Source organism: Lutra lutra, chromosome 11 (assembly GCF_902655055.1).
Source record: "Lutra lutra chromosome 11, mLutLut1.2, whole genome shotgun sequence".
NCBI lineage: Eukaryota > Metazoa > Chordata > Mammalia > Carnivora > Mustelidae > Lutra > Lutra lutra.
In genome coordinates this window covers 37320609-37608966 of record NC_062288.1, presented here as the reverse complement: position 1 = coordinate 37608966, position 288358 = coordinate 37320609, and the positions used below count along the sequence as shown (strand labels likewise).

General features: G+C 37.3%; 1 protein-coding gene across 1 annotated transcript; it reads left to right on the top strand.

The window, feature by feature from the left end:
- Positions 1-128501: 128501 nt before the first annotated feature.
- Positions 128502-283316, top strand: CALCR (calcitonin receptor). The gene is made up of 14 exons (XM_047695792.1): positions 128502-128546; positions 128736-128954; positions 220341-220421; positions 227010-227166; positions 229572-229682; positions 234142-234254; positions 236535-236626; positions 244417-244543; positions 261688-261841; positions 266919-266979; positions 267064-267130; positions 269875-270093; positions 270807-270848; positions 281152-283316. The coding sequence occupies exons 3-14, from the start codon at positions 220371-220373 to the stop codon at positions 281410-281412; spliced, it is 1455 nt and encodes a 484-aa protein (XP_047551748.1). The 5' UTR covers positions 128502-128546; positions 128736-128954; positions 220341-220370; the 3' UTR covers positions 281413-283316.
- The last annotated feature ends 5042 nt before the right edge of the window (positions 283317-288358 follow it).

The following is a 288358-nucleotide window of genomic DNA, read 5'->3' as shown; positions in this document are numbered from 1 at the left end:
TGAGTGGAATCATATAGTATGGTGTTTTGTGACTAATTTCTCTTTGCAAAATATGCTAAAGTTTTGTTCATGTAGTAGCATGTGATAGGATTTCCTTTTTTTTTTAAACACTGTGTGTTTTTTAACACTGTGTGTGTGTGTGTGTGTGTGTGTGTGTGTGTGTGTGTGCATCACATTTCTAATCCATTCATTTGGATATTCAGGTTGCTTCCACATCTTGGCTATTGTGAATAATGCTGTGATGAACACAGGTGTGCACATATTTCCTCAAGAATCCTGCTTTTAATTCTACTGGATATATGCCCAGAAGTGGGATTGCTAGGTCATACAGTAATTCTACTTTTAATTTCTTGAGGAAGTTCCTTGCTGTTTTCCAAGCAGCTACACCATTTTAAATTCCCACAAACACTTCACAAAGATTCCAACTTTGCTGCATCCTCAGTAATACTTGTTTTCTGTTCTTTTTACAGTGGCTGGGGACGCGTGGGTGGCTGAGTCACTTAAGCATCTACCTTCAGCTCCGGTCATGATCCCAGGGTCCTGGGTTTGAGTTCCGCATTGGGCTCTCTGCTCTGCCTGCCTCTCTCTCTTTCTCTCTCTCTGACAAATAAAATCTTAAAAAAAGAAAGAAAGAAAGAAAGAAAGAAAGAAAGGAAGGAAGAAAGAAAGAGGCCATTCTAGTGGGTGTGAGGTAATAACTCATTGTGGGTTTTTTTTTTTTTTTAAGACTTCATTTCTTTTAAAGCAGTTTTAGGTTTATAACCAAGTTGAGAGGAAGGTACAGAGATTTCCCATATACCTCTGTCCCCAATATATATGTAGGCTTCTCCATTATCAACATCATTCACTAGAATGGTACTTATTTTTTTTTAACTAAAAATGAATCTACATGGACATATCATAATCACCCGTGTTGTAGGTTCTGTAGGCTTGGACAAATATATAATGACTATATTCATCCTTATACAGGGTATTTTCACTGCCCCCAAAATCCTGTGTTCTGCCTATTCACCGCACTGCAACCCTCCGCCTCCCACTACCCGTGGAAACCACCAATCCTTTTATTGTCTCCACAGTTTTGCCTTTTCTACAATGTCACACAGTTGGAATTATACAGTATATACCCTTCTCAAATTGGTTTTGTTCACTTTGTAATATGCACTTAAGGCTCTTCCATATCTTTTCATGGCTCAATAACTTATCTCTTTTTAGCACTGAATTATATTCCATTGTCTGATGTACCACGGTTTATCCATTCATCTACTAAAGGACATCTTGGTTTCTTCCAAGTTTTGGTAATTATGACTAAAGCTGCTATAAACACCCTTTTTTTGTGAACTTAAGTTTTTAACTCCTTTGGGTAAATAGCAAGGAGTGCAACTGCTGGATCATATGGCAAGAGTAAGGAGCTGCCAAACTGTCCTCCAAAGTGGCTGTACCATTTTGCATTGCCACCAGTAATGAATGGAAGTATTCTGCTGTTGTCAGATGAAGTGCTTCTGTTTATATCCGTTAGGTCCAATTGGTTTATAGTGTTGTTTAAATCCTTCCTTTTCTTCCTGATCTTCTGACTAGTTGTGTAAGACCTCTATTTTTTATATTAAGTTGTAAGATATTAACTCTAAGAAGACTAAGAAAAGTTAGGTATATATATTTTTAAAATAAAGAAACCATTAAAAATACAGAGTGATATTATCCAGATTCCAATACATAAACTAAAATATGATAGTTTTAAAAAATTCAAGTATCCAAAAGAAGGTATGAAGGGGAGAACAGAGAAACAAATATCAGAGGAGAAAAACAGAAAAGTAATAAAATGGTCAACTTAATCCAACCACATAAATCATTACATTAATACAAATAGTCTAAACTTATTTACTTATTAAGAGACAAAGATTATCAGGTTGGATTTTTTAAAAGATTCCATGATAAATTGCCTATAAAAATAATTTAAATGATATAGATTAAACAGATGAGAATATATATACCATATTTATGGAAAATCAAAGGAACTAGAATGGCCAAAAAAAATTTTTTTTAAGATTTTATTTTTATTTATTTGACAGAGAGAGAGAGATCACAAGTACGCAGAGAGGCAGGCAGAGAGAGAAGGGGAAGCAGGCTCCCTGCTGAGCAGAGAGCCCGATGTGGGGCTCGATCCCAGGACCCTGAGATCATGACCTGAGCCAAAGGCAGAGGCTCAACCCACTGAGCCACCCAGGTGCCCCTAGAATGGCCAAAAATTTTAAAATAAAGTTGAAGATTCACAGTACTTCATTTAAAAATTCGTTATAAAACTACAGTAATTGAGGGGCACCTGGGGGGCTTGGATGGTTGAATGTCTGCCTTCAGCTCAGGTCACGATCTCTGTGTCCTAGGATCAAGCCCCACATCAGGCTCCTGGCTCAGCGGGGAGTCTGCTTCTCCTTCTCCCTCTCCCTCTAACTCTACCCACCCACTGCTCATGCTCTCTCTCTCAACGCTCTCTCTCTGTCTCAAATGAATAAATAAAATCTAAAACAAAATAAAACAAAACCAAAAACTACAGTAATTGAAACAGTGTAGGTTTTGGCAAAAGAATGGACATATAAATCAATAAAACATAATAGAAAGTCCTGATACTGACCTATACATAAAAGTACAACTAATTTTTGAGAAAAGGACAAAGTCAATTTGTTAGGGAAAGAATAGGCTCTTTCATAAATGGTGCTGGGACATTTGGACATCCATATTCAAAAGAATAAACCTTAACATATACTCTTCCCTTATACCAAAAAAAAGCGACTGAAAATAGTGCATAGATATAAATGTAAAATATAAAACTCTAAAAGAAAATTTTTGAGATCTTGGGCTAAACAATCATTTTTTAGATATGACATTAAATGTATAAGGCATAAGAGAAAAGTGTGATTAATTGATTTATTAAAACTAAATGTTTGGTCTGTGAAAGACATTCAGGGAATGAAATAAAAAGTCTCAAACTCAGAAAATACTTTCGAATCACATGTCTGACAAAATATTCATCCAGAACATATGAAGAGCCCACAAAACTCAACCATGAGAAAACTCAGTAACAGTGCGTAAAAGATTTGAACAAATACTTCACCAAAGAAAACATACAGACAGCAAATGAGCACATGAAAAGATAATCAGCATCCTTACTCTTTACAGAAATAGAAAATTAAACACAGAATAAGAATCCACTCCCCATCTATTAGAATGATCAACAAACACAAACAAACAAACAACAACAAAACACCTGGCAATACCAAAGCTGGCAAGGATATCAAACAACTCAGTTTCTCATAAATCACTGGTAGATATGAAAAAGGGTATAGACACCAAGGAAAATATCTTGGCAGTTCCTTATAAAGTTGAACACACAGTTACTTTGCACCCAGAAATGCTATCCACAGTATTTATGAGCATTTATTCAAATGAAATAAAAGCATGTTTGTACAAAAACCTGCTGACAAATGTACATAGCAACTTCATTTGCCAAAAACTACAAGCTAACCACAAATCCCTCATCTGGAGAATGGTTAATCAGATTGTGTTAAATCTACTTAAAGGACTATTGCTTAATAATAAAAAGGAATGAAGTACTCATACCTACAACAACATGCACGTATTTCAAATATATTAATGTGGGGCACCTGGGTGGCTCAGTGGGTTAAAGCCCCTGCCTTCGGCTCAGGTCATGATCCCAGGGTCCTGGGATCGAGCCCCGAATCGGGCTCCCTGCTCAGCAGGGAGCCTGCTTCCCCCTCTCTCTCTGCCTGCCTCTCTGCCTGCTGTCTGTGAAATAAATAAATAAATAAATAAATAAAATCTTTAAAATATATATATATATATATATATATATATATATATATTATGCTGGGTGAAAAAAGTTAGATTTAAAGGTGTACATACTACATGGTTTCTTTAATTTGACATTCTGGAAAATGCAAAACTATGGGGATAGAGAACAGACCAGTGGTTCTGAGGGTTAAAGAAGTAGGTCTGACTATAAAGTGGCAGCCCAAAAACATTTGGAGGGGCAAGGGCAAGTTTTGAGCCTGTTCTGTGTCTTGATTCTGGTAGTGGTTACATGACTCCATACAGTTGTCAAATCTCACAGAACCATGCAACATAAAGGTTGAATTTTATTGCTTATAAACTTAAAATAAATTTCAATAGCCCCCAAAATGTCTTCTTGAGTCAGAAAAGAGAATACATATTAATATAATATATACTGCTTCTTCTTAAAAGAGAGTAAAAAATTCACTATCTTTAACCCTATTTATTATTCTAACATTTCATCTTACCAAAGAAAAATAATAGGATTCTTGTCCTCCTATTATAAAGACATCAATGTACATAGCAGTGTTGCTAAAATACTCTGTCAAAGCCATGGAGGTAGAAAAGAAGAGATTATGTGCTTTTTGATAAATCTTTGCTGCTATGTGTGGGGTTGTTCTATAAGCAAGAGAATCTGCTATCTTGGTAGTTTTCTCAATAGAGTTGTCTAACAGGGAGAATCAATGAAGCTGCTGGCTGATTAATGAGCATGAAACACAGAATGCTGCTATCTTTATTAACAGTGAAAAAGTATAGACTTTAAGAATAAATGCGGCAAAACACATATATTGTGTGACTCATTTTCTCTAGCCCTAATTTATTGTCCTCAGGAGCCTACTTATATCTGCATGGCAATTAAAAAACAAACTTTAATAAATAATATATAGAGTATTTTGGAGGGGCTACAAAATTAGGTTGTAGTATTGTGGAGTCAGATGATTGATTCAATCCCATAAACAATATCTGATGTGATTAATGTTAGTCTGAACTTCTCAGTGTTTCTTTTCCTAAGTCATTATATACTTTACCCTCATCTGTTTCTATTTCTTTTGTCCAGGAGAAGAAAATAAAATACCTTCCTTTTAGGTGTGTTACAGATTTTTGTTGATTCCTTCCCAAAGCTACCAGTGTTAATGGAACAGGCAGCTCCATCAAGGTCTTAACCAGCTTGAAAGCTATACCTAAAATAAGTTAGTCAAAAGAAAAATCATCAAAGTGGACATATAAAAATCATACTCAACTGTTTCCCTACAGTTACTATTCTGTTCTCAATCCCTTGAAGCTCTTCTTCCCATCCCCCCCCCCCCAGACCAGGTTATATTGCTGTTGTGGTCACAGAAATATGAGAGATAAGAGGAATTGATAGAACAAAACTTAAAACATAGACTTTGTATGTAAGAGTATGTGCAGGTGCATAATTTCTTTACTTTGCATCAGACCTCTCTCCGTTAGCACAGTTTCTCTAGAAACAAACACAATATGATAATGACAAGTTTTCTAATTTGAGTAATTTTCTGAGTACCTAAGTGATGAACACTAAATTTAGTTTGATGAAGTAATACAAGGATTTATTAAAAGCTGAACAACATGCCATTTTCTGCTTCTCCCTGATTCATTGAGGAGTGCCTTGCATGAATTAAGAGTCCTGTTTATGATGAATGTTACTGTTTAGGATCCAGAGCTCAAGGAGAGAAAATGTGTGGACCATAAGGGAGGGAAACATAATAGGTAATGACCATGGAATGGGAAAGCATATGAGTCTTTTAGGCCTGGGGGAAATAGGGAGATTGGATAGCCAACCTAAAATCCGGTGTGCCCTACCATGTCACCTTACCTTGAGTAAAGAACTTGACCCTCCGATTCTTTTGTCCCTCTACTCCTGGAATTTCTGTTTACAACCTTCTTTCCTTAGTCCCCTCCCTATCACAGAGTCACTATCACCTCTCCTCACTCCATAATTTTGTCCCATCCCCTACCCAGCTCCATGTTTATGATGGTGCATGTTAGTAGAAAAGATCAAGTATTTGTCTACTAGAGAGGGATGTTTCTTTGATAGACAACTTTGAATGTTTCCCACAGAAACTGTATTATTGTTGTATTTATACAAAACTATATTTGGGATATTTTTAGACTTGGCCACACCAAGAGATACAAATACCCTGTACAATATTTTCCCTCCAATGAAAAATATCTTCCAACTTCCGAACTAATTTACAATCAAACTTTTGGAAACGTACCCATTGTTACAGGAGCAATTTCAGGTAGATATATTTGTAACTGTGTTGTTTTCTTAATTACTGTAAATTTCTTGGTACTAGGGATAAGGTATTTATCCCAAGTATTACCTTGTATTAGGTAAGTAAGGAAGACAGAGTATCTAATTTGTGCCATAAGCTAAGCTCAAGATATAAGGAAATTAACTACCATCAATTGTTTATTACATACAAATTTGGCTGTGGTCTGTGCTAGTTCCTTTCTTTTGGGAACTTAAAGTCAAATATAGGCTATCCTAATGAAGCCATAGAGGTCTGTGAAACATGTAAACTAAATAAGAAATATTTATCAGTCAAAATACAAAATGAATTAAATGAGAGCTCATCTTCTCAGAAGAATAATCCCCAAAGCACTCTGAAACGTTACATTGCATCCCCTTGCAATAGAGTGAAAAGCTGCACCAGTGGCTCTTCCTGAGGCACTTAGGTTTGCCCACCTCCCAAACTCGAGAGGACTTTTCTCTGCACCTAGAGCAACAGGAACATCAAGGGTCCATTCTCAGTCATTAACAATGCAACTGTGAGGAGAGCATAACTCTGCTCTGACCCTCTCTCTATTCGCTACAGTCATTCCAGACTTGGAATTTCATTTTCCACTTTGAAAATAAGGAATTCCTTCCATTGTGACAACTTGATATGGTTAAAAAACGTAAAGAAAATGTGGTCTCACACAAATATATAATTGGAAAAGGGAGGAGTATTTTAGCAGCCTTTTTTTTTTAAGATTTTATTTATTTATTTTAGAGAGAGAGAGCACAAGTGGAAGGGGCAGAGAGAGACAAAGAGAGAGAATATGTCAAGCGGACTCCATGCTGAGCATGGAGCCCGATGTGGGGCTCAATCCCAGGACCCTGAGACCATGACCTGAGCTGAAATCAAGAGCTGGGCAATTAAGTGACTGCACCACCCAGGCACCTTTTTCAGCAGCATTTTTAAGATAATTTGATACCCACTAGAACTTGTTAAGTGGTAGTTTCTTGAAGGCTAGTCACAATGTGGAATCTAAAATTGTATCAAGAAGTTACATACTCTATCACATTAAACTGATTTGTCTATTGTGAATTTTGCATAAAACTCTTATCCATGCAAGACTTGGTAACTGCACATGTTGGTCATTTGGAAAATACTGAATCATCAGGTTGTACAGACCTTCTAATATTGAAACATTTCATCATGTGATATAAAGAAATACCTTTCTTAATATCACCAATAATCTTTGTAGCAAAGTGTTTATGAATTGGGAAACTGTCAAGTTCATGTGGGTAGACATAAATTTCCCAAAATTCTAATTCTCACTTAGAATTTCTGATTTTATCATTGGCACTGATTTCAGCAGTGTGCTATATTCTGTGCTGTAGTTTGCAATAGTTTGTGAGACTCGATTACCTATTCTCAGCTCTGTGTTTAGTGTCATCAAGTTGGTACCTTGAAAACAGCCATGCTGAAAGTGTTCACAGCACAGAAACTCACTACCAGTCTACAAAATTAGAATCTTCTTTCTCCCACAGAGGGTTAATTGTCAAATATTTATCAGGACATCAATGGTTATTTTCTTTGAACTGACAGATTGACATTTTGTTGAAGACAAATTTCTGCCAAATACCCTAAATTTGAATAATATTAGGTTGTCTGAAAGTCAATATTTAAAAAAAGAAGTGGTCCATGAAAAAGCAGTTCATTCATCCTTACAATTCAAACTACTGGGCAAATGCTTTTCCTCTGGACAACCAATGTACATTTTAGTACACAATATGCTTTTTGCATATTTCCCCTTTCTTGAAACAGAATAACAAAAAAGACATGTACTCAGTGTCAAATGTAATAAAATTAATCATTTTACTGCTTCATCAAAACATTTCTAAGGAACTGGCAGTTTTATGCACCTTGCTTTTCAACACCTATGCCAATGTCAATATGGAGGAAAATGCAAGTAACACCTTAGTATTTTTTTTAAAAACTAGTTTTATGCCTTCTCTGAAAGTATCTCAGGATCCCCAGAACTCTATAGTCTATACTTTGAGAATCATTGCTTAAGACAAACAGAAACCTAGAAATTTTATTACCAGTATACTATCACTTTCAAGTCTAAAGAAAATAATGCCTAAAGAAGGAAATATTGACATCAGATGATATCAGAAGGAGAATTTAAAACGCAAGAAGGGATAATGAAAAAATAAAATGATAAGCATGTGTAAAATGAAAATAAATATGAAATAATAATCATGTGTACATTGTGGGATTAAATTACTAAGAGGGAACTACATAGCAAACAAAGTATTTAACTCAGGAGAGAAGGCAAATGAAAATAACATATTTGTAATTGTTGATTTTTCTCTGACTTATTTTGAGTATAATACTTGTTTCAGGTGTACAATACAGTGATTCAACACTTCCATATAACACCCAGTGCTCTTCACAGCAAGTGCCCGCCTTCATCCCCATCACCTATTTTACCCATTCTCCCACCTCCCGTCTGGTAACCATCAGTTCCGTGTCTATAGTTAAGAATCTGTTTTTTGGTTTGTCTCCCTCTCTCTTCTTCTTTTCCCTTTGCTCATTTGTTTTATTTCTTAAATTCCATGACTGAAATCATACGGTATCTGTCTTTCTGACTCACTTATTTCACTTAGCATAACACTCTCTAGCTCCATCCATGTCATTGCAAATAGCAAGATTTCATTCTTTTTTTTATGACTTTATAATATCCCATTGGGTATATATACCACATCTTCTTTATCCATTCATCAATCAATGGACACTTGCACTGTTCCCATAATTTGGCTATTGTAGATGCTGCTGCTATAAACATAGAGATGCTTGTAACCCTTTGGATTAGTATTTTTGTATTCTTTGGATAAATACCCAGTAGTTCAATTGCTGGATCACAGAGGAGTTCTATTTTTAACTTTTTGAGGAGCCTCCATAAAGTTTTCTAGGGTGGCTGCACTGGTTTGCATCCCCACCAAACAGTGCAAGAGGGTTCCCCTTTCTCCAGATCCTCACCAACACCTTTGTTTCTTGTGTTGTTGATTTTAGCCATTCTGACAGTGTAAGGGGCTATCTTGTTGTAGTTTGATTTGCATTTCTTTGATGATCAGTGATGCCCTCATCTTTTCATGTGTCTGTTGGCCATACATATGGATATCTTCTTTGGAAAAATGTCTACTCATGTCTTCTACCTGTTCTTAGTTGGATTATTTGTTTTTTGGCTGTTGAGTTTTATAAGTTCTTTATATTTTTTGGATACTAACCTTTTATCAGATATGTCATTTGCGAATATCTTCTCCCATTCAATAGGTTGCCTTTTAGTTTTGTTGATTGTTTCCTTTGCTGTGCAGAAGCTTTTCGTTTTGATATAATCCCAATAGTTTATTTTTGCTTTTGTTTCCCTTGCCTTGGGAGACATATCTAGAAAGAAGTTGCTACAGCTGATGTCAGAGAGATTATATCCTGTATTCTCCTGTAGGGTTTTTATGGTTTCAAGTCTCACATTTAGGTCTTTAATTCATTTTGAATTTATTTTTGTGTTTGGTATAAGAAGGTGGTCTACTTTCATTCTTCTGCATTTTGCTGTCCAGTTTTCCCAAACCATTCATTGAAGAGACTGTCTTTTTCCCATGGGGTAATCTTTTCTACTTTTTCAAAGATTAATTAACCATATAGTTGAGGGTTCATTTCTGGGTTTTTTATTCTGTTCTACTGATGTATGTGTCTATTTTTGTGCCAGTACTATACAGTTTTGATCACTACAGCTTTGTAATGTAACTTGAAGTCTGGAATTGTGATGCCTGCCTTTGTTTTTCTTTTTTTTAAGTTTGCTTTGGGAAATTATTGATCTGTTTCAGAAGAGGGATAAGATATTAACTTTAGACTACACTAAGTCAAATAGGAATACTAAAACTTTCTAGGTAACCATTAAGAATATTAGAAACAGCATATATATATCCTGCATTCTACTTTGAATAAGCAAAAGACAAAAACTAAAAGAGAGTAAACTGAGAAAAGGGGACTGAAAAAGATTATGGCAATGCACCTAAGAATATCTGTAATAAAAACTAATAAAAATCAATTAACTTATCCTGTTAAAAGGGAAGTACTGAGGATTTTCACTTTTGTCTATGGCAGATTAGTTTGTAAAAACCAACCTTTCCATGGAGAATAATTTCTAGCTACAATAAAAATGAATAAACAACTGCTTTAACATATTAGAGTGCAGCACAGACATCCAGAGCTTAAGCAGCCCAGATTAGAGAAAACGGAGACACGCTAAGGTGACTGTGATATTTTTTGCTTCATTTCTCCTTGAAATATTTGCCAGAAAGTAATTGTCAACCCAGAGTTGTGCAGAAGGCGGCATCTTAAGCCTTCAACATTCTCACAAGACTGCGGAAACAAACAGAGCTTAATGCTACAAAGACAAGAAGAGCTTGAGGGACCAAGATTCTGGAGTTAAAGAAACTACAAAGAGTAAGGCTGACACTCTGCATTGCTTTTTCTCTTGATACATTTTCCAAATTCTATGTTTCATAAGAGATCTAAAAGCTGAGAAACCAGTTCTCTTGTGGAATTCTCCATCTTGGTATCTATTCTCTTGAATATTAATCACAATTATTTTTAAAGTTCATGTGGAATTATGATACTTCTAAAATCTAGTTCACCTTCAAGTCTGTTTCTGTTAACTAATTTTCTTTGTTTGTTTGTTTGTTTGTTTGTTTCTGATCATTTTTGTCTCTTGGCTGGCCTCATACATTTTAATTTGAATACTGAACACAGATTATCGGGTGTTGTTGCTATTATCCCTCTAAGGGGATTTAACTCTCTTTTGTCAGAATAGGGCCACATTCTACTTCTGACAGAACCATTTGCATGTTGATGAAAAGTTTTAATCAACAGAATTTGTAATTATAATTTGTAGATATTTAATAGCATAATTTTAAAAATATCAAACACAAATAAACAGAACAAGGAAAATAAATAATTCCACCATTTAACACTTGGTAATTTATAGCTCAAGAAAACTAGCCCCAGCAAGGACAAAGACTAAACAACACAACTACTAAGTCTGAGCTAATGAAAATTATAAACATGTTCCATATGTGTAAGGAACCAGTGCACATTGCTTAAAAATATACATTTTTAACTGAACCTAGAATATTTATTAAAATGGCCCAGTTTTAGGCCAGTAGTCAAGTCTCAATAAATTTCAATCCAGCAGATTATTTTCTTTTATCAGAATATAATTAAAATAGAAATCAATAACAAGTATCTTTAAAAACTACATGTATTTGGATATTTAAACTTTCAGAGATAATTCACAGACAAAAAATTCATAACAAAAACTAGAAAAACAAAAATTCATAACAAAAACTCAGAGCTAAATAATGAGAAAATAGAAAAATCTCAACCTACACATATAAAAAATGTGATGGTTAATTTTATATATCATCTTGACTAGGCTAAAGGATGTTCAGATAGCTAGTAAAACATCATATTTGGATGTGTCTCTGAAGGTGTTCTCCAGAAGAGATTAAAGTTTGAATTGATAAACTGAATAGCCCTCTTCACTACAGATGGATATCGTCCTATCTGTGGTCTGAACAGAACAAAATGGCAGAGGAGAGGGGCGCCTGAGTGGCTCAGTTGTTAAGGGTCTAACTCTTGATCTTGGCTCATGTCATGATCTCAGGATTGTGAGATTAAGACCCTCACTGAGCTCCAGACTCACTGGGGAGTCTACCTGAGATTCTCTTTCCCCCTCTCCCCCTCCCTCCAACATGCTCTCTCAAAAATAAAAGTAAATCTTGAAGGAAAAAAAAAAAAGCAGAGGAGGGCAAATTTGTTTTCTCTGGTTGATCTGGGTCATCTATCTTATCGTCCCCTTGCACATCTGGTGCTCCTGGTTCTCGGGCTTTCCGACTCAAGATCATCAGAGCTTATACCATTAGTCCCTTCCCCACCACACACACAAAACGTTCTCAGGTTTCAGACTTGGTCTGAATGACACCTCTGACTGACTTTTCAACCTCCATAATCGTGTGAACCAATTCTTTTCTAACATCCATTCTTCCGTTTCTCTAATATATTGTGGATTTCATGCAAAGAAATATAAGGAAGAAATTTTACAGATTTAAACGCTCATGTTAAGGAAAAAAGAAGACTAAAAGTTAATGAAATACAATTCCAATATAAGATAGGAAAAGCATAACAAAATAAAACAAAAGAAAATAGAAAGAAGAAAGAAATAAATAAAACTTAATGAAACAGAAAAAAAAAACAAAATAAGTAAGATCAATAAAGCTAAAATTTGGTTAATGAAAAACCCAGTGAAATTTATAAATCTCATGTAATATTCATGAAGAAGAATAAACCAAAAACCCACACAAATACAAATATTTAAAATAAAAAAGAATTGTTACAGCAAAGATTTACAGAAGACAATAAAATACATTTAAAATCTTAGATCAAAATACATTCCTAGGGAAAAAAAATAACTTCACTGAAAATAAACCACTTTAAAAAACTGAATAAGAGGAGGAGTCAAGATGGCGGAGAAGTAGCAGGCTGAGACTACTTCAGGTAGCGGGAGATCAGCTAGATAGCTTATCTAAAGATTACAAACACCTACAAATCCAACGGGAGATCGAAGAGAAGAAGAACAGCAACTCTAAAAACAGAAAATCAACCACTTTCTGCAAGGTTGGACTGGCGGAGAAGTGAATCCAAAGCGACGGGAAGATAGACCGCGGGGGGAGGGGCCGGCTCCCGGCGAGCGGCGGAGCAACGGAGCACAAAATCGGGACTTTTAAAAGTCTGTTCCGCTGAGGGACATCGCTCCAGAGGCTTAACCGGGGTGAAGCCCAGGAGGGGTCAGCGTGGCCTCAGGTCCCGCAGGGTCACAGAAGGATCGGGGGTGGCTGAGTGTCGCAGAGCTCACAGGTATTAGAACGGGGAAGCTGGCTACAGAGACAGAGCCGAGGAGTGACTCTCAGCTAAGGTTACCTTGAACCAGTCGCAGGCTCGGTCAGCTCGGAGCGCGGCCGGAGGCCAGTGTGACGGGAGTCATTGGGCGCTGTTCTCTGGGGGCGCACTGAGGAGTGGGGCCCCGGGCTCTCGGCTCCTCCGGCTCCTCCGGGCCAGAGACCGGGAGGCCGCCATCTTCATTCCCGTCCTCCGGAACTCTACGGAAAGCGCTCAGGGAACAAAAGCTCCCGAAAGCAAACCCGAGCGGATTACTCAGCGCGGCCCGGGTAAGGGCGGTGCAACTCCGCCTGGGGCAAAGATGCTTGAGAATCACTACAACAGGCCCCTCCCCCAGAAGATCAGCAAAAACCCAGCCAGGACCAAGTTTACCTACCAAGGAGTGTAGTTTCAATACCAAGGAGAGCGGCGGAATTCCAGAGGAGGAGAAAGCAAAGCACGGAACTCATGGCTTTCTCCCCATGATTCTTTAGCCTTGCAGTTAATTTAATTTTTTTTTCTTTTTTTTTTTCAATTTTTTTTTCTTCTTCTGCTAAATTTTTTTAACTTTTACCCTTTTCTTTTTTTAACATTTTTTAACTAGTTTATCTAATATATATAAATATTTTTTTCCTTTTTATACTTTTTCTTTATTGATTTTCTTTTTTTAATTTTTTTTTCATTATTTCTGAACCTCTTTTTATCCCCTTTCTCCACCCCCACGACTTGGGATCACTTCTGATTTGGCTAAAGCATATTTTCCTGGGGTTGTTGCCACCCTTTTAGTATTTTACTTGCTCCTTCATATACTCTTATCTGGAACAAAATGACAAGGCGGAAAAATTCACCACAAAAAAAAGAACAAGAGGCAGTACCAAAGGGTAGAGACCTAATCAATACAGACATTGATAATATGTCAGATCCAGAGTTCAGAATGACGATTCTCAAGGTTCTAGCTGGGCTCGAAAAAGGCATGGAAGATATTAGAGAAACCCTCTCGGGAGATATAAAAGCTCTTTCTGGAGAAATAAAAGAACTAAAATCAAACCAAGTTGAAATAAAAAAAGCTATTAATGAGGTGCAAACAAAAATGGAGGCTCTGACGGCTAGGATAAATGAGGCAGAAGAAAGAATTAGCGATATAGAAGACCAAATGACAGAGAATAAAGAAGCTGAGCAAAAGAGGGACAAACAGCTACTGGATCACGAGGGGAGAATTCGAGAGATAAGTGACACCATAAGACGAAACAACATTAGAATAATTGGGATTCCAGAAGAAGAGGAAACAGAGAGGGGAGCAGAAGGTATATTGGAGAGAATTATTGGAGAGAATTTCCCCAATATGGCAAAGGGAACAAGCATCAAAATCCAGGAGGTTCAGAGAACCCCCCTCAAGATCAATAAGAATAGGTCCACACCCCGTCACCTAATAGTAAAATTCACAAGTCTTAGTGACAAAGAGAAGATCCTGAAAGCAGCCTGGGAAAAGAAGTCTGTAACGTACAATGGTAAAAATATTCGATTGGCAGCAGACTTATCCACAGAGACCTGGCAGGCCAGAAAGAGGTGGCATGATATATTCAGAGTACTAAATGAGAAAAACATGCAGCCAAGAATTCTATATCCAGCTAGGCTATCATGGAAAATAGAAGGAGAGATTAAAAGCTTCCAGGACAAACAAAAACTGAAAGAATTTGCAAATACCAAACCAGCTCTACAGGAAATATTGAAAGAGGTCCTCTAAGCAAAGAGAGACCCTAAAAGAAGTAGATCAGAAAGAAACAGAGACAATATACAATAACAGTCACCTTACAGGCAATACAATGGCACTAAATTCTTATCTCTCAATACTTACCCTGAATGTTAATGGGCTAAATGCCCCAATCAAAAGACACAGGGTATCAGAATGGATAAAAAAACAAAACCCATCTATATGTTGCCTACAAGAAACTCATCTTAAACCTGAAGACACCTCCAGATTTAAAGTGAGGGGGTGGAAAAGAATTTACCATGCTAATGGACATCAGAAGAAAGCAGGAGTGGCAATCCTTATATCAGATCAATTAGATTTTAAGCCAAAGACTACAATAAGAGAAGAGGAAGGACACTATATCATACTCAAAGGAACTGTTCAACAAGAAGATCTAACAATTTTAAATATCTATGCCCCTAACGTGGGAGCAGCCAACTATATAAACCAATTAATAACAAAATCAAAGAAACACATCAACAAGAATACAATAATAGTAGGGGATTTTAACACTCCCCTCACTGAAATGGACAGATCATCCAAGCAAAAGATCAACAAGGAAATAAAGGCCTTAAATGACACACTGGACCAGATGGACATCACAGATATATTCAGAACATTTCATCCCAAAGCAACAGAGTACACATTCTTCTCTAGTGCACATGGTACATTCTCCAGAATAGATCACATCCTTGGTCCTAAATCAGGTCTCAACTGTTATCAAAAGATTGGGATCATTCCCTGTATATTTTCAGACCACAATGCTCTGAAGCTAGAACTCAATCACAAGAGGAAATTTGGAAAGAACCCAAATACATGGAGACTAAACAGCATCCTTCTAAAGAATGAATGGGTCAACCAGGAAATTAAAGAAGAATTGAAAAAATTTATGGAAACAAATGATAATGAAAACACAATGGTTCAGAATCTGTGGGACACAACAAAGGCAGTCCTGAGAGGAAAATATATAGCGGTACAAGCCTTTCTCAAGAAACAAGAAAGGTCTCAGGTACACAACCTAACCCTACACCTAAAGGAGCTGGAGAAAGAACAAGAAAGAAACCCTAAACCCAGCAGGAGAAGAGAAATCATAAAGATCAGAGCAGAAATCAATGAAATAGAAACCAAAAAAACAATAGAACAAATCAACTAAACTAGGAGCTGGTTCTTTGAAAGAATAAGATTGATAAACCCCTGGCCAGACTTATCAAAAAGAAGAGAGAAAGGACCCAAATAAATAAAATCATGAATGAAAGAGGAGAGATCACAACTAACACCAAAGAAATACAATTATAAAAACATACTATGAGCAACTCTATGCCAACAAATTTGACAATCTGGAAGAAATGGATGCATTCCTAGAGACATATAAACTACCACAACTGAACCAGGAAGAAATAGAAAGCCTGAACAGACTCATAACCAGTAAGGAGATTGAAACAGTCACCAAAAATCTCCAAACAAAAGCCCAGGGCCAGATGGCTTCCCGGGGGAATTCTACCAAACATTTAAAGAAGAACTAATTCCTATTCTCCTGAAACTGTTCCAAAAAATAGAAATGGAAGGAAAGCTTCCAAACTCATTTTATGAGGCCAGCATCACCTTGATCCCAAAACCAGACAAGGATCCCATCAAAAAAGAGAACTACAGACCAATATCCTTGATGAACACAGATGCAAAAATTCTCGCCAAAATACTAGCCAATAGGATTCAACAGTACATTAAAAGGATTATTCACCACGACCAAGTGGGATTTATTCCAGGGCTGCAAGGCTGGTTCAACATCCGCAAATCAATCAATGTGATACAACACATTAATAAAAGAAAGAACAAGAACCATATGATACTCTCCATAGATGCTGAAAAAGCATTTGACAAAGTACAGCATCCCTTCCTGATCAAAACTCTTCAAAGTGTAGGGATAGACGGCACATACCTCAATATTATCAAAGCCATCTATGAAAAACCCACCTCAAATATCATTCTCAATGGAGAAAAACTGAAAGCTTTTCCGCTAAGGTCAGGAACACGGCAGGGATGTCCGTTATCACCACTGCTATTCAACATAGTACTAGAAGTCCTAGCCTCAGCAATCAGACAACAAAAGGAAATTAAAGGCATCCAAATCGGCAAAGAAGAAGTCAAACTATCACTCTTTGCAGATGATATGATACTATATGTGGAAAACCCAAAAGACTCCACTCCAAAACTGCTAGAACTTGTACAGGAATTCAGTAAAGTGTCAGAATATAAATCAATGCACAGAAATCAGTTGCATTTCTCTACACCAACAACAAGACAGAAGAAAGAGAAATTAAGGAGTCCATCCCATTTACAATTGCACCCAAAACTATAAGATACCTAGGAATAAACCTAACCAAAGAGACTAAGAATCTATACTCAGAAAACTATAAAGTACTCATGAAAGAAATGGAGGAAGACACAAAGAAATGGAAAAATGTTCCATGCTCCTGGATTGGAAGAATAAATATTGTGAAAATGTCTATGCTACCTAAAGCAATCTACACATTTAATGCAATTCCTATCAAAGTACCATCCATTTTTTTCAAAGAAATGGAACAAATAATCCTAAAATTTATATGGAGCCAGAAAGGACCTCGAATAGCCAAAGGAATATTGAAAAAGAAAGCCAAAGTTGGAAGCATCACAATTCCGGACTTCAAGCTCTATTACAAAGCTGTCATCATCAAGACAGTATGGTACTGGCATAAAAACAGACACATAGACCAATGGAACAGAATAGAGAGCCCAGAAATAGACCCTCAACTCTATGGTCAACTAATCTTTGACAAAGCAGGAAAGAATGTCCAGTGGAAAAAAGACAGCCTGTTCAATAAATGGTGTTGGGAAAATTGGACAGCCACATGCAGAAAAATGAAATTGGATCATTTCCTTACACCACACATGAAAATAGACTCAAAATGGATGAAGGATCTCAATGTGAGAAAGGAATCCATCAAAATCCTTGAGGAGAACACAGGCAACAACCTCTTCGACGTCAGCTGCAGCAACATCTTCCTAGGAACATCGCCAAAAGCAAGGGAAGCTAGGGCAAAAATGAACTATTGGGATTTTATCAAGATCAAAAGCTTTTGCACAACAAAGGAAACAGTTAACAAAACCAAAAGACAACTGACAGAATGGGAGAAGATATTTGCAAATGACATATCAGATAAAGGGCTAGTGTCCAAAATCTATAAAGAACTTAGCAAACTCAACACCCAAAGAACAAATAATCTAATCAAGAAATGGGCAGAGGACATGAACAGACATTTCTGCAAAGAAGACATCCAGATGGCCAACAGACACATGAAAAAGTGCTCCACATCACTCGGCATCAGGGAAATACAAATCAAAACCACCATGAGATATCACCTCACACCAGTCAGAATGGCTAAAATTAACAAGTCAGGAAATGACAGATGCTGGCGAGGATGCGGAGAAAGGGGAACCCTCCTACACTGTTGGTGGGAATGCAAGTTGGTGCAACCACTCTGGAAAACAGCATGGAGGTTCCTCAAAATGTTGAAAATAGAACTACCCTATGACCCAGCAATTGCACTGCTGGGTATTTACCCTAAAGATACAAACCAAGTGATCCAAAGGGGCACGTGCACCCGAATGTTTATAGCAGCAATGTCTACTATAGCCAAACTATGGAAATAACCTAGATGTCCATCAACAGATGAATGGATAAAGAAGAGGTGGTATATATACACAATGGAATACTATGCAGCCATCAAAAGAAATGAAATCTTGCCATTTGCGATGACGTGGATGGAACTAGAGGGTATCATGCTTAACGAAATAAGTCAATCGGAGAAAGACAACTATCATATGATCTCCCTGATATGAGGGATAGGAGATGCAACATGGGGGGTTGAGGGGATAGGAGAAGAGTAAATGAAACAAGATGGAATTGGGAGGGAGACAAACCATAAGTGACTCTTAATCTCACAAAACAAACTGAGGGTTGATGGGGGGAGTGGGGTTGGGAGGGGGTGGGATTATGGACACTGGTGAGGGTATGTGCTATGGTGAGTGCTGTGAAGTGTGTAAACCTGGTGATTCACAGACCTGTACCCCCGGGGATAAAAATATATTATATGTTTATTAAAAAAAAAAAAACTGAATAAGAAAAAAAAAACTGAATTAAGTAGTTAGCATATACCCACAAATAAAACACTAGGTTTAGCTGATTTTAAGGTAAATACTACCAAAATTCAAAGGCAGTTATTTCCATTGTTATACAGAGTCTTCTAAAGGTTGTAAAAGAAAGTACTTTTCACAACTCATTTTATGAGGTTAGGATTATCTTACCATCAAAACCAAATAACTTTATAAGAACAAAAAAAGGGGCACCTGGGTGGTTCAGTAGGTTAAGCCTCTGCCTTCGGCTCAGGTCATGATCTCAGAGTCCTGGGATCGAGCCCCACATCGGGCTCTCTGCTCAGCAGGGAGCCTGCTTCCTCCTCTCTCTCTGCCTGCCTCTCTACCTACTTGTGATCTCTCTCTGTCAAATAAATAAGTAAAATCTTTAAAAAAAATTTTTTTAAATTAGAGACTAATCTCAATTACAAACACAGATTTGAAATCTAAAGAAATATTAATAAATATAATCCACAAATGCATTTTTAAAAAGCTATATTTATCCCAGAAATGCAGATTTGAGGATACCTTGGAGAATCTATGTTATTCCTCATATTACATTATTTGATCACCTCAAGAGAGTCATGGGAAAATATCAATTCACTTTAATATTTGTTTCTGTTAAAAATCCTTATCAAAGTAGAAGTAAGATTTATTTCCTTAAGCTAACAAAAGCTATTTCAAAAACCCAAAAACAAACAGAATATTCAATATAAATGTGAAAGCAGTCCTTCAAAATCAGAACAAGATTATAAGTCAACACCATGTCATACCCACATTGTACTGGAAGTACCAGAGGGCTCAAAAGTACAGGAGAAGGCAGGTAGCTATAAGGAATAGAAGGGAAGCAAAGCTAAATTATTTGTAGTTGATATGAATTCCCCACCTGAAAACCCCAAAAGAATATTTGAATGAACTATTAGAATTAATAGTAGACTAGACATAAGATCAATATGTAAAAATCAATTACATTTTTATGCCAATAGCAAGGTATTAGAAAATGTAATTAGAACAAAAGATATGATTTTCAATAGCAACAAAGGCTATAACATGTCTGTGGTACCTAGGCATAAATCCAACAAACGATAATATAAAAACACGTTTGGAAGATATTAAAGACGTTTTAAAAAAAAAGAACAACCAGAGTATGGAGATGGAGCTGACAAAAGATGAGGCTGGGGATGCAGTCAGAAACAGATCTTTATCCTTCTGGTTCTAGGGTTTTAGTTAGCAACTGGTAATAATTCTGAGAGCAATGAGTATCATGGAAGGAGTTTAAGGAAGGAAAAATGAACTATGTTGGACCATGATCATTCTTGCAGTGGTATGAATATACTGAAGAGGGTCGTATTTGGGATCAGAAAACAAACTAGGAGGATTTTTGAGCTGTCCTAGCAAGATAAAGGGTGACCAGAACTAGGGTGCCCAAAAGGTACTTCCTGCTCTGGTCCTTACTACCTTTCCAGCTTCATCCTTTATCAATTTCATCTGCACTCTATGCACTGTTTGTTCTTGCACTTTAATGAGCTCCACATGGTTTCTTATACCTCCAGACCTGTTATGAAACCCTGCCTGCTGGGACACTTTTCAGACTACCTTTCCCTGACACTGGTCTGGATAACACTCATCTTTTGAATCTAAGTTTAGCTACTACACCCAATTGGAAAATTGTCACTGCCCCTCCAAAGCTGAAACAGTTTGTTCACATAATATTATTCTTATATTTTTACTGTAATATCTAAAGCAATGTATTGAAATGGTCTCTTTATTCTGCTGCCTCCCTTATTGACTGAAAGCATCTCTAAGTCAGAAAGCTAAATCTTGGGGCACCTGGGTGGCTCAGTGGGTTAAGCCTCTGCCTTCGTCTCAGGTCATGATCTCAGGGTCCTGGGATCGAGCCCTATATCCGGCTCTCTGCTCAGCAGGGAGCCTGCTTCCCCCCCTCTCACTCTGCCTGCCTCTCTGCCTACTTGTGATCTCTCTCTCTGTCAAATAAATAAATAAAATCTTTAAAAAAAAAAAAAAAGAAAGCTAAATCTTAACCACCATTCTATTTCAGCACCTAATGTACACTTGGGCTTCAAAAAATATCCGCTGATGTGTGAGAGAGAAACTGGGGTGGGCAGGGGAGGGGAGAAGGAAGGAAGAGGGGTGGGGACAGGCAGAAAGGAAAAAATTCCATCCATCATTTGATATTTCAAAGATCTTTTTCAGATCCAAAATAGAAGACTGGTGATAAATTTTTTAGTGCCACTGCAAAACTTAATCTTGTCTGGAAAACATAGCTCAAGTGGTATTTTGACCTGCACAATCTTAATCTTAGGAAGAAGAACTGGTGGGTAACGACCTGAGTGAATGTACAAAGCAAAAGTTGGCAAACTATAACCCATAGACTATATATGGTCTCCTGTCTGCTTTGCAAATAAAGTTATATTGGAACACGGTCACATTTATTCATTTATATATTGCCTATGACCGCTTTCATTTTACAACATATGATGTTGTAATGTAGACCATATGGTCCACAATGTCTAAAATATTTACTAGCTGGCCTTTTACAGAAAACCTTTGATAACTCCTGGTGTAAAGAGCGAGAGTTCACATGATCAACTGAGGGTTTTATAATTATGACTATCTCCTGATAGCAGAATAACACAAAAGAGCCTCTGCTCTCTTTCAAGTTCAGGCCTTGGTTTGGTGAACTGGTTTAGGCAATATGACAAAGCACCTTGAGGTAACAGATTATCTTATTTAAAAAAAACTAAAGAGAGAAAACCATTGACAAAAGTTAATGGCTGAATATCTCCTTGATATAGAAAAATAAATCCTTTTGATTGATGTAAAATAAAGTATCAGATATAAACATCATACTAAGCCCATGGTTTCTCTTGTCATTTTAGAATATTTACCATGCTTAGGAAAGACATGACTGGTAGTTCTAGAGGCTGCTCAATTTTTATTTTAGAAAAATAGCTGATCTTGGCTTGAGTCTATAGAGCTCTTATTATCAAAGTGCTTCCTTTTACAAAGACTTAAAGAAATACATTTTCTGGCTATGTCACATTTTTATCAACTACAGTCACTTCTCAAGGCAGGTCTCATAACACAAATATTTCCTTAAGAGATCTTGACTCAATCCAAATAAAAGGGTATTTCAAGAATTTACATATTATATTGTGGCTATAAATTACCATTTTCAAGAATTAATATAGAAGCCTACCATGATTTTAAGATCGGAAAATTCACGCTTAGTAGTGTTTATCAAAAACTGGAAAGCAATGACTCTAGAAATATACGGATTAGTTTTACTTGGATACTTCAAAAAATAATTGAGCAAACCATTAATTAATCATCCTGCAGTTACATAAAAAATAACTCCCTGGATTAAAAATTTTCATAGTTTTGTGATAAACTATTCCTTTTAGCTATCCTTCTAGAGCTGCAAAATTGTATCTTTCAGTATTTCAACAAAAATATTGGTAAGTTTGTTCTTTATTGGGTAGAATTTACTTCATTTACAACTGTATCTTTTTATTTTCCTTAAGGTCTTTCTAAAAAATTGTATATAAACAGAACTTCTAAGTATGCCTGGGCATAAGTGTTTGCCTCTGGCTCAGGTCATGATCCCGGAGTCCCAGGATTGAGCCCTGTATCAGGCTCCCCATTCAGCAGAGAGTCTGCTTCTCCCTCTACCCCTCCCCCATCTTGGGTTCTCTCTTTCTCTTTCTCAAATAAATAAATAAAATCTTAAAAAAAAAAACATATAACTTCTAGTAACATAAGAACGCATGCCTTTTTTTTTTAAATCTTAGAAATCCAGATTGAAGTCCTGGTTCTTGCATTGTGTTTTAAGCGATTCTATGAGTTATTTAATCTCTCTGAATTTTAGTTTCTTGTCTATAAAATGGGGATAATGATAGTATTTACCTCATAGGGTACTGTGAGGATTAAATGAATTAACAAATGTAAAGCTGTATCATATTGTCTTAAATATGGTAAAGGCTAAAAAAAATATGTTAATATTATTATGCTACCTGCATTGGGAAAACTGACTATGAAATTTTAGTACAAGTAAAAGCTCCTTGGTAAAATCAGTTGTTATACCCATAAGCTTTCACCCAACTTTTGAGTTTTGGTTTTTGTGTTTGGTATTTATAATTTTCATTTATTTTGATTTCTTGTTTTTAGTAAATTTGTTTCCTTAGTGGATTTTCTTAAAGTGAGCTAGTTTTACCCAGTATTATTGGCAAACTGAGACTTGGACCATAATTACTTGGTACTACCTTTTAACAGACATGGTGAACTTACAGTACCCATGCCCCCACTTCACTCTCCCACTTTGGGAAAGACATCATTAATCAATGACAATGCTTCTTTTCTATCTAACACAAGCTCAAAATCCCTCTCAATACATCACCCCTAGAAGATAAGAACAGTAGATCAAAGATAATATATGAGCTGAAATCTCCTTGGCATCCCTCATTTAAGAGACAGTTAAACTCTCATTATCTATGTCTTTGATCCTCCAATACCTTACATTCTTTTCAGTTCTTCTCTTCCATGCCTTTATTTTTACCTGCCTGAGTCTTGGGTCTACCGGTGATTGTCACTGACCCCATCATATCTTAAGTCTACTGCTAACATTGATATTAAGATTTGCTTATTGGATTTCTATATTACAAGCACCTGCCTAGAAAATCATAACTGTCCTTATGGAACTTATAGTCTAGTACATTACATAAACATTAACAAACTGTCACATTTAAACTTTAAAATTACAGTTGAATGAAATGCTATGAAGGAAAAGGGGATGCCTGTGTGGCTCAGTTAGTTAAGCATCTGCCTCTGGCTCAGGTCATGATCCCAGGGTCCTGGGATCAAGTCCCACATCAGGTTCCTTGCTCAGCGGGGAGCCTGCTTCTCCCCTGCTTATGCGCACACTCTCTCTCTCTCTCTCCAGAAAATAAGTGAATAAAATCTTTAAAATAAAAGTGCTATGAAGCAAAAGTCTATCAACAGGAGTCCTGACTAAAACTAGTGAGTCAGAAAGGGCTTGCCTAAGATAATGATGTCTATGCTGAGATGTAAAAGATGTATATGACTTAAACAGGAATAGGAGTTAGTGATAAGTAAAAATATTCTAGGCAGAGAGGCCAGTATAACTGCAGGTTTAGGGACAAGGGGAACTCAGAATATTTAGAGAATTGACAAGGCCAGTGGTAGAAACAGGGATTGAGGAGAGGGGGAGATATGGTTAGACAGGCAGGCAAGGGCCAAATAATTTAAGGACACAGGGGTATGTTAAGTATTTGTGATTTCACCATAAGCACAAGTTGAAAGCATTGGAAGCATTAAACAGAGGAATGACATGAGTAGATTTGTATTTTTAAATATTATTTAAAGATTATAAAGACTTTTTTAAAGATTATTACCACCAAAGCACCATTTGGTAGACTAATTAAAGTAGGATAAGCATGCACATAGGAGCTCCAAATGGGAGGCTATTAGAGAAGTCCAAGCAAGAAATTATAGCAACAGATTATAGAAAGAAGTGGAGGAAGATGAAAGATATTGAGAAAATCAACAGGATATTGTGATATGGGACATGGATTGGTAAGGAAGAGGAAGATTATAGATGATTCCTATGTTTTTGCTTATGGAATCAAGGACATGTGAGGTCATTCCCTGAGTTAAGAAATATTGCACAAGGGTTAGGCTTGGATAGAAGATGAGTTCAGTTTGGGGCATGTGTAGGTGGTCATCCATTTTAGGTGTTCGAGCAGTAATAAGCACGCAGTTGGAATACCCACATCTGAAGCTCAAAGAAGAACTCTGACAAAGAGATATAACTTTGTTAGTCATCGATATACGTATAGTGGTAATTTAAGTCATATGTGTGCCAGTGATATTATACAAAGAGAAAAGTAGAAACTGGAATCAGCGATTGTCCTAAAGTTCAAACTTGAGATCCCTGACGATTACAGGTCAGGTGGAAGGAAGAAGCCTATAGAAGAGGTGAAGTGTTTAAGGAATAGAAGAAGAATTCAGAAGGAAACCAGAAATATATAGTGTCATGGTGGCCCAGAAAAGACAGTGTTTCAGAAAAGAAAGCAAAGTTAAGAGGGAAGTTAAAGTGAAGGTTTGGATTTAATCATGGGGATCATTGGGAGATCTTAAACGGGAGCTAACTGGGCTTGGAAACTAGATTAGAGTAGCTGAGGAGTGTGTGTTATGTGAGGAACTGGCAATGGGAAGCACCAAGAAGATGAGAACTGCAGGGAGGAAGAAGGTTCAGGGAGGCCTGGTTTGTTTTTCTCAGATGGAAAAAATTTGAACCTATTCATATTCAAAAGAAAGAGCCTCTTCAGTAGGAATATCTGAAAGTACAGTTGAAAGGAGAGGTACTGGATAGCTTATGATTCCTGGGAAGGAAAAGGCAGGTGTGGAAGTCGGAGCACAGGTGATGGTGTTAGTCACTCACTGGTGAGAGGAGAGGTGCCTCCTCTAACATGAGATGAGGGAAAGAGAGGAGAACAGGAGAGATGGAGGCAGATGTAGCAGCAAGAATCAGGGGTTACAGAAAAGGCAGAGTGTACAAATGTGAGATTTCCCTCACATGACCAGCTTGATGTCATTATGGCTAATACAAACTAAGTCTAAATTTGTGCTCTGGAGATAACAGCATCCAACCCTCTCCTCCTTTAAAAAAATAAAAAAACGAAGAGACTCATTTCCTAATGTGCTCTTAGGAAATCAGTAGAGTCAGAGAGTTCTAATATTTTGGGGTTGCTTTAAAGCCTCCACAAGGTGTTCTTTTTAAAATTACAGAGAACCAGAATCCTCTTCAAATTGGCAGAGAAGAGGAGAGTGTTGGTGTGGCTCTGCCTCCCCTGTCAGTAGGTATAAAGAGTTTTCCTCCTTAAAGCCATAGAGCTTGGGCTCAAAGGCCATATGAAGGTTTACTTTATACAGACAGCTTTTATAAAACAGTATTTTCCTTTGGAGTTAAAAAGATATATGCCTTTGAAACTTGATTAGAAATAGAGATATTAGGGAGGCAACTTTAATCATTTCTTTGTATGGAGAGAAAGAGAGATGATAAAACAAATTAATATTCGCCTGAGCATAGCTATGGAAGACTATCACCCCATTAGTTTTAGGAAAGCTGGAAGTCACATCATTACCTCGTAGCTGCCATGCCAACACGGGGCTGGCCTTAATGAGCACCACCGCACTGACTTGGATTTCAGCAGCCCCTCATGTCCTTTTTCCTATCTCATCTCAAAATAACTGACCACAGTATGTTTCAATTAGAAAAACCTTCAGTGATCTCATTACCTACTCATTTTCTGCAATAAAAATAGCCAGAAATTTACGGAAAAGAATAATAGGTTTTCATATAGCAATCCCAGTGTAGCTTCTAAAAAGTAAGTTCTCAAATATTTTGGATGTTAAGGACTTGTCTACTGTTTTCATACAAAAGAAATAAGGGTGAGAGTTTTTGCCTCCAAAAACTTGATGACAGAAACTTACCCCTTTCCCTTCTTCTGGAGCAGGTCTTCCTTCAGTGTCTATTTAACACAACAAAATTACTGATTTATAAACTACTTAACTATATTGTGGGGTATTCTCAGTAAATAAGTTAGGTATCTAGCTGATAAACAGTATCTCATTATTATATTCAGTCTGATGAAGTTCAACTCATTCATTTAGGCTCTTAACTGTCTTTGCTCTGGGTTTCAATCTCTGGTCAGCTATATAACTCCCACCAATCCACATACCCTTTTGTTCTTGATGGCCCAGTCTTCACTTCCTTCCCAACTTGAGATTGCTTGTTCAGTTACTCCGACCCTGACTTGTTGGTTCTATCTACTCGGTTTCTAAGTCAAGATCTTCTGTTTAAGTTGGTTACAAGTTACTTTTGCCTTCATATTGAACGGTGGTTCTGTGCAATCCCTAAGGAGTTGTATACTCTCCATCTCTCTATTCTCTATATTGTCTCCAATTTGAAAACTCAAATGCCTACGGAGACCCAGCAGGTGTCATAAACAAAAAGAAGTGATCCAGGTTTAAGGCAACAGAAGTCCAAGAGAGAACAAAGAGAAAATATCTCCTGCACATAGCTCTCAATTCTTGAAGGGCAAGCATGAAAGCAACCTCCTCGGGCTATCTGGATTAGAATGCCACCTAGTCACAGGAGCTGTCTGGGAATGCTCCCTGCTCAGTGCCTTTACAGGACTTTATGGTCTCCAGTGCAATGCAAAAACCCCATGTTTTACTGGACCCAGCTAGCTCATCTTCAGGAAACCTAGATTAAGCACCTGGAGTCACTTTTGGACAATCTTTTTCCTTATATTACACCACAGGAGTTCCACTTTCCTTCACTATAATTGGCCCCTTGAAAAGCAAATTCCCCTGTCCTATACAAATGTACAGACATTTGGAATCTTACACATCCAAATCTGTTAATGAGAGCTCAGAAGTGCCAAGATAATTAAAATACACACTCAACTTCCAAACTTCACTGATGATTTGCAAACTTTCCTTTTTGCTAAACATGTTAAACATCCTATAGGCAACTTTACAGATCTGAGTTTTAGGTTTTGATGTCCATACATCTGCCTCAGAAGTGGTAAAGTGTGGTAGGTTGCCTCAAAGGCAGAGGGAGCCATATGGCACCTGACTGACAGGTAAACATAGCACATAGAGGCAGCAACTAGAGTACTCCCCCAGGAAAATATTCAGGACCTTAAAAGGCAGTGGGGACATTCTTCCAACAGAAGTGTATGGTTCTAGCTTTGCTGTTGTTGTTGTTGGTGGTGGTGGTGGTGGGTTTTTTTGGATAGGAGATATCATGGTGCTTAAACTCAAAAAAATCCAAAGATCATTTCTGGATTGTTTTCTCTGTCCTGAGATGATATCAAAGTAGGCTCTGGGCAAAGTCCTGATATGACTCAAGCATACTCTTGTCCTGAGCCTGCTTTGTGGAACTACTGAGCTCTGGACCAATTTCTCAGATTTGTTCTTCAGCTTCACACACATCTGTCCCTCAACAGCCTCCTGCTCTATCCTGGAAACCTCCAGAGGATATGGTACTCAGCTCTCTGCCAGGACCAGAAACTCTTCACATAGTTTACTGTACTTCAGATTATTGTGCATCGGAGTCCTGGTGAGGGTGTAAGTGAGGTAAATGTACATTGGTTGGCTGATTTTTCTTAGATGCGTTTTATCAGTTAAGGATCCAAGAGAAAACAAATGGCATAATGAAGGCATAATGGAATTATATTAACTTAGGGTAACTTGATGAGAGTCTAATAAGAGACTTTTTTTTTTTTTTTTTTTTTTTTTTTACAAAATATGGTCAGGATATAGGGAAACCAGAAGGGATAGTGCAGGACCCTGAGGCTGAGAAGGGGGAGAAGAATTTACCACCCTAGGCCTAAAAGCAGATGAAGAGAGAGAGCAACTGTTCAAATTAGAAGGACAGAGCTAAGAAATGAGAGTCACCTGTAAAAAGCTGAGACTAGATGGAGGGACCCACCAAATCCCATAGGAAAGAGCCGGGGAAATAAATATCACTTCTTCCATGCCTCTCCTTTCTTCCTTCTGGCCTCTTGCTGGTGCTACTGACTGGCAAAATCCAGTGTTCACTCTTGAGTCCAGAAGACAAGAGCAGAGCATGTTGGAGAATGGCAAAGAGTGAATATGGAGAGGCAAGGGAAGATACCCAACATACTCACCCACTAAGCAGGGGGAACGGAAGTGACATAATCATGAAGGGTCAGTGAGGACCAATAAAACAAGGCTGAAATTATAATGCCCAAAGTGCTTCAGGGCATTGACAGTAAAATCAAAACTGCCAGAGAAAATGGAACCCCACATGACCTGCTTAGGCTTTCTCCATAGGAAAGTAGAGATCTCCATCCCTTCTGCCTTTGCCAAATAATCCCTTCAAATGGTAGTGAGCACTTTCAGTATTATCTGAATCACATCAGTCAGCACACATTAGTGACAGGTGTTGGATGGTACTTGGCTGTAAGAGAAATATCCAGAGGGAGTTGATTTCTTCACTCTGATGACAGAAAAAGAAAATCAGGTGCACAATGTGTCACTTTGTGACTATGGACAGTGATACATATTCTAACTTCTCTGTTTCTGACATTCTTTTTCACCTATTGTGCAATCACTTACAAGTATTAATCAGTTTCACAACTTTATTCTTACATGATTGTTGAGTCTTCTAATTCTGAGGATTCTGGTCATTTTCAAGACATTTTCCTTTCTTTTATTCTTTCTTTCCTCTACCTCTGGTGTTAAAAAGAAATGTTTCCTAAGTTTCTATCTTCAGAGAAAATAGTGGGGGACGGAGCTGCCTGACCTTGGAAATTCTCAGAGCTTTCCTTTTCCATCTCATAAGATCTCTCTTGCCTAACTTCTCAGAGTTCTCAGAAATAAAATGACATAATAGATGAGAAACAATATTTTTAAACATGTTTTACTCATGTCTCTTTTTACAGGTTTCTGTATTTTCCCACTACTTCTTTCAGGGAATTGGTTGATTCCCAGTTTAGTTTTATTTGTATGTTAAAAATTTTTTATCTTCTCTATTTTCACTGTAATAAACAGAAAGACCTATAAACATAAGCACATGTACAAACACACATTCACAGACCAACAATAAGCAGCCATTTCTATTTTCATTTCATTTCATTCATTTCTGAATGTTCATGTTTGAAAGTTATTGGAAACAAAAAATGAATTCACATCTAGAGGCACTGGTGAGAAATATGGTCACTGCCAACCTTAGGGAGAAAAAATAATACGATGTGGCAAAAAATTCTCCTTAGTAATGTTTTCTTTGTATTATTTTATTAAATGGTATAACCATTTTAGGGGATATGAAGGTTAATTTTCCACAATGCCCATTTTAAAATATAAATCATTTTGAAATGTATAATTTCACTGTATATATTAGCTGTATAGTAATAGAAGAGAGAACCATACCTTGGATTTACATTAACAATTGTAAACTATGGGATCATTATATGGTTTACTTACACAAACTTTCATTAAAGATTGATATTTATATTTTTATGCCTGACATAAACACCTGAATCTTGACTTCAGTGGCAAAGTCCATCATCTAAGTGAGAAATTTCTCTACATGGCAATATTTAGAGAGGTTCTTTAACTGGAACTCTTAGAGTCCAGATCATCATTGAACACATACTCTGAAGAGAGAACTGTATTTAGGGTCCTCTACATATATTTTATATAAATTTTATATAAAGTGATGTTTTATAAATTTTATATAAAGTGATGTTTTCATGTCAAATTCCAGTATCTCCTCACCAGGGATAGAAAAATACCCCCTCAGTATACCTAAGAGCAGAGTCACTTTTCTGAGCAAATAAGGATTCCTTTTCACGTAAGCAGTATTGATCCTCCTCCCTGTCTCTACTGAGTCTGTCCTAGGATATTGTCTTTTTATATCATTACCATCTAGAATAAATTTTTAATCTTTGCTATACACTTCCTCAAAGCTCTTTTTCCGTGAAGAAACTTTGTAACTTTGTTATTAAAAAGGTATTACTTTCTTCCATTACATCCAAAATGTGTGGTTCTTATGACCCTTTCATTACCCTGAAAATGACTACCCTCTTTGTGATACCCAGATGTTGTCTTTTTTTTCTCCACTCTAAATATTTTGTGTGCTAACTTACTTGAAAATTTCATGTTCTTCTTGAAATTTTATATTCTATTGTAACATCTAATTAAAAACTGGTCTCCATCTCACCTTCATCTTTACCCAATTGGTCAAAATTATGAATACTGAAGTATGTCTTACATTTGACACACAAACTCTTCTGTACTATTTGAGGGAAGTATTAAAATTTAAATTTTATATATTTAACAAAATATACATTGAATTGATAAATATGTGGAATAAAGGCCTCTTCTGCTTTCAAGGCACAGATTTCCCGTTGATCATGATATTTTTTCCTGTTAGACCCAAATAATCAACTGGTCAGAGTTATAAGATGAGACCCACCTACAATCCAGATATAATGGAAACACTACCTGCCTTGAGAATATTACATTTGTGACAAGGTATAACAAAAAGATATTCCATGTTACTATACATAGTGTCATGAGGAAAACATAGTGTCATGAGTGTCATTAATTTGAAATAGAAATATGGGGAAGGATAATAGGAGGAAAAAGATTCACTTCTATTACCCCCAATGGATCTGCTAAGTAAGAAGATCACTTACTTCAAGCTAAAAGTACTATATTAATTTATTATAATGAACCAACAATTTGGCCTAAAATTGCCTTAATGTGACTAAGAAAATATGGCTTATTACTCATTATGCCCAGCACTTAACATAGTACTTCACAGTGCATTTGCCAGTCATTATTTCTGAGGTAATCTGTCTTCCTGCTTCTCTGATGACCATCTGTTGTCAACTGTAAACCTCTCCTCCAGTCTACTTCTGATTAAATTATGACTTCTCCCAGAATTTAGAAACTCAAAGTTCCAGGAGTTCGAAGTTGGACCAGAGATCTGTTGTGTCATAATTTACCTTTCTGAAGCTTTTAAAGAATAAAAAGGGAGGCATATTTTTAATTCAAAAATTATTGACTGCTTCATTAAATTAAAAACATATGAAGTTTTTGCCACCATTTATGCCACGTTAAATGAAGTTAGCTTATGACAAAGTGATGATATTACCAAAAACATCTAGAGGACAAAGATAAAATACAAAAATTATCTATGCGAGGCTGTCAGTGACCTGCCAGAACAGGAAAAAAAAAAAACTTATTTTCGGGATAGAAAGGAATTTCAGAAACATTAACTGATATCCTGAGGTCTATTTTTCTACTTGATCTTAAAAGTAAGACCCCAAATGATCAGTTAGTTGCATCCAAGAAATGTAATTTTAATAATATTGATAGGAATATGAAAGAATCAAGCATCCATCATGGTAAAATTCAAATTGCCTGGCATTCAAACAAATGAAAATTATAAACCTACAAGTAGCTCAACTACACAAACAACTAAAAAGTAAAACAATGGAGGAAAAATACTAACAGTCAAAAGAAAACAGGGGTGGCTTTATTACTATCAGGCAAAGGAAAGTACAGCTCAAGGAATATTACCAGGAATAGAAGAGGAGGTCATTTCATAATGATAAAGAATTTGACTCAATAAAAGATAACAACTGTAAACATTTATACATCTCATAGCAAACTAATAGAACAATAAGGAGAAATAGAAAAATCCACAATTATAATTATAGATATCAATAACCCTGTCTTAATAATTAGTAGAACAAACTGACTAAAATCAGTACAATGTAAAAGACTTGAAAGATTCTATCACCCAACTTGACTTAGTTAGAACACCCCACCCAACAACAGCTTAAAACACATTATCCTCAAGAGCACATGAAATATATTCCAAATAGGCCATGTTCTGGGCCATTAAACATGTTCCAAAATTTTTTAAGGATTCATCTATGTTCTATAACTTCTACAATGAAATTAAACTGGAAGTTAGTACTAGAAAGAACACTGAAAAATCCCCAAATATTGTAAATGAAAAAATGTCTCATGGGCCAATGAGAAATCAAATTTAAAAGTAATTCTGAACTGAATGAAAACAAAACGTATCACAATTTATGGGCTGTCACTAAAACAGTGCTTAGGGAATATATAGAAAAGTTTCAAAACAATGACCACAACTTGTACTATAGAAAATTAGAAAGAAGATGAGCAAATAAAATACAAAGTTAGTAAAAGAAAGAAAAGAAAAATGGAAATCAATAAAATAGAAAATGTAAAAATTATATAAGTAATAAATGGAAGCAAAATCTGGTTCTTTAAGAATATAAATGTTTACAAACATCTATAAAGTCTAATTAGGATAAAGAGAAGACACAAGAAGTAGGTGATATTTACAAGTTTTGTAGATTTTTTTTTTTTAAAGGAAATACTACGAAAACTTTGTCAGTGAGTTCACCAAATCAGATGAAGTGGACAAGTTCCTTGACAATACATACTACCAAAGCTCACTTACAAATAAATAAACAACCTAAGTAGCCCTATACCTAGAAAAGAAATTCAATTTGTAATTTAAGATCTTCCTGTAAAGGAAAATCTAGGCCCAGTTGACCTCGATGGTGAATTCTAACAAATACTTAAGAAATAAATAATATCCATTCTATGCAAACTCTTTGGTAAACTCAAGGAGGAGGAATATTTCCCTATTCATTTTTTTTAAAGGTTATTTACTTATTTGTCAGAGACAGAGCACAAGCAGGGGGACAGGCAGGCAGAGGGGGAAGCAGGCTCCCTGATAAGCAAGGGGCCCAATGTGGAACTTGATCCCAGGATCCTGGGATCATGACCTGAGCCAAAGGGAGACACTTAACCAACTCAGCAACCCAGGCTGCCCATTCCTTACTCATTTTAAGAGGCCAGATTTATCCTGATAATCAAGAGTAGAGAAATTACACAAGTAAGAAAACTACAAACTAATAACCTGGATGAATACAGATGCAAAATCTAAACAAAAAGTAAATTGACTTGTATAACATATGAAAATAACAATACATGGACCAAGTGTCGTTTATCTGTAGAATGCAGAGTTGATTTAACATTCAAAAATCAGTTAATGTAATTCATCATATTAACTAAAAGAGAAAAAACATAGATTATCCCAATGGAAAATATAGTCATAATAAAAATCCCCAGCAGCTAGGAATAGAAGGGAATTTACTTAATCTGGTAAGAGGTACCTAAGAAAGCTAACATCACACTTGATGCTTTTTATCCCAAGATCCGGAATAAGACAAGGATGCCTAGCTCTTGCCACTTTATTCAACACTATGCTGGGGATTATGGCCAGTGCAACAACCAGAAAGTAGAAATAAAGGGGATCCAGACTGGAAAAGAAAAACTAAAATGGTATTTATTCACAGATGACGTGATCAATCTATGTTGAAAATCTTGCAAGGATGGAGAGAAAGTAAAAACTTCATTTATTGCTAGTAAAAATATAAAATAAAAGTTTCTTTGAAAGTTTCTCTAAACGTTAAAAATAAACTTACTTATTATTCAGCATTTCCATAGGTATCTACCCAGGAAAAATGTAAGCATATGTCCAAACAAAGACTTGCACACATAATCCATAGTAGCAATATACATAATAACGTCAAACAAGAAGCAATCCAGTGTTCATTAACTGGTGAATGGAAAAACAAAATGTATATCCCCACAGTGGGATATTACTCATCAGTAAAAACAAACTATTGATATATACAACATGGATAAACCTCAAAATATTACACCAAATGAAGGGGGCTGCACATAAAATACTACACATTGTATGGCTCCATTTATACGAAATGTCTAGAAAAGGCAAATTGACAGAAAAATTAGTAGTTGCCTGGGGAGAAGGGTGGGAGCCATGATTAACTACAAATAGCCATGAGGAAACTTCTTGGAGGGATAGAAATTGTCTAAAATTGCATCAGGGTGATGGGTGTACAACTCTGTAAGTTTACTAAAAATTACTAAATTATATCATTACAATGAGTGAATTTTATGGTATATAAATGACATCTTAATTAATAAATAAATAAATAAATAAATAAATAAATAAATAAAATTAAAGGCAAAAACCCAGGAGCTTTAGATGAAATAGGCTTGGCAGAGTATTTATAATTATTGATGCTAGGTGACAGGCAGTGGGGGGGCCATTGTACTACTCCTTTTACTTTACACTTGAAAATTTTCAGACTAAAAAGTAAAAACAAAAAGAGTAAATGATTAATATTTTGGTCTCTTGTGCAACTTATTTTATAGTGTCTGAGTGATGTGTTATTAGCATATGCTGTTTCTACCCCTAAGTGCCTACATTCATTTTTAACCAGAAACTAAGTTGACTTAAACTTCCTAATATTTCCTATTTCGGTCATTTATCATTCTTAATAAGTCTAGAGAGCCACTTTCAACTTAATTTCTCGCTTCAATTATAAATGAGCCAAATGCCTGATTTTCATGCATTTCCACACTTCAACAATCTTACTCAATATACTACGAGATTACTGAGGACTTGGGCATTGGACACTCTGTGCCAATGCCAAGGGAATGGAAATAAAGAAGCTGTTCTTCATATTGATTCCAAGTTTTCTTCTTACTCTCATTAACTAGGAATTGTCTATGAAGTTATAATATACATTAAAGTAGTTTTTAAGTTTTTTCCATAAAGAATTATGCACAATTGATGCTATGCTGGGAGTTATGAAGTAGTACCTGGTTTCTCTCTCAGTTCTGCCAACAACACATAGTGTGTTCTTGAACAAGTAGTAATCTAACTTCTCTTTATCTGAGTTGTCTCCAGTATTAGACCACAATTCTTCGACCCTATTCCTCTTGCCTTAGAGAATGAATCCTAATCAAGTTTTCTGGAGCTATGATATTCATGTCCAGGCTAAGTGTCACCTTGTTTCTGAAGTCCTCCATGGTTTTTTTCTGCAGTTAGATTTACTCATTCCTTCTGATTTTTAATATGACTTTGATTAATATTCATTTTCAAATTTATCACATTGTGATTTATATTATGAGAAGATGATTTCATGCCTGTCTCTCCAGTGAGAGTATGAACTCTTTGAAATACATGACTTTGGACAAACCACATTCTGTTTATCTTTGAATCCCGGAAGTTAGTTAAGTGATCTCTCAAAAATAATAATAATAATAGTTATTATTATAATAATAATAGTTATTATTATTATTATTATTATCTCCTCTCAAAATGTTTGTTGAATTGAATTGGAGTTCATTTTGTCCAGTGTTTACATTTGATGGATAAAGGAACTCAAGCCTAGAGTAGGCAGTATTTCTTCACCTTTTCCACATCATGGCACAAACAGAAAATATTAACATCCGTGTTGTATGCTAAGGTAATTAAATGAGGCTGCTCCAAGTAGAAACTATTTCCGTAGACGCTACAGCAGTCCCAAGCATCTTTGGACACTTAAAAGGCAAGCAGATCATTATCTCAACCTGGTTATAACCCATTTACAAGATACCTATGTGCCACAGTGTAGCAGGAGGAATGGAGGTTCTGGTTATCAGTCTCAAGGTCATCCAACTTCCTAGCTTCAAATACTTTTTAGGCTCAATTGTAGTTAAATGTGCAATTAAATCCAGATAGCATTAAATGTACCACTGAATAGAACACTTTCTTTTTCATTTGGTTGGTGGCCAACTCCTCCAGGCTTATTTCTGTATAACACCCTGTAAATAAAAATCTTTGTAAGCTATGTTCTCCAAAACACAAGCAGGATATTTTTGAGTAAATATTTAGTTTTATCTTCTGTATCCCTAGATGCAATGCTTCTATCCATCCTAGTTCCAGATTACAGGCAATTCCTTCATTAAAAAAGGTAATAATAAATAAAAATGATCTTTATGGGTGTGTTATATAAAGATGAATATAGTCCAGGCTGGATTCATTTTTATACATTCATTATTACAATGATTATTACAATATTTTTGTTACATTAAAAGAAACTATAAATAAAATATTTTCTTGAGCCCTAGGCACTGTGGCTAATGGAAAGCTCGGCTCTGCCCAATCCATTAATGATTTCAGGCTTTGAAGCTCACTCACATGGGGACCCTTTAGTTAACCATCCCATGGGCTAAATTTCTGGATGTCTCCAGTAGCAGAACAATTGATCTTAGCAATGATTAAATAGAAAGGTAGCAGAATTGAACAAACACGCAAGTACTGAAAATAATACATTCTAATAATCCCTATTTGGGGGTTATTAATGTGTCCTTGGGCCAGTCCATTGAACTAAGCTTAATTACCTTTGTTTGTTCAGTTAAAAATAACTCATGGGAGGCTTTATTGGGATACTTTGAATCATTACATAAGATTTCATATTGTGAATAAAGTTGCCTTCCCGATTGCTATTGGGTAACTGATGTCTGTCACAGAAACTGAATATGAAATCTGAATTTACAGGCTGCGTAGAATCTGATCTCTCATGCTCCTAGTTCCTAATTATTTTCAACTGGAAAAGGCACTCATGTTTTCCAGAGAGCAAGTGGCCCTGAATTAATATAAGGCATGGCAGATCAAGAGGAACAGAGTAAGTGGATTAGTTCCTTGTTCTTAGTTGCATCATGAAGATAGAAAGCCCTTCTTTCCTTTTTCCTTTCCCATGGATTTTATTCAGAACTCTTTCTCATGAGGTAAAAACTGATGTTACATGAGGATTTTCTTACCTTCACTCAAATTCCCTTCTGAAATGTATTTCCAGGTGGGCTCAGATCTGATCAAATACTAAAAGTCTAGGCCCCACAGCTCTCTTTTTTGCATTCTTTGACATGCATAGTAAGGCCAGAACTACTGCTGCTAGTCTCATAAACTGCTAGCCCCCACAAGGAATCTGATGATTGCTAGCTTTTATGCCAGAAAGACTGAAGGATTTTACACCAGCATTTATCTCATTTATTTCAACAAATGAGCTGTTTTCCTCAAAGACTTCAGCACCTCTTCACTGTTGGGGTCTCAGATCAGGTGGTGACTACCAGAGAGGGCTCTCTCCCTTCGGACTCCACAGGAACTGTGTTTACTTCCTTTATAATGGCTCCCAGAAATTGTTCGGGCAACACTTCTGCATTTGCATATGAAATTGGGACTGCAATCTCCTCTCAGTCTCGGCACCTGGGAGTGGGAGTGTGGGGTAGAATTGGTAATAAGAGAAGCAGCTATTGTATCTTTGAATTTTAATTTATTCATTCAAAACATATTTATTGAATGCTTACTAAATACCAATCTGAGATACCAATACACAAAGAGGAAAGACAGTTTCTATTCTAAGAGGGTTCACATAATCTGAGGGAAGAGACACTAAGAAATAACCCTTATATTGGAAAGAGATAAATGCTATGATTAAAATAATTAGAAAAAGATCTGTGCACACTCTACAAAAGAGAAATGTCAAGTTGGTGACAGCTTATGGTTAATACCAGATAAATTCAGATTTCCTTATTTGGGCTTAATATGTTTCTCCTACTTGATCGTTACTATAGGTGGTAGGTACTATCTCTGATTCCTGCTCTGATTTCAATCTTCTTGTTTAATATCATCTAAGTTAGGGTGCCTGGGTGGCTCAGTTGATTAAGTGACAGCCTTCGGCTCAGGTCATGATCCTGGAGTTCCAGGATGGAGTCCCACATCAGGTTCCCTGCTCGGCAGGGAGTCTGCTTCTCCTGCTGGCCTCTCTCCTCTCATGCTCTCTTTCTCTCTCTTTCTCAAATAAATAAACAAAATCTTCAAAAAATATATCTAAGTTGATATGTCCTAATTTCTGCTCGTTTTAAAACACATCTTTCCCCAACCCCATTTTCTTATATTCCTCCCAAACTTTCCACCAAAGAGGTAAACTTTAGTTCAGTTTAAAAGTTAAACAGAAAAAAAAAAAAAATGCATATTTTAAAAACACAGATACAAGGTATTGTATTAGTTCTCCACAACTGCTGTAACAAATTACCACAAACTTAGTGGCTTAAAACAACAGAAATCGATTCTCTTATAATTTTGGAGGCCAGAAATCTGAAAGCGATTTCACTGCACTAAAGTAAAGGTGTCAACAGGGTTATGTTCCTTTTGGAGGCTCTAAGGGAGAATTCATTCCCTTGCCTTTTCCAGCTACTGAAGGCCACTTAATGAGTCCTGGTTTATGGCCTCCATCTCTATCTTCAAAGTTCATCAATCCAACCCCGTCTGATGTTACATGGCCTTCTCTCTGACTATTTCTCCTACATCCTCCTAATGAGAACACTTGTGACTCCATGGGTCCACTTGGAAATCCATGATAATCTCAAAATTCTTAGTTGCAACTACAAAATTCCCTTTGCTATGAAAGGCAATATTCATAGGTTCCAGGAATGATGTTGTGGACATATTTGGGGGGCCATTATTCAGCCCACTGTAGTTATTGCAAGCCCAAGGAATTCATGAAAAGCATCCAGAGCTTATTTCTGGGTGGCACATTCTATACTGCCACCATATATTTGCCAGTCTTCACTCCATTCCTAGAGCTTGGTTATATATCGAAAATATGTAACCTAACTAAAACTGGCTATGCTTACTAATATTTCACAATTAATATTAATTTTACAATATTAAAATCTCACTTTTCCTTATTTTTATTTAAAGTGTACATGAAAGTTTCAAAAAATGAAATTGGGGTGATTCTAGTTCATTTATGTTTAATTCATCTAAAATTTCACTTGGGAAAACACTCATACTTTCACAAAGCTGTAGATGTTTCTCCCTCAATTCATGGTCTTAAAAAGTAGAGATGGTTGTTATTAAGTCTGAATAGAGAACCAGGGAGAAACATACATAGTTTCTGGTGTTTCATTTCTAGTGAGATTGACTTTTGCTCTCATTTTACACTTAATTAGCCCTTAGTGAGGAATATTTTTTTCTTAATTAAAATCATATCAGAGTCAATAAAAGAGTGTGCGCGTTTGTGTTCTCAAATGGAGACAAAATGTCTCTTGGTTTTTCATTGAGCAATTGTTCACGAGGACATGGATTTAACATGCATTTGTTAAAACCAGCAGTGCTAAAGCTATTTATGGCCCCTCCCTCCAGTATCACATAGCCTTGCAGTGGAGAGATCAAGTTCTGCATAATGGCTCAGGTCTTAAGCATTCACTTTATTCTCATTTCAATATCATTCCTTGTCTATTGATAAGAACCATCAGTAAAGAAGCTAAGTACTGTTGGAAACGAAAATGTTTATTCCACACCACCCATGACAGAGAAATCTTACTGACTTTTATAACTGGTACATTTGTCAAAGATGAAGATAATAAAATGCAGACAAAGGTATCCAATACTTAGAGTTTAAATGACAAGAACATTCATGATTCCTTTGAAAAAGTCTGTTGTTTATACTGCAGTACTTAGCATTTTCAGTTAGGAGATCCACCAATATTCAAAGTTTACTAATAGTAAACTTGATAGTTTGACAGATTTTTTAACTTTAATCAAAATTTCGCAGTTGCTATGAATACTTAACTTTTGTCATTTTCTTTCTTGTCTTTCAGTTCCAGTGTTTGGGGAGGCAATATTGGGAACTAGGGCAAAAACAGCAGCCTGGATGCCAGCCTCTGTTTACCTGACACCATTAGATAAGTTATTCAGAACCAACACTGCAAAGTATTCTTGTTTCCCAATATCATAATGTCTGGTGAGATACTATTCCTAGAAGGTTTATAAACACATGGGGGGCAAAAAGCCCTACATAAACACAAAATGTCTGCATTTATATTTAGACTAAATTATCATATTTTCTTCATTTAGTATTTCTTCTATTTTTTTCATATATACATCAGTGAGTGATTTGTATGGAGCCTCATGGTATTTTAAAAATAAATATGCAAGAAAACACTGTATGGTTCACGTTTTGCTTTGTACTTGACTCATCAAGTCCTCAACTGAGTTGATACGAAGCTTTATCCTTTTTTAGGTAATCAATTTTAGATGAGAATAATAAAATCTCCTTAGCCTCAGATGTGAAGCTATAATTACTATTTCCTTCCTTATTACAATTTCACTATGGCTATCTATACTCTAAAAATCTGTCATCATGACATCAAAATGTCATGAAAAAGAATATGAGGTCTCTTCACTATTAGCTATTATCAGCTCTCTTGCCACCCCCAACTCTTACAAATTCTTTTGGTGGTTCATTCCTTAACCCTTAATTTCATATTCAGATGGAGAAAAGATCATTGTAGGGATTCTTCTTTCACTATTCTTCCCACTTTCTTGCTTAATCCTCATTTTAACATAGATTATGTAACTGATTATCTTTAAGATGTTTAAACACACAACTAAGACTTCCTTCTCCCTCTTATCTTTTAATTTCTTCCTTAAGCAAAAGTTTACATTGCTCATATAAATACTGAAAAGTGCTAAGATATAAGAGCAGGGAATGTAATAATAGAAAAAACTCATGATGAGAGAAGAGAAATAACACAGCAAGTTCCTTACTTTCTGAGACCTGGTTTTTCAGCTACAATGTGGGATTGTTACCTGCCTTTTAAAATTGCTATGAAGATGAAATGAAATGTATTTAAATGCCTTATTAAAGTAACTGGACATGATCAAGCCCTCAAAAATAGTATCTCTGATTATTATTTTTAGTAGTAACATTATCAAAATCATTATTTTGGTGTCCTTCTTAAGAAAACAAGTGAAATGAATCCTGAGAGAGATTGCCACCACTTACCAAGCCTTCGGAGCTTAATTATGATTTGGTTACAAAAAAATTTATTAAAGTCAAGAATCTTAGTAACTTCATTGTACCATCTTTCTTTACTCCTGTAAAACTCAGACATTTTTTTCCCACAATTCTGGGTACAGTGGACAGGATTCCTAATATGCTGGTTTTTAAACCGTTAAATAAAGTAATCACTGTCTTAGGATTATCTTTTGGCCTTCTATTAAGGAAACTGCAAGCAAGCATGTCACCTTGCCTTTTGTGCTCATTTTGACTCCTTTACTTTTCAAGAAATAACTAGAGAAGGGCACTTTCAATTTTAGCCATTTATTATTCTGCAGTTAATTTCTGAAGCATTCCTAGGAATATGTTTAAGGAACTGAAGACAAATGTGACTGAAGAAAGCAAGTACGGTCATATGAGGACTCTTGGCTACGAGTGATAGAAACTCAAGTTCTTATTAAAAAAAAAAAAAAAGATAATTTATTGGCTCTCTTAACTGGAAAATTTAAGAGCTGAATTTTGGAGTTGAGATTGTTATGGAAGAGAGAAAACTCTTATGGTGATTAAAAATGAGTATGAAAAGCTGCACTAATATCAGAAAATAATTATAAGCCAGTGAGAGTTTCTCTGAAACACGTAGGGTGGTGAAATTCAGAGATTTTTTTTTTTAAGATCTTATTTATTTATGAGAGAGAGAGAGAGAGTGCACAAAGTGTTCACAAGCAGGGGGAGGGGCAGAGGGAGAGGGAGAAGTAGACTACCTGCTGACTTAACCTCTCCATGCCTCTCATTTCATTTTTTTTAAGATTTTATTTATTTGAGAGAGAGAGAGTGTGCAAGCAGGAGGGAGGAGCAGAGGGAGAGGGAAAAGCAGGCTCCACACTGAACAGAGAGCCCAACCTGGGGCTGATCCCAGGATCCTGGGATCATGACCTAAGCGGCAAGCCTGACCTAACCAGTAGAGCCACCAGGGTGCCCCAGATATTTTTTTCAGTAAAGAAACAGTGCATTTACCCAACAAATACCAATAATGTCCATGGCTGGGCCATATCTGGTTGCCTCCCCACACAGACTTTCTGCCTTCTCCACCCTACTACGTGCATCAGGACTGACTCCTATGAACTGGACTTCCTTATCTTCTACTTTCTGATTTGACCCACCAATGTGAGGTACTGTCTGAAAGTCTAAGGGTAGGAGGTGAGAAGTCAAGGTATTTATCCCTTCAGTTCTTCCCTGCTCTGCCCTGGGTTGCCTAAGGCTGTGTTCCTTGACCAAGACTTCAGCTTCTTTCTGATGGTCTCTCCTACAGCTGGAGGTCTCAGAGGCTTCCAGTAAACATACATGTCTTTTTCCTTTCAAGCTGACAGGTGATGGCAGCTTCCTGCTTTTGCTAGCTTTTCAGTCATTTGCCATTCTTTATTGGCCCTGTTAAACCTGGCAAATATTTGTAAAAAATAAAAAAACTGGTTTATTAAAGTATTCTCAATTATCCTTGAAGATTTTATTATATCTTCCCTGCTAACTTCCAGTCTGATACAAGTAATTTATACCAGGCCTGACCCCTCACAAAGACCTTTTGAATGTAATTCTGTGAGTAGGTTGCTCTCATTGGATGGATACACTAACCTTATTGCAGAGTTCGGCCTTATTGATCCCAATTCTTCATCTCTCTGCAACAGAATTGGACATCTGTACACTTGCCATGGACTCAAGGTGTGCAGAGTGAACTTCCTCACCTCTTTATGAAAGTATATGATACTTCGAAAGCATGAGCCAATCACTACTGAGGCCACAGTGGTTTTGTGGGTTGCATGTTCATAAGCTTAGATCAAAGCTACCAGTATCACAGATTCTGCATATCCCTCAAGGTTCAGGAAGTCTTTAATCTCTATGAGACTTTTGCCAACAAAATCACTAGAGTCTTAGATATCAATTCAATAAAACAAGAATTTTAAAAATTAAATAACTGCCTTTGTCCTATGTGGAGAGTATCTACGCAAAATAAGATGAAATTTTCCAATGGTCAGTTATGTAGAAAAAAGTGAGTCAAATTTTCCTGATAATGAGAAGAGAGGGATGTGAAGTGGGGAAGAGCCTAAAATCGGGCATAATGACAACTTTTTTGTTACAATCCTCACATTTATATTTAATATAAATTCTATTGGGCAAATCACTTACTTTCTGTCAATTTAAAGAGAGAATTTAAAGGACCTCTAAGTTTGCTTCTACCTTGTACATTTCAAATCTCTAAGACAGTTCTTGATTCTTTTGGAAATTTCTGCTTTCTCAGTAGAGAGGTCTTCCAAAGCCTTAGAAACTTGGTGAAGTCAATCAGGACTTTAAACACAGAGTTTCAAGTAGGAAATGGAATATAAACACAAGCTGAGTATCTCAGTGACCTTTGAAATAGTGGCACCATGCTGGTTGCAAAGTAATATCATATCACCGCACTGTCAGGACCATGAAACAAGACATTTAAGCTAAATACCAACAAATGAAAAAAATGACAAATTAAAAAAAAAAAAAAAAACCAAGAGTACCACTGAATAATCTTCTACACTTCATTCAATTCAGAATCCAAATAGAAAGTTTTGGTAGGCACAAACTTGTCCTAGGTAATTTCAACCTTATGCACAGGGAAGTATGAGCAGTTTATTGCAGGGCTGGAAAAAAAAAAAAAAAAAAAAAAAAACATTTCCTCTAGCACACAAGTAGCTCCCAACATGGTTGGGAAACTCTCGGCTAACAGAGAAAAGGCTGCAAAATAGGCTAAATCTGGAGGGCAGATTATTGCTTGTGTTAACCAGCAGCTAAGTTCTTAAGAGGATCTTTAGGTGGGATAATGAAGCAGGACTGCCAACATTGGGCACGTGTATTAGCAGACAGGTATCCAATTGCAAGCAATGCTAGGCCACTGAGGGCCTCCTTGCATTGTGGAGATTTGCCCAAGTAGTACTCACAGCGTAAAGAAGTAGATGAACTTGTCTTGTTATAAGTAGGCTTGGTCCCAGAGAGAGACAGATGGAGCTGAGTGGAACCTGTCTAGTTATCCTACCCAAATTTGCCACTCAGATAAAATTTTCCAATTCCTCAGGGCAGAAGTGAGTAAAGCAGAGCAGACAGACCTAGGTTATACTGATGGGAGTTCCATCTACAGTAAGGAAACATTAGGAATAGAGGTGGTACCTGTGCCAGAGGTAGGAAGTAGCTGAGTTTGAATGAACTGACTGGGGCCAAGGTGGAAAGAGTTCAGAAGATACAAGTATCAACCAGGGAAAGTAGAAGTCACAATACTGTGCTCCCAAACCTAGAAGGAAATAGTACCCATCCCAATCCAACATCTATATAACTGAAATATTTTTAAGAGCCTTGAAAACTGAGCCAAGGATGAAAAATATTAATCAACCCCAACACTTATATCACTGCCTTCTCATATCTATTGGGGCACCAACACTTTCCCAGCTGTTGGGCACTTTATACTTTTCAAAATACTTCCACATATTGTCATTTTGTTTATAACCATAATCATTCTTTTTGGAGAGGCAAGACTATCATTACTATTTATATTTTATAGAAAGGTACAGAAAGCTAAAATGTCATTTTCTTGGGAGACATTTTAGAAGAACTAAAACAAGAACATAGATTTCCTAAAATTCTTATAACTAGAATATGAAACTTTTGATTGACTTGATGATACAAGTAGAAGTTAACAAAGAAAATGAAGATATGTTTCTTAACATATTGGCCTTTAATCTCAGAACATGGAAATTCAGATACCTGGAGCTTCATGAAGGTCAAGTCAAAGTTAACAACAACCATCTTGTGTGAAAATCTTTGACCCATCAGTCCATGAGGTAACATTTTACACAATATCACAGGGAGGAAAAACAGTTTTGCTTTGTTTTATTCTTTAACAAATCTATTAAAAATAGGTTTACAAATACTTTATTTCAGGTTTCTTTTTTGCTGAACTCTTGGTAATACAGAAAAACCTACATAACCATTCTTTAAGGAAAAAGGACATTTGTGTTTAAGTCAGTCACTTATTCACTATGTTGCGTGAACAGTAAGTACCAGGCTCTATACTAGGTGCTTGTTTATACAAAGAAGGAAAAGGCTTATCTTTAGTTGAGCATATTCAAGTCAGAGAAATGGAAACATTCATCAGTATAACAAATGATAGCAGCTGAAATGACAGGGGGAAATATAGTCTGCAATGGAAGCACAAAGAATAAAATAAAGAGAATTTATTCTAAAGTCGAAACTTTCAGAACTTTTCTTGGAGATTTTATATAATATATAAATTCTTTTCTACCAGAATTTTACTTTATAAATCACGGGAGCTGGGTTTATCCTATTTAACTTGTAAATAAAAATTTATCTTTACCAACCATACATGTTATTGAAGAGAAAGTATAAATGATCAATATTAATTATAATTCCATGAATGATCACTTCAGCATTTCTCTGGTTATCACAGTATATGAAGTTAGGGATTAGGAAAGAAATACACTTGGATCCCAGAGCAATTAGAATAATATAAGAATGGAATGATATGCTTCTGAAAGACACACATTCCATTACTCTAGCTGAGAAAGAGTGACAAGTCCCTATAGCACCTCTGCACTGACCTAGCAATAAGCTAATAACTTTAGGAATCCACAGAAAGAACCTCCTTTGTGATTTTCTCTGTGCCTTCCGGGGTATGTTCACTGAAATACAGGATGTCCCTAATCACACAGGATCCTATGAAAATGACTGATACCATGGTTGAGCTATTGAGCCACCTTTCAAAAAGCAGAAAATTTTTCTGGTAGTATCCACTCTTGCAAGACTCTTTATCTATGAAAACTTCTTTATAAAGGCTTGTTCTGGATAGGAAAATGAATCTGTTAGTTTGTTTAATGAAACATTCTAAATCTCCCCTGTCGACTGAATAATTTATTCCATTCAAGCAGAGAAGATCCCATGGGGTCTTGTTTATATTGTGATGGGAACATAAGCCATAGTTATGACACAACTGTCCAGTTTTGAAGAACTCAGTTCTAAAAATATTCATCTCTGTCAAGAGAGGACCCACCTTAGGGCATAATTATCCACAGTTTTATAAGGGGATTTTCATCATGATTTACTTTCTTTGTCCAAATGGGTTTATACCCTTTTTCTTTTTGAAATGAATAACCTGCCCAATTGTGTGTTTCTCAGAAACAGTTGAGATATAAACAGCAAGTAATTCATCTATTTGATTTCCTGAGTTTGGTAAGATTCCTGAGATAATCACTGGTCTTGGTGCAATCAAATATCCTGCAACATAGGACATGAGATTGGAGCAAGCTCCAGTGAGGTCATGGGTGGCCCCACAAAGCCTGGTAGAAGAATAACTGTGGTACAAAACATTCCTTGAAATGACAGGCCACTTGTCATATAGTTAGGACTACACAGTGTCAGGCTGTATGTATAAAACTGGTGGTAGAAATGATTAGAAGCCTCAGCAAGAACAAATAGAGAAGTAAAAAGGAATTAAATCACAGGTTTGATTTTGGGCATTCAGGAACAGTCAGGCTGATGAAGTCAAGCTTCACAGTACCCAAATAAAGGAATTTAATAAATAGACAATTAATCACTGTTAGTTGACAGTAATAGGCTTTGAGGGTAGAACAAGCCAAAGGTAAAATTATTATAGGTAATCCTGAGTATACAGGGGTATACTGTGTATACTCAGTATCGAGGGTCCTAGGAATGAAATTTCTGGTACAGGAGAGAGGAACTAGGAGATCAGCAAGTATTATGGACTGAATATATGTTCCACCTCCAAAATTATATGATGAAGCCAGAAAACCTAGTGTGGCTGTATTGGGGTACAAAAGTAATTAAGGTTAAATGAGTTCACAGGGTAGGACACTGATCCTATTGGATGTTATCTCCTATTAGAAGACACACCAGAGCTCACTTGTGCTTGCACTCACTCTTTATCTTCACTTGTGCACACACAAGAAGGTGGCTGTCTCCAACTTAAGGGGAAAGTACACACCAGACATCACCCCTGCTGGCACATTGATCTTAGACTTCTAGTCTCCAGAACTGTGAGAAAACAAATTTCTGTTGTTTAAGCCACCCAGCCTGTGGTATTCTGTTATGGCAGCCCAAGCAGACTAATGCAGGAAACATTAGTAGGTCAAGAACTTTAGAAAGGGAGCTATATGATTTTTAGGTTTTAGTGGAAACTGCAAGCTAAAGAATTTGATATTACAGCTTTAGATTTTATATTTCCCAATAGGATGTAAGTTGCAAGAGATCAGGGACTTATTCATTCTATCCTCAATTCTATAGAACACAGCGGGTGTTTAATAAATATTGTTTGAATGAATTTCATCTTACCAAAACTGGCCATACCTACAATAAGGGCAATTGGAAATAAAAGCAGAGAATAAAATAGCTCTGAGTAAAGTGTTTTGCACACAAAAGACACTGGACTAATGTTGTACCCCAAACAGAGACAGTTGCAGAAGCCATTACACCTCTTCCAAAGTTTCGGAATAAAAGTAATTCTCTAGACTACAAAACAAATGCGTTTGGGCCAATTTGGTTGTGTTTTGAAAGGCAAGAGGTACAAAAGGCTGTTGATGAAAGGCAGGATGAACATAATGCACTTTATTTTTCCATGAAAATAGCCACTGAATGATCATGATCCAACACTGAAAAAGAAAATGTGTGTGATATGCGTATGTGTTTACATAATGTGTTTATGGGGTCACCTGGGTGCCTCCATCAGTTAAGCTTCTGCCTTCTGCTCAAGTCATAATCCCAGACTCCCCCTGGATCAAGCCCAGAGTGGGGCTCCCTGCTCAGTGGGGAATATGCTTCTCCCTCTGCCCCTCTCCCAACATGTACTCACGCTCTCTCTCTCTCTCTCTCTCTCACACACACACACACACACTCTCTCTCTCTCTCTCTCAAATAAAATCTTTTAAAAAATGTGTTTATGAAACACCTCATAATTCACAGATTGTCCATTGACAAAGCAAACTCAATCACAATACAGAGTATTGTGATTGAGATATGCTATATGTACATGTAAATTAATTTTATAGGGAACTATAAGAGTTTAAGGAGCAAGCTCTACAGTATAAACCCAACCTCTATTTATGTCCTGTATACGTACATTACATTAGTCCAAAGCAAATCCTAAACAACAAGCCCAGAGTCAATGCTCAAGGACATTTTATACATCAAGAAACGGTAGGAAGAAACATGTGCAATTGTATTATGGAGCAATAAAGTGCGGAACCAATAATTTAAACTAAAACAATTGGTATTTTCTGACTTAAACTTTTTGAAAATCTTTTTGATTAGTAGTGTTATGCTATTATAGTGTTATTTTGCTTTTCCTTGATTATTAAAGAGATTAAACACATTTTAATAGTTTTTTGGGGGGCCAAATGGATTTCATTTTTTAAAAATATGTGGGAGTGGTATGTATATATTCCCAAATCAAGTCAATTGTCCACTGTATCTTTTCTTGCATCTCTCAAAGTAACTTTTCTTCCCCTTCTTCTAATATTTTGGAGAATAAAAGATTACATGTAATTGAATTTATCACTTATGGTGAATGCTTTTTCTACTTTTTTTTTTTTTAAGATTTTATTTATTCATTTGAATAACAAGAGCATGAGCGAGGGGACTAGGGAGGGAAGAGGCAGAGGGAGAAGCAGACTCCCCACTGGGCAGCGAGCCCAATGCCAGACCAATCCCATCTCTCCAGGTTGTTGGTATCTTTCAGTTAATTTCCAGATTTCTGGTAAAGTGAATCATGGAAATTTTTGCCAGTGATCTATTGTTTTTATAGATAAGAGGATTTCTGGATGTCCTTACTCTGCCATTTCTGCTGACATCACTCTGATAAATAAATTTTTAAGTATTGAATTTATATCTAACATTTTGAACAATTCACCTAATTCTAAAAATTTATCTATCAATATATTTAAAATGCCTATATGTATAATCATATCATTGATATCATTACATCATTGATATAATCACATCAATCAAGTGAATAGTGACAATTTTATTTCCTTGGTATTCCTTGTGTTTATTTTTATTTTTTTTATTTTTTTTTTTTAAGATTTTGTTTATTTATTTGACAGACAGAGACCACAAGTAGACAGAGAGGCAGGCAGAGAGAGAGAGGGAAGCAGGCTCCCCGCTGAGCAGAGAGCCCGATGCGGGGCTCGATCCCAGGACCCCGGGATCATGACCTGAACCGAAGGCAGAGGCTTTAGCCCACTGAGCCATCCAGGCGCCCCTTATTTTTATTTTTTACCTTATTAGAACCTCTTATCCAATGCTTAATAGAAATAATAAAACCAAGCTTCCTTGTCTTGTTGACAATCTCAACAAAATTTTGTGCTATTAAGTATAATGTTGCTATTGATATTTTTATTTACATTAAACCTCCACCAGATTAAGGAACTGCTCTTTTTTGTTTTGTAAGATTTTTATCTCACATTAATATTGGATTTTTTGGTAAATATTGAAATGGAACTATAATTATTATCCTTTAAACTTTTAATGTGCCGAATTACACAGATTTTCTAATATTACAGCAAACTTTGATTCCTTAGATAAATTTGACATGGCTGTAATGTTTTGTTTCTGGAGTATTTTTGCTAGTATTTTGTGTAGGATTTTGCATCCCTTATTCATGATTGAAATTGGCCTACAATTTTCCATCATCATTCTATCCTTTTCAGGTAGTGGTGGCATCAATATTATACAAGATGCAACAAATGACTTCAAAAGTTTTTTCACATTATCTGGAAGATTTGTGTAAATTGGAATACTTTTCTCCCTTTGAATCTGGCAATACTCCCCCGAGAAGTCACTGAATCTTGGATTCCTTTTGTGAAACAAGTTTTGATTGCAAGTCCAATTCTTTAATTCAAATTCAAGTTCTTTATTTCCTCCTAGTTGGTTGTGGTAGCTTTTATTTTTCTAGGAATTTATCCACTCTGTCTAAAATTTTAAATTTATTAGCATAAAGATTTCCATAGAACATTGTCACAATATTTTGAAATTGGTATCATTTATAATGATGTCACCTTTTTTATTCTTGATGTTTTTGCCTTTTTTTAATCAGTGTCACTGGAATTTTGTCAGTTATATTAGTCCCCCACCAGAAATCAACTTCTGTTCTTGCTGACCTTTTCAATTGCAGGCTTATTTTCTATTTTATTAATTTGTCTTAATTTCTTTACCTTTATTAATTTTTAGTTATTACTCTGACATCATGAGGAAGTTTTAACTTCTTTAATATTCAGCTATTCCTTTTTTAATACTATGCATACTATATGCATTAAAGTTTATTTTTCTTTTAAATACTACCCCTCGGGGCGCCTGGGTGGCTCAGTGGGTTGGGCTGCTGCTTTTGGCTCAGGTCGTGATCTTGGGGTCCTGGGATTGAGTCCCACATCGGGCTCTCTGCTCGACAGGGAGCCTGCTTCCCTCTCTCTCTTTGCCTGCCTCTCTGTCTACTTGGAATCTCTCTGTCAAATGAATAAATAAAATCATAAATAAATAAATAAATAAATAAGTAAATACTACCCCTCAGTGCACTTGAAACATATATTTATATTTAATTCAATATTTTGAGTAGTTTTCAAGCAGAGATTTAATATGACTCATTTTGCCCACCATTTTGCCTAAAGAAGAAATCAATACTCATATTGATGAAAACACCACCTTCTGACTTATCCCATTCTTAATTGTTTAAAAATACAGCATTCTCTCTTTCTCCAAATTGTCTTTATTTTTCTAATGTCTCTTTGATTTCAATAACTTACTATATTCTATATCTATATTCTATATCCACTATATCCACTAAGTAAGCCTAAGTAAGGAATTTCTCTCATCCTATAAAGTAGACTTCCTTTCTGATCAATTCTATCTAGCATCATGATCTTTTGGGATCATTTGCATAAAGGTCAGAAAATAATTCTAGATTCCTTTGTACATACAAATCCCTTTTATGTACAAATATTTTTGAATCCTTACGTTCTGAGTTTCACTAATTCTCCTTATCTTTACTGTGAGATTTGATGCATTTAATTTTAAATACAGAGCTTCCTAGGTTTTTTTTCTAATTCAGATTTTTCAAAGTCACAAGCCATCATGCTGACCTGAAAACCCACAACGAAGCAATTTGAACAAGTTTCAACATCATTCTAAGCTAAAGACACAAAGAAATACAAATGAGTTAAGCTACAGAAAGCAATGGGACATTCATATTTTTGTAAGTGTAGTGAGAGGAAGAAGAACGTGCCACATAAAAGGCAAGGAGAAACAGCCAAACTTTTAACAGGCTAAAAGGCTAATGTGACATACTAACATCCTAAGGAATCTCAGCTACAGAGTGAATCTGTTACCACCTGCCAATTACTTTCCTCAGATCTTCCACCAATACCAAATCCTGGGAACAGGGAAGGGGAACTCAGGGAAATCTTCCCTAAGGTGTGTGGAGCTTCCTGCATGTTCAAGGCAGCAACCTTCACAGGCGGGAGGTCAAGAAAAGAAAAATTTAAAAAAAATTGTCAGTGGCACCGAAGACTAGGGACACACTAATAGAAATGAGAGAAATATGTCCAGGGCAATCTAGGTCTTCACAGAGTTGAGAGCAGCTGCTCTCTGCATGCCATGGTGAAACCTCAGGGCTCAATAAGATCTACCAAGGGCCAGAGAGCAAATGGGGTGATACTAGAAAGCTAAGACAAAACAAAAACTCCACAGCTGCTCTAGCAGCTGGGATGTAAAGCAGAAAAATTTCCCACATTTACAAAAACTGGTAGCTCAATCGTAAAACAGGCAGATTTCCAGAATGTCACCAGCGCTAGTATCCCAGATCTCACTAGAAGGAATGTCCTGATCTTAGCCTCAGGTGTTTAAAGTCAATGGTGAAATAAATCAAAGCCACAACAAAGCTCATTTACAGATTTGAATGATTTAGCCATCTCTCTAGAAGCCCAAAAGAAATGATGTGCCTGCCCTAGAGGTAAATATTACTTACTTCGGTCTCTACTTCTTTTTTACACAAAATTATCAGTATAGAATAAAAAAAGTATAGGGCAGGGCGCCTGGGTGGCTCAGTGGGTTAAGCCGTTGCCTTCAGCTCAGGTCATGATCTCGGAGTCCTGGGATCGAGCCCCGCATCGGGCTCTCTGCTGGGCAGGGAGCCTGCTTCCTCCTCTCTCTCTGCCTGCCTCTCTGCCTACTTGTGATCTCTCTGTCAAATAAATAAATAAAAATCTATAAAAAAAATTAAAAAAAAAAAGTATAGGGCACAAAAAAAAAAAAAGAGAGACCCATGCTCAAGAGAACAAATAGTTAATAAATACAGACTCAGAATTTCCAAGACGATAGAATTAATTGATAGGGATTTAAAAATAATTTTGATTAAAGTGTTATGGACTCTAGTAAAAAATGTGGACAGCATGTGTAAAGAGGTGGATAAATTAACCAAAGAGATAAAAGGTATAATCAGAGCTAAATGGAAATACTGTGAAAGTTACCACGCCTAAAATGAAACATTCAATGGACTTAACAGCAGAAAAGATCAGAAAAGTTGAACACAGCTTACATAAAAAGAATCCCAACTAAACTCAAAGATTTTTTTTTTAAAGGAACATAACAAAACAATTACGTGTGATTGTGATCCCAAAATAAGTGGAAGGATGAGGCAGAATACAAAGAGTTGAGATAATGGTGAAAACTTCCAAAAACTGGTGACAAATATCAGTTGAATCCAAAATTCTCAGTGAGGCAAACACAATAAATACAAAGAAAAACAACATGATCAAATTCCTAAAAATCAAAGATAAAGAATAATTCTTAAAAGTAGCCAGAGAATAAAAGATGCAATTATAAAAGAAGAAAAGAATATAAATGATGGCTACCATTTTACCAGAAATGATAAAGGTCAGATGACAATGGAATGATGTCTTTAAAGTACTAAAAGAAAAAAAACCAAAATTGCCAAATCTAGAATTCTATCATCTATTAGAATATGCTTTAATTATGAAAACAGTATGAAGATGTTATCAAGTTATCCAAGAACTAAGAGAATCTGTCTCCAGCAAATCCATATTCTACAGAAAAAAAAAATATTAGAAAAAATTAAACAAGTGATTTAGGCTGAAAAGAATACCAGAGGAAATGCAAGATCTTCAGTAAGGAATGAAAAGTACCCATAAGAATATCTAAGTAAACATAAAACACTTTTTAAATTGTCTTTCTTAAATTTATTTTACATTTATACATTTTTTTTCTTTTTTTTTCTTTTTTTTATTAAATTTTTTTATTTTTTCAGCATAACAGTATTCATTATTTTTGCACCACACCCAGTGCTCCATGCAATCCGTGCCCTCTACAATACCCACCACCTGGTGCCCCCAACCTCCCACCCCCCACCCCTTCAAAATTCTCAGATCGTTTTTCAGAGTCCATAGTCTCTCATGGTTCACCTCCCCTTCCAATTTCCCTCAACTCCCTTCTCCTCTCCATCTCCCCTTGTCCTCCATGCTATTTGTTATGCTCCACAAATAAGTGAAACCATATGATAATTGACTCTCTCTGCTTGACTTATTTCACTCAGCATAATCTCTTCCAGTCCCGTCCATGTTGCTACAAAACTTGGGTATTCATCCTTTCTTTTTTCTTTTTTTTTTTTTTTTACAGCTTTATAAACATATATTTTTATCCCCAGGGGTACAGGTCTGCGAATTGCCAGGTTTATACACTTCACAGCACTCACCATAGCACATACCCTCCCCAATATCCATAACCCCACCCCCCTCTCCCAACCCCCTCCCCCAATCAACCCTCAGTTTGTTTTGTGAGATTAAGAGTCACTTATGGTTTGTCTCCCTCCCAATCCCATCTTGTTTCATTTACTCTTCTCCTATCCCCTCAACCCCCCATGTTGCATCTCCTATCCCTCATATCAGGGAGATCATATGATAGTTGTCTTTCTCCGATTGACTTATTTCGTTAAGCATGATACCCTCTAGTTCCATCCACGTCGTCGCAAATGGCAAGATTTCATTTCTTTTGATGGCTGCATAGTATTCCATTGTGTATATATACCACCTCTTCTTTATCCATTCATCTGTTGATGGACATCTAGGTTATTTCCATAGTTTGGCTATAGTAGACATTGCTGCTATAAACATTCGGGTGCACGTGCCCCTTTGGATCACTTGGTTTGTATCTTTAGGGTAAATACCCAGCAGTGCAATTGCTGGGTCATAGGGTAGTTCTATTTTCAACATTTTGAGGAACCTCCATGCTGTTTTCCAGAGTGGTTGCACCAACTTGCATTCCCACCAACAGTGTAGGAGGGTTCCCCTTTCTCCGCATCCTCGCCAGCATCTGTCATTTCCTGACTTGTTAATTTTAGCCATTCTGACTGGTGTGAGGTGATATCTCATGGTGGTTTTGATTTGTATTTCCCTGATGACAAGTGATATGGAGCACTTTTTCATGTGTCTGTTGGCCATCTGAATGTCTTCTTTGCAGAAATGTCTGTTCATGTCCTCTGCCTATTTCTTGATTAGATTATTTGTTCTTTGGATGTTGAGTTTGCTAAGTCCTTATAGATTTTGGACACTAGCCCTTTATCTGATATGCCATTTGCAAATATCTTCTCCCATTCTGTCAGTTGTCTTTTGGTTTTGTTCACTGTTTCCTTTGCTGTGCAAAAGCTTTTGATCTTGATAAAATCCCAAAAGTTCATTTTTGCCCTTGCTTCCCTTGCCTTTGGTGATGTTCCTAGGAAGATGTTGCTGCGGCTGAGGTCGAAGAGGTTGCTGCCTGTGTTCTCCTCGAGGATTTTGATGGATTCCTTTCTCACATTGAGATCCTTCATCCATTTTGAGTCTATTTTCGTGTGTGGTGTAAGGAAATGATCCAATTTCATTTTTCTGCATGTGGCGGTCCAATTTTCCCAACACCGTTTATTGAAGAGGCTGTCTTTTTTCCAGTGGACATTCTTTCCTGCTTTGTCGAAGATGAGTTGACCATAGAGTTGAGGGTCCGTTTCTGGGCTCTCTATTCTGTTCCATTGATCTATGTGTCTGTTTTTGTGCCAGTACCATGCTGTCTTGATGATGACAGCTTTGTAATAGAGCTTGAAGTCCAGAATTGTGATGCCACCAACTTTGGCTTTCTTTTTCAATATTCCTTTGGCTATTCGAGGTCTTTTCTGGTTCCATATAAATTTTAGGATTATTTGTTCCATTTCTTTGAAAAAAATGGATGGTACTTTGATAGGAATTGCATTAAATGTGTAGATTGCTTTAGGTAGCATAGACATTTTCACAATATTTATTCTTCCAATCCAGGAGCATGGGACATTTTTCCATTTCTTTGTGTCTTCCTCAATTTCTTTCATGAGTACTTTATAGTTTTCTGAGTATAGATTCTTAGTCTCTTTGGTTAGGTTTATTCCTAGGTATCTTATAGTTTTGGGTGCAATTGTAAATGGGATGGACTCCTTAATTTCTCTTTCTTCTGTCTTGTTGTTGGTGTAGAGAAATGCAACTGATTTCTGTGCATTGATTTTATATCCTGACACTTTACTGAATTCCTGTACAAGTTCTAGCAGTTTTGGAGTGGAGTCTTTTGGGTTTTCCACATATAGTATCATATCATCTGCGAAGAGTGATAGTTTGACTTCTTCTTTGCCGATTTGGATGCCTTTAATTTCCTTTTGTTGTCTGATTGCTGAGGCTAGGACTTCTAGTACTATGTTGAATAGCAGTGGTGATAACGGACATCCCTGCCGTGTTCCTGACCTTAGCAGAAAAGCTTTCAGTTTTTCTCCATTGAGAATGATATTTGCGGTGGGTTTTTCATAGATGGCTTTGATAATATTGAGGTATGTGCCGTCTATCCCTACACTTTGAAGAGTTTTGATCAGGAAGGGATGCTGTACTTTGTCAAATGCTTTTTCAGCATCTATGGAGAGTATCATATGGTTCTTGTTCTTTCTTTTATTAATGTGTTGTATCACATTGATTGATTTGCGGATGTTGAACCAACCTTGCAGCCCTGGAATAAATCCCACTTGGTCGTGGTGAATAATCCTTTTAATGTACTGTTGAATCCTATTGGCTAGTATTTTGGCGAGAATTTTCGCATCTGTGTTCATCAAGGATATTGGTCTGTAGTTCTCTTTTTTGATGGGATCCTTGTCTGGTTTTGGGATCAAGGTGATGCTGGCCTCATAAAATGAGTGTGGAAGTTTTCCTTCTATTTCTATTTTTTGGAACAGTTTCAGGAGAATAGGAATTAGTTATTCTTTAAATGTTTGGTAGAATTCCCCCGGGAAGCCGTCTGGCCCTGGGCTTTTGTTTGTTTGGAGATTTTTGATGACTGTTTCAATCTCCTTACTGGTTATGTGTCTGTTCAGGCTTTCTATTTCTTCCTGGTTCAGTTGTGGTAGTTTATATGTCTCTAGGAATGCATCCATTTCTTCCAGATTGTCAAATTTGTTGGTGTAGAGTTGCTCATAGTATGTTCTTATAATTGTCTGTATTTCTTTGGTGTTCGTTGTGATCTCTCCTCTTTCATTCATGATTTTATTTATTTGGGTCCTTTCTCTTTTCTTTTTGATAAGTCTGGCCAGGGGCTTATCAATCTTATTAATTCTTTCAAAGAACCAGCTCCTAGTTTCGTTGATTTGTTCTATTGTTTTTTTGGTTTCTATTTCATTGATTTCTGCTCTGATCTTTATGATTTCTCTTCTCCTGCTGGGTTTAGGGTTTCTTTCTTATTCTTTCTCCAGCTCCTTTAGGCGTAGGGTTAGGTTGTGTACCTGAGACCTTTCTTGTTTCTTGAGAAAGGCTTGTACCGCTATATATTTTCCTCTCAGGACTGCCTTTGTTGTGTCCCACAGATTCGGAACCGTTGTGTTTTCATTATCATTTGTTTCCATGAATTTTTTCAATTCTTCTTTAATTTCCTGGTTGACCCATTCATTCTTTAGAAGGATGCTGTTTAGTCTCCATGTATTTGGGTTCTTTCCAAATTTCCTCTTGTGATTGAGTTCTAGCTTCAGAGCATTGTGGTCTGAAAATATGCAGGGAATGATCCCAATCTTTTGATAACGGTTGAGACCTGATTTAGGACCAAGAATGTGATCTTCTGGAGAATGTTCCATGTGCACTAGAGAAGAATGTGTATTCTGTTGCTTTGGGATGAAATGTTCTGAATATATCTGTGATGTCCATCTGGTCCAGTGTGTCTTTTAAGGCCTTGATTTCCTTGTTGATCTTTTGCTTGGATGATCTGTCCATTTCAGTGAGAGGAGTGTTAAAATCCCCTACTATTATTGTATTTTTGTCGATGTGTTTCTTTGATTTTGTTATTAATTGGTTTATATAGTTGGCTGCTCCCACGTTAGGGGCATAGATATTTTAAAATTGTTAGATCTTCTTGTTGGACAGTTCCTTTGAGTATGATATAGTGTCCTTCCTCATCTCTTATCATAGTCTTTGGCTTAAAATCTAATTGATCTGATATAAGGATTGCCACTCCTGCTTTCTTCTGATGTCTATTAGCATGATAAATTCTTTTCCACCCCCTCACTTTAAACCTGGAGGTGTCTTTGGGTTTAAGATGAGTTTCTTGTAGGCAACATATAGATGGGTTTTGTTTTTTTATCCATTCTGATACCCTGTGTCTTTTGATTGGGGCATTTAGCCCATTAACATTCAGGGTAAGTATTGAGAGATATGAATTTAGTGCCATTGTATTGCCTGTAAGGTGACTGTTATTGTTTATTGTCTCTGTTTCTTTCTGATCTACTACTTTTAGGGTCTCTTTGCTTAGAGGACCCCTTTCAATATTTCCTGTAGAGCTGGTTTGGTGTTTGCAAATTCTTTCAGTTTTTGTTTGTCCTGGAAGCTTTTAATCTCTCCTTCTATTTTCAATGATAGCCTAGCTGGATATAGTATTCTTGGCTGCATGTTTTTCTCATTTAGTACTCTGAATATATCATGCCAGCTCTTTCTGGCCTGCCAGGTCTCTGTGGATAAGTCTGCTGCCAATCTAATATTTTTACCATTGTACGTTACAGACTTCTTTTCCCGGGCTGCTTTCAGGATCTTCTCTTTGTCACTAAGACTTGTGAATTTTACTATTAGGTGACGGGGTGTGGACCTATTATTGATTTTGAGGGGGTTCTCTGAACCTCCTGAATTTTGATGCTTGTTCTCTTTGCCATATTGGGGAAATTCTCTCCAATAATTCTCTCCAATATACCTTCTGCTCCCCTCTCTGTTTCCTCTTCTTCTGGAATCCCAATTATTCTAATGTTGTTTCGTCTTATGGTGTCACTTATCTCTCAAATTCTCCCCTCGTGGTCCAGTAGCTGTTTGTCCCTCTTTTGCTCAGCTTCTTTATTCTCTGTCATTTGGTCTTCTATATCGCTAATTCTTTCTTCTGTCTCATTTATCCTGGCAGTGAGAGCCTCCATTTTTTATTGCACCTCATTAATAGCTTTTTTGATTTCAACTTGGTTAGATTTTAGTTCTTTTATTTCTCCAGAGAGGGCTTTTATATCTCCCGAGAGGGTTGCTTTAATATCTTCCATGCCTTTTTCAAGCCTGGCTAGAACCTTGAGAATCGTCATTCTGAACTCTAGATCTGACATATTACCAATGTCTGTATTGATTAGGTCCCTAGCCTTTGGTACTGCCTCTTGTTCTTTTTTTTGTGGTGAATTTTTCCGCCTTGTCATTTTGTCCAGATAAGAGTATATGAAGGAGCAAGTAAAATACTAAAAGGGTGGCAACAACCCCAGGAAAATATGCTTTAGCCAAATCAGAAGAGATCCCAAATTGTGAGGGGGGAGAAAGGGGATAAAAAGGGGTTCAAAAAGAAAAAAAAAAAAAGAAACTATTTAAAAAAAGAAAGCCAATAAAGAAAAAATATAAAAAGAGGAAAAAATATATATATATATTAGATAAACTATTTAAAAAACGTTAAAAAAGAAAACGGTAAAAGTTAAAAAAATTTAGCAGAAGAAGAGAAAAAGAAAAAAAAATTGAAAAAGAAAAAAAATTAAATTAACTGCAAGGCTAAAAAATCATGGGGAGAAAGCCATGAGTTCCGTGCTTTGTTTTCTTCTCCTCTGGAATTCCGCCGCTCTCCTTGGTATTGAAACTACACTCCTTGGTAGGTGAACTTGGTCCTGGCTGGGTTTCCCGTTGATCTTCTTGGGGAGGGGCCTGTTGTAGTGATTCTCAAGCATCTTTGCCCCAGGCGGAGTTGCACTGCCCTTACCCGGGGCCGCGCTGAGTAATCCGCTCGGGTTTGCTTTCGGGAGCTTTTGTTCCCTGAGCGCTTTCCGTAGAGTCTGGAGGACAGGAATGAAGATGGCGGCCTCCCGGTTTCCGGCCCGGAGGAGCCGAGAGCCCGGGGCCCCACTCCTCAGTTTGCCCTCAGAGAACAGCGCTCAATGACTCCCGTCACCCTGGCCTCTGGCCGCGCTCCGAGCTGACCGAGCCTGCGACCGGTTCAAGGTAACCCCAAGCTGAGAGTCACTCCTCGGCTCTGTCTCTGCAGCCGGCTTCCCCGTTCTAATACCGGTAAGCTCTGCGACACTCAGACACCCCCGATCCTTCTGCGACCCTGCGGGACCTGAGGCCGCGCTGACCCCGCCTGGGCTTCACCCCAGTTAAGCCTCTGGAGCCATGTCCCTCAGCGGAACAGACTTTTAAAAGTCCTATTTTGCTCCGTTGCTCCGCCGCTCGCCAGGAGCCAACCCCTCCCCCCGCGGTCTATCTTCCCGTCGCTTTGGATTCACTTCTCCACCAGTCCTACCTCTCAGATAGTGGTTGATTTTCTGTTTCTAGAATTGCTGTTCTTCTTCTCTTCAATCTCCCGTTGGATTTGTAGGTGTTTGCAATCTTTAGATAAGCTATTTAGCTGATCTCCCGCTACCCGAAGTAGTCTCAGCTGCTACTTCTCCGCCATCTTGACTCCTCCCCCTCTACATTTATACATTTTTTTAAGTAGGCTCCACACCCAGCAGGAAGCCCAGTGTGGGGCTTGAACTCACTACCCTGAGATTAAGACCTGAGCTGAGATCAAGAGTTGGACGCTTAACCAACTTAGCCACCCAGATGTCCCTATTTAAAACATTTTTAGGGGCACCTGGGTGGCTCAGTGGGTTAGACCTCTGCCTTCAGCTCAGGTCATGATCTCAGGGTTCTGGGTATCGAGCCCCACATCAGGCTCTCTGCTCAGCGGGGAGCCTGCTTCCCCCCTCTCCCTCTGCCTGCCTCTCTGACTACTTGTGATCTCTCCCTCTCTCTCTCTGTCAAAAAAATAAATAAAATCTTAAAAATAAATAAATAAATAAATAAAACATTTTTAAAAGACCTGATGTTTATTCAAAAATAGTGACGGGGAGGGTGCCTCGGTGGCCCAATGGGTTAAAGCCTCTGCCTTCAGCTCAGGCCATGATCCCAAGGTCCTGGGATCGAGCCCTGCATCAGGCTCTCTGCTCAGCAGGGAGCCTGCTTCCTCCCCTCTCTTTGTCTGCTTCTCTGCCTACTTGTGATCTCTGTCAAATAAATAAAATCTTAAAAAAAAAAATTCCAAAAAAATTTTTGGAAGTAAAAGTATATATAGAAGTAAATTATAATTATACAAAAAAAGGGGAAAATAAATGTTATCATACTATTATAATTTTACAAGGTTCTTATTCATATTCTGATGTGATACATTATTATTATTTAAAGATAGGCTGTTACACTGAATGATTCTTTTTGTAATTCCTAGAGCAACCACTAAAAAATAAAACACACATAGCTAAAGATGTCAATACAGCAGATAAAGTGAGCAAAAAAATATTATTGGCCCAAAGAAGACAAGAAAGAAGAAATAGAGAAATAAAGCACAAACGAGACAAACAGGATACTTATCCCAACCAAACTAATAATATTAAATATAAATGGAATCACCATTCCAATTAAAGGCAGACATTACTACAGTGAATAGAAAAACAGAGCCCCACTACATGCTGTTTACAAGAAATAAACTTTAAGTATAAGGACACAGGTCAAAACTAAAAGTAAGAAAAATACTCTCATGCAAACATTTGGCATAAGAAAGTTGGTAATTTCAGACAAAGCTGACTTCAAAACAAGAAAATAACTAAAATCAAAAATGGGCATTTGATAACAAATAAATAATTCATCAAAACATAAATACCAAACATATCTGCACCAAATTATAGCAGAGCTCTAAAATACATTAATCACATTTGACAAAAGTAATGCAAGAAATAGATAATGCATAATCAAAGTGCAGAATTTCAGCAACCCTTCCTATTAGAATAAAGAGACCAGGGCGCCTGGGTGGCTCAGTGGGTTAAGCTGCTGCCTTCGGCTCGGGTCCTGGTCTCAGGGTCCTGGGATCAAGTTCCGCAGCGGGCTCTCTGCTCAGCAGGGAGCCTGCTTCCCTTCCTCTCTCTCTGCCTGCCTCTCTGCCTACTTGTGATCTCTCTCTGTCAAATAAATAAATAAAATCTTTAAAAAAAAATTTAAAAAAAAGAATAAAGAGACCAAAAAAGTCCGTTAAAATATAGAAGATTGCCAAGAAACTAAAAAGCAATCTGACACAGATTTGACAATTACAGAATACTACTCCCAATTGCAACTACACATTTAAGTGCATCTGGAGCTTTCACTGAAACATACAGTGGGCCTTAAACAAATTGCAGCAAATGTTAACTGTAATCTCACAGGATGTATTCTTAAACTGCAACAGCTTTAAATTAGAATTCAATAAATATATCCAGAAATATATTTACAATACATAGAAATTATACAAATTTTTATACATAGAAAATATAACAAAATGTATTAAGTAATACATATTACTTAAAGTAATAAGAATAAAGGTCTAACAGCTAATATTTCACTTGAAGAAGCTAGAAAAAGAAGAATAAATTACATGCAAAGTAAAAGAAAAAAAATAAAAATGACTGGAAACTATTGAAATAGAAAATGAAAAAGAAATAGAGAAAATCAAGAAGGTGAAAATTTGGTTTCCTGAAAAGATTAATCTAGGTAGAATGATTAAGAAAAAATGAGAGAAAATTCAAATTATTATCAGAAATAAAAAGATTAAAATGATAAAGACATATTGTGGACAATAAGATTAAATGCAGATAAGTAAAATATAGCATCTATCCAATGGATGGATTTCAAAAACATCATGTTAACTTAAAAAGACAGGCATGGAATAGAATACTTTCCAATAATTCCATTTAAATGAATTCAAACACCAAATAAATTAATGGTGACAGATATTAGAAAGTTATGGGGGTGATTGAAAAGGTGCATGAGAGAAATTTCTGGTGTGCTAGAAATGGCCTATCTCTTGTTTTCTTTGGTGCTTACATAGGAGTATGGATTATTAAAACTGAGAAATTAAGACATGTGCATTTTATGCCTTATTAACTATACATCAACTAAACAGACAAACCAACCAACCAAACCAAACGTTGTAAGTAGACCTTCCTTACTTGTGTCCGGATTTAGAAAGAGATTGAACTCTGTCATTGCCTTACTTTTGACATCTTTATGATCCAATATTCCTCCTCTGCTTAGCTTACTTTCAGGCCACTAGCTCTATACAGCCTCCCCAAACATGATTTTCCCTCTACGGAAGATTTTCCCAAAATCTATTTGTACGTTCTGGACTACTATCCTCCTTGACCTATCTAAATTCTTCAGATTCCTTAAAACTCACTTCTAACACCCCTTGAGTTGTGCCCGTCAATTCCTTCTGTTACTAGTATTACAACTGCTACTAATACTTAGCACTTATTAAGCATTTTATATGCTGCACTGTGTTCCATTTCATGTTTAATTACTTCCAGCAAACATGAGAGATATAATATTATCCCCATCTCTATAGAGTAAACTAATGGTCAGAAACAATTTCAAAATATTTCACAAGAAAGAAGCGGAGCCAAGAATATGTGACTCTGAAGACTCTGTTCTTAAGCCTATTGTACTACATTCAACCTTGTGCTTTCATTTGGTCAGTACAAGTAAGCACTTGAAGATAGTGGGGCTTTTTTGTTGCTGTAGCTGTACCTAAGAAGAAACCAGGGCTATTGCTTGTCTGACTTCTCCTAAAATACTTAACATATTTGCAGTCACACAGCCAACTAGGGAAACTGCTGCTGATTGATTGGAAATGGAGGTTATTGTCTCCAAGACTCTGGGGCTAGATCTTTGCCTAAATAAATAAAGGAAACAGCCACAATAATTATGGCTAAAATAAGGGGAGTTTTGTTGACTTATAATTAAATTGCTGTCAATACTATCATTTGGCAGGTATACCTGCATAGGTTATACCATGGTAATGATTAAAGCCAATCTCTTAAACATTAACATGAATATAGGATCATAATTATTATCTGTACAAATATTCGGTATTCATTAGAGCTATAATGAAAGCAAGGCTAAATCATCTGGGTAAGAAGCTTTTAACACAAAATTAAAGCTGGGTGTGTTTTATTATACTTCCTTGTATTAAAAAACAAAACAAAGCAAGTGACAAATGTTTCTTGTTGTAATTAGAGTTGGCTCTTGCCAAATTGGTTGAGTGGAAATTCCCAGTCACCCTTTGTTTCTTTGCTTAAAAGATAAATATTGTCCTTCTGAATATCTCAAAGTGTTCTTATTTTTTGTATTAGTGAATACTCACTGTGTGCAAGTTTTCTTCACCAGCTACTCCTGATTTTCTCAGTATCAGGTAACTACATTTGTTTTTCCCTCGTACTCTGACTTCCAAGCAGGCGTAGCCACTGAGAGGCTTACCAAAAGACTGGAGGGCAGAACCAGAATAAAACCCAGCGTATTTCTTCTTCTCTCTCTACTTCTGGTGACATCTCTAGCGGGGGTCACATACCCTGCTGGCTCCAACTTCAATCACGCAGCCTTCCACTTGCCCCTATGATTTTAATTCCCATAGAAAGATCTAGCTTCTGGTCTCTGGTAATACCACCTCTTCACCTGATGTCTACAGCTCTGCGGTGGTGGTGCTGTCCTGCTGTTGTTAACCTCTACATAGCTTCTTCACTTTATGCTTTTTGGTGTCTCAGTTTATCTCACTATTAAAAATAGTAGATAACCAGGTTCTACTAATTATTCCCTGTTTTAAATTTCCCCTTTTAAAAGATCTGGAGAGGCATCTGTTTTCTTAGCTGAACCCTGACTGATACACACATTAACCAGTATCTTTAAAATTTGTATTACTCAGTGCCCATATGTTATAGTAATACATTTTCAAAAATTTCAAATGCAATAGGAAAAACTTCTCAGAAAACAACTAAAAAATTTATGAAAATCATTTTATCTCCTGTCTTGCTCATTCCAGGTAGGATGACAGCATTAGTAACAACACAGAAGTCTCACTGTCCCTGTTCTTGTTGATAATACAAAGCTAAAAGTCATACTGATGAACATAATATAACACTAATTTCTCTGTTTTGGTGCTTCCTCTTCATATGAATTTGTTAGATACACTTCAATTTCTGATCAGATTTGTCAGGAACTGTAATTGATATGTTCAGCATAATAAATTATCAATTAATTAGTAGCCAGTAGAAGTCTTTCCTTAAATAAAATGACATAGACGTCTGTTCTTAAGTAGAAATGACAACCAAAATAGTGCCTCAAAAGAGAAGTAGCCATACTTTTGAAAGATGAATCAGCCTAAAGCAGCATCTTTTTTTTTTCCTATGGATATATTAATAAATTCGCAAACACTGTTAATTTATCTAATTTATTGCACCATGAACCTATATTATTAAAAATGTGTGCTTTTCTAAAATAATGTGTCATTGCTGAGATAAGTCAGAATATATTTTGTTAAACTAACTGAAATCAGAACTTAGTAGGTCTACTAAAGAGTCATACCAACAGGAGCCCCTGACACAGATATCTGGAGTCACACTGAGTGATGTCGTTGTGTCATAGATAGGTGGCAATTCCAGTAAAACCAAAAGTGAAGCAACCTATTATCAGCAATAGCAAACTTTAAAGTGTTCTTTGTTTCTACTCTGGTATGAACAGATGAGAGTAGCCACATTTCCCACCAGGGCCAGCTTATTCTCTGATAATTTGCCTGGTGTATAGCAGCATTGTTAACCCAGTAGCAAGTTAAATGTCCGCAAAGTGGGTCAGTGAAAAAAGGCCTGAACCCACTGCGGCTATCTGTTACTTCAACAACTCCATCAATGTCCAATGTCTTCTATCAACAATCAAAAAAAGAAAAGATAGCCTAAAATGGACATAAGTGATGACTTAGGAAAAATATTTAATGTCAGTTAAGTAATGTGTGATCTTGGAAAATATACTTCATCCTTTGGACGTGAGTTCACTCATCAATAAAGCAAAAAGTCTGAAGCAGCTGATTTCCAAGTCCCTTTTACCTCTAATATCCCTTGTTCTAGAATTTTCCATCTCCCTTTGCTTGACAATATTTTCTCCTATTAACTGGCTAGACATGTGCAAAGGAAAATAAGAACGAGACTCTCAAAGACTTGTGATAAGGAAAAAATAAAATTGTGGGTATTTTAAGGAGCCAGAACTAATATTAGTGGGAATCCTAAAGAGAACAAAATGTTAAACCATGCACAAGAAAGAAAAGAAGGAAGGAAGAGAAGAAGGAAGAATACTATCAGAAAGTAAGGCTGAGTGGGGCAAGACTCAAAGTTGGTACTCAGGGCACAAGCAAAAAGAAAAGCACCAAAGAGAACAACCCAGCATAAAGAAGATAACAATTTTCTTGTGTTCCTCCTTAAGCATAAGGGTCAGTAAAGCTCCCCACTTCACACTCAGTTTTCTGAGATAATGACAACTAAATGCACAGAAGACAATGACTTGTTTCTTTTATATCTCTTTATATTTTTTTAAGTTTTTATTTAAATTCTAGTTAATATGCAATATTAGTTCCAGGTATACAATATAGTGATTCAACATTTTCACACAACACCCAGTGCTCATCACAACAAGTGCATGCCTTAATCTCTGTCACTTATTTATGTTAACTGGAGTTTAAATAGAAACTTAAAATATTTTTCTTTAAAAAGACAATCTTTTAAACCAGAACCAACAGTGGCACAAATGTGGAATAGCTCTGTTTCCTATTTAATAAATATATACTCTCATCCAGGGAGCATATTCTTTTCTTTCCAGTCTAGTAGAAAGGAATTGCTTGAGCATCTCACAGTCACTCTCTAAAATATTTCCAGCCACTTCTCCCCTTATTTTTCATTTTATCTCATTCCCAGGTAACTGGAAGTTAACCAGGAGGAAAATCCAATGTCTTATGTAGTTTCATTTAAAAACAGAAAACAGTTTATCAAGTTGAGTGGGTTCTTTTGTACATTTTTACTCTAGGAACAATTTACTCCTAAAGAGTAATTGAGAACTAACTTGTGGGAAAGAATGTCATACACTAAGGAAATCTCTATTTGGAGAGAAATTTACTTTGCAGGAGGGAGGTAAAATTAAGTTGCTCAGATTTTGGTCAATGCATACAACTATAAAAAGTGTTATGGAAAAACTAAATAGCCCCCAATTTCCCCAAGTACTAGTTCACTGTTTAATCTGTAAAGTCTTCTGTATAACCTCAGAACTTTGGAAGTCTTACCTTCTCATCACAGGATGGGGCAAAATACCAGTTATTTTGTATAAAAATGGAGGACTCAAGGCACTGAAAATAAAGTAGAGTTCCAAGATTCCAGTGGTAAAATGTGACTTTCACAGCATGTGACCACAATGACCATGGGAACATTATAGAGAATAATTTGTTACTTCCTTCCAAACCTCCCCCATCTCTTGACCAACCTACCACCCTGAATGTAGAAGAGAAAGTATTTGATCATTTAGAATCTGTCCCAGGAAGTATGGACTAGTAACTAGTCTTGTAGGATCAGGGACTGTCAATGTTAGATATGATCATCAAAGTAACAACCAAATATTTATATATTAAATATATAAAATATAAAAATAACAAAAAAGCAACAATAATAGTGGTTGTCATTACATCTAATACTTGAGGACTTGCATGCATTACCTAATTTAATTTTCACAATATTTTGAAGTAGGTATTATTATGGTACACATTTTGTAAATGAGGAAGGCAAGGCTTGGAGAAGTAATAACAGCTACGAGCATGGTTTACTTCTTTCAGGTCTCATCCACTGGTATTGCTAGATATTTTATCAATTATATTATACTGAAAATTATTTCATGTGGAAAAAATTCTAAGTCTGGAAGCAAGTTCTTCATTATTTCATTATTCACTATTTTCAGAATGGTTCACAAAAATTTCTAGAGGTGCTTATAGTATTCGAATAATGCAATATTTCCATTTCTATTTTTTCAGTATACTTAATAAGTATTTAGATTTTGTTTTAAAAGAGTTTGTGTGTTGAGAGTGTATGAATAGAGATAAGCTGAATATATTCATGGCTTAGTCTCTCAGTTTATAACTCAACTGAACGATACCAGCCATCATAGTGATTGATTTTTAAACAATTTGAGATGTAACTCACATACCATGCAATTCACCTATCTAAAGTGTACAATTCACCATTTTTAATAAGTTCACAGGGTTATGCAAAGGTCATCTCAATCTACTTTGAAATATTTTGTCTTCCCTAAAAGGAATCCCATGCCCATTAACAGTAAGTACCCACTCCTCTCCAACCTCCCTCCCTCACCTGCATCAGCCCTGAGCAAACACTATTTTATTTTCTGTCTCTATGAATTATCCTATCCTGTACATTTCATACAAATGTAAATATATAATCCATCATCTTTTGTGATTGCCTTTGTCTACCAAGAATATTGTTGTAAATAAAGATTCATCTATGTTGAATTGTAGAATCACTATATTGTATACATGAAACTAATATAACACTGTTAATTATACTGAAGTTTTAAAAATAAATATTCATCTGTTATAACATGTATCATACTGTTTCTTTTTATTGCAGAATAATATTCATTGAATATACAACATTATATTTACTCATTCATCAATTAATGGATATTTCAGTTGTTTCCATTTTGACTATTATGCATTATGCTATTATAAACATTGTGTACAAAGTGACATGGGTTTTCATTTCTCTTGGGTATATATCCAGGAGCAGAATTGCTGTGCTATATGGTAACTCTATTTTTAACTTTTTGAGGGCCTGCCAAACTGATTTCCACAGCAATTGTACCATTTTACATTCCCATCAGCAATGTATGAGAATTTCAAGTTCTTTATACCCTTGCCAAGAGTTATCATTATCTGTCTTTTTTATTGTAGCTATTGAGAATTTTTTCATATGCTTAATAGTCATTCATATGTCTTCTTTGGAGAAATGTCTATTTAAATCTTTTGCCCATTTTAACAATTGCTATTTTTTTAAATTGAGGTAAAACTCACACCATGTAAAATTAACCATTTTAAAGTGTATAGTTCAGTGGTATTTAGTATATTCATAATGTAGTATAAGAATTTTTTCTATCTAGGGGCACCTGAGTGGCTCAGTGGGTTTAAGCCTCTGCCTTCAGCTCAGGTCATGATCCCAGGGTCCTGGGATCAAGCCCCGAACTGGGCTCTCTGCTCAGCAGGAAGCCTGCTTCCTCTTCTCTCTGCCTGCCTCTCTGCCTACTTGTGATCTCTGCCTGTCAAATAAATAAAATAAAAAAAAAAGAATTTTTTCTACCTAATTCCCCCTCGAAAAGCAAGTGTGTAACATAAATCGTGTTTATATAAACTATGTAGACAAACTAGTATAGTATGCCTCAAGACCCTAAGTGTGCAAAATATCCTTACCAGTCAGAGCATTTCATGAACTCACTTGAGAGCTGGCCAAAGGCCAGTAATGAAAATAGGCCCTTCATGGGAACATGTAAGATTTGAACAACTCAGCCCTGCTGGATTAATACTTTCTCACACAACTTATATCCAAAATATATAAATAACTCTTAAAACTCAATGATAAGGCAAACAAACTAATGGAAAGGGTAAAAAGCCCTAAACAAGCATTCAGAAAAGAAGATATATAAATGGCCAAAAAGCACTGGAAAAGATTCTCAGTATCTTTACTCATCATAGAAATGCAAATGAAACCACAATGAGATACCACTAGAAGAAGAAAATAAAATAGAATTGAAAAGACTGACAATACCAAGTGCCAGCTTTAAGAAAAAACACTTGAAGTCTCATATATTGTTGGTGGGATTGTAAAATGGTGCAGGCACTTTGGAAGATAGTTAACATATACTTAACATAAAATTCAGTCAACATACACTTAACATAAAATTCAGCAATTCCTCTTCTAGTATTCACCCAAGAAAACAGAAAATATATACCAACACAAAGACTCAATTGTTCATAATAGGTTGTAAATAAAAGCCCCAAACTGTCAATAATCCAAATGTCCATCAATAGGTGAATGGGTTTACAAATTGTGGTATAGTCTCACAATGTAATCCTACTCAGAAATTAAAAAGCTTTACTTTTCTACAATACCGATACATATATCATAAACAAATATCAATAACATTAGGCTGAGCAAAAGAATCCAGCCATGTCTAATAGCTTATGAAATTCTACAATAGGCAAACCAGTCTGTAATGTCAGGGATAAGACCAGTGGCAGCCTATAACACTGGAAATGGTAGAGAGAGGTTGATTGAAAATAACCAGAAAAGAATTTTGAGAAGTAAAGAAAATGTTCTATCTTGATTAGGGTTTTGGTTCTAGACATTCGTCAAAATGGATCAAACAGAACCTCTAAAATGATTGCATTTGATGGTATGCAAATACATATACAAATACCTCACACAAAAGTAGATTTGTAAAAAATGAAGCTGGACTACTAGATTAATGCTTAATTGCGTTTTGCCACTTGTCTTCCAATTACATGAGTAAAAAAATCTCCTTACTTTTAAACCAATTAGAGTTGATTTTCTAGAGTTGTTTCTAATAGCATCTTTACAGATATATCTCATCAATCATGAAAAATATACAAACACATGCATATAATCCAGTTGATTATTTTATGTACAAAGTTCATGTATATCAAACAACTAGGTTTTAAAAATAGTTTTCATATATTTTCATAGTTTCAACCACAATTATACTTTAATCTACATATTTAGTTTCTAACCAAAAGTGACACCTTCTTTCAAAATTTATTCATTGACAATTATGCACTTTCTCTAAAAAATGGAATTTAAACTAAATTAAAATCTTTAATTGTTAAATGATATATATGTGAAATTTGCCTTTAAGTAAATATTAGATACTTAACTAAAAAACATATATATATATTAATAACTTCATGAAACTCAGACCTGAAATTCCATAATATATTTTGACTTAAACATAAATAACCAAAAATACTAATTTTTGAAAATTTCTAGTATGTAAAAAAAGATTTTACATAGATAATGACAGATAGATAAATAGAATTAGTTGTAAACTTTCTAAATTTGAGAAATGTTGCTTTGTGGTATTAAAGAATGTAAGTATTATAGAAAAAATTATATTCACAGGTTAGTACCTTTATGGGTTTTTCTCTTCCTTGATTGTTAGTAAGTGACAAAATGAAATGACTGGAGTTCTCTCTTCACTCTTTCATCTAGCACTCTTTGCTATCAATGAATTGTTTATAGAAACAAGTAAAATGACACATAAAATATAGATTGCATAATCAACCCAGTAATGATTCACATATAAGGAGTTTCCACTTATTCCTAAATTGTGTTATCTTTGAGTCCTTTTTCCTCTCTATTTTTCCCCTAAAAACAGTGTACTGAAGAATAGCGATAACACTGCCATTTTGTCACTTCATTTGGATTGGGTACCTACTTACATTTCAGCAACATGTTATACCACTTTCCAAATAAATCTTAGAAATTGCTTCTAAAGTGTAATCCAATTTTTATCTGACTAACCATGGGATCATGTTATGCCCTAGAATAAAGGTTGATTTCTTTTTCCTTTTTTGTTAATTAATTAAGCAGATAGTCATGCCTGGCCAAACTAAGTTACTTTATATTCTTCTTGTGTGATGTAGTAATGGTGATACTGAGTTCTAATTCAGTTGATTAGTGCTATGAATTGAATTGTTTGTGTCTTCCCCAAATTCATATGTTGAAAACATAACGCCCAAGGTAACAGTATTAGGAACTGGGGCCTTTGAGAGGAGACTAAGTCCTCTAAGAATGTAGTAAAAGAGGCCTGACAGCACTCTCTAACCCTTCCAGCAGGTGAGGACGCAGTGGAAGTCAGCAGTATACAATCCAGAAGAGGGTCTTCACCGGAAGCTGACCATGCCAGCACTATGGTCTCAAAATTTCCAGCCTCCAGAATGGTGAGAAATAAATTTCTGTGGTTTATAAGCCACCCAGTCTGTGGTGTTTTGTCACCAAACTAAGAGAGTTAGCATATTCCTACTTCAATTCTCTTCTTGCAGTACTTTTGCAATGGAGCTGTCTATATAAAGTCCAACCATACGAAATAAATAAATGAATTTGTTTTTGCCCTATAATGTCTTCTTTCCCTTTGACAGGTTAAGGAAGAAAGTTGTCTAAATATTCAGTAAAAACATGTCCTGAAATACAAGAAACTTAGTAAATAAATATCCAATAAGTACTACAGAAAAATGAGAGAAAATAGTGGTCAAAGTGTGGGATTCTGAATCAGGCAGATCTGAGCTCAAAAGGGTTTTCCACTTGGTAGCAATATTATCATGGAGACACTTAACCTCTCTAAGCTTTGTCTTCCTAATCTATTAAATATACAAATGAGAGAAACTGTAAGGACAAAATTAAATTACAAATAAGAAAATGAAAATCTACTTAAGCAAACTGAATGAAGTGACACACGTTAGTGTTCAACAAAGGGTAACTTTTATTATTAAAAATTACTGTTATTACTTGTATTATTTTTTTCCTAGGCCATAATAACACTATTTTATTTTCATTACTTGCTAAACTATTGAAGTTCAAAGATAAGGCATCGGGAATGGTCTTATGTGGATCACAGTCTATTGCAGGAACAAGACATGTTAATGGGCAGTTAGAATATAGTGAGATTATTTCTAGCACAGTATGAAAAATGGTCCATGGTATTTCAAGGGAAAAAGATATTATAGGTGAGTTCTACCTGAGAGTGAGGGAATGTAAAGGGTTGCAAAGATGACAGAAAATCCTCAATTCTGTTAGGACATTCAAGTTTACTTTTAAAGTACCTATATGGGTCTGTTCATTTGAATCCATTTTCCATAATCACTACTTTAAATTTTATCCAGCCCTCTTCACATTTTATAGTGCCTCCTCTCTATCCCAACACTCTCTACAGACAACAGTGCTTCATGGTTTGGGAGGAAAGAGACGTCATCAGGTTTGAACCAATTAATTTCACTTTTCCTAATACGTAAATCTATATATGCTAGAACCTATCAGTATTCTTTCATTCCTGTCACACTGAAGGAACTTAACCTCCATGTGTACTCTGGATCTCATCTCCCCAGCCCTTTCAGGAAACCACTGTCTATTCCTCCTTCTCTCAACAGCTCTGTTCAACTGGATCCTTCTAGTTGGCTTTTAAATGTTAAGTGTCTCCCACAGAAAAAATAAAATAAACCAACATCTCCAGACACTTTCTGACTTTCTTCCCTTTACAAAGATACTTCTTTAGAGTTTTCTATGCATAGTGATTTCTTTTTCTCACTCCCACTCATCTTATTCTAATCTGGTTTATGTCCCCATCACTACATGAAAGTAGTTCTGTTAAAGGTACCAATTACTTCATTTGACTAAGCCCAAGAGAAATATTTCTTCTTTGACATCTGGGGAGCATTGTCCACTGTCACATGGACAATGCTCTTTTCCTTGAAGCACTTGTTTTCTTGGTTTCCAGGATACAATATTGCTTTTGTTTTTACAACTGATCACCTCTCTGTCTCCTGTGTGGCTTACTGACCTGCACTTGGCCATTATATTATGAAGATTCTTGAAGTTCCATCCTCTTCTCATGTCATAGTCTAAATAAGTGATGTCACCCATGTCTGTGACTTTAATTACCACCAGTATAACAATGACTCATACCAAGTGCACACATGGCAACTCCTATTGTCTTAAAGACATCAAATTCTACATTTCTAAAACCCAATTCATGTTCTTCACTTCCCACAGCACTTATAATCTACTTAGGATGGTGGTGTTCTAATGTGTGACAAAGGATTAATAGTGATAAACCAAATATCTGCTTTAACTTACCATCTCCCTTATCCCCCGATCTGTTACAAAATCATATCAATTTTAGCTCCTGAATATCTCTTACTTCTGTTCTTCTTTATTTCCACTGCCACCCCCACAATCCAAGCTGCCCTTACCTCTCATTCCAATAACTACAGTATCTTCTGTAGTCATTTTCTATTACCAAGTAACAATTTATCACAAACTTAGTGTCTTATAACAACATCAATCTGGTAGTTCATAATTGCATAGGTCAGAAATTCAGCATAGAGTAAGCATAGATAAGTTCTCTCTCTCCATGGCATCAAAAACTGATATCAAGGATCAGGTAGGCTGAGTTCTTATCTGTGGGATTTGAGGGAAAACCTACTTGAAGTTCATTCTAGTTATTGGCAGAATTAAGTTCCTTGCAGTTGGAGGACTGAGGTTCTTATTTCCTTGCTGCCTGTTGGTCAGGGACTGCTCTCTGCTCCGACATCTTCATTCCTTTCCTTCCATCTTTATGCCATCAATGACACATAAAATCCTTCTTGTGTTCTGAATCTCTGACCTCCTTTTCTGCAAACTGCTAAAGAAAATTCCCTACTTTTAAGGTTATTTTAAGTTCAGATCAGATCCACAAGATAATCTATGTATTTTAAGGTTAATAGATTGAGGACTCAATTCATCTGTAAAACACTTTCACAGGATATCAAGATTAGTATTTGACTGAACAACTGGGAGAAGGTATATGTACACCAGAGAATAAGAATCTTGAAGGCCATCTAAAAATTCTGCCTACTACAGTCTCTATACTTATTCTTATCCTCGCTTACAGTTCATTCATGCTTTAGCCAAAGTAATCACTCTACACCCCATCCTTGATACTGAATACATTCCATGGGGTTTTGTTTGTTTCTTGGTAAGAGCATCTATGTAAGGTAAAGTGGAAAGTAAATATCTGTCTTTGTATAATTTTGTTCAAAAAAGCATCATATAATTTGCATACACATGGTAGATAATCATCTAGCCTAAGAGTCATCAGCAAGGAAGAAATGCATCAGGCCCAAACACAATAGCCTCAAATATTAGACCATTCATTTTAGAATGACATGATAGTTCAATGATCCAAATTATAAATCTAATTTGAGCATGTAAGTAGACAGTTTTGGGAACCACCTTAGGGAACAGTTTGTATAGACAACTCAGTGAAAGCCGAGTGTAAATATGGTGGAATAAAAAATAAATATTGAACAGAAAGAGGGTTGGAGTTTTGAAAAAATATAAAAATTCAAACATGCATATTTAGAACTGTGATACTATAGACCTCCTATTTCTCCCACTGACACAATTGCTTATGTCAATGTGAGTAAATCATATTTTCATTAGCTGGGCCATCAACCAATTGGTATGCTTACAAAGACAGTTTTTCAGATGAGGGGAAAAAATGGTTTGCTTCCTTGAAAGGACAATTAACTGAAATGGGATTTTCGTGTTGTAGACAGCCAGTAGCTATATGGAACAGTTCTGTTTAACTGTTATGGTGACCAAGGACAGCAGGGCTGCCTGGCAAATAGCTAGAAAAGTTACTGTCAATGGAAATAATGAAGTATGGATGTGCAGAACCTGGAAGGAACAGCAAACAACTTGGGATAAAATCGAAAAACAACATGAAACTTGGGAGGCTACGAAGTCATATTTTGAAGTATATGGTAAAGAATCTCATTTTCTTTTTTTTTTTTAAGATTTTATTTATTTATTTGACAGAGGGAGATCACAAGTAGGCAGAGAGGCAGGCAGAGTGAGAGGAGGGAAGCAGGCTCACCTCCGAGCAGAGAGCCCTATGCGGGGCTCGATCCCAGGACGCCGGGATCATGACCTGAGCCGAAGACAGAGGCTTTAACCCACTGAGCCACCCAAGCACCCCAAGAATCTCATTTTCTTAGAGTACTGTAAAGGCTTTACTACACGCTGAAACTTGGGCAGAAGTGCAATGATTTCAGAGATCCTCCATCTCTCAGCATGCTATGGCATCGTTTGCAGAGCTCCCTAGGTGCAGCAGGACACACCATGTGGCTACCCTTTAGCAGAGAAACCACACTACTCCTCTGTCCCACTCCCACATTGCTTTTCTTTTTTTATGGGGGCAAGCTAAACTAGTCTTTGCAGAATTTGAGTCAAAATGAACTGCTTTGGCATCAAAAAGTCTGAGCTTAAATGCCAGCTGCTCAGAAGAGTAGTAGAAAAGCCAAGTACTACTCCTATTACTCCTACTACCTGGAGATTTTGCCACTCTCTCCCACTGGGAATAGAGACCTTAGTCCATTAGCTGGGCCATCTAAGAAAAGCCATCTAAGATGTTATCAGAGAAATTCTGACTACATCTCCTCATAACATGCTAACAGAAGTTTACTTTATTCTCCAGGTTGGGAGAACCATTGGAAGTTTCCAAACACAGGACAGAAATGATTAAGCCTGTGTTTAAGAGAATAATCAGCAACAACATGAGAGAGGGATTTGGTCAGAGAACATACATAAGAGGTAAAGACATTACAAAATAAGCCAGACCATGAAGTAGGCAGATATTCTGGAAAAGGGGATGGATTCTAGATATCTGTACTAACTCAGTCATCCTAATTTTCATTAAAACACTACTGAATCATCCAATCGGTATATTCATATATATTCTTCTTGGGTCTAGCTTATTGCTAGGACATTAATATCATTAAAGACCCAAGTAATTGTCCACAACTTTTCCACACTTAATTCTTTAGACATCAACGAAGCCATGAAGTATATAAATAGAATCTAAGTTTTATACAAAATCAACACCTAAACAAAATATATATTAGTTAAAGCATTTTGAAAGCTGTAAATCACTAAACAAATGTAAAAAATTCCTGATACTTTATCTTGCCTAGGTGGACTCAACCCCACTTCCATCTGATCACCTAAACATGCAAACCCCAGAGAATAAGATTAATCTATCCATGTTTCTTTGACTTTTCTGAGTATCAGGATGGTCCCTGAGGTAGCCCAGAATACTGATCTTTATTGAATGATACTCTAATCTGGAGTCTTATCCTTTGGTCATTTCTACTTTCTCAGTAACAGGGGACTGCTCACTCTTTCTGATCTACTGGCAGCTTCCTAATCTGCTGATAGAATCACAGAATCATTAGATTCAATCCAGACAATTTTTATTAAGCGTTTACTATCTATGCAGCATGACATAGTAGACAAAGTGGGAGAAGCTATTGGTAAGTAAGCAACTATTACTATCCTCAAGTAATCTCTAATCCAGTTAGGAAGATAGATAGAATCAATTAAATGTAGTGTCAGAAGTGGGAAAAAAAAGAAAGTATATATAAAGTGCTATGGGTATAGAGTAGATATCAAATTGTTACCCTACTTTTTCCTACAGTAATTTTCCAGACAGCCTTACCAAAAACTGACAACTGAATTTATTTCAGAGGCAATTCATATTAAAATAAAATAAACTGAAGGAAACAGTGTAAGATCAGTTATTCCTAACATTATCAAAACTTAAAATTTCTAAATATCCCTATATGAGAGCAATTTTAATTTTACATTGTTTTCAAACAATGTAAAAAACAACGTAAAATTAATTTTGAAAACCAAGAATGACAAAAAATTACCTTTAGTTTGGTCAATAATTTACAAATTAAATTTTACATGTATCTATTAGGGAAAATACATTGTAAAAAATCTTTTTAATTATTAAGGTATTTTCCTTAAAGTAATAGACATTTGAAATCAACTATCTTAATTTTAGTAATCACAGGGACATCTACTTATATTTGAAAAATCAAAGAACATACAAATGAGCTACTTTCAGTTTATAGAAAATATTTGATGCATTCAAGGATTTACATTTTCTTTATAACTTCAATGATTTTTACCAACTTCCAAAGATTTGAGGTATATAATTGGAGAGTCACTGATTCAAGTAGCCTATAGTTCTGAAAAGAAGTCAGAACTGTTTGGAGCTCGGGGGCACTGAGAAAGAATTAGAAAGTGTGTGGGAAGCTAGGATTGAATTATGAATAATCATAGATGCTTTATATCCAGGAAGTCAGTGTGACTTACTGAGATGTTTTTTCCTCATCTAAAGTAAATAAGTCCCTAACATAAAATGTTAAAATTAGTGGGGACACTTAATGATTTTCTGCCTTGGACCTTCTTATTTTACAAGGAGGAAACTTAAAGAAGTTAAAATACTGCTAAGAGTTACTAGCAATATAGCCAAAAGTATGACCTAGGTTTTTTTTTAATTTAAATACGTTGTCTGATCCAATTGATTAAATTAAAGAGAAATACTTTTGTCCTACTTTTAATGCTTTAAAAGATTGGTTATGGGATTCCTGGATGGCTCAGTTGATTAAGCATCTGCCTTCAGCTCAGGTCATGATCTCAGGGTCTTGGGATTGAGTCCTATATTAGGCTCCTTGCTCAGAGGGAGGAGTATTCTCCCTCTGCCTTCTGCTCCCCTTGCTAGTGTGTGCATGCAGGTGGCCTCTCTATTTCTCTGACAAATAAATAAAATCTTTAAAAAAAAAAAAGATTGGTTGTAGTACATTTTTTCTAGTAATACATGTAAAATTTAATTTGTGATTTATTGACCAGGCTAAAGGTAAATTTTAATGTTATTTGTACAGGAAAAAAAACAAATTTTATAAAGAATATAAAATCTAGGGGCGCCTGGGTGGCTCAGTGGGTTAAGCTGCTGCCTTCGGCTCAGGTGATGATCTCAGGGTCCTGGGATCAAGCCCCGCATCGGGCTCTCTGCTCAGCGAGGAGCCTGCTTCCTCCTCTCTCTCTGCCTGCCTCTCTGCCTGCTTGTGATCTCTGTCTGTCAAATAAATAAATAAAATCTTAAAAAAAAAAGAATATAAAATCTATATTGATAGCAATTTGTGTACATGTAAGTTTGTCTGGAAACTTGAAAATACAAATTGATACATTATCTTTTCCAAGAATGGGAACCCCAAATAAACCACAAACAAATTAAAGCTTGTCTCCTCCAAGAAAGATTTGTGTCTGAAGGATTTGTGAGTTCACTAAGTGTTTAAGTAATTAGGAGAAGAAATATTGGATAATACAGAGAATGATACTTCATCCCTATTTCTACAATAATTACTTGCCTTCATTTCCTAAAGTCTTAGATAAAGAGCTAATTTCCTTTCTGTTGTTCTGTCTAATAAATGAGATTGTCATTTGCTTCTGTTTAACACTGATTAAGAGTAATAACCACTTAACTTTGACTATTTAATCAAGTTTTGATCAAAGTCACCTGTCATTGACAATAACAGAATTCAAAATATGTATTATATGATATATTTGTCAAGGATTGTATGTTGTGTTTCAAACAAGAAAACAAATCCTACATTGCATGTCTTTAAAGAGCACTCACATTCTTTTACAGAATTGACTGTTGCTGGGTTTTGTCACTAAGAGGCCAAAAGTTCAGGAGAGAGAAGGCTTTTGCATCAAGCAAAATAAAAAGTTGGGGCTGAAGGCCCTGTATAAAGATGTGTCACTGGTTACAACGCTGGGATGAAACCTTTCCAAAGCCATGAGACATTGTAACTACTGAATCAAGACTACAAAATAAATAATTAAAGTAAATTAAGACATAACAATTTGAAATAGAATAGGAAAAATACAGATCTGTACAAGATATACTAAAGGAAAATAGTAGAAAGCAACTTGAGTCTGCAGAAAAAAAATGTTTTAAACCCAAAATGATGAAGGTATGAATATATATCAGTAAAGATACAGAAGATCAAATGACACTAATAACCACATTTACCTAAATAGTAGCTATGTAAAATAATGGATATGCTAACTAACCTTACTGTGGTAATCATTTTGTAATATATATGTATCAAATTATGAGATTGTATACCTTAAACTTACATAATGTCATTTGTCAATTATATCTCAATAAACCTGGGGAAAAGATAACCACATTAACCTAATTGTCAATTACATAGCACTATACTCAATAACTGAAAATACATATTCATTTCAAGTGCTCATGAAATATACATGAAGATAGACAATAGGGACCATAAAATAAATCTTTAAAATATTTTAAAATATTAAAAGTTTATACAATGTATTCCCTGACCAAAATGGAAATAAATTACAAATCAAAAAAATAATACTTTGAGAAAACCCCCAGATATCTGGAAATCAAACAATTTACATTTAAACAACTCAAGGGTCAAGAAGAAGTCACAAAGAAAATTAGAAAATATTTGAACCACTGATAAAAGCACAACACATCAATATCTTTGATATGTAGCTAAAGCAGTACTTAGAGAAAATTCTAGTAACTAAATACTTATATAAGAAAAGAAGGTCTCAAATCAATGACCTAATCTTTTCCACTAGAAATTAGGAAAAGAATAACCAATTATACCTAAAGCAAGCAGAAGGAAGAAAATAATAAATACAAAGGTAGAAATCAAAGAAATTGAAAACAGAAAACCAATTAATAGAATCAATGAACCAAAGTTGGTTCTTTAAAAAGACAGTAAGAGGGGAGCCTGGGTGACTCAATAGGTTAAGTGTCCAACTCTTGATTTCAGCTTGGGCCATGATCTCAAGATTGTGAGATCAAGCCCCATGGGCCCAGTGTGAAACCTGCTTGGGAGTCTTTCTCCCTCTGCTGCTTCCCCTCTTAAAAAAAAAGAAAAGAAAAGAAAAAAAGATAAAAAGATCAATAAGACTGAAGACCTCTATTAAAGCTCACCACAAAAAAGAAGACACAAATTATCGATACTAGGCATAAAATAAAGGAAATCACTACAGATCTTGAGACGCTGTGAAGAGCTTTGTACCAGTAAATAGGAAATTTAGATTAAGTGAACAAATCCCTTGAAAGCCACAAATTATGAGAGCTCAATCAGGGAAAAAATACATAACCTTATAACCTGAATAAGTCTATATACATTAAAGAATGGAATCCTTACTTGAAAACCTCACAAAGAAAATTTCAGGCCCAAATAAGTTCACTGGTGAATTCTACAAAATATTTAAGGAAGAAACACCAACTTTACGTAGTATCTTTATCTACCAGAAAATTGAAGAGAAAGAAATATATCCCAATTTATTTTATGAGGTGAGACTTTGTTGTGATATCAAAAATCAGATAAAGATATTATAAGAAAAAAGTACAGAACAATATTCCTGAAAAAACATAAATGCAAAAAATAAATATAAAATATAAAAGTTTTTAAGAAAATTATAAAGGAACAGAAAAAACACAAATGAAAGGAAGCTGCTGGATGCCCAATTTCTACTGGAAGAGGCTGATACAATTACTCAGATATATGCACATGCTTTCACAGAAAAGGGAATTCACAGAAAAGGGAATATGATTAAGAGGGTGAAACCAAGAATGGATAGAACACAGCCAATACCCTCTAGCCACAAATGAGAACTCAGGGGAGCAAAGCAGAAAGCTGTGAAGGATTATTTCCAAGTCCTGAAAGCTAATCAAGGAACTCAGGCTAAAAACTTGTCCTGGCCAAATTTCAGAACTGCATTGGACCAATGATTCCTTTTTATCTTCCATTTTGCCCTTTTTGAATTCTAATGCCTATAACTGTTAACAATACTCATCTTGTTGGGGATGAGTGTTGGAGTCATACAAGTTTTCTCTTTAGTTTTATAGGTCCACAGACAAAGATTAATTATGCCCCAGGAGTTACACTTAATGGATTATACCCAAGAGCTTCATCTGCATATGATTTAGATAACTCAAATGTTGAGAGTTTAGCCTTTGAAGCTAATGAGATTTAGAGGAGATTCTGGATGTGAGCCAATGCTGTAATGGGGTAAGACTCTTGGAATCCTCAGGAGGCAATGACTGTGTTGTTCATTTGGCAGGGGCTTGAATCTTTGGGGGCCAGATGGCAGATTGTGGTAAGCAGAATTCTAGGATCCCCCCAAGAATTTCTACCTCCCTGCTGTACATGCCCTGCATAATACTTGGGACCTTGAATATGATAGGTTTTACTCCAGTGATTACATTATAGCAGAGATGACCTTAAGACAGGAAGATTACCAGGTAGGTCTTGCTAAATTATATGAGCCATTAAAAGCAGAGAGTTTTTTCCAACTGGTCACAGAAGAGACATGCAGATTGTCAAATCCATGAGAAGGATTTGATATGTCATTCATTGCTGGCTTGAAAATCGAAGTTATTAACTTGCCCTGGAATGACAGAATATGGAAATGGGCAAAAAGTAGCAGAATATGGAAATAGGGGACAAAATAAGGAAGGAAGACAAAGAAGGACAATTATATGACCTAATTACATGTAAAAGTATGTATCTGGGAATGTGGGTGAATGCACAAAGGATATATTAGAAGATTAACTAAAATATTAGCAATAATTATATAGGGATACTGAGATTTCAGGAGATCTTAACTTTCTTGTATTTGTGTGTATCATTTGAATACATTAATGTAAAGATATTTTTTTTAGTACTGAAAAAAAATGTAACTTTTTAACACAAGGGAAATAAAATTTATATATAATTGTTTAAAAAATAATCTACAAAATTATGTGATATTACAAATAACAAAACAAGATTGGAAGTTGAGGGGGTTAAGATGGGAGACAGATATTCTGTAAATCAATAAGAATAAAGTCAAATAATCGAAGAGGAAAAAATAGTAAAGGATATGAACAAAAAACTTTTCAGAAAAACAAAAACTAATAGCAAATAAACATAATGCAACATAGTGGTGATCACATAAAAGCAAAATAAAACCATAGTAAGATATAATTTCATACCTCTAGCCTGGCAAAAAATAAATAAAAACAAAGTCTAACAAGGGGAGATGTAGAGGAGAAGGGAGTTGAGGGAAATTGGAAGGGGAGGTGAACCATGAGAGACTATGGACTCTGAAAAACGATCTGAGAATTTTGAAGGGGTGGGGGATGGGAGGTTGGGGGCACCAGGTGGTGGGTATTGTAGAGGGCACGGATTGCATGGAGCACTGGGTGTGGTGCAAAAATAATGAATACTGTTATGCTGAAAAAATAAAAAATTAAAAATTAAAAAAAAAAAACAAAAAGTCTAATAATACCAAATAGTTGATGAGATTATAAAATAAGAACACTTTTATACACGGCTAGAGAAAATACAAATTTAAGAACAATTTGGGGCTATCTGATAAATCTGAAGAGCATTTTCTATGATTTAGCAATTCTCTGTTACAGACCCTCTCACACATGCACACAAGGAGACATGTACACAAATGTTCACAGCAACACTACTGCTAGGAGAGAGACAAATTATAAACAACCTCAGTGTTCTTCAACAGAAGGTTAGATAAATAAATTGCACTCTACTCATCTATGTAAGAGTTGCATCAATATGGATGAATCTCATAAAATTTAATTTGAATTAAAAAACAAGCTGTCAGAGGAAATACCGACTATGAGACCATTTATTATAAAACAGGCACAATAGCCACAAATGTAGTAAAACCTTACATGAGAAGATAAACACTAAATTCTGGAGACTGACTGGAGAAGGATAAATAGGAATGACATAAGGATGGTATACATAGGGATTTTCAGCAATAGTTTCTATAAACTATATATATACACACATATGTGTATATATATATACACACATATGTATGATATCTATATATATATGATGTATATATATGATATATATATGATATCTCTCTATATATGATGTCTCTATATATTTTATATCTCTCTGTATTTTATAGATATGACAAAATGTTATGATTAACAAACCTGAATGAAGGATGAATGATGATGAAGACAATTGGGTCAATTTTTTCATAACATAGAAAATCCTGTATTATTATGAAAATGTATTTTCCAAACTTGTAATAATTTTTAAAATGGAAATATTTTTTAAATTACCTGGCACATATTAGTTGATAAAGTCTCACTTTATTTTGCTAGTTGAGGATAATCTATTATTACTAAGCTGTCAAAGTTCTATTAGGGGTCATTTGTTTGATCATAATTTCATGAGGAACAGAACTCTTAACACCAGGTATATACTTAACAATCAATCAAACCAAGACATGGTTGAGCCAGTCATTTCAACTCCTCAAGATCAATATCAATCACTACGATATTGATTGGAATACAAGGCCAGATATAGATTGTGAAGCTGGAGAAAATGATTGGCTCAATTTGATTCCATAGCAAGTACAGAAGTGACCCCAGGGAAAGGAAGCCACAAAATCCTTCCAGTGAGTCAGATGAATGAAATTAATTTAGATTCCTACTCTTGAACTTTTTTTTCAATCCTCTACTTTACTTCCAGGAAAAAGTTTTGTTTTTAATCCCACCTTTTGGGGCTCAAAAATGACATTATTTCTGAAGGTTTCCTGGACCCATTTTCCAAAGAGCAAGTCCAATCTAGTTAGACTATACAATAATAGGGATGTAGGTTCCCCTATGCTGGATTAAGAACCAGAACATAAAATCCAGAGAAGGAAAATGTGGTAGACTCAATTTGGTAGAGTTGCATGCAAAGGGACAAGACTGTAATATACTGAAATTTTATGACATAAACCATAGTATTACTACCTAATATATATCTTCTTGAAATATGAAAACTTTTATAATGAATAGATACCTTTAAATACCCCATGACATATGAAAATGTTTATTTCCGTATGATTATGAGTCATTACTAGAATTGAGATGAATCAACACTATGACTATAATATACGAAAAGGAGCTTTTATATACACATATGTATGTGTATATACATATATATGGTGTGCTTTTATGGGCATTTAAAATGCAAAAGATAAAGATATTACTATTTGGGCTTCTTTCATTATCTTCTTAAGCCAATCCCCACATTGCCACATTCAATTGTGGAACGTAGTAATTGGTGTTCAGTCAAGAAGAGTGAAACAACATAATTTGGGTATTCAAATTAGCAGAATTCTGACTATACAGCAAACAAATACCTCAATTATTCTGCTAACAAGTATCCAACTCAAACAGTAGAGTTATACATAATATCTGCTGTTACATAAAATGTAGCCAGTAGCCCTCTGAAAGTCTTTTTGAATGCATCGTCCCACCCTCCAAGTTAGGGGAAAGAAAGAGAATATACCTACAGAGCTCTGGCCATTAAGCCTCTGCACAGCAGTGTGGGGAGAGGTAATCTCATCCAGCCTGCAAAGGAAAAGATGTAGATCACATTATTCATGGATACCACCTGCTGGTAGACATGCAGTGTTGCCACACAGAGAAGGGCACAGAGGGGAAATACACACTGAAATGGAAAGACCAGAGTATACTGAATAGAAGAAATAATATTTAGGGGGGGGAAAGCAATGAAATTGAGTAGACTATATAGGAAGCTGGTGACAATATCTTACTCCTTGAAGAGCTTTGTGTCTGGGTTTTAACTTTGAAACGCCTATAGTAGCAGTGACATTAGCAATGGGCTCCACTTTATAACTTTGTAACTACTAATAATTACATATAAATCCAAGATCTATAGACTATTAATTCTTACATCAAGAGCAGTGATTCTCAAAGGGGACAATTTTTGTTCCCCTTGCCCCCACTGGGAAATATGTCAATGTCTGGAGAAAATTATTGTTACCAAGGGGCCGGGGGAGGCTGTGCTAATGACATCTAGGGAGTAGAGGCCAGGGATGCTACTAAACAGGACAACCCCGCCCCACAACAAGATATAATCCAGCCCAAAACAAAAACAGTGCCAAATCCTGACCTAGAGGAACTAATTCGAAAATTAAAATACAGAAAATATTTTTCTTTATTTAATAAACATTTATGGAGTGCTTATTATACAGCCAGTGCTCTTCTAAAAGCTTTACAAACATTAATGTATTTTATTATCATAACAATCCTAAGAGGTGTATATTAATAGCCCCATTTCTAAAATGGGGAGACCAACACATAGGGGTTACATAGCTTGTGCAAGATGCAAGGGCTAGCAAGTGCTACAGTCATAATTGGAATCCAGGGACCCTAGCTCCATAGTCTACTTCCTAAACTATGAAACTATGCTGATGACCTTTCTGTGGACATATCCTTTCAGCCCAAGTAGATATCCAAAAATAGGATTGCCATTTCAGCGATTTTTCCTGACCATCTTGGGGTCTTCTGCTAAAACCTGATGAAATCAATGTATTGTTAGTTATCACAACCTTTGGTGTCCCTATTTCAAGGGAGTAGGGTGGTAGAGTGGCAGGGAGGGAAGCCCTCTGGGTATTGCAATTTAAAAGATTTGAGTTCAAACTTTATCCCTATGCCTTAACTCTAGAGCCTTCACCAACTTTCTAAGCCTTAGTTTCCTTCTTGTAAGATAGGAATTATTAACACTTGCAGTCTTTCTGCAAGAAATAGACTTATGTGTTGTGCATGGACATAGAAGGCACTGATAGCCATAAAAGCCAATAAAAATGATTATCATTATTTTTTCTATTTAATAGACCAGAATTCCTTACTAATAACTGACTGATTCCACCTTCCTTCATCCTTATACTTCTCTACCTCCCTGCCTACCCAAATCTGATTATCATGTTTTAGAAAGATTTTGACTTAGTATACCCCATTAAATGAAGTTAATATTTGCATTTCCTTGGCTATGCAATAATTGAAGTCACTAGGAAAAAGTGTATAGGAATACTGGCTTTGCGGCTATAGTTCCAGTCTCTTGAAAGAAGATTTCTTTATTCATCTTGTTGCTATGTTGATTTCTTTATTTCAGCGAGTTCAGATACAAGATTCAATTTCTCCTATATTATTCCCTTATCTGAAGCAAGACTGGTCTCAGGTAGCAAATAACATTATATATGGTTCAATTTGTGTTTACAGTGTCTAATAGGACTCATTAGATTGCCAGTCGCAGAAGACCCACTTAAGCTAGCTTGGGAAGGGAAGGAGTTTATGCATGAATTCCCACTACTGGGAAGTTCAGAAATGTAGTAGGTCTTGAGGTTTCAAGCATGGTTAGACAGAGGACACTGCCTCTCTGGCCATCTTTCAGAGCCTCCCATCTCTATTGGCTTTCTCTTTGATTTCTTTAGAATGGACAAGATTATCAATGGCTACCCTTATCAGTGTTACCCACTTACAAGCTAGTAGCTTTGGTTTTGTTTTGTTTTGTTTTGTTTTGATAAACTCCCTATTTTTGGCTGGAACTTCCCTGAAAGTCTTTAATATGGTGTCATTGAACATCTGTGGCCAGGGAGATAGACTACTTTGATTTGCCTGGATGATGCCAAGTTCCTTGTCCCTCCATAGTCAAGAAGGAGAAAGCTATCCTCATATAATCACAAAAAAAAAAAAAAAAAAAAAAAAAAAAAAAAAAAAAAATTCCAACAAGAAATAAAAGTTTCCTCACTGGAGAAGATTGAAAACATGCTATCCACTACAGTCACCAAAGAGCTCAAGCTTGGTTTGTAAGGAAACAAGGTTTGGTTCTGTATTTTCATGCACTAGATTCCTAAATCAGGGTTCTCATTCTCTTGTCTTGAGAATTTATCTTAATCCGAAACTAAATGTTGTACCAGTACTTAAAGAACATTACTGAGAAAAATATATTTAACTGCTAAAACAGGGCTAACACTGATGGCAGAAATGGGAATGGATGGGAACCTTGTTGTCAAGAACAGCACAGGATTTAAAAAATATGGTGACAGGTAAAAAAAAAATTGTGTCCAGATAAGCAGTTGCCATTTGAGAAGTTAAGAGTCAAGCAAACAAATATGTGTATTAGCAGGCCTCAGTAGCAATACTAAACAAATCCAAACACCCATCCCATCTCTTTTTTACTATTTTCTATAATCTGGCACCCACAATGGCTGGAGGAATAGAGGAACACCTAAGGAACCTTTCATAATGCAACCCAGAGTGGATTAGGAGACATTCTTTCAACATAAAAACACAAAGGAGAAGAGCTCCTTAAGAGAAGTTATATTTGTAATGACACAGCACCAGCTCTTTCATTGATTAACATAACAAAGAAGTAAATGACAATCCCTATTTGCAACACTTAAGGAATACTAGTCTTCCAAATTCCCCACTTTGGCAATGTCATTACAGAGGTTTCTGTGCCTTCCCCCCCCACCCCCCCGCCCCCCTCTACTTTCAACAACTGAAAACCCTCTCTTAGACTCCCTACCCAATGACTGAATTAGAAGTGACTGAGGAGGTGGAACAACCCAGGTTAGAGGATAGACTTTTCAGGAGGAAACCAAGAAGTTAAAAATCATGGAGCAGCTCTAGGGGTTGACAGAAAGAAGGGGGGTTAGGAGAATATAAAACCAATAATGAAAGCCAGATGACAGAAGCATGGGAATAAACTAATGTGTGAGAGAAATGACTTCTGAATACCCATCACCCTGGATATGTTGGAATATGACATTTGAACCTGAAGTAGAAGACTATTCTACTTAGACATTCTTCAGGATGCCTTGCATATGCTTAGCTAAGAGTAAGATGGTTTTGTGATGGATTTAGTCACTCTTGTCTTCTACAGTAAGGGAGCAGAAATCTAGGGTGACACATTCACTTGAGACAAGTTATCGAAAACCTGCTATATATATGCTAGTGTCTGTGTCAGCACCAGGAATATACAAATAACTAGTACAATACATTACTGACAGAAGATAGTGATAGCTTTGTAACAGTAGAATGGGAAAAAAAAGAAAGGAGATGAGACAATAGAGAGAGCTTGGAGAAGGGCATTTGGAAAGTAATACATGGGCCCTGTATTTTAGGAGCTGGGAAACTGGAGGATGTTAGGACTCAAGTTATTCAAATAAAATAAGGACTTGTTATAAACAGGTGTTTAAAATCTAAGAGGAGAGCAGAAGCCCAGATACTAGAATTAAAATGCCATGGTCAAATCAAGACTAACAATAACACTGACTTGATCTTTAGTGCCCCATAGATCTATATTTCCTGAAATCTCTTCCCTGATAAGATGCAGCAGATCTTAAAACTTAAAGATGGAGATGAACCCACAGGTGATAATGGTATCATATGCAGAAGGAATAAAGTTGTAGAGACAGTTACTAAGTAGTCTATTATGACTAGACAATGAATAGCTACTTAGTCATTCTACTTACTTGCTCTTTGCCACTTATTCATTTGGGTTCTTCTTTGATTCTTTTAGCTAGGCTACCAACAATTTTTAAATATTAGCCAATCACAGCAGTGGAATTATTGAAATTATTCATCAAATTCCTATTTTTCTTAGAGCATTATCTGTAAAGCATTTTAATGCGATTAACACAAACAAATGGCAGAGAATATGTATATATGTCTTTTATTGGTGCTGATGGCCCAGCTCAGAGTGATCCTCCTTAAGCATGAGAATTTTGTATTGCAGTTATTATTTACCAAATTTGTATAATTTGTGTTGTTGTTAAAACGTTTACCCCCCAAATATTTTAGCAAGAGCTATACACTGTTTATCAAGCAGCTTTGGGTACTATTGAAACCCTGCCGTATGTCACCAAGGAAACAGACTCAATTTGAAAACCTCAGTTTTAGAGCAAAAGAAAATTATGTTTTGATCTCCACGGGAATTGGTACAATGGTTACATCTGGATAACATTACCGCATGAGGCTCCCCCCTCCCCCCTTCACCCACCAGACGATATGAACATTTTTAATATGTTTCTTTTTTTTTTTTTAAGATTTTATTTATTTATTTGACAGAGAGAGATCACAAGTAGGCAGAGAAGCAGGCAGAGAGAGAGAGGAGGAAGCAGGCTCCCTGCTGAGCAGAGAGCCCGATGTGGGGCTCGATCCCAGGACTCTGGGATCATGACCCGAGCCGAAGGCAGAGGCTTTAATCCACTGAGCCACCCAGGTGCCCCTGAACATTTTGAATATTCCTCAGAAGTTCATGTTATGTGCAGTTGTATGGGACATTGATTCTACTGGTTTAAACAAAATCTTCAAGAGGCTTTTGAATCTATTCTAATAACAAATAAACTCATTTCTGTTAGAGTTATGCTGCAAACTTAAAGCCTAACTTCCAGGAAAGCGAATAAACAAACAAACAAGCAAAAACTATCCTGGAATCTTGATGGAAACCTGGTTCTACCGAGATAAATTTTATGAGGAACCCTTTGAGGAAAAAAATCTCAAATGTGTTTTTGTCAATTATTAATTTATAAGATTGACTTCCACCTTGTATGCCAGACTGCTGAAAGAAGACTGTAACTGATACTATTTAACCTCAAGGCACTTTGCCTTCAGCCTCTAAATATACCATAATGCCTGGATTTCACGGTCATATTTTTTTAATTATGATTTCTTAAAGCCAAGAGATGAGAATCATTTTGACAGATGTTGGGTTTTGTTATAACAAATATTGAATGGAATGGTCTCTCAAGGTGGTCTTACTTCATGCAAAATGCCCTTCACTTTCCTGACTCTAAGTAGGAGGCTAAGAGATAATACTAGATCATAAATAATTCCCACAAATCCAAGTTGAAAAATTATGAAAATATCTCATGCATGTAGCCATACTCTCAGCCTCTTACTGATTTCACTTATGAGACTATCTCTAAGTAAAGATTTCATGGAGTTAGTGTGACAGACTCCTTTAATAATGCAATCATTTTTTATGTGTCTTGGTCATGAAGAAAGTTGGGACACGATACCCATGATACAATGAACTTCTCACAAACTGTCACATTTCCTTTATCCTATCTGGTTCAGAAATGAAGACTAGCCTTCTGTCACAGACTCACAAGAAGAAAAGATCAAAATTATAATTTTTATCAATATACACTTAAGTTTCAGGTAGAAACTGGATTCAATATACAGATTTTTGAGTTCACGGTTCAAGATGGCGACGGAAGAGGATCCTGAAAGTGCTTACTCCTGGAACACACTGAATCTGCTGCTATGTAAAGAACTACTTTCTCTGCAAAAAATACTATCTGAGCCACTTCCAGCCTGAGGCAAAAAAGAGAAGGTCCATCAAAGAGGTAGAAAGGCTGAGACACAACCTCACCATAAACCCCCAACACCATCCCCACTCTCCCCCACAACTCCCTAGCAGAGACCCACAGTGGAGAGGGAACTCAAACCCCACAACTCCTCACTAAGGAGCAAAGGGTTTCAAACCCGTATCAGACACCCCCAACTTTTAAAACCTGCATCTGAGAGACAAGCCCCCAAATATCTAGCTTTGAAAACCAACTCAGGCAGGAGTCCACAGACCTATAGGGCTGTAGTGACCTGGGCTCTTAATCGGCCCACCCTTTAACTCACCAGTGTCAGGACCCGGTGTGGGAGCCGCCGATCCAGGGGTGCCCACACTTTATGTGGGAGAGGGGAGTTGGCCTGACGGACAGACTGATTTGACACACTTCTGGGGGCCTGCTGGGATGCTTTCTGGGAACAGAGGCTGGAGGGTGCCATCTTCGAGTGCTCCCTGCGCCTTGCTCCAACTAATAGGCACTTTTTAAATTTTTTTTAACTCGAGATTTGTTTTTTTGTTGTTGTTTTTGTCTGTTTGTTCCCTTTTCTCTCTCCGTCTCTTTTTTTTCTTTGCCTGCGGGCGCCATCTCTAAGCGCTCCCGCTGCCCCCTCCAGCCGGTGCGTGACATTCTCATGCTCGCTGGCTCGCTCTCTGCCACACTCCAGGGTGCCACTGTCCCCTTTCACACATGTTTGGTGTCCTGGTCTTTATGACTGCCGCCCGCCGCAGTCCTGTCCCAGGAGATGTCCCTTGCTGTCCTGGCTCTGGTGTACAAGAGGCTTGTATTTCGGGGTCCCATGGGACTGTAACCCTCAGAAAGACAGATCTCGGCAGGCCAGCACCCTTAGGGTACTGCACAGACAAATACAGACCCACTCTTTCTGTGAAAAAGGCCTGTTCTCACTTCCGGGAGCTTTGGCTTCGGGTGCGGCCCATCCCCACAAGCTTACAACGTGAACGTGAACGTGGACGTGGACGTGGGCTGATGCGCACTGCGTCCTCACGCTCTCTCCCTCTGCCTCCTGGAAGCTTGCCTCGGGCTCCCAGGCGGGAGCTTATACTCCGGTGTGGAGACCAGATTTCGGCAACTACCACCCAGGGAACACCTCTAGATCACCAGGCACATCTGCTTGCAGTTGCACAGGACTGTGTACACTTGTATAATTTAAAAGCTGCTGCCTGAGGGTCTGGATTTCAACCACATGCCACAATATAGCATATTTAAATAAGAAAATAAATAAGAAAAATAATCTTCCCCACTCTCAGTAGCAATCCTTGACTTTTTCATTCATGTCACCCTCCAGTCCTTGTCCACATGCATTTTCAGAACATATATTGGCTTTAATCTTCTAACACCGTACTTCTCAAATACAATATTTGCCTTAGAAAAGATCTCTCTTAAAGAGCTATGCTTGAGCTTTACCAAACACAGCGTTACTAATATATACGTCATGAATAACTATGAATATCATAAGTTACCCTCCTTATGTTTCTTGTGCTCTCCTGCAATATTTCATGGGCTGACTGCTAATTAGTGCCCATCAAAATAAATACATTTATTTCTTCAGTTGCTACTTACCAAACTTAACGGATAGAGTCAGTGGTTCCCCATGTTATATTAGAACCAAACAATTGTCATTTTATATAAAAACAAATTTCAAAACCTCTGCATGCATTTCCCATAATCATGTGAGGATTTTTACAAATCTCCTTTTCAGTCTTTTGATTAAAACTTCCAAATAATAGTTAATTTTAAACAACTCTGCTTTTTACAACATACCACTACCTCTTCCATTACTGTAAGACTTAATGATTATGGTCTTAAGGTAACATTAAAGATTTCTTTTAGTAAGCCTTATCTGATTATCTTTGTGAACATTTAATTTTTTTTTTACTTGGATGCAGAGTGAGAGATTGGTAACTTCGGTGATCATTTACATCAGATTAATTCTAGCCTATATCCTTCCTTTAAGTAAATGAATTAACCTTATTAAACCTTATTTTGTTTTCAATACACTTTGTGGTCTTGACTATTTCAATTACACGTACCACATTATAGCACATTAGAAAACTCTAAATAAGAAAATAATCTTCCACACGCTCACCAGCAATCCTTGACTTTTTCATTTACTCCCTTCTCCAGTTCTTGTCCATATTCATTTTAAGAAGTTGTCACAGAATGGTGAACATTCCAGGCTCGATGGCAGGAATGTAAGGAAGTTATTTTTCATCAGACCTCTGTGCATCATTCTGTTGAAAGTTCATGAATACATCTTTTAAAGACCTCTTTTTTTTTCTGATATTGTTTTTATTTAAAGAAATCAATTCCCATTACTGAGGCTTACTTAGGACAGGTCTTCACCATTGGTTAACATCCATCTCCGCATCCAATGGTGTCTCGTTTCTTCTGGTCCTGCATTTAACATCCTATTTAGATTTTTTTTTTTTAACATGGTTTTGGGACAGAACACAAGGACAAACAGACCTAACATCTTTTTAGCAATTGTCATATTTTTCTCCCTATGTTGTAAAGAAAAGGTTTATGTTTAAAGGAAACTAATCTCTCCTGCTCTAGCCTATATGGGAAAGGGAGAGGTATGAAGGAAGATAGTTATTGTTATATCTATTAGAGTAACCATGATATCTGCTAATCCTTTCTAATTATAAGTTGAAAATCTAATTACATTTTAAACAAGTTCTACTATAACTCTTTATGCCATTCTTAAAAAATCATATAGCAGAAGTAAATATCCCCTCAAAATTATTCAGACAAGATATAAACCCAAGAGTTGTTCAGTATAAAAGCCCATTTTTTTGGCATCTTAACTTCATTTCTCAACCAGATAAGACACAAAACAGCAAATATTATTAAGTATTATTCTAATTGCTTTTCACATGTTTTAACTTTTTTAATATTCACAACAATCCAATGATGTAGATACTATTATGAATCCCATTTGCAAATAATGAAGCAGAGAGGTTAAGCAATTTTCCCAATGCAAGCAATCTGGCTCTACAGTCTTTGGATTTAATCATTGCACATATTTATTCTTTAGATTAACCTTGTCTATCTTGTCTTCACATTCTCACTTACACATCCACAGGACTTACTTGTATTTGAGCATAGCTAAATATACATAAGCAATGCCACCTTAGAATTTTTTAAAAGTTTTGAGCTTAAAAAAAAAAAAATCAGGGGCACCTGGGTGGCTCAGTGGGTTAAGCCTCTGCCTTTGGCTCAGGTCACGATCCCAGAGTCCTGGGATTGAGCCCCACATCAGGCTCTCTGCTTGGCAGGGAGCCTGCTTCCCCCTCTCTCTCTCTCTGCCTGCCTCTCTGCCTGCTTGTGATCTCTCTGTCTCTCTCTCTCTCTGTCAAATAAATAAATTAAATCTTTTTAAAAAAATTAAAGATTACATTTGGAATATTCTAGACTTTAAAAAGAATTTCAGGCAATTGTGATTCAACCTCAAACTTTTTGAGAAAATATCAAGGAGATTGATGATGTATAGAATAGTGCTTTTCATTTAATTATAGTCCTATATATGGTACAGCAGACAAGGAATTAAACCAGAAGTGAGAAGACCCAGTTCTAGCCTTGGTGCTGCTCCTAGATAGATGTGTTAGTTTAGATAAGCCACTTTCTTTTTAAATTAGTTTCTTAATCTGATTAAAAAAAATCGGAACAAAAATATATGTTTTGCAGCATTAGCTGGATCCTGTTCACCACTGGATTCAGATATTTTGATGACGAGCTTAGGTACTCCCTGAACACAGAAATATGTCAGAGATGTTTCTTTACAGCCCAGCTGCTAGCATTATGCAGTGGTAGGGAGTTTTCTTTGCCTTCTAACTTTCTACATAGGTGCCCTGGCCCAAATTTTCCATGTCTCATGTTTGGTGAAGGTTACATCCACGTCAGGGTCATGTCTCTGAGCTCTCCTGCTCTGCCCTCAGCCTCTAGCAGCCTGCTTCCTTGAACCTGATGAGGGCTCTATGCACCTTGGAGATAAATCTCTTAGTCTTCTTTCCCTCTACCTACCATTCACACACTATTGCTGTGTTTCACCGAAGGCCCCATGGGAAAGAATTTGTGGCTTTGTGTGGACTTGTTTTGTGACTCATTTGGATTTCTTTACATCCTCAGCTCTCTAAAGAGTTTCTGAAAGACTATAATTTTATAGTAGCTTACATGACATGTTTTTGTTGTTAAGGATAGGAATGATGGTCTCTATCAATGCTCTACATCAGGAACTGATTTTGGAATGGAAAATTTTCCCTGCTATATATAGCATGACCTTACTCCACAATGTTAAGGGTCTGTGATGCAATTCTTCTATTGCAGCTCACTAGAGACTCCACACATTACATAGTTTGACAATATATCCCTGATGCAAGGCTGTAAATTCTTGTTCATCCCAAGTGAATGTGGATACTTCCAATCCTCTTTCTTGACTGGAGTTGGAAGAAACACTCCCGTCAGATTATCAGTCTCATACAATGTGCCAGAAACTGTATTGATCTAGTTTAATAACTACATCATATCTGTCATAGCAACTATAATTGCGGCTACCACTTTGTTAAATTTTTGGAAGTGTACCATTATTCACCATGGTCCATTTTGTTTTTTCCAGAGGCAATTCTTTAGTTTTTGAAAGTGGCACTAATCTCTGCCCTTCTACCTAGGATGCTTCTGGTTTATTACCTTGCATGGTGGGATGAAATTTCCACGTGTATGTGTTCTTTCCCACTCTAATGATATTATTCCAAAGGTCAAGGATTCAATAGGGAAGTTCATCAACTTGGTAAATAAATCCATCCATCCTTTTAAGCACATAAATATTAGATAAATAACCACAGATAGATCCATGGATCCATTGAATCCAACACCAGATGGACTTAAGTCATGGTTCTATTTTGCATGTAGTCTCAATACACTTAACTCAACAAGAGAGTTGTCATAGCTTTGAGGTGCCCTAGATGCAATCTCTGAGACAAGGTAAATTAGTTATTTATCGCTGTGCAATAAAATATTAGCAGTTTAAAACAACAAGCATTTCTTATTTTACATAATTTCTGAGAATCAGGAAACCCAAAGTGCCTTAACTGTGTGATTCTGTGTTGGGACCTCAAAAGTTTGCAGTCAAATTGTTGACTGGGACTGAAGTCATCTGAAGGCATGACTGGGCCAGGAGATCTGCTTCTGTGATGGCTGGCTCACGTGGCTGTTTGCAGGAAACCCCAGTTCCTTATCTTATGGACCTCTCTATAGAACTGTGTGAACATTCACATAACATGGTAGCTAGCTTCCTCCAGAGCAAGTTATTCAAGGGAAATAGTAAGGAGTACTTTTACCCCATGTACAAAATAGCATTTTTACCATACCTTATTTGTTAGAAACAAGTTACTAAGTCTAGGTGAATTAAGGGAGGGAATTTGGTTCCACCTCTTAGAAGGGGTATTTAAGGGTTATGAAAATATTTTAAAACTGCTCCAAAAGGATTTTAATGCAAATAATTCAATTGGAAGACAATCCTAGGAAATACCAAAAGGAGGAAAGAAAGTAAGACAGAGAAAGAGAGGGAAAAGATCCAGTAAAGAGTATATTTCTGAGTAAATTTCCATTGTAAGCAACTGAAGTATAAGAGTACTGAGAAACTTGGGAAAACATATCTCAGAGTTTTCTTACCCAAGGTGTGAGTGAACAGAGTATTTATGCAACAACGTCTCTTCAGTCATTGGTTGACATACCTCATGTATGTTCACAATTCATATCCAGAACTAGTTACTGGCCCCAACCAACCTTAAGGGAATGAGGTTGCTAAGAGCTGCATTTCTGTCATCTTCCAAGAAGAAGAGAAATGTGTCTGAAACAGGGTAACTAGATACTGGTGAACCTAACTGGTGATGACCACAGCTCTTTAAAGATCAAAGCCCAATCCTAAAGAAAGCAGGGTCTAGAGATTTTGCCACATTGAAAGACTGGCGAGATAATGAAGTTGTAGGGTTGATCCTGAGGGAAAGGGGATGATAAGGTTCAAAACTGGAGTTCACAGGACCTGAGGGGAAGACATCAGATCTGGGAATTTCCCTATCCCTCTGTCTCCTTTACCAGTGAGTAAGAGAAGGTCTTATCTAACACCTAGAGATTGACTCTTATCCTGGCACTCATTACATGTTTCCCTTACAATTAGCTATATTATCTATTCATACCATTAAGTTGTAGGTTCCTTAATCCACAGCTGCCTTCACAGCCAACAGAGGAAGCAACGCCTGCAACTGTGCTGAGCCTCTTCTGAACTCCTAAGGAGTATACCTATTTTCTATTATCAAGTGTACATCCTTGATAATTAAACAGGAAATGACATTAAGGAAAGGAAGAGTTCCCAGCCATTGCACTTGGAAAGGATCAGAGAGCGATGAAAACCATCTCCATTATTTGCTACCTTTCTGCTAACCAATATATCTGGCTAATGTGATTCCCCATTTCCCACACCATGCTACGTATCTAAAAATGTATTCTGTCAAGGAAGTACACACGTTAAGCTTCTAATAATCCCATTCATTTCCACCAATACTAGTAGAGTATCTTCCAAATGAAATGTGAAATGAAGATCCAGACCTTCTGTGATCATTAGAGATTTCATTACACTTCCCATGAGATTGACATTGCTAACCCCAGTGACTTGCTCAATTCAAAGGAAAGTAATTATATTTTGTCTCAGTCCACCTTTTTGAATTTATAATCCACACATTGGACAATGCTTTTGTACATTTCTAGAGAGTTCCTATGTTTGTCAATCACTTCAAGTTTCACATAGAAGTCTTGACTTTTAACCAAGAGAAAAAAAAAGATGAAGAGCATTTCTTTAAAGAAGCCATAATTTAGCAGTGTTGTCAAATTACAACAACATATTCTGCATTCGGTTTTTGTGTGAATAGATGGATATTACTAGCCTCCACAGTACCATACAAATAATCATCAAAATATAGTAAAAGATAGCACGTTTCTCTAATATGAGAAACCGGGAATATTAGCCAAAGATCTAACAGGTTCAGAGCATATATTCCTCTAATCAAAACAGAATTAAGTTTTTGAAACAAAGTAATGGGGCTAGACAGAAAATAGATAATTTTTAACTGACTACTTCATGACTTAACCTCAGTTTTTAGTCCAACTAGAAGTTTCCTAGAGAAATGTCTAAGACATCAGAATTCATATTAGTCCATACTCTCTCTCAGTTATTCCTCACACCATTATTTCATTTTTAAATATTGTTCATCACATCTTGGAATGATAATTCTGTGTCCTAGTTTATGACATATGGCATAGAAAGGGGAGATAAAGTTTGAAGATTGCATATTAACCACAGAAATTTTTCTTTCATATGATATTGAATTCATCTTTTGTTTACATTATATTGATAGGTCATCTCTTTTCTCTTCCCCGAAAACGTTCTCAAGACCAGAACTGTTTAGAAATATGATTTGGTGATGTGTTTCTTAATTGGCTCTATTATAAATATTCTTTTCATGGACCAAAAAATTTTTTAATAGGTTTGTATTGAGAGTGAGAATATAGAAAGGGGAGATGTTGGGGGGTGGGCGCAACAGGCCGGCTTGATCAGTAGAACATGTGACTCTCAATCCCACAGTTGTGAGTTCCAGCGCCACATTGGGTATGGAGCCTACTTAAAAAAAAAAAAAAAAAAAGTAAAATTAAAAAAGGGGGGCGCCTGGGTGGTTCAGTGGGTTAAGCCTCTGCCTTCGGCTCAGGTCATGATCCTAGAGTCCTGGGATTGAGCCCCACATCGGGCTCTCTGCTCAGCCGGGAGCCTGCTTCCTCCTCTCTCTCTCTCTCTGCCTGCCTCTTTGCCTACTTGTGATCTCTGCCTGTCAAATAAATAAATAATCTTTAAAAAAAGGGGGGGGTAGATATAGAAAATATGTGATAAACATCACTGCCTGGGCTCTGACCAATCAGAATGCTGTTACAACCAATGTTGTAATCAGTGCATCTGTATTTGTACCATCTGCATGATTATGCAGTCTGATGACAGGGCCACCAGTAGAAATTGCTAGGATGTACGAATAATGAAGAAGACATGTAGACATATTTTTTACCATCTCAGCAAAGTTCTATGCATGTAGGATTAAGAAGTATAGTAATATATTAAAATTCACATTCTCTTGCCAAAAAAACCCCAAAAAACAGTAAAAGAAAAAAATGGTTTATAATTATTAACATGGAATGATAGTCCTCATTTCTAGTTCTCTTTAAATTTATTTGAAAAAATTTTTATTTTGGGGGCACCTGGGTGACTCAGTCAGTTGATTGTATAACTCTTGATTTCAGCTTAGGTCATGATCTCAGGGTTGTGAGATCGAGCCCCTTGTCAGGATTCACACTGGGATTGGAGCCTGCTTGAGATTCTCTCTTTCCCTCTCTCTCAGCCCCTCCCCCTCAAATGGAGTATTTTCTCTCTTAAAAAAAAAAAAAAAAGCTTTAAAAGATTTTATTTGGTAGGCAAATACCACTATGTAGATGGTCCCATATCAGTAATCATTTCTCTCTCAGGTAACAGGATTTACATAGAAATGAGTTTCACGTGAAAACTGATTTTGGTATATCACTAGCAATAGATAATTTGGTGAAGTCTCCAACTATGCAAAGGGGCCACCCATGATGAAAAGGACTCATTAATTCCCCCTGAACAGTGCCTGAGATGCTTAGTACTTTCAAGAAACTATCCAAATTTCAAAATAGAAAAAATAAGGTGACCATGGAGGAATAAGATACATTTTGAAGTTATTTCAAAAGAGTAAATGCCTTAATCTTTCTTTTGTGTACTCAAAATAAAAAGAATTTACAGACTTTTTTAAGCTTTACATTGGCTAAAAACAGGTCAGAAGATTGCAAACTAAAAATGAACAAGAAATGAAAATGGTCACTCAGTAAACTCTAGGCAGTTTAAATTCTCATTTGCGAAAGTAACTACAATTTCTCATTTGACCTTCCATCACTTCCAGTCACTCACCAGATGCCTATGAGAAGAGAATATGCTTTGTCTGAAAGAGAACTTCACTTTGTGAGATCCTGAACAACTTGTGCTATATCCAATAGGCATGTAGAAGACAGAATGTGAGTATCCTAAGATAATGGCATATGCCATTTTCTTTCCTTCTCGGTAATTTTGAGAGAACTCTGGTGTATCAAACACTTTATGAACAGGAAACTAATATTTACAACACTCTTGGCACTTAGCTGTGTGTTTTTCTGGTCACGATGACAATTTTTTTGAGTTGAATCAATGAAGCTTTGTAAGGCATAACATTTATAGAATCATATTGCCATAAAACACTTTTTCAAGACTGTTTTTACTATAATTCAGTAAAAAATACATTTTTCACCATGGTCCTGCAAACATATTTATATACATATATATATGTATGTATAAATAAAATCAAAACAAAGACACTTACTATACAGTTAGTATTCTCTATTCTGTTCTAGTTGGGTCACTCTTAAGCTGCTATATTTTATGTTTGAATTTTAATTGCTTGTCTAGACCTTACTAAATTGATATTGCAACCCATGTATAGCTTATGTTCTTCAATTTGGGAAACACTGCTCTGAAAATCTCAAATTATTATCTAGAACTTTGTTCTGAATGGGAAGAAATCAAGAAAAAGAGCTCTCTCATAGGATTGATGAATTCTCTTTAAAAAAAAAGTGCTTTTGGGGCGCCTGGGTGGCTTGGTGGGTTAAAGCCTCTTCCTTCAACTCAGGTCATGATCCCAGGGTCCTGGGATCGGGCCCCGCATCGGGCTCTCTGCTTAGCGGGAAGCCTGCTTCCTCCTCCCTCTCTGTCTGCCTGATAAATAGGTAAAATCTTAAAAAAAAAAAAAAAAGTGCTCTTTCCTATAAGATAACCTGCTTAGCCAAGTGAGTAGGTGTGCTTCAGAAACAAGGACATGTCTAATTCTATACCATTTGACAAGCTCTAAAGCTTGATGGCAAAAGTCCAGAACATCACAATGTTGTGGGAACTCTATAGTACTACACTTGAATTAACCATGCTGTTCCTCTTTATTGCTTCCAGAAATGAAGTTTTGCATTAAATATAGAAGGACCAAAAGAGGCAGTTGCCTCTTTGCCTGGAATAAGGTCTTGAGGAAGAACAAGGGGAATCTTAAAGCCTGGGAAATGACAGTATGAACCTGATATGGTGATATTATTATCAACAGTATGACATTAATATCAATGTGAAATAGCGTGGGTGTTACTGTAGATGGTTGATGGAGGCAAGATGATCTCATAGTTCTATACATCTCCCAGGACATACTTAATACTATCTTTATGACAAAAAAGCATATTTGGAACAACTTCCTAGTGCCTAAAATTAGTTAGTATTCATTTCATTTGAATTTGCTCTAGCTTTTTTCTAATGTTCCACTCTATTCTTATACCACAAGTTCCCAGGCATGCTGCCTCTGTTTTAATCATATATATATATATTTACACACACATTCACACACACATATATATGTATACATATATATATGCATACATACTCTTCTTAATTAAAAATTAAAGTTTTATGGCCTCTGAAGCCCTTCAAAAGAAAAAATATGCATGGAAGACAATGTTTTTCTTCTCTTCCTAAAGAAAAGGTAACAAAACAGCATGACTAGAAGATTTGCCCCTCATTTGAAATGTTTTTTTCTGGGAAAAATATTATTTGTAAGGTCAGTGTAAGGATTTGGTGGCATTGTTTATTTGATGTGGTGCATTGTCTGGCATTACATATTATCTGACTATGGATTATATTCTAGTAAAAAGGGAGTAAAGGGATCAACTTTTCAGAACTACATTATCTTATTCAGGCTTTTGAAGTTTTCATGCATATTGAAGAGAGAGCTTTAGATCCTCAAAGGTTTAATATACCCATATTAAATAGAGTCTCTTCTTCCTAGGCCTAATGTGGAGAGAAGAAAAACCAGAAGAAAAGAAAATTCAATAACATAAGCTATACTGAATTTAATACAAGTATGTGAGTCATTCCAAAGAAATACACTTGATACACATTAAAATTCAAATCAACTGAAAACAGTTGTGAACACCAAGATCATCTTGTTGCACAACTTTATGCTGTCTTTGGGATAAACTAGGAAAGTATAAAAAAGAAGACACATATAGATAGATGGATAGGATATGAATGTACTCTCATCTCTCAATAAGATATGGAAACCACATCATTTTGCTGTTTTTTAAATCTTTTATAGACAACCTCTGTTAGAAATATGATTTATTTGGGATTAAAATTTTTATATCTTAAAGAGTATAATTCGGTCAAATCAACCCTAAGCACATTTTAAATAATCACTTATTCAACAAGTAATTTTATATTTATCTTATATCCTTTAACATCCGAATTTTTATTATACATTTGAGTGAAAACTACTTGTTACTGTAATAATATTGGAATTAATCTGGATAAGAAAAGTGTGTTTGATGTGAATTTATACTTTAAATACATATATTCCATGGTGTGTGTGTGACTGTTACTTTTTAATGTAAAATGAGCAATCTTTAAAGATATCCTTAGCAATTCTAATACTGCTAAAGTTAAGTCTTCTCCATAGGAATACTGAGAGTCTTAGAGTTAACTGGATATTAACTGGATAAGAAAACAAACTTAATTACTTTAGTCTTAAAAGAGTCCCTACATCATTTCTCACAAAGACATTTCAAGTCATGTGTGACTTGGTTCCAAATATTATAGGTCTATATTATTAATCTTTGAATGCCAGACCAAAAAATTAAAATTAAAAATCTCCCAACTGCAAACCTTTATCTTTAATCATTAACAAATATTTATGATATAAGCCTAGCAGAATATCTAAATATGCTACCTGTTAAAGTAGTTTGCTTAAATTATAAAAGTTTTGCTCATTTTCTTAGACTATATAAATCATACTGTTTATTAGTATTATAAAAAGGCACCCATTGAATGGACAGGGAACATTAACATACATGTACCATTTGCCATAAATGATCCATGGTCAAGGAGCTCTGTTCAGGCATTTCCATGTGACCTCTAAGAAGACCTGTTTGAAGTTTAATCCAAACCAGTAGGTATTAGAATAAAATCAGAAGACCTGTTTGAAGCAATCCAAATCAGTAGGTATTAGAATAAAATCTAAAATTCTATCTTTACTGGTTTGTCTTTCTTTGGGCCTAAGAATGGCATTTCAGTGCATTGGAGTGGCAGACTCTGGGAAGATGGAGGAATTGACCAAATCAGGACTCATAGCCTCCTTTGACTTGAAGGTATTTGGGTTCATGGGGTTAAGAAAAAGAACTCCTTCATGCAGAGCAGCCTAGAACTCCTGGATTTTGAGAGAAAACCCTGGTTATTATAAAATATCTTTTTTGCCTATTGCCTACTTTGTCTCCTTTGTGCTTGGATTCCTTTTGGGAGCTCAAGGTGAACTAGGGGTGTTTGGACTAAATACTACATTTAGCATTGAGCCCCAAAATTATGCATCTGGCTTTGTTTCAGTAAGCCAGCAAGAACATGATTAGGAATGGACATTCGGAGAACAAGTTACAGTGTAGATAGATTCCAATATCAGAAATGGCTTCTTTTTTTAAATCTCAAAATGAAAGTGCATGTTTCTAATATAAATAGCCTTGGGGATCCAGAAAATTGGCTAGAACTAAGATTTGCTTAGGGAGAATACAGAGAACTAATTCTTAAGCCTCGGACCAAAGGGGAAGCTCTTATTCTTTTAGCCCAAGTCCCACAAGAAGTCAGTAGAACTCATGTTAATTCATCAGAGGGTAATGAAGGCTGGATTTTGTTTCTAGAGTCAAGGCAGCTTCAATCCGAATGAGGGACATGGGGCATTCATTAGTGTCAGGGATTTTGCTAACCTGGCTTATTTTGTTTTGGTTTTCCCTATTTGTTGATTTAAAAAAAAAATTAGCACTGTGAACTTTCATATTTCCATATAGGAAGTCAGATTGTGTTCCAGTTAGAAAAGAAGATGTAGAAGATAAAGAATATTGTGTTCTAACAAAAATGTCTTTTTCATTCATTCAACAAATACTAATTGAGCACCTAGTATCTGCCAATGTTGGAAATTCATTCATAGTCCAAGAGAGTTGAGATGAGTTTAGGAAATGAGAAGACAGGAATTCAGGAGATGTGAAGGAGTAGGGTTCCAACATGAGCCAGAGGATACATTGCTTCTCATTTGGCCCTGAGGAACCAGTCTCCTGAGGAAGTATGTAGGAGCACAGATTTTGGCAACAGAAACTTGAAAAGCTGCTTCAGGCTTTGAAAAGATTGTAGGGAAAGGCAGACAATAGTACACTTAACCTCTTATTATGAGATTTCCCTCAAATCTCAACATCTAGAAGATTGACAGCTGGAAAAGCTGAAACTGAGGGACTCTATATTTTCAATATATTTCTTTTTTTTTTTTAAGATTTTATTTATTTATTTGACAGAGAGAGATCACAAGTAGATGGAGAGGAAGGCAAAGAGAGAGAGAGAGAGAGAGGGAAGCAGGCCCCCTGGTGAGCAGAGAGCCCGATGTGGGACTCGATCCCAGGACCCTGAGATCATGACCTGAGCCGAAGGCAGCGGCTTAACCCACTGAGCCACCCAGGCGCCCCTCAATATATTTCTGCTGTCTACTTTATTTCTTAAAATAATGCTAATGCTCTTTTAGCTTTCAACTTTAGTCTGGACCTAGATTTTAATATGTACTAATTTGGGGAGATTGCTTTCCTTGGAGATTATTAGTGTATAAGAGAATCAGTGTGTAAAGTGTAAGTTACTGCTCTTAGATTTTGGGGTCTTATTGGCTTCTGAGAATTTTTATAGTTAATTTTTACAGCTAAATCAATGCTATAGTCCTATAACGTATTGACATTCTGGCACCTAAAAAAGTTATACTATATGAGAAACTGGTCATGTTACTTAACTATTGCTATACAACAATCTCCAAACAACTTTTATTTGCTCAGTATTCTGGTTTTGGAATTTATGCAGAGCTATCTGGGATAGCTTGTTTCTATTCCATGTGGTGGCAGCTGGGTTCATTCATGTGTCCATGGTCAGTTGGCAGCTGGGCCAGACTCTGGCTGGTCCTGGATAGCCTCACTCTCATGTATAGCTGTTGGCTTGGGCTTTCAGCAGAGGCCCTTAGATTTCTTCCCACATGGCCTCTTCATATGGCTAATTCAGACTTCCTTACCCAGTGGCTGGATTTCAAGATGTGACGGGCCAATGCACAAATGTTCATCAAGCCTCTGCTTGCAACACTATGCTGATGTTTGATGGAACAAAGTTAGTCATGAGGACAATTCCAGAGTCAATATGGAAAAGAAGACACAAGGGCATGAACGCTTAGAAGCATGACTCACTGGAGGCCATTAAAATAACAAGATAGTCAACATAGTTGTGATGGGAATAATCCCTCTTCAGTGATAGCAAAGAACTCAGTATAGTTCTGTGCAAAATGACATGGGCTAAACACACACACACACACACACACACACGCACTCATTTACTTGAGCAAGACTCTTTTAGGTAGGGCCAAATAGAATAAGAATAAATGTTAAAGAGTAAAACTTGAATTATCATTCCATTCTGAGGAAAAGAGTGATCCATTTGTGAGCAAATTTCTCATTAGTGGAAAAAAAGTAAGAAGGTTAATTGTCGTTCCCTGTGGAAATAAGCATTTTTTTTTAATAATTAAAAAACTTTGACTGCATTATTTGACCTTTAGTATCTGTATTACAATGTATACCACTGCCTGGTGAGTGTACTGGACAGCAAGGAGAATTATTCAAGATAGGAAAGAGAATTGACGACAAATTCCTGATTTATCACCTTAGAGTTAACCTAACGTTTTACCTTGACTGACTGCAGAAACTTCTGAAAAGATTATAAAAGATTTGATGATGTGGTGGTTTAGAATATGTCCACAAATTCTTTGATAGCCTTTCCTTTATATGGCAGAGTTTTATTTCCCTCCTCTTTAGTCTGGCCTGGATTTAGTGACTCACTTCTGATGAATAATGTATGGCAGAAGTGATGGTTTATGATATGCAAGATAAAACATTTTGGGTTTCTCCTCTTGGATCACACTCTGGAGGAAGCAGCTGTCATGTCATAAGAACTCTCAAGGAGCTCTGTAGAAAGGTCCTTGTGGTGAGAGACGGGGCCTACAGCCAATAGCTATATGAGGACGCCATTATGGAAGTGGCTTTCCCAACTCCAGCCAGGCTTCAAATGACTGTCACGCCACCTGATACCACTGAGTGCAACCTTGTAAGACACTCTGAACCAAAACCACCCAACTTAGACATTCCCAGATTACTATCTCCCAGAAACTGTGCGATAATAAATGTTTATGGTTTTAAAGCTGGTAAATTTGGGGGTGATTTTATTATACAACAATAGAGTACAGAGGAGCTGAACTACCTCTATCACTAATTCCAGATGCAAAAAATAAAGCACTTGAAAATGCTCAAGAAAATAACTCCATGATGAAGGTAGAGCTTACCGATGTTTGTTGACATCTTCTCCCACTAGAGACAGCCTCACCCTTAGCTAATCATAGACTTGATCTTTAGTGCCAGGAATTAACAGAACAAATACACAGGCAGCATTTTTGGCTTATAGAGAAAGAAACTCCTCTTCAGCCCCTCTCTTCATTACTAAGTCTCAATGATGAATCAAACTCTAGTGAAAAGTACTCTTTTACCAAGAAAGTTCACGTACTATAGTAAATTTTGGGGGGTGGGGGGACACTGGTTAACAAATCTGGCACAGAGAGGGGTGACCCCATTTAGGTAATTCCTATGAAGCCTAGATGGTGACAGTTTTGAGGTTACTGCCACAGAATAGGGCCACATACTCTTTTTCTTACTACTGTTTCTCCTCTATCCACAAGTCAGAGAGAAGCCCAGAACTTATTTTCCTTCAAAAGAACAACCAAACAAACTCTAGCCATCTCTTTCTCTCTCCTCCCTCTGTTCTTCTTTCTGCAAACTAGGCTTGGCCTCTTGTTCCACCAGGAGAACACCTAGAGTGGACTTTTTGGCACAGGTCCATTCTAAGTAATGGAGGCAAATACCAATCTCTAATCTCTTGCTCATACTCTCACATTCTTACCCTCTCTCTTTTGCTCTCTCTCTCTCCCTCTGATCTTCTCTGCTTTTTCTCAAACACAAGCACAGGTGTTGCCATCAATGGGAAGATGCTATATTCCAATGGAGATCTTGAGGGGAAGTAGCCTACCATGCATAAGGAAAAAGAGGTTTTCTGTGAAATTCAAGCTACCTATTAGAGCTTTACATTGAGTTCTAAAGCAAAACCCCTCGCCAAGAATGAAATATCACTTTACCTTCTTTCTGCACATAAAAGATCTTTGGGATCTTTCAAGGGAAGAGGGAGAGGCAGGGTTCAGATGTTAGTTGGTTCTAAGTGACCAGGTTTTTCAAAATTCATTTACAACTAAGTGAAGTGTGTAATTATTTGTTTGCATTAATTGGGTATCAAGTTGAGAAACAGAAACAGTGTCATCAGCCTAGACAATCTGGTTGTCAAATAGGTTAATGCTCTGCAAAATGTGAGGAAATGCAGAATTATTCAAGCAGGAATTGGACACTGAAATAGCAGGTGGTGTCAAGTCGAAGTAAGGCACATTGGAAATAGCAATTTAACATCCTTTGTACCGATTTTGTAGTTTCCATACCCAACTCCCTTTATTTGAGGAGGCAGTTTTGCCTGAGTATGAACTGTGGAATTGGATCACAGCTGATAAGCTGTGAAATAATTTAACCACTTGGAGAAAGAAGAATAAAAAAAGACCCAAGAGTTATCACTGTCATGACAGCTTAACAAAATCTTCTGTTTGGTGTGAAAAGAACTTTGGTCAGTCTAAAGTGAATATTATATATTAAAAGTATGCTTTGAGTGTCTGGTATATGCCAAATTCATTACATGATTATCTCATTTAATTTTCGTTAAAAATTACTGTCAGGGTAGCGCTATTATTGTTCCTATTTTACAGATAAGGAAACCAAGGCTTGAAGAATTTAAATGTGCTAGTGATGATCACACAAAGAGTCAGGAAGCAAATCTAGGTAGGATGATCCCAGAATGTCCATTCCTAACCACCTCACTGTAGATATTTCGAACAGGAAAGAACCCTGAAAATATTGAAGTACTGTTAAATACAGCCAGATTTCACTCATGAGAATACTTAAGACCTAGTGATTTTAAGGGAGAAAAATGAAGAATACTTATTTACTAAGTCTTTTCCTGGCAACCAGCCTGGTAATATAATATTCATCTCTCTCTCTCTCTCTCTCTAACTCTAACATCACGGATTACAGGAACTCCCATCCCTTTTTTCTGACTCAAAGCTCCTTTCTTTCTGACTCCTGGGTATCTAGGAGATATTCTTTGTGTAACTCAAAATTGCCACCTTCTTCCACATTCAAAATACAGTCTCAGGTCACTGTGGTCATTGTCCTGACGAATAGTTCCCAGCATCCAAGAGAAAATCTATACACTGTACCCATCGTTGTCGTCCAGTGAAGCCACCGTAAAATGCTCTTCCCTTACCTGCATCATTGAACAGATGGTTTTCCTATCCACATCAACTGTTCTGGTATTGAATATGCAAGATAACATTGCTCTGAGCCCTCAGCTGTGAGCAGGAATATCAGCGACATCTGCTGTTTGACTCTGTATTATTTCCTCTTATTTGAGAACTCTGGCATTGAGCCTGAGGGAGCTAGCTAGACAATCTGAGTATCACCTCACCAGGACAAAATGAGAGCGTGCTCTCTTTATGTCGAGAAGATATTTCTTCCCCAGGCCTTACGACAATCAGGGAAATTGAAGCAGGGCTGGCTGTCAGCCCCCAGAATGCGTGCCGGTTTACTCAGGAACCAGGCTCCTTGGTACCTCATGGCAATAGCCCCTGGCAGGTCCACTAACGAACCCTCAGAACATGCCCAGATAAACCTAAATCTGCAAGAGACAGAGTCAGGGTATTATTCTGGCATTCTGCATATGTTGTCAGAGATCCATCCTCGCTCAGTCAGAGGATGGCCAGTGTATCATAACCTACTCAAGTGTCCACTTTCATGCTCTGAGGGTGTCTGGATGGCTCAGTCGATTAAGTGTCTGACTTTTGATTTTTGGCTCAGGTCATGATCTTAGCATTGTGAGCTCAAGTTCACATTGGGGCTCTGTGGAGTCTGCTTAAGATGCTCTCTCTCTCCCACTGCCTCTCTCTGACCATCTCCCATCTCCCTCTCTAAATAAATAAAGAAATAGATAGATAAAATGCATTTTCTAGCTTGGTATCATATAGGTTATGATAATACTGTTAAGTATTTTATTTATGATTAAACTAAAGCTCAACAATTCTATATAAATTACAATCTTTATATTTAAGGAATCTCCCAGTTTCATTTCACTATAAAAATATTGTAGAAAACTATAATATTGCCAATGTATTTGGGTGTCAACTAAAGTGTAAATATCATGCCAGTAGAGTACATGCCTAATCATAGAGGCAGCAATGATAAGATCTTGGTTCAGAAAGAAACCACTAGAATAAGCCTTCTTTGTTAATGCAAATAAGAGGTAATAATTAAGCATATATTTACAAGGCAAATTTGGTGGGAAGGATGTAAAATAACCTTTATTGAATCAATCTGGGCTGTCTCTTCTGATATCCCCACTATGCAAAGCTCACCAAGTGGGAAGAATGGACAATAAGCATAAGAAATACAACATCCTTTGGGAAAAAAAGAATTTGAGAACCTAACCTCTGCTCTCTAAGACTAAGGAAAATTGGTAGAACAGACCGAATTGCCCTCTCTGAGGCCCATTGGCAGAAATGGATTCTAAAGATCCCCAAAAGAAGTGAACTAAGTGGGAAAGGGCAGTTTGGACTGTTGACATGGAAGCTTTGGGTTCACAGGACACAGGCCAGGGCTGGTTATAACAAAATGAGTCTAGAGCTGGAAGCCCTTTGGGACCTACCCAGCTTGCTTTGGGAAAGAAATTGTTGAGCATGCAGTTATTCTAAATCAGAACCTCTTGGTACTTGTGGTCACCGCAGGGCCGGCAAGGGCATCTCTACAGAGTGGAACTAGCATTCTAAGTCTTGGTGTGGCCTACCATGTACAGTCCACTAGGTACAACAAGAAGCGAGAACAAGAGTAGACTCATACTTCCAGTTATCTCTCAGTCTGGCATTTGGATATAGGATTAAACTTTCACTTTATTAGAACAGAGTAAATCCTAGGGTTCTTGGGCAAATGTCATGTAAAAGGATGCAAGAAACATTTAGTGGCTTTCCAGCAATTAAGAGCATTTGGAAGCATTAGCTATTTGATTTATGATAGAATTATTTATACATATATCCCCCCACATGATGAAGTGTCCTTGTATTGTTTTTTTTGCTTATATATCTTCCTGTCCCAGCTGTCTTACTCTTGTTCCTCAGGATCAGCAACCAGATGAACCACCTATACCCAAGTCCTTGTCTCAAGTTTTGCTTTGGGGGGGGGGGGACACAAACTAAGACAAGGACTTTGAGAAGTAACAGTAAAATAACCAAATTCCAAGGAGGAATAAAAGCTTGAGCAAGAGCACAAAGGTGAAACAGAGGGTGTTATCAAGAGCATCTAAGTAGACTAGTATGCCTCTAACACAGGCTCCAAAGTAAGGCAACGATGAACAGTACACTAGATAGAAAAATTTTATGAGAACTCAAGCTAGAAAATTTCAATCTAGAGTGATTTGTATGTCAAGCTGAAGAGTTTGGACTCTATTTTTTTTAATATGTAATGATTCATAGAAGGTTTTTGAGCAGTGAAATGGCATGTTCAGATATGTATTTCAGGAAGACAGATCCAACAGAGATATGGAAGACAGAGAAAACTGGGGAAATAGACAAGTTAAGACTACCAGCGTCCCAGGTAAGAAAAAAATAAGGCCTTGCAACTAAGGTATAGGCAGTAGAAGTGGAGAGGAGGGTAAATATTTGAGATATTTAAGAGATAGAATCAACTGGAAGGCATTATAATGTGGTGGCTAACAGTGCAAACTCTAGAGTCAGAGTGCCTAAATTTCAATCCTGTCTCCATTACTGCCCAGATGTTGCTTGGGGCAGGACCTTAAGCCTTCTAAGCCCTGGTTTCCTCATATGTAGTATAGGGATAGTAAGAGTAGATTTCTGATGGGGTATTGAGTATTAATTGAAATAATGTTGAGTTCTTGGCACAGTGTCAGGCAGCTCGTTATTATCATCATCACTGACTGAGTATAGAAAGTTTGAAAAAATAGTCGAAAATAAATAATAATTATATTTGGTCAAAGAGGACTAGTTTTTTTTTTGTTTTTTGTTTTTTTTTTCAGAATTCTTTTTCAGAGTAGTACATCACTATAGTAAAATATAGATGATTTCTGTCTATATTTCCTCCCAGAAAAAGTGAAACCAAGTTGTTAGAGATTCATGTGGAAATAATGACTTGCCTAAGGTCAAATAGGCTGCAAGTTGCAGGACTAAGATTTGAACCATGATCTCTTAAGATCGACTAATGCAGATATGCCTCTGTGTACTAGCATGCACGTGTTCTATGGGATATGTGAAGATAGGAGTTTCCCTTTCTACAGCAGTCATTTATGAACAGCTATTCTGTTACTAGAAAATCTCCTAGAGGGTCATTACATAAGACATTGTACTTGCTTTGATGACTTCCACAGAGATGATTGGGATGGGAAGGTTATTGGACAACTACAGTATCCTGTGGTATCTTGGTTAATTGTCTCTGCAATTCAATGAGATAAAGTTGTTCATCATTGTTTTCCAGAATGAGGAAATGTAGGCTGAGAGAAATCAATCTACTTACCTATAATCACAAGAGCAAAATAAATAAATAAAATAAATAAAATCTTAAAAAAAGAAAAAGAAAAAGAAAATGTATGATGAAAATCCAGGGGATAAAGGCAGAAGTTGTCATGGAAGTCAACGGACCTGGGTCAAGTACTAGTTATTGAAAATGTGGAGGCAGGGTTTGTGTGAGAGAGGATGGGGTATTCGATTAGAAGGTAGACAAGTTTGACAGCGGGTTTTATACGTGGATAGTGTGATTTGAAAGAGGAATTGTTTTCTTGATGGTACTTCTCAAAGAGTTAGGGATTTCTAGCCATACTACATTCTTGCCATACTACAATCAATGCCTTTTCTTCTGAATTACATAGTCTTATAAATTATACTGCACTGAGTTTCTGCCATTGGGAAACAACAACCTACATTATTTTGTAAACTGAATTATTTTCTTTTTTTTTTAAAGATTTTATTTATTTATTTGACAGACAGAGATCACAAGTAGGCAGAGAGGCAGGCAGAGAGAGGAGGAAGCAGGCTCCCTGCTGAGCAGAGAACCCGATGTGGGGCTCGATCCCAGGACCCTGGGATCAAGACCTGAGCCGAAGGCAGAGGCTTTAACCCACTGAGCCACCCAGGCGCCCCTAAACTGAATTATTTTCTGAAAGCACTAATTTGGAGAACCAGATACTATAAATTCCCATCATTGGCTTGGAAATTAACTTAGTAATTTTCTTATAGTTTATATCAATATAACAGTGTGCTGATATATTGACTCTGAGAGCATTGCTAATTTTCTTTCCTCAAATCTGTTCTTTCCACTCACCCTAAGTAAAAAGAACCCAATTTTATTTGGGTGTTTCTAGCTAAAAAACAACATGTTGCATATTTTCTTGTGAAAAGATATAGATCAAGTCAATGAGATGTGAGCAGAAGACTTGTGCGAGATTCCTGAAAAACTATAGGTTGCCTCTGAAGAGTCTAAGGAGGACAGGGCGGCAAGATAAAGGAAGATTAGATCCTTGATAATCCTGGAGTCATCACTTGCCAGGGGCTTTCTCACAACCACTGTGAGTGAGCTAGGACTTTTTTGTGTGTTAAGCTCCTATTACTTTGGGTTTTCCCATTTTATATGACCAAATCTGATTCTAACGAATATAGGGCTAATTAGATCGAACCATCATTGACTTAAGTTATTGTCAAATATTAGGTAATCTCAAGTTAAAACTGAAGTAAATAGTGATAAGTAGATGATACAAGTAATTAAAATGTATAAATGGAATTTATAGCTGAGTTTGGTCCATGAAGATGAATATAATAATTGTTTGAAAGTTGATCTAGGAGGAATGAGTCAAAGTTAGGAAATAATAAACATTGTCTTGAATTCGTTCTACATTTCCAGTATTGCACACACAGAGCATAAGAAACAAAGACAGCACAGTGTTTGGACTATTTACACACAAAATTACCATTCTTAGAATAAAAGGAAAATGTTTAAATAAAACAGAGATGCAGGAATTCATTTTAACCTCCATTATACACTGAAATATCTATACTTTTCTTTTTTTATACTTTTCTATTATTTTGCTGAAGAAAATATGCCATTTCTAAAGGTAATATGATTCTTAAATATAAATCTTATGATAATCCACTATACACACAATTAATAATAAAAGAAATAGCAGATTGTGAAAAAGTCATAAATAGGCCGGCTAAAATCTCTTCCCAAAATTTTGCTATAATTTGGCTATAATTTTTCTGTTTTATCATCTATGTGGGGTTCCTCACCTGACTGCATAATTCCAGACTGAAAAATTACATCAAGAGTTATTGATCACATGATACGGTACTCTCAGAAGGAAAGAGAGAAGGAAAGAAAGGACTGTGGAATAATAAAACTAAGTGGGACAGCCAGCATAGTTTTAAAATCTTCTTGTTGGGGGCGCCTGAGTGGCTTGGTGGGTTAAAGCCTCTGCCTTCGGCTCAGGTCATGATCCCAGGATCCTGGGATCGAGCCCCGCATCGGGCTCTCTGCTCAGCAGGGAGCCTGCTTCCTCCTCTTTCTCTCTCTGCCTGCCTCTCCGCCTACCTGTGATCTCTGTCTGTCAAATAAATAAAATCTTAAAAAAAATAAAATAAAATAAAATAAAATCTTCTTGTTAATTGGGAGAATGAAAACACAATAATTAATGAGAGGATGCAGATAATCAGATTCAATTTCTGTCAGGAAATGGAGAAGGGAACTCCAAATAACAAGTTTCTTGGCAAAAAACAAAAAAAACAGATCTATTGAAAGTGTCACACTAATCAGAAATTATCACTTGTATCTTCATTTTACCTTGTTTTATGCTTTATTACAGAGTAAATTATCTAACCCCATAAACTCACATTGTCATTTGCTTACAGATGAGTCTCAGATATCTATTTCCAGGCATCACTTCTACCCTAAATTCTAGACCCTAACATTGTTATCCTCATATGAATGTCAAATTGGCATCCGTCACCAAAAGACATTAAAAATGGGAAGTAACTTTTTCCCCCTGCCCTACTCCCAACTCATATACTCTCCACCTTGGTTAATGTTATCATCTTTACTACCAATTTCTACCTACTGTCTCTCTCATCCCCAAATGGACCCCCCCCTTTTTTTCATTGTCATTGCTAATGATCTAAATTAGCCACCATTGCCCGGATCTCTTGGACCACTGGACATCCTGTAACTGGTCTCCACCCTTCCTGTCCTTTTCCCCTTCAAGTGAAGACAATTTATTTTCTCAAACTCAGATCTGACCATACTTAACCTCCTTAAAAACCCTTCAATGACAATCCATCCCTTACCACCGTTATATTTTTACCTCCTGTCACTTATTTCCCATGACCTTATGCTGTGATGACATGAAGCAATTCATGTTTCCTCTAAAAAGATATGCACTGGGGACCTTTATGACTTGCCTGGTGCTCTTTCCTCTCCCTGAGATGCCCTTACATCCCTTCTCTGCTGTTTGTATTGCCTGTATACATACATCTGTGGCACCTTCTTTGTGCTTCCCTGTCAGATGAATTGTTCTCTCTTCTTTGTGCTCTTAAAGCATTTATTAAATGCTTTATCTATTAAAACACTTATATCTTGTGTGGTACTTAATTTTTTACTTCCCTTTCCACCACTAGGCTGTGAGCTCTTTGAGAGCAGAGATCTTATTTTATTCATTTTTATATCCGTAATATATAACACCCTATCTGGTACGTAGTAAGTGTTTGATTTTTCCAAGCTGATATGAAATATACTGTTATGTTACCCAAGTAAAGGGGGTTTTTTTGGTTTTGTTTTACACATTTTCCTCTCTCCCTGAAAGAAAAAATTACCCATTACTTTAGTCATAGTCTGAAAAGGTAATGACTTGAAATGAGCAGGGAATCAAATCTGGGAGATACTCGTACTACTATTGCATTTACACAGCACATTTTAAGTTCACCATAGTGCTTAATAATCACCCTAATTATTTATTAAAATTTAACTCTCTTTTCCAGTTAATTAAACTTGCACTTGGTAAAGCTATCCAATTTTGGCAGATAAGCAGCTTTCCTATGTGTATGTATATGTGTTAAAAGCTGACTGGATACAATTTTTATAGCAGTAGAAGTTTTCAAATTCCTCTCTTCTTAAATACATAGCAACTTCACTTCTATAATATAGGAAGTCTCTCCCAAGTAAACAATGAGATCTATTGCCTTTAAAGGGGTAAATCTTAAATAATTTAGAGAATTGTTATTTTCTTCCTTCATATATCCACATGCTTGTAGATTAAAAGTACCTTTAAAAAGAAACAAACACATAAATATTAAAAGTCTATAGCATGGGTTTTGGTCCTCCTAAATAATTTATCCTATTATGAGTAAATGATCTGGATTTTATCCTAACAACAACAACAAAAATGCAGATCCCTTGTTTCTTCAGACATTCCCATCTCAGCCATTATACTAATTCCAACACAGTGTGTTCTTTTTCTAGGAGAAATTTGCCTTCCTCTCTGTTTTTGGATGCAGGTGCTATTTTTGGAGTCCACAAGCAGAGGCAGACACATTTTACAGATGTGCAGAGTCTCTGGAACTGCTGATATGATTCTGGAGCTTCAATCACAAAAATATCACACTCCAGTAGGAGTCAATCTGCTCGTGCACCATTCTATAAGTGGCTTCCTCTGGACATCCAAATTGGAATGGCATTGAAAGTCGATCACAAGTTCTCCTTTTCTTAAGAGGGCTGTGATTTTTTTTCTTTTTAAAACAGTTTGTATTATGTAATTACAGAATATCTTAAACATACCAGATAAATACAGAAAATAACTTAGCCTTTTTCATATAACCATCATCTAGATTTGACAGGTGTTAATATTTTGTCACAATTTACTTCAGATTTGTTTAAGAAATCAAATTGTTTGATATCTTAACTCCCACCCCTCATCCTTTCTCCCTTTCTCTCATCTAAGTGGAAATACACAAAATAGTGGTATATCTCATTTATGGATGTACCTGCACGTACTAAAAATGTCAAGGGCTTCTTTTAACTAGGAACTTGGCAATTACAAGAAAGAATGGATTCGTTTAAATTTGTGAATCCATACGCTAGAATCTAGAGCAGGAATTGGCAAACTTTTTAGGTAAACAGGCAAGTTAGTAAATATTTCAGATCTCTGTTGCAACTGCTCAACTCTGCTTTTGTAGTGCAAAAGCAGCCATGGACAACAGACAAATGAATGAGCATGGCTGTGTTCCCGTATAAATTTATTTACAAAAACAGATGGCAGGCCAGATTTGACCCACAGCCTGTTGTTTGCTGACCCCCCTCACTAGACAGTCTAGATTGAACCATTTAGTTTTATTAAGGTTACCTAAAACACAATTATATTTAGAATAAGCTATCAGTAATTTTCACTATCGTTCTTGTGATAACTTCTCCAAAAGAGATAAAAATTGTTTCCAGTATCCATACTCCCCTTCTTTTATAGTGATACTATTGATAGTCTGGAATAAAGAGTGATTTCCCCCTACTGTTTTGTAATTGGTGGCCATATGACTAAGTTGTACCCAATGAGATCTCAGTACAACAGTTACATGACAGCATCTGTGAATTTCCCTTTAAAGAAAGCTGGCATACATCCTTTGATACTTTTTCCTATGCTCCCTGCATCCTGCTGCTTGAAATGTGGTTGCAATCACTGGAATTCTATCTTAGCTCAAGAGGGCATGAGCCTCACCCTAAGAATGAGAGAACAACAAATTGGAAGGTCCTTGAGAACTTGATAGGAACAGATCCTGTTAGCCATATTATCCCTCAGATGCCCACCTCCATATACTTTTTGATGAGAGAAATAAACTTGAATATTATTAATCATAGTTATTTCAGGTTCATGCAGCCATACCTAATTCCTACTGATCTAACTTCCAAGCCTACTCAATACACAACAGGCCTCTTCAGGTCCACCCAACATCAACATCAATACCCTTGTCTCACAAAGGCCCTTCCCTACACATCCAGATTCTGCACTTTTCACTTCTCTTCACCATGGAACCAGCTTCGGGATTGATCATATTTATTTACTGTAGGAAGTTACTCAAAATGTAAAAAGAAGTATTAATCTCCTCTCCGCAACTGTTCAAAACCATAGACCTCAAATGCTATACGGACCCTTTCGCCCTTTTATTTTTCCTAATTCTGATTAGTACTAATACCTGTAGTAGACTTAAATGGTAAAAATTTTAGTGCGCTTTGTGCTAAATGTTTGAGCCTATTACCCCGAAAAACAAACTTTCCTTAGCTACCTTGTTAAGCGTAGTTTCTACACAGACTTCACTGGAGTGGTAGTTGATGTTGTTTAGGCTGCCATTGCTGTGGCTGGGAAAAAAACAGATTCCAGACTGGGCAAAATCTGAAAAGAGTCACCACAATGCACGAAAACCATGTAATCTATACTTTGAACTTCCTATCATATGTCACCCTAAATATAACATCCTGGGTTTGGAGTAATTCACTTCATTCCTATTTTTATATAAAACACTTCTAGTCATCAGATCCTACATGATGACTGGAGGAGGTAAGTTGCACAGAGAATTACAATCCCAATTTAAATGTAATTTAAAATAAGAGAAAGATAAGCAGATACAATTAATATTTCAAACATGGAAAAACTACTGGGGAGAAAAGAGCCAGAATGTTAATGTTGCTTATCTCTGACTGGTGAAGTTATAGGTGATTTATTTCTTCCTTTTTATTTTCTAAATATTCTACAACAAACATTTATTACTTTTGAAAACAGGGGAAAAAATGCATAATTCAAGTTCCTGAAAAACTTGATTAAATAAAGAAAACACATAGGATGAAAAATATGAGGAAAATCAATGTGGCACAGCAATTAAGAGCAAAGAATAGATCAACAGTTCTCACTTATCCACATTAAAAGAAGACAACAAAGTCATAGCCCCCCTAAAGAGCAAATGACCCAGTGTTCAGTTTTAGAACTCCTGTGTGATTAACCTTCTGACCTTTTCTCCTCTAAGCCTTTGAACTTCAGTTTCCTCCTCTGTGAAATTGTACCCATCACTCAGAGATGCAGAGAGAACTGAAAATTGATGTGAAAGCATGTGGATTTCAATTTCTAGCAGATGAATAATCAGTTCCTATCATTGTAATAGCAGATGTTCAATCAATTCATGAAATGCTACGTAAGTGCACACTGGGCATCAGAGCTGTGTGGGAAACAAAGATAAATGGGAAAGTCTCCCTGCACCCAAGAACATCACAATTGAGTTAGAGGACTAAGACATATACCCAAATAGTTACCATGCAACGTTCTTCGTAAGAAAAGAACACAGGACAGTGAAGTTCAAGGAAAAATTAAGAAAGGTTTCACGGGGCAGAGTATTCCAGTGTAGAGATATAAAGAAACATTCTGGTAGCGGAAATGCAAATTATGAACTCTAGAGTTGGCTGTCCAGGCAACTATGTGATCCACGACAGGGTTACAGACACTTTCTGAGCTTCAGATTCATCATTTTTCCAATTAGGAGGATTTTCCCAGATGATCTCTAAGGTAACTTCTGCTTTTATAACAAACACTGATATAGTATTTCATGTAAGAACTGATCTAATTTCTTCATAGCTACACATACATATGAAGATAGTGTATGTGTGATATATAGACTAAGGGCATATATGTGCTTAACCCTCATATTAACCTTAAAATACAAATGCAATTATCAGTCTCATTTTCCTGCTGAGGAGCTGAAGCTCAGAAAGGTAAGTCACTTAAGGTGACATGACCAGGATTCAAATCCAGGCAATCTCCAGACAGTACCATCTGAGTGAAGCCTTGAAAGATTTTTAGGATCCTATATGTAATAATGAAAAAAGGAGTAATTTCCAGAATGGAAACTCACCATGTTGCAAAGGCCGAGAAGTAGGTGAGCAAGAGGGCTTTAGGGAGGCAGTAAGTGATCCCAAAAAGAGTACGTCCTTGGACCCAAATATAAGAGTTTTGGAATATTTATTTATTTTGTGGAATATTTAGAATATTCATTTACTTTGTGACAATAATAAATTTGCTTCAGTACTCAAAACTTTAATTATCTGTAAGTTAAGAATAACAGCATGTACCTTGCAGGGTTAAAATGAAGATCAAATAAGATCATGTAAAATGCTAAACACAGTATCTGACACATAGTGGGTAACAGAAGCTCTCGCTACAAATGGGTGAATAGCCTACTTTGGCCAAAACATGTCAGGATACGGTGAGAAATGGACAATGACTGACAACAGAGGTACTGAAGATACAAGGGAAGATCTTAAATGTCGGAACAGAAAATCTGGATTTTTTTATGAAGTTAAAGTTTTCAAAGAAGGATTTTTGTATGTCTATAGTCAGTATTAAACTTGTACGAGTTTCATGAGCACTCATGTGGTAGTCAGGAGGAAGATGGTACTGAGAGAGGATCCTGGGCTAAATAATAAAGATATACGGAAAATAATCTAAATCCATTTATAAGGACACTGACTCTGACCTCCCAGTTTACAGGACTGTTGAATTTTCTGAATAAAAAATACATTATTATATTCTGGAAGTGTCGATTTCTTAAAGGCTGAAATTATAAAAAGTAATTTTTTAAATAGGAAATGATTGAACTGCCCTTATTCTTTTATCATCTAAAGGTCAATGTCAAATCTATGACTTCTCATTTTGAGCAAATAAGGATGTTTTCAGGAAAATTGAAAAAAAAAAAAGACAGGAAAAGAAAACCCCATAAACTACATAAAAAGAAAATGGTCTGAATTCAACCTGGTTGGACGGTCACAAGTTGGGAATGAATGTGGAGTCAGTCAATTCCACTGATAAATAATCAACATGTTTATTGAGTATGGGCTATATGCCTTACGCTTTGCTAAAGACATCACATGTTTATTTTTATTAACCCCACATCATCATAGCTAAGTATTTTATTTATCACCGTTTTTCAAATGAGAAAACTGAGGCTCAGAAATAGTAAGTGGTCAAGTATACAGAGATGTTAAACAGCTTGAACAGGGACTGAAAACCAATCTTTGCTGCTTTGTTATTTAGTGCAAACTGGTAACACCACTACCAGTACCACTTCTACCCACATCTTGACCACCACCACCATCATCACAACCACTAGTAATATTGCCATCACCAATATGGATACCACAACCACCTCCTCCTACATTATCACTACTATAATGGCTATCACAGATACACCCACAACCACCATCACCACCACTAACACTAAGCACCTTCATCACCAATACTGCTTTCTTCTTTTTAGGAGGACTGGTTTCTTTAAACCAAATATCCTTCCAGAAAAAAATAATTTATATTCATAACATCACCAAATTTCTCCTAACGAGGGGCATGTCCTCATCAACAACCAACCCTCTCTTCCCAGGACAACTATTTGTCTTACAAATAATTGCTAAGATATTTTGAGATCAAGAAGACAGAATTAATCCTATTTCCAAAGCCATTTGGTAATATATTTTATAGATGAAGAATATTTCTATATTTTAAAAGAATAAGTTTATAAGATGAAGGGCATATTTAAGGGAAATAATTTCCCTTAAATACTCCTTACTACTCAAAGGGTGATCCATAAGCCAGCATCATGGGCATGGGAGCATGTTAGAAAAGCAAAGTCTCAGGCCCTTGATCTGATAAATCAGAATCTGCATTTTAACAAGAGCCCCAGGTGATCTGTAACACATTAAAATTTGAGAAGCCCTACCCTAAATCCCTTTAATCAAATCCGTCATTCTGCATATAGCAGTGGGTGATTTTTGTCCATTTTTTTTTTTGAGGCGCTCACTTGGTCTTATAAGGAACATAAAAACATTTATTTTTAAATAATAATATAGAGCTGTTTTTTAAAAGCTAAGAAACTAGCTGACTGATGACTGAGTTCTGGAAATGAAAACATGTATTCTTTCTTAGAAAGGGGAAGGCAAGCTTCTCTAAGAGGAGACATTTGGGGTATATGGGAAAGCAATATCAGAAAAGGGTTAAAAAAAAACAAGGTAAAATATGAACAGTTATTTGAAAGAAACAATGACATAGAGAAAACATTCTTTAAATAGAACAGAAATAAAGAGGACATGGGAAAATGCTGCCCCCCTTTGAAGTAGAGAAGGGAAAGCTGGTAAAAGCTGACGCTCTAAAGTGGCAGAGGCTGTTAATGAGGTTCTAAAGACGTGTTTTTCACTCCCGCCCTGCTGTATCTAGTGATCTATAATCAAATTAGTACTCTGTAGTCAATTTTTAAGAACAACCACCTCGGTGACTAAGGTAGCTTAAGAATCACCCCAGGGATGAAATACCTGATCTCCTAGCCCCTTCCTCTGTGTGAATCCTTGCTCCCGGTCATGCTCTTTCTCTTAATGCTGAAAGTCTCCTTATCTTTTCAGGTTCCACCCTTGAGACATGCGTGCACCCTTGTTATCATCTTCCCTCGCTGAATAACGCATGCAATTAAAATCAATTTTTGAAGTTTGTATAGATGCCTCTCCTTCAGTGAATCGGGATTTTAGGAAATTAGAGAGGCCTTCCTGACCTAAAGCCGTCCATCGGATTCTTCACGCTGTAGAAAGCGGTGACTCCGTGGTCTGCCCTTGTCTTCTCCTGCCACCCAGGACTGGTGCTGGTGGAGCAGCAGATTCCAAATCCTATAAAAACATTGTCGTGCATTTAAGGCCTCAACTTTAGCAACTGGGTCAATTGTTCCTCTCCCTGTTTTTATTTTGCATTTAAATATCTTTTTTCTCAGTGTTTTAGCCCGATTTCATTTCATTTTCTACCCTTTACGTACCCTGGCCTTGCAAATTATCATCAAAATAACATTTTTGCTTAAACTGTGAACTGGAAAGAATCTGTTATAAATGGTTAAATACAATAATCAAAGAGAAGTTGTGTGGACAATATATTCTACTGTTAGGTGATTTCATTCATGTATATTTACCACGTAATTTAAAATGTCACCTCTGGGGCGCCTGGGTGGCTCAGTGGGTTAAGCCGCTGCCTTCAGCTCAGGTCATGATCTCAGGGTCCTGGGATCGAGTCCCGCATCGGGCTCTCTGCTCAGCAGGGAGCCTGCTTCCCTCTCTCTCTCTTTCTCTGCCTGCCTCTCTGTCTACTTGTGATCTCTCTCTGTCAAATAAACAAATAAAATCTTTAAAAAATAATAAATAAAATAAATAAAATGTCACCTCTTATTTTATACTAAGAAAGGAAAATTCTATTTCCGGGTCACGTAAAGCTCGGTGTTTCTAACACTTGCCCACCCACAACAGAGTCTGTTAGTGCCAGAGTATTGGATTTCAGAGAGACGATACCTAGTAAAAACAAATCTCTTCCCAGGCAGAATTAATCCCCTCTCTTCTGAGCTCCCAGGGCACTGGAACATACTTCTGCTTCAGATCTTTGAATTATTATTAATTGTTTAAATGGTTTGACTCCTCTATTAGACTATACTGTGCCTAGAAGGCAAAAATCCACTGTAATTCAGATGGCTAGGTGTTCAATCTGTGGTTGGCTGAAACAGAAATTATTTGTCAAAAGATTTTTTTTGTCAGTCATTTAAAAAATATGTGAATCTGTATAGAATTGCCTATTAAAATAATCTTATGCCTCACTATTTTTAATCAATAAATATATATAAATCTGTGCTGAGTAATTACTAAACCAAGGTTAGTCAAATATATATTAGTATATATGTAAAATTAATATATATGTTGCCTGTGTTAGAATCATTTCATAGAATCAAATCATTTAACCCATTGAACATCAGTCTCTGCATCGGTACAATAGGGATAATAACTGTACCTACTTCACAAAATTACAATGAGATAATGCATTAAAATGATTAATACAATGTCTAGCATAGAGTAGGTGGTACGTGTTCAATAAAACAAAAATCAATAAAGCTATTGATTTTTAATCAGAAAATGGAAACCTAAAAATAGTAGATTTTAAAGACAAGTCAAATTTTGCTTTAGTTCTGAGGCAAGTTGTATATTGTCTTATATTTTAGCACTCTGCCAACATATCCCGAGACAATCCAAGCTAAACGTCTACTGCTATGTGAGGGTCCTCTCCTGATTTAACCTCATATGGACCAGCCCCCAAAGTACTGAAATTTCCACTACCTATTCCACTTAATGCAAGCTGAAAACCTCCCATGTCTCAGACTCCTGATCACAGGCTAAATACGACTATATTACAGAAAGCGCTTGACGAAGGCATACACAGACAAACACACACACAGTTACAAAAAGAGTATATTCCAGGCCCCAGTGGTATTTGTTTTCATTTAATTGGGGGGAGGGTGAAATAGCACTGTATGAGAATTTTACAAGGGAGCTCCGAATGACTGGCTCCTTCTCCTTCACACTGCAGCTCAGGGAAGGCTTTCCCTGAGCATTCTAGGGCATCACTGACCCATGCCTGCCTCTCAGTCCTCTGTCTGTCATCTGTATAACATTGTCGGTATCTGAAATCAACAACTTATTCTTATTTTGTTTATTATCTATTTCCACCTTCAACTAGAACATAAACTTTTAAAAACTCAATTATTCATTAGTTATTAAGTGAATTACTGAATGGATATATGCATTGATACACTTCTGCAGTTTTTCTCCTGGTTCCTGAGTTTCCCTCTAGAATTCTCTCTAGAAGGTAGAAAGTATCTGGATATTTCCCAGCTTCATCAAAGATGAAACAGTTAGTGTCCATTGCTACTACTGAATGCTGTATGTCCCTGCCACCCCACCCCAACCTGGACTTATTTATTCATAAAGTTAACAGTTAACTCAAGTGAAGTTTATGCAAGTACAATCTAGAAAGACACTTCCTAGTTTAAGCAGAATTTTTTTTCCCCCTGCCAGGAGATATATTCTGTAGAGAAACACAACTGTGTTACACCTTTGAAAGATGAAAAGGGGAGAGAGACTTACAAGTGCATCAGCTCCTCTTTCTGGAAAAGAGGCGGAAAATCGAAGCAGGAGACTACTCTCAAGAGAGCTTGATCTATCCAGGGGAAGTTCAAATGGTTTCAAAAGCAAAATATTTATTTTTCACCCAGGTAAATTATTATTCTCTCTGTCAGGGTGAGGTCTGTAAATCTGTGAAGGGTAATATATAAAAGATAATCACCAGCTGTTGTCTATTTGGAAAGAGGCTACAAGAAGAAACAAATGCCCTCAAACAGATTGTGGGTTCCTTGAGAGTAGGGGCTGCAGTTCACATATATTTTGGGGTCTCTAATGGACGACAGCCCCAATGTATTGTGACAGAAGATAATAATTAAGCATGCATTAAATTGCCTGCATATACATGCGAGGGACTGGGCTGTATTTCAATGCAAGGAAAAATCCCTGATTAGGGAGTTACTTAAAGCTAGAAATCTGGTTCCTGAGAGAGGCCAGAAATTTCTTCTCTGAATTTCTTTTCAAAAGAGGGGAAATTCCTAATTCAGTTATCCTGATAACTGATTTTTTTCCCCAAATATAACAAAATGGATACATTTTTCTATGCATGACTTTTCTCAGTCCCTTCAAAATATAACCTCCCCACATTACTATATTATACAAGAACAAGTTGTGGTAAAGTTAGTTTTTAACAAAAAGGGCAATCTTCCTTCTACTCACTGCAATTCAAAAACATCATGATTTTATAGAAAAGTCACTGGATTCAATAACCATAAATGGCAATAAAGTGATACGGTCTGAACCCTGGCTTTGCAGATGAGTGATCTTTGTTTTGGAGAGACAGAGTTGAGAGGTCACACAACCTTTCTACACTTAACGGGGAGGACTTTACTTCCTCGGCAATGAGAATGCAGGGTTCGAGGACTGACGTGGAGTTTGCGTCTAAACATGTTCTTTAGCATCCAAACATGAAATACAAGATCTACAACAGGATCCTCCCTAAATTAATATCTGCTGAAAGGGGAAACAATTTAAAAAGAAGAGGGACAGAGGGGGCCACGTCTCAATGAGACAGAGAATTTCAAAGTCCTAAGTGAGAAGTGAAAATACCAGAAATGTGTGCCACCACCTTTTAAGATGCTTATTCCCTGAATGTCCCTTTGATGAAGTAAATTCATTTAGAGGCTTATCTGCAATTCTAAGGTATTCTATTTGAAGAATGGTTTATTATAACCAAGAATCTGAAGATACTTTCAATTGTGAGTCACAGAAACATACTCTACTTTGCATGTCTGTACACATATACATATTTAGTACAAAACTAAGTTTCAAGAAACTATGCTCACACCTGTCACAGGAGATAAACTCTATTATTTTCTATTCCACGTCATTTTTAAAATATAGCTTGTGCCCACTACATTGATTTCAGAACCCATGAAGAGGTCTCATGTCATTTCCAAAAATGCTTATTACTCTTACTAGATCATCCCCAGGTTAATATTTACCCTCCAAGGATCTACAACAGTGTTCCTACATAGAAAATATTTTGATACTGGTAAGACAGCAGTAGAGTTAAATTTCAGTAAATCCCAAGTGCTTCTAACAGGTGGAGACCCTTTTGGTGTCAATAAACATCTGATGCTGATAAAGTTAATTTTGTCTTCTTGAAAGACAGGAGGGACTCTTTTTTTTTTTTTTAAGATTTTTTAACTATTTATTTCACAGAGAGAGAGAGAGAGAAAAAACAAGCAGGTGGAGTAGCAGGTAGAGGGAGAAGCAGACTCCCCACTGAGCAAGGAGTCCACCCCCCCATAAGGGGCTTGATCCCAGGGTCCTGGAATCATGACCTGAGCTGAAGGCAGTCACTTAAACAACTGAGCCACCAGGTGCTCTAGAGGGGTCTCATCTTTAATCCTACCTATACCATGTCACCTTTCCTGAAATCTCCTGCCTACAGAAAAACTCTCCTTTTTCTCCAGATATTATCTCTAATAAATTTAGCACTTGGATCAGTCTAGGTCTTGGATGCTTATACAACATCAGTTTGGGTTTATAACATACTTATGCCATTTTTCTCACTGATTTTTAGACTTCGTCTCTAAGTTATGGTTGAGGACTATGTCCTACACATCTTTAGTAGCTTTACCCCACCAAGCCCATCTTGTTCTCGGAATACTGATTTTCAGTCAGTGATGTAGGATGCCCTAGGATTAACCTCCAACAGAAAAATCTCTGTGCTTGCTCTGACACACAGTGCAGAGGACAGCAGCACCCTCCACTTGGCAAAAATCTCTCTGAGTCAATGTTATTTCCATGATTGGGGTTACAATGAGGAAATTTTCAAAGCTTGGCCCCCAGCAATTGAATACAGTTGATACACAAACAATGTTAGTAAATTTTCTGCATGTTTACAACCAAAAAAGGGCAATTAATGTTCTGAAAGAGAATTCTTAAGGGAGGGCATGGTCAGGTATAGGCTGGTTAGTAGCAGCTGGGATGCAGGAATTTATTGAACCCAGGACAGATGTCAAAGCACAGAATGAATTTCTTATCTAAATTCTGAATTCAGGTTTCTTGTGTTTGTGTGTGTGTGTGTGTGTGTGTGTGTGTGTGTGTGTGTGTGTGTTTCCTTCCAAGATACCTCTCCCATTGCCTGGGTTCCTTTCCTAGTCACATTTTTTATTGCTAACATTCCCATTTAGATAACAGGAATGAAGGGACAGTAGAATATTCCCCTGCAGTGGGGCTGTGCTGTAGGGTTTGAATACATGGTGAGTCACACACAGCCCTCTGGGTCACCAGACTGGAGGTGGCAGGGAAGAAAGGGGGGGGGGGTTGTGGAGGGAAGAGAGAGCCTGGAAAAACAAAACCCCTGGAAGGTCTAGTGAGGAGCTTCTCTGTCCCGAACGCTGTCTTCTATTGGGTCCCCTGACACCCCCATACTCAAAAGTGGGGACCTTGAAGTCCCCCCTGGGATGCAGAGTAGAAGGTCAAACTAGGACAGAGACACACACACCTTTTGCCTATAGTGACTAACCTCTCCAGGGAAGGGATCGGAGGACGGGTGGGTGCAGGTTGCAGTCCCATTCACAGAGAACCTCTGTCTCCTGAGTGCTTAGGAGAGACTCGAACTACCAGGAAAAGGGTGCTGTATTGCCTTCTGGCTTTCTTCCCGTCCTATTATGTTGTTGTTACCATCACTTCTTTTGCGGAGCCCCTGGTAACCTGGATGGTGTACGGCCACTTTGCAGTCCCGGGACGCGCGAGATGCCGCTTTCTTAGCCCAACACCACTTCAACAGAGTTAGCGAAAAAGTGTCCGCTGCTGCCTTGCTCTATCCAGAGGTGGGCTAAAGGATGTTCAGGGCTGTGCGTCCTTGGAACCAACTTGCCCGCCTCCCAGGGCGCTCCAGCCAGCCTGGTTTTTGCGCCTTGCCTGGAATCGGATTGTCCCGGGTTCCTCCTGGCATCCAGGGCTTTAGGAGGGAAGAGAGAGGAGTCGCAGTCCCCAGTACCAAGTGTGGCACTCCAGACCCCCGTCTTCCAGCGCCGTCCTCACTGCGCTCACTCACCCTAGGTTACTGTGCCCACCATCAGTCCCCTGTGTGGAGGGCGCTGTTCCCCCAAAGGCAGCCTGTGCCCCCAGCTCCGGACAGCTCTCCAACTCCGAACGCTCTCCCAGGGTTTGCCGGACCCCCATGGTTCCTCTTCTTTCCTCCTGTCTCCCGGCTCCTTTTCTTGCCTCCTCTCAGCACCCCAGCTCCTAACCAAGCGTTTTCCCACCCATCCTCATCCCACTTTCACTACCTCGCTCACTACCGACCCTCTCTCCACAGGCTCTCAGGTGGTGCTGTCCCCCGAGTAGTGGCTGTAGGAGCCAGGGTGGCACGGTTTCTGGGTATGGGTTCTTTTGGAAACTCAGCTCCCTCCGGAATTTGCATCCTCCGGGGAAGGGACAGGGCTCCCAGAAACCAGCATCTGGGGACTGGCTACGAATCTCCCCTCCCAGACTGTCGCCCTCCCCACCCAACCTCCCTACCCAAGGTCTAACTCGAATCTCTCTCCCGCTCCCCGTGTTTACGCCCCGTTTTAGTCTCCGGGACCCGTGGGGTGAGCCCCAGCCGGGACCCGAGCAGGGCAGCTGCCGCGGGCGTAGCCCCACTTGCGGGCCGGGGCTAGAGGGGCTGGCATCGAGGCGCTCGTAGCTCTCCTGCTCGCCCCTCCCTCTCCAGGGACTGGAGGGGGCTGGCGGGGGTGGGAGGGTTCAGGGGTGGGGGGGGGGCTGACGCTCATCAATTCCGCTGCCACCTCCTCTGCAGCCCGGGGGGAGGCGACCGGGGGTGGGGCGGGAGCGCGGGCGAGCATTAAGACTCTTAAGTCGGGAGAAGTTTGCGCACAGCTCAGAGCTGGGCGAGGGAAGGCGCCCGGAAGGTGAGCCTCCTGGACTTTGGGGAGGTGGAAATAGGCATGGGGAAAAAACAGTTACCTTTTAGCCTATAATACAAGCTGGGTCTAGGTTTAAACCATCACTTAAAGCAGAAGTAAAGTGTCAGGAAATCGGGAGGGGGTCAGGAGAGGGAGGGCTCTGGACTAACGCAGTTTGCTCTCACGTCAAACTAGGAAGCCAGCCCCCAAGGCACTGGGTGGGCTGCGCCGCGCGGCTCGCGGACCTTCCTGGGTTGGAGAGGTGCGCACCGTCTGCACCTTACCCGGCGGCTGACATCTCCTGCCCAGGAGATGGGCGCTGGAGCTTGAGTTCCTGAGTCTCTGGAGCCACCACCTGCGAATGTCCTTCGCTTCTCCGGAGCTGTACCCAGACGCCCTGTGAGACTATTCCAGGTAAGGAGGGTCTGGGAATGGACAGAACTTAAAGCTTTGGGATGTTCCCCGGGAATGGTGAACAGTGGAGGGGCACAAGGAACCTTGTTTTTTTATTGCAAAACTGCAGTTTGATTGTGGTGCTTGAGGTTCAGATAGGGTCCCCTTAGTCTCCGTTGCCTCACTTTACCCTTGACTAGAGAAAAGCTGGTTGTCCTGGGAGGGTGCTACAATTTAGGATTTCCTATTGAAGACTCCTGATTTTTTTTTTTTTTTTTTGGTGACTTTCTCTATGTTTCTAATATCAATTTTTTCTCAAAACTTTTATTTTCCAACTTATTGGGTATGAAAATTATGGGGCTGAGAGTTGTGGATTTTTTCCAAGAGGTGTTTATTAGCTAACAAACAGATAATATCTGCATCTATGTGATGTGTCATGGTTGTTCTGGATATTGGAAATGAGTACAGTGGTGAATGGCGTTGCTTGTTAAGTCATGTTTTACAGAGAATTATTTTCCAACAATCATTTATGCATAGCAGCCATTCTTCACACCTATTAGGAAAAATATGTTGTGTGCGTAGTTTCCAAAGGGGTACTCTTTTTTCATGATGCTCTTTCCAAGCCTGGGTGAAAGACATCAAGAACAGCTCTAACAGATGAATTCTTCTTCCCCAGACATTTTCCTTGAGGTGCAAGGAAATCCAATCAAAGTCAAAAATCAAGAATCCGGTTAGATTTTTAACCTTTATTCAGGCTTTACTTTGCAAATCTACCTAAGAAAAGTTCTATCTGCAAGCTTTACCTAACGTTATATGGTATATGCAAGACTAGAAGGCAGGGTTCCATCTGCCGATCTTCTGGAGACCCCCAACGATCTGGTGGCTCTAGTTAGCCTAACCCAAGACAGCTGTTCAAGGCTATTTGTTGAAAATTATTGGGTGATGGAAAGTGAAATGTTGAAAAGAAATCAAAGTGTGACCATGTATTTACTGAAACTAATCTTTAAACTGCAGAGTGTCCAAGTTTGAGTGTGTCTTAAATGATAAGAGAAAGCAAGTATTTTATACATTTGGGCCATTTTGGCTTACCGGTGAAGACAAAGTAGGGATGCTTTTTAGTATTGTGGGACTTTTAATAGCATGTTGCTAGCCTACTACGTGTTCTCTTAAAGAATTCAGCTTTTAAAAGTGGAGATTGCTGGTTTTCTACACTAGCATCATGAAGGGAGCTAAGGTGATTGGATTTGCAAACCTCTTTGTAGTTTAAGTAAGTATTCTCAGTGGGCACTCATTTCTACTCAATATTTTAACATAGCTGAAAACATCCGTCAGCTGGGATTTGTTTTGGTTCAATGCCTCTAATCTACAGTTAATTTTAGGAACTAGAGCCACAAGAATAATATTCAGTCATATTGTAAAATGCTCTAAGATTACTTATTGACCACACCAATACATTGAGTAAACATGAAATCCTTATTATAACTTATTCACAAGAACACATAAATAATCTTAGAGTTGTATTGTTTTCATGATGCTTGGAGTTCAAGAAAATTAGCTGATTTAAATATGGCTTCTGTTTCCCATCTTGTTATGTTTCTGAATTCAGGATAATGAATGATGATGGATGGAAAAAGGTAGCATTTGCTTCAGTCAGTTAAAGAGATGGAGCTAAATCTTAGTATAGTAGTGTTGTGGCTACTCTGTTCTTGGTGAACTTCTTAGAGCCTTTAAATATTGACATTAATAAAGATATTATCTACTGTTGGTTTTTATTATATTAAAAATAAATTGGAAATAGGAGACGTGATATTTTCAATGATAACCTAAACCAGTGTTCTCAACTCAGGCTGCAAATTAGAATCAATGGGAAAGCTTTCAAAAAAATTATAAGTCAATCCAGACCCTTCCCCAAACCAATTAAATCAGAATATCTAAGGAAAGGGGTCCACATTTTTATTTTTATTTTTCTTTACATGATTTAATGTGCAGCAGCCATGATTTGGAACCACTGATTGAGATGGTTCCCGTCGGATTTGGTAGAACCTGTTAATTTTGGGGGGTCTTGGTGAAAATAAATGCCATATGTTCTACTGTTGTTCTAATCTTTTTTCTTTAAGAAAATATATCTAATTTGATTTCCCAATTAGAAGAAAAAGAGGACTTTTTTTCCCCGATGGTAGATGTTTAAACAATAATAGCTTCCGGGAAAAACATTTTTTTTTTTTTTTCTGTCCAGAAAGCAAGCTATTGAGGTTGAAGCTTACCTGACCATCCAGAAAATGGTTTCATAAATTAGCTCTAGCTTTAAGAGATGTTGAAAATAATGCTTTATGAAACATAGAATTTGATTTCATTTTTTCTAAGACCTGAATGATGTGTAATGTGCAAATATGTACGCTTTTGAAGGACAGAAGGAGGAAAGTACTACCATTCTCTTTGGCACACCAACTAACATACCCTGGGTGCCAACTATGTTCTAGCATTTTCACATAAATTATTTTAAGGCTCACAATAGCTTTGTGAGGTACCAGCTATTATTTTCATTTTACATATGAGGAAATTAAGGACCCATCAGGTTAATGAACTTGCTCAAAGCCATAAACCAAACATATTTGGCATGTGTTTGAACCCAAGTCTTCTTATTCTAAGTTTAATACTATTATAACATATATATGTATATACATTTTTTTAAATTTAAAGGCAGCATTTTAAAAAAAGTAATATTGGTTAAGAGCACAGATTCTAGAATGGCTCTGCTTGTGTTTTCAGCCTGGCTCCATCATTTTCTAAGAAGCTGTCCATTTTGGGGCAAGTAATCTAACCTCCCCATGCCTTAATTTCCTTTGTAAAAGGAGGTTTCTCTAATGAGAATTAAATGAGTTAATATTTGTTAGTCACTGTGGGTAGGTGCCTGGTGCATAGTAAGTTCTATGTGTTGTATTTTTTAAAATGTCATTCATTTAAAATTTTTTTTGATTGTTTATTATATGCCAAGCCTCACATTAAGCCTGAAGATAACATAAACAAATAAGTCATGCCCCTATACTCAAGGATTCTGTGTCTAACAGAGAATGACCAATACATAAACAATTGTTCCACTCTGGTGTGAGATTTTCTTCCAGTTTAATTATAATCAAAAGCAATTATTTTGTGTGACAACTGTGTGGTTTTCAATGTTAATATGATCTTTCAGGGCTCCATATAATGAGTATTATGAAACCGATTGATAATATATTGTACTGTCACAGTGGTATTCATTTGTTTTCAATTCTATCAAAACACAGCAACCAATATTAATTAACATCTGTTTCCAGCTTTACTTTATCAGTTTAGAAAACTGGTAATATGGAAAGGTTTGGGGTCTCTAAAATTTTATTTTAATATTTAGAGGCAATTTACAGAATAATTTAGAGGCAAAAAATTGGTAGAAAATGTCCTCAGAATCTCTTCTTAATACTTCTAAGTGCCATTTTCATGCATTGGTGTTCTGAAAAGAGTGTTATCTGATTGGAATGTAGTTTGGGGTTCTTGGGTTTTTTTTTATTTTGTTTTGGAAAATCATTTTAAGGTAGGAAATGTTGACCAAGGAGTCCAGTGAAAGGTCTCTAACACCCGGCTGGCCCGGCAAGAGTATCTCATTGGAGCTGGCTATGCTTCTACCATTGTGCCTGCTGTTCCGTGCCCCTGCCTTGTGTCGCATGATACCTGTCGCATGATACCTCCAGGGTACCTGTGAATGCCTGAGGTCTAAGTCTGTCTTTGTTCAAATGAAAAGCCTTTCTTTATTAAAAATAGTATATAAATTGGTACTTTTGTAAATGAACAAGACAGTGCTCCAAACCTAAGGAGCTGTTTCTCAAAGAAACAAAGTCCCTAGCTCGGTGAAATAGTTTCTGTTTTTGCAATCAATATTTGACCATTCTACCTCATTGCCATTTCCGTTTGCAAATGTATGTCTTTCTTCTCTCTTACCAAGTCTCAAGACTATTCCCAGTTTTCTTCACAAATGCTGCATTTTTCTTCCTCCTACTTTCACTGCCATCCCTTTATTTTGAGCTTTTCTTGTTATTTTTAACAAAATAATTAAATATTCTCCTAATGTTTGGTCACATTCAGCCTCTGTGACGCAGTCAGTGTTATACAACACAGTCGGACTTAACGTTCTAAGCTCCCATTTTGTCACCCTCGATTCATAATTATTCGGTAATTGCTAAGGAACCATAAGACTTAGAACCCCTCTTTAGCCTAGCATTTAAGATATTTTATGATAGAATTCCATTTTACCTTTCCCAACCAAGTCAAGTGGGAAACTGCAACGACTCCCTGATTCCAGCTCTGAAGCCGTAATGACGCAGCAAAAATTGACTCCCAGTGTGGAGTCCGTCCTTCACACTCAACCCTTGTGCCCTTGCCTGTCAACCTCAGTTTATATTCTATTGCCTCAAAATTGAGGTTGGTAGTGGGTGGGGAGCCCCTTCCATCTGGGGTTCAGTGGTGAAGCTGCATTGCTTTGATTTTTGCTTCTTCCCATAGCCCTAGTCCCCCTCCCTGCCTTCTCCTTGTCTGCTAGTTCAAAATTCAACATTTCAAATCTTACCTTCCTCCATCACGCAAAATGTCTTACTCATTCTCCATAATACATCCAACAAAGTTCTGTCCTTAGAGCCTTGTTCATATTTTTAAGCTCAGTACATATTTACTAAATGCTTATTATGTCCTAGTCAGGGGTTATTGTGACAGGTTACAGTTCCTGGCTTCCTGGGGACTGCAGGACACAGACAGACCAAGAGACAGTTACATAACCATCTGGTAAGTACTCCAATAAAGAAATGTCATGAATGTTCTGGAAGCCGAGAGGAACAGCACCCAGCGGGGCATCCGGGAAGCTTTCTGAGGGAGATGACCCTAAAGGGGGCATGACTCAGCATTGATATGACAAAGCAGAATGAGCCAAATAAGGAGGGGAAGCGATGAAGTGTGTTAGAGGCAGGACATGAGGCTCTAAAAAGCCTGGATGTTTGAAACAACATGGTGATTTTGGGAAACCATGGGCATTTGGGCTGGTGCTGGTGAGGTAGTGGGGCATGGGTCACCGAGAGGCTTGCAAGCCTGTCTTGCTAAAGGATTTTCATTTTATCATGAAGACAGTGGGGCTTCTTGAAGGAGTTAAAGTAGGGGACCGAAATAATCAGATCTGCTGTTCTGGTAGATCACTGCAGCAGGAAGACAGGAGGGATATTAGATTGAAAGAGCAATGGACACAAATTAACTGGAAGCCCGGAGCCTTATTGCACTAACAGAGGGGATAAACAGTTAGGGTCACCTAACTGGGTGGAAGGGGAGATAGAAAAGGAAAGAAAACAATCAGGAGATTATTGTAGGGATAGCTTTCGTGGAAGTGGGTATATGGTAGAAAATGGAGGTGGCACGACTGAGGAAAATAGGCAATAGTATGATCAAGCCTAGGTTTCTTTCACAAATAATAGGAGAGATGGACGTCATTCACATCGTCTGGACAAGGAATGTTTTAGGGACGGAAGGTAAAGATTTTAATTTGGAACGTGATGCATTCAACTTATTCATGTGACGACATCCAGTAAAAGTAGACACAGAAATTTATGGCTGGAGACAGCATTTTGTTTTAGAGATATGGATTTGGGAGACATAAGTCTGTCTCTCTGTTTCAGCTGATGGTAAAAGAATGGAGGATTTCACCCTCGGAGAAGTAAAAACTAAAAAGAGAGAAAAAGGAAGTTTAAAAAAAAAAGCCAGAAAAAAAATTTAAAAAAGAAAATCATCTAGGTCAGAATCCCAGGAACACCAGTTTTTGTTTTTGTTTTTTTAAGGTACAAGGGTCTGCAAAAAATATGGAAATTATAGGCTAGGTGAAAGGAAGAAGCACAGGAGCAAGTGGTTTTGTGGAAGCCACGGAGAAAAAAAGTGGGGACCTAAGCAGGATGTCACAAGTCAATCAAGTGGGGTAGGAAGTGAGAGATCGCAGTTGGATTGAATTAAGAGCAGTTTCAGTAGTGGGTTGAGGAAGAAAGGAGAAGGGAAGAAATGGAGACACCAAGTGTCCACAATAATTTCAGTCACTTTGACGTGGACTCTTTATTTTATATCCCTTTGAAATTTTACAGTCCACTAGAGCTTAACTTAAATGCTGCTTCCTTCTGTTAGCCTTACCTGGGTGGTCAGTGACCTCCCCCCCCCAGGCAAGATGTAATATCACATCCTGATATCTCTTTCCTTAGAGCTTCTGGAAGTACCACGCAGCAGGCACACGCGTGTACGTGTGTGTGTGTAAAGTATTCCCTTTTGTCATTCATTCATTGAAATAAACTCTCTTAATGTCTTTTTTATAATAGGGTATTGGGGGGTAAACATGGGTTTCATAAGCCCCTACCTTCAGGGATTACAATTTAGAAATCCCAGCATTTCTGCATCCAAATATTTCTTAGAATGTTTGTCCACCCAGAAGTTGCATAGGTGAATTTTTCAGGGAAAAATATCACTTTTTGAATCAGAAATTATACCATTTTCTACTTGTCTTCTCGTACTTTATTCTCCCTTTTCTGTTGTGGAGCTCTGTTAATTTTTCTTATTTCCTTACTAGATTAAAAAGTACAGTCATCCTTTTCTGCCATATTCTGCAACATGTAGAGGAGACTTTCTTTTCTCTTAGTGACACGAGTTAAACTTACCTAAATGTTGCCCTAGATATGGTGCCTTTTTTTCCCCTGAAATTATTTTTGTCACATTAAGCCTTAAATGTTTCCTCTTTTAAGGTATCAACTAACTTTTATTCCAGAGATTTCAGCCCCTTCTTTCTGGCATCCTCCAAATCAGTAAACCATCCACATTTCTCACCCCGGGAACTATTTTTTTTGGCTTGAGTTAGTGTTGACTCGAAGAACCAACTCTGTTTTCTTCAGTCAGCAAGCCTTACCTGGATGGTCAGTGACCAGCCCTCTCCCCAGGCAAGAAGTAATATCACATATTACATTAAAATAAATATCATATATTACATTAAAACATAGCTCACATATTCAGAACATTGCATTCATCTTAAGCATGCAGAACTGTTTTCCAGCTGCCCCCCCATACACTTTCTTAGGCACAAAGTATATACCTCTTTGTCTCCATGCCTCTTGCACTAGACTGAAGCTAGTCAGCTAGTATTTATACCTCTGTGGGCAGGGGGATAAAAAATGGGACTTTCCTTCTCATACTCCCAGTATGGACCAAAGCCCTGGAAGCAATTAATCCTAAATTGCTTGAATAACTGATCGTCAGCAAGTTAATGTCTCCGAGACTTTAGGAATACCACTAAAATAATAACAAACCCAGCTACAGGTCATTGAGCCCCGACTGCGTACTGGATACCATGATGCTTAGTTATTATCATGACAATCACATGGGGGGTTATGCCCATTCCACAAGGAGACAGACTCAGAAATCTTATGTGACGCACCCAGGTTCATGCATCACCGAAGCACCAGGGCTTGAATTCAAACCTAAGGTTACCTAATGCCAAAAGATTGTGCTCCACTACCGCAGTCAAATGACATCTTAATGATGATTTAGAGATCTTATTATAATTTGTATATATTGTCTTGAATGATCAGAGCCTTCAATAAGAGAATTAGGAGCCCCTCTTCATGGACTTTAAAGTCACTCTTTCTGAAGGCTTTCAGCTCAGCTTTCTAACCGAGTGGGGCTGCGGGAACTGTGGTTATAACACTGACCACCACGATGTGGCCTTTTGGGATACCCTGTGGTAGTCCAGGTTCCTGCTCTGGAGCAAGGGGATGTTCCAGACGATGACACACATATGCTGGAACATCCGGCACCACAATAAAAATGAGAGAAGTGATACAGTTCTAGGAACTTAGGCTTTTTTTGCCCAACCCTAACTTAGTTCTATGAAGTACCTGTTAAATTAATTTTTTATAAACACAGATGAATTTGGTGTCAGCCAAATATGAAAGCTATATTTATCCTTTCCTGGAGCCCAAAAGTAATGGCACTTATGGTAGGACCGTCTTAAGAGGAAAAAAAAAGCCTCTTCGATAATAATAATTGTTAAAGGAAGGCTCTGCTGTTTAAGGAAATTTCCTCTCGAACAGGTGTTCATAAAGTCAACTGGGGCAGCTAGGGAAAAGGGAAAGGCAGAGTGCCCTGCTGCCAAACTGAAATTTCAAATGGACGTGACTCATATATTAATTAACCCAAACTTCAGCATAATTATTTGTCTCTAACCTTAAGTCTGATAGACAGAAATCTTGCAAGCTTGAAGGGTTATTGTAGAAGAGATCTATGTTTACAGACATTGAGATGGGATCTCTTTAGTCCAAGATTCAAAGAAATTCATGACACAGAGAACACAATAATGCAAATTGCTTTAGCACCTCATTCCCTGGGCCTACTACAGGGTTAAAAGGTCAGGACAATATTAGAACACTTTTTCATTCCTAACATCATATAGACTGCAAAGATGGCATTAAGGCAAAATCCCAGCAAAGTGGTGAGTGATCATTGTTGCTCGAGGGCCAATTCAGGAAAAACAAGAATTTACTGGGTTGCTTTTCTTCCCATTCAAAATGAAAATAATTTTATTGCATCCAATGAGAAAAATGTATATTCTTGCAAATTAGATATATTATTTTAGTAAATAGAAGGTCAATGAGAAACTTGGCATTTCTTCTTAGCTACTAAAATATTAATAATCTGGGCAAATTTGAGGAGTAGCGACTTGGAGTCAGCAAATATCAAAACTGGAAGTTATAGCCTCATTGAACTGCATTTTAATTTGTTAAAGAGGCATTGCTCGTCTATGAGGTAACGTCATACATTTTCTTGGTAACTAATATTTTATCCTTATTATTGATCAGGAGTTCAGTGCTCTCATGAAAGAGGAACTGAGGTAGAGATGACATATTTATTATTTCTCCATCAGTAGGTGACAGTGCTGCCTTGAGAACTCCAGCCTTTGGACTCCATGTCCAGTGCTCTCCTTGAGAGGCTGCAGAATTGCAGGAAGTCGTGAACATTCACACACACACACAAAATTCACATGAATGGCCTCATGCATAACCACAAGGAAGGTTGAACACATAAATAAGATGCCCTAAACTATCTTGCGTAAGAGGCAGAGCCTGCCTCTAGTGTCCCTTCTCTTCTCTTAGCTTCCCGAGCACCTCCCACTCATAGCATTCCCATTTATTCCAGAAGCCTGCTTTCCTAAGGAAAACCCCCACTGCTTGAGTCTTTCTACAACCTCCCCCTCAGCTCCTCTTTGCTTGCCAAAATCAATTGCTTTTCTCTTACTCTATTCCTATAAACACTGCTCCCTGCAGGTAATGTAGTCGTCGAATAAAACTTTATTCCCTTTAGGAAAAAAAAAAAATTTGCATTATCAATGATTTAGGAGCTAACTCTTGAACCTGGCATTTCCTGCTGTGTGCTCTTCGATCAAATCAGTTTGGATCTTTATTCCCAAGCTTGAAACTTTATTCTACACATCAGCCTACTGAAAGCTGTGAGAAGTGGGCTTCGCTGCTTATCCATCACTTGTAATGCAGACCCCTGCTGTCATCTCTTGCCTAGGCCACCGTAACAACTTCCTATGTGGTCTGCTCTTGAGGTCTTGTGCCTCTCCCCGCCATGTTCTCTGCTCAGCACCCAAAGGGAATCTTCAGATGTAACCCAGATCAGGTATCCCCTCTGTCCACAACCATTTAACAGCTTCTTAGGACACCTGAACCCATGCTCACACTCGTCACCGTGGCCTCAGGTTCCTCTGTGACCCGGCAGCCACAACCTACTGTTGCAGCCTCATCTACCTGGACCACTCACTCCACCATCCTAATCTTGATCCATTCACTAGAAGACTCCATGCCCTTTCCCCCTCATGCCCTCACCCCAGCCCTTCCCTCCATCTGGAATGTTCTTTCACCCATTTTCACATGGTTAGCTGCATCTCTTACTTCAGGCCTTAGCTTAACTGTCACTCCCACAAGGAGGCCCGCGATAGTCCCCGCACTTTCTGACATATGCGTTGCCCTACTAACCTCTACCTCAGCAACTTGCTTATTTCCTTCATAATAGTCAATACAGTTTGTAAGCGTTTTATTTTCGTGTCTGACTCCACATTTCTCTTCTTTTCTTTATTCTATCTTTTATTTTTCTATCACCTGCGTTAGAATATAAATTCCATGAGGTCTGTCTTGTTGACTCTCTTAATTTCCAGCACTCTAAATAAATGTCTATTCAACAAAGTGAAGGCAAACATCCATTTAATCTTGTCCTATCCACGGCACTTCTCAATTTATGTGACCTATAAGATCTTCTTATGGTATACCAACTCTTGGTATCTGGCTGAAAATCTTCGGAAAATCTGTCTTTTTGAAAGGAAGTAAAGATAATAGCAGGAATTTTAAGTAGTGATGCAAGTATGACTTGGGGGCAGGTGAGCCTTTTTGATAAAATTCAAATCTCCATGAAACTTTTCGTAGTAGGATTGACCATCTGGTGTCATATCCACAAGATTAAAGAGGACCAGTACCCAGCAAGGCAAAACCATACCCAAGCTTATAAGAGCTGATTTTAATCTATATTACCCTTGGAGGACATGGAGTTTTAAAACCCAAATCACTTTTGTAAGTTATTATAACTATATCTGCTGTTCATGGCCTTTATTGTATCTAAAGTTTTTTATCAATTATGTATTTCATCTGGCTGCCTTCTTGCCTGTATTTAAAGGCAGGCATTTCTAAGTAAGAACTTTTCACAAATTATTTGGTTCAAATGAGATTTTTTTTTTAAATAAGTATTTCAAGTTACAGTATGTGAAACTAGCTGGAATGAGGACACCCCTTCATTATAGCCAATATATACAAGGTAGGGTCTTAGAAATTAAATTATGGTGTTGGGATTGACCAGACCATAGTCTAAATGGAGCCCAGTGCGAAATTTTGATCAATATCAGATTCCCAACAAGGTAATTTCCAGTTTTTAAAAAGAGTATCTTTTAAAATCCTTCTAGGAAACTTGGATAAAAAATATATTTATTGAAATATTTTAATAATGGTGATAATGGTAATAGTTACACTTACATAGAACTTACTATGAGCCAGTAATATATGCATATATATGTATATATGTACATATTTATGTATATTACATAAATGTATATAAAAATATAAATATATTATAGATGTTAATATACTTCATCTTCACAGCAGGCCTCTCAGGTAGGTACCATTATTATCTTCTTTACCCAATGAAGAGACTAAAGCACAGAGAGGTAAGTCACCTATGGAAGAACACACAGCTAACCCATGACAGCTTTGGAAATGAAATCAAGGAGGTCTGGCTCCAGAGTAAGTAAATGCAAAAAGGGAATGTGCTTATTATAAATTAATGTTAAAATCTTGACAAAGCTTGTTATAATGATATAATATGTCTTTCAGTTTTGTATTCTTATGTGTCTTTCAACAGCAGATCCATGGATTTCTCTCTTTTTCTCAGAAAATAAATGAATTAAGTAATGGTTTTCCTAATTTGTTCTAAATATGAATCTTTACAGCGGTCATGAGATGTACCTATGCTAATAGTATTCCATGCTGCCCTGTGGTTTACAAGAAGAGGAAATTGTACTTTGCCAGGCTGACACCTCATTCATAAAAAGCAGAGTCAAATTTAAAAACTTAATCTGTTTTTATTATTGTAACTTCTGCTGTAAAAATGCAAAACACACCTCTTAACAAAATATGATTTTAAATAAAATTTCCAAACTATAATTCTGATTACTTACATGAAAATTAGTCAGAAACCCATGATATATATGGTCTTAATGATGTGGGGGGAAAACATGGTCTAAAAATGGCAAGTACAAATACATCGAATTTTAATTAGTCTAAAATGGTCAAGTTTCCTATTCACTCACTTGGAGATGATAAACTTTCCAAGATCTATTTTGGAGCATGCCAATTCTTTTCCACGTGTTCTAAGTGGTCTCATTTCCCTATGCGATGACTATGTTGGCACTCGGAGTACTTGTTCAACGGGAGAGATCTGATCAGATACTCAAAGGAAAATCTGTGTGTACTTCCATGTTCAAGATGCTCAGCTACTTGCAAGTGATTTTTATTTGCCATCTCCAATCCGTTTTAATTTATTACCGTATCTGAAGTTATTTTATTTTCTAATATTGCAGTTCTCTTATTTACTGCTCTTAAATTTTTCATGCATTCTATTGTGTAATGTGTTTTACTCGAAAGCTTCCCCCCTATCCCCACTGTTACAGCTCATTTTAAGAATAATGAAAGAAAGAATAGGAAAACATGTGTGTCAGGGATATTTCACAGAATATTGATCTAGAACCTAACTGCTTTACATTAGATTATCCAATTTCCTTGTGAATCAAGTCATTTTTCCAGCAGTAGAGAGAAGGCCAGGAAATGAATGCTCCAGAAAGTGAGAAGGTTTTATCCTCCAAAGTTGCAGGAAAGTGTAATCAAATTCATGGGGAAAAAGAATAGAAGAAAAAATGTGTATACAGCACAAAGAGATGCTTTCATATGTTTTACTTCAATGTAGCTGGAAAAGAAAATCCACTCTTAACATTTCTTCTGACAGTTTGACATGATGCTATATTCTAAGCACTACAGAAAAAAACACTTTAGGACCTTTGCACTTTCTCAACCTCAAACTATTACAGGATAATATTTATATTACCCTCAGTAATGCAAAATATCCCTTAGGATAGGAAAAAATAATAATAAAAGCACTTGGTCTTTAACAGAAACTTGTCTTGAACGCTTTTGAAGATTGGTCAGTGTCCCTAATAGAAGAGGACAGGTCACCATTCCATTCAGTTTAGGTAACCCTCAAACGAGTAAATTAGTCAAATCAATTTAGCAGAAGCTCAGAGGTTCATAAACATTACATTATAAAGTTCATTTATACCCTGCCTAAATTTTTCCCTTCCAGAAATTCAAAGTTGACAAACTTAAAAAGGTTATGATTCAGAGCAGACTGACTGGTGATAGCATGTTGAACCTCGAAAGATGAGACAGAGCCTACTTTCTTTTCTATTTCTCTCTTGATTTAACAGTCATGGATTTTTCTAAGCTCTTCCCTCCCCCCACCCCAACCCTGCCACCTCTAACATAACAAGAACAATACACTTGAGCTCTTCTTCATATTTGTTAAAAGAGCCCACCTTCGGTGCCTGGGTGGCTCAGTGGGTTGAGCCTCTGCCTTTGGCTTGGGTCATGATCCTAGGGTCCTGGGATCAAGTCCTGCATCAGGCTCTCTGCTCAACAGGGACCCTGCTTCCCCCCGTCTCTCTGCCTGCCGCTCTGCCTACTTGCGATCTCTCCCTCTGTGTCAAATAAATAAGTAAAATCTTAAAAAAAAAGTGCCCACCTCAAAAGTTCAGGATAAAACCTCTAGTTTTAATATACCGGGGTTTGTCAGTAAAAGTTATCTCTCACCATCAACTTTACATATGCATACCCATTCCCCACCTTCATTTGGATTTTTAAGTTCTACTCATGTTAATTTATGTTAGCCCATGATTTACTTATATATTTGAGGAATTTTCAAAGGAGCATAATACCTCTCTATCATGTTGCCTCTTCTCAGTCACTTACTTGTAGTCTTCTAAAATAACCTCGTACCATTCCCTACTCCTCAGTACACATTCTTGTGGATGATTAGAGCAGATCTTAGAGGTCCTAATCCAACTCCTTCATCATGTAAGTGAAGAAATAAAAGAGACAGGACACAGGTGTATCAGTTCCATCGCATGGTGGATTAAACAATTTTAGATTTGAATAGAGAGATGTGTGTTAGAAAAAAAATAAGACTTTCTTCATTGAGGAGCCATGATTATAGCAATATAGGTATATAGGCTGTTTATCCCTCCTTTTTTGACTCCATCACTATCCAGATCTCAGACTCCACCCTAAATTAATCAAAAGAAGGGTCACGATCCAGACATAACCGCCATGGTGACAGGTGGGCAACAGGTAAGGGAGATGCACAGCATCACGGCTGACTCTCTGAGTTGCCCAGGCTAGTGAACACCTAAAAATATAGATTTAGGTAGGAAAGAAAGCAAACCTGTGGCCTTACTATTACTCATTGTATCCAAGCTGGAGATTTTTTTTTTTTATTGTAAAGCTTTCATCTTGTTTTCTTTCTTATTCATAATAATACTTTTTAAGCAGAGCTCCAACACAGACATCACAGAGTTTTTTTAAGTTTTTTTTAACACATCATGCATGTGTTTTGCTTTTAGGATTTTTTAGTGTGCTTGTTTAAAACTTTCCCAAGGTGGTATGTTGATGAAATTGCCTTCATGCATACAGCACTTTAAGGGACAAACAAATGGAACAGGTAACATGATAGGGGGATTGTGGGATAGGGTGGAACCTGGGACAGAATTCCAAGTAGGGCAGAAAAGAGAGGTTGGGAAGAGCCAAAGACATCATCTCATTTAAGCTGCACAACAACCCTGCAAGCTGGTTATTTTTATCTCCATTTTATAGATGGGAACACAGAAAATCAAAGAAGCTAAATAATTTAATAAGAAGAAATAAGAATAAAATAATTATTATAATTATTAATAATAACATGTTAACAATAAGTTAATTTTAAAACTAAAATTTTTGAGGGCTAATTATGTTGGTTCCTGGACAAAGTATCCTGTTTAATTTTCACAATAATCACAGGCATTATTATCATACCCATGTTACCTGCAGAGAATGGTGAGACTTAGGAACTTAAAGAAAGTTGGTGTATCTTGAAGAAGAGGGAGGATTTAAGCCTGGGCAGCCTAAGCTTGAAGCCCATGGTTTGAATTGCTATCCTGAACTACTAAAAGCAAACATGCATTCTCACCTAGGTCTGTTTGCTTCCTATCCATAGTTTTTCAGCTTCCCTCATGGCTTTTAAAATAATGATCTTCAAATTTGGTCTGGTGACCCATGTTGATCCATGATGGAGTTTCCCTGTTTGGCAGCAAAATAAAAAGATCAAAGACAATGTCAAAATTTTCTCCTACTACTAAGTGTGTTCAGTTTAAAGGACCACACTTTGTTCTGAGATTACATTCTTCCTTTTCTGGAGCAAAAATATCCCTTCTTTTCATCTAATGATAATGATAATTGATTATACTTTAAAAAAATTCTTTATTTTAAAATTAGGAATTGATCAACACTACTTCCCTCTCCCCCACCTCACATGAGGGAAAATGGGCAAGGAATTGTATATTTTTATAAAATTTAAAATTTGGGGCTCTTTTACAAAAGAAAAAGCGTGCTGTTAGGGAATGAGGGGTAGTACATGAAGCAAACTACAAATTTGCCCAAGACTAACCCTTGTGTTCATGGGTATCACTTTTTAGTTTTTAAACATCTTACAAAGAAGCATGTTACCCTTAAAATTATCAGTATATAAATATATTTTTCTAGAAAAGCACACTGCATACACAAAGCACCTGAGCTTTGGTGGAACTACTATGTACACAGTTTAGAAAATGCTTCAAATTCAGCCTCTCATTTGACCTGTGCACAAACTTCCCAACCCTGGTACTATTTTAACAGGAAGGGTGTTGTCTTTAGAGGACACAACAGGATATATTCCTTATTAGTATCGTTTGGCCCCTCTTAGCCTTGATTTCCTCTAGGAAAGGAATTATTTCTATCTCACAGGACTATTTCGTGGATTTCTAATAAAGTAAGAAAAGTGCCACACATGGAATAAGGCATATAGCGGTCAATAACTGCTATTTATTCTTGTAATTATTATGATATTCATTTTATAGAGGAGAAAACTATAGCTCAGATTAAAATGAACCAACATAGTTCATCTAGTTAACTAGTCCAGTGACAGAGGTGGGCTTGAACCCACTTCTACCCATATCCCAAAGCTTCTTTTGGTTCTTTCTCACCTGCAATTCTGTATGAATCCCAAACCTTCTTTTCGCTATCTCACCCCACAACTCCGATAATGGGAAAAACCTGAGAAGTGCCTTTGATTTAAACGTGTCTCCATCATTCTTTCGATGATGCTGTCCATATGGACACAGCACATAAACTTCTCAGAAGGAAAATCAGATGAGATTTAAAATGATGTATTGTGTGTATCAGTCCAAGAAAACTAACATTAAAACATGTACAAGTCGGAATGGAAATTGTAAAGATCACCAGATGATATGAAAAGTAAGATCCTGCAGTGCATAAAGGAGGCAGTAGCCAAAGGTCATCAGTTTAATAGGAAGATTAAACTTAAAGTGAACCCATAATTTTTATATCTATAAAAAGGGCTTATTGTGTGACTAGTGCATACCAGCAGATATATTTTCCTAAATTACAAGACACCAGTAGTCAGTGTGTTGTTTTTTGTTTCTTTAATTTAAACTACCTGAAAAATGGCTTCATCTCCCTGGGATAGAGAGTGGCTTTAATTGTCAATGGGAGATTAGGAAAAGTGGGCATCTCACTGATTCCTTAGTCAAAAAAAGCTTTGTTTTCCTCACAAGCCTAAAGAATAAGAAGTTTCTGTCTTTTTAAAGAGAAAGGAGAAGTAGGACATATTTCAGACCTCAGAGGCCAGCAAATGAGGAAGGAAAGCCAATTCCTTTTCTTTTCTTTCAGAGGGATTTTCTCTTAATAAAACATACTCTAGAGTTCCATCTCTTGTTTTGAATTCATTAGAAATCTGGATCTTAAATAGCTACTTCTAAAATATTCAGAGACAAGTGTAGACTGAATATACACTGTGTTGTGAGAATGCAGATCTTGAACTTAAAGAACATAACGGTTATTAATTGAGTTCCATTTCTTCCTGTGATTTAGGGTGCAAATTTGCATCAGAGAGCTTGTCACATGGTGTGTCAGCCACCAGATGGGGACCATAACAAGGCTGGATCTCCAAAGGGGAAGTTAAGGGCTACTCAAGAGACAGGGACACCAGTGAGAGTGAGAGACAGCAGGAGATAAAGGCTGAGAATCTTGCTGCACCGATTAATGAAAATGGATCGAAAACATTTATATTTAAAGTCCAACATATTTCTTTAAAGCTTCACTTTCCTCCATTAAAAGGAATGAGTATAAATAGTAAAAAAAAACTTTTTTTCCAAGTACCTGAGTATCTTGCCAGCAACTCAACCACCGCTCCTCAAGGTGGCAAAGCAGAGAGAGTCAGAGCATATAGTTTGGGGCCTTGCAGGTTTATTTCAAGTAATGTGAATATTTTAGATGAAGTAGTCAACTTGACTGATATTACCAGTAAATCATTTTGCTAAGCCACAAAAGGGCAATGGCCTCAGTCCAGAACCCATGTGGATGGAGAAGGCACTTCTTTTTTGTCTCTACTCTCATCATCTTTACATTTTTTTTGAGAGAGAGAGAGAGGGAGGGAGAGAGGGAGAGGGCATCCGCATGCCTTCCTGCAAGTAGGGAGGGGCAGAGAGAGAAGGGGAGAGAATCCCAAGTAGGCTCCGCTCCCAGCGGGGAACCCGACTCAGGGCTCAATCAAATGATCCTGAGATCATGACCTGAGCTGAAATCAAAAGCAGGATGCTTAACTGACTGAGCCACCCAGGGGGGCCCTACCATTCTGTTATATTTTTTAAGAGAGAGAATGCTGAAGATCCACTTTCTTTGCAAATTTCAGGTACACAATACAGTAGTATTAACTATAGTCATCATGCTGTGTGTTAGAAGGCACTTCTCAATAGGCAAGCTATGGAAAACCACAACAGCCTAGTTTTGCTGAGCCGCAATCATGGGAATGGTTTGTTGTCTTAGGGGCTGGGAGTAGGGAGCAGAAAAGTTTTGGTTTATTAAAATCCGGTCAAACTGTTCTGCCCCATGGACAGTGTATGTGAATCTTGCTAAGAAGGAGGCACTAGAGAAAGTACCTAACTTGCCTACCAGTTCCTAAAGTTACAGCTGACTGCCAGTCTTACCATATTTTCTCAAATAATTCATCCCAACTTCTCTTTTATCCTCATGACATGGAAGTTGATGACAGAGACAAAGATTTTTTTAGTTGTCAGATTCTTTAACTCCCCATATCTCCTTCTTTTGCACTGAAACAGTAGTTCTCAAACTTCTGCCAGCAACAGAGTCACTTGGAGGGCTTGTTTAAACATAGATTGCTGTTCCTACCCCAGAGTCTCTGATTCAGTCTAAGGTGGGACCCCAAAATGTGCATTTCTAATCAGTTCGCAGGTGATGCAGGTGGTTTTAGTCCAGCTGTCAGGATCACAGATACCTCTCAGGTATCCCTTTCAACAGGCTCTCTTCCCCACCCCTTCCATAGTTCAAGGGTTTTCAGTCTGAGTCCGTGATGCCCCTGTCTATCCAGCCTTACATCAACCTGAGCATTTCCCTGGCCAGTGTCAGCAAAACATGAACAACATGAAGCTGTATCTGGAGTGAAGCATTTCAGATGCTTTGCCTCCTCACTGCCCATGTCTCTGATACTCTCTTTCCTTCTAATATTTCTAGTACTTTCTTTCCAGTATTTCCAAATTGATATCAGAAATAGCTGGTGAAGAAGAAAAATGAATTGTTTTCCTCCCTTATTTTTCTTCATTCCATTTAAATGTTAGTGTCATAAAATTTTTATTATTAAAATAATTAAACTTTTACTAAAAAGATAATCAAGAACAGAAAGCCATATGAAATCTGCCCTCCACTTTGAACATCTCACCAGTCTTTGAGAGATACAGAAAGAACCTGAAGCTCTATTTCAAATGGCATTCGTCTAGCTCACGGAAGGTGGAAGTTCCAAGGAGTAGCTGTTTGTTCTTCCTAGAAAAAAAATAGCGGACTACATAATATCCTTTTAACTAGTAAAAATAGTACATAATTGTCAAACCTTCATATACAAAGAAATAAAGATCTTACCAATACGACTGCTTTTAAAACTACTATAGCTGGTGCAGTAATTACATAGAAGGCAGAATTGCTTTATTTTTTTCCTAAAAATTAGGTATAGGATAATCGTTACAAGGGTGTTTATACTTTGTTCTACATTGTTTTTTGTATTTACTTAACAATAAAAAAGTTTTAAAGAAAGGCAAAAAAATGTATGGGTGTAAAAAAGACTGGTAGATTTAAGTTTGTTTACTCAAATCACATATATTGAATGCCTACTCTGGGCTAGGTGTTGTTTTAGTCAATGGAGATGCAACAAGGAAAGACAAACAAGGCCATACTTGTCTGGATGCATTCTAATGTAGAAGATCAGTGATGAATAAATATAGCCAAAAGATAAAAAGAATTAGGGTCTTGCCTTATCAAGGGTCAAAGCATACCATGAGACAAGTAACTAAAGTGCCATGGTGTTGACACAGAAGAGGATAAATAGGTAAAGGGACTAAAATAAAGAGTGCAGAAATACCTTGGACTTTGGTAGATGATGACATCTGCATTTCAAATGAGTGATAAAATAATAGGAACCTCAAAATACAGAACTACTTGGCACCATGCTCAGAAACAAATAGTGATGTATTTCCAGTCTAAGTACAAAAATTAAAACTGTAAATGTACTTCGAGGAATTTAAGAGAATATATTTGTTCATAATCTAGGTATTCTTTTTTTTTCCCCCAAAGATTTTATTTATTTATTTGACAGACAGAGATCACAAGTAGGCAGAGAGGCAGACAGAGAGAGAGAGAGAGGAGGAAGCAGGCTCCCCTCTGAGCAGAGAGCCCGATGCGGGGCTCGATCCCAGGACCTTGAGATCATGACCTGAGCTGAAGGCAGAGGCTTAACCCACTGAGCCACCCAGGCGCCCCCATAATCTAGGTATTCTTAGCATTATGCAAAACCCAAAAGCCCAAAAGGAGGAGAGGGGTAGTGAGAGATTTGACTATATCTAAATGCAAAATTTCTATAAAGTGGTAATTTCTGCAAACAAAATCATAAGTCAACAACATGAGAAAAGTAGTTGCAACATAAAAAACAAATAATCTTTATTGCATATATACTCTGTACCAAGCATCATCTTAAAAACTAAGAAACACTATTATTTTATTTTTTTAAAAGATTTTATTTATTTATTTGACAGAGAAAGACATAGCAAGAGAGGGAACATAGCAGGAGGAGTGGGAGAGGAAGAAGCAGGCCTCCCACTGAGCAGGGAGCCCCATTCGGGGCTCGATCCCAGGACACTGGGATCATGACCTGAGCAGAAGGCAGACACTTAACGACTAAGCCACCCAGGTGCCCCAACACTGTATTATTTTTAAAACTCAAGAAAAACCTATCATGTATGTAGTCTTATTATCCTTGTTTTCTATATAAACACTCTGAGGATTGGAGATTTTAGACAAAATGCCAATGTCATCTAATAAGAAAGAAGCAAAACTGGGACTTAAACTCAGATCTCCCTGACTCCAGAGTTTGTTACTAAGCATTAAGATGCAAAGAGCTCCTATAAATCCAAAAGAAAAAAGAAAGAGAACTCATTTTTTTTAAAAATGACAAACAGTTATAAATCCATGGAAGATGACCAAATGGCCAAGGTCATTATAATAAGGCATTCAGCCTCACTAACGATCAAGGAAAAGCAGGCAATTCGCTCTTACTTGTCAAAATTACAAATGCTCATATGCTTTGGCCCAGCATATTTATTTATTATCTACTGTAGAGAAATGGTCTTTCTGTATGTATTCTTCAGTACCTCTATAATGTTCCTTGCAATATTATTTGCAATACTTCAAAGATTGGTATTCCCTAAACACTAATCAATAGGGAATAGTAAATGTATTTTGGCATACCCATACCGTGCAATACTAGACAGCCATTAAAAATAATGAAGTGGATCTGTATACACTAAGAGGGAAAAGTGTTCATCATGTACTAAGAAAAAAAGGAAGTTTCGGGAGAATGTATCTAGAGAGATAAATAGATCCTGTTTTGTAAAATTAAACATTTTACTCACATCTATGTACACAGAAAACTATCCAGAATGGTAAACTTCAAATTGTTAATGGTTCTTACTTCTGAGCAAGTATATTGGAAAAGTAGGATGGTTATGAGGGAGAACTTAAACTTGTGTATTTTAAAAATAAATTTTAATTGAAAGGTAAAAACATATTAAAGACATTCCAAGTAAAACAGCACAGACACTTTCCTTTTGAACAGGATGTCTGAATGTAAGGAAAATACTTGCCATTTATGTCTGACTGAGGATTTCAATATCCTTGAGTGCCACGCTTAGCTTTCAAACTTTTCCAAGCCACTGATAATAAAAGCCATCCAAATTCCATTTCCATGATCATCCTCCCTTGCTACTCTGCTGTTACAAAACAAAAGCTTTCCTTCAAAAAACAATAACAACAACAACAACAACACAAATTTAACTGTCCCCAGATATCTTGGTGACATGAGGATAACCTTAATGGATTCAGAAAGAATTACATGCCCATGTTAATTTTCATTTTTTGTTTGCAGGATGTAGTATTTGGTTAAGGTAAGCCATGCGGTATGAACTACCTGCTCCTAACATTTGGCCACTCACCTCTGTTATACAGATCAATTTCATTCTTTTCACGATCAGTGAAAAGGACCTCAGTGAATACTGGATGTTTTAATTAGGTTAAAATTGAGCAGAAATAGTTGTTCACTCATTAAGAAAAAGATAAACCTTGTCTGTCTACCAATCAGCCTCTAGTTTTATCTCTTCACTGTCAAGTTCTTATTTTTCAAGACCTGTTTTAAAGATAAGATTTAGATTAGACGTTAGCTTGATATTTCTACCTGTTTTAATAAACCTGTGATAAGCTCAGTGCTGTGCTTAATCTGTGCCCCTTTGGTATAGTCATTGACTTGTATCAAACTATTTCACAAGTTTAGAATACAGTATTTTCCCTTTGATACATGCCTATCCCTTCAAAACTACTTGAAGGGAGACGTTATTCTAAATGCGTGCCTTTAATATGCTCCGTAAGTGATTTTTGCTGTTAAAACCACTATCAAATTTATTTGGGGTTACCAGCCCTAGTCCCATCTGGGCTATTCCAGATGATCCCAAGGGTATACAGGCCTGTCATTTCTTCTTTACAGCCAGTTTAAGGATAATAAGTCCGTCTTTGTCTAGCCCACCCACATCCCTAAGGTCCCTGAGTTAACAATGTGTGCTTTGCTTTGGAGCATGGAGGGCATAGGGCATTGCTGGAGCCTCATCAGATCAAAATCTTCCCTGACTCTCAAGTTCCTGACCTTCTATTTATCCAGAAGTTTCTCCAGCCCCATGCAGAGTATTGACCCCTGAGTAATAGTTGTTTCTGACATTCTCTGTCATCTGGCTAGGACCTGCCTGCATAGAAATTCCCACTAGCCATTGAGACCTAGCAGAATGGGACTTGGCAGTTATCCCATAACCACAAGGACCCTCAGTGTAGTTAAGTACAGAGACTCTGGAGTCAAGGATACTAAGATCAAGTCCTAACCTTGCCTGTTACTGGCAACACGTCCCGAGGCAAACAATTTAACTTTCCTACGCCTCAGTTTTCTCATTCATTCAGCAGGGATGCTAGTCCCTACCTCTCAGAATTATTGCGCCAATAAAGATTGAATGAGTAAGACCCTTAGCATAGTGTCTGGTACAGAAGAAGTGCTAAAATATTAATGATATTATGTATTTTATAAAATGACATGTACTTCTATTTGGCCCAGCAGGGGCTCTACCTTCAGAATTCTGCCATTTGTCCCATCCCTGCAGCTGAGACTTCCCTTTGCAATAGACAGCTTAGCTTCCGATAGAAATAGCCTACTGCTAGTTGGTCTTAAACTTCCCATAAAGTGTTCCTTAGCTGTGCTTTTTAATGGGAAGGAGTGGGACCCCTAGGGGATTATTACTCTTGGGGCAGAGAGGAGAGAATGGCTAGACTTTCTGTTCTTCCCAACAGACCATAGAGCCCTCACTCCCCTAGGTTTACTCATCTTAATCTTAGCAAAGGCCAACGATAAAGATCAATCTCTTTTTGAAAACAAATTATGACAGGGTCATCTTCAATAATTTAGATCACTCCTGCTATCTAGCTTCTATTTCTTGATCTCTGTGCATGTAGGTTCCTTTCTTTGAGAAAAGTGTGCATTTGTAAGATGGTTTTTCATTTATAATAGGAACAGCTCTCTTCTAGCAGGTGTTGAAAACCTCTTTCCAATCCCTAAAAAATAGAATATCATGAGAAGTGAGTATACTGTCAAACAGATGACTTCTAATAGAATTCACCTCTAACAAAGCACAAAAGCACATTTTCATACACCAGTATTCATCATGGTTCATTAAAAATGCACATCTTTGCATATGAAGAAAGAAACAGGTAAAACCAAAGTCTTGTGGCAATTTACTAAAGCCACCATGAAAAATATCACACTAAAGCAACAAGTGGAGTGCATGTGTCAGTCTTAAGTTTGTCTTTGGATCCTGACAAGTTTTACAGTTAAAGTTTAGATTGAAACATCGTGAATACATGAACAGAATGGGTTTCTTCTCACTCGTCTATTCTAGAGCTCTGTGTTGAGAAGGATGCTGAGGTACTATCTAGGCACAGTGGCACTGAGTGCCATCCTAGAAGATTAGTATCTATCATGGCTATAGGATTGGAAAGTGATGGGATTTGGGCCACATCATTGCCACATTTGTATCTCATGGTCACCTGCTTGATTTTGGATCACACATATATTGCCTTAGTGTTGTCCGAGTATGATGTGCATTTTGTAGAAAAGAGAGGCTGCACTGACATTTGGGGAGGGGGACAAGGATTATTCTGAATCAGACATATTCAAAGCACTTCATATTGTATTCACTCATTGAATCGATACCATGACCCTAAAAAGTAACATGCTAATAATTATTAACCCCATTTTACAGATGGGGACATTTCAGGCACAGAAAAACATCAGTAATTTGCCCGAGGAAATGCAGCTAATCATGAGCAAAACTCACTGGCAGTACTGTCGGGAAGTCTGGTTCCACGCTCCATCCTTACTACTATACTAATATGCCTCCAGAGTTTTTTGTGCAAAAAAATAATGGAAAGTACATTTTCATAAATGTCTTTCTATAGCATGAATTTTGTAAACCTAGTTTCATAGAATCTTAGTGTGGGAAGAGATCTTACTGGTTATCTGGACTAAACTCCCACCTGTTAAAAAATTCAGTCCCTCGTACCCAGTCCCATCTCAGTATCTCCAGGTTCTCCCCTTATTGAACAGCTCCCCAAACCCTTTGCTGTATTGAGCCCAAACCTACATCCCTGTGAGTCACACCTTTGACCCTCCTTGTGTTCTCTATGGAGCAAACCAATCTATACCGCAGAATGGCAGGGAAGTGGCTGCACCATGAATGAAATTTGATAAGCAAAGAGGTGGATTTTAAAAACAACCCATAATTTAGTGAAAGGCCATTTTAATTTAAAAACTTTCTCCTTCTAAGCCAATACTGTACATTTCAGAAGAAGGAGGTGGTTAGGATTTCTATTTCTATTCAGTAGCTTAAAAAGGTGGACACTTTTTGCTAGCACCATAGAAACAGATTCTCTATCCCACCCAAAGAGGAAGAACTTCTTTGGTTTTTCCCAAGGTTGTCATACTCCACCGAATATGATCCACCATGTCCAACTGGACAAAAGTGATCCCTTTTTCACTGGGGATGGGCTGCTGTAGAGGGAGGGGAGCTCTACTTGAGTGTTTCTTCTTATGATGTCCCTCCATTGCTTGTTGTTTGAGATTCACAAATTCTCTTTGATATAACAATCTATTAATGTGCTGCTACATATATGAAGATATGCTAATTATCAAAGATTAACTTTGAAATTAATCTAGTTATGTCCTCCTAAGAGGATGAGAACACAGAGAATTATAAAGATGTGGTTTTATATAAAGAATTAATATCAAACCTGATTGGCCCATATTTCAGGCTATGAAAGTGACTTTGCAAAGATGGGGCTGAATGAAATATAGCCAATCAATTGATTCACAAAGGTCAAGCCTTGACCTTGGTTTGGTGGAAGTCACACTTCTATGCCTATTCACATACATACCAATGGAGCTGAATCTTAGTTTTTAAATTCCTTAAATGTAAGCTCTGAAACAGGGCACCCTTGCAAAAGGCATGGAATCAACAATCAGGACACCTGGGTTCTAGTTCCAGCTCTGCCAATAGGTTTTGTGACTTTGGGTAACAGTTTATTGAGCACCTGTTTGGCTTTGAGAAATCGAGCCAGGTATTTTATCTCATTTAGTCTTTATAGCCATTTTGCAAGTCAGATAATACATTTACCTAGTACAAATGAGGGAATTAAACCTCTGAGAGTCTAATTAACAATGGCCAAGACCATCCAGCTGGAAAATGACAAAGCTAAGGTTTGACACAGCCATTCTCTGCATTGAACTGTTTCCATCACTTAACATCTGGAGTCTTAGTTTACTTCTCTGTAGAAGTGAGGTCCACAGGCTCTCTATATCCTTTGTAACTTTGATGTTCTTTGAGTTCAGTGTAAATATTTAAATGTGATGTCCTATTCTATTATTAGTAGTATCTGCTTCACTGCTGGCTGGCCTTTTTCTTAATTTGTACTATCTGTACTCACATTTATTTCAGTCAGACTTGCCAAATTATGTAATTTCTACGTGGGTTGGCTACATATACCGTATCACCGTGATTTAATTTTACATTGATTGTATCTGTGAAATAAAGTTAAACATTATAGAATTTGACACCTGAAGATTTAAGCTACAGGCCCACTTTGCTGAAAGCAGAGGTGCTGGGACCTTCTGTGCCCTTCACTTTTGGCCTATAAAGTTGTTATTGATGCTAAACTAGCTGTCCCCAAAAACTCCCTGCAGGAGGTGTTTGTTGTAGTAGTTGTTGTTGTTGTTGTTTGAACATTAAGAGGCTGATTCTGAACACATGAGTCACTGTTAGTAAACAGCCTTCAGCAACAAATGGGGAAGTAGCTTGTTATCAAATGAGTTGGAAAAGTTTGCCTGTGTGTATCCCAGAGCTTTACTTCCTACCTAAGGCTTTCAGAAGCCTCACCGTTGAAATACGCATTTCAAGTTCCTGAGCACATTTCTTGGGAGTTGACAAGTTGTCCAGTAGGTGGCAGAGTGTTAACACTCTGTTAATGGCTTTTCGTGTTGAAAGAAATTTTCTTAAATTTGGTTGAGAAACAATCTCAGGAAAGACTTGCTGTATGTTTTTGGTGTTTAAACATACAAGCATCATACTTATTTCATTTTGGGGAATACATTTCAAGATGAAATATTTTTTGAGCTTACGTATCACGTACCCATGTTTGGGTCGTGTTTGTTAACTTTATATGCATTCGTTATGCCTTCTTCCTCCAAATATTTGTATTATACACTTCAAATTATTTTTTTCCATAGAATTAAGTAAAAGCAGATATAGATTGAAAGTGGGTTTTTGAATATTTCAGGTAGTCATTTTGCCATCTTTAATCCATCCAGATACCCTTTCCTGATTGCCTCAGCTCCCACATCTCATTCTCTCATGTGTATTTAGGCCAAACAGAAGTTCTTGTTTACAGTAAATATAAATTCTAAAGAAACTAACATCTGCCAACCTTGATCAAATTGATAAATTTCTCCACTAACTTGTCTTTTAAAAGAAAAAGAAACCACATTGTACACTATTTAGTAAACATTGTCTAACCAAGTCATTATTTTGAGAAACAAAGCTGATTAAATATTCTGTACTGGGAAAAATAAAAAAGATTCCACCTCACATTTTGACACAGTGTTGTATTTAGCTAAAGTGCAACAAATGATGAACTCTATAATTATGTTCTGAAGCAAATCATTGCATTTAATTATGTTGCCAGTCTGGTCTCTCCGGAAGATAAGTTTTTTAGTGATTGAAACTGAATTGCCTATTTGCCCTATTTAAAGCACTGGTCCATCAGCAGCTTGCGGAAGTTTGGGACAGATTAGCTCCTGGATAGGCCCTCTCGAATGTACTTGTCATTGTAATAATATTTAAACACTACTCATGGTCTTTACATCTCAATTGAGTTACTAAGATAAAGAACTGCATTAGCCTTGTGTTTCCCATTAACTTGACTTAATAAGATCTGGAGCAAGGCTTCAATCAGCAGAGGTTTATCTAGTCAGATGGTCTGAATGAATTCTAAGACCAACCTCTTAATTGTTTTTACTTTGATCTTTTCATATTAATACCTAACCGCAAATCTTCACCTAAAATTATTCTCTTGGGTAACTTTCTATGACAAATAGTGAATATCTTTAGCCTCCAGAGTAACTGTCTTCATATAATCTAATGTCCATTTCCTATACTATTGAGTTTAAATGGTCCACAAGCTGAGAATCTTAAGAAACAAACTGGGAAGTTCAGTAGTTGAGAAGCTTTGGTTCTTTATTTTCTATCAGACTTCCCCTCTTTCTCTCTCCACCTTTCCTAGTTGAAAGGGGCATAGAATTGAGAAATATGGGAATCACCTAAAAAATGTTATTGCCCTTAGATATAGAAAACAGGAGGCCTAAAAGTACTTTATCATCATTCAGTCTCTAACACATAAATCTTCAGGGGAATCCTAGTACTCATGCGGTGTGTGTGGTCTTGTATCATTGTATGCTAGAGACAGAGCAGCAAGTAGTTTAATTAAAATTAGAATATTAAAAGAACCTGTTTGGCTGGGTGATAGTATTATAAACGTTTTAGACAAATTAAATTGTTACATCAAACTGCACATTTCTTGTAATGAATTATTGGCAATCCAGTAAGGTTTACCAAAAGCAAGCCCTGTGTTCCCTAGATACAAGGAGAGACTCCAAAGTGTCAACGTTTAGAATATCTGCTGTCCCCTAAAGTAAACTTCCCACCCCAGAGTCTACTAAATCCTACTTCTTGTCCTTGCATATCAAACAAAAGGGCCAATCATACCACCAATTAATACATAAACACGTTCTCATTTAAGACTGTTGCACCACAGGAGGTTGAAGACTAGAAATAAATAATTGTGTCTTTCTGGTTATAGGTTTTGACTCAGGAAGGGCGTTGTTGAACCCCCGATCTCCAAATGGAGTCCTTTTCCATAGGAATTCTTCAACTGCTCTTCAAAGGTTACCGAGGCAGTGAGGGTGTGGCAGGGCTCTTAGCTATGGCCAGTTGCCACCAAGCAACTCAGCTTTTTATTCTCTACCTAAAATTCCATCTGAATAAAAGCTAAGCAGCTAAAATAATAAAGGAATCTCATCCAACCCCTTCATTGTATACCTGAGAAAATGAAGGCACAAAAAGACCATGTGATCAGCCAGACATCCTTCCTTGAATAATAGGTATAAATTTAACAATCGGAAATTCCACATCATTTATTTTTATCATATGCTTTAACTCATGTTTCCATTTCACTTTCTGAAAATAAGGAAATAACTTAAACCCAAGGTAACACTTTTTTTACTTGAACATAATTTTTACTTGAAGATTGTGATAATCACATCATTCTGATTCTCTGAAGGAAAAAAAAAAAAAAACATGTACAAGTTTAAATCTTAACAAGAATACCAGGGAATAAAAATTTATATATACACATATGAGAATAATTTCTTCTGGACTGAGTTACCATCACAAGTATTATCAATTTACAGTTGTGCAAGACAACATAAATATATCATGAATTTTAATAATTACTGAATATCTAAAGTAAAGCTCTATTGCAAATGCCTCTCTGAATGAGATGGATGAAGTATTTTGTTTGTGGGGTTTTATTTTTCTGTTTTTCTTGTTCTAATTAGTTCACATGTCCATATGCTGTATGGATATCATAATATATTTTGTCATATACATCATATATAGAAAGATTATATATTGATAGAAGTATACAGATTTCAGCATCAATTCTACTTCTATTTTTGTTTTTTCCAAGTGAGGTGCTGAGAAAATTTATTTACATTAGAAAGTAGGTAGGATAGAGGAGTTTTATTATAGTTCTATCCCTTAGTTCTTTGAATTCTTCCCTTGTTATAAGTAAAAAATCACATGATAATTGATCTTTAAATAAGAATTATGTCTAATCGTTTTTCAGTTTAACTTATTTAGATCCCCCTACAACTTTGTGAAAAGCAAAGAATGACTCCACCTGACTTGCAGAAAGATCTGTTAGGCAAACATTACAATCACTCACTCTACCAACACCGCACCAATATTTGGAGCCAAGAATGTTCTTAGCGATGGGCCAAGGTGGGCTTTTGTATTTTGTTTGCTCATTTGTTCTTTTGCAAAGTGGGAGAAGGTGTTTGTGAAAAGCAGTTAGAGACGAACTTGGTACACGTAAGACAGATTTGAAGTCCTATCAGCTTTAGGAAAGAGGATGTATAGACATTGAAAATGGAGAAATTTATAGTCAAAGTTACTCACAGGCGCTCCACCTTAGAAAGTGTTCATGTTGCCAGGTTCTGTGTATACCCATTTGAAGACCACTTAGAGAAGCCTCAGGGTGAGCAACATTCAAGAGCCAGAGGAGTACGCCCATGAAATAGCCATTTGTTCTCATACTAAGCAATCAGGGCAAACTCCTTCTTTGGAAGCAGATTTCCCCCCACACAGTGTTGCAAGGTCTTAATAAGATGGCGCACCTGAGAGCCCATAGGACAGGGGTCCAAAGAATCCAGAAATGGCTGATTCCAGCACACTAAGTTATTGGGACCAATTACTTGCTTTGAACAGTCCGGTTTGACTTTTTAAATATAATGAAACATAATTGTGTGGGATTAGCCAGTGCTATGATTGGGAGAAGGGCATTCACATTCTAATTTCAATTCCACATGATTGATCTGTGTGACTTCTAGTAGATCACTAAACTTCTTCATTTTCCTGTCCATAAAAGAAAGGAATTAATTAATCATGGCCTACTTCAAATTCTTTGTTGAAGGAGAATAATACAAACGTGGTTGTCATGGGCAAAAATGTACAAAATGAAACCTATTACAATAAAATATTATGCTCCTCATTTTTAAGGCACCAGAAGTTTTAAAGATCAAAAAAGTAAGCTAGTTAACATAATAATAACTACATTTTTTAAAAATGCAATTTCCTTAGCTGTCTCCATTTTTTCTTCATATACTCAAAAGAGTTTTCTGTATTCAGGAGCCAGGTATCAACAAAATGTAGCAGTATCTGTCCCACTGTAAAATGTAAACTTCCAAAGAAAATGCGTTCTCTACATGAACATACATTGTCCTCACACCACACTAGCTGGGCGCCCTAAATACCAGCAGATTGTGCAAACGCTACCTTTTAATCCAAGTCAGCCTGCTAATGCCTCAACAGCAGAGTTCCCATAAGCCGCATAACCATTGCTGAGGGGTCTGTGACCATGAGATCATGGTCTTTTCCCTTGCATCCTGGAAGTTGCTAGGCTCAAATGGGAGAATTTCCATTCCTGTTCTGTACTTTGTTCTCTGAGGACAGGCAGACTTGAGCTCGTGAGAGCTTGTCCTCCCATTGCACCACTCTCTGAGACAAGAGCATGAAAGCACGCGCAGCAGCTTGTCCTGATGAAGAGAACCCAAATCTGAATCCAGATTCTTCTCCACTCTAGGAATACACTGTAAATTAGAAGTCACTCCACTTAGGGCAAATCTTGAGGACCTACCCTGATAAGCTCTGAGGCCAGACTGCCTGGGTTTGACTTCCAGCCTCTGCCATTTACAAACTGTGTGGCTTCAGTAAATTACTTAACTTTTCAATAAATCAGTAACTCATCTGCAGAATTGGAGAGCATCATAATAGCATCTTTCTCATGGTTCTTACTAAGAGAAAAGGTAAGTCACATAGGCTTATGTATGACTGTATGACTGTATATATTATTGTTCAGACTGGTACACTTTTGTGAGTGAACAGGGTTGTTCATTAATGATTACATCAGGACAACAGGAATAAGCCAGGACTTTCCTGAGTAATATAGATTGTATAGGATTGCCCTCTCGTAAGACACCTGGCATGAAGCCTGGCATCTTCCTCGAATGAGCTATTAATATATACTCCTAAATTGCCTGAGGGATTATGGTAAAAAATTTCTGAGAACAGGACATTCCCTTTCCTTATTAGTAGTTTCAGAGTTTGTTCTTTTGCAGCAGGGTTTTTTTGAAGCAAAAGGAAAGAAAGTGTGCTCACTTATTTAACCCCTACCTACTCTCCCTTTTTGCAAGAGAAATGCAAGCATGGAGTGTAGCCTGGAAGCATGGAGGAGCCTCCTTGTGTTCCTTCCAATCCCCACCCTTTTCTGATGATGAAAGAGGGGTGATATGAGGTCAGTCCCACACCAGCAACAGGACTAAGGCTTAACTTCAGGAAGTTGACAGTTATTTTTATTTAGATTTTAAAAATTAAAAACACTGTGTCAGAAATCTAGCAAAAATAATTGGTAATAGAAGCAAAAAAATTCCAGACTCAGAAGTCCCATGAAGTCATCTCTATACCTCTTGCCAGCATAGGGTCTTTTAAAAACATGTTCTCAAGGTCCTGGCCAGGCTCGCGTCAGCTGCCCCAAAGATGGGACTTCCATCATTTCTTTGGCAAAACATCATCGAAATCCGGCAGACAAGACCTTCAGACCTGGATTTCTCAGTTCGGTATCATGCCGGTTCTAGGAGATACCGCATTAAGTTTCTGCTAAATGCAATTTCTTAGCCAATGCTTGCTTCATTTGAGCCTGTGCATCTAGAAGCAGAATTTACAGTGCATAGTTCACATTCTTTTATCAAAATTACCTCACTCTTCTAAGTCTAAATTTAACCAACTAGCTAGCACTCTACACTTGGCAAGAGGACAGGATTTGGGGCTTTGGGACATAAAAAGCAACAGCATACCCAAAAGTCACATTTTACTGAAGGGCCCAATAGGTGACATTTTCCTGATAATAATATCAGGGCCTCCCAGTTTACAAAGTCAGCCAAGATCCATTATCTCATGGGCATTTTATTCTCTCAGTTCCACCAATTTAACACGCAGGTCCAACCTCGTGCACGAAGCAGCCTACAGAGAAAGGCCAGACAGCAGTACCATGCAACATGTGTCCAGCCCTCCTCTGGCAGGCCAGGGAAAGTGTGGGACAGCTCACGAGAAGATGAGTTCATGTTCAGCCCTGGGAAAGTGGGACAGCAGCCTTTCCTGCTGCTTTGCATGAAATGAGCCCTGAGCAGCATGAAATCCCTGACCACAGGTGTAGAGATTCCCAGTGACATAAATATCTTTGCTGTTTCGCAGTTGGAAGAAGGCTGTGGGAAGATTTGCCACAAGCTCCCCCTGGCCAAGTCTGCCTTTATAAAGAAACGGCCATTCAGGCCACACCATTGCTAGGGAGTTTGATGAGTCTTGTCCCAACTTCCAGTTAAAAGACTCATGAAAAAGAATTAGAGAAAGGTGAACACGTATCTCAGGCCGTTCTAAGGAAAAGAACAACAACAAAAAAATCACAAAGCTCAAAACTGGTAGATATGTTGGACCACAAACTCTTGAGCTCTTCTGTATGTTCAAAAAAACTCCATAAGCAAAAATTGACATAGACAAAGGCAAAATTATAATCCGTATGACAAATTATTAACAACACAACTATGTAAAGTGTTTTAAAATTCTTTCAAAAACTGAGTCAAACTGATATGAAACTATGCAAAGAAAATGGGAAACAGATCCTCAAAAGGGTGGAAAAAGTCTTAAAATATGTGAAATTCACTGAGAGATACGTAAATTAGTATTAAAAATATATGTGCCATACTTGCCCATAAAACTGAAGACATTTTTCTTTCTTTTTAAATTATAACATCCAGCCTAAACTCGGATGTGGAGAGGGGAGACTCTCTACCACCTGATTTCAATTTTCAACTTTTTCCCTTTTATTTGGCATTAGACCATATTTTATCTATTTTATGTATTCATTTCTGCATCATTTTGTTTCATTTCTTATCAATGTAAGCAGGATATAGTCAAATTTAAAGTCAAATTCAAAGTCAAAGTTAGTGTCTTTTAATGGAGAAATATATTCCAACTATGTTTATTGTCATAATTGGCATGATTGATCATAAGTTTTGCTGTATATTTTCCAGTTTCTCTCTACTCTGCTCTATGTTTTATTTATTTTTAATTTCTATTGAATTTAAAATTTAGAAGTCCTATAGTAATTACTATCACATGTGGCTTTTAGTAATTACTAGTTGTAATAATAATAGGCCATTACTGGAAAAAAAAGTAATCAATAACAAAAAAGACTAAATATAGGAGGTTTAACAATTTGATAGAATATTTTATAATTGCTAACAATTTATTTTTAAAAATTTTTAGCATGCCAAAAAACTCATAATCAAAACTTGACCAAAAAAAACTAGTACAGTAAGATCCCAAATGTATGTGTATGTATATATATATACATTATAGTATTTATATGAGAAAGACTGAGAGGAAAATATATCAAAATGACAACAATGATTGTCACCTATTTATCAGTTATGGGTATTTTTTTCTCTATTGCATTTTTCACATTTCTCCAAATTTATGTAATGACTTCATACTATTTTTATAATCCCAAATCAACCACTAAATTGAATTTCAACATGCTTATCAATGAACTTCTCAGAAAGTAATGACCTTCTCAGAAAGCAAAAACAATAGAAACTCTTATGATGCCATGTAGCAGATTATAGCGATTAATTAGAAGTCCAAGGACCCAGTTTACAATGAATGGTCACAGGCCAAGCCCTTTAAGAAGGGTGACTAGTTCCAGCCCCACGGTAAACATGGTAATTGGGGATGGACAAATGGATGGAAGGGAACTTGGCCTGCACTCTGCCAAACTGTTTTCATATGTTCTTATACAGATCATAACCTTGAGATGCCCTCTCACCCACAGATTGTTTAGCATATACCAAAAGAACATTGGGGCGCCAAAGAACATTGGGTGGCTCAGTGGGTTAAAGCCTCTGCCCTCGGCTCAGGTCATGATCCCAGGATCCTGGGATCGAGCCCCACATTGGGCTCTCTGCTCAGCGGGGAGCCTGCTTCCTCCTCTCTCTCTTCCTGCCTCTCTGCCTACTTGTGATCTCTGTCAAATGAATAAATAAAATCTTTAAAAAAAAAAAAAAAGAACATAAAATACTCCAGCAACTGATTTTTTTTTTTAAGATTTTTATTTTTATTTATTTGACAGAGAGAGATCACAAGTAGGCAGACAGGCAGGCAGAGAGAGAGTAAGGGAAGCAGGCTTCCTGCTGAGCAGCGAGCCCGATGCGGGCCTCGATCCCAGGACTCTGGGATCATGACCTGAGCTGAAGGCAGCGGCTTAACCCACTGAGCCACCCAGGCGCCCCCAGCAACTGATTTTTTAATTATAAAACCATGCAACGTATTGTTCTAAACTCAATTCTTAATGCAAATGCAGCAGTGAACTATCTTCTCCCAGTTTCTATCACTTAGCTTCAATTCTGTTGCTCTTTTATCTTAAAAAGAATTCAGTGCTCAGTTTCATGTTTCATTTACAAAGCCATAATTTGATTTTGTTACTTTGGAGTTTATAATCCAATTTGTATCTATTGTTCAGCCCAGTGGAATGAATTTGCATGGCAATCATAGGTACAAATTATAAACTCAAAACACATCTGAAATTTTAAGGCTCTTTATAAGGCTACAATGAGTTTTAATAACAAATCACTTGTCATTTTTCTTAATGAAATAGATTTTTTTGCTACCAATATTGAACTCTATTTTGATTGAATCCTCCCTTATTGATTATAAATGGAGAAAGAAGTTGAGCTAAGTTGATTTATAGAGGAATGCTGATATTTATATATTCCCTTTCTCTGTGATACCACTTAAATATAATGAATACATACATCTTTAGCACTCTTAAAGTTTGAGCATATTTTAAAAACAGGACAATTGGGGATAAAACAATATAAATTATTTAAAAGGAATAAGGAAAATTGGAGTTCACTAGGCATTTAAGATAAATTGATTACCACTGGGTATTAAGTTTGCATTCAGTTTTCCTGCAGTTAAATACAAACAAGCACATTGAATTATACTGAGATCAAAACAGGAAGTATATCAGCAAAGATAAACTTTTTGCCAAATCTCAATTCAAACAAAATTTGATCATGTTTCCACTTATGAAAAATGTTGAGCATCAGCACAAAATACTTTCAACCAACTTTGCCAAAGACAGAGTGACTGTATTTAAGTAGAACCTTCATATAAGAGAACCGTATCTTAACGGTTGACTCCTGTCTTCCTAGTTAATGTACTTATGCAACTTTTTCACAAGTACTGAAAACTCACCAAGCCCAAGATTGAGCCACCTGCCCCTCAAATCCTGTTGAATTAATCAGTGCTTTTTATTTCACACCAACAGAAACTAATTTGCAGTCACCTTAGTGACTGGTGTTTTGTTGGAAGGATCATAGGGCAGCTTAAAGAAGCTACTCTCTAATTTCCTCTTTTGCCCCCACTCTAGGGAATGGAACTAGACATTGAAGGCTTTGAGGAAGCTTGGCAGTACTCTCTAGCTCTCATCTCTGCTGCTCTCTGCTCATCTGCTTCATTCCACTGCAAACCTGAGATATCCATGGCAGCAGACAATAGTCCCATAGGTCCTTCTTTGACATGGGTCTTCCAGTTCAGACCATAAAAAGTACGAACTGCCTCTTTCTACTTACTCTCTGGAATCTTGTCAAAGGAAGGCTTCTTTCAATTCCCAGAGCATTCTATGCTCTCTTCCCATCATAGCCCTTGCCATGGAATTCTCCCCTCCCACCCCACCCTACTCAGTGTCCCTTTGCCTTGCTAACTCTTAGGGATCCTTGGGTTTTCAACTTAAAAGTCATTTCCGCCATACTTTTTCTTAATTCTTAGATCATTCATTCATTCATTCCACATACATTTACTGAATAGTTACTATGTGCCACACACAGCGCTGAGTACGGGGTGAACATTGATCCCTTCCTTCATGGAGCTTGTGGTCTATGAGGAATATATAATTATGCATTATGATAAATACAAGAGAGGAAAGTGATAGGATAAAGGATAATAGGAGGAGATCAGGTGGTCAGAGAAGGTGTGCCTGAGAAGGTGTTATTTCAGCTGAGCTCTCCGTAGGACAAGGAGTCAGTGTTCTGATCCAAAGGAATCAGAATATGTTCCAGCTCCATAGTACATCCAAAGAACCCAAAACACTGAGAACCTGAACTAGAAGAGTGGCTATGATAGAAAATGAGATCACCCTCATCCCCTCAAAGAGTAATCTGCACACCAGATTTGGCACATTTGGACTGGTAGAGTTTTTAATTAGCTTTTTTAAAATGTTAATACATTAGGCAGGGCAGCACTCCGCACTTCACACTTAACATCAGGGCTCATTCAGACACTCATGCTAGTTTGCCAGTCCCCAGGATTCAATTCAGAAGGCTGCTGGAAACAACTGAACCGGTTGCTGCACATTCTGTTTCTGTGGATATGCAGAAACTCCTAATGCAATGTTTAAAATCTTTGAGGTTCTAATAGAGTGGAATGAACTGAATGGAATCCTGGAGCTCCAGGAGAATTCAGCTCGAGATGGTAATGGAAACTGCAATGGCCATCTTGGAGGCTGGCCATTTTATTTCTCCGGATAGTAAATGCTCCCAGATGATTTACATAAGGAGATATCTTAAAGGAAATGCTCTTAAAAATTTTCCTTCAATCTCATACATATGTTCTCAGGATTGATTGCTCATTTTTTCCTTCTTTTTATACAAGATTTCCATATCATTATGATCAGCCACATCTGCCTTTACTTGTTTCAGTAAAATTCTAATTAAATATATAGGGGCGCCTGGGTGCTCAGTGGGTTAAAGCCTCTGCATTCAGTTCAGGTCGTGATCCCAGGGTCCTGGGATCGAGTCCGGCGTGTTCTCTGCTCAGCAGGGAATCTGCTTCTCTCCCTCTCTCTCTCCGCTTGCCTCTCTGCCTACTTGTGATCTCTATCTGATAAATAAAATCTTTAAAAAACAAATAAATAAATATATAATCTCTGCATCTAATATAGACAAATAATACATTTTAAAAACCACCTGAACTGGGGCTCCTGGGTGGCTCAGTTAGTTACACTGCTGCCTTCAGCTCAGGTCTCAGGGTCCTGGGATCAAGCCCCTGCTGAGCGGAGAACCTGTGTCTCCCTCTCCTTCTGCCCCTTCCCCCTGCCCTCATGTTCTCTCTGTGTCTCTCTCTTTCAAATAAATAAATAAAATCTTTAAAAAAGAAAAAACTGGGGCACCTGGGTGGCTCAGTGGGTTAAAGACTCTGCCTTTGGCTCAGGTCATGATCCCAGGGTCCTGGGATCGAGCCCCACATTGGCTCTCTGCTCAGCAGGGAGCCTGCTTCATCCTCTCTCTCTGCCTGCTTCTCTGCCTACTTGTGATCTCTGTCTGTCCAATGAATAAATAAAATATTTAAAAAAAAAGAAAAAAAAAGAAAAAACTACCTGAACCAAAGTTCATCAAATTTTTAAAGCTTAGTCTAACACACCACACCCAAGTGATAGAACACTTAAATACAAATATTGCTTTTAGGATTATAGCTAATTACACTTTTACTTTTAAAATATATTATTCATAGTTCCGTGTGTGTGTGTGTGTGTGTGCTTGTTGTGTAATATTTTTCTTTATCAATGAAATCCCCTTCATTATTTTCCCCTTATTTGTTCCTCCATGAGATTTTAGTGACACCTGGGATTGTTAATGACCATTTTCTTATCAATGATCAGTTGCATTTTTTGCAAAACAGTATTGCCTGATGATTAAAAAAAAAAAAAAAAAGGAAAAACAGCCCACAATGTTTTGGTATGCCTGTTAATTAAATCTTAGCAAAAATATTTGAGAAATAACCTGAAATGACAGTTGTGAAAACAAAGAAAATGATACCCTCCCAGACACTTAAAATGGTCAGAATCAAAATTGAGCTAAATTGGCAATTCTTTTTAGAAAACAAGTTCAAGCTCAATTTTTCTTTGATCATTTGGATTTTTTTTCTTAATAATTAGCATTAAAGGACCTAGTGAAATTCTTTAGGGCTTCAGTGGTCTTTCTCTAATGGTGCCCTTTGCATTCTTACTCATTTTGCTGGACATTCAGCATCTCATATGGCAGGAGCAAATAGAACGAGGGTCTAACTTTATACTTAAGTTACCTAACTATACATTAGGTTCCTCAAGGAGGTACTTCTCAATGAACTCTCATGTTGTTTCCTCAGTAAAGTCAACACAATAAATGCTTTTCTTATAAAATTGCTGCCCTGAAAGGAATTTTTAAGTTAATAGTGGCCAAAATATGTAGCCACAGCTCTAAATTACACCTATACATGCTATCTTTTCTAAAGACTTAGTTAAAATCACAACTACTCTACTTTAGGCAGTGGTGGTGGGGGGTCATATCTTCGTATAAGCAAAGGACCCAGAGACACTTCACTAAATATGAGGCATTCTGCTATAAATGCTAACATTTGCTTGCTTCTTGTCCCCTTTTAAAAGATGGTGGCTTCTCAGAGAGCTTCCTAAAGGCTGGTGCAAACTTAATCAACACTTCCCAACCTCAATTTATTTCAGTTTAATGTGGAAGACAAACTGTAGCTGTCCTGTTTCGCTGATTATTTTTCCCCCATTAAATGCTAATCACTGAAATGGCAAATAAGAATTGAACTCTGAGTTTGGTTTTCATGGTTAATAAGATGTAATGACCCATACTTAGAAATTTTATTAACTATATTACACTGAAAAAGAATGGAACCTTTATTATAGACTGGGTTTGTACACCCAGCAAGGAAATGTCATGATTCTACTGTAGAAGTGCTTTCAGAAATATGTTTTATTCTAAAAATTATGAAAACATATTAAACATAGAAAAATGCTTCAAAATTTATTTATGTGTCACAGAAAAAAGTGACCATAAATTGTTTCCTAGTGGAACACTATGATGTTCTATACAGTAAATGACTAACACATATTCAGTTTGGCATCAGGAAGATCACCTTACAATGCCAAATCAGAATAGAAATCTTAAAGGAAGCATACAGGAAGAGAAAGTGGTCCATTTACCTATTTCTTTCTCTTATTTTTAAGTTTTTTGTTTGGATTTGAAAACTTCAAGGTGTAATTTGTGGTTTTTCCCACTTAAATCATCATTCATAAGCTTGTTATGCAATGTCTTAGCTTTCTATTACTAGCTTTCTTCTCTGCTCATGGTCCTCCAAGGTTGAAATCATGGTATCTGCCCTGCTCAGGTCTCATCAGAGTTGGGGGGAGGGGGGCTTTCCCAAGGATGTTTCAAGGTTGTTGGAAGAATTTAGTTTCCTATTATTATAGGATAGGAATTCCTGTTTTCTTGATGGTTGTAGGATTGAAATCCCAACTTTCTTGCTTGCTATAGACCAGGGATCTCTCTTAGCTCTTAAAGGGTGCTAATAGTTCCCTATCATGTGACCCCTGTCTTAGGTCCTTTTATTCTTCTAGTTTCTGATTTCTAGAAAGGTCCAGTTCTTCTGAATAACTCAGGCCCACCCAGGAAAATCTTCAATTTGATTAAGTCAAAGTCAGCAAAATTGAAACCTTAATTATATTTGCAAAAACTCTTCACTCTAGTCATATGGCACTGTCTAATCATGGGACTGAATTAGAATATATTCACAATCCTGCTCACACTCAAGGGGATGTATTATACTGGGACAGTACACCAGCGGGGAAAGAATCTTGGGGGTAATCTTACAATTTTGCCTACCACATGCTATAAAAGGCCAACATTGGGGTGCCTGGGTGGCTCAGTTGGTTAAGTGTCTGCCTTCGGCTCAGGTCATGATCCTGAGTCCTGGGATCAAGCCCCACATCGGGCTCTCTGCCTGCTTCTCCTTCTCCCTCTGGCTGCCCCAAGATCATAATTCAAGCTCTCTTACTCTATCTCAAATAAATAAAATCTTAAAAAAAAAAAAAGAAAGAAAGAAAGAAAGAAAGAAAGAAAAGGCCAACATCACCAAGAAATCAAATAATTTACTGAGTACCTTCTGAGGCATTCACTAACTTGCCCAAGAACACAGAACAAACAAGTATCAGAGTTCATGTAATCCTAGGTCAGATATGTCTGACTTGAGGAATCTATGCCATGAAGAAATAACTTACTGGATGTCATTGGCCAAAGAGTACATTGTCATAGACTTTTAAGGAGAATTACTGATTTCAGAGGAACATTTCTTCCCTTAATCATACATTTATCAACCAACAAAGATTTATCAAGTTCCTCACTTCCTGGGACACTGGGCTGAGCAATAAGTAGTTATACAGATCTGTACTAGATCCTTGTCCTTGAAAGCGCTTGATCAAAATATGAAAATAATATACAAAAATCATCATATTATTAAGAGAGTAGATCTTAAAAGTTCTTTTTTTTTTAAAAAAAAGATTTTATTTATTCATTTGAGAGAGAGAGAGAGATAGTGAAAGAGAGCACAAGCAGGGAGGAGAGGGAGAAAGAGGCTCCCTGCTCAGCAGGGAGCCCCATGTGGGGCTTGATCCCAAGACCCTGAGATCATGACCTGAGCTGAATGCAGAAAATGCTTAACCTACTGAGCCATCCATGTGTCCCCAGATCTTAAAAATTCTCATCAGAAGAAAAAAAATTGGTAACTCTGAATGGTGAGAGATAACTAGACATTATGGTGATTATTTTGCCATGTATACAAATATCAACTTATTATGCTGTTGAAGCTAATACAGTGTTATATATCAATTATACCTCAGTTTAAAAAAATGGGAGAAATAAGATAATCATATGTTTTTTTCTAAATAGCAATTAAGGTCTCAAATGCCTAAAACTTAATATACTTGCCAAACAAGTGGTGCAGTCAATAAATTTAGACCATATGCTAAAAATTCCACAGAAAACTTCAGAAAGGAAATGGGACTTTGCTGCAATTGATTGGGTTTTCATAAATCCTTATGCTGGGAATTTGAGTGAACTTTTTACATATAAAAGAAAATTATCTGGGGAACCTTTTTTTGAAACACAATAACATACTACAACATAGCATGTTGTAACCTAAATAAAGTATATAGGTTCTCTAGGTTTAAGTTTTTCTAGGAGGTAAGAAACACAAAATCTGGAGAGGGTGGGGCGTGGAAATTACTCAGCTGAGGCTCCTCGACCCCAGAGGAGTCTTTCTCGGAGTGTGCTGTGGTCTTCAAACATCAGTGTCACTGAGACTTTGTTACCATGCAGACGCTAAGTCCCTCTGTGGCTCTACTCAGTTAGTATCTCAGAGGGTTGGTCTGAGGAACCCACTATTTAAACAACCGCCCAAAGGACATTCTTATCTCAATAACTGCTTTCCTGAAGGGTGCATATACAGGCGACCAGGTAGAACAGATCCGGAAACAGCATACAAAGTCTTGAACCTGTGTGGCCATCTGCTTGGAGGGAGGCTCCAAGGCTTCCATCAGATTCTCAAAAGGGGGACGCCTGGGTGGCTCAGTCCATTAAGCATATGACTCCAGCTCAGGTCACGATCCCAAGGTCCTAGGACTGAGTCGTGCATGGGTCTCCTTGCTCAGCAGACTCCTTGACTATGGCTCCCCCTGCTTATGCACACTCTCTAATAAATAAAATCTTAAAAAAAAAATTCTTAAAAAGGTGTGCAAACCACCACCCCCCAAAATTGTTAGGAATCACTGGAATACAGGAAAGAAGGCAAAGTCATTTTAAGGAAAGAGAAATGGGATGTTTTCAGTGTGGAGGGGATCAGAACTATCTCGCCCAGGCGAGAACACTGACCTGAGGGTGGACGTGAGCAGGCAGTGATGTTAAATGGATGCTGAGGCCGACCACACGTCCACCACCTCTGCAGAAGAAGAGTAAGCGTCATAAAACTGCAGTGGGAGGAACTGAGACAGGAAATAAATACTTTCTCACACTAAAACTGCCGGGAATACCCCAGAGGGTGGGAATAAACTAGATAATCACCCATCCAGAAGACAGACACACTAAAAGATTGATGATTCAGGTTTGTCTGCTTTTTCAGCAGAAAATAGAATTATGCATTTTGGGCTGTTTTTGGTTACGGCAGTAACCGCAGTGGTCCTAATAAAGGAAGAGACTTTATGACATTTAAGGTATTTTGAATGTTTAGGTTTATTAAAAATTAAATTTTAAGTCAGCTCCTTATTATGTTTTCTATGTCCTTCATTAATTATCCATTATGATAGCAAAATGATCAGTGCTACAGTTTAATGGATCAGTTAGTGCTATTTTAGAAGGCATGAGTTGAGCATATATTGCCTGGCTAATTTTCTACTAGAAAAAGATAAAGTTTTATTTTTCATCATACCCATTCTAAATAAAGTAAATGGACATTTATCAGTGGAATAGTATAAATTGTCCTGGGCTTTGGCTAAGAGTCCCATAATAACCAGCCAACCTCATTAATTTGTTGAGGAAAAAAAAAAAAATCTATCAAACATGTTGTTTGACCTTATGCAAGAGAACAAAAATGTTGATTTTTCATTCAAATGGTTTGAGTATATATATATATACATATATATATTTGAAGAAAGCGATTCATTGAAAGAATTGTAAAGAGCTGATTACATGACTGATAGAATTATTTTTGTTAATTCTTAAAATAAAATTACAAAAAAAATCAAATAAGAAGCTAATTACATAGACTAACCTTAAACTTGTAGGGAAAAAAATGGAGAGACATTGATAAGCTATGGGATTCTACAAAGTTTAAGAAAAGGATGAGATGGATAGTTGTATCTGTAAGTTTTCATTTATGTTTTCGAATGTTTGAAGTGTAATTTCATTTAATTGTATTAATACCAAAGAGAAAGGTTGAAAAGTGGAAAGTGTGTGATGTAGAACAAGACTAAGAAAACCCTGCTTACCAGATGATAAACAAACACCCAGGACCTTGTCCACTGCAGCATAGTAAAACGGCAATAATAACCTGTTCTAAAACTTGAACTCTACTCTGACTTCTACCTCCAGCTTTTGTTTTAATTTTTCTAATACACCATGGTTCCATGGAGTAACCTCATGAGCACTCTCTCCCTCAAAAAGCTGAATCTCCCTAAAGCACTAACCATATTAGAAAATGGTCAATGAGAGAATTTTACTTTAGCCTGAAATCTGGACCAGAGTTTAAGAGAAGAAAAATCTTCTTATTCCTTCACTAAACTTTACATCACTTATGGATTAATAAATGTTTTACAAGTGGTCATTTGAAATGAAGAAAACGGTTTCATAACTTTTTCTTAGTATCAGTGTATTTCTTTAGTTTATTTTCAAAGAACCTCAGACTTACAAAAAAGTCACAAGAATAATATAAGGAACTCCTATATATCCTTCATGCCAATTTACCAACTCATTTTATCATTTTTTATAATTATTTTGGGGCCATTTATGAGTAAACTGAAAACACTGTGCTCCTTTACCCTTAAATACCTCAGGGTGCATTTTCTAAAAATAAGTACATCCTCTTGCATAGCCACACATCATTTAACAGTGGTATTTATTTAACAATACTACTATTTAACAATACTATTACTTAATCCAGAGTCCGTATTTAAATTCCATTATATTCCATATATATATATATATATATATATATATATATATATATATGGAATTCCTAATTCCTTATAACAAAAATGACCCAAAAGAAACTTTCTGAAAATATACAAGAAAATAAAGAAGTCATTAAACATGTTTTTTAAAAAATGCTTTACCCTTGGGGGGAAAAATGGTGCTCTCTACGATTCTCTATGATTTTTTAGAGACTTTCAGGGTTTTTTTTTAATATAATGTAGTAAGAACTCAGAAGTTTTCTCTAAGATCTCTAGCTTTTCTTTCCAAAACCAGTTAACCAGGAACCATTAACCTTTCTTAAACAGAAGTGTATGGAACAATAAGATAGATCTCTTTACACTGATCAATAGAGCAGGAACAAAATGAATGCCCAGGACTGGTCAAAAAGTGTGCCACTCACTTCCATGAAATAGCATGTGTCTGTCTAGGGGCAAAAAGCCTTTAGCGTAGAAAACAGCTATCAGGATTTATTTTGCACTTTTAAAATGCTCTTATACTTCTTCCATGCCCTCACCACTTAAAATCGATGACTAGATGTAAGAAAGAACTTCTGGACAGCCTCGCCAATTCACTTACTCCTTCTTAGACAGAATAGCAAAATACTAACCTGAAGGAATTTTCCATCTTGGTGCATGCACATAAACATATGTGATATTAAACAAGGAGGTAAAATCATGCAACTCAACAAAGGTTAAGAAGATTGATATTTGGGCGCCTGGGTGGCTCAGTGGGTTAAGGCCTCTGCCTTCAGCTCAGGTCATGATCCGGGGGTCCTGGGATCAAGCCCTGCATTGGGCTCTCTGCTCTGAGGGGAGCCTGCTTCCTCCCCCTCTCTCTCTCTGCCTGCCTCTCTGCATACTTGTGATTTCTGTCTGTCAAATAAATAAAATCTTTAAAAAAATAAAATAAAATAAAGAAGATTGAGATTTGAGAAGATGCAAATAACAAGTGCAAAGGTTTTTAAAAAATTGAAAAATCTGTTTCTAACCAGAGAACTTTAGATATCATGGCATTAGCTAACAGAGTTCATTCTGCTTTAGTATTCCAAAAGTCCTACACTGTGGCTCAGTCTGCACCCAACTTCATAATTAGGTCAGAAAAATGATCACACTGCCTCTTAGGCCAAGAGCAAGTGCTTAAAGAGTATTTACAGCCCTGAATAGATCAGCCAAGGTTATTTACTTTGGGGTTTCAATAGGAAATCTTTCAATTTTGAAATTCTTTGGCAAGGTTTTCTATATCTCAAGTGAAAACTACTGAGCCAAGGACAGACAGCGTTTGGTCTCTGTGAGAACATTAATTCATTCATTCACTCATTCAAAAGCTGTAAACTTGAGCTTATTGATGGAAGCAGCAGCAAGATAATAATCTTTATCTGTATACTAGTTTTCAATTTATAAAAGACTTTAGCATACATCATGTCATGCAATCCTCATACTTAACTCCTGTAAGACAGAGGTTCTCAATGTCTCCATTTTACAAGTGCTTACAAGAATAAAATGTTAAACAAGACAGCCCTGTGTACTCAAGGAAGTTAAGGTTGCATGGTAAAATACCCAGCTAGATGGAATTTTTATTAAATATGAAGAATAAAATTTGTATTTCAGCTTGTTCAGTATGAATTATCTAGTATATTTTAGTTATACAATTGCCAGGGTCTCATATAAGTCATATATTATGTTAGTTATACAATTGCCAGGGTCTCATATAAGCCATATATTATGATTAGAAGAAAGGCTGATCATACTTAGAAAAATAGAGCAAAAGTATAGAGTTAAAAATTATAAGTCAGCAAGATTCAGTGACAGTGAAATTTACACTCTTTTTTTTTTTTGTATATTCACATGAATAATTACAGGAGAATTACTGTGAATAGCCATAAAATAATCTATAAATAATGTTGAGATGCAATTTACTGAATTAAGATTAGCATTTCAACCCTATCATTGACTAAGTTAGCGATGTTGGGCAAATTTTTAATTCTCTGAATCTGTTTTCTCATCTGTTAATATAAGGATAGTAATCAGTCTCCTTTGGTTTTTATATAGACTGACCCTTTCATAAAATACCTAATATAACTCAGTGAATGTTATCTCTTTTGTATGAGTATATAAATAGTTCTATATGGGATTATTTATATATTTCTAAATACTGTATGCTCTCTGGACTTGTGTAAAGGTGAATATTTCTTGTAGTATCTGTTTTTCTCTTCAGTAAAGCCTTCTACTGAAAAATGGGGAAGAAACAATGTAATGAAACTTGTTCCACAAAAATATTATCCTCAGTTCTGCAATCACTGTTACATGTGAGTTTAATAATCCCTCATTATCACTCTAAAAAACGCAAATTCTTCGTAAGAATGGTTTCTTTTTATACCATACTTTGTAAAACTTCAGAATTTTATTTGAAGGGGTGCTAACATGGGTAGAAACAGAAGTAATGCCTACCTATATTTGCATCTTTATTCAAAGGAAAAGAGATCATATTGTAAGAGGCTGCGTAGTGTAGTGGGAAGTAAATGGGCTTTGGAGGCAGATTCCTCTAATTTACGAATCCCAGAGCCTCCATGTGTTCCCTGTACAGTTTGGACCATGCTTCTTACACTTGCTCAGTTTGACTTTCAACTGTTTCAACAGAAACTACTAATTCATACTTTTTAGGGCTGTGGAAAATATTACAGGTAATATGGAATACTTGCCAAACATGTGATAGGTGTATAGTAAAATCATGTTTCTTGGTTTTATTTTTAGCTATTTTGATACAAAGCTTTCTGACATGGACAAAATGTTCATAGTTAGCTTTCTCTTTTATATCATTCTTTTAAAATTCCCATCTTCAAAATCATCCCTCTGTTAGATAAAGGGATCTTTTGTTAACTAGTGGTGCTTGATTTGTTTTCCACTTTGAAATGTGGGATAGAGAGAGGGTCTCCAGGATGATAAGAGTATGCCAACTGCTAAATAAACATCAGGAAGGTCAGAGCAGACTGACCTCAAGCAATGACCTCCCAAATTTATTTCTCAAAGAAATAACATAGAAAAAAAAAAAAAAGGAAGGAAGGAAGGAAGGAAGGAAGGAAAGAAACGAAAAAGTACTTTCTGACTTTACTGGGCAAGGGGGAAAAAGACTCATAAAATGTTAATAGCTTATCTCTGTACATCTTAGATCTACTTAGCTACTAAACCTATGAGCAAAGGACTCATGTTTCCATTCTCCTTCAATCAGGGTGAATCCACAGTAAAAGGGTGAAATGAGTGGCTTCTTATTACAGTGTGTCTCCCCACCTCACTTCCCAGTCCATGTCTCCACATCCAACAGTGCCAAGTCTTTTTGATCTTTTCTTCAGTATCCTCCCCCATTGAAACCTCCCCTTTCATTACTACATTAAAAAAAAACAAAAACAAAAAAAATACACAAAAACCAATAGCAGCTTAGTGCTTTATCCCTCCCATTGGTCTTTGCATTTCAGCAGAGTTCAAAGGCCAAGATTTCAATTGAAAACATGAAACATAATTTGTTTTAAAAAAAAAAAAAATGTCATGGGGCTCCTGGGTGGCTCAGTGGTTAAAGCCTCTGCCTTCGGCTCAGGTCATGATCTCAGGGTCCTGGGATCGAGTCCTGCATCGGGCTCTCTGCTCAGCAGGGAGCCTGCCTCCTCCTCCTCCTCTCTCTCTGCCTGCCTCTCTGCCTATTTGTGATCTGTCAAAAAAAAAAAAAAAAAAAAAAGAATGTCAGGCTTTTGGAGGAAAGATTGCCAGATTAGGAAGATGATTAGAACTTCCAAAAAATAAAGTCATATTGGATAATTGGTGCTGAGCCATGTCTTGGGTATTTTGGTTAATTCAAGGAAAAATGAATGTGTCAAATACAGTTATGGCTTATTCAAAATGAAAATCATGGGAAAGAAATATTCTTCGATTTAGATTATCTATTTTATTGAATAAAACAGGAATAAAAATGAGAAAATGAGCCACTTTTATCCTCTAAAATGGTAGTTCCTGGGTTACTTTTAAAGACATAACATCTTTAATCCCTCAGACTTCCTAAAATGTGTTTCTAGGTATTGTTCCACTTCATACTTGTCCTGGGAGGTAAGCGTAGTTATCATCCTTTTCCTCAGAAAAGGAAAGTAGTTAAGCTTGACTAGGTAGTTATCAGCAGAACTGAGGCTAGAATTAATTTATCCTGTTCTGTGGACTGTTTACTGACTGCCTGGTGTGAGCCAAGTCACCTATCCTGTGCCACTGGGCTTTCCTCATTATTAGTGCAGGCTTTCTTCTCTGCTTGGCCTTGGTGTGGAAGGACAAAAGGGGAGTCAATGCCGGGAGTCAACCAAGGAGGGAGACCGAGGGCTTTGGTTCCTCCAATTTGCATTGTACCACAAAGCTCAGAAGCCCCCTAGAGCACCCCCTCCACCCGTCTCTACTGGGTGGTTTCCCCTGGGCTATGTTCCCTGGGTTGGATTGCATGTGCCTAAAACAAATAAATCTGAGCTCTTCTCTTTGATATGGAACTTTCCATAGTCTTTGTTTGAGCAGAAAGGGACTATTTGAAATTGGCAAAACTAACCAAAGGAGTTGATAGTTAACCAACTGGATCATATGATCACACTCTTCCTAAATATAAGGCCAGCTCTAATTTTAACCATGATCCAAACAAGTCTTGGTTCTCTATGGCTCTTGTGTATACCAGAATCCTATGAAGGAAAGCCAGAGTGCCACTTTTTCCGACTGGTTTGGCAGTATGTTGATCTTTTGTAAAGCATACCAGCCAGATAAACTGATCTCTTACCTAGTTTGCCAAGCATTTCTGCATTTACCAGGAAATGGGAAATTATCTTTCGCATCAATGACATTGAATACTCATATCTTTCCTGAGATTTTTCTGCTTTGGACATGAGCAATCACGGCTCTATGATGTAGATGTTTATGAAATCCCTGCAAAAATCCTTTGGGTCTTTTGGCAAAGGAGCACCTCTGCCGTTTGTTTTTATTCTAAAGAATTGCATCCATAGGCCACAATCTGTCTACCGTTCCAAAACCTAGCCAGATGGACTGTTAGCGGGTCTGTTCTAATTTGGGAACCATTCCAGCTCTGAAATAAAGTGCCTTAATAATTTTGTTCCATGTGTATCAGCCATTGACTGAGGTTTTGGCCCACCACAAAGAGCAATTATGCAGCTTTCTCATTACTATCATTATCCATCTGTAAAGCGTCCTGTCAAAAAAACCACATTTTCTGTTGGCCTGGGGTCTTTTTTAACCTAGCCTCCTGGATATTATTCTATTCTGCCTAAGGTGAAAGGTGATGCAGCAGACAGCAACACGTGCAACAGAAGGGCTTCTAGAGATAGACTAGTGCTGGTGGATAGCGGAGTGGACTGTGAAAGACTGACGAGAGTTTTCTTCCCGTCTTTAGCAACATCACACCCTTGGAGCTACACCCTTCCAACAGCAGACATAATCTCTTCAGGGCTTGTAGGTATAGCTATTTATTGTAGAGCCTGCACTTGCCTTTGGATAGACTTAATCATGCAGTATCTTTCCCAAAACTGAGAAAGAGGGAAGTTCTGAAGTAGTGAGAATATTGATTACTTGACTACTACTTTCTTTTATTCATATCACACAGTTATGATCATGATTTCTCTACAGCTATTTGTAGACAGTATTGGAGAGTACTCAGTAGTGACTAGAACGGTAAGACTCAGACTCTTCTTACAGTTTATATATATAAGTAGTTTTTTAAAATCTCAGAAAGAGTGCTCTTTTTTTTTTAAGATTTTATTTATTTATTTGACAGACAGAAATCACAAGTAGGCAGAGAGGCAGGCAAAGAGAGAGAGAGGAGGAAGGAAGCTCCCCACTGAGCAGAGAGCCTGATGTGGGCCTCGATCCCAGGACCCTGAGATCATGACCTGAGTTGAAGGCAGAGGCTCAACCCACTGAGCCACCCAGATGCCCAAGAGTGCTGTTTTTAATTTGGTGTGAATATTAACAGCATTATGAGTTTTGTTGATTTATTTATTTGGTATATTAAATATTCTTAAGCTGCAATTTAAAGACAACTTCTGTGATAATTTGTTGATGATTATTTCATCGTATTAAAATTTTAGCTACATACTGAATTTTGATTAATACTTTGGCCACCATATTTTGGGGGTTGTTTCATTATCCTAAAACTAGAAGAGTCCTTTTTTGTTTGTTCTTAAGCTTCTAATAGAGGTGGCTTTCACCGTTGGCACTGTTGACCTGGAAACCAATACAAAGATGAACAGAATAAAAGAAATAAGGATTAAAAGAATGTAAATATAATTGTATGGCCACATGCATTCATATTGCCATGAAGTTCTGGAATTGCTTTGAAGAATATGTAAAAATTAACTCAAGGAAAAGAAATATTTTTTCGTAATTGGCTCACATGATTGAAAATTTGCTAATTTTTCCATCTTCCAAAATGTTTTTTAATTTTCACCTCTATTTTGTGATATGAAAAGGCAATGTATGATTGAAGGACATATTCCTGAAGTCATATGACACGCGAGAGGGACATGTGGAACACCAAAGGTGATAATTTAGCATCTCAGGTCCCTGCCAATGTGCAAAGACTTTAACAGCAACTCAGTTTAGGTTCCCACGCTCACTGACTTCCATCCCACCATTGCGTAAAGCCGATTGTTCACACAGTGAAGTCACATTACCATCCTCATAGTGCTCTGTGTATCAATTATTAATTCAAACCCATTAATTCTATTGAATTCAAAATGAAGAAATTGAAGTAAGAATTAAACATCCTGTCCATGACCAAACAATGTCTTATAACTTAAATATAATATAAATTGTAATAATACTTTAATTTTTACATTCCACTGTGTTCTCTCAGGAGAGCCCTTTTTCCAGGCACCCCCAACCAGCTTACAGCAGGGGTTCTCAAATTTTCGCTTGCATGGGAATCATCTGCTGGGTTTGTAAAAGCCCTGATTGCTGGGCCTCATCACCAGTTTCTGGCTCAGGAGGCCTGGGGTGGGGCCAACGAATTTGCATCTCTAACCAGCTCCCAAGTGATGCAGAGAATGCTGATCCAGGGACTACACTTGGAGAACCGCTGGCTTCAAGGACCCTCCATCCTGCCAGGATTGCATTTTCCATCAATCAACCATTTTGAAAGCTCGCAAATGAATAAGGACTTATGTTCCTCTGCATTATTGAGATATAATTGACATATAACATTACATAAGTTTAAGGTGTACAAGGGGTCGATTATTATAAGCAACGAATTTCTATAAGAATCTAGGAAAGTTAGAGTACTGATAAGAGATGCTCTGAACAGCATCTAATATTTTGACTGTTTCTGGAGATTTAGAGTTTCTTTTCATGGATGGTGCTGCTCTCCTCAATCAAAGAAGTTAACCACTAAACACCTGTGTGACTAATTGCCATCTGTGCTCTCTGGAACCTTGCTAATAGAGGAACATGTCAGAGATCTTTAATGAGTTTTAAAATGCACCACTGGTGGATGATCTTAAGCACTTCTTATGTAAGGGAAATTATGGACCTCCTGTCTAATATATTGCACTAATCCAAATAAATGAAATTGAGCCAACTCTTTTGTATGATGCAGCATTAATTAAGAGGTGGGAATAAAGTCTATAGTTACACAATCTACACAGTTTCTAGAATGAAAAAACTGGCCCACCTGCTGAGTCCCCAGTTCAGTCTAGCACTTAAGGACTAGGGACTATTCTCCACTGGCAGGAGAGCACATATCTAATGTTTCTGTGAAAATGGAATAGGAAAAATTGAAACTAATAAAAATCTGAATATTTTGATTTATAAATTTACTACCTCTGTCTGCCATGGACTCCCTAATGAGGATCACCTAACCTCTCAAACGTTGTATTTCCCCAATTACATAGGAGGGACAATTACATAGTTTTGTGAGAACACTTTTAATAGAAAAGAGCTCCTTTCAGAACTTAACTTTCTAGAATAATGGTCAAAGCACTTATTACTGTATCTTTGCTCAATTTGATAAACCAGTTTTCTTGAGAGTTCATGCTGTAAAACATGAGTACTGATAGAAGTAGAAAAAAAAAGAACTCTGTTTCACATGTAGAAACAGTGATGTTTGTGAGGCTTTTGTTATTTTAAGGAGAGTACAAATTGAACCATTAATCTAACCATAGAAGAAAATTTTGCCTTCACATGCATTACTTTTACTGTACTATCTTTCCAATGACCACTCTAAGTATTTTTAGAGTGGTAATTACTGCCCTTGCCCAAAGCTTTTTCATTCATCCATTCATTCATTGAATAAATACTTAGTGTTCTAGCTGAACTGTGGTTGAAACTGTGCCACGACCCTACATTTTAATCACAGTTGTAAATCCCAGATACAAGATACTCAAACATGGAATTAAAAAGGAATAAAGAAGACAAATGAAAGGATTTCTGTCACTTATGGGATGACTTAAAATAAGTGAAAAATCAGATCAAATATGCAGTTTTATGGTTCTTCAAATTGTTTCTTTACTTTGAAACTATGTGAAATACATACTTATATCTTTTTTTTTAAATATTTTATTTATTTAATTGACAGAGATCACAGGTAGGCAGAGAGGCAGGCAGAGAGAGAGGAAGGGAAGCAGGCTCCCTGCTGAGCAGAGAGCCCGACTCGGGGCTCGATCCCAGGACCCTGGGATCATGACCTGAGCCGAAGGCAGAGGCCTCAACCCACTGAGCCACCCAGGCGCCCCCATACTTATATCTTTATCATGTAGCTGCTTATCAAATTTCATTCACTTCATAGAGTTATCTATGTATGCAATGCATGCAACAGCATTGAAATAAACTAATTTGCCTATGATCATATTTCAGGCCAGTGCCTACAGCTATAGAACACAGCATCCCTCCCAGAGAAATTGAAGATCAACATTTCCCACAAAAATAAAGCCAAACATTCCTCTTTCACAAAATCTCCAATAAAGTTGGTTAAATACTATATATATCAATTTCAGGCTAAGTTAGTAACATAAGTGAGGGTAAATCAGAAGTTTTACTCAGGGGCACGTGGGTGGCTCAGTGGGTTAAGCCTCTGCCTTCGGCTCAGATCATGATCTCAGGGTCCTGGGATGGAGCCCCGCATCCGGCCCTCTGCTCTGTAGTGGAGCCTGCTTCCCCCTCTCTCTCTGCCTACTGCTCTGCCTACTTGTGATCTCTCTCTCTCTCTCTCTGTCAAATGAATAAATAAAATATTAGAAAAAAAAGAAGCTTTATTCAGGGACAAGTATTTTAGGGTAAAATAGGTATTATGAAACTCTGACTAGAACGTTTCAATGTGGCTTTTTGTTAGGGTTTAATTTATTCTTTAAGGGCTAAATATGAGTAAGATATATTTCTAATTTTTTCCCATTGAAGTCTTTTCAAATTATTTTTTCAAATAAAATGGTTTTGATGTATTTAAATGAAGAATACTCTTTTAGAAGTTATTATTTATATTACACCATAAAATTTAAAATTTCACAGCAACTTCCCAAACATTATTGAGGGTGTACTTTGGACCAAACACTGTACAAGGTGCTGGTAATGCAGAAATGAGTGCAGAAGTGTGCCTGAAAGTGTTCAGGCTAACTGCTAATCTTTGTTAGTAAGCTACAGAATCTATTTGAACATAGACTTAATTTTTGGACTAATCACACGGGTGTCAGGGCACCAAGTAGTTGCAGACTTTTTGAACAAAAAAAGACCAATATTTCAGGGCAGTAGACAGCAGTATCTTATACTCTGGAACCTCAAATAAGCCAGTAGACCACTATGCTTTTTGAGTAAGCTTACTAAGTTAAACTGAAAATGGTCACCTGGAGGAAATGAACAACAAAAACCCAGTATCTGTCATTAAACCTGTGCAGGTCTGTTTCCTGCAAAGATATATCACCTTCAATCGTTTTGACCCTAACATGGTATTTCCTTCCCCACTAGAGCAAACCTGCATGAAATACAGAATTCTGCCCCATGAAATAGGCGTCTGTTTGGTGAAGTGCTTCTGTTGTTTATGTCTATCTTTTATAATGGCTGCGGGCCTTTGTTTTGTCTCAGAAGCTTATAAACAGAGTTAACCCTAGATGTTGTTTTGAAGTGGGTATACTTTGTTTTGGATGCTTTTTTCCAAGAGTCAGTCATTTTCTGAAGATGTCTACTTACTTCAGTTGTTTTGTCTCTTTAATCAGAGGATCTAAAAAATTTTATTTTGGTAAAAAATTTATTACTAGAAAATCACAGTACTAAATAAGTATAAAATAAATTTAAGTAATTAAATTTTCAAGTGTTACTTTTGTAAATTTATAGCATTTATGGTTTAGAAGTGATTAAAATTTAAAACTATATGAATATTTTTGGGACACCCTTTAAATAGATAGATGAGCAATATTTAGATATAAAATTTAAATATAAATGCATGTTTTTTAATGAATAGTACATAATACAAATTAACTTATAAAAGTTATATGTAAATTTGTGTCAATTTATAAGTTGATATAAATATGTATTTATTTGAATTTGTATAAATGTAGATTTGTATGAAGTCATTTTACTGTGTATAAATATGTGAACCTGAAATACATAACAGTATTTTTTATTTATATATATTCTTAAAATTCACTCTTTTGCCAAGCCATCTATTTGACAGAGAATGAGGAATATACATTATTGAGTGAATTTGAAGTTCTGCTAAATTTTTAGAGCTACTTTTATATAAGATCACTCTTTATAAATAAAAATTCACTCCATAAGGGGCGCCTGGGTGGCTCAGTGGGTTAAGCTGCTGCCTTCGGCTCAGGTCATGATCTCAGGGTCCTGGGATTGAGTCCCGCATCGGGCTCTCTGCTCAGCGGGGGGCCTGCTTCCCTCTCTCTCTCTCTGCCTGCCTCTCTGTCTACTTGTGATCTCTGTCTGTCAAATAAATAAATAAAATCTTTAAAAAAAAAAATTCACTCCATAATACAAATCCAAATTTGGGGAGAAAAGCAGTCATGAAGAATAGATTTTTTTTTCTCAGAACTATTTTATTTTGACTCATAGTTTTATGATATTGGAGTAATTTAGTTCACCTTATATCAAAAGAATAGCTAACCTATTGTCATGTATTCTGGGAATGAATGACCCAAAGCTAGAATTTTGGTATCTTATGTTTGCTCATAAATTTACACTGTCAAACATAGACTCTCTCTATATTCTTTAGAAAAAAATTTTATTTAAGTCATAAGGAGCTATGCTGTTGAATAAACGTCTAATACATAGTTATGAGAACTAACATCTTGTTCTCTCTCTGTATTGACAAATAACATGGAGTCATTTTGCTTCTTTTTGCAATAATATAAACTGTATGATCTGCCTAATTGAAATAATATTTCTTAAGTTATCATCTTACATTATTTTATGTTCTCTCCATATCCTGAAAGTCTTATTAACATTCTTTATGACCCTACTTCAATATAACCCCTATACAAATCTAAGCAATTCACAATATTCATTATAAATTGCAAGCTAATTTTTTCTTTGTCTTGTCTCTGAATCAGTATCAGTAATACTTTATTTTCCCCCTTCTTTACACTGTTCTCTACTGATCACTTATCTCTAAAGGATAATAACAGTATGAGGAATTGATACGAACAAAAGAATAAATGCCAATAGAGCTGTTGTCTCCACCATTCCCTGCTATTGTACAACAGTGTCATCTTGGGGAAAATTGCTTCATAAACTCAGGGTCTAAGTTTTCTCACCTGCACAAACAAAAAACAATCCGATTCACACAGATAGGTGCTAAAAGCTCAGTCTGTGTTTCACTGCCCTTGAATCCTTTTGGAATAGTAGTTTCTAATCTTTATATTGACTCCTCATCAAATTAGTTCATTGACAAATGTCCATTGATTTCAATCACATTTCGTCTACCCTCGTTCATTTCCTATGTCTAGAAGTGACAATGAAAGCAAAAATGTGAATTCCAAGTTTGCTAACTTGTTCCACTGAGATTGAATGCTGATTTTTCCTACACATAATAATTCTTTTCCAAAGACCACTCACGTTTAGATTAACTTAATATGAAACAAGTCTCTAAACACATAAAGAACATTAACCAAAAGAAATATTGAAACCGCTGCTGAAATATGCCATATATAATAATCAGAAATAATTTCCTATCAGAAATAATCTGATAGGAAGTTAATACACATACTGTAATGCATGTAAAGTGTTTAAGAACACTTGTAATAAAGCTGTTTCTGAGAAAGCTAGAAAGTGAAGGAGGGAGGAAGAAAACCTAAGGATCGACACTGATTAACTGTTGTCAATCTCATTCCTAACTGGCCTAAATTCCTAAACTTTCGAATTGACAGACCTACTGACTTAAATCCCTATAGCAAAATCTCCAGCCTTGATATCAATGAGTATAGTGTGGTACTGATACCGGAAGGGATAGATTGCCATGTGGCAAGGCAGACACAACTTGAGTTCCTGGCTCTTGGTTTCCTTTGCTTTATATCTAGCATATATACTATTATCTGCTCTATTATCGTCTGCTGCTCTCAAACTTAATTTGAAAAGCTCTCTACCTTTGATGGGATAGTTATTTCTTTCCTTTTCTTCTTTTTAAGATTTTATTTATTTATTTGACAGAGAGAGACACAGCAAGAGAGGGAACATGAGCAGGGGGAGTGTGAGAGGGAGAAGCAGGCTTCCCGCTAAGCTGGGAGCCCTATGTAGGACTCTATCCCAGGACCCGAGACCATGACCTGAGCTGAGGGCAGACGCTTAAGGACTGAGCCAACGAGGAGCCCCAGTTATTTCATGTTATTAGTGTGAATGTAGTTCTGAGAAATCCAACCAGGTACCTTCTGAGATAGCTTACACATCTCTAATAGCCTACCAACTTCTGTTATACTAAATCCAGATTCTGTAAGAATTGCAAATAATTGGAGAAAGGTACAGCAGAGAGTCAGTGTTAAAGGTCATGTTTTTGAATATTTTTTGAATTGGTCAAATTGGGAAGATAGGAAAGTATAGAACGGGAAAGACAGGAATATTTAAGTGATTTCTCAAAGAGCAATATGTAAAAAAAAAGAAGAAGAAGAAGATTATAATTTTCTATTTAATTGAAGCCAGGAAAGGAAAAAAATTCAGCCTCAAGATCTGAGGTTACTATTTGACCATGTAACTTGCCCACTAATGATCATTATAATTGACGTTTATGAAGCACTTTTTATGTGTTCAGGCACTCCTCTAAGTACATTGCAAGCATTAATTACTTTAATTCTTCAAACCTATAAGGTGAATGTTTATATTAGCCTTTTATTTTTAAAGATGAAGAGACTGATGCTTGCAGAGGTCATATGACTTGACCTAAAAATTTCAGTTTTATAGTAAAAACCAATAGGGACACAAAATTCACTTTCTTTAAAAGATACTTTAGTATGAGTACCTTTGGAATTCTTTTCTGAAAAAGATAATAGTCTCATTATCTACTTAGGGACAAAGAATTAAAGATACAGCTATTTATAAAAATTATACACACTCTCTGACAGACATACATTAGTTTCATTTTTATTTATTTTGTTTTTCTAATATTTTGATAATTCTTTGAAGTCAATTGCATATATGAGTTCCTTGGGAAAGGAGAACACAATCAGTAAGTTTTGGGAACAACTTGAAATTAAATTTGCTTACTTAGTACTAGAAGGCATTTTTTTTTCCTTAAGCAGAAATAAACTTAATAAATAAAATATATGAGATATAAGATTATAATTTGATTATAACTTAGAGGAGAAAATTATATATATGTGTATAAAAATTCATTGGAAAAATAGACTGAAATATTGGAGGTGGTTGTGTTGGGGTGGTGGGACTCTAGCCAATTTTCTTCATTCTACATATTTTTTCCATTTTATTTAATGAGTGGTTGTTATCTCTATGATGAAAAATATTTAAGTGTGGAAATAGGAAATGTAATTACAGAATGCTATAATCAGAGAGTCTTAGAGTTATAAATATATTATCTAAAATGAATTTCTATAAAATATGGGCATCCATTATAGAAATTTCTAGGCATTAATATGCATATTTGTTAGATTTGAGAACTTAGAAACAAACAACTTCAAAAGGAAATCTACCTCATTATCAAAATATTAGATATTGGAGCTTGATATTGGATTTTTAATATCTACTTATTGAAAACTTTTTTATGTTGACCTAAATTTTGTCTCACTGTTATGGTTTAGACTTAAAAATAAAGGAACAATCTCTAGGTTTAAAAAACCAATCAAGGGGAATGTTTTGCATTGATTTTGGAAGTGTTGCTTTGTTCAAGGCACTCTGCTAAGCACAAGACCAATAAAATATGAGTCCCACTCTCTTAAGAGTTCCTGATATAGTTGAAGACATGAGACACATACCCAAATAAAAGCCAAAAAAATTGAAGACCTAAAAGTGATAGACTTGATTCATTGGTTCATTCATCACGCATTATCGAATACCTAGTAGATGACAGGAACACAGTGGTCAACAGGAAGCAGTCCCTGCTGTAGATAACGTCATAGTCAAGTTAGAACAGCTAGTAGGAAATCCAGTGATTATGGGACAAATACACTCATTTATCCATCCTTTTATCTCTAGTTCATTTTTAAAGCTTTCACTAAGCACCCTTTGTGTAGCTACCAAGAACACCACCAAAAAAGACAAGTGAGGGCTGTAGAAGCATGTCAAAATTAAGTCTTTATGGAGAGGAATTTACCATGTAGAATGAAGTAGGCAACTGTTTGTATTTGAAACTATTGGAGAAAAAAACTCAAAATAATTTTTCTAGGTTTTAAGTGATAAGAAAGGAGATAAATGAAGAACGTGCTGAAGCCAGGGACACATTCATGGATGAAGTATTCTCTAGCATTCATTTGAAGGGTTAACTTTTAAATTCCTCTATTCTATTACATTTCAAGGAGCTCACTATTATGAAGGAACACTTTTAGTAATGCTACTTTAAAACATTAACATTAATAATGTAATGGCTAAGTCACCTCAATTTTCTTAGCCTATTTTACACAAACGAACAAAACAGGAATAAGCTAATTAAAAATAAGTTGATGATGCTCTATCCTTTGTTTTTTACCTCCAAAAGGTTTTCAGGTGGCATAATATCTTTCCTTTTTAAATTAATTAATGATTTATTTTTTGTGAGAGAGAACATATAAGGGGGGGAGGGGCACAGGGAGAGAGACAGAATCTTCAGCTGACTCCCCACTGAGTGTGGAGCCTACACTGGGGTTGGATCTCAGGACCCTGAGATCATGATCCCAGCCACAATCAAGAGTCCGACACTGGACCAACTGAGCCTCCCAGTCCCTCCCCACCCCGCCATTTATCTTTCTATTTGAATTGCTCTCTTTCTCTTTCTGTCTCTCAACCTCATACACACACACACATTTATGTATTATGTATAAATAGATGTACATATGTATATATGTATGTTCATACAGATATATACATATCAGAAAAAACAAAGCCATAAGCAGATATTTGAGGTTTATTTCTGACACATGTCCTATTTTCTCATTTCTTGTAATGCTTAGAATATCTCACCAAAGAAAATTAAGGCCATACTTTCACTTCTGATGTCAATTTTTAATGCTTTCAGTGAAAGCCACTATCTTCAGTTAACATCTCCAAAGTTTTAATAATTCCTCAAAGTGCACATACCTAGTTGTATTAGTTCCTCAAGGTCCTTGGGTACATATCCATGTCAATTTAATAGTCAGTAATCCATCCTGACTCTTTTTAATGACTCTGGACTTGATGAGATCTGTTTTTGAATTGTTAGAAGCACAGTTTGAAATGTTTCTGGTGAATTTTGAGAATGAGTTATAGTAGGTCATTCCAGAAAACTGCACATTTGTTTGCATGGGCAGACTCTGAAATTTTCTGTTTGAAAAATCATTAACATTTTATCAACAGTGTAGGTCCTGAAATTAAAAGAACAGCAGGAATTTACAGATATCTTTGCTAGTTCAGAGAATAGTGTGTGTGTGTGTGTGTGTGTGTGTGTCCTCACACGAACACTCCCAATCTTCCGTTCTGATAGTCCTTGAAGGACCCAAAGGAACAAAAACTGAAGGAGATAAAGAAATACTTGATATGCATACATTATCTAAAGCAAACAGTTATGTTATATCCAGTTCAATGAAAGAGTAAATCTTGTATAGTTTCAAATGCTTTACAAATTGATAAATAAATGGGAGCATTGAGAGCTTTAAAGTTCTTCTATTTTGCTAGATTTACCAACTATAGAATGATAATACTTGGTTTTTAAGTTGATGAGGTATCTCGCTCCCTCCATGATACGAGTGCTATGCTTTGTACTACTTGGAAAAAAAAAAAAAAGTCCCGGCTCAGGTACGCTGTAAACATATACACAATGTCTTAATAATACATTTGGGATATTATCTTGGAACTTGTTGTTTAAAAATTGAAAAAAAAAAAACTATTGAGGGAAGACAGGCAGAAGTCACTGAAAATTATTAACTCCAAGAGTGTATTTATGGCTTTCTGATTTCTCCAAGTTGGATCAAGCAACATATTCCATTGAATGATTAATTATAATGCCAGCAAAATGTAAGGAAAATGTCTGGGTAATGCTATACACGTTGTTTGCACTTTACAACTAAATAGAGTAAAAAATAACTAATTTAATGAAGTCCTCATATATATCTGTAATCTCACTGACCCATCAGGTTGAATAACATTATTTTCCTTTTTCTTTGTGAACCCTCTTTGGCAATTTTGATTTAGGATTGATCTTCATCTCATTTTCTAGCTTCATTTTTTGCACATTTAGTAATTTCTGCTTGAGACGTTAAAGGTAAAACTCACAACTCTGATATTTTTCAACAAATGAGAAACAGTTGCTTCAGCTTCAACATTAATAACAATTTGTTCTATTTTTATAAACATACTTTTGAGGTTGTTTGTACTTGTAGACCAGACTATATTGTAACAACTGAATTTGAAAATCTCTTTCAAAGTATTTTAATAATAATATAAATTATGATAATCTTAACACATTAATTGAATGTTTACTAAGTGCCAAGAACTGTTAAATCTTCTATATGCATTTATCTAATCCCCCAACTGCCCTATAATATAAAGACCACCATTTACCTCCTTGTACAAATGAGAAAACTGAGCAGTTAGGTAACTTCCCTAGGGTCACACTGCTAACAAATGAAGGAGCTGGAAAATGAATCCAGAAAGTCTAATTCTAGAATCATTGCCCTATAAACAATTTAGTTTAAAATTATTATATGGATGGTAGATAATCAATTTTTATTTAGGCTAATAATATTAAAGCAATCAGATAATTATGACAGTATAAAGAATTCTAGATAAAATGACAACCAAATTTATAAAAATTAAATTCATAGAACAGATCAAGCAGAGGAAAAGATTGGTATGTTATGAGGGAAGACTAGAAGTCTTTAAAGTCTACAGGAAAGGTCTTCATATAAGACTCTAAGTCACCTAGAAGATTATGAATAGCAGTTAATGAACGTAACTCACATTCATTGAGCATGTTTTAAGTTTGTTATTATAAAATCAACATGGTCACTAAAAAGTACATGATGGGGCTTGTGCCTAGGTGGCTCAGTCGGTTAAGCCATGCCTTTGGCTCAGGTCATGATCCCAGTGTCCTGGGATCAAGCCCCACATCAGGCTCCTTGCTGAGCGGGGAGCCTGCTTCTCCCCTCCCTGTAATTCCCCTTACATGTTTTTTCTCTCTCCCTCTCTCTCTCTATCAAATAAATAAATAAAAATCTTTTTTAAAAAAGTAAATGATGTAGAAGATTTACATAAAAATTGAAGTTTTTTCTCTCAATTCTACAACTCAACTGCCCAGAAGAATCTAACTGTAAACAATTTTTTTGAAGATTTTATTTATTATTTGACAGAGAGAGGCACAGTGAGTGAGGGAACACAGTGGGAGTGGGAGAGGGAGAAGCAGGCCTCCCCACTAAGCAGGGAGCCTGATGTAGGGTTCGATTCCAGGACTCTGGGATCATGACCTAAGCCGAAGGCAGACACTTAATGACTAAGCCACCCAGGCATCCCTAGACAATTTCTTTTGTACCTTTCTGGGTGCTTTTTTGGTAAATGCAAATATATGTTTATGTTAAACATAAATGAGATCAAATATAAAAAGTGTTATGTAGTTCTTTTTAACTTAGTGAATCATGAAGATCTTTCCATATTATCCCATACAGATTGAGCTCCTTTTTAATAGTTAATGCTCCATTTCATTGATGAAAAATAACTATTCTAGACTGTTTCCAAATTTTGCCGGCTTTAAAAACTGCTGTAATCAAACATTCTTGATGGTCTACACATGCTCATACTAGTTAACCCTACAGAAAAATTCTTGGAACTAGATGGGTTAAATTTTTATAGTTAATGCCCTTCAAGAAAATTGTACCCCTACACTCCCAACAACAAGGAAAAGTGCTGGATAATAAGACATTATAGTCTTTGCTGAACTAACAGGTGGTAAAGTTACTCACATTAATTTTCAGTTATTTAATTATGAATAGAGCTTAATAATAATAATTAATTATTAACAACTTAAGTATTTCATTAATTATGAGTGGAGTTTTCCCATATTTGAATTGGTCATTTCTATTTTATTTTGTCTGTTTTTATTGAGTTTTTCATCTTACTGATTTTTGTTTTTGTTAAAGATTTTAGAGTATTTTCTGTCATATAAGTCATGAATATTTTCCCTAGTTCCTAGTTTGTGTTCTGCTTATTTATGTTTTGCTGTATGTATGTGGTGTTGTGAAGAAATTTTAAATTCCTGTCTTGTCTGAATTACCAATCTTGTTTTTTATGCCTCCTGAGTTTGACATGCCTGGAGGAGTTTTTTCTATTCCATGATTATAAAAACAATCATATGTTTGTTATTTTTAATGTTATATGTTTCTACACTTACTTATTTTATTTATGTAAAATACACATAGATGTAGGGAATGAAGAAGAACCCAGTTTTTCCCCCAAATGGCTTTACAGTTGTTCTAGCACCATTTATTAAGTAATCTGTCTTTTCCCTACTGACATCAGATGCCACCCTTACCCTATAATAAATTCCCACGTGGAGCTGGACTTATTTCTGGATTTTCTATATAGTTATACTGAAATAATCCCTTTTAAAGTTCTCCTTCGGTCAGTATTTTACTCAACAAGATTTCCTATCTTGGATAGAAAATATATCCTCATTATAGCTATAAGATAGAAAGTAATCCTAAGGGGTTTAGGAGTCAGCTGCCTTCACAGTAACTATGTACAGAGAAGTGTGGGGTGTGTGTGTGTGTGTGTGTGTGTGTGTGTGTGTGTGTATTTAATATCTCAAATCCTTAAAGTTTTAGTAGCTTGAATATGAGAATAATTTAAAGTTGTCTTTTCTCTATATATAGTTCCATCTGCTTTTAGTTCTTTGTCTTGTAATCTTTCAGAATTCTAAAAAGAGGGCATTGTTATGGATTGTTATGAATTACTATGCTATATTTTAAAAGTGTTTTTGAAAAATAGAAATAGTAATAATTTATGTGCATTAATCATTCATAGTTTATCATATATAATTATTTAATCTTCCCATGTGAAGAGGCATGATAATTATCAATGTCATCTAAATTTTATAGGATTGATATCTGTCTCAGAGATACAGGTCATTAATCCAGGACCATATGGCTAGCAAATAATAAAAAAAAAAGAGGTCCCAAATCAAACCCAGATCTTTTCAGAATAATAATGTACAGGTTTTTCCAGTATTCCAGATTTCCTAAGTGTAAAAGCATTTTCAGAGTTTGGGCTATGTATGGTACTATGATAAGACATTGGGTTATAGGAAAAACCTTCAGTTCTAGCTCCCTATGTTAAGATGGAATGACTCATGAAGCCCCTTATAGTTTAGGCAGAGGCAAAGCTGTGAATAATGGCTTATCTTGATACCCTGTTGGCAACTTTGTAGTATCCTCTTCTCAAACGCCAACGATTACATGTTCTCCTGGTTCTAATGGGCAAAAAACACCCCAGTGTCCTCCCAAGCCTGTCCTCCTTGGACTTACTCTCAGTTCTGATTCATAATTCCTTTTTACTGTCAATACTATGCTTTTAGAGGTCTGCATATTAAAGTGGTCTCCAGAAACCCATGATAATTTAAGAGTGATACAACACAATACTCTTTTCAGGGCCATTTGTATTTTATGAAAGACTTTTAGTAACTGATTGTTATTTTTTGGTTATTTAGTTCCTTTTGGAAAATAGGTAGCATTATGGGAAACATCACCTATCATCCTCCAAAAAGAGATAAATAATCTTAATCTGTATACACACACACACATATATACATGTGATAGTGCAAAAGAAAATGGGCCTTCTAATGGAAAGATCTAGGTTCTAGTCCTGTTTCTAGCACTTATAAGTTGGGTAATAATGGCTATATCTAGTCTTTGTGTATGTGGTAAAATGTGAGCAAGTTCCATTTATCTAAGCCTCATTTCCTTATCTTTAAAATGAACATATTTCCATTTGTTCTCCCCATTAAGTGTTGTCGTGAGGTACAGTTAAGATCATGGATATAGTAATCAATTGCAAAGTATAATGTAGCATAAGATTCAAGATTCAGAGCAACTCACTCTTAGGGATGCTAATCGTCATATGAATCCTGCCTGTACCTTTCTGATCTCTACTGGTGTGAGGGCTCTACTCTTGGCATGTAAGAAGATTGAGAATGACACAAGCAAATGTGCTAATTATTCTACAGAAACATTGGGACTTTAAAATAAAAATTCCATCCTAACATATAATAACAAAGAAGTCTTCCATCTCCTCCCTTGCCCTAGGAGTTAACCAGTAGTTTACTCTCATTATGTCAAAGGTGGGCATAATTCCCCTAAGATGGGATCTCTTCATAGTGGCCACAACTGGAACTTACTAATTTTTTTATTAGACCAGAATCACAACAGAAATAACCTAGTCAGCAGACAGAGTGGAGCAGATTAGATCTATAGAATGTCAGTATCATTTTCCCGGTTTTCAAGGCAAATGAAATCTCTCATGCCTTAGTTTCAATGACTAAGACAAGAAGTTGGCCTTGTGGGTAGAGGTCAAGTGCAATTTGATAAGGACCTTGGTCTCTAAATATATTAAAGATCAGAACATCATATAAAGATTAGGAGGAAGTTTCCTGAGCTGTTACAAGAACCAGAGAATGTCAAGTTTCTAGGGACCTTAGATAGCAGCTAATAAAGCACTTCCATTTTATAGATGGGGAACTAGAGCCATTCATTGACTAGCCTAAGATGATATAGGTATAGTAAGTGGTAAAACCAGGACAAAAGTATGGATCAGTAATATCACTTGAATTTTAATATTTGTAACTCTAATAGTTATTTACATTTTTAAAAGTTTCCTTCTAGTTTTACTTATAAACACTACTTCATGAATACCTAGGGCACTCCCTAAAATGCTTTCTCCATCTGTTTGGGATGCAGAACATAATCCATATGTTCTACATATGGATTATATACTCAAAGGAAGCTTTCCATAGAAAGGAAGAAGAAAGATAGGAATGCTGTGTTCTATTGTTCTCATTGTCACTCTCCCTTTCTCCTTATTTCTTTAATTTGAAAGGTCTTTGCTCCTTTGCTTCCAGGGTATCTAGAGCAACATGCCTTAACACTGATATTCTCAGAACATATGTCAATTACTCCTTCTCTTCTTAATCTCTCTGTGCCTCATTTTTTAATCTGTAAAATGGGAGTAACAGTAATACTTACTCCATCCATTACTGTGAGAGTTAAATGAGACAACATATTCAAAGCACTTTGAACACTGTTAATACATAGCAAATGCTAATAATATTAGCTATTATTACCACCACTGTTATTTGCTGAATCCTTTCTTCAGGGGGTGTCAGTAAGATATCACTTTTTTTTTAAAGATTTTATTTATTTGAGAGGGAGGGGGAGAGAGAGAGAGAACACAAGAGCAGGGGGAGGGAGAAGCACTGAGCAGGACTCTGAGACAGGGCTGGATCCCAGGACGCTGGGATCATGACCTGAGCTGAAGGCAGACACTTAACTGATTGAGCCTCCCAGGCACCCCAAGATAGCACTTTTTAAGATATAAGGCTATTCACAGGGCACATGGAAAAATCTGGCTAATAGCATCAATAGCATATTTGAGATTATTTGAAAAGCCTGGTTTAACAGCAGAATAATTTTAAGATCCCATTGAAATTTGTTCCTTATCATTATAATGATATAAGATGGTATAGAGGATAGTAGGTGTCTGAACAGAACTTTTCTTCTTAATGTGTAAAATTTTATTTTGTTATGAAAGGAAAAAATTTACCAGGAATATGCAAAAACAACCCCATAAATATATGACTCTCTCCTAATAATCTTACTGCACGAAGACTTAAAGGTTATTATCTCAATTCTATATGCTTTCTAAGGACTTTCTACTTCCATGACTGTATCTGGGCCTTCTCTCCCTGACTTCTCAGGCTTTCTAGAGGCTACATTCTCAAATTATTGTTTTTTCTCAAAGAGAAGTGGAACAGGCTCAGGTCACAATAAAAATTTGTCTATATATTGAATAGTTTATTGCATGTCAAATGTTTTATGGACCCAACCTCCTTGAAGTTCACATTAACACTGGAAGACAGGTATTATGATCCCATTTTTCAAATAAGAAAATGGCGCCTCAGAGAGATTGACTGACTTTCCCAAGGTCACACAGCCCCTAAATGCCTCAGCGGGGATTCAAACCTTGTTGGTCATTTCATGATGCCATGCCAATACTTTAAGAGGTTTTATTGAAAACACAACATTCTAGAAAATATCACCTTTTAAAACATATGTAGAAATATTAAGAATAAAACACAAGAGAAAAATTCAAGTGAATGGAAATATAAAAACAGAAGAAATATCTTTCATACCAGCCGTTCTCTCTTTCTCTCTCTCTCTCTCTCAAAATCTTTTAAAAATAAATTAAATAAGTCAGTTGTTCTGGAAGAAACCTGTAGTTCTGTATTGCAGTATTCAACAGAATATCCCAGCAAATAGACACATACATACTTTTACTCTGAGCAGATGTTGTTAGCAAGATTTTTTTTTCCATTTTAACTTGAATGTTAAAAACAAATGATCAGTTTGATCTTCTGTGAAAATACATAATTTTTTTCTTCTATGAAAATAAATAATTTGTTTTCACATCCTCTGTGGAATATTTGAGACTTCTAATTGTCTTTTGGGATTACTCACCCCAGTCTCCTTTGAAAGCAGTATTACTTTAAGACCATCCCAGGGACGCCTGGGTGGCTCAGTGTGTTAAGCCTCTGCCTTCGGCTCAGGTCATGATCTCAGGGTCCTGGGATCGAGCCCCACATCAGGCTCTCTGCTCAGCAGGGAGCCTGCTTCCCCATCTCTTTCTGACTGCCTCTCTGCCTACTGGTGATCTCTGTCATATGAATAAATAAAATCTTTAAAACAAGAAAAAAAAGACCATCCCAGAAGCACAGCAAGAGAAGAAGAGTCAGGATGAAGGTGAAGGCAAGTCTTGGGCCTTTGGGAAGCACAGAGCCCTGGGGAAGAGCAGCCTCCTGCAGCACCTCAGTGTCGGGATTTGGGGGTGCACATGTATTTGGAGAGTGTTTAGGTCACTCCTAGCCTTTGTGGAGCCTCTGGTTTACCCTAATATTTTGTTACATGCCCGGCTTCCAGCCTGATTCGTTAGATGCCAGTTCCTAAGTACAGTAATCATATGTTGGAAGGAAAGTGGTTATCATAAATTATGTCAGTGTTCCCATTTATTGAGAAAAAAAAATTTTATGAGTGCTATTTAGAACCAGATAATTTTCTATGGAATCACAGAATACTCTTGTGTGTGTGTGAGGGGCAGATGCTGTCAAATGCATGGAGCTGTTGAAGAGTTGCTGGAGAGCCTCTTCCACGCTGAGTGTTGCTTTTTAATTAGACTTTTCAGGTTGTCTGTGTAAGTCATAATAATTCATAGTATCAAAAATATAATTATCTTAAATATTTGAGGATCTCCAGCTGGATTTGTTTAAGCAAGAGGGTACCCCCATGTTTATATTCACCAAATAATTGTTGATCCCCTGTACATTGCACAAAAATCTCGTGTTATGTATACTTTTAAGGCTCTGAATTGCTTTTATTTCAAGTTGTGGTACCGTAAAACAAAAGAAATGCTTTTCTAAAATGAGAAAACCACCGTGAGGTACTACTGGACAATGAAAACACACAGGCTGTAGAGTCAGAAAAACTTAGGTTTGAATTTAAACTCTGCCTCTTCCTAAATGGAAGACTTTGAATAAATCTCTTAATCTCTCTGGGATGCAGTGTCTTCCTCAATAAAATGAAGAGGCCGTGTCCCACACAGGGTTGTCGGGAAGGTAAATAGCACGATGCCTGGCCATACCAGGTCTCCGACAGTTTTGAGTTTAAGAAGATCATGAGCAGTACCCTATGACTCCTCTCCCCATCTCGCCTGATTCCCTTCCCCCTTGGAAGTAACTATTATTTGTTCTTCTAAAATGTCTACTTATGATCTCCGTGATTTTCTTCATTGCATGTGTTTGTGTCCTTAAGCAATATTTTTTTGCCCATCTTGCATATTTTTACACTTAACTTTCTCTTCTCATCTCCCCCTTGAAGTCTTCCCCAATGCCCCAGGCTTTGGCTCCCTGACTGTCCCTGCCACTAGAATTGCTTTTCCCCAGTCCATTCTCTAAAGCAGAATCCTACCGCTCCCCCCAGTTAACACTCTAGTGACTCCCTAGTTCTCTTGGTCCAGGCTTAGAGATGAAGGATTTGAAGCGACATATGCAAACTGCAGAGTTACTCCTAACTTTTCTGAAAAGACTGATTGAAGCTCCCTTGGGAAAGCCCCGCTACTCCTGCTGAATGCCTCCTACTGGAAGGTCTTAGCTCATGTTACTCTGAACCGGGAAGATATGGAGCAGAATTGCTGACCTGCTCTGACTTCAAACTATATTTTTTAAGGGAAGACACATTTTTATATCATCCATGTAAATAACTATAGAGTTCTCATGACTCTACCTGAGTTCCAGTGAAATAATAGAATTAAATGCCTTTGCTTATGACAGGGAAAAACAACTTAAAAGCCTTTAGAAATAACTTCTGGTTTAGCTTTTTTTCTTTTTTTTAAGCTACAGATCATTCCAAATCAGCTCTGAAAATCCCTTCTATATTAAAAAATTAGTAAAAGTATTATAAATATAATGCTTAATTAATATGACTTATAGGGAAGCTTTAAGTTAAATAATGATGTAGGGAAACTAAATTTTTGTTTTTAGACTATGCATATTCACATTTTCTAGTTAGAATTAAATATTACTACTTTTGCAATAGAGTTTTTTTTTAGTTTTGTATTTAAACTTTCATGATGTACTGATACCATATATGTAATTTATTTGGTGCTAAGTCCTTAGGGACATAGTCTATAAATGCAACACTATTTCTGGAATAAATAAGATTCACCTGATGGGATGATTTCCATTGAGGAAATAAACTAGGAACTTCTGTATTTGGCAAAAAGTTAATCTCCAAATGTGAGTTTTCCAAACGTTGCTTTGACCAAAGTCTTTAGAAAGAAAATAAAGCCAGTTTCTGCTTTGAAAGCAGCTGACCTCCAAAGTTTTAGATTGATTCTAAATTGGAATTTTTTGCTGAGTTGTCTTGAAAGTTTTTTCATTTTGTTTTGTTTTTGTCATACGTACTAAAAGGTCCAAAAGGACCTAGGGCATTAGTTTATTTATATGATATGAGGTTAGGAAGCCTGTTAGCTCTTAAATACCCTATTAGGATCTTCTCTTATCCTGATAACAATATCACATTTCTAATAACTCAAGTCCCAGAGTTGCCAGCAACTCTTGAGAGAATGGCTCCCCAAATTAGATTTTCAGAAATGTGCAAGATAAGATTATTTCCTGCCTAATAATGAATATCATTGGGGACAGTTTAAGAGATTTGGGAAAAAGAATTTTGCCCACAAATCTATAGGCAAAATTCTTTTCCCCGAATCTATGGGATTCCTTTTTGCGATGCTTTCATCTGAACCAACCCGGTACCACTGTGCCTTGCTCTGCCCTTAGCTCAGTCTCAGAGCTCCCATAGGCTGAGTCCAACTCCTAGAACCAAAACTTTATGCTGTCTCACTAAAACCAGGTCATCTTTTAAGCAAAAACATTCGGTCTGATTTGCTGAAGGTCGGATTTCCTGGCTAATGGTTCTGAGAATGACACATTGATGCCCACTTACCTGGTGTAGATCTTCATTCTGGGTCAGCTGAGTCACAGTCTTGCAGGGTGGTCTTTCCTTTGTGTCCCACTCCATTTCTGCCACACAGGATTTTTAACACAGAAGTTGGGTTTTCTGTGATCAAGAAAGACGAATTCTAGGATTTTCTTGTCATTTTGTTCCCTTTAACTAGTTCCTTCATTTCAGTTAAGGATCATTTTGTTTCTGGGGCCCCTGGGTGGCTCACTTGGTTAAGCATCTGCCTTCAACTGAGGTCATGATCCCGGGGTGCTGGGATCTAGCCCCACGGATCCTGGGGTCCTGGGATGGAACCTCACGTCTGGCTCTCTGCTCAGCAGGGTGCTACTTCTCCCTCTCCCTATGCTCCTTCCCCGGCCTGTGCTCTCTCTCTCTCTCTCTCCCCCTCTCTCAAATAAATAAATAAAATCTTTTTTAAAAAAAAATTTTAAAGGATCATTTTGTTTCTAAAAATAAAGAAGATACCAAATGCCTCCCCCTGACAGAGAAGTTGCCTTTTCCTCTCTTCTCTGTCTCTCTCCAGGTAGAGATTCAGGAAAAGTGAAAATCAAGAGTAAAATGAAGAGCTAAGAGTTAATTTTAGCTCTAGCCAGGATTCTCTCTGGGATGTTTCCTTACCAACACCTGGGCCACACCCCGAGAGTCAGAGCCCTGAATGAGAAGCCAGGACAGCAGTGTGTTTTGAACATTCCCCAGGTGATTCTAATCTGCATCCAGGCTTGAGAAACCCTGGAGTTTCTAACCACGACGCAATACTGATTACCGCTTGGGTCTGCAGCTTGCACTTGCTACTGCATTTTGCCTGTGTGACTTTTAATATTGTCTATCCTGTTTTTGTGTCTATAAAATGGAGGTGGTGGGTAATAACAACTGGTCTATCTTCCTTTCATCCTGGAAACCACAAGCAAAAACATCTATCTTCCTTATAGCATTTCATTGTGTTTGAGGATGTTGTAAATGTGTATCACTGTGTTTAGGATAATCAATATATTGATTCCACTCCATTCACTCTAAAGCATTTGGTTAATGGCTATTATTTTACTTTTGAGTTGTTCATTTATTCAACAAATACCCATTGGGTACATCTCTTGATAGGCCCTTATTTAGAATGCCCCCATCACAGAATCTTGGATCCTAAAGCTAAAAGGGACCTGTCCCAATTTTCTCAACTAGAAGTTGGAGAAACTGAGACCCAGAAGGTATTGCAGCTCATACAAGACTAGTTATACTAGACTAAAACATCTAGTTAGTGGCAGAGCAACTTAATCTTTTACCTGAAGTCCTTGAGCCATATTTTAATATGGCTACCTATTGTTGCATAAAAAAAAATACCCTAACATTTAGTAGCTTCAAACAATAAAAATCATTTATTATATCTCACCATTTCTGTGGACCAGGAATTTAGATAGGGCATAGTGGGAACAACTTGACTTTGTTCCTTGATGTCTGGAGCTTCAGTGGGAAGTCTTATAGGTAGCAGGCTAGAATCATCCGAAGGCTAATTCATTACATGTGTGGCAGCTAGTGCTCATACTAATGATCACAACAGCCATACTTGGCCCTTCCCTGTGTTGTGGTCTGGGCTTCCTTACAGCATGGTAGCTGAGAGCAGGAGCAAGTGTCTCAAGAAAAAGTGAGAGCCAAGGAAAAATAGACGAGCTTGGAAAGGCATGAAGAGTTACTTCTGCCACACTCCCAAAGGCCAGGTCAGTTACTGAAGTACCCCAGATTCAAGAGGAGGGACCATAGTCCCCACCTCTTAGAAAAGTGTCCACATCACATTGTAAGAAGATAATGTGGGGTGATTTACCTGTCCTATCGGAGCCACCATCTTGGGGAGAATACTTTCTGCCACAAGTCAGAGACTATTTATGGGAGCCCGGTACAAGTTGAAAACAATGTCCATCATCATTTTATATAAATGAGGCAAGAAAGTACAACTCCATCAAGAATATACTTCTGAAAAGCCTAAAGCCAGTCATGCTTAAGCAACATATCCCCTCAAAAAACCCCACATATACCCAGTATATACCCTCCACATTTAGTGTTCTGATTTTATGCTCTAGCTTCACGCTCTGGCTTATTAATGCTATATAAATGATGGTTAAGTAAGACTCTTGAAAAAAAAAAATAACAACAATTTTCTCTTTATTATTTTCCACAGCATTTGGGAAATGAGAGGGACTTTAGCCCCATCATGACTTCTCAAGAAGTCAGGAAATAATTACCATACATCTTGGGCATTTGAGTGGAGTAAGGCAATTAACTGTCTCCTAGAACCTAGAACTTACATCTTTTCTTCTCTGTATCTTTATATAGAATGTAACTCTGAGAGGGAATTGCTTGTGCCTTTTTTACTCACAGCTGCGTTTCTAGTGCCAGCATAGTCCTTAACACAATGCATATGTATGTTAATATATGTCAACATATATATGTCAATATATACACTGAACCATTTTATCTTTCAGAAACATTGCAGAGTATATACATGCTGAAAAATATCAAAAGACTTCTTTTTATTATCATTGTAATTTTTTCCTCCTATTTATTCATGGGAGAGAAGTAGAATTTTATTGGCTTTATTTCCAATATGAATAAGCAGGTTCATAGTCCAAACCCATGAGAAACTTATTATATAAAATATATATATATATATATATATATATATATATATATATGAATGTTGAAAGATAGGAATCATCGACAAATTTTAACCCAACAGGATATTATTTTTTACTGTGATTAATGCAAAATAACCAGAAAAGTTAAAACATTTTAAAATATCTAGCCAATTTGATTTCTTGATAGGAAACCTTAGTTTTACTTTTTATTTTTTTATTTTTAAAATATTTTATTTATTTATTTGACAGAGAGAGGGAGAGATCACAAGTAGGCAGAGAGGCAAGCAGAGACAGAGGGGAAAGCAGGCTCCCTGCAGGGATCCTGATGCGGGGCTCTATTCCTGGACCCTGGGATCATGACCTGAACCGAAGGCAGAGGCTTAACCCACTGAGCCACCCAGGCACCCTTACTTTTATTTTTAAAACTTACTACAATGTCATCTTGTTTTGGAAAATAGTCTGTTTCTTTCTTTCTTTCTTTCTTTCTTTCTTTCTTTTTTTTCTTTTTTCGGCCTTATGTTGCTGTTATTGTTGGGCAAATATCAACATAATTTAGTAGATTCAAATGGTTTTGACATGCTATTACCAGTTTGGCTACTGACACAAGGAGCCACTCTTGTTATCTTATTTAACCATCTCATTATATTGCATAGAATAACTTAAATACATACACAAAGACACAGTATTAAAAAATAAGATGAGGGGCGCCTGGGTGGCTCAGTGGGTTAATCCTCTGCCTTCGGCTCAGGTCATGGTCTCAGGGTCCTGGGATCGAGCCCCGCGTCGGGCTCTCTGCTCAGCAGAGAGCCTGCTTCCCTTCCTCTCTCTCTGCCTGCCTCTCTGCCTACTTGTGATCTCTGTCTGTCAAATAACTAAATAAAATCTAAAAAAAAAAAATAATAAGATGAAAAATCTTTCTAATTCTTTCAATCTGATGTCAAAGTTATTTTGTTGTATAGGTCCCAAGAAGAACATCTTTATTAATTCATCCTTTCTAACCACTAAACAAGGAGATGGTCCAAGTCCTTTTTGAAACTTCTATCAATTTATTTTGGAAATCATTTTCTAATATTTTTAGAATGTAAAACATAGTCCTTGAATTAAAAATGTAACTGGGACAGAGTCCTTGACTCAAGCATCGTTAACTGAATGACCCTTAAGTCAAATCTCAACTGAAGAGTCCTTCAAAACTAACTTAATTCTAAAAATACATTCATAAAGAAGTACATGTATAAAATTTTCCTTGATATCATAATATAAAGGCAATGTTGAAAGCTTTACACATTACCCAATCATGATAATTATTATATATTATATCCTACAAAAATGAAAATCTTGGATCATATCAAACATTTCTTATCATCTATTTATCAGAGTCCCTATAATTCTGGTGTATTTAAAATTTAGTGACCTGTTTGGGAAAATATCTAGTGTTCTTCTTCTATAAATGAAGGTCACGAAGCTTTTTAGATGGCTCATGAACTTCTTTCTTGTAACACTGATGTTTATGAAATTTTGGTCTATAATCACTGTCCACACTTTCATTCTTAACATGAACAAATAACATCTTTTTCCGGTCAATTCCAAAAAAGAGTACATATATGAGTCCACATTTGTGTACACACATGGAGTAGAAGACATAAATGGGTGAGACAAATGATTCTTGAATTCCTTTGCTCAAGTCACCCATAAACTGATGTGAGAACCACATAACTACCTAATATCTAACTCCTAGTTTGTCTGAAATTTTCACTTCATTAATTGATTTACTCTCTCCTGGCACTTATTTTGGCATAATATAAGCGCAATCTATTTGAAGTTAATTCTCCAAATACTCCTGACTGCCAGAGTGCACAGCTTATGTCAGTCGTTTTGTGACTAGTGAGAAGTAGAAAAGACTTAGCCAGTTGTTTTCTGTACTGAGTCCCAGTTTGTTTAATTTTGAACAAGGGAGCAGGAAAGAGGAACCCAATTTCCCAACTTTTAACCCAACTCTGTGGAAATTAAAATCAGGGAGAGTTTACTACAAATTCACTGGGTCCCTGGAGTGCAAGATCTTATGATCTGATATTGAATCCCGGATCTGCCACTTTTTCACCTACAAACCTCCCCTCTTGTGGCTGCAGAGTTAATTCAGGTGATGTGAGTGAAGGCCTTAAGCACTGCCCTAGGCACACAGTGGTTAGCTTACAAATAGCTCCATATGTCCCTCTATCTGTGATGCCCCTGATGGGCTTCATTTCAGATTGGATTAATTAAATATATCGCAATGACCCAACCCACTAGACCACTCAACTCTTCACAGTTATGACTTTCATTCTGTTCATTGCTACATGAGAATTCAATGCCATTGGAAACAGAATCAAGGCTTAAATTCAGTTAAATTGCATTAAAAACAATTGCTTTTAATGCTTTAATAGGAGTATATTTAAAAAAAAAAAAAGCCCACCCTCCTTTGTTAGTCCACATGCCGTCTGATAGCCACACTTCCAATATAGCCAACTGGAAAATATACTACATTTTGCTTTGACTTGGTCCTCTCTTTTGTTGACCTAAGTACATTGGAGATTTGACTAGTTTCTATTGAGAATCTTACTGTTTGTTTGTCTTAGTTTATGATTCAGTTTTGTTTTATGCTTTTTTTTTTTTTTTTTGCTTTTTTATGATGATTTCAGCACTCACCATTGATGTGCTTATTAACTGGGCAAAACCACCCAGTGAAGCATTTTGATGACACAGCACTCTGTTTCTGATGGCGGCACAAGGCAGCTGTCACTGCATTTTCACTAGGAATTGTGCGATGCCCACAAGGAAAAGAGAAAAGCTATTGAAATAGCTAATAGACCTGATTGAATGTCTTCTATTTCTTGGCCACATTCTGGAGCTATCCAGGAATGGATGTCCTCATGATTCTTTCCAAACCAGTCTCTAGGGAAGCAAGGCATCTGCTCCTTTCTAAGCTGTGTCATGGAACTGAGTTTTCCATGTTTGGCACGCTGTCCTCCAGAGGGGAGAAGGGATCTTGCCCCATAGGGAGAGAGAAGAGTACACAATGTATCCTTTAGGCCCTAGGAAATCTTTTGTCTCCTTCTTCCTTTGTCCCCAGTCACTGAGTATTGTGGAGCTTAATTCTCTGTTCATCATTCTCCATCTTCATTCAATTGTAGAGTTACTAGAGGTCAGGGGGCTTATAGTGTGATTTCTCATTGTACACATCCACAGTCCTGTCTTGCCCAGATTCCCACAAGCAGTGGATGGCAGAGCTGGGTCTTGAATCCATATATGCAAGCTGGCACTTCCTATCTCCCCCTCAGCCCCATCCCAGCCAGTTACTTGATCCTTTCCCATCATGTCAGTGATGAACTCGAAATGAGACCATTCAGAGCTTCTTCTTTTTTTTTCTTCTGTCTTTTCTTCTATTACTTTTATTTTTCACTGTGGTAAAATACACATAACACAGAATTCACCATCTTAACCATTTTTAAGTACACAGTTCCACAGCATTAAGTACATTCACCTAGCTGTGTAACGAGCACCACCGTCCATCTCCAGAACTTTTTCTTATCCTGCAGAACTGAAATGGTGTACCCATGAAACAATAACCTCTCCAATTTCCCACCAAGGTGGTATCTCACTGTGGTTTTGATTTGTATTTCCCTCGTGATTAGAGATGTTGAGCATCTTTTCATGTGCTTATTGGCCATTTGTATTTCTTCTTTGGAGACATTTCCATTCAGGTGCTTTGCTTATTTTTTATTGTAGTTTTTTGATGGTGTGGCTGAGGGTTGTTTTTTTTTTTTTTTTTTTTTAGTTTTGTTTTTTGAACGTTTATGTAACGCCTCTCTCTTTCTGAGAAATGTCATGCTAAAAAAATACCATTTCAAGATATACCATGGATGTAATTTACACAGAGCTGCCAATGGGGCTTTTTTTTTTTTTTTTTTTTTTTTTGTCTGATAGATATCACAAGCCTAGTCATTGAACATTTTTCTCTTTTTGATCTTATAACCTTAAGGACTGTGATAGATATAGAGGCCTATCTTATTTACAAGTATTATTTGAGTGTCTGTCCAAGATGGCAGATCACAGATTTCACATACAGTGAGAGAAAGGAAAAGATATTGCTGAACAGAGAAAACAGTATGTGGTTAAAGAATTCCTGCTGGCATTCTCTGAGTACCAGTTATTGCTGAGGTTAGATACTGTAACTATCTTATGGTTATTTTGCAGTCAGGCCTTGCCTTTATTTCAAGCACAGATGTTGCAAAATTTACCTATTTTTAGCTACATTTAAGTAATGTTACCATAGTGCTCATTAGGAAAGGCAGATATGAAATGTAAGATAGAATATGTTATTTTTTTTTTCTCCTGCTTGTGGGAATTTCCAAAGAAGCAAAACAGTGATAAGAGGTAAAATGGAAAACTTGGGCAATTTTCTATAATATCAACCAAACGTGTTCCGCCTTTGTTTGCAGTTGTTTTTATGGGTATATTATGACTATTCCTCATTGGCCACTGAGATTCATTTCCCTTTATAGTTTAGTAATTACATTTGTGAAATATATTTATTATTATTATTATTAATGTATAATGTATTATTTGCCCCAGGGGTACAGGTCTGTGAATCATATAAAAATATAAAAAATATATTTTTAACAGCTAATCACCATCAGGGTACTCTTAGGAGATGTAATTAGAAAGACCAGCAGACATTCTGTCTTAAACATATTGCTAATTTAGTACTAACTCATTTTTTTAATTGCAACTTACTGTTGGTATCATGAATGAAGCTTTAATTACCGAGAATGGGCCGCTCCGAAATGGCACTCCCACTTGGTTGAAGTGCCCTCTTTTAATCTGTGGGGTATTCCTTATCGGGGATTATTGTCAAACATTTCTTTAAAGTATTCTTTCAGTTACCAGAAGACAGATTAAAATCAGGGCCAAACAATTAAGGTGAGATGAACGTCATTTTCTCTTCTCCTCTGTAAAGCATTCTTATTCTCCACTACACCACAGGGAACTTCCTATTAGCAACACCAAATAAAGCCCAGAATAAATCCAAGTTAGTTTATTTTGTCTTCTCTCCCCCCTCCCTCTATATTTCAAATGCAATTCCTACACATTATAGAAGTTAGAAAATGCAGGTAAGCAAAAGAAAATCACCTGCAAACCCACCTCCTGGTGAGGTTTTAGTATCCTCTTTGCCATGACTCTACTGTGAAAATTTGTGCAGTTGTCCCAGGGGTGGGTGTGTGTGTGTGTGTGTTTCTAATTATTTACTTTCTCTTTACTCAGAAAAGGATTATTTGTTCCTGATACATTGACTTTGGGCTTCATGTTGTGACTTGCTTAGGTCAGTGTGAGGTGACTGAGAAGCTGTGCCTTACCCCATCAGAGCAAAGTTTGAAATGCCATTTTGTAGTTTGGCTCCTCTGGCCTGACAACCCCCTGCCAGGACAGCAACACAATCAGGTTCCCGGCTGCTCCTTCAGCCTTGGTCACAGAGAAAAAGTCGGAGGAAGGAGACCTAGGGAGGGAGCCTCAGCTGCCCTATAGCTCCATGTCACTTGAGCAAAACATAATAATAGTAATAATAAATACCTGTTCTTTTAGGCCACTGAGACTTGGGGGGTTGTTTATTACACAGCCAATCTAATGTTTTACCTAGCCCCTAAGGCTCAGTTTCCATAGCTACAAAATTATAATAACAATAATATTATCTGCACAGAAAGGCTACTGAAAGGATTAAGGAAAATAGTACACTGATAGTGCCGGCTGCCTAATAAGAACTCAGAACACGCGGGCACCTGGGTGGCTCAGCCGGTTAAGCGTCTGCCTTCCGCTCAGGTCACGATCCTTGGGTCCTACAATCTAGTACCGCAACAGGCTCCCTGCTCAGCGGGGAGTCTGCTTCTCCCTCTGTCTTCTCCCCTCTGCTCATGCTCTGTCTCTCTCTCAAATAAATAAAATCTTTAAAAAAAAAAAAAGAACTCAGGAAAATAAATTTTATCCTATTCTTCAAGCTGTTCTTCTGTGCATATATATATATATATATATATATTTACAAAAACAAGATTATGCAGTACATTCAATTTGTAGTCCTTTTCAAAAGTGTTAATGTAATAAATATGTAATAATATAATTAAATATTCTAATATAATTTTCAATGGCTGCACAGATTTCCATAGTGTCGATGTACTGAAGTTTATTTAACAAATCCATTCTTTTGGGCATTTAGATTATTTCCAAATTCCACCACAGTAGACGATATTATAATGGCTATTTCTATAATTAAATATGAGCCAATTTATGATTATATATTTAGAAAAAAATCACATCAAAGGATCTCCATGTTTTAAGGATTTTGACACATATTGTAAAGTTGTTTATAGTTTACAGACTTATGCAGTTAATAAAGCAAAACTTTGCCAGAAGATAGTTATATATCCCCATTAGTATAAGGCTTATAATATTTAAGCTTTCTTGTGGTAAAATCCCACCAAGAAATTATGTTAAAATGCATGAACCCTTATGTTGCAATATTTTTTCCTGCTTCAACTAAATTAGCCAAAAGAGACATATTCTGATTTGTTTTAAGCATCTAAAATTTATGTTGATACAAGGAAAAATGTGCTGCTGATCATAATATTATCATTGCTCTTAAATAGGGTGCTGTTGAATTTTGTGTCTTTGATAGTATTGTGTGAAAATAGCAAACCACATTTTTGCCATAGGACACATCTTTATGACAATCAAATTCTTCCATATTGTCTTCTTATAACGAAATAGGACTTTTGCTATTTTATTTTTCAAGAAACACCAAGTTTTAATTAAAAAATAACTTCAAAGACATTTCTGAATGACTGTGATAAATATCCTAATCTTAAAAATAAGTCAAGGTAACAGTTTCTAGACTATATTTCCAATTGTGCTATTGATTTTGTTTCCTGTTCTAGTAAATATTGTCAGCCCATGGGGTCATGTCAACTTTCTGTCAGTTGTGGGTATATATATACACATATATATATGTATATATACATACATACACACACATATATATAGTAGGTGGGTTTGGGCACTTTACAGTGATGTTTGCTGCCCGCTTCAAGTCTCGAATTTGTATATACACAGAGCTCCATAAGAAATATCTCTGTTCTAGGGAGACAAATTAGAATTGAACTGCAATTAATCCAGTGCCCTGAACTATGAACCTCCAAGGCATTTAGCAAAGTATTAACTGATGGCAATATGAGCAAACCACTCCTAAAGGTGTTGCTTTTTTTTAAAAAGATTTTATTTGGGGTGCCTGGGTGGCTCAGTGGGTTAAACTTCTGCCTTTGGCTCAGGTCATGATCTCAGGGTCCTGGGATCAAGCCCCACATCGGGCTCTCTGCTCAGCAGGGGGCCCGTTTCCCCCTCTCTCTCTCTCTCTCTCTGCCTGCCTCTCTGCCTACTTGTGATCTCTCTCTGTCAAATAAACAAATAAAATATTAAAAAATAAATAAATAAAAGACTTTATTTATTTATTTGAGAGAGAGAGAGCACAAGTAGGCAGAAGGGCACACAGAGAAGCAGGCTCTCTGCTGAGCAGGGAGTCCGATGTGGGGCTCGATCCCAGGACCCTGGGATCATGACCTGAGCCAAAGGCAGAGGCTTAACCAACTGAGCCACCCAGGCACCCCCTAAAATTGTTGTTTTTTATGTTTGAAAGTTTCTTTGTTATGTGTTTGTTTTAACGGGCTTCTCTTTACACCTTTCTAAATTATTTCAGCATTTTTCTTGCCAATGCTTAATTAAGCTAACTCTAAAACAGCAGTTGATATGGACCAGATGGAAACATTTGGCTGGCTCTATTTCCCACAGTTCTTTGGTTTAGGAGAGCCCTGGGATCAACATTAGCCTTACCACTGATACAGGGCTAAGAAGATCCTTGATGAATTGAGTATTTTGATTTTGATCTTAATTATCTTTGGTTGTATAGATTCTGCATTTAATTCTGATAGAAGGAGAGAATATAGTACTGCATTTTTAAATTACATATTGTAAGAATATTGAAGTAGTTAATCGAGGAGTATTAGTTGTAATCTAGCCCAATATTCACCTTGGTGACCAACTTTAGAATTAGCACAATTCCACAGAGAGCAACTTTGAAACTGACATTGAAGCACTTGTGAATAATTGCTTCAATACTGTTAAGTATGAAAAAGAATATAAATAATTTACATTTGTCATTAAGCAATAATTATTCCAAAGTATGATTATTAGTTTACTTGTATGATTTAGGTAAAAGTCAATATAGTTAATACAGTTGACCTAGGAAAATAATATTTGTCTAATAGTTTTATTTTGTTGGTAGGGAGGGGCAGAGGGAGAGGGACAGAGAGGATCTTAAGCAGGCTCCACACCCAGTATGGAGCCCAATGAGACACTTGATCTCACAACCCTGAGATCATGACCTAAGCCAAAATTTAGAGTTGGAGGCTTAACTGACTGAGCCGCCCCAGGTGTCCTATCTAATGATTTTAAAATGAGTGATCATAATCTCTTAATGCCTTTAAGATTTGGTCTTTGTTGGAGGTTTTTTGTGGTTATAATGGATTGCTAATGAAAACTAAGAATCCTTATCGGCCCATAACCCTTCAACAAGGAATATTCATGAAGTGGCTCTAAAGGGAAATATATTGTCATTATTTACAATCAATTATTAAAAACATATGACAAATTAGAATTCTATAAAATATAATGTACAATATCTAAACCAAGAGAAAGAATGAAATATGCTTAACATATTTAACGATCTTCAAATTGTCAATTTAAGAGGCAATAAATGTCTACCAAACTTCTACACATTTTCCAAAACAAAATTTCACACACTTTTTAAAGCACAGACAATTCTTTCTAAAAAATAAAATTACTGACAACTTATTTTCAAACTGTCATTACCTAATATTGATTTTAAATGTCTGTACTTCTAGAATCAGTGTGAAATATGAAGAGAGTGTGGTTTTGAAGAACTGTTTTCAAATTTTGTCTCTGCCCCCCTCATTGACTGTGAGAACTTAGTAAAGTCACTTAACATCTGCAAACTTTTGTTTCCTTATGCATAAAGTGGGGATAATGTTTATTTGCATTTGATGTGAGGATAATGTTATAAATATAATTACCCGGCTCTTAGAGTGTACTCGGTTCATTTTAGTTTCCTTCCTTCCTTTCCCATCAGTTTTTTCTTTAAAAAAAAAAAAAGTCCATTTTAATACATATTTTACTTTGGCTAAAGACTACTATATAGTCCTGTGTATCAATCAGCCATGATAATAATAGGTTTTCTTAATAAACAGTAGGTTCCATCTATATCTTTCCAAAGAATATCAAAACTTTCCTGAAGGCGCCTGGGTGGCTCAGTTGGTTAGGCAACTGCTTTCGGCTTAGGTCATGATCCTGGAATTCTGGGATCAAGTCCTGCTTTGGGATCCCAGCTCCATGGGGAGTCTGCTTCTTCCCCTGACCTTCTCCCCTCTCATGCTCTCTCTCACTCTCAATCTTTCTCTCTCAAACAAATAAATAAAATCTTAAAAAAACAAAAACAACTTTCCTGAACCTAAAACCTTAAGTTCAAAGGCGTGTTGTATTTCACTCCTATAGCAGAGAACAGAGAGGCTAAGGGAAGAGCTGTGTTACCTGTCCCCTTCCTGCCAGCAGTTAGTTCAGGCCCCAGGAAGACCTGCCCATTAGCTATTCTGCCCAATAGCAACAGCAGAGCAGTGAACTTATGTTAGTCAGCTGACATTAGAGAAGCAGTTGCCAGTCAAGTTTCCTTTGGAAAGAGTCACAGGTCCTGTTAGAGTAAACTCTTGGTCAACTCAGTTACTCCAGTTCACTTCATTGGCACGACATGAATTCTAGCACTTACCTCTCCTGTGTTTCCGTTAGCTACTATCACTGAATGCAAACCACCAGAGGGAGGCAGGGGAAGTACAAAGAGCTGTCATAGAAATTCAGCCAGAGATTGGGAAAATATGAATAAGGATTACGTATGGATGGAGATTATCTAGATGCCTCCCAGACACATTCTGAATTCACTGAACTTGGCTGCCTGCTTCTCAGTTATTATCCCATCTATATCCCCAAACCAAATCACATGCATTAAGATTACTTCTTTGATATTCCTAATTAAATGTCAGATTGGCCAAGTCTTATTTTAGGGACCAAAGCTTCTTTACATATATAATTTTTAAAAAGTGAACTGACAAAGTGAGTCACATGCAAGTTTTATTTTAATAAAGAGAGTACCAAGGTTCCTGAGTGGCTCAGTTGGTTAAGTGTCTGCCTTTGGCCCAGGTCATGATTCCAGGATCCTGGGGTTGAGCCCCGCATCAGGCCCCCTGCTCAGCAGGGAGTCTGCCTCTCTCTTTCTCTGTCACTCTGTCCCCCTTCTGGTCCTCCCCACTATTTATTCTCTCTCTTTCTCTCACAAATCAATAAATAAAATCTTAAAAAGAAAGTACAAAGCTTTGTTTAATAAAGCAGGTTGCAAAATGTTGGCTTCACCTGAAATACTAAATTCTCATATTGAAATTTACTTTGATACCATCATTTTAGACAAGTTCCTTAGACTGCCATCTTGAATATTAGCTGTTAAGGTCATGGTGGGAAACAACTGCTACGATGAAAACCATTTGCGTCATCATGGCTGACACTGAGGGTTCCAGCTTGGCTGGCCATCCCTGATGTCATTAATCCCACTGAGTCTCTGTTTTAAGAGGGAATCCAGCTAATTTTACAGAAACTTTGAACTGCTTACATAGCCCTGCAAAAAGGATAATTTCCAAGGCACTCAAAATGTCAGGGAAATGGGCCTTTAAATAATTTAATAGGAAGAAAAGGAAAGCTTTGTAATGATTAAATTATATTCGATAGTGCCTTTCTCTATTAGTAAATATATACTACTAGAATTAGAAAAACAGGAACAGACTTGTCCCTTGTAAGGTTCTCAGTGAAATATCTTCATGTACAATCCCAGAAATGGTGAAGGGATTGGGAAGAATATATAAATAAAGGGGGTCCATAAGAATAGCTCCCACTCAGGCATTCTCTGTAGTACATAATGGTGCCTAAGAGCAAAAAGTGCATCTGACTCAGTAAATATTTGATGAGTGAATTTATAAATACAATAAGAGCTCTCTGCTTCATTCCACTCCACCTTCATTTCTGCAAACACAATCATACGGAGATACATGCACAGTGAAAATCAGCGCTATGGGATAGAGGAGGGAAGTGGAGAACTCCACGGCTGGCCTACAGCTGGTGAGCACCGGCACAACAGAGCTGTGGTTAATAGCCAGCAGTTGTTCTGATTGGTGGATGTGGAAATAGCAGCCACTGTTAGCCATTTTGAATAATACCACAGGGTATTCCTTTATTTAATCCACTTTATTCAGGCCTAAGCATCTTCTTCCCCAAGGTATCTTTGAAATCAGAACCAAATGGAACTCATGAGGGTGAATAAGAGGAAACACACTGGGCACAAGGATGAGCTGTGGTTGTGGATTACTTCTATCCCAACTAGACTAGACCTTACAGGCTTTACTAGCAGAAGGCTGAAGCTAGAAAAAACCTTCGAGGTGAGGCATTGTAGGGGTTTACAGTGTACACCCATTTGGGAATATAACAGGGCTTTAACTAGAGCTCTTCCACTAACCTCCTAACCAATTTGAGGGAAATCACTTCAGTAGGCTTTCATTAACTCACCTCTATAGTGAGAGTTTTGGAAAATTTGAATTCTGGAGTCTCTTCCAGTTCCATCACCCAGTGAAATCAGGCATATCTTTTTCTGAAAGAAGAAGTTTGTCAAAGGTGTATTAGGACACAATAATGTGTAAATAAGGACCAAATCATAAACCCACAATTTTAAATTCCTGTTGGTATTTATGGGATGGTTTGGTGTGTGTTGGACTATTTGACTTAAAAGAGTTTATAATTTGAATCAAGCAGTACATCACCTAGCAGGAAGTCTTCTGGGTAAGAAAGAAGGACACTTTTCATATATCAGTATTTGTGAAAGCAGACTTTCAAAACAAAAGATATATACACACATACACACACACAAACACACACACACACATACACACACACACTATTGGCTGTACTCCCTATGCTGTAATAGCACCAACATATTCAACTAAATCATCTATTCATCAGAGTTACAGAAATTTAGATAAGTTGTGGCAAAGTCCTGTCATTTCTATTCCAGTATAATAAAGAGATGCTAATAAATCTGTAACAGTTGCCTGTAACTACAGTCTTTCTGCTAATAGAGAGTAGCATAGCTTTCATTTATTGAAATCAGTGGAAGTCAACTATTAGTTAAATTTGCCTGTCCATTCCTTGAGTGTTAATTACACATTATTAATGGTAAAGTAATTGATAAAAAGAGCTAACTTAAGTGAATTTAGTTAGAAGGTCCATTGTTGCAGGACTTCTCAGAACCTTTAGTATCCTAACATAAACATAAAATTTTTTTCCAGAAAAGACCACATAGTGTTCCACATTTCTCAAACCTTGTCCTGGTGAACTACTCCTTCCTTTTTCATTATTAAATGAGTGGTCACAATGATCATATTTTAGAGAACATAATGTGAAAAATGATGTCTTTGTTTATTTTCTATTGGAGGGTCAGAAAGACCCAATATTTATCTAATTGCTATGGTTTCCCTTTCTCCAAAATATCTTCTTTATATTTTATTACAGTTCCATTTAGAGCCAATGTTGGAGTATGAAGAACCCTTAATTATAGTCCCATTGTCTAATTTATAGATAATTAAATGGAGGTCCAGAAAGGTGCAGTAACATGCTTAAGAGTCATATGATGAATAGGGAGAAGGTGGTGGGGTTATGGACATTGGGGAGGGTACGTACTATGGTGAGTACTGTGAAGTGTATAACAATGGCGATTCACAGACCTGTACCCCTGGGGCTAATAATACATTATATGTTAATAAAAAAATTTAAAAAATTTTTTAAAAAGTCACATGATGAGTTTGAGGTCATTTTAGGATTAGAATGTAGATTCCTTATTCCTTAGCCCAAGATTTTTTTTTTCTATTACACTGCAATGACTCCTCTCACCATATTCACCATAGCTGATCTCAACAGAAACCATGAGTGTATGAAGTTATGAATTTATACAGAAGCTGTAAAGCTCTTATTACAATCAGGTGCATTTGGGGGTGGCTGTGTGGCTCAGTCAGTTAAATGGCTGCCTTCAGCTCAGATCATGATCCCAGGGTCCTGGGATCAAACTCCGAGTTAGGCTTCCTGCTCAGCGGAGAGCCTGCTTCTCCCTCTCCCTCTGTCTGCCACTCCCCCCTTGCTAGTACTCTCTCTCTTTCTCTCTCTAGAAAATAAATAAAATCTTAAAAAAAAAAATCAGGTGCATTTTAGGTTCTCCATACAGATGACCCTGTTGACAACTCGAATTCCATTTGTCCAAAGCTGAGTATTCCTTTCATGTCAGATGGCAGTATATGTGTAATGACTAAGAACATGAACTTCAAAATCAGCCAAATTAGAGTTTCTTCAATATAGTCAATGATTCCCACATCCTCATCTTTGCTCATGCTGATCCTTTAAACTGGACTATTTTTTCTTCCAACTTCTCACATACTGAAGTTAAACTTTATCCTGAGATGGTATTAAAACACACATAATAAGTGCATGATGTGCTTTTAATTAAACTGATTTGAGCCAAACAGTTCCTATCTTTCCTTTCTCTATCATGGCTGCTATTGTGGATCCAGTACTAGAAAGGATTGATGAGGTCACAATGCCTTTTCCTCAAATTAGTCTTAATTAATGAAGTACTATCTAATTATTCATTAATAGTATCCATTTGAGTAATGTCACACTTTTGAACTGCACATGATTCTGAACCACTTCTCCAAGATTTCTCACTGATTAATGTTGCCTAGCCAACTGCTTAGAGGCAATCTATCTTTTTCATTTGATAAATGTTTATTGAACACTTACTATGTCGGGCCCTTGACAAGAATCAAAGGAAAAGTCATTTTTTTCCAATATGACATCATTTTTATTCTGCTTCCCTTCTCATCTAGACTCTTTTACATGATGTGCCAACCTGTTTACCAAAAACAGCTCCCCAAGGCAGAGATACCAATTCTTACTAACTAAACATGGAGCTTGGAGTCAGATGAGCATTTTTAAACCCATGATGAGAAGCAAAAAGTTGTTTTGCTTTGCACAATAGGCCAACAGAAATTGGGTTTATGATGACATTGTATCTTGGCAAGTGAGTTCCTGTAGTAATGAAGAACAATTTCCTAATAGATCATGTAATAAGGCATTATCCAAACAGAAGGCATTGTTAAGGCAACAAACCAGCAGACCTTGTGGCTTCACAAAATATATTTACCTGTCCACTTGGACTATATCTACAGAAGCTTACTAGATAGATCTATCTTCAAAACAAGTGTCAAATTTCAGATTTGAAACGGATTCTAGGCCTTGGGTGACAAAAGGCTATAGCTACTCTGAGATAAAAAGTGCCTGTTTCTTCTCCTTCCTGCTCTTTGCCCATACCCTCATCCCACTCCTGTTCTCATAGCCAGGGTATTAGGGGAGAGGATCTTAACGAATAATGCTCCAAAGGAGCAATTGCCTCTGAGATGCCTTTTATAGCTTTGGGCTTTGTACCAAGGCTGGGGAATATTTAAGACCTCAGAAATTCCACTTTTGCTCCATGGAGAAGAAAAAAGAAATTTTTAAGTAAAAGGGCAGCTCTTTCTCATGACTTGCAAACTTAATAGACTATGGTGGGTTAGAAATTGCCATCGAGCCAAAAGAGCATTTTCCAAAGTATATTCTGTAGATGGCTTAATAACTGTGATTGCAAAAAAAAGTATTTTTTTCATCGTCAAACAGGTTTGGAGAATGAAGACTTAATGAAGTCAAACTAGTGGTTTTGGTACAGGAAAATTAGCTACTTTAATGTGCTAATGTCTATGGTAGATCTCTAAGAAGAATATAGGAAATGCTTAATTTCCTAAACATTTTTGGCCATGGAAACTTTATTTTATGCTGCTTCTCATGGGATTACTGCTATTCTATGGAATACACTTTTGGAAATGCTGATCTATGAGAATAGACACATTATTTTCAGACTTTGACATTTCATATTCTTTCCACAAAAAATAAATAAATAAAAACAATGTAACTTTACATGTCAAGGAAATTTGTTCTCCTTAAATGAAGATTATTCTATTCAATCATCATCATTGAATTAGTGATTTAGACTGAGTGTATTAATAGAAGTGGTTTCCACTGACCAGCTCATCCCTGCAACAAAGGAATACAATTTGCTGGGGAGGAGATTAGTGATGAGTGCTCATTTGTGGATTCAAACCAGGGCAGATTCTGTTGTACTACCCAGTAGCTGAACCACTGTCCAAGGGTATTTCATTTCCATGTTCTGTATCAAACTCCACAGTCAAGTTTTTAGACTCTACCTTCATCTGGTTTCTATATGGGGCTTCCATAAAAGCTTTTATCTTTTTTTTATAAGGGTGCCTAAAATACATCTTAGAAACAACTGCACTAAGTAATTAGACTGCTGGACAGATCCAGGGGAATCAATATGCTTCACATATGGAAGTGTGTTCTTTTAGTCAAGGAGGATTGGCCAAGGAGTCTTTATATAGACAGGGAAGTGGCATAGAGGTGATGCTCCTTGTCCAAAATAAAAGAAATCATAAAAGTAAAAGTAGAAATTAGAATCTCTTGGCTCTACAATTAGGGCTCTTTGGGAAAAGAATAATGTTTGCTGTCTTACCAAATTCTGACCCTACATCACCCCTTAAACTAGGCAACCAACATTCACCGAGTGCTTACTGTGTTCCAGATTTCTTTCTAGATTCTTGGGTGACAAAACTGAATAAAGTCCTTCCTGTAGAGAAGGAATAGGGAAAACATCAGGAAGTAAACAAATAAATCATCTAATGTCAAAGTTAAGCTTTGTTCTGGTTTCTCTGAGTCATTTTCCAGGATTCCAGATGACTGTCTGATCATAGGCTACCTGTCTCACCAGTACCCATTCCAAATCGAACATTTACAAGTTTCATTTTTATCTCCATTAGCCGCTGTTTGCCCGACGTTGTCCTTTCCTGTTTGGGTGCAGGTTTAACTCTCTAAGCCTTAGGTTAAAACAGTTCTCTTCAGAGTCACTGAATTCTGAATCCTACCTATTGGAAATTTCAGATTAGTCTTTCCAGGTTAGTCTTTCCTGAGAGTCCACACTGCAATCTATCCATTCTTTAATCATCCATTCAACTAAGCTATAGGTCTCTGTTAGTTCGTTTGGGTTCTCCATGTCTGTCATTCTTTTTAACTTCATCCTTTTTTTTTCCCTCTTTCCTTGAAAGAATCTTAGTGAAGGTGAATTACTTCATTCTCCATTCTTTTTTTTTTTTAAGATTTTATTTATTTATTCGACAGACAGAGATCACAAGTAGGCAGAGAGGCAGGCAGAGAGAGAGAGGAGGAAGCAGGCTCCCAGCAGAGCAGAAAACCCAACACGGGGCTCGATCCCAGGACCCTGGGACCATGATCTGAGCCAAAGGCAGAGGCTTAACCCACTGAGCCACCCAGGCGCCCCTTCATTCTCCATTCTGATTCTACTTTTCTTTGCCATGTTTTTCTCCCTTAACTTCATAAAGCCCTGTCTTTATTCACTATTTCTACTTCCATGTTCTCCTTCTCCTCTTCTCAGATCACCATGAAATACTTCTCTCAAAGAGAGGCATATCTGCAAAGTACTGTTTAACCTGGGAGAATTACGACTGAACCTTTCTGACTGACTTTCAGTATAGCCCAGATCTGCTATAAAGTTGCACGTGAGAAATTTGTTATAGTTCAAAATAAGGCAAGAGTATTTAAAGTTATAGACCTCTCCACTTAATAGGAAAAAGGAAAGGACTCTGTTTTTTGATTAAACCACTCTGTCATTTCTAAATGTTCACTGAGATCCATGTCCATACTCTTTTCATTCCCCTTAGTTGTTCATGGTACAATCATAAAAGCAGTGTGTGGGGCTATGAAACCATAGGGCTTCCCTTTCCAAAATGACTGTGAGGCCTCACTCACCTTCAAGGGGACAATTCTCCCACAACCTCTAATGCTCCTCATGGTAACGATACTGTTGAGCCAAAACCTAGCAACTTAAACTTTATAAAATGTCAAATGACACCAAATATATGACATAGATAGAACAAGCCAATTAACTGCCTAATCACCCCATATTCACCTTCATAGAGAAGCTGACTTCTCACTGTGCTTAGCCCTCACATTTGGAATTAATGAGTAGGACTTTCATCTGAAGAAGAGATCTGGCTTTTAATTCTGGCACCCAGAATGTTCCACACATCCTGCTTCTCTCAGAGGCTAAATCATAGGACCACCATAAGCATCAGACCTTTAGAAATTCAATGTATGTCTATAATTTCCTTCTAAAAAAGCAGGATCTAGTTAAGGGAAGCTGTGTTAATTCATGAGTACCCATAATACATTTCTTTTTTTTTCCCATAATACATTTCAAAAGTCCTACCTTTCACCCCAGAATAAGACTCATCCAATACTCAGGTAGCATTTTCCATTGAGGGAGAAGACAAATTAAAATTTCCTTCTCTTTCCCCTACTTCCCTTCTTGAATTCCTTCACTATCCATCCTTGTACCCGGGCTAGAAAAATGGGAGAAAACTTTAATTTCTTCTTCATTTTCTCTTCCCATAGTACTGATATATAAATGGAATACAACTTACTCATTTGGGAGCTAGTAAATCAGGCAAACAATATAGATACTAATTTAGACCTAGGAGAAAGTATAAGACATATGATGCAGTCATAACCACTCACCCTTAGGTGAAATACAGTTTCACACAAATCTCACTGATGAAAAAAAAAAAATATATATATATATATATACATATTTAATTTTTTGCTTTTTTATTACCTTTCCTTGTGTAAAATTATCTGCACAGTCACGAAAAATTGTTATTTGTGACACAGCCGCATGTTTCTCTTACATGCTTGTGAGAAGGAATGGTGAGCTGTTAGGTGACATAGTCAATCCTTGCTATTGAAGAAATTCATTCTTAGTAGCAACTTGAAGCTTGTAGAAAATTTTGTAGGAAAGAAAAATGCTCAAGGCTCTAAATAAGACTACTCAAGTCAAAGTTGGCCTTAAATTACCTACAGGGATGACTAATGATCCTTTACAAATCGTTAGGTCATATTTGTTCCTGTCCAGTGAAATGATTTCTTTGTGGATGTTTCCACTGAAATTTTCAGCAGTTTTACTGATGCCACGGATTAACTGAAGTCCACATTGGCTGCTCTTGATTTCTCCGAATCCTTTATTTTGGTTCTGATATGTAAAGGTGGCTCCGGAATTTCTTAATAGGACTTTTGACAACAACCAGACACCAGTCCTTCCTGGCTGGAAGGAAGGGGCGTGGAACATGCGACTATATTTGCATCCCCAGCATATTGCTTACATACATGAATTTTATGTAGAGTGTCTTGGGACATGATCCTCTCCAAGTGAAATAGAAAGACAAGAAAAAGAAATTAACTCTAGTCAAGATTAAAGCTGTATTTATTAATGTAAATGTCTTTGTTACATGTATATTTTTCTAGGATTTGGACGACCATCTTCAAAAACCAAAAATGAAGTTCACATTCACACGCCGGTGTTTGGTACTCTTCATTTTTCTAAACGTAAGTAAAACATCATTTTTAAGCTACATTAATCAAGAATGCTGAAATAGAGCGTATGATTGAATGGACATTTGGAAGGGTAGACATTTTGCCAAAACTAAGTTCCACCAGCCATAAGTTCCTCAAAACTATCCTTTTCTTGATATTTTGTTAACAGATCCCCACTCTGAATTTTCACGATTTAGATTAGTGTTATGGTTCACTGAGAAATGTGAGCTCTGTTTACAAAACTTTAGCATTAACTTGAAACATATCCACATTATCTTGGAATTTAACATGAAAGGTTAATATTGTTCTTGGGTAAAACATTTTTCATGTTAGGTGGATTTGAAACGCAGTTTCTAGGCTCCTGTCTTTTTCAAACATCTGTACACTTTCAGTCAGGTTATTAATTTTAAATGCATCCCTCAAAAAAAACTAAGAATCTTAAGTCTTAACAGACCAATGTCATTTCATAACTCTTTCTCTAACCTCTTAAATCATGTCCAATTTATGAGCTTTTATATTGTTTTATTCCTAAATGGTTAGCAAGTAGTCAGAACTGCAATTATCTTAGAAAATGCTACCGGGGCCTGTCGTTTATTTGTGTTGACTTCACTAACCCACCATCATATCAGCTTCCACAACACACATGAAAGAGAGATGAGTAAATTTTACATAAATAAATTAGGAGTTGTCTTGATCCTTATCCTTTCTAGCACATCAGAACAACAGTGACCAATGAATCATAGGGGCAATAAAAATCAGTCAGTACCTGATATTATTATAGTCACCTAAACAAAACTTTCCCAGGGTTCCAGGACCTACATTTTAATTCATGAGTAGTCATAGGCTTACAAGTTTGCATAAACTATTTCTCTTAACATTATTCAGGGAAAAGTACTAATATTCCTAAAATGTTCATCTCATTTTTAAGGGAATTTTTATTTTGTAATGTTATACATTAAATAAATGGTTTATGGGTATGATTGTTAATGTGGCCCTTTTGTATCTACTTGGATAATGAGTATAGTCTATTTTATTATGTAATATTGTTGTATTATTTTAATCTTTAGATGAAATACAGTATAATTTGCTAAAAGTAATCTAGTATTTGGAAATGCAAGTAACTTCATGTCATTGTAAATATAATAAAAACACTTAAACAAGAATATTGTAGGAACTACTAGCATATTTAATTTTGTCTCTAAATGCCCATGACTTATATGAGATTCTATAGTTGCAGAAATAGTGGTATATGCCAATTCATAATTGATATTATTATTTTTAGAGCTTAAATTAAACCCTTGTGATCAATTACATGTAAATATTTCTAAATAATTTTATTTCATAAACCATATAATTATATTCGACAGTGACAGAAGAAAAGTAGTTACTAAGTTACTAAAGTAACTTACTCAATACGAATAAGACAGTTTGAATACTACTGCAAAGATGAGAGATCATTTCTGATATGTTATTCAAAACTTTTACCCAATATATCTTAAAATTCAGACATTAAAAGGATTTCACATATTTGAGCCATGGACAGAAAAGTTTTCTGGTTTGTGAGCATCTCTTTGCTAGCAAACATGCTGCACAGGGTACCTGAGTGATTTTGTGCTCTCTGCTGTGACAGAGAAATTTGCTTCTTTATCCTATATTTGGTTCATATATTTGATTTGGAGAATTCTTCCATAAAAAATTCCTCCTAAAACATTAATTGTGTTCCACAATGGATACTCCTCCAAGAAAATTAAATTTTTTAATAAAGTGATATTGATTTAAATCACTATAAAATATTATTTCTTAAGTACATGGGTTTAAAAAACCACTATGAGTGTGTCTGTTGAATTCTACCAACCTGATTTCCAAATGCCCTTTAAAGTACCAGTTTGTTACCACATTCCATGAGCCTAAGTTTACATTAAGCAAAACCATCCCCTCACTTCCTCTCCCTTACCTATAGTAATGCAATAAATAGACTTAGGACAGTGCTTGACATATATTGAGCCTCAAAAATGTAGTGATGATGATAATTATAACAATGATGATGAGGATATAGAAAAACTAGATTCTTTGGAGAAGCATTCTGTTGTTACCTAAGCTGCATTCCCTTATTTGCTTAGAATTTATCATTATGCAGCAGTTTTGCTGTTTATATAATGCTTACATAGAAAGTACATAGGACACCAACCATCTGATGCTACCTGGAAAAACCAGGGCTAATACTTTACAAAGTTCTGTTTTATCCATTGTTATTTTGAAAAGTGTAAGTAACTGAAACCTACAAATAAAATCCTAACATCTACATTGTCAGTATTAAGGATGGTGACATCAGAATCCTGTTGGTTCTATCAGTTTGTGGATTCTAGTATCATGTTCCTTTTAGAGTAGTTCTGTCTCTGACAATCATTAGGAATCCTTCCCTATGCTAGCACCATTGCATGGGTTCCCACATTCATTAGGTTTAAACCACTGAAGAGATGGACCGTTTCTTAAAGTTTTACACAGAACAGTCCTGTAATTATTTTTGTCTCTGTGCTTCTAGAAACCACCTGTAACCCAAAAGTAGGCTGGTTGTCTTACATCAAAGTAGGAATTCCTTGACTCCATGACCATTCAAACCAGATTGCTTTCCACTAAACTCCACGACGAGTGTGCACAAAACCTAGAATGTAAGCCCCATGAGGGCAGGGACCTTGCTAGTCTTCTTCACTGCTGAATCTCCAGCACCTAGAACAGTACCCGGCATGTGGGAAGCAGAGTATTTATTACCCGAAAGAACCAGCGGTGTTTCGGCTGAGGACTACAGGTATTGGTGGCAGCTTGGCAGTCGTATTTGTGGCGCCATTTGCTTGTACCTTTAGAAGTGACATCACATATACGGCGGCTAAACTGCTACACGGGACAACAATTAAGAGGTTGTTTTTTGTTTTGCTTTGGAAAAATCATGTAAGATGTATGCAAAGCTTTGGGCACCAATCTTTATCCACAAAAGCAATGTGCCCTTAATATCTCATCTCTATCCTCACGTGAGCACAAAATATTTATTTATACCCCAAATATATAACATAAATGTAATACTTATGATAGGTAAAATTTTTTTTAAGTCTTTCACATTGCTTGGTGGTCTTATCTACTCACTATGCTTCTATTTTGCCTCTATATTGCTGAAAACTCTACCACCTCACTAGCCATTTTTATTGGTACAAAATTGTCAGCAAAAAGTGTGTATGTCCAATGAACTTTATGAAATTTGCATATGTATTATTGTCAAGCAGTAGTAATTCCATTTTTGGAATTTTATATATATATTAAAAGAATTATCTGTCTATGTCCACCTACATAGACAGAATTCCTCAACGTGTATGTTATTTTCAGAAAAAAATCACTGAAACATTCAGTTACCACTGGAAAAATTCCATCATCAAGCTCACACACGAACCAGACAAGGAGCAGACTCAGACCACTATGGCTTATCTACAACAGGAGTTCTAATTTCTCATTCCTTCAGTGTTGAAACAATCTCTATGGAACCAGGCTCCAAACCAAGTTCACTGGAGTTTGTTTCAATATTGCAAGAATGGTAAGATTGATGCTACTATCGTCCACATGAACAACACCTGCTCTTTCAGATGGTCATATCTATACTGTTACTAGTGTTAAAACTGCATTAGAACAAATAATGCTGTAATTGAAACTACAAGTACAGGGTTTTCCTCTTGATATCTTTGTACATAATGCCCACCCATGGTTTCCAGGAACATTTCTTAACTGGTTGCCCAGTCCATTTAAAGATAGAATTCAGAATGTTACTTCTGGAAAGAATGCCAAACTTAAACAAAATAGTCCCTAATATCTAAAATATAAATATTTATATATGACATCACATTCCATCTTCTAATATGATTTGAATATGTGAGAAAGATGGCCCATAAAGAAGTAATATATGAAATGATAATTCTCATGTCAATGAAAGATTCTAAGAATAGAGGCACAAAAAATGTAAAATAGATGCCCAAGGTTAACGTGTAATTAATATCTCTTATTGTGAGGAACACAATGATCTATTAAAGACCATGGTTATGGTGATCTCTAGTGAGATTATTAAAACATGCACAGACACATGTGTTCATACAAATGTAGGTTCATACAATCCAAAATGAAGTCTTAACATGAAATCTCTTCAAAATATGTCTTTGTTACCCCCAAAACACATTCCAATTCCTGAAGGAATTTCTGAGCATTCAGTGATTGATGATTCTTTACCGTCACAATTTCTGGTGTCTGAAAATATTTTATGATGTTGGTCTTTCTTGCTAGTCTGTAAGCTCCACGAGGGCAGGATCTATGCTTGTTTTATCCAGCACTGTACCCTCAGTTTCTAGCATAATGCTTGACTTCCTAGCAAATAATGACTATTTGCCAATTGGTTGGTCTTAAAATAAGAAAGAAAGGGTCATATGACTGCACAATGATGTTCAACTACATTGGTAAAGGATCTGTACATTTTTAAATAATTTCTGTCAGTATATTAATTTCTCTTTTCATTGTCATACACTCAAGAGGCATTAAAATTAGAAATAATCCTAATAGTTAAAGAGTAGTATCAGCCATACTCACAGTAAGTGTCCATCTAGAGTTAGAAGTATCAAGTATTCAGAACCTCTTCTGTTGGCAAGCAATTTCTGCTTAGATGGCTTGCTGGCACCTTCAAAACAAGTACAAAAGAGAACTTACCTTCTTCCCGCTCTAAGGTTTTCTTTGCCCAACTTCTCCCTTCTCAGGGCCCTCCCATTTTTTCCATTATATAGGTTAAAATATCAGAGCTATCAGACTATTACTGTTCTCCTTTCCTTGTATTTCCTTATATTCAAATATATCTTTTTATTATTTGAGAAAATGCTGAGGGCTGTGCTTCCCTGCTCCCTCCTCCTGTGATCCAGTCCATGCCTTGGGCTTCCTGGCTCCCTCCCCAGCTCTGATCTGTGGACATCTGATGACCACCACATGAATTTTACTAACACTTTCCTTTGGCAACCTTCACTGATCGAAAACTGGCATGAGATCTTTATTTTATTGTCATGTTGTAGTAACATTAGCTAAAATGTATTGAACCTTTCATTGCACCATGCACTTTGTATTTATTTTCTTAGGGCTCTGTATTACCGGATTTTCCTTGACTCCATTTATTACTAACCCCCAAAGATGCTCCCCTCCAGGAAGAATGGTTTCCTTGCAGTGTCTCACGCATGTCATTTCCTACCTCTGGGACTTAGACGCGTTCCTTTCCCTCCATCCAGAAAGCTTTCCCTCTCCTCGGCCTGGGCAGGCACTCAAAGTCCAATTCAAATTCTCCCTTTTTATCTGTAGTCATCCCTGACTGTTTTTGCTCTCTGCCCTCTGTCTGTTCTGAATTGTTGTTGTATCATGCACTGTATAGTTTAGCATTTAGTGCCACGCTATCTTATAAGACAGGACGCCCGTCTTCACAATGACACACACTGGAAAACAGTGTGGTTCTCCTATGAGTTGCCTGACCTATACAGCTCAACTTAATAAAAACGAGTTTGTTTTAGAGACTGTGAGGATAAAAAAAAAAAAGTACCTAACGCTATTTCTGCCATCCGTACATTTGGGGAAACTTTAATCTTAGAATAATTTAGACAGAATAAGGCCAAATAAACAGTGTATTTAACAGGTGTGATAGAAAGAGAGCAAGGAGTATTCCTAACTTTTGAAGAAGAAAAGTCAGTGCAGGCTGAAGCTTTCAGTCTTCTCTGAAAAAAGTCTCTATGCGGAACATGGATATAGAAAATCACAGATTCAGACACCACCAAAACATCATGGCCACAAAAGAGATTGAACTCTATAGAAACACAGCTTGGGATGATGTGTTAGATGGTAATCGTGACCCTTGTCCACCTGAACCAAAAAGGCAGAAGCACTAGGAGAAATATTTAAGATTTACATTGGTTTTCAGTAGTGAGAATAAATACCCTGTGTAAGTCATCTGCTGATGAAACCAAATCAAAGATATTGAGGCCAAGCATCAAACGCAGAATATCTCAGAAGAACAGATTTTGTTCGTTCTGTGGAATAACTGGGGTGAATTTTTGGCAGTGTACATATTCTAAGCACAAATTTTTAAAAAGCTAAAATAATCTAATATAAAAGCTTATTTATTGCAGTAATATATCTATTTTTAATAGTATGACTCATGATTATTAGAAGTTCCAAAGAAGGCAAAATTGATTTAATGTTAGTATTTTTTGGAAATCAGGTTATTTGTTTTGTTTACTTCTAAACTTTACAGTGATAATAAAATTAAAACAATCTTATACGATAAAGACTGCATGAGTTTGGGTGGGTGCTATACATTTTTATCAGTGAATGGAACAAATACAAATATGAAATTTGTAGGTGGAATTTGTAGATGAAATATAAATATACTTTTTAGTTATGAAGAAAAATATCCTATGTGGAGACTATTCATAATTGTTACTCATGAAGGAAAATGTTTTCAAACTTTTTGATTGTTTCATTTATTTTTGTATACACCCATTCCCACTCTGTATAAGTAACCGATGTTTTTTTTAAATACAGCACCCAACCCCAATTCTTCCTGCCAATTCGAATAACACCTACCCTCCTGATATGAAGTCCGAGCCATTTCTGTACGTCCTAGGACGAAAGAAAATGTCGGATGCGCAGTACAAATGCTATGACCGCATGCAGCAGTTACCCCCATACCAAGGAGAAGGTAAGAAGATGGATGTCCGCAAATTTGTTTTCAAGCATCATTAAAGGCTCATTTTCTTCCATGGATAAATATGTTTTGACTAATTTTAATATGCCAGCATTTTTAATAGTGGTTTTCAAATTATGGTATGTTTGTGTATTTCATGTTGGAGACAGGTCTACTTTGTTTGCCCAGGCTCACCCAACTGGTTTTGGGCTAACAGCAGCACCGATGACAAAATTACTACAATAACTCAGCATTCACACCTGGCAAGGAGGAACAATACAGGGCTAAGTGATGGAGAGGAACTGGAAAATGACAGGAAGGGAAGTGGAAAATATTGGGCAGAGAATTAGCCTCAGGTCAATCCTGTCAAAACCCTGTCTTGCTTGGGTTAATGAGGCAGTATCTTCCCTTAACTGTCAATGGGTTGGCAATTCTGGCTATTCCTTTCTCTTTTCTACCCCCAGTTCTCAGAGGACTTAGTAAAATCCTAGGCAGGCATTGTTTATCTATCACCTTCTCTAGAATGCTCTGGGGGACTGTTCAAATATTTTCAGAACCAAGCTCATTCTATTAACTATAGAAGGCTATGCGATTGCCAAACATTACTACATCCAGTTCTCTCCCCTGTCCCCTAAAGCATTTGAAAAGTCCCAACAAGACCATGTGTACCTTGTATATTCTAAGATAACACCACTTGGTAGGGAGAATATTTCTTAAGTATATTCTATTTCTATGTGTGGTTTGTCTTCAAATAATTAAAGTTTTTATTTCTAGTTCCTATTTTTAGCATTTTCCTTTAAACAAAACTCAAGACAATTAAAAGACAGATACATGTTATTCTTCCGTCTGCATAGTTTTAATGTTTTTTAAGAACCTGAAAAGTTATTAGATGTGGCTCTGCCCAAAGACAAACCATTCCTCTGAAACAAATGAAATGATAGAAACATGAAATTTATTTTCAGAGATCAAGCGAGAGCAGGCTCCTTCACTTCAGTCCTAATCATTTTGGGAGGTTGAACTTTCATACTATGATCATTATATTGAGATTTCTTTTTTCTTTTCTTTTTAATCTTTTTGCTCTTTTCTTTTCTATTCTTTTCTTTCTCCTCCCTCCCTCCCTCCCACCTTCCTTCCCTCCGTCCCCATCTGTCTCCTCTTTCTTTCTTGTCCCTCCTCCTTCCTTCCATCCACTTCCTTCCTTCCTTCCTTCTTTCCTTCCTTCCTTCCTTCTTTCCTTCCTTTCTTTCTCTCTCTCTCTCTTTCTTTCTAAGAACTGACTTCAAAGGCTGAGTCTTATTCTTTTGAATAGCTTTATAGAGGCAAATCTTCACGTGTTAGGTACACGTGTAGGTAGATTAAATTTTGAAAGGAGTGAGAAACTACTTGGAGCCAAAGCTGATAAATACATAAACTGAGCATTACTTTAGTCACTAATAAAGTGTGATTCTAAAATAATAAGACTAGTTTTATACGTAACCTGTTAACTGTCTACAATTGCAACTCCAATAGGAATTTTGAACAATTGAATTTTAAACCCTTGGATTAAGAATAGACTTATCCAAGGGATGTCTGGGAGGCTCAGTCTGTTAAGCATCTGACTCCTGATTTCGGCACAGGTCATGATCTCAGGGTTGTGGGATTAAACCCTGAGTCAGACTCTGTACTCAGCGGGGAGTCTGAGGATTTTCTCTTGCCGTCTCCCTCTGCTCCTCCCCTGCTCTTGTGTGTACTCTCTTGCTTTCTCTCTCAAGAAAATAAATAGATCTTTAAAAAAATTATGAATAGAGCCATCCAAGGCAACCAATTTTAAATTAATGTTTAGGAAGATCTGTATGTTCTAAAGCCATAGAATTTTTTCAAATTAAGCCTCTTATCCAGGGGTGATATTGCATATACTTTCGCAAGATTTCTTTGCAGCATTTCTGAAGATATTTTCTTTTTTTTTAAAGATTTTATTCATTTATTTGACAGACAGAGACCACAAGCAGGCAGAGAGGCAGGCAGAGAGAGGAATGGAAGCAGGCTCCCCGCTGAGCAGAGATTCTGATGCAGGGTTGATCCCAGGACCCTGAGATCATGACCTGAGCCGAAGGCAGAGGCTTTAGCCCACTGAGCCACCCAGGCGCCCCTCTGAAGATATTTTAAAGGAAAGATTTTGGAGGAAAGATTCCATACAGATGACATACATGTCTTTTGAAGAGCAAATGGAGAAAACCTATAAAAATGTAAATTTGATTAAGAGTTGGTAAAGTTAATATCTTTATTTTGTTGCTGCTGCTGTTCTTTCTAATATTCCATATGCACATAGAGAGCTCCAGAATAACTATTAAATGGCTAGATCCTATCGAACACTGTTAAGTCCTGTTGATGATTCTGCAACTTTTTCCAACGTCAATATTAATTTCTTTCTTAATCATCAGGTCCGTATTGCAACCGTACATGGGATGGATGGCTGTGTTGGGATGATACACCGGCTGGAGTATTGTCCCATCAGTACTGCCCAGATTACTTTCCAGACTTTGATCCAACAGGTAAAATATTTCATATTTTGCTATAAAGCCTTTAGAATTTTCATGGTTCTGAAAAGAAAATCAGATGTAAAGGATACCTATCTAATCATACTCTAAATGTTTCAGCACTTTCGGAAGCCTTTCTTCATGTGAAATATCACCCAGTTGTACAAGTATTTCAAGCTCTCCTTATTTTTTAGGTCATGTTACTGGTCCAATGTGTACATGGGTCTCCAATTCTAAATGAAAGTTAGATTTTTATATATTTCAAATATTTAATTTTAAATTTTAATAAAATTTTAAATTAATTTTTTAACCTTGAAGTTTTATTTAAAGGTGGTTGTTATTCAGTTTTCAGCTGTTGCACATTTGGTGACTTATGCAAATACTTGATCTAGACTTTCTGTATATGAGACTGGTAGAGCACACACAATGGAAATTTTATGTAACACTGGAAGTTATATAAAACTGTCATGTGTAAAGGAAAAGAAATAATCAGAAGATAGTAACTCTAGACACTTGCTAGATTTCTGTTCCAACAGTAGATTATTAATGTTAATTATTAATGTTCGGTAAATAAAACTAATGATAAAATGAATGGATCATACTAACATCCCCCTCCAGGCCCTGCACAACGTGAATGGTCAACAAATGTGTGTTAAATAAATAAGTGACACCAAATTCATTTTAGTTATAAAAGTAACATAGGAATACTTCTCACTGAGTATCATTTTTTACTTTTCAAAACAATTTCATGTATATTATCTAAATGTATATACTCACACAATATTTGACACAAAATTGCAAGTGAACCAAGTCTCCTGAGCTCTTACCTAACCCTCTCTTTATAAATCAGTACAACAGCTTTGGAAAAGCATTTGAGAAACAGTATTTCTAATTCCCCATGCACACTCACTCATGCAGATTAAAAGTACTTTGAATACTTTAAAAAAAAAAAAAAGTTAATTTCCTAGGGAAGATATGTTTTTTCTTCAGGCCTTCATCCAGCCACACTGGTATAATTGGAAATTGAATCAGGATACATAGAGAGGATGAGAGTCTAGGGGTACTCACCAAGTGGAGTAAGGAAGAAGCTAGGGGGGCTGATGCAACATATCTCAGAAACGTCAGCTATCCAGATAGATTCGAGGTCTGGAATCCATGATGCTCAGTGGTTAGTGGTCAGGAGCAACGCAAAGAATGTGGAAAGAGATATCTGAATTTGTCTTACAGCCTCAGGCCAGAGAATAGACACGTGAAGGACCGGGAATGGATTTGGATAGGGGCTGGTGGTGAGTGATTCTCGACTTGGCTAAGAACCTTGAAAACTTATCAAAATCCTGATGCCTGGTACCACCCCAGACATTCTGAATTAATTAGTTTGGAGTATAACCTGGACATGAGGATCTCTTAAAGTTCTGCTTATGATGAAACATGCAGTCAAGATGAAAGTGTGTTAAGAAAAGAAAATAAAGAAAAAGAAATAAAGAAAGAAGTGGATGCCTGGAAAGTTCAGCCAGTACACTGAGTAGCTGTACCAGCGGCATCAGATGAGACTGATACAGACAATGGAGGAAGGCGAGTCCCAGAGGGATAAAAAGCAGTAGCCAGCCAGCTTCAGGGACTAGCGGTGTTGGGGCCAGAAAAACTTTGTTCTGAGAAACTAGATAGAAAATCTGTCCCATTGAAGGATTAACCGAGATTAAGAGACTGAAAAGGGAGTATATATCTTAGTTATAAAAGAGACCCCCATGATGAATGGAAGCTACAGGCACAGCACTAAGCCCCAGTTAACAGGCGAGGTTTGTGGCGAGTCAAGCGAGCCTGAGGCTGCAGAGTGTATTTAAGCTGCCCCACACACGATGAACTGGCTGGTGGGGGCCCCAGGGGAGCAGGTCATTCCACCTCAAGCTCCAGACCTCTTCTCACAAGATGTAATATAGAACACAGTGAGCCCTCCACACTTCACAGTGCTCATTTTCCTCCTTCCTTCAGTATCCTTTTGGAAGTGGTTCCATGGAAGAGGAACATTCAGTTAGTGGAAGGGAAGGTCCTGACAAGAAGGATCTTCACTGAATTATCTGGTCTGAACTAGAAATAGCATTTTGAAGAGAGGAATCAGTGTTTGTTTCACGTGTAAGAGACTAGGAAAAAACAACCCTGACTTTCAGATTTTTCCACAAGTTGCTTGGTCAGAGTTTCTACCACTTTTCATGGTCAACCAGTCCATCCATCTGTGTACCTTTGCTCACTGGGTATGAATGACAAGAGGTTACAAAAGTGAGAATTTCAGTTAAGATAGAAAACAATCATCAAATGGTAAAATCTAGGCAAGAAAGTTTCCGGAATCCAGATTAGAGCAGAGAAATTAATCTATCCCTGTGTCAGTGTTTAAGAAATGCTTTGGCACTTCCAACAAGGATGAGATCTGAAATTCTACCCCAGTAAGACAGAGATAATGAAAATGAGATTACAGGGGACTACTTTAAAGACCAATTCAAGCCAGCCACATCTGAAAATTTTCATTGTGCAAAGAGGAAAGGCTGAGTGCCCTGCCCTCCTCAGCACTACTTTCCTGTAAACTCCAACTCAGTGCTGTTTGATGATCATCTTTCTGGCTTTTACTGACTCTTCCCAATAAATGATGCTTCATTCATCTGGACTTGACAACTACATTAGAGATAACTTGATTGGCATAAAGAGCTTTTCTGTAATAGAGGCTACAGGGCCATTACAGAGCAGCAATGGGCTCTTGCCAAAGTGGCTATATTATTGACTAAAAGGCAAGTTTTTGGTCAGCAAAACAGGGACTTCCAGGCATAGATCCATCTTATCAGCCTGGTTTTTAGAAAGAACCCTCTCAAGTGGGGGAAAAATCCACTTCAAAAGAAAAAAAAAATCTTAAAAATATGTATATCCAACACTTAAATTCGTTAGGATTTTACCATTGACCCAAGGCTATATTTTAATAATAAACAAAACAGTTTAATGAAATGACAGAGATTTCATTTTAAGATGAAGTGTTTGGTAAAAGACAGGTCGTGATAGAGTGAATAACAGCACTGAAATTCAAAAGAGGCTGGTAGCCTGTAGGAATATGCTAGAATGTAAAAAGCACATTTAACAAGGATATGCTTAAGGCGCTGCCCTTAATGTCAAACACTCAATCAACGTTAATGGCAAAGAGGCAAGAAGGTCAATATACAGTTTAGGACCATGATTCTCAACCTTGATATCTTTCGGAATTGGTGAGCTTTTTTAAATGCTGATGCCTGGTTACCTCTTCAGATAAGCAAATTTGAATCTCTGGGGATTGGGTCTGAGAATCTATAAAAAGCTCCCTGTTGTGGATCTGGAGTGAAATGAGCATGCTGTCCTCTTCATGGGGCAGTCCAAACAGAGTATTTCAGAGGGAAATACCAATATCGAGCACATGCCGAGTGGCTCCTGGCAGTGAAGGGACACCAAGCTGTGTATTGTGAGTAAATGGGGATGTTTGGTTTGGAAAAGGAAGTTAGAGTAGACATATCCTTTCTTCAAATACTTAAAGATTTGCCAGATGGAAAAGGACAAGTTCTTATAGCTGCAATGGGTAGAACCAGGAAATGCCTAGACCCAGACTTTGGTGACATCAGAACAAAATAATATCTCCTACAGTCTTGTGCATGATTGGAACAGATTTTTCAGGAGGAACATCCCACCCTCCTCCATAGAATTTGCCTTTTGTAGCTAAATAGCTTTGTCAGAATTTATTTCCTTTTGATAAAATAGTAAGCTACTTTCTGACAATACAATAAAGATAAAATGCTTCATTACAAGCCACTTTTTTAAAATTGCAAATAAGCTTGGAATGGTCATCTTTGACAAATAGCATTAGCAAAACCATGGACCAGTTGTCAATATCAGTTTTTCTACGCTGATTAGTCCTAACCCTTTCTGAAATATTGTTGGGGTCCAATGGTGATTCTTTAAATAGTTTTTGTCTGATCTTTTGTCTCAGCAAATTCACAATTTAAAATTCTTCTATGTAACTTTCTAACAAATTTACATTAAGCATGTAAATGAAGAAAAGTATGATCTTGCCAGTCTCACATAGTTCCTATCTAAAATCAGAAATGTAGGATTTGTTAAAAAATATGAGGTACAGTATAGGTAGCACTTCTGAATGCGATGGGCCTGAGATTAGATCCCAGCTGACCCACTCTCTGGTGACTTCAGACTCTATAACCTCTCTCACTCTGTTTCCTGTTTGTAAAGCGGAGATAGCAACCTCTGCTTTACTTGGCTTTGCTGAAGATAAAACGAGACAACACGTACTAAAACATCTTGTAAAATGCATGATTCATGGTAGTCTCCTTTGACCTATGTTCACATTCAAGTTCTATAAAGTGATTAATGCTGTGGAATGGCTTGTAAGCCTTATTTTTCCTTCTTGGTGTTTTGAGATCGCAATGTAATTACTGTTATGTTTCATTAACAGAAAAGGTTACAAAATACTGTGATGAGAATGGGGAGTGGTATAAGCATCCTGAGAACAATCGAACCTGGTCCAACTATACTATGTGTAACGCTTTCACTCCTGAGAAACTGAAGGTGGGTTTCATTTCCAGTTTGGGTATTGGGTGAGAATGTCATTATTTTTACATAGAAATGTATGCATAACTAAAATACCTGCTACCAAGAAGCCAACCAGTTCTCTAGAAGAAAATTATATCCTGGCCTGTGAGTTCTAGGGACTCTCTGAAGTAGCATTAGAGAAAATGACATTTTACTTCTTGGTTGGAACTTAGTGTCGAAGAGTTCCAAGAGAATCAGGCCGTTTATAACGAGGGAAATATTGTCTGTGGAAGAGATGATGGGATTCCTCACGATGCCAGATGTTAGAGAGCATTTCCAGGGACTCTCTAAGATCTAAGATCTTAGGTCTTCTACCGGAAGAGTGCGAAAATCACAAATTTTTTCCCCAAGTCACCAAGTGACAGTTGCCCCCAATTCCCTGCCCGAGGATGCCCATTATAGTTTTCCTACCAGGCTTTTTGAAGGAACCCTTAGAATGAGACTTCTCAGCTACCTGTTGATACAGATGTGGCAGTTTTGTCTATTCTGATTTGTTAGTATTTATGTCTTATCCCCTGTTAAATATTCACAATATCGTCTCAGCTCAGAAACATTTAAGCCAATGGGAAAACCCCAGATACGTACTCTCCAAATGCATGAGAAATCTGAAAAAAAAAAAAAAAAAAAAAAAAAAAAACTCACCAAGCCCACAGTCAGCCTCCTCTCCCCAAAGTGCAGGGGGAAAGAGTCGGTCAGTATTTAACCACACAGGCTACGCCCTGAGCAGCCTCCTGGTGCTACCACGGAAACCTACTGTTATATAAAGTTTTCTTAAAAATAAAATATACAGAGATAAAAATAAAATAGTGACAGAGGTTAGGGCCACGGCTATATATCCAAATTAAAAACAGTATTTTAAATGGCAAGGGGATTCTATATCATGAACTGTTTAAAAGAATGAACTCTTAGTGCCACTCCTAGTTTTATCTAGTTGGTAAAGTTAGAAAAGTAGCCAGAAAATAAACTGGTGGGAGAAAAGACAGGAGCTGAGTATTTCTTTTCTTGCAGAGATTCCTAAATACTTTCAAGAAGGGGAGTGTACGCTATTTTGAAGTCTTTATCAGCTCTGGCTATAAACCAACTATTCCAACTTTGTCATCATTTCTGCAAGGATAAAAATGGTGCCGTTAGGAGGGTAGTTATCAATGAAAGTGTCAAATAATATGTAAATGCCCCATCAAGTGGTACAATAGCCACCATTCAGGAGAAGTTGATTAGTTCATTTTGAAATTCTAAAGCCTAGAAAGGCAATATTTGTTTCTGTCCAGCAAAAATGCATATCAACAAACAAAAGACTCTGCGTGCTTTGAGAGCTTTTTAGCAGAATCAGTGCTTCCATATCAGGCTCTTCACAAGGAAATTCACAAGAATCAAATGTTAAAGCACAATGATTTATACCTAAATGCCACATTTCTCCCAGGAATTAAGAAAACTGCATAGAAATGATCCAACTTATCTACACTGCATTTGTATCATATGTTCTATTGAGCATGGTGTCACTTTTTGCTTTATGCTTTATGTGGTTTGAGTTTATATTATTAGGTTAATAGAAATTAAAAATTGTTCTGTCTTCCTGACTTAACATCTGGACCTATATGATATACCAGTTTTCTTGTGGTTAGTGTTTGCACAGATCATCTTTTCCTGTCCTTTTATGTTCAGTATTTCTGTATCCCAGTAGTTAACGATGTTTCTTATACGCAGCAGATAATTGTTTTAAAAATCATTTAGTTTTGACCAAACTATTTTAGAGATGAGGCCTACCGAGATCCAGAGGGGCGAAGTGACTGACTTATGAGAGTCACACAAAGACTTAATGATTAGTACTCTGAGTAAAGAACAGTGCTGATGAATCCAGTCTGATGTTCTTCCCACCACATCATGCATATTCTAATATAACTGATAATCTTGTAATATTTTAACGTGTTAACCCCAAATATTATGATTCAATATAATTTAATTCTCCGAAACATTTGTTATAATTTTAGTGGATTTTTTAAAGGATTTTTTTTTTTAGATTTTTTATTTATTTATTTGACAGACAGAGATTACAAGTAATCAGAGAGGCAGGCAGAGAGAGAGAGAGGGAAGCAGGCTCCCTGCTGAGCATGACCTGAGCCGAAGGCAGAGGCTTTAACCCACTGAGCCACCCAGGCGCCCCTTTAAAGGATATTAAAGATAGAAACTGTTTTCCCTCCTCTATTATCATTTATTTGCCTGTTCATTTTTATAACTGTTTTGTTGTTGTTGTTCCAGAATGCATACGTCCTGTACTACTTGGCTATTGTAGGCCATTCTTTGTCGATTTTCACCTTGGTGATTTCACTGGGGATTTTCGTGTTTTTCAAGTAAGTACCCATATAGCATCTGCTTTTTATTTTCTTCTTTAAGGTACTGAAATAAATGGTAAACTGTACAAGTTAGGGTAAGGGTGGTCTTCTGCAAACCACATGAGAAATGCAACACTGTGAATCATGGAGTAGTAAGGAAAGTGGAATTACTTAAAACGTGCTTTTTAACCCTATCTCTGAGGAAAATAAGATGGATTCATATAATTTTCAAAAGTAATATGGCTTCTTCCCAAAATGAAATAGTCCTGTGAGCCCATAGGTACATTGGGTTAACATGTGAAAGGCTCCACTTACCATGGCTAAGATTGAAGAAGTACTCAGGAGAGGCTCCTCTTCCTTCTTTCACCCTCTTCCTAAAATATGGAGGCCATGGCCAGAGGCTCAAATGTACCGTGTCTAATTGTAGAGCTTGTCACAGGTGGATTTGTCCGGAAAAGAAGTGTAGCTAGTGAGAGCAGAATGGTGTTTAGCCATAGAAGGAAGGTAAGGCTCCCTTCTGGTTCTGACTCACTCAGCTGGGACCAAGCAGATTCTGGAAGAAGAGTTAAGTGTCAATATTTTGCCCTTGCAAGCCAAGCATCATCAACCAGTTATCTTCTAACACTCTGAGGAGTAAAATCCCAGGGAGGTTTCTATTTCAAGGCCATGTCCAGGCACTTGATTGCAGAATCTATGGCAAAATGATTAAGTTGATATAAGTATTGATTTTGTAATAAAGGAGAATTGGAAGCATTGACTCTGTTCTTTCAGGAATGACTTCATCATGCGTGTGAGATGGTAATGTATGTTCAATTCAGTCCTAGACATGTCCTATATTTAGTGTGATTTCTGTAAATCAAAGGCAGGAGGCACTATATTACTCTTTCATGAGAACTCTGAATAATTTCTAAACTACTGGGCTGTCTCCTTCAACTAATATGTTCTTTAGTTGTGTGGTATTATACAAAGGGTCAAGAAAAGCTCCTTCATAGGCTCAGACTAAAATAATCCTCCATACTTTAAAGAGGTGATAATATAACTAGATATATAATGTAAGTAAATATACAGTGATTCATACATAGTATAACAGAATCTTAATTTGATTTTTGTCAAAATATTATCATGCTACTACTAAAGAAAATTAAGCTGGGGGTGGGGGGAACACCTGTAAGCACATCCTGAACACAACTACTATTATTATTTTTCCCTTGACCCTTTTTAATCTTTGCCTTCATCTTATACCACTGTCACATTAGGTCTATATCTTACATAGTCAAAGTTCTTACTCTGACCAAGCAATGTAACTGAGTAGCAATTTTTTGTTAACTGAATAATAATAATTAAGTAACAGTAAGTAAATAATAATTTAAATAAACAGAGAATGAGCTCCTTCCATATGTGGTTTAACTGGAGAAAGATATAAACAAAGCAGCAAGACAGAAGGGATTAATTATTAGAATTAGACTAGAAGAGTATTTTCACTTATAATGATCAAAATATATCAGAGTAGGGTGCCTGGGTGGCTCAGTGGGTTAAAGCCTCTGCCTTCGGCTCAGGTCATGATCACAGGATCCTGGAATCGAGCCCCGCATCGGGCTCTCTGCTCAGCAGGGAGCCTGCTTCCTCCTTTCTCTCTCTCTGCCTGCCTCTCTGCCTACTTGTGATTTCTATCTGTCAAGTAAAACAAATAAAATCTTTAAAATATACACACACACACACACACACACACACACACATATATATATATATATATATCAGAGTAAACACATAGCATGATTAATCTCAGAATTTCTATTCATTTTTCAACTGCACTTGACCATGGTGAATAAATGTATCATTTGGCTCCCATATAACTTTGATTAAAAAGTCTGTCACTAAAATCCTATCCTTTAAAATTTTTAATATAACCATAAAAAAATTGAAAGGAAAAAAATTGAAAGAAACAGCCCCCAAATCGGTAATGGTGCAACTAATACATGTATTCAGGAGTTTAAAGATAATCAAGTGTCAATGGGATATTTCTTAGTTCCTTATTTCTACAGTCACTTAAATAAGTGATGAGACGTGAGAGCCAAATCAGCAAAGAAAACAAGAATATTCCTTCAGCACTCATTTCTATATTAATACTCATTTCTATCTTCACAGAAGATGTGTGTTTAAAAGTATAGCACGTAAGTAAAGTATTTCTCAACTGGTCCAATTAGACCCCGAACAGAATTAGTCTGAACAAACCCCTGAGAGAATCTGGGGGCAGATTGTCTAGAAAGCACCTAATTTTGTCCTACTGTCTCTCAATTCCAGAAGCCTATCAAACAGCAACTTAAATCTTAGGAGGAAAATCAAGTCTTATTGATTTATAATCTGAATATGGTAATGGGAAGACATAAACTGAAATAGCTTGTTCTCCAGAGTGCACACAACCAGAGACAGATAGGATATGAAAAACACACATGCTGAGATACCAATATTAAGATCGAAAAGCAGTCACATCTGATTTTAATACTTGTTCTTAATTTTATCTTAAACCTACCCAAATTAAAAATATCAAGGGCATCTGTTTTCTTCAAATTAAAGTATGAAAAAAAATTAAAGTATATTTCTGAATGTTCAGATTTTTTCTGTATATTTGCATTTCATAAAAATTAAAAGCAAAAAATAAAAGGTAATTCTGATCTATCACTGGATTTTATCTTTTAATTAGCAACATTTCCCCAGAATTGTTTTCAAATGCTCAACATCAGCCTTAAGGTCTTTACTGCATATTACAATGGAAGCTTTTATGATTTATGTGCTTAAGTGGCATCATCTGTGTGACACCTGAGCAAAAATATAATCATCACTCCCTTGCTTAATTCTGCATTCCCAGGCTTGAGTTATTCTGCAAAATCTAATCAATTTCATAAAACTTTCATGAAACCAAAATGAGAAGTTACACCCAGCTCCACTTTTGAGACCTAATGCCCCATTCATAATCATCCCATTGAAATCTCACTCTCAACTCATAAAATGTACCTTATAGGGTCTATAAAAAGGAATAACCCTGCAGGTGTCCCCCTCAAACCAGCAGGCTAAGAAAGCCTGCAGAGGAATTTACAGTTACTAAATATACAGGAGGCTGTGGAACTGCCATTACTTTGCTGCTAAAAATCTGGGAGATTACTCACATATATACTCATTTTCTTTGCAGGAAAAATAGTTAGGAGCAATAATATGGAGAGGGATTAAATAGAAACATCAAATTTATTCAGCAAGACTCCTCACTACTAGATGCCATAGTAAATGTCAACAAGAGAGTTAAGATGAAGATCCCCTTAGGGAAGACCGTCTTGAGAAAGTCACATAAGTGGTCATTTATCTGTGTTTGTTCCCTGACTGTTTTAAGCAAGTTTACAATAAAATTCACTTATCCCATCAGTTCCACTTGGAATTTATCAATTGACATTTTTGTGGAATCGTCCTAAATTACTAAAAGATCTCACTGTTTTCTCTCAAAAAATCACCACAATTGAACATTCATTAACATCCATTTTGACTGCTTGCTACTCTTGCCTTACTGATTGTTGAATTTTGAATATTAATTACTCTTGCCCGAAAGTGGATAGAGATTTATGTTGGAAGGCAGGGGGTGTCCTTATTGCACTGCATTGTCTATGTTACATTACCTTGGCCGTATCAATACAAAAAGAGGGCTTCCACTGGGACCTCCAGAAGCAATACTGATTCCTCGCTACTCACTCAGTATGCACTGTTACTCTCTGTCACATCTACAAAGTGGATGGAGAGTTAACACTTTATCTTGTACTTGTAGAGTAGCCACTATTATACATCTCTGGTTGCCTTCCTAGTGCTCCAGAAACACCACTCAATCAATGGCACCAAAGATAGCCAGCCTCCTTTCTCCCAACCCACCCTTGACATGACAGGACACAAAAGATGACTATTGGTCATGTCTTGGCAAACTGTTCCCTCATAGAACAGCAGTAATAGGAAAAGAGGCAAGAATAATGATTGAAAAGGAGTTCCTTAAGGATAAAGATTTTGTGTTAAATCAAAAAGTATAAAGTCTCTTGTCGGAGAGGAAAGATGTATAAGACACTGTGTTTCAATTTTTTCTAGGAGTTTTAATGCAATCCATTCCACATTCCCTCCCTTCCCCTCACTTGTCTTGTCCATTGTGAACAAGAAAGGATAGCCAGGTAAAGAAAACTTTGAGTTACACAGAAAGCTACAACTGCTTGTATCAATCACAGCAGGTATTGCAGTGCATATTTTCACATGTACCAGTAAACTCAAAACAGCTTTTACTTGGTTTATGACTGACTTCTTTCCTTATTTACTTTGCATATGACTATCATTACAGTCTTACAAAGAACTGAACACTGCTGTTCCTTATCCTGTGATATCAAACTGGTTTACACAATCTGCAAAACTCAAGGCAAATATTAAATGCCTTCTCATACAACTTCAAGCTCCCCCTAATCACACACATGCATAGCTAACGTCCCAGTTACTTGAAACATTTTTCACTGTGGAAGATTTACACTGAGTAAACTAAAATCATGAAAATAACATTCAGTTTGAGCCTTAAAATATGGCATCTTGAGAGTCATACCTAAGTAAATCATTATCGCTTCCTCACATCTGAATGACACTTTGGTTGGGCCAAGACAGAAGTAGATGTTGTCTTATCATCCTGCTATTAGAGAATCTGTAGTACTTGGGGTTCCCTGCCATTCAAAAAGCGAGGAATGTTTGGTCTATCTAAATAAATACCAATTTTCATCAAGAGGCATGAAGTATAGGGGCGCCTGGGCGGCTCAGTGGGTTAAGCCTCTGCCTCTGGCTCAGGTCATGATCTCAGGGTCCTGGGATCGAGCCCTGAGTTGGGCTCTCTGCTCAGCAGGGAGCCTGCTTCCCCCTCTCTCTGCCGGCTTCTCTGCCTACTTGTGATCTGTCAAATAAATAAATAAAATCTTAAAAAAAAAAAAAGAGGCATGAAGAATAGCTAACATCAGTTTTGTGCTGTTTTCTACTTAAGACATTTCAGATCTGACAGATCATGTTCATTCAAGCAACAAAATATCCTCATTGAAAACAGTTGAACACCTAATCCTTATGTTAAGTTCAGTTAACCTACCTCTTTAGCATCCTGTGCCTCTCCTTCAGAATAGTTATTCTAATAAGAGTAAATAAATAATTATGTAGCATATAAGGTCCCCGTAGACAGAAGCTGTCTGTTTTGTTCACCCATATATCCCTGGTATCTACCAGAAGGTCTGAATCATACAGTAATGTTTGTTGGATTATCAAATGGGTACACAGTAATATGTGTTGGATTACTGAATGAATTTTAATAAACTTAAAGGACCTCTAACTTGCTTCAAAAAGCTGAGTGTAAATGTCATCAAGTAAGTATAATAAAATTTTTTAAACTCAATAAGCAGAAATTATATTGAAACTTTAAGACACAGGAACTCATATTCTATACTAGTCATATTCTTCCTTTGGAACCTAACAGTTTATCCAGCTTTAAACCAGATCATTTTCTCATTATGTACATAATACTGCACTAGATAGAGGTTTTTGCTACTATTGAACAACAGCATAATGTCCAATATTAGTTAGTTAATACCTACAGCAAGAACTTGGCAAGTGTTCAGTACGATACAAGGTATAAGATATGAGACAATCTAGCATTTAAGTAATTCTTTGATGTACTAGAAAGCTGTTTACTGGTCACAGCGTGAAGAAGAAAACTGCTCTTATGTAAAGATTTTTAATTTAAAAACATGAGTATCAAACCCTGTAGGATATCAGACCCTCTTCTAGGTGGACAGAATGAATTCCTTTAGCACCCCCACTCTGGTGAGAGAAACAGAGAAAATAAGAGGCAAATAAACAGATAGATGCTATGTCAGGAGGTAGTGTTAAGAACAAAAAATAATAAAGCAGGGACAAAAGGGCATGGAGTAATAACCTAGAAGCGGAGGAAGTATATTTCTAATTTTGATTTTTGATTTTTGAGTATTAACCAGTCCTTTACACTGATGTACATTGGCAGATTATTGAACTCTACCTGGTCAAAAGAAAAACAGGCATGAGAATAGCGACGCTGTTTGATGCATTCATCCGTACTCTTTAATTCTGGATCACGTCAACTGTTGTTGATTTAAGCCAGGCTGAAACCAATAATGAGACCACAGATACTTGCCCCCCAGTGAGAAGAATTATAAAATGCTATTATGACTCTATGAAAAATGACAGGTCAACAGGTTTAATGTAGCAGTCTCAATAATGAAGAGTTTATGCAGGATAAATGGGTATGATGTTTCGCATAAATATTTTTTTCTTTTTAAAGCCTTAAGTTTGCAACCTACTTTTATAATACTATTATAAAACCAATTAGATTTGGTTTGTTTAACAGAGCTTTCTGCTGCCAAATAAAGTAGTACATGGATGTGTGTGTGTGTGTGTATAAGTTCTTCTCTAAACCCTTCCAGGATATAAAGTTCTGCATTCTATCCCTGCTCAACAAGTTGCAAATTTTAAAATATTCTGTATTTACTATTTACTAATGGCTATGCTTCCTGAAAGTTGGAAGATGTAGCTACAATAATCAAAAAATGCCCTAACAGATGATCTCATTACTTAAATATACTTTTTACTACAGATAATTACATTTTCTTTTGATTTGAAATTTAGGAAAGCATTGTAAATAAACCCAGACCATTCTCATATTTCATCTTTCCCAGAATTCCCTTTTCAAAATTCCTAGAATCCTAATTTCCTTCCACGAAAATTTTTTTAGAAATAGTTACTGTGATCAATCATTGGCATCATTAACTGAATGTTTTAAATTTTCATATTATGCTAAACATTTTTTGACTGGATCAATTATGGTAAATGCAAGATTTTTGTTCATCAAGGATAATCATTCCAATTTTGTTATAGCCATCCTACAGGGTTCTCTCTATTTGCATCAAAAAGTGAAATAGGATATTCAAACTAATGTTTATTTATGTGCTCATTCACACAAATACATATGTACAAGCTTATGAAGTGGAGGAGAGAGGAATGAAAAATCCAACAAATTGTTTAGTACCCAAAAGGTGGGAAATGGCTATGCCAACAATCAGCAGAACGTGGATGGGTTTCCTCAGATGGAAACCACAATATGCCTCCTAATGAGATCAAATTTGAGACTATTTAGAATTCTCTGACTGTGTCTGAGCTCCACCATCAGGAGGATGTGGAAAGGGAGAACCACAGAGTTGATTCTAGTTGGAATATGAGAAATAAGAAAATGATAGAAGAAACGGCAAAAGAGAAGAATGGTGGAGATTTAATAAAGTCTGGGATTGGTCAAGGACACGAATTCAGTACTTTGTCAAGGGCAGCCTTGGTTCTGACTTCATGCTCTGTTATTCCATTTGCCACACAATTTCTGCCTGGTTACATCAATGAATATTCGACTTTTCATCAGAAGCACCCTCCAAACCCTAATGGTTTCTCTTGTAAGAGTTCTTCTCTTAATTAACTTCATGACATTTGCTATAATTAAAAGTGATTTTATCACTCACTCTTTCAGTTATTGTATGAAGTCATGCTGAGGGCTGAAAACTAGGAGCTTCCGTGACTGGAAACTGTTTTTAAAAATCAGGCAGAAAAGTGGTGGGACCAGCCTCACTTATTTCTACAGATCTCTCACCTATTATTAAAGGAAATATTACAAATATTACCAAAAATTTTTTTCCAGGTACTTCAACATTTTGGCACTAGAAAATGCTTTCTGTTACATTTTCTTCCAGGAGCCTTGGCTGCCAAAGGGTGACTCTGCACAAGAACATGTTTCTGACTTACATTCTGAATTCCATGATTATCATCATCCACCTGGTTGAAGTCGTACCCAATGGAGAGCTTGTGAGAAGGGATCCTGTAAGCATTCCATGATTTGTTCATGATTTATTCTTAAGGACCTAGTCCCTGTAAATAGCGAATGTGATGCTATTTGTCTGACTTAGAGAGCTGTTTACATGTGTGATCATACTTGCTTTTACAGTTGAGTTTTGCAAAAAGCATGGTGTATCATTTCTATCCAGTTATTGGAACTAATTGCTATATGCTGTAGTAAAGAGTTGGGAATAATTCAGTCATAACCAAATAAGAATTATACAACAAATCAAGACTTTTTACTACTAATAAAAAATGTATTTACATCTATGGGAAGTTTACTGAGCACATCTTATGAATATAGGTAATATGAGGTGTAATAAGGCAATGCCTTAGTGTGTCACTAATGGGTTACAGGTAAGCCTATATAGGAATCCCCTTCGTGTCCTGGCACTGGGCTGGGCTTATGCCAGCCAACTGAGCTATAAGGAGCTATGTATCTACCTGGTAAGCCATATAAATTCTGTCATATTTTATGTCTGTATGGCTTGAAAAAGTTTTAAATACCCTGAGCTTAGTCACTGTCTTCTCCCAATCTCTGCTGATGATCCCCATTGACTGAGCTCAGTCATAAACCAGAGGACAAGGAAGCCCTGGTGGAGATGTGCAGATGGGTTTCTCTGGGCCCAGGGCGGTAGGAGCAGGGTGGAGAGTGCATCTGAAAGCACAAACAGAAGCTATCTAGCACCCAGTGAATGACCAAGGGATATTTTCATTTTTGTTTCTCTGCTTAACTGTGTTATGCAAGCATCTGTAGATAGCCTCATCTTTCAAAACTGGCATTTGACAGCTCCGCCAACCCAAAGACAAAAATGCGTGAAATCTGCCCAGAGCATGCATTCTGCGTGACAGTGGCATGGCATGGGAAAGCAGCTTAATTTGGCTTCTAATAATCCACACTGCTAATCATTTTTGCAGTGTGAATGTATTTAGAAGGATATTATGGTCCATCTTTTAAAACCATGGCATCTGTTATCTGAGACAGTCTTAGCTTACCTGCAGAATGTGATCCAATACATTTATCTTCACGAGTTTTCTTTTTTAATGTCAACTTATTTCAATAAAAATAATTTCACTTCATCTAGTCTTCCCAAGACCCCAGCAAAAGATGGATATTATTCCCATTATTAACTGAGTACACTGAGACTCAGTGAAGGGACGGGTCCTCTGTCCTGTGGTTATTTAGAAATGGGACTCAAACCCAGACATGTCTCACTCAGAAGCCCATCCTCTCTTCTATGTACCACATTGTGCTCTTGATTTATTTCCTTAGGAAGATGTGTTCTTAAAGAAATGGCCTCAATCAAAAAAAAAAAAAAAAAGTTCCAACAAAGTGGTTGGAACTAGAAAGTATTAAGCTAAGTGAAATAAGTCAATCAGATAAAGACAATTACCATATGATCTCACTCATATATGGAATTTAAGAAACAAAACAGGATCATAGAGGAAGAGAGGAAAAAATAAAACAAGACAAAATCAGAGAAGGAGACAAACCATAAGAGACTCTTAATCATAGGAAGCAAACTGAAGTTTGCTGGAAGGGAGGGAGTGGGGGGTAGGGAAATTGGGTGATGGACCTTAAGGAGGGCATGTGATGTAATGAGCACTGGGTATTATATAAGACTGATGAATCACTGACCTCTACCCCTGAATTCAATAATACATTATATGTTAATTGTATTTAAATTTTTTTTAAATTTTATTTTTTATAAACATATATTTTTATCTCCAGGGGTACAGGTCTGTGAATCGCCAGGTTTACACACTTCACAGCACTCACCATAGCACATACCCTCCCCAGTGTCCATAATCCCACCCCCCTCCCAACCCCCCTCCCCCCATCAACCCTCAGTTTGTTTTGTGAGATTAAGAGTCACTTATGGTTTGTCTCCCTCCCAATTCCATCTTGTTTCATTTACTCTTCTCCTACCCCCTTAACCCCACATGTTGCATCTCCTCTCCCTCATATCAGGGAGATCATATGATAGTTGTCTTTTTTGTGACGACGTGGATGGAACTAGAGGGTATCATGCTTAGTGTATTTAAATTTTTTAAAAAGTTAAAAAAGAAAGAAAGAAAGAAATGGGCTGAGCCATTCCAAAGTGGTAATTGTCCATAATTGAATACATATATTTAATTAGGGACGCTAACTCCTACTAAGATGTAGAAGCAATTAACTAAGGATTTCTCAGCAAAAAAGATTCAAAGTTTTGGTTTCCCATACCCCATTAAGTGTGGAAATCCTGAAAAAGTTACTATCTGTATGGAGGAGGCCAGGAAATGGCACTGAGTCATTAAAGAATCAATGCAGTTCTCAGTGGTCACATTATGAAGTATTGTAAATTCTTGAGAAGGCTCTCTCCCATCACTTTTGTGGGGGTCTCCAACCCATCTCCTGTATCATTCCACAGCCCACTCTCTAGAGGCTCGTAGGGTGAAGGGGCTTTTCATCCATTGTAAGACCATACTAAACCTACTATCTTCCCTAAATAGTCTAAATTCAGGATTCTCCGGATTCACTATTGAATTACAGAAGCCATTTAACCTTATCCATCAACAAGAAAAATAAAAACTGCCCTGCTTACTTCCAAGAACTTGTCTTGGAGTCCCAAAAGAAGCATAAAGCTTTTAAAAATTCCCAAGGGCACAATATTGCGAGTGATTGCTCACAAGTGATTGCTAACTCTTGCCCTGTAACTAATGCCCCTGGTCTCTGCACTTGGCTTCCCTAACTCATCTATTAGTTTACTCATTGCTCCTAACAGTCTCATGAGTTATCACTGGATGTTTCCACTTTCATAGGATACTTTAGGGGGAGACGTGCCTATATACTTGGCCAGTCACCATGCACACACTGCCTGCTAGCCACCACCAGGTCAACCTGACTTTGCCTTGCAGCTTCTCTATTACTTGGAAACCTATAATAAAGCCTGTAAGCAGATGTCTAGGGACCCAGTTCAACTACAAGGCAGCTGATCTCCTGGGAGAAGAGAAGTGTGAGCATAGAGGAGACAGAGAAATTAAGAGTAAGCTTTCTTATAGAGGAGTGAGGTTGGCTCTGTCGCACACATTAGGGACTCTCAATGACCTAAGTTTGAAAAACAGGAAAGAAGCTTATCTTTATGGCATGACTAACACCTGGTTCTGCCAATCAATATATTGTTAACCTAACAGAATTGTTACTTTAGCTATCCAAGAACAAACTTCCTAGGGAAAAAAATCGTAAAATCTTGAAAGGTAGAATTTAATCCAATCAATCAAGTGTTTATTGAGTGCCCCAAACTCAAATTATAGTCTTTAAGCTAAACTGAATTTCATAGCCTTTGGGGAACATCGCTATTTACGATAATCCCTAGAAATGGACCACGCCTTATGTGGAAACAGTTTCCTATGTCTCACAACCATACATGAGGGGTTCAGCCCTTTGTTTACCTATTTCCAAGTGTTTGTAATGTTTGTTTGTTTTTTTAATGGAAAACAAAGGAGCAAAAAGTTTGTGTGCCTGAAAGAGAAGCTTCGTCTCCTCTGAGGGCAGACAAAATGAAAATAAGCCACCAATAATAAGCCACTGACAGTGGGAAACAGGAAACGGTCATGTGTGAACACCCTGTGCCCCCTTTCACATTTCCAAAAGTCTTTTTATTCCATAAGACAAAATTTGGAAATTTGCCCTGTTTACCAAATACAGAAAATAGTGTTAGCTAAAAAGAAACCGCTACAATGACAAAAATGAATTCATGTTTGCAAGTTGTGAAACATAATGCACTTGGCCCCCGAAACGATGTCATTTGTGTTTAGTATGTTTTCTATTTGCAACAGTCATTGTTTTCCAGTGGGATCTTGCTAAATCTTTTCTCATATGCAAACAACACAGGGCTGCTCTGTCTAAGCAAACAAAGTTCAACAAAGGGCAGAAAGAACCATCAAGTAGGATATGTCGTATATAATACTCAACCCTTGAACTGTTATTTCCAAGAGAGACAAAGTTCTTAAAATCTGTGTCATAGCTCCCCTTGAAAATAGATATTCTGTTATAAATGGGTTCATAGAGGCCCAATTATTAAGTATTGCTTCCTATCCAGGAGACTCTGAAAGTGAACTGCAGTTGAAACTATAAATTCAGGCATCAAGAAAGGAGAAATTTCCCTGTTGTAATATAATTAAATGTATAGGGGATAAAGAAGAAGTAGGAAAAGTTTAAGTAGGAAAGCCCCATCTTTCCTAAGGGTAAAGTTCTCCATCTCTAAAGAGACAGACAAAATAACGTCTCAACACTGAGAATCAGGTCATCAATGTAGTACTAAGTCACATGCAAAATTGTATATTAATATGTACTTTAAATAAATTATTTAAAATATATTTTCTTGAAAAAGTGACATTCCAGGATACTTAGATTAAGGTTCTCCATAGCCAAGAAGAGTGGAGATAATAAAGAAAAACCCAAGAAAAGGCTCCCACCAAAAACAACAACAACAACAACAACAAAACCAAACCCACAAGAATTTTTGAAAAAGGGAAGTTATTGGACATTGTCAAATTACACATATCAATTGAAATGATTACTAACAAAAAATATATAACTGCAGCCATAAATTAAGGCATATTTATCAGCATTCCATTTACCTGTGATTCAGGTATGTGTCATATATATACTATATACATGTATATACATATATGCACATATATGTATATACATGAGAAAAAGTATCTTTAAATAGTATATATATATACTATATACATGTATATAGTATATATACTTTGCTTTCAGCAAACTGAAAGCAGAGTTGTGGATTATGTTTTTCATTTTGACCCAATTCTCAGGTCACTGAATCAGCAGCTAAGAGGCAAAAAGATTTTCCTTCCTAGTGCCCAAGGGAATATATTAAAAAGAAAGTTATTTCTTGTAAAAGGAGGCTGCATCATCCCAAATGCTGTTGCACTACTTCTATAAGAGTTTATTTGTTGGGGGCAGAAGAAAACAATGTTCTCACTCCTCAGTAGGGAATCCTCTTGGGTTGTGCCCCCTTCCCCACCTAAGTAGTTAGTTTCATTCCTTGAAATTTCTTTTAAGTTAGGCGGATTCTCTGCTGTAAAACCAAGGGTGAGAATTTCATTCCTTGACATTCTTTTTTAAAAAGTTAAACTCAAAATAACTCATGGCATAAATAAGGGCTGAATAGAGCCTCAGTTTATTGAGTGATGTGAAAATTGCCCATTGTCATTTGTGTCATTTGAGCATTTCATTTCCATCATATCTGAAATTTCATTTTCTTGTTCTATCTGCTTATTTGATGATCTTCATGTAGAGAGTCAGGAGACAGAATTAAAAGCATTGTTCTTACTGCATCTAAAGGAAGCTGGCAGCATATTTGTCATTTTCTAGAAAGAAATGTCTCTCTGCACTTTTTCTCCAGGTCTAAAAGGGACAATACAGGGAGATTAGCTTTTACTGGAAACTGGGCACTTTGCACTTCAAAGCCAAAATAATCCAGTCACATTTTCTGTAGCCTCTTACATAAGTAAAGTCAAATGAGTCCAAGTTGTGAAAAACAAAGTGAATTCTTCTAATTCTAATTTGTTTGGGACAGTTGAGCCACCAGACTATGTCAGAACTTCATCCTAGTTGTAGGAAGTTCAGTTTGGAGTGGAGGCCCAGAACTGAGACACCAGATACAGATGAAACCCGGGTTGGAAACAGGACTCCTCATACCCAGTCCAGAGGAGGCTGGTGCAAGGGAGGGCATCTCAGTGTGAGAGAGGTGACAGGGACAGCAGTTTTTGAGACGAGAGAGATCACTGCAGGTAAAAATATATTGAAATTATCCACTTTAGTAGCCTATGGAAGAAATTAGACTGGGAATGAAAAAGTATGATGGATTTGAGGGACAATGCAGGAGAATGATGGTAAGGAAATATCCTACTCTGGTCATTTATGCTATTTCACTTATACATTGAAACCAATCAATGGTATTTTAACCAAGTTCATATGGTGCAGAGAAGTATGGAGGATTTCTCTATTTCCTTTAAAATTTGTTATTTATAACAGACCACTTTCCCATATGGATTTGAAGAACTTATTGCTAAAATGGCTATAAAACATCAACCCAACCTGTATTTTCTCCTCATCTGGCCAATCTGGGTGGTTCCTCTTCATAGGAAATTAGTGATTTCAAATGGTACCTTGTGAGATGGTTTAGGTAGTGAGGCTTCATGTCAACATTTGCAGCTAAGCTATCATGAATTTCTTACAGATTTGTTTTCACTCTCAAAAAGCTTATAGTTGAGATAGAAAGAATTTTGTACTCTCCGTCGGTGGTACATTCTGTTGGTTCATAGCTAGAAGGCTAAGGAGCCAGTCAGTTTGTACGTAGCGGGATTGCTCCCAGTACTGTAGCATTGATCTTACTGGTCTTACAGGATCTCAAATCCTTAGCTCTTAAACCTAACTTACAGATTATTCTGCGCCATTAAGCAATGTCCTTAACCTCACTTTTCTAACGTGTAAAATGCAGATGATAAAGCACCTTCCTCATAGAGTTATTTGTGAGGGTTAAATGAACTGATACACCTAAAAATCTTCAAAGCATTCTGGCACATAACAACTCTCAAATGTTAGCTTTTGTTATTTATATGATAGTTGTTATCATGGTTGTTAGGCCTTAAGCACTGTCATTTTCTCCCATGGCACCTAGTTTCATTTCTGCATTACACAGCATAAATTTGGAAACTTAAGAGCATTTGTAAAAATAAATAAATTAATTAATTAAATAAAATAAAACTGCTTAAATCTAAAAGGGACTAAGTGGAAAAACAGAATACAGAGAATACTCAGAGGTTAGTAAATCGAAATCACCAAAAGGGCAATGGTCTGAGAAAATAAAATTCAGTCAGTCATGGCTTGAGAACCTCTAGTGAAGAATGACATAATATCCTCATTATACCATATAGAGAAAGACCCTTGAGCATGGCAAGCTGTTAATTGTATTCCCCTGTTGCATTCTTAACAAGTTTGTTTTTTTTTTTTTTCCATCATGTGTGTATCCTGCTGTTCTGTTTACTGTGGCTTTGTTTTCTGAACACTTCCAGAGTGCTTCCTTTGCCAATCTGTAGGTCATCTTCCAACATTCTTATCTTAGTTGGGACTTTTATCTCCCATGCCTTCTTTCCCCCTAAATACACCGAATCCCAACCCTTCCATAGACTCAAGCTCATTTTCTCTGACGCTTTATCAGAAATCAGCCCAGGACTGCCTGACAGACTCACATTTAATTGCAAATGTTACATTCTTAAATTCCTCTGGCGAAAGACTGCAGTACTTCCTTACAAAGTTATTTAATGCTGACTTTCTGACTGGGGGATTTTTTTCCTTCATTCAGCTAGCTTTAAAGACTGTACAAGTTGACAGTTTTCGAGTTGATATGAGTGCCTTTTGCTCCTTCGTTTATCAACTGCCCTGGCATCTTGACAAAAAGTACTGTAATCCCTCCTCATGAGGTTTAGTGTACATGTGCATCTAAGTGGGACTTGCCCCACTGCATTTGGCTTCTACTGGAACACAGATAATTAGCATTATAAGCGCTGGAAGGCCAGTGAGTATCCAAAACAGGAATCAGGTTCTGAAGAATTTCCTTCTATAACCTAAACCCATTCAGAGTGGCCCATGGACCAACAGCATTAGGAGGCCCACAGGCTCCCTAGAAATGTAGAATCTCAGGTCCCATGTTAGACCTTCTAAATCATAATCTCTTCTGCTGGAGCCCAAGAACCTGTGTTTTAACAGGGCTCTGCCAGTGATTTTGATGCATCCTAAAATTTGAGAAATCACCCCCATAGGAAGATAATGACTATGGATGCTTTCATTATTTACATTTGACCTGGACATATTTGGAGGGATGCATTTTAAAATGCTTTCAGGAACTCAGATTCCTGTAAGTAAACCATAGCTACCCCTTTTAGAATTTAATATCAAAGAGTAGATTAGGGGCACTTTGGTTGCACAAGTTGGTTGACCATTCAACTCTTGGTTTTGGCTCCAGTCATGATCTCAGGGTGTGGGATCAAGTACCACATAGGGCTTCACACTCAACACAGAGTCTGCTTGAGATTCTCTCTCTCTCTCTCCCTCCCTCTGCCACTCCCCTTTCTAAAATAAATAAATATTTTTTCTAAAGGAATAGATTAAATGGCATTTTCAACCTTGTAAGATATATGAAGGGATGGAGAGGAAAGTTAAGCAATATTCCTTTTTAGTTCTCCATGTATCAAAACAACTCTCTCACTTCAATAGAAGAGAGCTAGGGAAATTACCAACCTTACTGAATGTCAGTCTCATTTAATCCATCCTCCCTGGTAGACAAACAAAATGTTTGCCCAAAATTCACAGTGTTATTCACTCCAGTTCCAAATAATTCAAAGAAGATCATGGAGATGAAGCCTCTATGTTCCAAAAGTTTATGCCCATACAAGACAGAATGATCTACACATCACGTAGATACAAGAGACAAAACAAGCCAGAGACACAGCACCAGCTGGTGCCTTGTTGAGATACATATATATGTTGGCCAGATCTTCTGTAACATTCACAGAAGAACAAAAATGTGATTTCTAGAAACTTAACAGATTCCAACAAAATCCACCAGAAGATCAGAATCCTTTTGTTTTGGCTTTTAGTTGTGATTAACCGACCTCTCTCCCATAAGGATTTTCTTCTCTACATTTTTGCTCACCACTCCTCCCCATCTCCTAGTTTTCTGGATGGTTTTCATCCAGTTTTCACCTTAACCAATCCTGGTGGTCCTGTGTGGAAGTGACTAGAACATAGATAAGTCCTAATCCAGCAGTCATTCACAGAGACAGCATTGCCCCTACAGTCCTGACTGCTTTTTCCAGAGGAGAACCCCAATTGACTCTGAAAGTATAAAATACTTCTTCCATTGCACCTTGGCCCAGTATGTCATGTTTTCCTAGAGAAACTGGAAGAAACCCTTTCCAGTTTTTCCTTATGCACATAACATCCTCAGATAACTGTGAATGACACAGAAAACTTCTCTGGGGTAGCACTACTACAGCACCCCAAAAAGCTCTAAAGAGAAGTTGCCCTGAAAAAAGTAATCAAAAATCTCCCTCGTAGGAAGATAAAGAGACCTTGGGGATTTAGAAATTAACATTTAGAGTGCTCGCTTCGGCAGCACATATACTAGAAATTAACATTTAGAAATAAAACACCCAAGAAAAGAAAATTTACAGTCCTGTGACTAGGGCAAGTTAAATGCTAGTCTGAAAAGCAGACATACAATAGGCAGGAAAAACCTACGAAGAAAACAAAAAAGTGAAAATCTTCACTGAAACTGGAAATTTGCGGTCATGAGGCACCAGGCCAGATGTAAGCTACCTTTGATATAAATATATCACATTCCAGAGAAACATTCTCATTTCTCCCTCTAAACTCTGCACATTTGGAATGCAGTCCAATGGCTGATATGTTGGGGAAACATAACATTCCTAACAGCATGAAATGATCAGTCACCTAATAAAGAAATTGATTTAAAGAATATAAAGTTTTGGGGCACCTGGGTGGCTCAGTTGGTTAAGCTTCTGCATTTGGCTCAGGTCATGATCCCAGGGTCCTGGGATTGAGCCCCACTTTGGGCTCCCTGATCAGTGGGGAGTCTGCTTCTCCCTCTGACCCTCTCCCCCTCTTGTGCTCTCACTCTCTCTCTCCCCGAAAAATAAAAATCTTTAAAAAACATTATAAAGTTTTGCTTATAAATTTATAGATTATCATCCTTAAAATGAAGGCCTAAAGAGAGAAGCAGTATTGTGGAGTTGTATACTAGCTGTGTTGGGTATTAACATTTGCCTATAAAAATAACATTCTCAAATAATCAAAATTATCCTCGAAAATCCCTTAAATCATCTATCAAGTACAATATACTTTCCTCTACAGAAATGCTTATGCACACAAAAGTTTGAGGATGGGTTGTTTATCTGGGCAACTTTCTCTCCTTGGAGTGCTGAGTTCCTTGCTTTCAGATAGCTTCCAGAATAATAAGGAACCACTTACAAAAGGGAGAAAATGGCAGTGATAAATAACATCACTAATTTTTCCCTAAGTCTTTTTGGAAACTTTGTAAAATGGATACTGTTTTGGAGACTTTGTAAAACTGATATTGTTTTAGAAAAGAAAAGCAAAGAAAAGATTGAAAAAATAAGTCCTTAACTCTAAAAATGTAAAATAATTTCTCTTCCTTTGATTATCTACCAAAATATTCAGATACCTCACTCCCTCATGACATGTCTTAAGACAATTCACAACCTCAAATAATTAAGTAAGGGAAATAAAACTCTTCTCAGCATCCCTCATCTCATCCGATCTAGTATCTCCTGTTTTGTTTTGGTCTTATAACTGGGTTCAGTAGTGTTTATAATGAATGAGAAATAAACACACACTTCCCATCATATCACAGAGAATGGGAACACTTGTAAACTTTTTCACGTAAGACCAAAAGCTAATTATGGAAACCCTTCTCTAATAATAATACGTCAAAATGATCCTAAAATAGAAATTCCTTCTCACAGATAGGGGGCAGACTGACAAAAGGCCCCATAATGTAGGACCTTTTACAATCATTTGAGAGCATGTTTTCTCTTGATTTTCTGTTTTCTAAAGAAGTGCTATTTGGAATGGTGGGGTGGGTAGAAGAGATACTGAGTATATTTGACTCAGATAAAACCTTGTTTTCTTTTAATTGAAATGATAAGGGAAGCAGCAAAAGACATACTTTTAAATAGGTCTCATATAACGATGGCCATTGTAAAAAAATGTTTCAACTGCATACATAAATAGTACTTCAATAGAGAGCATCCGTCTTCCTGTCACATGCAATTGAACTCAGCTGATAAATAAGTCTTGCATCTCTCCTTTATGAGAAAAAAATGATTATGGATTTTACATGTAATAAGCTCAAAGGCCTTGAAAAGTTCTGGATGATTTGCATGCGGTGTAAATAATTGAAAAATGTGAACCATTGTGACAGAGTAAAAAGGAGGTATATTATCAAAATTAAACTACCAGGTTTATAGGTGACTGTATTTTTAAATATGTTATTTTACCATTATCTCAAGCCTGGGAATGTATTAAGATAAACTGCAAATCATGAAAATTGGAAGTGTTTTCAGAAAGAAGACTTTGTATGCCCAGCTTGAAGACCTCTGTGCAAAGAAAAGGAACTGCTTTAGCAGGGCCATAGGGTATAAAGGACAGGGCATTGTTGACGTTGGGAATGCTACCTTCTAAAGATATCAAAACTTAGAAGAAAACATGGCAGAGACTCAGGAGGGCACCCCGACCAGGGATCCTGCCCAGCACTGTAGGTTTTTTATTGGTGTCAATAGCCTGACCCCTTCAGACATTTGCAAGAACCATAGGTCTGTTAGGAAAAAAGGACTCTGGAATTTATTTGCCAAATCTTGATTAAGCAGCTCTTATTTTGATACCTGAGAAAAAATCAAAGTAGGTATCAAAATATTTTTAGTGAATGACATTATAAACACTACCCAAAACCATATTCATTTAGATTTAATTGGCATCTACTGCTCACCTTTTGTATAAATATTATTGAGTTGGGGCGCCTGCGTCACTCAGATGGTTAAGCGTCTGTCTTCAGCTCGGATCATGATCCCAGCGTCCTGGTATTGAGTCCCGTGTCGGGCTCCCTGCTCAGCAAGAAGCCTGCTTCTCCCTCTGCCTCTGCCTCTCTCTGTGTGTCTCTCATGAATAATAGATAAGTAAAAAAATAAATAAATATTATTGGGTTTAAATTCTGAGGGTCCAGAGAGGAGAAACAGCAGAGACAAAAAGATGATCAAGTACACACATATTTAAAAGCAATTACATGTTCACTTAATATGTAATCTAAATGTCCAATAAGTAAAATGTAATAAAAAATTAACCTGGCAAATTTAACCAATGTAGACCACAATTCTTTATTAAACAGCATTTCTAAAAATGTCTTTTCCTTCGAGCAAAATATCTAGAGATTGACTTATCGATTCTTCTTCCCTGGCTCAAGTAAATATAACTTTGAATCCTTCCTTCTGTGCTAAAATGAACTGATGAGAAGAAACCTTTTTTGAAGCTTCAGGAAAACATAAATAATCATGCTTAATCACTGGAAATCACTCTGAACCTAGAGCAAACTTTAAACTTTCTACTTTAAAGCATGACAAACCTGGCAGCTTTGACTTGACAGAATTAATATAGAAGCTGGACCTGTTCACCTGATACTTCATTTTACCAATGAAAGGCAGAAATTGCAAGTATTTTGTAGAAGAGAAGAGTTTTTGGTCACATATAAAATATATTATGTGAACGAAATACGCACTGGCTTGGCCCTTGCCAAAGATTTCCAGTGTAGAAAGCTTACCTTTGGCAGCACTTCTCTGGGCCTTCAAGACTAAGTTTCTTGGGGGTATGGTTGGTGTTTAACAACTTTAATCTTCCAACCTAATGCCTGTAATCCAGTCAAAGAGTAAGAAGTATCTGTTATGCCACATTCCACATCTGCATTTCCTATGGTTCTCCATTCCCATTCCCTTTAATGTCTTCAGTCCTTCCACTCTAAGGTTTCTATGAATGATAGGATTAAATGTGTAATCCTTTCCAGAGGTATGGCATTTTAATAAGGAAATAGTCTTAAACTAAAGAAATGAAATTATGTGGCATATCAGACATTTTGAAGATGGTGGAGTGAGTTCTGAGAGGCAAGATGGTATTCCCTAGCTCCCTTTCAGACCTGGTAACATACCCATAGGGCAAAGGTACCAAGAATGGCTCATGGTAGATTCTTCAATGGCTTGAAAGTAGGATATAGGCTGTGACCTACTGTTACCTGAATTGCTTCCATAGATCAGTGCCGATTTCCTTTCTACTTCTCATCCCCAAATCCTTCCCTTGTCCCCAGCACAACCAAAGAACACCTCAAAATACTGACCACCTGTTCTTAGGTTGGTCTTTTCTAAAAAAACAAAAAATTCCAAGGCAGTTTTCTTATGGAGGCATTCTTTCCCCCATTGAATGTTTTTGTTTAAATATTTATGTATTTATTTGAGAGAGAGAGAGAGAGAGAGAATGGTCATGGGTAAGGGCAGAGGAAGGGAGAGAGAGAGAATCCCAAGGAGACACCGAGCTGAGCATGGACCCTGACGCAGGGCTTGATCCCACGACCCTGAGATCATGACCTGAACTGAAACCCAGAGTCAGATGCTTAACCAACTGAGCCACCCAGGTGTCCCCACTGAATTGTTCTTAAAAACACTGACACATTATTTTCTATGCTACGCAGATGAGAAGAATTATTCTTAAGTGTGGTTGGGAGATATAATTGGAATAAAATCTGCAACTGAACATCAACAGTCCATAAAATTTTGAGGTTGACTTAATTGATTAGACTAAAGAAAATCTTTTTGCTATAATTCCAATTCCATTTTTAATCAAATTACTATAAAGGCTCTTCATGCCATGTGATGAAAACATAGATTTGTCTAATGAGTATACCGAATCAAGAAAACTGTAGGATCTCTTGATAGTGACATTATTGCTCAAAAAATTTTATATTTTATTGAAATACAAACAGATAATGAAGACACTAAATGGTGATACAAGTCATCTGAAGCCAAAGTGGATAGTACTGCTTTTACTTCTTAGGATACATATCATTCACAGAATTATTCTTTGTTGCCCATAATAATGAAGAAAATAAAATAGAGCATAATTCACAAATTCCAAATATTTTTGACTTGGAACATTTGTTGTTCTAGTGATCTAGTTGTATTTGAATATAGATTATTTCTTGCAATTTAAGAAATCATTAATCTATACAAAATTATAGTATTGGGGCACCTGGGTGGCTCAGTGGGTTAAGCCTCTGCCTTCGGCTCAGGTCATGATCTCAGGGTCCTGGGATCGAGTCCCGCGTCAGGCTCTCTGCTCAGCGGAGAGCCTGCTTCCTCCTCTATCTCTCTCTCTGCCTGCCTCTCTGACTACTTGTGATCTCTCTCTGTGAAATAAAGAAATAAAATCTTTAAAAAAAATAGTATTATGACTGCTTCCTGGAAGAATAGTCAAAGAGCTATTTAGCTAATTCGATCTCAGAATTAATCTCTTATTACCTCATGCTGCTAAACAGAAAACCATCCCAGAATGATGGAGAGGACTAACCTTAGGTAAGAGGACCTGTCTCTTTGTTGAATGCCTGGTTTACTCCATCCTTGAGGGAAGAGTTGTAATCAAGTCAGAGATTATATGAGTATACCTTATTCATCTTGATATTCACAGAGATACTAGAGTTCCTGTCTCATAATAGGTTTTCCATAAATGTTTGTTGAATGCACCTGAATGACCTTGAATATCTTAGGCATGTGATTCTTCACTAGGAACCTAAATTAGAAACTCCTAAACTATTTTGAAAATACACAAGGGAGTTAAGGTCTGGTTATATATATTTCGTAAGTGTTCCCCAGGTGATACTGATGAACAACCGTGGTTATGAACCACTGATCTAAGTGGTGATGAATTTTATAAAAATTTTAATAATCATCTTGATCATCTAGATATATCAAATTATGTCCATGATATATTGGGGGGGAAAACTAATAGACTGTTGATTTTCAGACTTTTTTGTGAACTTTTGAGCCATTTAGCCTCAAAAAAATATCTTATCCTGAACCCAAATACAAATGATTCTCATTATTCAAAGATTCCATATTTGCAAATTTGCTTACTTGCTAAAAATTTATTTGTAAGTCCAAAATCCATATTCTCAGGGCTTTCATGGTCATTCACAGACATGCACAGAGTAGCAAAAACACTGAGTATCTTGATGTACACATTCTGTACAAGGCAACATTCTGTCTTCTTATTTCATCTCACATAGTGTAAATGTCCTTTTCACGGTCTATTTAATTCCACATTTTTCACATTGGTGTGCTTTTTGTTAGTGATTTAATTACTTAAAATGACCCCCAAGTGCAATGCCTAAACGCTGTCATCCTCCTAAACACAAGAAGACTATGATGTATCTAACAGAAAAAAAATAGGTATGTTAGTTGAGTTTCCCTTAGGCAGAAGTTATAGTGTTGTTAGCCATGAGTTCAATGTTAGTAAATGAACAAAATAAAATAAATAAATTCTCTTTAAACAGAAACAAATAAAAGTTATATATTGATTGGTGGATGAAAATATTTAGACCAGAGGCTTAGAGGAACCTGGCCCTGTATTTCCCTTTGGAGCAATAGCTCAGTATTTGCTAATTCAGTTTTTGCAGTAACTTTGCAGAACATAACTATTGTGAATAATGAGAAGTGACTGTATATAAAACATGAAGCCAAACTGCTCTGGGTGACAAAGAGCCACCTCTTTGCACAGGGCTATTGTCTTTTTCCTCTCTCTTCCTCTATGAGTGGCAGCCACCTAAGTATTCTACACTGGGATTCTTGACCCGGAAGGCATAGAGCTTTCAAATAAGAGTAGTCTTCAAAATGAATGCAAAGTATCGACTGCATTTCTTATTTCAGCTATATGTTTGAGTTCATGTGCACCTAACAAGTATTTGCTTAGCAAACGCAAACTCATATAAAATTAAATCAAATAATTCCAATCAGGAAGGTATTCAGATAGAGGAAAAAAAAGACAGTGCCTTCCTAAGCCAAATAAAAATTATTTTGGGTCACCTGATGTTTTGAATTCTGTGCACTGCTCTTCCACTTTGGTCAGAATCAGAAGTTGCTTCTGTCTCTGAAAAATGCAGTATTTGCTTTCTTGTGGACCCAGCTGGCATTTTCCTATGTTCTATGAGTCCCAGAAGGATTGAGCACATTGGATTCTCAGTAAATAAATTATTATGGGCTATGCATTAAATAGAAATCTGCAGTCCTGAAAAGGTTAGTGCAGCGCTGAAAGTCATGTTATGGCTTTCTTACTTTGTAAAAAAAAAAAAATCCTGACATCGGTCAGATTCAAAATGCAATAGGGAGCAACATGATGTAAAGCAGAGAAGTTGGCAAAATAATAATGCAAATAATCATTTCTAATACCTAACGTCCTGAATAGTAAATGTTGTTGTTGTCGTTATTGCTACAGAGAGTTAAGCACAGTTAAATATCTTAGGGTAGTGATCCTCAACCAGGAACATTTTGCTCCCCAGAGTATATTTGGAAATGTCTGGAGACATTTTTGATATTATGAATGGGTCAGGGCTGCTACTGGTGTCTAATGGACAGAGGTCAGGAATAAGGCTAAGTGCCCAGCAATGCACAGGACAGCACCTTATAAGAATGACAATAAATCATCTGGTCCAAAATATTTGTGGTACCAAAATGAGAAGGCCTATTCTAAAGGTGACTATGAAATAATTTAGGGTATTCTGTTATGCAGTTTCAGCAATGATTATTTCTATAAAGACAATATGTACCTGATCTGATTCCCCAGAGATGTGGTTCCTACCTCTGCACTGAGTACTAAATAAGGATCTATTCCTAATCTCTGTGCACCAAATATGTGGATCCCAATTTAGAAGCTAAGCCTCCCTTATGAAAACAAAATCACTCACGCCAGATGGGTTCAGCATAGGTCCTGGCTCCTACATGAGAAATTTATCACTTGGTTCTCTCCTCTGTATTGCTAATGAGACATCATCAACAGATCAATGGACTTTAGGAGCATCATGAACAATTTCTGGGTTATTCACCTCATTGGCCACAGAAAAGGGGCCATAAATGTCATGTGAAAAATCCTTGGATGCTCAAAAACTATAGGCTCAGAAACATTGCAGGGAAATCAACCTGTTGAGTCTATATTAGTCACCAGAATGTAACAGGAAAAGAACACTTTGAGGACATGGCTTCCATTGCCCTAAATGGCTGTTTACCTGTAATACGAATGCAATACTAATGGTCTATGCACTGTCATTCTGATTTGTGGGGACAGAGAGGGGCACATGTCCACAGATGCCTAGGGAAACTCCCTCACAGGCTACATGCAAATCCTTTGGTTTGTATTAACATTTACCCTCTGTTCACTGTCACACCCTTGCCAATATCTTCCACTGACTTCTTCCCTTTCTTTCTGACAGCTGAGCTGCAAGATTTTGCATTTCTTTCACCAGTACATGATGGCCTGCAATTATTTCTGGATGCTCTGTGAAGGAATCTATCTGCACACCCTCATCGTGGTGGCTGTGTTCACCGAGGAGCAGCACCTGCGCTGGTATTATCTCTTGGGCTGGGGTATGTATTTTTCCAGCTGAGTTTTGAGTCACCTTCACCTCTGTCTGTAAATTTACAGTCTTCTTCGAGTCTTGGTCTCAAAAAATGATCAGGAGTCTAGGTCTTGGGAGGAGGAGTTCAGTCTCCAAGAGAGCTTGGAAGCCCTTTAACAGGTTCATATGCATTGTGATCAGTGAGGGAGTCAGTACAGAGAAGGAGGAGTGTGGTTATGTGTTTCACCAGGAAGCAGACCTCAGATGGACAAATGTGCCTTGACTAAGAGAAGATCTGATCAGACTCTCCCTTCAGTTTTATTTATCACCTGTTTTTCGTGCAAAAGAGAGTTTCACATTTTCAATTCTGTATCTCCTCCTTTTGGGCACCACTTCCCTCCCTCAGAAACATTCCTTCTTATCAATCCATCAGCAGGACTCCTCCAGTGAAAGGTCAGGAGGTAGACTATCACCAAACAATAGACATAAATAACCTCATGGGACTCCACAGTGCATGGCAATGGCTTTGAAAAGCCTGTAGCTGGTTGCTTAAACCATCACTGCTTCTGCACAGATTGACTAAGGTAGGGTGTTGAGGTCAATGAGGCCACTCTAAAATTTCTCCCCTTCCCCCAGGGGATGCTAAAGTCTAGCTCACTCTGATGGAAGGAAACTAGGTAGGTAGTAGAGGCAGGGAGAGGGAAAAAGGTCTGGGACCAAAGAGCATGCTGTCAAAAAAAAAAAAAAGACACATCCTGTGAACCTCCCATACCAGAGAAAGATCCTGACTGTAGAGCCAAAGGTTCACCCTTATTCTTCGCTGATAGGGTGACTATGGCTCTTGGAGCAGAAGCTGTGGATTATCCTCAGTTAAGCCCACTCTTTCATGCGGCATTGGCAGAGCCCCTAAAAATATTGATAGGAAAGGAAAGAGTTAGTGAGGAGAGAAGATAATCCAAAGGTTTTCTGAAAACATCAACCTTTGTACTTAAACCCCTACTCAATAGGCATTGTCACCAAGGTATGGAAATATATCTCGGAAGTCATGTAAGTGACCTAAAGTCTTTCACAGTCTACACCAGGCCTGGTCCTATGTGATACTTGTTTCAGTAACACCCATCCTAACAGCTGTATATGGACTTTAACAAAACATATGACCCCAAACCAATAGGACAAATGTATAATGGTGGGTTAGTGGGGCAGATACTTGGGGTGTGTCATCAATGAACTGATCATGCTATGTCTCTTTGGTTGCAAGTAACAGAGAACAAGATTTTCTAACTTGAGCAAAAAGAGAATCTCGAGTATCTCCTGGAAGTCAAGGGCTGAAATGCCACCAAAGCTACTATAAGGGTTGCACACTAGGACTAGAAAAGGAGCACTCTCCCTCTATCTTTTTTTCTGTTTTGTTTTGTTTTCCCCTAAGCATCTGTTTTAACCCTTCTCTGTCTCTATAGACCGTAGATCACAGGGTCTTCAATCCTAATGGTCAGTACAAGCTACCCCAGATTTTCCTGAGCTCATATTTTTCTGTTCCAGGTACATAAAAAGACTAGATGCTTGTCTTTAAGTGCCAATTCTGAATAGCAGGACAAGAGAATCTGATCGGTCCAACCGAACTCAGGGGGCCAGCCCCGACTCAATGAATCGTGGCCACGGACTTTGAGAGGGAGATGATCACATAGTGCAAACATGTCTGGAAATGTGTGACCCATCCAAAAAAATGGGACAGGGGTCTTTGTGACCTGGAAAACCATCTAGAATATACCCCAAACCACCTCACCACTGTTTCCCCCATGACCCCTCATTCTGTTACCTTAACCATCTGGCGAGATTAGAAAGCAGGCTTTAGGACTGTCCTGCCAGTCTTTTGTCCAGTGCTAGGTTCTCTTGCTCTTCCTTGACCTCAAAACACATAGAATACAAAGACCAAATGGCCTTTCATTATTTTTTTTCTTTAGTAGCAGCCTTCCACAAAGAGGCTGATCTTACCTTTCCCTGACCTTCCAGCCTCATATGTACCTTGTCAGAGCTTTCTTGTCTCCCAAGCTAATCATACCAGGATCAACTGAATACAGTTCAATGCCCCCAATAGTAATTCCGATCATTACAATGTAATGATTGGTGCTGGTCCAGATGCCTTCCGACTGAAGACCTGAAAATAACATCCCACCCCTGGCCTGCACACACACACACACACACAACACACACACGCACGCACGCACGCACATATACCATTTCTGTCTGATGTATATTACATATTTCCTTTAAAATAAAATCTACGGCATATTCTTATATTGGTTTAGGACTATTCAAAAACATCTATCTACCATACTCAGAAATTTTTCCATGGAGAAAAAAAGGCTGTAAATTTATTCTTGCCTGTGACATTCAACAGAGATGAGGGCACCCTGGAAGGAACAATTTATAACTACTCTTTCCATTCTGATGCATTGTGAATTAGTTATAAAACTTTTGACATCATCATAGACAGCTTGATGAAGACATCTGCTTAACACGCATAAACAATTCAAAGGGAAAAAGGAACAAGCTGTTCATCTGTATCAAAAAGAAGGTAATAAAAATAAGTAAAAATATTTATGGGATACCTTAACCTTCCTTAATCAGAAAATACTTAAAACTTTATCAGAATGATTGAAGTGGGATCCTAAGGAACATTGCACTCAGTAAGGTAAGCATGGAATCATAAATTTAAAAGAATGAGGATTTGCACTCCCCCCTAGACAGATGTTTGGAAAGACAAATAGTCAACCAATATAGTTCTAAAAATGTAATTATTTTTTAGCAGGTCAGACCTAAATCTATCTTACTCTACCTTTGCACACATGCGTGTGCATGCACATGTTCCAAAATTCCACCAACCCTTTATCGTGTTTGAGAACAAATTGAGAGAAACCATGATGATGTGTTTTGAAGCAATAGTTCTGTCCTAGATTTGGGCAAGCATTGTCCTTTGGGTGGGAGGAAAACAGCTAAAGGCACAACTGAAATAATGCCTCAAGAAAAATAGTGTCACAGAATCTTTAAAGAATTTCTAATGGAGCAGAGAGGAAGAAAATTTCTACTGGGTAATATTTTTATTGTCCTTTGAAATTATTTTCACACCTAAAAAGTATGATAGTTCCTAACTTTTATGGTGCCATGAAATAAGGTAAAACCTGTGCTTTGAAAAGAGTCTGAGAGTGGGACAGCCGAAGATTTGGTCCAAGAAAGCTGTGCCCGAAGATGTGACTTTGTTTACAGATGACGTATGTCCCATCCATTCATGTCAGCTGTGAATAGTATTGCCCACTCCAGGATCTGGAACAGATCCTAAAAATTATAAAAGACATAAGGAACATCACCCTCTGGGAGGAAAAGTATCCTCCCCAATAGAAAGTGAAAGAATGCTTTTTTTTTTTTTTTTTTTCGTAGTTACCCCTTACAAATCTGCACAGGGCCACTTACTAGTTGATTTCTCTCAAATCGAAGCAACTTCAAATAGTGAGGTTTAGTTCTCAGAAAAAATTATTTTGTTTTACCGCCCTCTCCTGATTGATCTTGCCTTGCTCTTTCTCTCTCTGTTATAAATTAAAGAAGGAAATTCCCTCTGCGCACTCTTACAATGAACACACAAAACTTTATCTAGTCCCCCTAAAAAAAAAAAAAAAAGAATCCTAAGGAGAAGGGATTATTTTTACACTCTCCAACTTCAGTGGCAGGAAGGGCCTTTAGGGCTCTTGGGTCCTGGGGGATAAGAGGAAGAGGAAGGGGAAACAAACTGCCTCAAACAAGGCAAAGAGCACTAGGAATGAGCAGAGTTGGGGTCCGCACTCCTCTGTACATTAAGGAACACATCCTCCTCTCTACAAAATGATGAGGTGGGAGTGAGAACTCCATATGCTTCTTCTGCTAATTCTAAAACATATGTTTCAGAATATATCGAGAAAATGAATTTCTGTTTCTAAAACCCAAGTGGGGAAATGATATGTTAGAACTGCTGTGAATAAAACACAATTATGTTTTGTGTAAAGAGTCTAACTCAAAATTCTCTCAGGCCAAGTATTTAATCAATGGCCCTATTGAATTATATGCTTCACGTGTTAAGAAGCTGAGGTTGTTCTCAGGTGAAAACTCAATATTCTGAGGTAATGTCTTTTTGCATAGAATTCACAGAAAATAAAAATGTGGAGGTCTAACTCACTTCTGAGATACGTTTGTCAATCTGATGATAATTCTAAAAGCTCTTTCTACAAATGTCTCAACCAAATCAAGCAATATTCTTTTGGGCTGAGGTACATCTGAGGAAAAAAAAAAAACTATTTTGCAAGAACCACAACTATATTCTAGATGACACTTAGAGAATGAAAATTGATTTTAAAAAGAGATACCCTGACAGAATGCATTGCCGATAATGACCTCTATCATTCTGTTTATAAATTCAAAGTTGCTTTTTACTAGAACTTAGAGTTCAGTGAGGGAAGTAGACTCCAAGTTGCCTTCATAGAGGTTCTGCAGGCAGAACTTACAGAGGGTAGGGAAGGCAGTCATGCCCTGAAGTATTCTAATGGAAAGAAAATGGAATCGATACATGTGATATAAACAGACAGGAAAAAGAAAAGCCTACAAGAAATATTATGAACATCAACAAGGATTTCAGAGCAATCAGGCTATTGTCTCCGTAAGCTATCCCAGGTCATTGCCCTCCATGGTGACCTAACTCCTGTCTATTAAGCAGTCCAGTTCACATGCAATGAAGAGCCTTCTGGTCTCAACTAACAGTCATCACCACAGACATAACGATGGTATAATGGTCACAGTGAGAGTAACAAGGTACCTACCATCCTGGATAATTCTTTAAATTTAAATTCTTTTAATTACCTGGATGCTCTTCACAAAACTCTGAAAGCCGTGATGTTCTAACCAAGAGAATATTTATCGGGATTGACCAAAAATAGTTTGTGTAAAAACATCAGGGAAGTATCTTGACAGAGATATTAAAATTTGCCACCTTTTTTGAAGATAAACTATCATTTTCCACGCAATCATTGTTGTAGCTTAAGATCAAGAAATCAGGTGTGATTTCTGCTTTTTCACGTTTTTAGGATTCCCGCTGGTGCCAACCACTATCCATGCGATTACTCGGGCTCTGTACTTCAATGACAAGTACGTATTTTGGTGGTTTTTAAGTGAATGCATTGTAAGTAAAATGCATTTATATTCATGTATTCCCTCCCTCCTTGTTTTCAGCTGCTGGCTGAGTGTGGAAACCCACCTGCTTTACATCATCCACGGCCCCGTCATGGCCGCACTGGTGGTGAGAATTGCTTTTATTTATCTTGTTGTTGAGAATTGCTTTTTAAATCCATTATTAAGTGTTATCTCTTTGTGAAGATTTCTGTAAAGATGGCTCTGTGTCCCATATGTCTCAGGACTTCAAAATTAGGCTAAGGTAATGATGATCTATAATGAGATCATCTGTAACAATTCAATTTGAGGATCTTCAAATGAAAAAACTAATTTTTATTTAACACCATTGGGGAAGGTTGCATTAAGTTCATTTCTATACCCGCCGTCACAAAAATACAGTTTTCTTGAAACAACGCTATACCTACCTGCTCCTCATTAAAGGCAAAGATCAAGGTACTGAAGAATGGTAAGAAGATGTTATTGAGAAGGAAAGTGAAAATCAGAGTCCCTCTGCACCTTTTTCCCTGGTCTCTGCCAAACAAAACCATCTCTCATTTCATCTCTGGTCCGTGAGCCATCGTGGGAACTACCACTGAGCATACACTTCAGGCCCTGCACGTACATTGCCAAGGCTCTTCCTAACAGCAGCCCTTTGAAGTAGATACATCAGGACTATTGGTACTCATTAGGAAAACTAGACCCAAAGATTCAAGTAAACTCATTCCCAAATCACATGACTAGTAAGAAGTTGGGGTTGAGGAGAACATGACCATCTGCATGTATTTCCAAGCTCTTTGTTTTTACCCAAGGTTTACTCTATGGTAGTGAGCATGACAACCAGCCCATTTAATATTTAGACATTATTTTTCCCACTAGCTTCAAAAACAGTGCTTTTCCCTTGGAAAAAGAAAATGAAAAACAGTCCGAGTCATAAACCATGTTCTGCTCATGTACTGAAGAAGTATCCATTAGAAACTGATCAAACCAAGTCATCATCCAACCTGACTTCCTACTGCCCCAGTCTCTCCAGTGCACACTCAATTTCTTTTGCCCTCCTCCAGAGCAGTGATGGACCTGCCAGCCCAACTGTCCTCACAAAGACCCACAGATGTGGATCTTGAATATTTCCAATACCTCATAAGAGTTTAATTATTACTAAAGGTCTCTCTTCTTTCTTGAGTTTTGGGGGCAACTATGTTTATTTCTATTCTGGGTAGAAAAATCACACTAATCACTTAAAAATAAATCATGAATTAAATTTTAAAAACAACTTTGGTTTCAAAATTAATCTCCATAGCCAAAAGTAGTTTGGGACCCACTGCAATGGCTAATATTAAAAAGTGTGACCATACCAAGACTTGGCAAGGGTAGAGAACAACTGGAACAGCTAGAGCTAGAGGGAACGTAAAATGAAGCCACTTCTTTGGAAGACAGTTTGCCAGTTTCCTATAAAGTTACATATAAATATACATTTACCATATCAACAGGCAGTTCTACTCCTGGGTACTTACTCAAGAGACACGAAAACATATGTCCACACAAAGACTTGTATACAAATAATCATAGCATGTTAATTCGTAATAGTCAAATTGTGAAACCTTGCCAATTTCCATCAACAATAGAATGAGTAAACAAATTATGTGTATTATCCATGTAATGGAGTACTGCTCAGCAATAAAAAGGAATGAAATGCCAATATACACAACGTGAATGAATCTCACAGATAATATGTCAAACCAAAGAAGCCAGACATGAAAGAGTACATACTGTATAACACTCCACTTCTGTGGTAATAGAAATTAGTGGTCGCTTGAGGTGGAGGGGTTGTTGAAGCAGGAGATAACTTTCTAGGGTAATGAAAATGCTATTTTCTTGTTTGGAGGGGTTGCTACCCAGATACCTACATTTCTCTAAACTTCTTGAATGTAAACTTAAAGTCTCCAATTTACTGAATGTGCCTTACACCTGAATGAAGTCATGTTCTTTAAAAAATGTTATTAGGGACGCCTGGGTGGCTCAGTTGGTCAAGCCGCTGCCTTCAGCTCAGGTCATGATCCCAGCGTCCTGGGATCGAGTCCCACATCAGGCCCCTTGTTCTGTGGGGAGCCTGCTTCTCCCTCTGCCTCTGCCTGCCACTCTGTTTGCCTGTGCTCGCTCTCTCTCTCTCTCTCTGACAAATAAATAAATAAAATCTTAAAAAAAAAAATGTTATTAGAGGGCGCCTGGGTGGCTCAGTGGGTTGGGCCGCTGCCTTCGGCTCAGGTCATGATCTCAGGGTCCTGGGATCGAGTCCCGCATCGGGCTCTCTGCTCGGCAGGGAGCCTGCTTCCCTCTCTCTCTCTGCCTGCCTCTCTGTCTACTTGTGTTCTCTCTCTGTCAAATAAATAAATAAAATCTTAAAAAAAATGTTATTAGAAAGAAAAGAGGGCTGGGATAGCTGTCACTACTACATAAATTTTAGAGATGAATTCTTCAGTCCTCATTTCACTTTCTGGGAAGTAGTCCTGCCTAAGAGGAAAATCTCTGTAATGAAATGACCAGAAAGCAAGATCTAAAGGTGTCGGTTATGACTCTCCTTTGTAAAAATCATAAAAATCAAAGTGAAGAACAAACCACCCTCATTGGAATTAAACTTATTTACTTATACAGAAAAAAATGTTTTCTCGCTTGGACAAAAAAAAAAAAAAAAAAAAAAAAAAAAAAAAAAAGGAAACGTTCATTCAGGTCTGGAGAGGGTCTTCGGCTTATTACACCAACTCACAGTCTCTCCCGTCCTGTGATATCTGCTCCCAGGAACAAGAGTCAAGGAAAGCAGTCATCCTTAAGTCAGCCGGACCTGGATGATTTGCTCATAATGTCACATCTTTGCAGGTCAATTTCTTCTTCCTGCTCAACATCGTCCGGGTGCTCGTGAGCAAGCTGAGGGAGACCCAGGAGGCGGAATCACACATGTACCTGAAGGCGGTGAGGGCCACTCTGATCCTGGTGCCCCTGCTCGGAATCCAGTTTGTCGTCTTTCCCTGGAGGCCTTCCAACAAGATGCTTGGGAAGATCTACGATTACCTGATGCACTCTCTGATTCATTTCCAGGTAAAGAAGCTGGTGGTGTATTGATCAGCTGTTTGCTCAGCTAGTTGACGTAGGCAGAAGCACTTCTAAGGTCCATCTGTGATCAGAAGGACCTTTGCAATATATATAACCTGGAAGGGATACAGCTTCTCTTTTTCTCATTACCTGTTTCCCCCTTTTATTTTTGAATCTCAAAACCAAGGAAGAAAACGGGGGGGGGGGGGATGAGCTTTGAGAACACATCTTTCTGAGGACAAATACTTGTCCAGGGATGGACCACTGCACAGTACTGAGTACTGAGGACAGAGTTTCTATTCCCACCGTCCTTTCCACCTTTCCTTCCCTTATCCAGTAGTTTGAGGGAAAGCACATTTGTTTTGCCTTTATGAGGAGGAGTTTTGAAAATCAACATAACCACCGCCAATCAGTTTCCCAACCTGATAGCTAGCATCACAGTCACCAATGCTGTGAAAACACAGGGCAGAGAGGCAGATGTTCCTGTCAGTAGGAAATGTCTCCAGTGGACCCCAAGCTGAAAGCTGTACCCTCTTAAACTAGAACATTCTTACAGTGAAGCACTGAATATGAGTGTGCTAGTAATTGTCTTTCATCGAGCCTTGATTTGCTAATGCAATAGTGAAATGCTCCTCTTCAGGCAGTCTATTAATATTGATTCCTGAACAACATAACGCACCCAAAATTAATCTCAGTTCTATTTTTCCTCCTCTTTTAAGGGATTCTTCGTCGCCGTGATCTACTGCTTCTGCAACAACGAGGTAAGCGTGCATTTCACATAATACCATCCCTCGTTGATATAAGCCAGCACTTTACAGTTCCCAAAGGGCCTCTGGTCACATTTCATTTGCTCTCGCTTCTGCAGTTGACCTCACGGGGTTTCATGACATACGGGATCATGTATTTTTCCACTACTTCACATGAATCTTATCTGTGTTTCTATGGGAGAATTGTAGATATGACCCACATGGGCAGCTATGTTCTGATTTCATTGGATGGCATCTTAAGCTGGTCAGTCCCTTGAGCAGCAAGAGCGAGAGCTATTCTGGATTCTCCTAGAAACAGAAGTCGTGCTGCCATCCTTTTGGAAGACTCGGCTCCTCACTGGGGCTGAGCCAGGATCCAGCCAGTGTGAACTGGTTCACTGCTTTCTTGTCCTGTTGCTTGGTGCCAGTGTCATATCATGTCTTCGACATTGTGGCAATCCTCCTGAAGTTAATACCCCAAAAGGAGCCTCAAATAAGTAATTTATTATCTGAATATTTAGCTCAGTGAAATCTAGAGATCCACATGGCCAGTGTTGTCAGGCAGCGGTTAGCCAGAGTGCCCTTTCTTGCAATGAAATCTTCTTGCCTGGGACCCCAACTGTGAAGTAGAAACAGGGAGCTGCTTACTGTCCCTAATGCAAACTGGTGCAGCCACTGTGGGAAACAGCATGGAGGCTCCTTGGAAAATTAAAAATAGAACTATCATATGATCTGGTAATTCCACTACTGGGTATTTACCCAAAGAATATGAAAACACTTATTCAAAGAGATATATGTACCCCTATGTTTATAGAAACATTATTTATAATAGCCAAGAAATGGAAGCAGCCCAAGTGTCCCCTGATGGATGAAAGGATAAAGAAGTTCCGGTACATACATACAATGGAATATTACTCAGACATAAAACAGTGAAATCTTGGGGCGCCTGGGTGGCTCAGTGGATTAAGCCGCTGCCTTCGGCTCGGGTCATGATCTCAGGGTCCTGGGATCGAGCCCCACATCGGGCTCTCTGCTCAGCAGGGAGTCTGCTTCCTCCTCTCTCTCTGCCTGCCTCTCTGCCTACTTGTGATCTCTCTCTCTGTCATAAATAAATAAAAATCTTTAAAAAAAAAACAAAAAAAAACCAAAAAAAAAACAGTGAAATCTTGCCATTTGCAACATATATGTTAATTATACTGGAATTTCTTTTTAAAAGTGGAGCTGCTTAAATTTGTACCAAAGACCCAGGGTTTCAAGAAACATAGTTTGTAAGCTCCCTCATTTTTCAGGTGAGAAGCGTACACTCTAGGAAGAACGTGTGACTTGCACAATGTCGCAATCATAGTTCCATAACCAGGACTAGAACCTAGATTTCCTGATTCTTAATTAAATGAACTAAATATTCCACTGCACTGTAATACGTCTATGATTCCTCCCTGGAGCTTGGCTCATATACTTTTTCTAGTTATATACCACATGAATTGTAATGTGCAATTATTTTTTATCATTTTACATTGATCCCTATTTAGAATGATTCTATACCAAGGAAAATAACATTTGGTGAAGAGATCAACAAACGTATGATTTTTCCTGTTAGTAATTAGAAAGGTTTTCTAACCAGAATCAATTGATCTTTAATTCTCTACTCTATATTTCTTCAATTAAACAGGGAGTGCCTATAAGATTTTGCTGTTCTATGACGTATTATTTATCTCCAACCTTGTCACTGCTTTACAAGATTTTTGTCTCCCTCATTCTACTTTTTAATTGGTACATTTTATTCCTCCCTTCATCCATTCACCCATAAGCTCATTCCTTCATTCATCAGAAATAGATTGTCCATTCACTATCACTAGGGGCTAGACTGAAGGCCTGGGGTAGAAATGAAAAGTCACCCTTCTGCTGTCAGCTGTTAGTGTCTCTTTGGTTTTTTGTTTAAGAACAGCAAAAATACAGGGTGCCTGGGTGGCTCAGTGGTTAAAGCCTCTGCCTTCGGCTCAGGTCATGATCCAGGGTCCTGGGATTGAGCCCCACATCGGGCTTTCTGCTCACCAGGGAGCCTGCTTCCTCCTCTCTGCCTGCTTCTCTGCCTACTTGTGGTCTCTGTCTGTCAAATAAATAAATAAAATCTTAAAAAAAAAAAGAATAGCAAAAACTAAATAAATAAATAAGGTTTAGGGCATCCCATCTTTTATCAATTTCTATGAATGTATAGTCTGTCTTTTAAGTTGTTTCAGGTACCATACAAATAAAATTTCCACCTAAAGCAGTATCTCTATAGGGCTAACATAAAAATCAGGTTCAGAAGGTTCTCGTGAAAACACGAGAGGATTGCAGGCATTTGCAAAAATACCTCAACCCTTCCTTTGTTTTAACCATGACGCTGTCTTTGAAGCATCAGGCATAGAAAGCAAGCCAAGAAGTCCTCCTAACAACTGAACGTTTCTATTTCGTTTGAGTATGTTACTCTGCTTTTCAAAGCCAAGAAACCATCTCCATTTTAATTAGGATTCTTTTACCGGGGAAGCTACCAGTGTGACATTTCTAATAAGATAGAAATTTTGTACTGTGCCAAATGTAACATCACAGCCCCATGAATTTTAGGTTTGCGGCTCTCCACCTGGGCCTTCTGTGAAGGTGCTGTCTCTACCCCATCAACCCGGCAGGGCACGAAGTCCTGCTGGCTGGTCTCGCAGCTGCCACTGCCACTGCCGCAGAGCAATGTGTGGGCTTTGCTGGGAGCATGTTGATTTTTAGCAGAGATTTAAGGGCTGAGATGGCAGCTAGACAGTGCAGAAGGAGGTTTTCATTTTCATTTCTTACCTGCATGTTGTCAGTGATTCCCATTATGGAAATTGGTCAGATACCGACAGATAGACTAGAAGCAGGGAAGGAATTTGGAGAATGACAGGAGTAGGAATCAGGAAGCACCCACGAGGGCATGCTTATGGATCACGTATTTCCTACAAGTCTTCCAAGAGTGTGGATGTTGACCATGTATTATTAAGTATGTAAGGGACCTCAAAGAGATGATGACGGCTACAAAGATGCCCAGTGGTTCTGAGTCGCATCTTAAAAATGGAGAGAGCACCAACAAGACAGTGGATGTTCTCCCTTTCCATGGGTCTTGCTATTGTCCATGCACTGTGGGTAAAATCATTTGTCGATCAAAGTAGCATGATCAGAAAGATCTCAATTTAACAGTAACAGACTGGAGTGGATGGAAACTACCACTGCTTTTCTTTGTTGTAACTTGTCTTGCTTTAGAGAGCCCATCCCACCAGCTTCTAAGAGACGGCAGTCTCTTTCTAGAAAATATTTGGTTCCAAAGCCTTTATCCAAAGGTGCAGTTGGCAGGCCCTGCTGACACTCAGGGTGGCTCCCTCACTTCCAAGGAGCCTAGAGATCCTTCTCCTGTGTCGCTTCCTTGACCAGGCCCCAGCCTTGTTCTGCCACACCAGTTCTCTCTTCTACCCACTCAAGGAGCCCAGAGGGTCAGCCTCCTTTCTTCACACTGTGAAGGGCCTACAAGTCTGTCTTTAGCACATGTCATAGCCATTCCCACTCCACCACTCAGGCACCAGCTTGCACATGGTACCAGGCCAAGTATGGGACTTCTTTACATGACTATCAATTTCTAGACCTGTGCTCTCAGAATCAAAGAGAAAGACTTGCTGTACTGGGGTGTTTCTTTGGTTCCTGCTTTCTGTCTTCTCCCCATTTCCCCAGGTATTCCCACCATGAAGGGGAAATGCAAGGTCATTTGTGTCTCTGTATATCTCTCTCCCTCTCAGGACTGGAAGGGCTTTGTACTAACCACGGCTCCTTCCTATCCTCAGGGGACTCTCCCTACGCTATATCTTGTGTGTCCTCTATACTATGGCTTTTAGTAAAATTCTATTTCCAGGGTAGTATGGTTTTCACTTCATAATGCAAAGATAAGCTTTTCTATTTAGAAATTCTTTTTCTCACTCAATAAAACCTGGTTTTCAAAGCTGTTGTCCTTCTAGAGACTCAAGAAAGTCAGCTTTGAGACTCAAAGCTAAACAGTGATTTCTTTGTTCTAGACCAGTATTCTCAAACTTTCGTGTGCATCAGAATTGCCAGGGAAAGTTTGTTAAAACATAGAGTGCTTGACCCCTCTCAGAAGAGTTTCCTATTCAGTAGGACAGGGATGGGGCCTGAGGAATTTGCATTTTTGACGAGTTTCCAGGTGATGCTGATGCTGCTGATCAGAAAACACACTTTGAGAACCCACTGCAGGCAAAATCTAATTTGTTCTTCAAGCAATGAATGGCCATGACTTAATGAATGAGGGAGTTGCAGGGTAATGTTATTTAGGAAATATAATAGTTAAATATTTTCAAAAATATTAACCTTATCATAGATGATATTTATTTGTTGGTGTCTTCTAGAACAAGAAAACTTCTACAGACTAGAAAAGTACGTAGTGAATGGGAATTAGAAAGCCTAGTCTTATGATCATGAAGTACCCAATTTATCTCAAACTGTAGGGCATGTACATTCTGTAAGAAAAAGACCAGTAAAGATAATGCTCCAAAAGGTGAAAAAAATATCAGTGACAACTTTATGAATAATATTCAGAAGCATCCCTCAGTATCTAATTAACAGGGTTTAATAGGGGTTCCGCTTCAGAAAGTCATATAAAAGCATTTAAAGCATACCTCCAAGTGGATCTAAAGTGTTTTTAAAGTTCATGATTTTTCATCTTAAATTTCGATTGCAACAGGGCCTGTTGAGTTGTAGCATCAGCAAGTGAAGGTGTGAGGGAGCAGGTTTGAAAATCTTTCTGTCCAATGGATCAAAACTCCTGGGAATAAATCCCACCTTCCACTCAACAGTATATAACTTATGGTGCTTATGCTGAACTTGAGGAAAACCAAGGCCAAAGATGAAAGCATTCAAGTCCAATTGCGAAGATTCTGACCTGATTTTCTTTTTCACACATGTAGAAACTGAGGTCCAAATACACCAACCTCATATAAATGGTTAATACTAAAGCCAGGTGTAATACTTATGACTTCAAACCATCAGATCAGGGCTCTATTTTTTAAAGTGGTTAATAAAGAAATTGATACAATTAGGGAAAATGTAAAGTGATCTGTTAATTGCTTTTATAATGAGTGATGAATCTATATAATTCAAAACTTTGTATGTTATATTTATCACATGGGCAACTCCTAACATTTCTGATGCTTTTCAAGAGCAATGAAAAGTCTCCCTGTTTTTTTTTTTACCCCAAACAGATTCAATGCCCTTATTTTAGTGATCAAAGCAGCATCAAGCTCAACCTGTGGTATTGTAGGAGATAATTGCCCTATTAAACTATAATTATTCAAGTGTCTTTTACATCCTGCTAAGGGCCTATTCTTATATGTGAGGTTTACAAATTGAAGCAGATTGCCATCTCCACACAAAAGATTAGATTATAATTCGGGAATGCAATTATAGAAGGCTATGAACGTTTCTGTAATAATAATAATATTAAAAACATAAAATAGGCCTCAAACCCTTTGGCCTCATGCTGGGCAGGGTACTTCATAAATACACGTGGATATGCCAATGGGGATTATTTTCTTTAAATGTGAGGAGAAACAAAGCCTTTTTTTTTTTTTTTTTTTTTTTTTTGTCCTCTGGGCACTTTTACAAACTCACTCTAAACTTAAATTGTCTGCTTTGGATACCTCTAAATATCTGTGTAAGTTTTAGCTATAAAGACAGTGTTGGTATTTGAGAGATGCTGAATCCACAGAAACTGTCAATTCCCTTTGTCTGGGGACATCGCTTCTCCAAAAATATGCTGAAGCAGTATATTTCCTAATACCTCAACAGGGCATTTGATGGTTCCTAGATTATAAACCTGGCATTTAAAGCATTAAGGACCTACATTTAATAGACAGTATGACCCAAATAAAACCATGCCATCTCTTGGCTAGTCCCAACAGAAAAATAAATGGTACAGAAATCCAAAAGAAATCCAGGAAGTAGCAAGCCTGGGCCATGGAGCGCTCTGTAGAGACCTAGTGTAGAATGTATGAGATCAGCAACTATGTGTGTCATTGAGAGGTCTTTGTATTTTCTTAGCACTACCACCCTCCAAAAAAGAATATGACAGAAGAGTTTCATTTTAGTCTGAAGACTTGAGGTCAACATCCTGCCGTAATAACAGTACAGTAATGGCAATAATAACAGTAGCCTCCCTGTGTAGTACTTTAAAGCTTAGATGCCACTTTGATATATACTGTCACAATTTAATCCTTCCAACAGCAAGGTGAGGTAGAAGAGTTGTATTGAAGAAAGGAGTCTCAAAGAGGTTAACTATCCTACCCAAGATTACAAGGCTAATGTGGGCAGAGTGAGTTTCTTGACCCAAAGTTCAGTCCTTTCTTTCATGGCATCGAATGAGACCCAGTGAAATGATGCTATAGGTGGAAAAAGAACAGAAAGGTGGTGTGATGTGACCCAATGACAGTCTTCCTTTCCTGCCCAGCTGGTTGCCAAGAAGTGCCTGCTTCTGCTCATTTCCAAAAGTAGCAACTCATTGGAGCTCAAGAGCAGTTCCCAAAAACACACACCATGGCATGAGAGAAGACCTAGCAACAGTTGTAGGTGATCTGACACCCAGTGGTTTATGGTTTACCTCTGAAAGGAATTCAAGTTCTCAAAAAGCAATGATTCTAGGTCTCATATCAAAACCCATGAAAGAACATTTCAATTTCTCCATAAGGTTTTCCCTAGATGCTTTCAGCTCCCCACCCTGGTACCACCAGATATCAGTGCACTAATTATGGTCATTAGTGATCATTTTCTTGGCTGAAAGAGTTATGAACGCATTCTAGAATGGCTGTTGACAGTCCACAAGTATTTGTCGAAGAACTGCTATATGCCCAACAGCATGACATGTTCTGGGAATACAAAAATGAATAAGACATGGTTCCTGCTTTTCAGAATTTTCTTGTACAGGAGGAGAGAGAGACACAGCAAGTCACAATGTGATAGCGCAGTAACAGCAATAATGAGTATAGGTTACTGCAACAAGAGCACAGAAGAGAGACTCCTGACTCTGTCTGTATCAAGGGGTCAAGAAAAGTTTCCTGGAGAAACAGAGTTGAGTCCTGAAAAACAAGTTTGGGCACCAGTGAAGGGTGGGAGAGGGCCATTCCGGTCAGAGGGAGCAGCGTGAGCAGAGAGACCTGATGGGAAGAAACGATATAGCTGATGGAGAGAGACAAGCAGTTTGTTAATTTTGGAGAATTCAGGTCAAGGCCATAAGTGGCTTAAAACCACTCTGGCAGAGAGATGAGCCAACTCAGACAAAAGCAGTAGAATGATGGGAATTTTCCACTCCTGCCCCTGATAGCAGCTCTGTGCCTGGTGTCTAAGTGCTCTTACAGGACCCGAATCCCTTCTATCTGTGCTGGCCGAGTGACTGAAATAGAGGCATTTGGGGTAAATAGCTAAAAGACAAAACCATCAAACCAAGATTTCAGGTCACTCTGGGTATAGACTGAATTCCTTCTGAAGAGAATAACCCCAGTCCAGTTCAGCCCATTTGGAGTATGTCCCCCTACTGCTGTTTTGAATGGCAGCAGCCGAGTGCAGGAAGCCAGTGTGAGCAAGAGCACATTGTTTCAATTAGAGAGAGTAAATGGACCCAATTCTTCAGACTTTGTCTTCTCTTTGTGTCTTGACCTCTAGACAGAAATGTCACAGAGGGGGAACAAACTAGTCAATGCTCAGTTATTCAGCACTAAATGCAGATAAACTGTCCTAATTGCTTTTCTTCTTTACTGTTTCATTCTTCCTCATCTCTGCCTCTTCTATTCCTCCAATCCATCTTGTCCCCTCTAGCTGTATTACACCTTCCATCTGTACCTCTTGCACTAATGTGCTTAGGAAACCAAAAGAAGCAAAACACTTATATGAATCAATTTTCAACCAGTAAATAGCCCTAATAAAGAACTAGGCCGGATAGGAGCCTGAAGGTGTCAGACTATCAAAAGGGAGATACCTGACTCTCAAATCCAGCCACATTGACTGGCAGAACTTTGGAGGTGGTGGGGGGTGGGGTCAGCAAGGGGTGAGAATGGGAGAAAAAGTAGGAAATTACTGCTGCTACGCACCAACACTGTATGAGGTGATTCAAATAACCTCAGTAAGTCTTACTCATAACTGAATTCGTGTCCTGATCTCCTTTTTACAAAGGAGAAAAGTCTAAGAAAGAAAAAAACAAAAAACCAAAAAGACAAAAAAAAAAAAACCTATGCAGGCAACAAGCTGGGACCCAAACCCAAAGAGCACAGTCTTTGGAGTCGATGTGTCAACAATTAATGTTCTCATCCTGCCTAAGCAATGACCACAAGAAACAAATTCTATTTTCAGTTCAGTTCAGAACTTGATGGTCAGCTGTCTACAGTGTGTACTGTGGCCAAGCACATGGTCAGGAGCCACAAGCTTCCCCTGGTGTGGTGGTTCCACCACATTCCAGCGGTTCTGACCCTAGACACGTTACATAACCTCAGCCCCCATATGTAAAGTGAAGGGAACGGTAGCCATTAAATCAGCAGGATTAAATAAGTTCATACTAATTAAGAGCTTGGAAAACGGCATGTGGTAAGCCCTCGGAAAATAACAGTGACAGCTCCAACTTTTCATGCTGTCCATGACCCTCCGTACATCTTTTGTCAACACAGGGTTTGGCTACAAGGTACACAGCTTGACCATGGCACTTAAAGTTTTGGTCTTTGTCTCTTTTAAATAAAACTAGATAGATGCACATTAGAGAGTATACTCACACACTCATTACCTCCAAAAAACTAAAAACACAAAAACAGTTTGTTGCCACAATAATTCCAAATGATCGGAATGATCATTTTACCAAATGATCAGATTACCAAATTCGTCTGCCATTTGTCATCTTGAACTTGATGGCTGCTCTGCTGTATGAAGAAGAACCTCTCTTCAGTGACAAGTTTCATACCCTCTTGTCTTTGATGAATCATTTGACTGTTTTGCCGTTTTCTGAGTAAAATATTTAAAATGATATGAGAAATACTAATAATTATTTGGAAAGACTGTTCTGCTATGATACACAGAAAATGTATTTGCCACAGAAATTAATCAGCCTTCTATCATGCATATCGGTTTATAACATAAGTATGTTGTACTATCATTTATATCTTCTTTTAGATTCATACAAATTTGGCTCTTCACAATTAACTCATTACATGCTTTATCTCAGGTCATACTGTTTCCAGATTCCCCCTCCTGTGCCCCCATAATGGTTAGGTCTTACATTCAAGTTCGGTAGCAAAATAACAAAAGATGTATTAATAAATCGATGCAAATATTTTGTATAAAAGCATATCTCCTGTACTGAGCCACAGAAAATCAGAAATGTAGAGTAGATACTGCAGCAATAATCTCTATTTTAGTCTTGCTCAGCTATAGAGAAAAGCCAGAAGTTAGGAGATGACAGGGAAGATGAACTTAAAGACCAAACTGAATTCAGTTCTGAAGAAAGCAGAGCTAGACAAGCAGCGTTACTGCTTTTCCGCGGTGGTTATTGCGGTTTTCGTATTTAGAACTTCCTGACTTTAGCATCTTCTCCTTCTCTACTATACAGTTTATCATATTTGTAAAGCAAGTTTGGTAAGTTTGTTTACATATTAGAAGTTTTTTCATAGGAAGAGATTGAAATTTTATTCTTAAAAGCTTCATACTCCATTAACTAGAGTTTTATCCGGGGCGCCCCATCTCAAGCCATGCTGGAGAAAGGAAAATCCACATGAAACCCTTATAATGAAACCCCAGGCTGTGCTGTGGTATATGCATATGTATGTGTGTGTGTGTGTGTGTGTGTGTGTGTGTGTGTGTGTAAACAGTAATGTGCTTAGGTTTAGATAAAAACTTCTGCATTATCAGAGGTGGTAGCAGATAAAAACTTTTCAAAAATCTTTTCCTCTGATAGGACACCTATGCCATAATGGGTATAATAAAACCAAGGCAATTTTCATTCACTGGACAGGAGAGCTAAAGAAGAGACTTTTGCTCAAAAAGAGCAAACGACCTTGCCAGTGGTAGCTTAGGCAAGCAACTCATTTCTCTGACTTGAAGATTCTTCTCCCAAGATGGTATATATTCCCCAACCAGAGCGTGTGTACTGCAGGGTCCTTCGGATCAGAATTACAACTCAGCCTCCTTTGGCCTCTGATAAGCTCCACGAACTGTGCCCATAAGCTTGGCTTGGGTCGTTTCCGACAATTATACGAAAACAAGGTTCCCTTTTCTCTTTCAGGTCCAAACCACCGTGAAGCGCCAATGGGCGCAGTTTAAAACCCAGTGGGATCAGCGCTGGGGGCGAAGGAACCCCCGCCGCTCCGCGGCCAATGCCGCTGCCGCCGCCGCAGCCGCTGCTGCCGCCGCCGCGGCCGAAGCCGGGGACATCCCGGTGTACATCTGCCACCAGGAGCCGAGGAACGAAGCCGCCAACAACCTGGGCGAAGGGGGTGCCGAGGTCATTGCTTTGGAAATCATTGAGCAAGAGTCATCCGCTTGAATGTGAAGCTAGCGCAACATCGTGATCACTGAGCCTTCATTTCCTGGGAGACAGACAGACCATCCGTTTAAAGTGATCCCCATCCTCCCAGGAGCTGAGCATATCATTTGTGAAGAATTATTAAGTGAATTTGTCCATAGTAAATCTGGAGAAAGTTATCCTTGGTACTATTGCTGTGGGAGACAGTCTAGGAATGGGGTCTCCCACTGCATCCCTTGTGAACCCCATCTTTCATCTGGGACTGAGATGCAGTTGTCTTAGTGATGCAAGCAAAGTATCCAAGAAAACACACAATTAAATTGACCTAGTTCAGAAACAGGGTGCTCCTTGTTAATCTTGAGCCATTTATAACTGAAAAATTAAAAGCACGGTCACTATTTTTCTTTTTAACTCTAGACTTTGAATTAGAATATTTCTCTATTTGGCTATGGATCTGGTTTTTAATTTTTTTATTTCAATAAATTCTGACATTACTCAGATGTTTTACCATCCACACAATGTAAACTGCACAAATTACATGACCTCTGCAAGACCAAGTGGCTTTCTTATAGAGAGATGACTAAGAAGGTAGAGGGGAGACCTGCATTTGGCAGGAAGAGGCAATGTTTTGGATGAAAAAGAAATTTAGAGTCAATTTGCTTAAAACATTAGATGGGCCAGTTTGTTAACTGGTTTATTAATATCGTATGCTCAGCGTGGTTTTGGATAATCCTGTCCATCGAACAGGCCCTAACTGCCGTCAGGAACTGGCCTTCATGTTGAATGTGCTTTGGTTGCTGACATTTCTAAATGGGGAGGTCACAAAGAATCCATCACTAAATTTTTCACAAAACTGCCAAAAATATAATTTCTAGTGGAAGAGAATATTCTCTTTAAAGAGAGTTTTCCACTTTCTTAAGCTCCAGGATTTATAAAGCAAATCACTCTAAGGTTTATAAAGCAGATTACCTCTTGCCCTTGGGTGCTATCTAGCAGTAAAAGATAAATTTGTTTAAGACTGGTAATTAAAAGACTCCATATAAATCCATTAACTGCCTTCCACCCACCTTCAAAGCTTAACAAGATCTCGGGCTTTTCCAGGAAGATTCAGTAGGGCTAATTAGAAATCAGTTTGTAGTTGACCTTTTGTTTGATGCTATTAGCAAAACAGGAGGAGGAAAAGTAACTGCTACGAGTTGAACCATCTACCGGTTCATTTAAAATAAAAGTAGAGGGTCTTATTAAAGCCCAATATTATATTCCCATATCTCTCCTTACATCCTCATCATAAAATCTTCAAAAATCCCTGAACAAACCAGTTATCGTTACCGGCACCTAAAGTTCATTTGTGGATTTGCAACAATAATCAGAGTTACCATCATTTGATTTTGTGCCAAATGGGGAGATCCATTGAAACCCTTCAAATCTCAGATCTCATCTATGTCGATGCCACTGCCTTTCAGAGGTGATCTAGTTGTGGAAAAAAAACAAAAAGTTGATTTGTTCTGGTTAGATATTTAGTGCACCCAAAGAAAATTATATTCCTTCAGTGAAAATGTATTTTGGATACTAAAGTGGTTTATGTCTCCTTTACTGAATGTAAGGGAGGAATTGAAAAGAAGGTATTTTTCCAATCACAGTATTTATGTAGTGGTGTTCCTATTTTCGTTTACAAACATGGAAAACAGAGTATTTGAGGCAGCTCTAGTACAAATGTGATAATATATTGCTAAATATTCTAGACATTATTGTGCTATTATAGTAGGGGCTGACGAAACAACACAGCTTACCGTAGAATTATACATAGTGCCAAAATGATGTGAACTGCTTACGCTATGTATATGTATAAATTAATACAGAGTATGTTAAAAGCAAAAAGATGTATATGTGCATATTTTTCTACAGAAATATATTCTCATCTTTCATTCATTCATCATGTCTCCAGCTCATTCCATGTTCATTTTTTCATTTCAGTCATGCGCGGCTAACATCCCACTTAATTTGGGTAGCAGGAAGGGGAAAGATAATCCAAATAGGTTAGAAAACCATATGTAAAAACATTGAGGTTATTGTCTTTGTCAGTGTAATCAGCTTCCATCTTCAACTCTGCTATAAACTCCAAAGCACAGTTCTCATACCCTGGATAATGCAAAAACCACACACAACTATTGATCTCTCCGGTGCAAATTTGGGAAGCACAGCAAAGAAATCTAGGGCAAGAAGTATCCTTTATTGTTCTTGACTTTTTTTTTTTTTTCATTATTCTGGGACCAGACTTGAACTGTCCAACATCACATCAGATCATTAGAATTGTTACAATCATTGATTTTTAATATAGTCTGGGAGAGAGACTAAGATGGGACAAAAGGTGACTAATTAAATGTCATTAGAATGTATAAAGAGCACTATTGGAAAGATTTTGATCTAGAAAGCATAAAATGGAAAAAATGAGGATTAAATGAGAACTGTGATAGGCAAATAAAGGGGAACAGGAACAATTTGTAGGTTCTGCACACGATTCAACTACTGTCCTCCTGAGAGCTGGAGAACTTTTTCAGAAAAGATACATAAGGACTACATCTTTTCCCTTGTGTCCCAGTAGACAATACAGATATATATTATTACCCTTGTGATCCTGAAAAACAAAAGTAATTTTCCATCATACCATAAAACCTGACTCTTCAAGAGGACAACTTTAACTCAGATGGTCAGTTTCCCACCTGCTTTGATCCCCACTACAAAACAGATCTTTGAAAGATATCATGGTTCTTGAAAGAGGGAAAGATGTTGAAAAAGAAATGACAGAAACACTATTGTCATGGAGCTCCAACCCTGTTCATTCATTCCTTCATTCATTATCATTGATTCAACAGACATTTCATATACTTTTCATCTAGCTCCACAACAAACATTTATTAATAGTAGTTATCCTGGCAAAGTTTCTTTGCAGTGGTGACTGCTTCTCTCCTGTGTCAATGGTACAAATCAAAACCTACTAAGTGAACCATAACCCTAAAGCCATAACCACTGACATCTTTGGAGTGGAAGAACAAAGGGACCCATGCGGTTGGAACTGGTAGCTGAATGTGACCTTTCTTTTTTATTAGTGCTCGGTGGGGCAGCTCAAGTTATTAGAAACATTCTCAGAACAAGATCTCTGCATAAACGCATTTTCTTAAGAACAAGGCCTGAAACAGTGATTCTTCCATTGGCTAGATTACCATTCAACTGCTTATCAGGGGAGTTAACGCTTTAGAGTTTAAAAAGGTTATACATGAAGAGGGGAGATCAGAAGCCATATTTAGAAACACAATCAGGTACACTAGGAAGTTAACTCCATTTATTATTTTGAGAGGGGAGACAAGATGGCTCACTCCTAGCTTAAGTTTACATAAGATTGATTTTAGTGAATTAATCCATAGGTAATTTACGTGTCTGCAGGGGGGGCAACGGGGGAGGAAACAATAACTGGAAACAGAAAAGAAAGAATGGTACGTGCCTGTGAGAGTCAAGTAACGAGGAAAAACCACATTTGAAAAGTAAGAGCTATCCTTCTGATTATTTTTTTGTTCTTCGGGACACAGGAGTAACATCTATTTACCACCTATAAGTAATATGAAGCATTGAAGGAGTGAAAACACAATGTAACTCAGGTCAGGAAGATTTTCTAATAACATGCCTTCCTCCATTCGGATTAGTGAGCATCTCTGAAAGATTTCAGAGATTTTCTATTATCTTAAACATTGACCAACCAGACTCTCAAGTCACTGATCTGACTTACAGAAATTTCCACTTACAGAAATTCAATGCCTTGTCTCTAACTTTCCAGAAACCCTCTTGGCTGACTGACCAGCAATGCAGCTGCATGTCACAGCCGTCTCCTCTACTTAAGAGACTTATCTTATTTTAATTTGGAGAAATCGCTTCCCAACAAAATCTCAAAGTACTAAAAGAGAAGTGCTGAACAGAAATTCAGTAAAACCAGTTGAGATGTCTTTAATGAGGGGAGGAAAAAAATGCATTCAGAAGAGACAGGAAGTCAGTGTCCACACACCCCTGCCAGACTGGCTAATCAAGGCTCGTGCGCACACAGACTTGTTTCACACAGACGCCATGCACCAAAGCGTACACTGAGCTGCGAAGTCTCAACATGTGCGCACAGCACGGTGTGTGGCTACTCTCAGGGCTGCAAGCATTTCCCTCCTGTGCTCAAGCATGACAGCTTCTGTGTGCTGTCATCAGAAGAGGGGTATTGTCAGGGGGGTTCGTGTTATGGAGAGCATCCCTTAAATAGAGATGATTTAAGAAGACGAAAGGAACTCCAATCACGGAAATACCGTAGTCGATATGAATGGACTCCTAGACACTAGCTTACTTTTTGTAATCACTGAAACTGGTTTTATCCCCCATTTTAGTGATGAGGAAACTAAGTGAAAGAGGAGTTAAATAATGCACCCACCACAGTCACACAATTAGTAGTAAGTGGCCAGGCTAGGATTTGAATCAAGAGTAGCCAGTGCCTTTGTTTTTGAAACTGCCATCTTGGTTGGGTGGTCCCACCATCCTGTCTCTCAAAGTAAGACCGTCCGTTCCCCTCTTGACTTTAAAGGATACAGATCATTGTCTCCTGTTGACCAAGAGGATAGAGATTGTTCATAACATGTTTCTCTTTTGGTCCAAAAATAACTTAATTCATGGTCCATGGATTCCTTCAAAAAATGAGTAGTCTTTAGATGAAATTCAGCTTTCTATAGCTTAAAGGGTTTCTTCTATCGTGATGACTCCTTCTTCTACCCAGGGATATTTTTTTTTTCCACACACAGTGCCAGTTTGCAGCTTTTCCATTTCAAGATGTAGTCTTTGTGCAGACATTGGGGAGAAAAAACATGCTTTGGGAAATTCTCAGTGGACACCCCAGGCCTAACTTGAGACCTGCGGCAGAGCTGAAGAAGAGGAAGGCGGGCTGATTTTAGCGCTGTTTGTCATAAGACTTTCACTTACTGATTTTCAAGAAGGGAGGCCTGTACAGAAAGGACAATAAAGACCACGAACATGAACTCATCCATGGAACTCAGCATCAGGTGATGAAGAGAGGCAGAGTGGAGAAGGAAAAGGTTCAAGGAACTGTAGCACCAGCCAAGGGGGTAAAGTAGTTAGGGCTGCTGGCTCCACCTCCACAAATTGACCCTGGAGAAACTACAGAAATGGAGGGCACACATGCATTTTAGGAATTAGCATTTAATGGGGGAAAAAGGAAAAGGAAAAAAGAAATAAACAAAAATGAAAAACTCGGGACGCCTGGGTGGCTCAGTTGGTTGGGCAGCTGCCTTCGGCTCGGGTCACGATCCCAGCGTCCTGGGATCGAGTCCCACATCGGGCTCCTTGCTTGGCGGGGAGCCTGCTTCTCCCTCTGCCTCTGCCTGCCATTCTGTCTGCCTGTGCTTGCTCTCTCTCCCTCTCTCTCTGACCAAAAAAAAAAAAAAAAAGAAAAAAAAGAAAAACTCTAGGTTTCTCAAATGAGTGCACCACTTTGAGGAGAGGAAGGGGTCTAGACAATGGCTGGAGGCCACAGCAATAGAGCACAGGACAGACTTTTATTGTGTTCTGCTCTTCACCTTCTCAGGGCCTGGGACCTCCCCTACAGCCACAGGCCTCACTGCTGGTCCCAGGGTCCACAGAATACTCTCAGAGCAGCACAAAAACCCTAAAGGAGAAAGGAATTCATGAAAACAAGTAAGTTTGCACTAAGCTGCTACCCTGGGCATCCATTCCTCCCCTTCGTTTCTTCTCCAGCACCGCAAGACTGGTGCATTATAATTTGGTGGGGTGGGGAGGAGAGTGTCTTATCCCAATACTTCATACCAGTGGCCAGGTATAAGTGTTCCTGTGGAGTAGCAGCCCAGGAAAGTATCCAGGATACCCCAAGGTGACTTGGTCTTTACCCTGGGACTCACTCCCCCCATTCTCCTTAAATTCACCAGTATCCAGAAAGCCATGGCTTGGTCTTTGGCCACTCCCCAATAGACTTTAGAGACCAGTTACTACAAAGTCAGAGGCTCATAGGCCAAGATAATTCGACGTCTCCAGAATAGAACCATTCCCAAGGAGAGCCAACAAACTAAACAAAGTCTACAATAAACCAGTGTGATTAGGAAATGCTGATTAAAAATTCCAAGTAAGCTTGAAAACATATATTGAAGGACATAAGGAAAGATTATTAACAATACAGCAAGGAACAAGAAAGAATACAAAAGAACCCAGGGGAATACTGTTTATGAATAAATGCAATGGCTGAAATAAATCATTCTACATGCAATAATTGCAATGAATAACAGTTAATTAGTAAGATGGACACAGCTTTTAAATGAATTAGTAAGAAGATCTGATTAGGAATATTCCCCAGAGGAAGCAGGAAAGAATAAAGAGATAGAAAACAGAAAAGATAGAAAATAGAAAAAAGAGGTGGGGGGAATGAAAATGGCGGCCTTCCAGTCTCCGGCCCGGAGGAGCCCAGAGCCCGGGGCCCCACTCCTCAGTGCGCCCTCAGAGAACAGCGCCCAATTACTCCCGTCACCCTGGCCTCCAGCCATGCTCCGAGTTGACTGAGCCTGTGACCAGTTCAAGTGCAGAGCCTGACGTGGGACTCGATCTCACAATCCTGTGATCGACACCGGAGCTGAAATTAAGAGTCGGATGCTTAGCCAACTGAGCCACCCAAGCGCCCCTCAAAGTCATTCTTGAAGACAAATCCTTGCTTACGACTGTGTTCCTATTTGTTACAAGTAGGCTATGAGATTTCCGATTCCTTATATAGATTTATTTTTTTCAAACAAAACAAATTTAAAGTGGTGAAAAAACTAGATCGGTGTTTGTTTTTTCTAAAAAGGAGGAAGATGATTGTTTAAGCCTTACCCGAACTGACTGTTTTGAGTGGGTGGTCCCCAAAGATAGCTGCTGTCAATTCCTT

Coding starts and splice junctions, on each gene's coding strand:
- CALCR (XM_047695792.1), top strand. CDS start 220,371: ATGAAGTTCACATTCACACGCCGGTGTTTGGTACTCTTCATTTTTCTA. Junction 244,544..261,687: donor AGCTTGTGAGAAGGGATCCT/GTAAGCATTCCA, acceptor TCTTTCTGACAG/CTGAGCTGCAAGATTTTGCA. Junction 270,849..281,151: donor ACTGCTTCTGCAACAACGAG/GTAAGCGTGCAT, acceptor TTTCTCTTTCAG/GTCCAAACCACCGTGAAGCG.